This window comes from Chiloscyllium punctatum, chromosome 11 (genome assembly GCF_047496795.1).
Source record: "Chiloscyllium punctatum isolate Juve2018m chromosome 11, sChiPun1.3, whole genome shotgun sequence".
Lineage (NCBI taxonomy): Eukaryota > Metazoa > Chordata > Chondrichthyes > Orectolobiformes > Hemiscylliidae > Chiloscyllium > Chiloscyllium punctatum.
This window is the reverse complement of record NC_092749.1, coordinates 94,083,416-94,371,773: the sequence shown is the minus strand read 5'-3', so window position 1 is coordinate 94,371,773 and position 288,358 is coordinate 94,083,416. Positions and strand designations below refer to the sequence as shown.

Sequence of the window (288,358 nt, the reverse complement as noted above, 5' to 3'; positions counted from 1 at the left end):
GAGGGGAAAGATATAAAAGAGACCTAAGGGGCAACCTTTTCAAGCAGAGGGTGGTATGTGTATGGAATGAACTGCCAGAGGAAGTGGTGGAGGCTGGTACAATTGCAACATTTAAAAGGCATCTGGATGGGTATATGAATAGGAAGGGTTTGGAGGGTTATGGGTCGGGTGCTGGCAGGTGGGACTAGATTGGGTTGGGATATCTGGTCAGCGTGGACGAGTTGGACCAAAGGGTCTGTTTCCATGCTGTACATCTCTATAATTATGACTCTAAGTGTCACAGCTTACCAAATTTGATGGAGGAAGCAAACTGGCTTTGTTGAGGCTTGAGTTGCATTTTAGGGAAGAGGAAAGGATAGCACTTTCCTTTCCACAGGCCCAACAGCCTCTGACCAAGTATTCATGCACACAAGCCTGTTAAACTTCCTGGGAGCCAATCACATAGCTTTTGGCAGGAAGAAGATCTTGCCATTAACAACTGCCCACCATTCCACACACCAATCAGCTACCTGTTGCCAGCCAAATCTCCCTTTGTACACAGCCCCGGTCCAGCTTGTCTTCAGTCCCTCCCACACAATGTGAGCAAACAGCACTTACAACGAGTGTTAGATTACTTGCCTTTAAAAAGAACAGCAATTACTTCAATAACCCTCAGTTTTTAAAACAGTACCTTCCCCATTTCAGTCCACAAGCAAAAACACATAAAAGTAAAAAGATATGATCTTTAAACAATGAACAGACACCATCTATTTGTCCTGATCATTATGGCAATGATAAGCATCCATGGCACTGTGCTAAGTTAAGAAGAAGGTTCACATTGTAACCTGACCAATATTCATCCATTAGTAGCAGTCACAGAAAACATGTTCACTGTCCACTTATTGCATTGTTGCCTGTGAGATTTATGAGGGGATTTGGTGGAGATAATCTCCAAACAGAAATTGTCTGAGGAGGGTAAGGTGTCTATCATTTGCCCACTGAACAAAATAAAGCATGTCAAAAAAATCTAGAGTGTGAAGAAATAACGAAAAGAAAAGATTTGTCCAGTGAATACTGCTTCTCTAAATGTTTTGATTTTTGTAATATTTAGTTAAATGTAAGGAACTGCCATGTCCACCCATATTGTTATGTAAGTTATCTAACTCAACAGCATACATCAAAAATATTAAACTGTTTAATATATAAATCTCAAGGCAAGTATTCATAGGACTAATCTTATAACGGAGCTAGTTCTGCCTTGTCGCAAGCAGAAATATTTCACAATTATAATCCTTTAATCCTTGTAAGTACACATTTACATGGCTTTGCAACAAGCATCTCATTAAACCTTACTTGATAAAGAAAAATGAGGCCCAAAGAAATTTTGCACTTTTACCCTGATTGACGTGTGTTGTTCAGCCAAAGCAAAGGACCAGGTGTAGACCATTCAGCCCATGATGCCTGATCCATTGTCGATGGTTGATCTGTATCCAAATTCCACTTTCCCTGGTATCCATTTCTGTTAATGTTGGTGCCAAGCAAATATCTTCAAGGAGAAAGTGAGGACTGCAGATGCTGGAGATCAGAGCTGAAAATGTGTTGCTGGAAAAGCGCAGCAGGTCAGGCAGCATCCAAGGAACAGGAGAATTGACGTTTCGGGCATCAGCCCTTCTTCAGGAATTCCTGAAGAAGGGCTGATGCCCGAAACATCGATTCTCCTGTTCCTTGGATGCTGCCTGACCTGCTGCGCTTTTCCAGCATCACATTTTCAGCGCCAAGCAAATATCTATCAATCTTCAAGTTAAAATGATTAATGAGCAATATCGACTGCTTATTTCCTTTGGAGTCTGTTTTTCACTCATTGTGTGAATAATTGTTTCTCCTGAATAGCCTGTTTCTAATTTTATGTCCACTAGTGTTGGACTCCTACATTAAAAGTAAAGGTTTCTCCCTGTTTATGCTATGAATTCCTTTAAAAATCCTAAAATCTTCAATTAAATGGGTGGCATGGTGACTCAGTGGTTAGCACTGCTGCCTAATAGTTCCAGAGACCTGGGTTCAATTCCTACCTTGGGTGGGGTTTGTCTACCTGGGTTTCCTCTGGGTGCTCTAGTTTCCTTTCACAATCCAAAGATGTGCTGGTTAGGTGAATTGGCCATACTAAATTGCCCACAGTGTTAGGTGCATTAGTCAGGGGTAAATATAGGTTAGGGGAATGGGTCTGGGTGGATTACTCTTTGGAGGGTCAGTGTGGACTTGTTAGGCTGAAGGACCTATTTCCATATTGTAAGGAATCTAATCTAAAATCACACTTTAATCTACAAACATTTGGTTACCATTCAGAATGCATGATTCATTGTCATTAAATTCATTGTTTTCTGTACGTTGGAATAACTGAAATGTAAATTCAATGATCTTCGGTCAGATGTTTTCCTTTCATTTCAGTGCAGGGAACAATTAGTGGCTCATCGGCAACTTCAGGCCATGAGTCAATATGGGACCCAATAGATGAAGGGCACAGGGTGGGACTTTTACAGGAAAGTAGGTGGGGGTTAATTGCTGGAAGCTACAAATGTAGTCACTTATTGAGCAACTCTGGCAAAGGGCTAGGATCTGACGAACAGGTTGTAGGCACACTGATATTTGCTTTCCCAGGACAACAGTGAATAAATATCCATCTATATCTGCATTGATTTGAGCTATTCACATCAAAAATTCCATGGAATTTGCTGCATAAGTTCAATTAAATTGGCCAATACCAGTGTTTATGTTCCACACCAGCCTTTTCTCAACCTGCTTTAACCTATATCAGTTAAACCTCTTTTGAAAGGATGTCAAGGACTTGGAAAAATATAGAAGGGAATGGTTCCAGAGATAAGGCGAGAGAAACTGATATTATTGACTTTACAACAGAGAAGCTTAAAAGAAGCTTAAATGGGGTAGTCGGTGATCTTCTAATCTGGAAGAACTGTCTACACTCCAGGGACAACAGTACAAATCCCACCATGAAATCAGATGGAGTTTCAAATTAATTAATGAATGTGAGATTGAAAACTATTCTCAGCAACGGTAATGGAGGATAAAACCTTAACAGGGCTTGACTGACATGGGAAATGATGGGACTTGTGACAAAACCGGGTGAGAAGTCTGTTGAGTTCGACATTGTTCTGGGAGCGGCGCAAGATGAACTGGGGCCAGAATTGGAGGGATGGGACATTGGGGTTTGGGTGAGGTCGTTAAGGAGGTGAGTTTGGTAAAGGTTGGTGAGAAATTCTGCTAGGCCTCACAGTGAGAAAACCTCCAAAAAACACTTGACACAACCGACACTTAGCCAAAAAGAAATGCAAGGTTCAAACCCATGAAACTTATTGGTTGTCATAAAGCCACACCTCGTTAACTAATGTCCTTCAGATAGGGAAGTCTGCCACCTTTACCAGATCTGATGAACGTGTGGTTCTAAACTTCCTCCAATCTGATTGACTGTTAAATTACCTCTGACCTTTCCAGTGATACCCACAACCCATCAGCGAGTAGAAATGACTGTTCAAATATGGGGAGCTTTGGTAGAATAAGAAAGGAAATAGTTTCCATAAGCAAAAAAATCAGGAAGAAGAGGGCAGTAAGTGGAGGAAAATTGCAGATGGATACAGATTAACACTAGTAACTTCAAATAGGAATTGGATGCACTAGATGCTTGAAAGGAAACATTTACTTGGTCCATTGGGAAATTGCAAGGGAGTAGGAATAATTGAATGACTCTTTAAACAAACAGATACAGGCATTTAAGACTAAGTAACCTTTTATCTTTGCTGCATGATCTATCTCAACAATGACAGATTTTGGCTTCAGTGTCCACTGAATTAAAGAAGCGAAAAATTAGCCTTGATTCAAATGTGATGTTTCATAAGATGGTCACAGAAAACTCAATTCTCTTTTTTTTTAGAAGTTATCAATCACAACAAGAATCATAATAAACAGGGGTCTACTTATGATCACGTGAGTCATGATAGAAAGTACCCTAATGAAGGCAGGGTCAAACAAATTTGAGGGAAACGAAGACTTTGTGGGTGCAGGCAATAATTCAATTTGTGACAATTCAGCATCACGTCAGAGTATTATGCGAATTTACCTACAGCTCTTTACATTTATATGGGATCTGTCTCAAAAAAGGCAATGCAAATCCTATTCATTTCAGCCTTTTTGATAAAATGTATTACTATAGCCTTTCATATGAATCCTGTGAAGCCATTCAGCCCCTCATACCAGTCATAGAAACAGAGATGTACAGCATGGAAACAGACCCTTTTATCCAACTCATCCATGCCAGCAAGATATCCTAAATTAATCTAGTCCCATTTGCCAGCATTTGATCCATATCCCTCCAAACCCTTCCTATTCATGTACCTATCCAGATGCCTTTTTAAATGTTGCAATTGTACCAGCCTCCACCACTTCCAGAGGCAACACATTCCATACACGTACCACCACCTGCATGAAAAACTTGCCCCTTAGCTCCCTTTTAAATCTTTCCCCTCTCATCTTAAACCCCAGGGAAAAATACCTTGAGTATTCACTTCCCATGCCTTTCATGATGTTATAAACCTCTGCAAGATCACCCCAAAGCCTCCAACATTTCAGGGAAATTAGCCCCAGAGTATTCAATCTCTCCCCATAGCTCAAACCCTCCAACCTTTGCAACATCCTTGTAAATCTTTTCTGAAGCTTTTCAAGTTTAACAACATCTTTCCTATAACAAGATGACCAGAATTGAATGCAGTATGTCAAACGGGCCTAACCAATGTAATGTACAGCCACAACACCTCCCAACTCCTCTACTCAATGGTCTGACCAATAAAGGCAAGCATGCCAAACATCTTCTTCACTATCCAATCTACCTGCAACTCCACTTTCAAGGAGCTGTGAACCTGCACTCCAAGGTCCCTTTTTTCAGCAACATCCCCAGGATCCTATCATTAAGTATACAAGTCTTGCCCTGATCTGCCTTACCAAAATGCAGCACCTCATATTTATGTAACTTAAACTCCATCTGCCACATGTCAGCTCATTGGCCCATCTGATCAAGGTGCTGTTGTACTCTGAGGTAACCACCTTCACTGTCCTCTATACCACCAACCCTTCCTGTTTGTGTACTTATCCAAATATCTTTTAAATGTTGCAACTGTACCTGCATCCACCACATTCTCTGATAGCTGATTCCACACATGAACTACTCTCTATGTACAAATGTTGCTCCCAAATCCTTTTTAAAACAATGCCCTCATCCCGTGAATGAATAAAAGAACTCTTCATTCCTGGAACATCCTGGTCTGAGCAATGAAGGCAAATGTGCTAAACACCTTCTTAACCACCCTGTCTACCTGTAACACTCTAAGAATTATGTCCCTGAAATCCTAAGTCTCTGTTCTACAACAGGACCATAAGACCATAAGACATAGGACATTCGGCCCATCGAGTCCACTCCGCCATTCAATCATGGCTGATGGGCATTTCAACTCAACTTACCCGCATTATCCCAGTAGCCCTTAATTCCTCGAGACAACAAGAATCTATCAATCTTTGCCTTGAAGACATTTAGCATCCCGGCCTCCACTGCACTCTGCAGCAATGAATTCCACAGGCCCACCACTCTCTGGCTGAAGAAATGTCTCCGCATTTCTGTTCTGAATTTACCCCCTCTAATTCTAAGGCTGTGTCCACGGGTCCTAGTCTCCTCACCTAACGGAAACAATTTCCTAGTGCCCACCCTTTCCAAGCCATGTATTATCTTGTACGTCTCTATTAAGTCTCCCCTTAATCTTCTAAACTCCAATGAATACAATCCCAGGATCCTCAGCCGTTCCTCATATGTTAGACTTACGATTCCAGGGATCATCCGTGTGAATCTCCACTGGACACGCTCCAGTGCCAGTATGTCCTTCCTGAGGTGTGGGGACCAAAACTGGACACAGTACTCCAAATGGGGCCTAACTAGAGCTTTATAAAGTCTCAGCAGCACAACGGTGCTTTTATATTCCAACCCTCTTGAGATAAGTGACAACATCAACTGTATAAGGATCTACCATTAACTGTATAAGTCCTGTCCTTGTTTGTTGTATTTGCATTTACTCTATCTGCTACTCCTCAGCCCATTGACCCAATTGATCAAGATCCCTTTGTATTCTTAAATAACCTTCTTCACTGTCCACTATACCACCAATTTTCATAGAATCCCTACAGTGTTGAAACAGGCTATTTAGCCCAACAAGCCCACACAGACCCTCTGAGAAGTAACCCATCCAGACCCTTACCCCGAACCGATCATCCTACATTTATCGCTGACAAATGCACCCAACCTACACACCCTGAATATTACAGGCAATTTAGCATGGCCAATTCACCCGATCCTACACACCCTGAACACTACGGGACAATTTAGCATGGCTAATTCACCCTAACCTGCACATCCCTGGGCACTATAGGACAATTGAGCATGGCCAATTCACCCTAACCTGCCCATCCCTGGGCACTATGGGACAATTTAGCATGGCTAATTCACCTAACCTGCACATCCCTGGGCACTATAGGACAATTGAGCATGGCCAATTCACCCTAATCTGCACATCCCTGGGCACTACGGGACAATTTAGCATGGCCAATTCACCCTAACCTGCGGATCTCTTGGCACTATGGGACAACTTAGCATGGCCAATTCACCTAACCTAGACATCCCTGGGCACTATGGGACAATTTAGCATGGCCAATTCACCCTAACCTGCACATCCCTGAACACTATGGGACAATTTAGCATGGCCAATCCACCTAACCTGCATGTCCCAGGGCACTACGGGACAACTTAGTATGGCCAATTCACCTAACCTGCACATCCCTGGGTACTACAGGACAATTTAGCATGGCCAATTCACCTAACCTGCACATCCCTGGGCACTACAGGACAATTTAGCATGGCCAATTCACCTAACCTGTACATCCCTGGGCACGACGGGACAATTTAGAATGGCCAATTCACCCTAACCTGTACATCCCTGGGCACGACGGGACAATTTAGCATGGCCAATTCACCCTAACCTGCACATCCCTGGGCACTACGGGACAATTTAGCATGGCCAATTCACCCTAACCTGCACATCCCTGGGCACTACGGGACAATTGAGCATGGCCAATTCACCCTAACCTGCACATCCCTGGGCACTACGGGACAATTTAGCATGGCCAATTCACCCTAACCTAGACATCCCTGGGCACTATGGGACAATTTAGCATGGCCAATTCACCCTAACCTGCACATCCCTGGGCACTATGGGACAATTTAGCATGGCCAATTCACCCTAACCTGCACATCCCTGGGCACTATGGGACAATTTAGCATGGCCGATTCACCCTAACCTGCACATCCCTAGGCACAATGGGTAATTTAGCATAGCCAATTCACCCTAACCAGCACATCTTTGGACTGTGGAGGAAACTGGAGCAGCCAGAGGAAAATGTAGACTCGGGGAGAATGTGCAAACTCCACACAGATAGCCTGATACTGGAATTGAACCGAGTACTGGCACTGTGAGACAGTAGTGCTAACCACTGAGCCGCCGTGCCACCCTATGGTGTTATCACCAAACTTACTAACCATGCCTCCTATATTCTCATCCAAATCTTTTACGTGAATGACACAAAGAAGTGGACCCAGTACTGATCCCTCTAATGCCTTTATAAAATACCTCCTCAAACACACAAAACATGGTTGTTATGGACAGTGGGAAAATTGGAAAAGCAAATTAGCGTCTCTGTTCACTGGATTTGCTGAACTGGTCTTGTGTTGATCTGAACATGCTTCTCAATCTTCCTTTCCCAAGTGATTTCAGTGGTTTGCAAGAGGCACAGCATAGCTAGTCATATTTATAAAAGTTCTCTGACTCAATTAAAAATCTATTATTCAGTAGATAACTGCTAGCCTGCAATTAAATTCCATTGTTCTATTCCACTCGATGCATTTAACCAACAAAACTCAACCCAAGGGTGTAGTATTTTTAATGCTTGCCAGTCTTGGTGTAGGAAAGGAAATAAAAATGACTAATACTTTCCCTACACATTCAAGCTGATCACATCAAAGGTTATTGTGGAAAATTAAAGCAGACAGTTGGTCTCAATGTGTGTTTCTCAGGTTGACAAGATGCAATGAGACATGAAAAACAGAAATCAGTGCAAGTACCTCAACTGTTTTCAATTTATATACACCAGTTAGATGAAGGAACGTTGGGGGTAGCAGATCCAGCAGATCCAGGTTCATGTCCTATTTGTTCCAAATGTATTTAATAACACATCTAAACAGGTTGATTTGAAAGTACCTAGATGAAGGGTCTCAGGGAGCTCTCTAGTGGCACAGTGGTAATCTCCCTACCCATGAAATTAGGTTAAAGTCCCATCTGTTCCAGAGGGGTGCATTACATCTCTGAGCATGTTGATTGGAAAAATAGATTATTAAAAACAATGCAAAGCAAAAGGTGAAGGAACTGATGACATGGTTGCCAAATTTGCTGACAAATAGAAAGCAAAGTAAGTCATGAAGAAGACACAAGAGGGTTAGAGATAGATAGGTCAAGCAATGATATGGAAAATATAAGATGGTCCATAATCTCAGGAAGAATGAAAAAGAAGCATGTTATCTTAATGGTAAGAGATGGTAGAGCTCCATGAAATGTAGGTGTCCTTCTTCATGAATTGAGAAAAGTTTATATGCAGCAAGTAATTAGGTAAGCTAATAGAATGTTATGATTTATCGCAAGGAGAATTAAATACAGAAGTAGGGAGGTTATGCTTCTGTAATATGGGATATTGGTGAGATCACATCTGGAGTACTGTGTACAGTATTGATCACCTTATTCAAGAAAGGAAATAAATGTATTGGAGGCTGTTCAGAAAAGGTATGTTAAACTAAGACCTGGAATAACTGGGTTATCTTATGATTCAAAGTTGGACAGGCCAGCTTTGTATCTGCTGGAGGTTGGAAGAGTATGAGATGACCTGATTGGAAGATATAAAATTCTGAAACATTTTGATAGGATAGATATGAAGAAGATGTTTCCATATGAGAGAATCCAGAACAAAAGGTCACTGCTTAAAAATGAGGGGTCGCCCATTTAATACAGTGAGGTGATTTTTTTTCAGAGGACTATGAGTCTTCAGAAGTCTTTCCCTGAAAATGTAATGGATGAGCAGAATCCTTCAGTATTTTTAAGGCGGTGGTAGATCAAGTCTTGTTAAGAAAGAGGATGAAAGATTATTGGATTTGTGGTTACAATCACCTTAGCCATGAATGGTGAATATTGAACAACAGAGCAGGCTGGAGGGACTGAACAGCTTACACAACCCAATCTGAATATTTGTATGTATGATCAGGGCTCGGCAATTTCGAGCACGCACAGAGCTCTTTATAATAGAGCTATTTATGATAAACTGGCACAATGAGTCATGTTTCATAGTATCATAGGAACATTATGATCAGGAATAGGCCATTCAGCTCGTCAAACTTGTTCACTTCAACAGAGCCTGTTCTGCACCTCAACTTGATCCAACCCAGACTTATAATTTTCAATTGATCCAGCAACTTCAGTCATTTGAAGAAGCAAGTTTTATTCCCACTAGCTTTATGTGAAGAAGGGTTTTCTGATGTTGTTCCTGAATAGCCTAGCTATAATTTTAAATAGTCATTGGCAATACAGAACTTGACTATTGCTGGAAAAAAGAAACATTTTGCTGAAATTTTTCTTTTTGCTCTGCTCTAGACAAGATAGTATAAATGTTGTTTTCCCTTCACAATGGTGTTTCTTGCAAATGGTCCTGATGAGTGCAAGACAAAAAGCTTTGACAAAATGTGCCTTTTATTGAGCAATATGGTTGTAAAGGTACGCCCCCTTGTTTTGTATTCCCAACCAGAGAAAGTAGTTCCTCCATATCTTACTGCAAAGATCCTTTTAATATTTTAAAATCTTGATTGGGCCAACCTTCAATCCCTTTAAATGTGAACTTACCTTTAAATACTGGTAGAGTATGGTCCATGTGGCAACTCTATCTAGTGACTCGAGGGAGGCATTTCATTGGGCATTTCTGCTGTGTAATTGAAACTGATGGAGAAGTAGGTAATGTAAGGTAATATGTCTAAATGGAAATTAATTCTACCATATATGAAGTAAGTAATTAAAATGAAATGCAGTAATTAAGATACATCCCATGCCGTATCTTTCCCTAAATAAGCCCGTTGTTTTGTAAAATATTAGCTAAAACAACTATTACATGCTGAGGTGGGTTTGAATCAATGAAGATTCAGAGATTGCTTTCCACCGGGGGTCCGTGACAGGTTACATTCTCTAACTGATTCAGTTCGAGCTGTTCGGTGACGCTGGAAGTCATATTGCAGTGACTCTGTGCAAATGAAAAAAAATCCCCCAGTGGCACTTGGTGATTACAGTTGAGTGAATAAATAAGGATAAGAGAGAGCAAGGGAAAGAGGGAGAAAAATACCAGAGAAACAGGAGGAAAAAGAGGCAAAGAGAAAACAGGAAAGAGAACTGAGATTGAGAGATAACAAAGAGTAAAAACAAAGGAAAGAATTTTTAAAATTTATAATCGCAAGAAGAGGAGGTCATTTGGTTCATCTTTATTAGGTTACCTTGCCTCAGATATTAACCCTAAAAGCTTCTTCATCACAGATATTAAAGTGATTGACTTTGAGATCTTGGGTTTAAACCCTTTAGGTAGAGAGGGAGTAACATTTACAAACCTCCAGCCATTGAATCCCGACAGTGTGGAAACAGGCCATTCTAGTGCGTGCCACCCCTCCGAAACATATCCAACCTATCCCTGTAACCCTACATTTTCCATGGCTAACCCATCTAACCTGCATATTATGGGAAATTTAGCATGGTCAATCTACCTAACCTGCACATTTTCCGATTATGGGAGGAAACCAGAGCACCCAAAGACGGCCCACACAGACTTGGGGAGAAAGCTGCACGAAGCTGGAATCGAATCCCGGTGCTGTGAGGCAGCAGTGCTAACCACTGAGCCACTATGACACTCCAGCCCTCTGGAACAAAGCCAAATCTTGCAATTGTGGGCATGTACCACCATTCATTCCTCTCAGTTACTGACAGTATCCCACTGGGGCTAGGTGAGTTTTCTACTTCGCATACTTCCAATCTATTAATTAATTTCTCTTTATTTACCCTAATCCTGTCCAATACCACTGATCTCCTCTTTAATTGGCACATTGGCAACATTCCCTTCTCTAGCAAAAACTGACACACAGTATTTATTGAGTAATTATCCATAATCGAGTTCGCCATGCTGTCGTTATAGAAACGGGCAAAAGTGAGTACTGCAAGTGCTGGAGATCAGAGTCAAGATTAGAGTGAGAAGCACGGCAGGTCAGGCGGCATCCAAGGAGCAGGAAAATCGATATTTCGGGCAAAATCCTCCAGAATGGACAGGATAGTACTAGGTGGAGGTTGTCAGAGAATCAAGTAAACTTATGCATATCGGATTCCTAACCTGAGAGAAAAAAAACTGTTCCCAATTAAATTGAGGGGGTCAAATCCTGATGCAGGAATCCCTCTCACCAGCAGCAGCAAGGTAATTAAGCTCATTAATAAACCACTTCAAGTCAATATTTCTGATCCCACTGAAACATGTACAGCTCCTCCAACTATCCTGCACCTTTCTTTGCTGCTTTTGTTCCCTTTTACAGATTTTTTATGTACACTGCCTAAATGTCTCATCTACTCTGATAATGCTGCTCTAATTCTGTGTCCTGTTGAAACAGGTGCGGTACATGTGCATGTTTTATCTGTCGCCAAAGAACGTGGCCCTGTGCACTTATATATTCAGTCTCCATTACACACAAGAGTGCTACACTGTCAATCCAACAACCCTAAATTACTGTAGACATAATTCCTTGTCAACTCGGGATTATTCAGCAACTGCTGTCCAGTTGAGAGACCTAATGTTGGACACTGTGTTCTGAGTTTTGTAAGTGCAGCTTGGTTGGGTATGGTCAATACCTTGCTTGTTGTGAACAGTCGCAGCAATATGATGTTTGGTGCAGTTTGCTAGACTTTGGGACATACAGCCTACATACATGGGGCATCCCATCATCACACCAGCACTGAAATCACATTACTTGTTTGTGTAATAGGCAGAATGCTGTTTTTTGACTGGATGGCAGCATCTTGTTAGGAGAAAACACCATCTATGTTGCTATATTAACAACATGGAATAGCTCTTCACCTGTTGCTCAAACGTATGAGGTATCTTAAATATACAGTAGACTGGGGACCTTTCAGGACCAAATGTATGACTTGAAGGAAAATGAAGGGAAGAGATTAGGATCCTTGCTGAGGTTTTGTGATATGTTCAACAAAATAGATGATAGTGGATTCATTTCCCAGTGCAATGCCTTCACCTATTGGATTCGAACTGCCTGGTTTAAAATTTACATAAAGCTTGGCTGTTAACTGCCAATCATCAGCAATGGGTGCTTTCTCCAGCAACACGTCTACCAAACAGAATCCATCTGTGAACCAATCAATACTCTCCTCTCGTACCATATAAATGATGATTTTCCTTTTAAAATGGTGTTTCACGAGAATTCTCTTGATGAGTGTAACATGAAAAGCTTCAACACAATGTTCATGTTCTGGACTAAGCAAGGACGAGTTAATAACAGAAATGATGACTGACCATCGCAGTGAATCACCAAAAATAAGTTGCCCGACACATCCCCTGCCACCTTTATGATTGTGCTGGGGCCATAGAGGGAACGCCATCAGTAGTACAATGTCCTAATGCCCAGATGCACCCTTCTGTTTTCCCAGCCATAGGTAGTCCATAAAATTAATCACCACATCCCAAGTGTCCAATTATCCCATGCTTGTTTATTTTCCACAATAGTGAATTAAAAGTAACTTCAATGAAATTGCTACAAGCCAAATATTAGATCAATTTATCTCTAAATTGAGAGGGTTGCCTTTTGAGGTGCGATTGAGTAGATTGGGTCTACAGTCATTTGACCTTAGAAGAATGAGAAGGTGGTCTCGCAGAAATATACAAAACTTTGAAGGGAATAGAGAAGATAGAAGCACGGAGATTGTTTCCACTGGCAGGTGAAACTAGAACTAGAGGGCATAGCCTCAAAATAAGGGGGAGAGGATTTAGGACTGACTTGAGGAGGAACCTCTTTACCTAAAGGATTGTGGAAGTCCCCACCCGATGAAGCGATTGCGGCTACTTCCTTGAATGTTTTTAAGGATATACAGATTTTTGAAGAGTAAAGGAATTAAGAGTTATGGTTTGCAAGTTGACTCCACAAAAAGATCAGCCACGATCTTATTGAATGGTGGAGCAGGCTCGAAGAGCCAGATGGCCTACTCCTGCTCCTAGTTCCTGTGTTCGCATGTAAACGACAAGGATCATTTTTACACCAAAATGGCATCATTTCAGTTCATTTAAATAGGGTCCCAATATGTACCTGCACCAGTTGAACACAGTATCTGCATGCTATTTATTTAGCAGTGATTACTTTTGCATAAGAATCATTATCAGCATTTTCAACATAGAAATCACTAATCCTGCATTAACTTAGGTTTGATTGAAACGTATAGTAAGAAACAGTCAAATTCACTCAAATAATATCAGGACTTAAAGGGCAGGTTCTAGTAATTTGGACTGTGCTTCCTTGAGTCTAGAAAATTAAAGAGTGATCGAATTGAGGTATTTAAGCTTCGATAATTTTATGCCTGTTTCAAAGAGGCACAATGAGCTCCATGTCCTCTATTCAAGAAAGGTCCAAACAGACAAATGTATTATCCAATGCAGGGAGAATTTGACAAAACCTTAACTGCTTGGGACACCCTGACAGTAGAAAGCGCTCCATGTTTAAATTGGTTTTGGTTGATAGCACAAAACAGACCTCTTTGAATCAGCTACCTCACTCATCCAAGACTAAGCTCATCTTTATCTCTTCCCAATAACTTTCCTGTTGCCTCTTAAATCTACATTCTCTGTTGCCAACCCTCCCACTGGGCTTGTTATAACCCAATGTTTGTTTTATATAGAGTAGTAGAGCTGGACTGCATGGAAACAGATCCTTCGGTCTAAATCATCCATGTCAACCAGATATCCAAAATTAATCTAGTCCCATTTGGCCCATATCCCTCTAAACTATTCTTATTTGTGTATCCATCCTTTTAAATTTGCAACAGTACCAACATCCACCACTTCCCCTCACAGCTCGTTCCATGAACGCGCCAGTGTCTGCTTGAAAAGGTTGTCCTTTAGGTCTCTTTTATATCTTTCCCCTCACACCCTAAACCTATGCCCTCTAGATTTGGACTCCCCCACCTCAGGGAAAAGATCTTGGCTATTTACCCTATCCATGCCCCTCGTGATTTTATAAACCTGCATTAGGTGACACCTCAACTTCTGACATTCCTTGGAAAATGCCCCAGCCTATTTCAGGCCCTCCCTATAGCTCTGTTGAAGAAAGCTGATTTATCATGATACATAAAATAGCGATACAAGAGTTTGCTTCACAGGGCTATAACGGAAATACCTTTGGGACACTCGTGAAGTTTTTGCTTCTGAGTCCGACGTTCCTGGGTTCAAGTTCAGAAATTTGAGAACAAAAATCCAGGTTGACATGGCAACATTGCACACTGAGGGAGTGCTGCCCCAACAGATGAGATCTAAAACCAAGGTTCCATTTGCAATCTCAGATGGACATTAATAATCCCATGGCACTATTTGATGAAGGAAAAAAGAAGCCCTTTTCTTGTAGAGTGGCAAGGTGGCTTACAGTTGTGATTCCACCCTTGGGCTACTGTCTGTGTGGAGTTTGCACATTCCCCCTGTGTCTGTGCGGGTTGCCTCTGAGTGTTCAAAGATGTGCATGAAATATGGATTAGCCCTGGGAGATACAGGGTTACAGAGGTAGGTGGGTTTGGGTGGGATGCTTTCTGGAGAGTTGGTGCCCACACTCGTTGGGATGAATGGCCTACATCTGCACTGTAGTGATTCTATGATTCCCCTGTGCCCTGGCCCATATTTAATAATAACAACCACATCACAATCACTGACACAATAGGGATATTTCCATGCAAACAATGGCTGTTGCTTTCCCTGAATTAAATGCTTAAGAAGTACTTCGCTGTCTGCAAAGTGTCTTGGGACATCCTAAGATTATGAATGGTGCCACATAAACTTATATTCCTTTCCTTTAAATTGGGACTGCAAATCACTACACTGTCAAAATCTTGCCATCATGTTACTCAGGAACTGCAATTCCCATAAGGTTAAAAAGGCTGTGAACACATTAAATTGAAAATCAAACACATCTCCAGATAACCATGAAACGAGAGTAGGTATTCTCGTTACTATCAGCTGAAGAAGCACATTTAACGCTGTAGGGTTTGAGAAGATCGATTCGGTTTACATTATGTTTTGAGATAATGGTTCCTTAGAGCTTCATCTCATTCTGATGAGTCATCACTGTTTTGAGGCAAATGGCCCATTTGTTAGTTATTTTGGTTTTTTGCCAAATAAAAAAAAAGCACAGTACCTGATTTCCAAAGTAAATCCAAGTAAGAAGTATCTTACAAGGGATAATGATAAGTGTAGTTAGATGTTTGCTCTGTGATGCTTTTAAGCAATGAGAAATCTTTACAGATTCCCATTCTGTGAAGTCTTGCCACACAGTGCTTTCAAAGCTTTCAAAGCTCAAGTTGTTCGCTAGTGTTCGTTATCAAAGGAAATTCCAATCCCACTCAGACAAGCTGGTCCTTGTAAAGGCCCCTCAATCCATTCACATGTACCAAGCTTTCTTAGGGCATCCAGAGATAGGCAATAATTGTTGATATGTTGGTGATGTCTGTATACAAGGCTGAATTATAAAATATTGGATATCTACAGTGAGCCAGTGAACCAGTATAATTTGATTGCAATTATAATCCCTTTACTCACCACCAAGAGTGTATAATATTGAGCATGAGCAACTGATATTCAACCACTGGACTGCAACAGTTCAACAAGGCACCTTCTCAAGAGCAACTAGCCATGCTGGCCAGCCAGTGACGTCCACATCCCAAAAATGAATAACTTTTTAAAAACTTACCTGGATGGATGTAGTCTCCATGACACTGAAGACACACGGCACTGAGGGACGCCATTCATTCCGGCTCAATGGAAGTGTTGTCCAATTTGAGGAATTCCCTTTTCTTACCCTATAGCCATGTAAATCTTTCTTTTGAATGAATATACCAAATTTCCTTTTGATGTTTGAATTGAATTTCCTTGCACTATTTTTAGCAGTGCATTCCCACTCCTAACAGTTAGTTGAGTGAAAAATAATCGTAATCCCTCACTTTGTAAACTCCAAAGGCACCTCAACCCCCAAATTGTAGTGTGATAATTCAATAAGATATAATTTTTAAAAACATAAGGTGGGTCGTAAAGAGCCCCACATTTATATTAAATCTGCAAAAATGTTCGTCGAACCCAATCCCTTCTCATGGAGTGGTTATCATCAACATTTCTGAACTGCCTTAATAAAGAATTCTGTACCTTTTTAGTTTTTTAACAAATTCATTAGTGTTAAACTGAACAAGGTGTCATATTGTTTTGTGTTGGATTACGTTCCAATTAGTCACCACTTAAAGGAGCAGAGGACTCCAAATGGAACAGCTTGTCAATGTAATCATAAAAGGTGAGTGAACTATTGGCAAGCTGCCGCCAGCATATCTAATTAATGTAGGAAGGATCTATGAGGTGTAACTGACCAGTATAATAATTTGCCAACATCTTAGTCATGTCCATGTCACACGAGATATTATTCATCAACCTCAAATTAAGGATACCCCTAACAGTGAATGTTGAAATTAATGGCAAACCAAGAAAATGACTTAGATAAAGTAATAATTGAGGAGAGTTTTGATGCTTTTTTCCCTCTGTGGTTCTTGTTGGAGGGATTTTTAAAATTTGGCCTATCTACTGCAAGGTGATTTTGCCCATGTAGAATAAAGACATTCTCTTCAAATTAACTTTGTCTTTATTCCAGGGCATGAGACTCACTGGTTAGACTGGCATTGCCCATCTGTAATTGGCCTGGAGAAGGTGATGATGGACCATTTTCTTGAATTGCTGCAATCATTGTAGTGTGGATAGACCCACAGTGCTATTGGGAAGTGGTATGACCCTCTAACACTGACTTCCATATCAGTTTGGTGTGTAACTTGGAGAGGTACTTGCATTGAATGGTCATAGAGTCATAGAGATGTACAGCATGGAAACGGACCCTTTGGTCCAACCCGTCCACGCCGACCAGATATCCCAACCCAATGTAGTCCCACCTGCCAGCACCCGGCCCATATCCCTCCAAAACCTTCCTATTCATATACCCATCCAAATGCCTCTTAAATGTTGCAATTGTATCAGCCTCCACCACTTCCTCTGGCAGCTCATGCCATACACATACCAGCCTCTGTGTGAAAAAGTTGCCCCTTAGGTCTCTTTTATATCTTTCCCCTCTCACCCTAAACCTATACCCTCTAGTCCTGGACTCCCTGACCCCAGGGAAAAGACTTTGCTTATTTAGCCTATTCATGCCCCTCATAATTTTGTAAACCTCTATAAGGTCCCCCCTCAGCCTCTGACGCTCCAGGGAAAACAGCCCAAGCCTGTTCAGCCACTCCCTATAGCTCAAATCCTCCAACCCTAGCAACATCTTTGTAAATTGTTTCTGAACCCTTTCAAGTTTCACAACATCTTTCCAATAGGAAGGAGACCAGAATTGCATACAATATTCCAATAACCAATGTCCTGTTACAGCCGCAGTATGACCTCCCAACTCCTGTACTCAATACTCTGACCAATAAAGGAAAGCATACCAAACGCCTTCTTCACTATCCTATCTACCTGCAACTCCACTTTCAAGGAGCTATGAACCTGCACTCCAAGGTCTCTTTGTTCAGAAACACTCCCTAGGTCCTCCTTACCATTAAGTGTATAAGTCCTGCTAAGATTTGCTTTCCCAAAATGCAGCATCTCGCATTTATCTGAATTAAACTCCTTCTGCCACTTCTCAGCCCATTGGCCCATCTGATCCAGATCCTGTTATAATCTGAGATAACCTTCTTCACTGTCCGCTACACCTCCAACTTTGGTGTCATCTGCAAACTTACTAACTGTACCTCTTATGCTCGCATCCAAATCAGATATGTAAATGACAGCATCGATCCTTGTGGCACTCCACTGGTCACAGGTCTCCAGTCTGAAAAACAACCCTCCACCACCACCCTCTGTCTTCTACCTTTGAGTCAGTTCTGTATGCAAATGGCTAGTTCTCCCTGTATTCCGTGAGATCTAACCTTGCTAAACAGTCTCCCATGGGGTGTTCCCATGCATTCATTGTCACTGCCCTCTTAGGTAATAATGGTCACAGGTTTGGAAAATGCTGTCAAATGTCATGATCAAAAATAGAATGGAGATAAATTTCAATCATTGTTTTCCCCGAGATTATGAGTTTTTTTACTCCTTTCCTTTCTTACCCCCATCATCCTCAGAGGTAGGCCAAAGGCTGCTCTCCCAAACTGTCTCTCGGATTCTAATTTTTCAAATAAACCTGCAGCAAAGAAACTTAAACTAAAATCAAAGATAGGATTGAGTAGGAAAACATTTAAAATGTAGGAAGACTGTTTACACAGACACACACACTGCAGGACAGATTTCAGGTGTAAACATACAACATTCGGGAACAGTTCCTTACTCAGCTTCACAGTTGCATCCTACATTCCAGTATTGCAGGATCTAGGATTGAGTAAACAGGCAAAGCTCCCAAAAGCACCCTAGAAATGGTTAACAGTTAAGAAATTAAGGAAGAAAAGACAGGAGAGGAAATAGATAACAAATCTGTTAGCAAATTATTTTTTATTTACAAGTTTTGGTAAATCAAGACCAGCTGAAATTCATTTCACATTAAGCAAAACCTCCCAGACATCTGTGCCCACTGACAGTTCCCTCAGTGAGCAGGGTCATCTGGTGTACCTTCTTACAAAGGCATAGACTTCACTCCAGCCAGGAATTTGGAGGTAGAGATGTGAGGTCTGAGGCAGGCTCCCACTCAACCTGGTGTCCTGCTCTCCCACTGATGGTCAAACAGCAACTGACTTAAAATCCCAGATATGTATATTTAGGCAATCCAAAAAGCTCTGATTTCAGTCATGTGGCAAGGACAGGGATTTCTAATGCTAATCTCCCATTTCAGTGAGTTAATTGGAAAGTTATGAAGCTAAAGTTGTAGCTTTAGCTCCCTTGTCTGGATTTTCATTGGAGTGGAATGAGATAACTATAAAAGCATTAGTGTCCATTTTAACATAACGTAACAGATTCTTTTGTCAAGAGCTGTTTGGAAGCAGATGGTTCATCTCCAGTCGCTTTGTGTGAACTTGAACAAGAATGTCTATTCAATGCAGGGAGTTCAGAAGCTTCTACAAATATGATCGTGTGATCAGCCTCAGCCATTTTGAGCCCAGCAAGGCTGACCTTTTTTTTTATTTATTCACAGTGCTGTAGGGAAGCAATTCCAGGATTTTGATCCAATGACACCGAAAGAATAACAGTATGTTTCCAAGTCAGGATAGTGAGTGGTGTAGAGGGGAACTTGCAGGTAATGTTGTTCCCCTGTATCTGCTACCCTTTTCCTTCTGGATTAAAGTGGTCAAGAGTTTGGATGGTTAAAATCACCTAGGCAGACATGAGGAATGCAGATGCTGGAAATCAGAGTCTAGATTACAGTGGTGCTGGAAAAGCACAGCAGGTCAGGCAGCATCCGAGGAGCAGGAAAATTGACGTTTCTGGCAAAAGCCCTTTATCAGGATTGCAGACTCTGGAGCTATGGTCAATTTTTGCGGTGCAGCTTGTAGCTGGCACACTACTGAGTGTTGGTGGGGGAAGGAATAAATGTTTATGGATCTGGTGCCAATCAAGTGGGATACTTTTTCCTCAATGGGCACAAATTTTCTTGAGTGTTTTTGGAGAATATTCCATCACACTTCTGATTTTAAAAAAAAACGACATTTAAACATGAACATTTTGAAGAGAATACAAGGTGTTTTTTTTTAGATTTTTCTTCATGCTTATGTCTCTGACACGAAGAAAGCTCACCAAGGCACTGTAATGCATCTTATAGATGGTACACAGAGCTGCCGATGTGTGTGTGAATGGTGACGGGACTACGTGTTTAAGATGATTGATGGAATGCTGGTCAGGTGAGCTGTTTTATCCCAAATGTCTACTGTCTAGTTTCTCCTTTAATACATTGATACTATTTGCTGAAATTAGCATTTAACTTGTTCTAAAACTATGTTTTCTTGTGAGCAAACACCTCACTTCAGATTTCCAACACAAGTTACTAAGCCTTTTACTGTCCATTTGCAAAATGTCACGAGGCATGAATCTTGCTGACTAAAGTTCCTAACTTCGTGCAGGGCAGATTTCAGATGCAACTGTCCAACATTCATGAATATTTCCTGGCCTCAGTTTCAGAGTTGCATCCTACATTCAGGTGTTGCAGGATCTAGGATTGAGTAAACAGGCAAACCTTCCAAAACACCCTAGAAATGGTTAACCATTTATTCTTCAACAATACAGTGCTTTGATGGGACCACATATGGAGTACTGTGTATATTGTGGATATTGGTGTCCTTATTTAACAAAGAATATAAATGTATTGGAAACAGTTCAGAGAATGTTTGCTAGACTAACACCTGGAATAGGTGAATTATTTTACGATGAAAGCTTGAACAAGCTATGCTTTCATCTGCTGGAGTTTAGAGTCAATAAGTATATAAGATCCAGAGGCATCATGACAAAGAGGATGTAGAGAAGATGTTTGCATGGGTGGGAGAATCTAGAACTGGGGGTCAGTCATTAAAAATAAAGGATAGCCAATTTAAGTTAGATAGTCTTTTCACACAGACAGCCATGCATCTTTAGAACTCTTCCTCAAAAGGCAATAGATGCAGAGCCTTAGAATATTTTTAAGGGGGAAGTAGCTGAGCTTTTGATAAGCAAGGGTATTATTGGATGTAAGTGGGAATGTGCAATAATTAGTTCTGCCATTGTTTTATAATTGGCAGAATAGACTTGAGAGTCAGAATGCCCTATCTAGGCTAATTAATATATTCCAGTTTAATAAGTACCTGTAGTTACAAGTTCCACATTCTCACCACTCGTTGGATGAAGACGTTTCCTCTGAATTCTCCATTAGATATTGTTGGATGATCTTATTAGTGGCCTTTCGATATGCTCCTCCAAACCAAAGGAAGTCTTTCAATTTCCACTCTGTCAAAACTTTTCATAATGTTAAATGCCTCAATTAGGCTGCCCCACAGTCTTCTTTATTCAAGAGAAACCCAGCCTGTTATATAAACTTACGCATTTCTGTGTAAATCCTTTTGGCGAGTACCCTTTCTAATGCCTCTATATCCTTTTCTATAACATAGTGATGAGGAATCCATGTTGGGCTCGAAGCAAAAATTGTGCTAAGGTGAGGTACTGAAACCCTGACCTACCCTTGTGGTCACAATATTTAGATGTCAATCCAGTTATGTTCTGGTCAATGGTAAGCCTCAGAATGTTGAAAATTAGCAAGGATAGTACTGAATGATGTCGAGGTATTGTTACGTATGTCTATAGACTATTTCAGTAGCTGCGAATGGTATGAACATGCTGCAAATACCACAAACAGTTCCCGCCTCTGGGCTTTTGATGGAGGGAAGGTCATCAATAAAGCAGTTGGGCCTGGGACACTACCCTAATGTCCTGGAGTTGAGACAATTGGCTTCCAAAAAAACTACAACCATCTTCCTCTGTCTCAGGTATGGCTGCAATAACTTTTCCCCAGATTCCCATTGAGCTCAGTTTCGTTAGGGGGCAATATTGTGATACAATGGTAGTGTCTCTAACTCTGAGTCAGAACTCTGGGTTGGAGTCTCCCTCCATGACTTGATAGCCACAGGAGGTACATTCCTGGTGTGGTTAAATAGGTTAATAAAACTTCCACGTCTTTCCAATACACCAATGACTGATGGTAAGAGTGAGAGTGCATACTGGTCCATCCGAATCAAGTGATAGTTGCATGCAACACCTTCCCCACATTAAAAGCAGGGATTTGCCATTGGCTATACTCCATAGCAAGTGGCTTCCTTGCTTTGAGGAACTATCGAAAAGAGAAATTTGCTCATATTCTTTGATGCAATTTTAAAAGAGAAAGCATTAAGTACCCAGGATGGGGTAGACATAATTTTCAGAAATGAAAGGCTGGTGTCAGTCTACTATTGAGCAATCTTGGTGCCCAGGTGGAGGAGCTGGACAATAGGAGTAGCATCTTTCAGACAAGGCCTACCTCCTACATCAAGTGAACATAAATGATCTTATTGTCCCATATAAAAGCACTGAGCCCTGTCTGGTGACCTGGGCAATATTGATCAATAAACCAAAATCAATAATGACAGGTTATCTAACCATTTAGCTCCCTGTTATTTGGGGTGGTTTCTCCATACATATTGGCTACCTACATTAACCATGACTACATTATAAAGTAACTCATTGTTTATAAAGTAACTCATTGTTTATAAAGTACTTTGGAGATTCCCAATGTCATGTCTCGCATGTATAAAACTAAGCCCTTTTTTAAAAATTGGACAGAAAGTCATTGTAGTATCAGGAGCTGGCCATCGTTTTCTGGATCAACATGCTGAAATTCTCTCCAGAAAAGGCCACTATCAGCACATAAGCTGCAGCAGTTCAAAGGGAAGACTCACTTACTCAGTGCTGAATAATAAATGCTGATCATGCTAGCATTACCCACATCCTGAGTAAGGAAAGGATTGGCATTAGTCTTAAATCCTCCTGTACTACTGACAGCAAGTTATCCTATTATAAGCTGTTACCATAGTTACAACATCATCTCAAAGAAGAACCCTGAAACCATATTTTCTCTGAGCATTAATCTTGGTACTCAGGATTCACAATGAGCTCATGTCACTCAGTAGAGGGGACAAACAGTGGCGCCTTTGTGAAAAGTAATGAAATGCTAAAATATTGTCCATTTTCTGTGATGATGGAAACATTCTTCTGAACTGTGGGCGCTCAATGTGATGAGGCAACAATTCCATACAAATCTAAATTTATATGAATATGCAGATGGGGTCAACAGTCACCATAATGATTCTCACTGTCAGCATATCATTGTTCTTGCATTATAAGGATGTCCGTCCTAATCTCTCCTTTTGCGTTTAATCTTTGCCCTCTCTCACCCTTTTTTTTCACGGTACAACTATAAGACAGCTAATGTCCTTACAGAGCTCACTCAGCCCTGCAGTGAGTGTTACATTTCATAAAAGCATGGATCCAAGGAGCAAGATGGGTGTTGAGTGTGACTTGTCAGGAGGCAATTGTAGACTTTTAAATCCACCTGTTATGATGCATCTCTGAAGCAGGAGGGATTTAAACCCAGACCTTCTGGCTTAGAGGAGGGGACATTATCACTGTGCTACAAAGAACCTTCAGGCTTCGAGATAAGGTTCCCCATTGTAGACTAATGGAGAAAGTGAAGTCACATGGTGTGCAGGGTGTTCTAGCTAGGTGGGTAAAGAACTGGTTGAGCAACAGGAGACTGAGAGTAGTAGTTGAAGGGAGCTTCTCGAAGTGGAAAAAGGTGACCAGTGGTGTTCCACAGGGGTCAGTATTGGGGCCACTGTTGTTTGTAATGTACGTAAATGATCTAGAAGAGGGCACTGTTTGTATGATCAGCAAGTTTGCAGATGACACAAAGATTGATGGAGTAGCAGAAAGCATAAGGGACTGTCAGAGAATACAGGAGGATATAGATAGACTGGAGAGTTGGGCGGAAAAGTGGCAGATGGCTTTCAATCCAGACAAATGTGAGGTGATGCATTTAGGCAAGTCGAATTCTAGAGCGAATTATACAATGAATGGAAGAGCCTTGGGAAAAGTTGATGGACAGAGAGATCTGAGAGTGTAGGTCCATTGTACCCTGAAGGTTGCTGCACAGGTGGATAGAGTGGTCAAGAGGACATATAGTATGCTTGCCTTCTTTGGACGGGATATTGAGTTTTAGAGCTGGCAAGTCATATAAAAATTGTACAAGACATTGGTTCGGCCGCATTTGGAATACTGTGTACAGTTCTGGGCGCTACATTACCAAAAGGATGTGGATGCTTTGGAGAGAGTGCAGAGAGGTTTACGAGAATGTTGCCTGGTATGGAAGGTGCTAGCTATGAAGAGAGGTTGAGTAGGTTAGGTTTATTTTCACTAGTAAAAAGGAGATTGAGGGGGGGACCTGATTGAGGTTTACAACATCATGAAGGGTATAGGCAGGGTGGATAGAGACAAGCTTTTTCCCAGGGTGAAGGATTCAATAACAGGAGGTCATGCTTTCAAAGTGAGAGGTGGAAAGTTTAAGGGGAATACATGCGGCAAGTACTTCACACAGAAGGTGGTGGGCATTTGGAATGTGTTGCCAGCAGAGATGGTAGAGGCAAGCACGGTAAATTCACTTAAGATGTGTCTGGACAGATGTATGAGTGGGTGGGGAGTAGAGAGATACAGATGCTTAGGAATTGACCAACAGGTTTAGACAGTACATTTGGATTGGCTCAGGCTTGGAGGGCCGAAGGGCTTGTTCCTGGGCTGTAGATTTTCTTTGTTCTTTACTCTTTATGTATGATATACCTCTGGAGTAGGTGGGACCTGACCACAAGCCATCTGGTTTAATGGTAGGGCCACTACGACTCCACAAGAGACTTCTCACCAACATAAATGTAATTGCATCCAATGGGCATATTTCTTATTACTTGCATACTTAAGGACCTCAATTGGTGGCCATCCATGTTACAGATTGACTTGCTGTCTTAGCAGAAGGTCCCTACTCACTCGCCAAACCTGCCACAGGGAGGGTTTAAGATGCTAGCCATTATTACTTGGACTGCCAACCTTCCCCTCCATCCAGCGAAATATTTTGACACAGAGACTGAGTAGCTCTATTGTTAGGTGATGCCTCCCTACAGCCTTCTCCTTCAGGCCATTTGGGAGAGACAGTAGGTTCTCTTCCTCAGTGAAGGTTTAATGAGATCCAGACTCAGAGCTGAGGTGGCCTAAACAGAGACCACAGTGGAAATGAGTAACCATGAGGCTGCTGAGAACCAGGGCCCAGTGCCAAAAACAACTGAACAGTCTGCTCCAATCCGCCAAACATTGTGTCTAAGCATGACTCAAGGTCTTTGCAGACGAGAGACTTTGCAAATGGGTTAAGAAGGCAGGCATGGGAAAGGTATGTTCAACACCAGTAGCACATGGTAAAAGAGATCAGACCAGATCAAACCCCCTCAATATATATTCAGAAGGTAGTCTAGACCTTAACTTTTTTTATTCTAAAGGTAAATGTAACATGTTGCATTCCAGATGCAACTCAACTGGTCAAACTACTCAACATTAAGCAAGACACACTCTAATCATATGCTATAGCCAAAATGTGACAAAAGAAAGAAGAAATTGGAATAACTTAACTCTACTGGAAAACTTAACAGAATAATTAATTATTGTACGACTAAACAGTAACTTTTCCAAGATAGTAACATCACATAACCACACCCTTGATAAAAGACAAGTTCAGAAAAATAGATTGTCTCACAGGCAATTCTCCAGTCCAGGAGTAAAAACATCATGATAAAACTCTGAGAGAGGGAGAGATGTACTGCAGCTTTCACCAAGTTTCAAGATCCCCGCAACAACTGCCACTGAGAAACAAAAAATAAAAGTCCTGGTTCTCTGGGAATTTGACCTCCCATTCAGGCGGCTTCTATCGTTCCAACTTTATAAGAAAGGCCTCACAAGGTGTTTACTTTATGGGCGTTCAATAGGCAGCACTTCACCTCTGACTTAAAACCGCTCCTCAAAAAAAAACTCAGGACAAAATACACCCCTTAACACCATAGCATCATCACAATCGATCTACTCAATAAGGTGATAATCACACTGACTGGAACATGAGATGGGTATGTGGCTCATGGATGACTAAAGAAAAGGAATTAGATGACACTCAACAAGTTAATAACTCTCTCTACATTGTCACGCAGGAGAGGAAGATGTTAATTGTGAAGGAGAGGGAAACAACAGGCTACCCTTACTCCTGGAAGTGGGGGGCTGAGCTGAGAGCTATCACCCCTTTGGGAAAGGAGCAATGGAGACAGTAGAAGAGCAGAGAAGGTTCCCTGTTACAGACAGAGAGGCTGGAGTAGCCAGGCAGCAGAGTAAGAATGTCTCCAGATTCATGTCAAAATATCAACATATTAAAGATTACATGTTAAGCAGTAATTCTCTGACACATTGAGCAGCTCCTGAATGTTGTAATCGAAGATTGTTTCCATAGACAGAGAAGGTCAAAGCCAATACTAACAGATAAATCTAGCCTCAATGAAGATAACGGACAACCCTCATCTGCCTCTCCCCCATACTCCATGAGCACAGTTACACTTGCATGGGATTTCTGCGGGTTCGTGTGGGGAATCAGGGGCACACGCACATTTGTTCACAGACTAATACAGATGGTGGAGGAGTCCATTCACATCCATGGTTGTGACACAGCAGGGATGGCTTCCTCTGTGAAGATCTTGCCAACTACCTTGGGGAATCAGGTTTACCATATGGTCAAGGTGAGTGGTCTCTTCTCAACCCCTCTGACAAGGAACCCAATGCCTCCGGTGTTCAAAGCCCTAGGAGGGGTGCCCCGCTGCAATGTAGGTGGACCCGTGTGTTGGGACATTTGACACATAGGACCACCAAGGAACAGACACTCAGATAATCACACACAATGTCAGGGTTGCAGCAAAACATAGTAGCAGTGTAAGAAAAACTAAAAAGTACTGAGGACACAATGGGGCCACAGGCACTGAGGCTCTACGATAGTATGCGAGTGTACATAGTCTGACAATGCTGCTCATTTAACAAGGTTATGTTGGCCTTGGCTTTTTTTCAGAGGGGTTATAAATGCAGAGACTATGAGAGATCTAGCTTCAATGGGTTTTAGGGCCTATTTAATTATAGCTAACAGATATTGCCTCAGGCAAAAAGGCTTTCAAGTTTTAAAAAAAAGGAAGGGGAGTGGCCAGTTCTCCCAGCTCATCTTTCCTCTGCTTTGGTTGTGGTTTGGTGTTTAGCAGTCTGGCTGTTCACTGAAAGCAGGCAGTCGGTTTTGAGGCTGCTAAAGGAACAGCAACATAGCAGAAAGGTGTTCCATGCTGAATCTCTCTGACTTCCCCCTCTCTGACATTTCCCCTGTAAAACCCATGTTTGATTTTACCTTTTCTTTTGCCAAAGGGTGTTTGTGAGAATTGGTGCAGGAATGTGGAACAACATCATTACGTAGGGCTAAGCTGTTGGGTTTTTGGATAGGTTAAGTTATTCTGTACTGTGTTCTCTTTTGTTTGTGCTTCATTTGGTAATCTTGTAAGTAAATTCTGTTTTGTTTAAAGCTGAGTGGTTTGACCAGTTGCATCCCTCCTGAAATATCCATGTTACACCTGCTGAAAGCAATGAGCAAGTTAGCGACCAGGCTACTTTCTTGAAATGTTTTGAGGGGGTCTGGCCTGCTGCATAACTATAGACATCACAATAGATTGTGTTCACTTCACCATTACGTACACTTACTGATCAACTGTAACTTCTATCGGAATTAAGACCCTACAAACATCCATTAATTCCCTATAAACGCCATGAAATTCAGTAATAGATGGGTATTAGGAGAACTACAACCAAAGCTAACCATATAGCCTGTGTTCATACCACATCCCTTCATGCACCCATCCAGTCTAGGGTTCCATAGTGACAATGAGCAATGTGTTAATACCAACAACTCCATTTGCAAAGCCACTGATGCTACAATATTTGGCAAGAAGGTGTCTTGCCACAACTGTCCGAAGCCACCACAACAACTTGCATTTATATAACGCCTTTAACACAGAAACGTTGACACATTTATGGAACAGAAGGCGACTATTTGATCCATCATGACTGGACTGATTGAAAAACAGTTGTCCAACTTAATCAAAGTTTCTTGGTCCATAAACCTTTAGGTTACAGCATTTCAAGCCCTTACCCAAGTACTTACTCAATGTAAAAAGCGTTTCTGCTTCTACTATATTTTTGAGCAGTATCTCCAGCTCTCATCGTTCTCTAAATGGAAAAAAATAAGCCTCAATTCCCCTGTATATCTTCTACCAGTTATTTTAAGTCTCTGCCACATGTTTTATTGACTTCTCCACTGACAGAAATTGGTCCTTTCCAGTCATCCTGTCCAGGCACCTCAATTAACTCTTCCACAGAATACAGCATTAGCTTGTCCAATCCTTCCTCATAGGAAAAAAAAAAATCGATATTCCTGGCAGTTTCCTCGTAGACTTCCTTTGTCTCGGTAAACCACACTCCTTGGATCACCACCTTGACATGATGTAGAGTTTAATGCATTTTTCTTGAGCAATGCCATTGGGAGCCCCTTTGTTTCGAGTAGAGCCCCACTTGGCTACAAGATCAGGAGAAGGTTGCAGTCCAAGTGCGTTCCAAAATGTTTAGAAGTATTTCACTGGCTGAAAAAACAGAGGAGGTCTGCATGACAATTTGGTCTTGGTCTTTGGGCTCAATTTGTCAGCCAAGTCTGGCACCAATCCACCAATCCTCAAGGACAAAGGTGAAGAGCCAGAGGTGTTGGTACATGTCGGCACAAATGATGTCAGGAAGAAGAGGAGGAACATACTACAGCGGGACTTCGGAGAACTAGGAAGAAGGCTGAAAAGCAGGACGTCCATGGTAGTTATCTCCAGTTTGCTTCCAGTTCCTTGGGCTGGTGAGGCCAGAAACAGGGAGATAATGGACTTGAACGTGTGGCTAGGGAACTGGTGCAGGAAGCAAGGTTTTAAATTCTTGGATCACTGGGGTATCTTTTGAGGTAAGCATAAATTATACAAGAGAGACGGTTTGCACCTTAATAGGTTAGGGACCAGCATTCTGGCAGGCAGGTTTGCTACTGCAACACCACTACGTTTAAACTAAGTAGTGGGGGGGAGGGGACAAACTGGATGTTTAAGAAGGAAATTGAAGGGAAAGTTAGAACAAGGGAAGTCAACAAGGACAACTGTATCAATGAGGCAGAAAACTCAGAAAGGGATCATGCTGTAAGGTTGAGTGAAATAGGAGTTGGTGGGAAGGGTGAGGGCAAGTAACAAATTAAAAATACTATACATGAATGCACAAAGCATTAGAAATAAGATGGATGAGCTTGAGGCTCTTTTGGAAATTGGCAGATACGATATTGTGGGGATAACTGAGACGTGGTTTCAAGTGGACGGGGCCTGGGAAATGAATATTCAAGGCTAACGTGCTATCATAAGGATAGACTGACGGGCAGAGGGTGTGGGGTGGCCATGTTGGTAAGGGATGATATTTAGTCCCTTGCACGGGGGGACCTAGAATCAGGGGATGTACAGTCAGTATGGATAGAGCTCAGAAATTCTAAGGGTAGAAAGACCCTCTTGGGAGTTATCTACAGGCCCCCATACAGTAGCCTGGATGTTGGATGTAAGTTGAATCAGGAGCTGAAATTGGCCTGTCGCAAAGATGTTACTATAGTTGTTATGGGGGATTTCAACATGCAGGTAGACTGGGAGAATCAGGATGGTATTGGACCTCAAGAAAGAGACTTTGTGGAGTGCCTCTGAGATGGATTCTTAGAGCAGCTGGTGCTGGAGACTACCAGGGAGAAGGCAATTCTGGATCTGGTATTGTGCAACGAACCAGAATTGATCAGGGACCTCGAAGTGAAGGAGCCATTAGGAAGTAGTGACCATAATACAATAATGGTCAATCTGCAATTTGAGAGGGAGAGGGTACAATCAGAAGTGACAATATTTCAGTTGAATAAAGGGAACTATGGAGCTATGGGGGAGGAGCTGGGCAAAGTTCAATGGTGCAATACCTTAGCAGGGATGACAGTGGAGGAACAATGGCAGATATTTCTGTGTATAATGCAGAAAATGCAGGATCAGCTCATTCCAAAAAGGAAGAAAGATTCTAGGAGGAGGCATGGGTGGCCGTGGATGACGAGGGAAATTAAGGAACATATAAAGTTAAAAGAGAAAAAGTATAACATAGCAAAGATGAGTGGGAAAACGGAGGACTGGGAAGCTTTTAAAGAGGATTACTAAGAAGGAAATACGCAGAGAAAAAATGAGGTACAAAGGTAAACTGGCCAAAAATATAAAGGAGGATAGTAAAGGTTTTTTAGGAATATGAAAGGCAAAAAAATGGTTAAGACTAAAATTGGGCCCTTGAAGACAGTAACAGGGGAATATATTACAGGGAACAACGAAATGGCAGAAGAATTGAATTGGTACTTCAGATCTGTGTTCACTGGGAAAGACACAAGCAATCTCCCTGAGGTAACAGTGGCTGAAGGACCTGAACTTAAGGGAATTTATATTTGCCAGGATTTGGTGTTGGAGAGACTGTTAGGTCTGAAGATTGATAAGTCCCCCAGGGCCTGATGGTCTACATCCCAGGGTGCTGAAGGAGGTGGCTCGAGGAATCGTGGATGGGTTGGTGATTATTTTCCAGAGTTCGATAGATTCGGGATCAGTTCCTGTGGATTGGAGGGTGGCTAATGTTGTACCACTTTTTAAGAAAGGTGGGAGAGAGAAAGCAGGAAATTATAGACCAGTTAGTCTGACCTCAGTGGTGGGAAAGATGCTGGAGTCTATTATAAAGGATGAAATTATGACACATCTGGATAGTAGTAACAGGATAGGTCAGAGTCAGCATGGATTTATGAAGGGGAAATCATGCTTGACAAATCTTCTGGAATTTTTTGAGGATATAACTCTGAAGATGGAGGAGGGAGATCCAATAGATGTAGTGTACCTGGACTTTCAGAAAGTCCCACATAGGAGGTTAGTGAGCAAAATTAGGGTGCATGGTATTGGGGGCAAGGTACTAACTTGGATTGAAAGTTGGTTGGCTGATAGGAAACAAAGAGTAGTGATAAATGGCTCCATTTCGAAATGGCAGTCAGTGACCAGTGGGGTACCGCAGTGATCAGTGCTGGGACTGCAGCTTTTTACAATACATGTTAATGATATAGAAGATGGTATTAGTAATAACATTAGCAAATTTGCTGATGATACTAAGCTGCGTGGCAGGGTGAAATGTGAGGAGGATGTTAGGAGATTACAGGGTGACCTGGACAGGTTAGGTGAGTGGTCAGATGCATGGCAGATGCAGTTTAATGTAGATAAATGTATGGTTATCCACTTTGGTGGCAAGAACAGGAAGGCAGATTACTACCTAAATGGAATCAATTTAGGTAAAGGGGCAGTACAAAGAGATCTGGGTGTTCTTGTACACCAGTCAATGAAGGTAAGCATGCAGGTACAGCAGGTAGTGAAGAAGGCTATTAGCATGCTGGCCTTCATAACAAGAGGGATTGAATATAGAAGCAAAGAGGTTCTTCTGCAGCTGTACAGGGCCCTGGTGAGACCACACCTGGAGTATTGTGTGCAGTTCTGGTCTCCAAATTTGAGGAAAGACATTCTGGCTATTGAGTGAGTGCAGCGTAGGTTCCTGGAATGGTGGGACTATCTTATGTTGAAAGACTGGAGCGACTGGGCTTGTATACCCTTGAGTTTAGAAGACTGAGAGGGGATCTAATTGAGACATATAAGGTTATTAAAGGATTGGACACTCTGGAGGCAGGAAACATATTTCTGCTGATGGGTGAGTGCCGAACCAGAGGACACAGCTTAAAAATATGGGCTAGACCATTTAGGACAGAGATGAGGAGAAACTTCTTCACCCAGAGAGTGGTGGCTGTGTGGAATGCTCTGCCCCAGAGAGCAGTGGAGGCCCAGTCTCTGGATTCATTTAAGAAAGAGTTGGATAGAGCTCTCAAGGATAGTGGAATCAAGGGTTATGGAGATAAGGCAGGAACAGGATACTGATTAGGAATGATCAGCCATGATCATATTGAATGGTGGTGCATGCTCGGAGGGCAGAATGGCCTACTCCTGCACCTATTGTCTATTGTCTATTGTTTAACAGAGTGCCAAGAGCCCCACATTATGCAACGTGGTCCGTTTGCCACATCCTGCTGTGCTGAGAATTTGTAATGGGAACAGGGCTGTGAATTTGGGAGCTCCGAATCAAGACTCTGTATTACAGACAACAAGTGCATGAAGGTCACCTGTCACTTATGTTGGGGCAGAGTTGTCCGTGAGAATGGAAAATATCTGCTCCAGCTTCAATAGCTGTTTCTTGACATAAACCCAAGTGTTATCATTATTGCATTATTGTCGCTTGACTGCTACTACAGCTTGGGGCTGACACTATGCCCATGTCCCAGAGCAAAGGCAGTTTTCTGCCTGTGATTCCCTCTGACATTCAGACTAAGACTCAATGGAGTGTCACCAACACACTTCTGAATGAGATCCCAACCAGGCCCAGACAGGTCGAGCTTTCACCTTTGTCATCTGGTTCAGTGGAGGAGCTCGGGCAGCTCCCACTGATGGTGAGAGGGTTGGGGGCTGAAGCAAGAAAGCAACTTCATTGCAGAGGTTCTTTCAATGGGTGTTATGGACCTTGACTCCAGTAGTAATGGAACTGAGGACAGTTTCGTATTTATGTCTTTACCAAGTTCACACAAACCAGTCCTACCCACAATTGAAAGGCCCTAACTATAACCAGGGTGTTAGCATGTGATTGGTTTGTCATTACAGTAGTTCCATGTCACATTCACAGTGATCGCCAATGCAGCTTGTGAGAGGAAGATTCTACAGGGGCTTTGCAAGGTCTATGGCATTGTCAAGAGCCATTCCACCCCTTATTGCGCAGTGGGCATTGGATAGTGTAACAAGTTCAACAGGCGGCATGGTGGCTCAGTGGTTAGCACTGCTGCCTCAAGGCACCAGGGACACAGTTTCAACTCCAGCCTTGGCAACCAACTGTGTGGAGTTTGCATATTCTCCCCATGTCTGCGGGAGTCTGGTTTCCTCCCACAATCCAAAGATGCGCAGGTCAGGTGAACTGGTCCATACTGTTAGGTGCATTAAACAAGGGTAAATATAGGGTGAGGGAATGGGTCTGGGTGGGTTACTCTTCAGAGGGTCGGTGTGGACCTGTTGGGCCAAATAGCCTGTTTTCATACTGTGGGAAATCTAATCTAATCCATCAGTATTCTGCACGACTGTCTCTGAGCACTCTGCACAGTAGCCTGAGTATCTTTCAGTGTTGGATAATGCTTATAACAGTATTATCTTTCACTTAGCATCATGCTAATCTCCACACATTCTCCTCTTTGGACAAGACCAAGTCCTTCCTGAGGACTTCCCTTTGGGCTCACCACACCTTCTGATGGGAATGGACAAGTCAATGAGTAGGGAGCTGAACATTACACAAGGCAAAGCCAGTTGTTTGAAATGGTGACCAAGGGATCTGAAAAAATAACATTGGTCTTGTCTGGTCTTGCTATTGTTCTTTTTGTTTTGATTTCATTTATTATTGTCACATGTGAAAGGTTTTTGTTTAGCGTGCAGTCTAGGCAGATCTTACCATATAAAGTGCATTAGGGTAATAGGGCAGAGTGAAGTATACAACGTTTTACAACTGCAGAGCAGGTGCACAAAAAGCAAGATCAACATTAACGTTAAAATTGAGAGGTCCATTTAGAAGTCTAATAACAGTGGGGAAGAAGCTGTTCTTGAATCTGTTGGTACGTGTGTTTAAGCTTTTGTATCTTCTGCACAACAAAAGAGGTTGGAAGAGATTATAACAGGGATGGGAGGGGTCTCTGATGATGTTGGCTGCCTTTCTGAGGCAGTGCAAAGTATAGATGAAGTTAGTGGATGAAAAGTTGGTTTACATGGTGGACTAGGCTGTGTTCATGACTTTTTGTAGTCTTTTATGGTCGTGGGTACAGCAGTTGCCATACCAAGTCTATGAAGATAGAATGCTTCTTATTGTGCATCTATACAAATTGGTTGAACTCTTTACAGACATGCTGAATTCCCTTAGTCTCCTGAGGAAGTAGAGGCTTTGTGTGGACCAGGACAGATTGTTAGTGACAATCACTTCTAGGAACTTGACGGTCTTGACCATCTCCATGTCAGCACCATTGATGTAGACAGGAGCTTGCCATACACCTTGCTGCCTGAAGTCGATAACCAGCTTTCCACTTTGCTGAGGATGAGGAACAGTGTTCAACCAGTGCAGGGGGATTCCTCTAACATCAGAATATCAGAGGTCAGCAAGAGACACACAATGTCTGGTATGCCCAACCTCACAGTCAGCAAGTGGCTCCACACAGTGGCCACATTTACTTTGTTGAACCGATATCTGCCGGAGGGAGGGGGTCTCTGAAAATGTTTCACAGAGGGAGGGGATCTACTCAAGACCCCAAATCAAGTGGATGTTAGGGAGACAAGCAGCTCTCTTAGTGATATTGCAGAACCTGAGATGTCAGCGTGTAATGACTAGAGTAACGCAGAGTGAGATAATCCTGGAGTGTCTAATGTGTTGCCAACCCAGAGGATGCATCCAGTCACGGAAAGCCTACTCCTGTCTAGAAAATGTGCAGGGAGTAACGTGCCAGGAGGTGGACACTGAAGCAATGGTTGCTGCTGATCATATGACTTCTGGAACCTGAGTGACATAGACAGGTGATCCACCATAGAGCCTGGATGCCTTGGAAGATACCAGTCCATACAAAAGGCTGAGAAAGCCTTCTCAAGCAAATGCTGACTGTAACTCCAATCCTGATCAGTTGCCCAGTATGTTAATGCAAGAAGACACCACAGAGAGTATTGCCACTAATGTTAATTTAAACATCCTAGCCAACGTGGCAAACATTGGACTTGCTAAGCACACAACACTTAGTAAATGGTTACTGTGTGCTGGGTCATCACAGGAATGGCATGTCTAAAGCAGGGAAGGGGGCAATAGAACTGACCTTCTCTGAAGGAAAGGGTGTCTTTCTTTTGGGAGGTAGGACGTTGAGAAGGAGACCTCACAGATAGAAAGATCAGGCAGAAAGGACTTCCTTAACCAAATGTAAACTTCAGGCTTGATTAAATTGCTTTCCTTGTTTAACCTTAATTTTAATTTATAATTGTAATGGTCTAATGTCAGTGGAATTAAGAATCCCTGTTTCACAATCTTTGGGCCGACAGTGTGTTCAAATCTCATGTTAGAATATTAGCAAAGATCAACCACAAACACTGTTCAAAACTGAGCCTTGTCATCATTACTGAGGAACAGCAGAATCCCAACCAACATTGACTGATTAATGACAGTAATTATATGACCACCTGCTCTGAAGAAGGTCAATTGCTTAACAAAAGCTCTTGACAACCTCCATACTGAAGGAAACATGGACATCCATGAGGTTATCGTACAGACATGAGGAGATTTTTCACTTGCAGAAGCAGCCAGCAGCTTAAAAAACACAAATTGACAGTGCGTTACGAATCTGGCTCAAATGCATTACCTTCCATATCTAACTGTTGCATGTGAGACTGCAAACAAACAAGGAGAGGACAGGATTGTTATCAACTGAAATGTGTTAATTGCTCAATTACAGCAATATTAACATGCTTTTGGAATTTAATTGTGGATGCATGGTTTCTTGAGCCTACTGCTGAAAACAAAATAAACATTTTATTCCACTTGTTCAGACATGTTAGAATGCACCCCAGGGCAGGTGGATGATCTAGCCCAGAGGTGGGGGCTCTGCCATTTCAGAAATGTATTTGCATAATTCAGCTCTGCTACTGTGTTTTATCAAATCTGTTTTCCTGAAGCCAAGATGTTTGTGACTGTCAATGATGCACCCCTCTTGCAGTAATCCCCATCCTCCAATACTCTGTCATCTCCCACCCTTATATATTGAATTGCATCCTCCTTTACAATTATTGTCTCCTCTGCATTCCAGCATGCCGCCTCCAGTCCTCAGAACTGACTTCTCCAACTCCCCTACCAGTAGTGTGGTGTCTGATACACCTCCCTGGCCTTTCATTGAGCTGATCCCCAGGGTTGACCATGGGCCACCAGCTGACCAAGCTAGATGGACTTCCCTGACTATTCTCTGCTCTGCTCCTTGACTGGCTTAGTGCAAGTGCCCTTGAATGGTTCAACCAGACCTATAGGAATGACTATGGCCTACTATTAGGCTGTGGTGATATAAAGTCCTTGACATTGGACCCTCAACAAGTGACCAACTGACCATGCCCAAACTCCTAGATTTTTCTCAGAGGCTCCCCTCTACGATTTGAAGGCTGTCTCCCTTGACCTGACTGAGGACTACACTCCTTAGACTTTGAGACATGGCTATTCGGATGAAGCACATGCTGTTTGTTTGCCACATCAGCTGTGACACATGGCCTAGCTAAAGCATTGACATACTATGGTGCCTCACTGTAACATGTCCACCCCTTTGACCGATGACATCCATGACAAGATGCATGGCATTATATCTGCACTAAAGAGCAAGACAAAACAAAACTGTGGGCTTTTAAGTAATGAACAAGCCTGGAAAGTGCAAAAAGGCAAAAAGGCTACAAGCATCCAAGTGAGTTCAAATAAGAGCATGCTAAGACAGGAAACAAGGAGTTGGGAAGTTCTCTCTGGTCCAATCCATGAGTTTGTTGTCTGTCCCTGCCCAGAAAGAGTCCTGGCAATAGCAGTATAATAAAGGTGCAACAAAGCACAGCACTGAAGTGGACAAATTGTGCTGTAAGTGTGCCAGAAAGGTGCCATGAGGATTTCGCGATAGGTCTGATGCCAAACTCCATGAATGGCGAGTTTGTGGATGGTTGCCACCCATGGTGTGTGTCCTGAGACCTTGGTGAATGCTGCCCAAGATGGAGGGCCAGATGAGCAAGCAGCGAATTAGAGGCACTTTACTGACGGGCTATGTCACCATCTCATGAATGTCTGGCGTGTGGGAGAATAGAAGACGACACTTCAATGAGGCAAGTTCCATACAAATAGCTTGTACATGCAGATAGGTCCCAGACCAGTCACAAGCGCAATTCTCAACATTCAAAGCTTGGGCACAGAATCAGTCATCTTTCTTTCCCTGCCTGGATGTAGAGAATCTCACTTCAACCATTCTCACCATATTGTCCCAATTAGCTCACACTGCTCATATCATTCAGTGGCTGAGAAGATTCTACACAGAGAATTACACTTGCAAAGAAAGACCCACTGTCCAAAAGATGTGCAGGTCAGGTGCATTAGCCATGCTAAATTTTCCATCGTGCTCGGTGCATTAATCAGAGGGAAATGGATCTGGGTGGGTTACTCTTCGGAGGGGCGGTGTGGACTGGTTGGGCCGAAGGGCCTGTTTCCGCACTGCAGGAATCTAATCTAATCTAATCAAGAACTCATCTCCAAATTTAGGGCATCATAAAAGATGCTTCATTATCAAAGTTTTAAAAACATCCTGTTTGGACAGAGCAAAGTCCCACAGGCAGTAATGAAATCACCAACTATTTATTGTAGCCGTTGCTTGAAGAATAAAATGTAGGTCAGGACACTGGAGAGAATTCTCCTGCACTTCTTCAATATAGTGCCACGGATTTATACTTCCAATGGAAGACAGGCAACAGAGACTCAGTAATAATAATAAAGTTCTCCCTGTGAACCCCAGAACCTCAGTAATAACAGTAACATTCTCTCTGTGTACCCCACAGCCTCAGTAATAACAGTAACATTCTCTCTGTGTACCCCACAGCCTCAGTAATAACAGTAACATTCTCTCTCTGTATTCCAGAGCCTCAGTAATAATAGTAAAGATCCCCCTGTGGTCCCCAGAGCTTCAGTAATAACAGTAAAGTACTCCTGTCTCCCCCAGAGCCTCAGTAGTAACAGTAAAGTTCTTCCCATCTGCCCCAGACCCTCAGTAATAACAGTAACATTCCCCTGTGTGCCCCACAGCCTCAGTAATAACAGTAATGTTCTCTCTGTGTACTCCAAAGCCTCAGTAATAACAGTAACATTCTCTTTGTGTGCCCCAGAGCCTAAGGACAGTAAAGTTACCCCTGTGTGCCCAAGAGTCTCAGTAATAAGAGTAGCGTTCTCCCTGTGTGTCCCAGACCCTCAGTAATAACAGTAAAGCACTCCCTGTGTTCCCCAGAGCCTAAGTAATAACTGTAATGTCCTCTCTATGTGCCCCGGAGCCTCAGTAATAACAGTAAAGTTCCCCCTGTGTACCCCAGAGCCTCTGTAATAACAGTAATGTTCTCCCTGTGTACCCCAGAGCTTCAATAGTAACAGTAACGTTCTCCTTGTCTCTCCCAGAGCCTCAGTAATAACAGTAAAGCTCTCTCTGTGTGTCCCAGACCCTCAGTAATAATAGTAAAGCATTCCCTGTCTCCCCCAGAGCCTCAGTAATAACAGTAAAGCTCTCTCTGTGTGTCCCAGACCCTCAGTAATAATAGTAAAGCATTCCCTGTCTCCCCCAGAGCTTCAGTAATAACAGTAACATTCTCCCTGTCTCCCCCAGAGCTTTAGTAATAACAGTAACATTCTCCCTGTCTCCCCCAGAGCTTCAGTCATAACAGTAACATTCTCCCTATGTGCCCCAGAGCCTCAGTAATAACAGTAACGTTCTCCCTATGTGCCCCAGAGCCTCAGTAATAGCAGTAACATTCTCCCTATGTGCCCCAGAGTCTCAGTAATAACAGTAATGTTCTCCCTGTGTGCCCCAGAGCCTCAGTAATAACAGTAACGTTCTCCCTGTGAACTGCACTGGATTCCCTCCAGATGAGAGTGAGATTTGAACTCACAAACTTTCATTCAAGTTTATCCCCATTGACCTGACACTAAAGCCAGTGTGAACAATATTTCAAATTCTACTCACTTTATTATCCAGTGATGGATGTTTGTAGTATCTCTCTATCTCACTATAATCCACATGGAGTCTACACGAGTCCCACATTTTAGTAATCTGCCATTAAACCTCTTTCAATGTGATCTCTCCTAGCAATGAGACTTGAGCTGTGAGCTAGAATAACTGTAATTGGTGTTATCCTTTAATCCACAAGGTAACTATTAAAACCTAGAAATGGATTATAATGCTTCAGTAACCCTGTTTATAATTTAATGGTCAAATGCTAATACCAATTGTTACATTAACTGAATTATTCATGAGGGAAATACAACTCACAATGGGATTTCACTATCAATAGCTCCCGATCTAGCTTAATGAAGCATATTGTTCAATTACATCTCATGTCGACGTCAGCACTATTCTGTTGAGGAATATTTCTGCAAATATTCATACATCCCCAAAATATTGACATTCCCAAAGGGTTTTCCAAATAAGCTCCCAAAGCTCAAATTGCTACATTGAGGATAAAAGTGTGCAATCACAGTGATAAAGGAAGCACATTATTATTGTACAGCAACAGACACAGCGGCTGAACTTTCTCATTAATTGTTAAGTGCAGTGATGGATGACAACAAGGGGATCTGGTCTGAATTTGTTTGACACGATCTTCTGCTTTTCACTTCATTAGGTATGGGGGAAATTGTGTGGTCAGGAAGATGGAAGTGCTTGCTAGTATATGATCTGCTTCCTGACAGGACTTAGATGCCATATTTGAAGCCCAGTTACACATCACTGCAGACACTCAGTCAGGATCCACCGCGACAACTGTGGGGCTCAACTCTGAGGTTTGGAAAAGGAAAGGCAAGCTCACTCCTAGTTTCCAGATATGGACCATAGAATCCTGACAGTGCACTCAGAGGCTGTTTGACCCATCACATCTGCACTGACTCTCCAATGAGCATCCCATCCAGGCCCCAATTCCTGCCCTATCCCTATATTTCCCATAGCCAATCGACCTACCATGCTCATCCTTGGACACTGTGGGCCAATTTCCTATGGCCAATCCACCTAACCTGCCACAAGTTGCTCTGTTCTCGCGACAGCTGCCTGCTATCTGCCCACAGAGGCAGCTGGGTGTTTGCCAGAGATAGCAATTGCTGAGTGTAGGTGTGGTCCTCCATCCTTCACTTCAGCTTACTGACCCAGACACACCTGCCTGATGTTACAGTCATAGAGACATGGAGATGTACAGCATGGAATCAGACCCTTTGGTCCAACTCGTCCATGCCGATCAGATATCCTAACCTAGTCTAGTCCCATTTGCCAGCACTTGGCCTATGTCCCTCTAAACCTTCCTATTATTATACCCATCCAGATGTCTTCTAAATACTGTAATTGTACCAATCTCCACAACTTTCTCTGGCAGCTCATTCCATACACACACACCTCTCCGTGAAAATTTAAAAATTTTTCCCCTTTCACCATAAACCTATGTCCTCTAGTTCTGGACTCCCCCACTCCAGGGATAAGACCTTATCTATTTACCCTACACATGCCCCTCGTGATTTTATAAACATATATAAGGTCACCCCTCAGCCAGAGATGCCCCAGGGAAAACAGCCCCAGCCTATTCAGCCTCTCTCTATTGACAAACAGACATAGGAGCAGAAATTAGACCATTTAGCCCATCGAAACTGCTCTGCCATTCAATCATGGCTGATAATTTTCTCAACCCCCATTTTCCCACCTTCTCTCCATAACCCTTGATCCATAGAACATGGAACACAGAACAGTAGAGTACAGTACAGTCCTTTCAGCCTCCGATGTTGTGCTGGCCTTCTATCCTACTCTAAGATCAAACTAACATTTCTACCCTTCATTGTACTATCTTCCATGTGCCTATCCAAGAGTCGTTTAAATGTCCCTAATGTATCTGACTCTACTACCACTGCTGGCAGTGCATTCCACACACCCACCACTCTCTGAGTAAAGAACCTCCCTCTGACATCTCTCCTAAATCTTCCTCCAATTCCCTTAAAATTATACCTCATGATAGACATTTCCTCCAGAGAAAAACATCTCTGGCTATTTACTTTATCTATGCCTCTCAATATCTTGTACACTTTTCATCCTTCTTCGCTTGGATGATGAAAGGCCTAGCTACCTCAACCTTTCTTCATAAGACATGATCTCCAGTCCAGGCAGCATCCTGATAAATCTCCTCTGCAACCTCTCTCAGGCTTCCACATCTTTCCTATAATGAGGCGAACAGAACTGAACACAATATTCAAAGTGTGGCCTAACCAGGACTCTACAGAGGTGTAGCATAACCTCACGGCTCTTAAACTCAATCCCACTGCTAATGAAAGCCAACACAACATGCGCCTTCTTAACAACCCTATCAACCTGGGTGGCAACTTTGAGGGATCTATGGATATGGACTCCTAGATCTCTCTGTTCCTCCACACTGCCAAGAATCCTACCATTAACCCTGTATTCTGCATTCAAGTTTGACGTTCCAAAGTGAATGACTTCACAATTTTCCAGGTTGAACTCCATCTGCCACTTATCAGCCCACTCTTGCCTATGATACTCAGGAGCCTATCTATCTCAGACTTAAATATACTCAATGTCCTGGTCTCCACAGCCTTCTGTGGCAATGAATTCCACAGATTCCCCAATCTCTGGCTGAAGAAGTTTCTCCTTAGCTCCATTCTAAAAGGTCTTCCCTTTACTCTAAGGCTGTGCCCTCCGGTTCTCGTCTCTCCTACCAATGGAAACATCTTCTCAACATCGTCTCAGAGTAGGCCATTCAGTATTCTGTAAGTTTCAACTAGATCCCCCTCCATCCTTGTAAACTCCATAGAGTGTAGATCCAGAGTCTTCAAACGCTCCTCATACGTTAAGCTTTTCATTCCTGGCACCGTTCTTGTGAACATTCTCTGAACATGCTCCAGGGCCAGTACATCCTTCCTGAGATATGGGGCCCAAAGCTGCACACAATACTACAAATGTGACCTGACCAGAGGCAGACAGAGCCTCCGAAGTACACCCCTGCTTTTATATTCAAGTCCTCTCAAAATAAATGCCATTGCATTTGCTTTACTAACTACTGACTCAACCTGCAAGTTTACCTTGAGAGAATCCGGGACTAGAACTTTCAAGTCTCTTTCCACTTCAGACTTCTGAATTTTTGCCCCATTTAGAAAATAGTCCGTGCCTCTATTCTTCCTACCAAAGTGCAAAACCTCACACTTTCCCACGCTGTACTCATCTGCCACTTCTTTGCCCACTCTCCTAACCTGTCCAAATCCTTCTGCAGTCACCCCACTTCCTCAATGCTACCTGTCCCTCTATCTATCTTTTTATCATCTATAAACTGAGCCAGAATGCCCTCAGTTCCTTCCTCTCGATCGTTAATTTATAAAGTGAAAAGTTGTGGTCCCAACATTGACCTTTGCGAACACCACTTGTCACTGGCTGCCATCCTGAGAAGGCCCCTTTTATCCCCACTCTCTGCTTTCTGCCAGACAACCAGCCTTCTATCCATGTTAGCAACTTGTCTCTGACACCATGGACCCAAATCTTACTCAGTAGCCTCCTATGCAGCACCTTGTCAAAGGCCTTCTTGAAGCCTCAGTAGATACCGTCCATTGGCTCTCCTTGGTCTAACCCGCTCTTTACTTCCTCAAAGCATTCTCGCAGATATGTCAGGCATGACCTCTCCTTGATGAAGCCGTATTTTACTATACACTTCCAAGTATTCAAAAATCTTGTCCTTCACAATGGGTTTGAGGATCTTAACCATGGCCAAGATTAAGCTAATTGATCTGTAATTTTCCATCTTTTGCCTTACTCCCTTTTTAAGCAGAGGTGTCACATTAGTGATTTTCAAGTCCTCTGGGACGCTCCCTGTTTCTAGTGATCCTGAAAGATCACCACTAATTCCTCCACAATCTCTTCGGTTATCTCTGTTCAAACTCTGGGATGTAGTCCATCTAGTTCAGGTGATTTATCCACCTTCAGGCCATTCAGTTTTTCTAGCACCTTTTCTGTGGTGATGGCCACCATACTCAGCTCTTAACCACCACCACACACCCCCACCCACCCCTCACCCCCACCACACCCCCACACCCTGTTGAATTTTTGGGATGTTACTCGTGTCTTCACCGTGACTGACGTGAAGTAATTATTCAGTTCGTCAGCCATTTCCATGTTCCACACTACGATCTCTCCAGTGTCATTTTCCAACAGCCCAATGTTCACTTTTGCCTTAGTTTTGCCCTTTATATATCTAAAGAAACTCTTAAAGTCTTTCTTTATATTACTGGCTAGCTTACCCTTATATTTAATCTTCTCCCTCTTTATTTCTTTTTTTGTTGCCCTTTGTTGGTCTTTGTAAATTTCCCACTGCCCTTCCCTACATTATATGCTTTCTCTTTTGCTTTGATGCTGTCCCTGACTCCCTAGTCAGCCATGGTTGCCTCATCCTCCCTGTACCATGCTTCTTTTTCCTCAGGATGAATCTCTGTTGTGTCTCCTAAATTACTCCCAGAAACTCCTGCCATTGCTGTTCCACTGTCTTTCCTGCTGGGCTTCTCTTCCAGTCAATTCTACTCAGCTCCTCCCTCCTGAGTCTGTCGTTGCCTATATTCAACTGTCACCTCTGAATCTATCTTCTTTCTCTCAAATTGCAGAGTAAATTTGGTCATATTATGATCACTTCCTCCTAAGGGTTCATTCCCTTATAGCTCAAACCCCCCAGCGCCGGCAACATCCTTGTAAACCTTTTCTGAACCCTTTCAGGGTTTACAACATCCTTCCAATAAGAGACCAGAATTGCACACAATATTCCCAAACTGTCTAACCAATACCCTGAATTGCCACAACAGGACCTCCTCACTCCTATACTCAATACTCTGACAAATAAAGGAAAGCATACCAAATGTCTTCTTCCATCCTATCTACCTGCGACTGAACTTGCAAGGTGCTATGAACCTGCACTCCAAGTTCTGTTTGTTCAACAACATTCCACAGGATCTTAACCATTAAATGTAAAAGTCCTACTCTGATTTGCCTTTCCAAAATGCAACATCTCACATCTATCTGAATTAAACTCCATCTGCCACTCCTCGGCCTGTTGGCCCATCTGATCAAGATCATGTTGCGGCTCTGACTTTATGGTTGGGGTTCAGGCTGTTCCTGGCCAAGACTAGCTCTTCTGCCTGGCACTGAGCAAGGACTTTGTCTCTGACAGGCCTCTCGAATGTCAAGGACCTGCAACTTTTTCATGCTGAACCAGCTCAGAGAGGTGGCAGTGATGGGTTCACCAGACCATGCCCCCTTCAAAGTCCAATCTAGAAACAGTCCCCACGGAAGTGAAAGTCTCTGTCCTGGTGAAAGGCTATGGGTGCCAACCTTCCCAATGCAACCTCTAAGGTTGGAGCTGAGGGTCTTCAGCACTGGCATCTTGGTGGAGGTTCACTGGATGCCACTAGTGCCTGTATAACAGCAAATTAGTGCAAGGCAAATTAGTTGCTGAAGACTAATGAGCGCATTGCCAATGAGTTAGCATCATGGCAATGGGACAGCAGCTCAGCATACTGAAACTGTCTTTGGGTTACAGCAGAACCCTCAGTGGGTGCTCAGCATCATTGGCAAGGAGGAAGGAGGGACTGTGATCTCAGTCTGGCTGTCCCCTGTCCTCAGAGAGACAGGATGGCACCAGCAGACACCCACTGGGAGGAAGTAGTATCCAAACTGTATCCTGGTACAGTAACCAAAACACTACCTGTATAAAATTCATACGAATCTCAACATCATGATGGGTTTAGGTCACATGCGACTTCAACTGCAGACAGTTTGTCCCTGCCATTATTAAACACTTGAGCTTCCCCATTGGTTATGGAGAACTGGGTTGGTGCAAATACTCTCAAGACTGTTACACATGTAACATAAGGCTTACATAAGGTTGAGGAAACAAGGTTCAGACAGAGCAGTGGAGGGATACAGGATAGCCAGAAGGGACCTGAAGAAAGGGATTAGGAGAGCTAAGAGAGGGCATGAAAAATCCCTGGCGGATAGGATCAAGGATAACCCCAAGGCATTCTATGCATATGTGAGAAACCTGAGAATGACGAGAACGAGGGTAGGTCCGATCAAGGACAGTGGTGGGAGACTGTGTATTGAGTCGGAAGAGATAGGAGAGGTCTTGAACAAATACTTCTCTTCAGTATTTACGAACGAGAGGGACCGTATTGTTGAAGAGGAGAGTGTGAAACGGACTGATAAGCTAGAAGAGATACCTGTTAGGAAGGAAGATGTGTTGGACATTTTGAACAACTTGAGGATAGACAAGTCCCCCGGGCCTGACGGGATATATCCTAGGATTATGTGGGAAGCAAGAGAGGAAATTGCAGTACCGTTGGCAATGATCTTCTCGTCTTCACTGGCAACTGGGGTGGTACCAGGGGACTGGAGAGTAGCGAATGTTGTGCCCCTGTTCAAAAAAGGGAATAGGGATAACCCCGGGAATTACAGGCCAGTTAGTCTTACTTCTGTGGCAGGCAAAGTAATGGAAAGGGTACTGAGGGATAGGATTTACGAGTATCTGGAAAGACACTGCTTGATTAGGGACAGCCAGCACGGATTTGTGAAGGGTAGGTCTTGCCTTACAAGTCTTATTGAATTCTTCGAGGAGGTGACCAAGCATGTGGATGAGGGTAGAGCAGTGGATGTAGTGTACGTGGATTTTAGTAAGGCATTTGATAAGGTTCCCCATGGTAGGCTTATGCGGAAAGTCAGGAGGCATGGGATAGAGGGAAATTTGGCCAATTGGATAGAAAACTGGCTAACCGGTAGAAGTCAGAGAGTGGTGGTAGATGGTAAATATTCAGCATGGAGTCCAGTTACAAGTGGAGTTCCGCAGGGATCAGTTCTGGGTCCTCTGCTGTTTGTAATTTTTATTAATGACTTAGAGGAGGGAGTCGAAGGGTGGGTCAGTAAATTTGCAGATGATACAAAGATAGGTGGAGTTGTGGACAGTGAGGAGGGCTGTTGTCGGCTGCAGAGGGACTTAGATAGGATGCAGATCTGGGCTGAGGAGTGGCAGATGGAGTTCAACCCTGCCAAGTGTGAGGTTGTCCATTTTGGAAGAACAAATAAGAATGCGGAATACAGGGTTAATGGTAGGGTTCTTGGTCAGGTGGAGGAACAGAGGGATCTTGGGGTCTATGTACATAGATCTTTGAAGGTTGCCACTCAGGTGGATAGAGTTTGTAAGAAGGCCTATGGAGTATTATCGTTCATTAGCAGAGGGATTGAATTCAAGAGTCGTGAGGTGATGTTGCAGCTGTACAGGACTTTGGTTAGGCCACATTTGGAGTACTGTGTGCAGTTCTGGTCGCCTCACTTTAGGAAAGATGTGGAAGCTTTGGAGAGGGTGCAGAGAAGATTTACCAGGATGTTGCCTGGAATGGAGAGTAGGTCGTACGAGGATAGGTTGAGAGTTCTCGGCCTTTTCTCGTTGGAACGGCGAAGGATGAGGGGTGACTTGATAGAGGTTTATAAGATGATCAGCGGAATAGATAGAGTAGACAGTCAGAAACTTTTTCCCCGGGTACAACAGAGTGTTACAAGGGGACATAAATTTAAGGTGAAGGGTGGAAGGTATAGGGGAGATGTCAGGGGTGGGTTCTTTACCCAGAGAGTGGTGGGGGCATGGAATGCGCTGCCCGAGGGAGTGGTAGAGTCAGATTCATTGGCGACCTTTAAGCGGCATTTGGATAGGTACATGGATGGGTGCTTAATCTAGGATAGAAGTTCGGCACAACATCGTGGGCCGAAGGGCCTGTTCTGTGCTGTATTGTTCTATGTTCTATGTTCTATGTTCTATGTAACTAAAGGGGTAGAAAGATATTTATTTAAAACACAAGGTCAAGGCTGATTTGTCAGAGTATTGAGCAGAGGAGTTGGGAGGTCATGTTGCGGCTGTACAGGACATTGGTTAGGCCACTGTTGGAATACTGTGTTGCAACTCTGATCTCCTTCCTATCGGAAAGATGTTGTGAAACTTGAAAGGGTTCAGAAAAGATTTCCAAGGATGTTGCCAGCGTTGGAGGATTTGAGCTGTAGGGAGAGGCTGAACAGGCTGGGGCTGTTTTCTCTGGAGTGTTGGAGGCTGAGGGGTGCCCTTATAGAGGTTTATAAAATCACGAGGGGCATGGATAGAGTAAATAGACAAGGTCTTTTCCCTGGGGTAGGGAATCCAGAACTAGAGGGCACAGGATTAGGGTGAGAGGGGAAATGTTTAAAAGGGGGGTCGGGGGCAACATTTTCACAAAGAGGGTGGTGTGTGTATGGAATGAGCTGCCAGTGGAAGTGGTGGAGGCTGGTACAATTACAACAGTTAAAAGGCATCTGGATGGGTGTATGAATAGGAAGGGTTTGGAGGGGTATGGGCCAAGTGCTGGTAAATGGGACTAGATTAGTTTCAGATATCTGGTCAGCATGGACGGGTTGGACCGAAGGGTCTGGTTCCATGCTGTACATCTCTATGACTCTATGACTAAAAAATGCACAAATTCCACACGTCCTTTCCACTAAACAAGGGGCTGCTCAACTCTCCTCACTGTGGTGGAAGGATGAGATCTGGAGAAATTCCCATCAGTAACTTGGCAGATGAATTTATAAATTGAAGATGAGGAGATTAGATTAGATTCCCTACAGTGTGGGAACAGGCCCTTTGGCCCAACAAGTCCACACCGACCCTCCGAAGAGTAACCCAAGCAGACCTATTTCCCTCTAACTAACGCACACATGGGAGAATGTGCAAACTCCTCAGAGACAGTCGCCCAAGGCTGGAATCAAACCTGGGTCCCAGCAGTGCTAACCACTGAACCACTATGCCGTCCCATGGGGTCCCAATTTGCTGCTTGAACTGAGGTTGCTGGCATAAAATACAAGGGAGCTGTATCTTTGAGAGTCACCCGGAATGGGATTGCTGACCAGTCCTTCTGACTGCAAGTCCTCCTCCAGTAGCTCAGCAGTGATGGGGGCAGGACAGGGGAACAGGATACGTCATTCAGACCATCAAGCCTGCCCTGTCTTTCCTTGTGCTTCTTTAAGGCTAAGGTAGATGGTACCTTAATCAGTCAGGGGAATCAAGGATGATGGGGAAAGGGCAAGGAAATAGATGTGAGGAATGTCAGAAAAAACCATGATCCTGTTGAATGCCTGAGCAGGCTCAATGGGCTGAACTTATGGGTCTTATATCTTCCAGCTACAGAAATACCTCAGTTTCCCTGCTAAAGAACTACTCCTCCACTCTGCTTCTTCATCACCTGCCACTCGTGGTGTCATAGACTTGGCTTTGACTACATCTTTTCACCAGAAAGAGTAATCACAGGTCCAAATGCTACCCCCAACCCTGGGCACAATAGTACCCAAACACACCCCAACCCAATAGCTTTGGGTTTAGGCCCAGATGCACACCCCTGTCCTGGGCCCTGCCCTTAAAGATTTGCCTTCACCTATGTCCAAAACCAATTTGTGAGTGAAATCATCTCTGGGCATTCCTGTACTACCTAGGCAAGAAAGAAAAATACACTTCCACCCTTTACTTAGCTCAAACTGCTTAAAACCTACATTCCCTCTTGCTAATCGTAGGGAGTCCCCTTTCATAATTGAAGCTTCAAAACAATTGTGTCTAATGTGACACTCAAATCCACAATGCTGAGATGAAGAATCTCACATTCTACCAGTTGAACTATTCAGTCATGTGACCTCTTTTGTTTATTCTCCTTGGAGCTGCAGTGCAAGAACTAGACTGAACTGTGTTCATTTGTTAACTCATCAGCTCCTATCCAATTCAGCTTGTTTACCCAATCTAAGGCAGGCCTTACTCTGTAATCCCTGAATTATTTGCACTTGACCTGCAGCACTGACTGTGGGCCATCCTGGACTGCAAGGACAAAGATCCCCAAATTCTCAGAAGACCAAGAGTGTGAGTGACTGTGACCAAAACCCTGGACTTGAAATAGGACACGCCCCTTGACTGACTACAGTGTACCCTCCTACTCCAATTAATAATAATTCCCCTTTGCCCCACTAGGGGTGGCCCTTTGACCTTCACATATGGTCATATGTTTGACTTACATACAGTGTTTTTGCCATGGCACATGGTCCATTTTTGGTATTGACATAGCGCAGTGCCCTGCACCAACATGTCCACCCCAGCGTGAGTGATAGATTGCTCATTACTCCCCACTGTCAAAGCTACATGCCTTTATCTCTGTGCTAAAAAGCAAATAAACCGCAGATGTTGACATCCTGGAACTTAGTGCTAGTGATCTTGTGCACTAAGAAAGCAATGCAGGCCACAGAGAGGCTGGCAGCGTGTAACTCATTGTTAAAGTGAGTGAGCACTACAAGAGCAGACTAAAGGCTGTGAAGTGCATGCATTCACATCAGTCGAAAAACACCCTGCGTTGATGCATGAGCTGCCTCGGAGTGTGCAAAGCAACCTTGCAGGATCTCCTAGGTTAGATTCCCTACAGTATGGGAACAGCCCAACAAGCCCATACCAACCCTCTGAAGAGTAACCCACCCAGACCCATTCCCCTACCCTATATTTACCCCTGACTAACACACATAACACTATGGACAATTTAACATGACCAATTCACCTGGCCTGCACATCTTTGGACTGTGGGAGGAAACCAGAGGGAACCCACACAGACACAGGGAGAATGTACAAACTCTACACAGACGGTTACCCGAGGTTGGATTCAAACCCAGGTCCTTGGTGCTGTGAGGCAACAATGCTAAGCACTGAGCCAGTGCACCGCACCGTCCACTGCAAGTCATAGGAAACCGAGAGCTCCAAAGTCAAGTGTTGAAGGTGTGAAGTGTGGGCAGGGATGATCCGACAACAGGAACACAGTGGGGTAGCTTGACCATACCAATGTGGATGGGAGAAAGGTTGAGGAGGATCGTGGCCACAGGGACACTTGGGAACATTGTTCCAAAGGAGCAGTGAGCGGGCTGCAATTTCGAGGTACCTGCTCTGTTTTACCAGTTGGAAATGTGCCGACTGCTTTCCCTGAGTTGTCAGTGGGATGTAACTAAGGCAAGTGGAGCTTTAATGAGATGCAAATACACAAAATAAATGTAATCACTACTCATTCCAATCAGCTCCATGACGCAGGACTCTGCTCTACGACCTGTTCTCCTGGATGCACACTGAGACAAACATCGACGTGTCTGGAGGACCATCAACTTGGTGAAAGACCATCTTTGGTCTGTGTGAAATTTGTTGGTCTTCCAGCACAGAGAGTCAACCTCAACCAAGTTTGCAGACAGGCACATTTCAAGTTCCAGGACTACATACCAAGGGACGTGTTAAAGTTTGGGACATCAGTCACCAAAGTACACTGGGGCAATTCTGCTGTTTGAGGTCTTTCTATGAAATTACTATGGGGGTCCATTCAGTTATCAGATCCTCCTGGTGCCTCAAAATGAAAGTAAATAGTGTCCTGAATGAGTAGGAAATGTATTTGGTTTCTCAACTCCAAAGAATGTCAAATTCAAATGTTCATTTTCTCTTTATGTGCAAAGACTATACAGAACTGCTTTAGTGCCTGTGTGTGTATATGAAGATTTTTCTTTAAATAAAGTATATTTTAGCAATTAAAATAACTTACAATTTGATTAGCGTTTGGATCAAATTTCCTTTTGAAATCTAGTCAACATTATGTTATAAGAAGCATGACCAACAATTTTCACACAGCAAAATGCCAGATCCATGAATCAAAAAACATATAAATAGTCCGAAAGGTTTCTTTTATCAGTGAAATAACTGCACAGAGGCTGGTATCCTGTCACCAAGTCACATTTTATTTATTTATGCACAGTACACTGGCTGTGGCCAGCTAGCTCAGTGTCACTCTCTGAACTGAGGAGGTTCTAAGTCTCCCATTTAGATTTTATTCTGTTATCCCCAAACTACTGCTGCACAGTAATGTTGTGTGTGTATAAGTGCCAGGACTCAGTATTGGCATCATGTGCAAAAAACTTTATTTAATATTTCCACCACCAGGAAAACACCCACGTGGCCAGGGAACCAGGGAGCCCAATAAGGGCAACACTGTTGTGAAAGAAAAAGTGAAGGAAGAGGGTAGGGATCAAATCAAAATAGAGTCAGAGGAGGAAATAAAGCACTCTACCCCCTGCGGTTCCCAACTCTCTCTAAAGGCATCGAGGGTGTTGGTGGACGCTGCGTGCTCCTTCTCCAGGGACACCTAGGCCCAAATGTGACCGCCGAGGAGGGCCAGACAATTGGCCATAACAAGCCCCTCCCTGGCCCACTGCCTGGACCTGTTCTTGGCCAGTTTGGCCAGACCTAGGAGCAGACCCATGAGGAGATCCTCTGACTTACCCTCACCTCTCCACACTGGGTGCCCAAACATCAGGAGCGTGGGACTGAAGTGCAACCAAAAACAGAGGACAAGATTTTTTAAGAGAATCAGTAAGGGAGTGCAAGTGCCCACACCTAATATATACATGGTTCATAGACTCCACAGCACCACAGAACAAGCAGTTGGGCTGGGAGTCCATGAACCACTGCAATCTGCGGTTGCAGGGGATCGCTGCGTGCAACACCCTCCACCCCAGATCCCTGAGGGAAATCCTCAGGTTACATGTTTTCTCTTTTTTTCTTTTTTTTTATTATTTTTCCCCTGCACCCATGTTGTGTGTGTGCAGGTGTGAGACACAGGTGTACCAATCGTTATTCAATTTCCACCACCAGGAAGAAAGGAAATATCCAAATGGACAGTGACAAGCAGTGCCCTTCTTAGAGAGGAATACTGTGTGATCAAACAGTGAAGGGGAGGGCAGGAATTAAATCAAAATAGAGTTGGAGGGGGAAATAATACACTCCACTCCCTAAGATGCCCACCTTTCTCTGAAAGTCTTGAGGGAGTTGGTAGACACCGCATACTCTTTCTCCAGATACACCCGGGCTCTGACATACCCAAGGGAGAGGAACAGGCAGTCGGCCTGAACGACCCCCTCCACGGCCCGCTGCCTGGACCTGCTTATGGCCAGTTTGGCCAGGCCCAGGAGCAGACCCACAAAGAGGTCCTCTCACCTACCCTCCCCCTCCACACCGGGTGTCCGAAGATCAGGAATGTGGGACTGAAGTGCAGCCAGACACAGAGGAGAAGGTTCTCTAGAAAACTAAAAAACGAGTGCAAGCGCCCACAACCCATATATACACATAATCCATGGACTCCAAAGCACCACAGAACAAGCAGTTGGGAGTCTGTGAACCACCACAATCTGTGGTTGCAGGGGACTGCTGCGTGCAACACCCTCCACCCCAGATCCCTGAGGGAAATCGTCTGGTTACATTTTTTCTTTTTTTTTCTTTTTTTTCTTTTTTTTCTTTTCTTTTTGTTTTTTTTTCTTTTATTTTTCCCAGCACCCATGGTGTGTATGTGCAGGTGTGAAACACAGTGAGAGACACAAGGTGCACGAATATTTATTCGATTTCCATCCCCTAGAGTTTGTTTTTTTTCTGTGTGATCAACATCTCCTATTTTTTTTGTTTTTTTAAACCCCCACACTACCGCCTAACTGCGGTAGTGCTTATTATTTTTTTTCCCAGCACCCATGGTGTGTATGTGCAGGTGTGAAACACAGTGAGAGACGCAGTTAGGCGGTAGTGCTTATTATTTTTTTTCCCCAGCACCCATGGTGTGTGTGTGCAGGTGTGAAACACAGTGAAGGACACAAAGTGCACGAATCTTTATTCAATTTCCATCACCAGGAAGATATGAAAAACACCCAGGTGGCCAGTGACAAGCACTGCCCTTCAAACCACAGGGCAATGCTGTGTGATCAAAACAGTGAAGGGGAGGGTAGGGACTAAATCAAAATAGAGTTGGAGGGAGAAATAATGCACTCCACTCCCTGCGGTGCCCACCTCTCCCTGAACGACTCCAGGGTGTTGGTGGACACCGCGTGCTCCTTCTCCAAGGACACCCGGGCTCTAACGTAACCCCGGAAGAGGGGCAGGCAGTCGGCCCTAACGACCCCCTCCACGGCCCGCTGCCTGGATCTGTTGATGGCCAGTTTGGCCAGGCCCAGGAGCAGACCCACGAGGAGGTCCTCAGACCTGCCCTCCCTCCTCCGTACCGAGTGCCCGAAGATCAGGAGCGTGGGACTGAAGTGCAGCCAAAAGCAGAGGAGAAGGTTTTTGAGAAAATCAAAAAGGGAGTGCAAACGCCCACACCCAATATATACATGGTCCACGGACTCCACAGCGCCACAGAACAAGCAGTTGGGCTGGGAGTCCGTGAACCACCGCAACCTGCGGTTGCAGGGGACTGCTGCGTGCAACACCCTCCACCCCAGATCCCGAAGGGAAATCGTCTGGTTACATTGGTCAGCCTGGGGTTTCCTGATTGGCCCAAGTTAACAACCTCCATCAAGGATCTCATAGTCAACGAGATTCACCTGATTCCAATCACTACAATCAACCACCCAAATGGCTAATGGGAGTCTTGGTTTAACATGTCGAAAAGTCGGCATCTCCAATGGTGATGCACCCTCAGTAATGCCCTCAAAATGTCAACCACAAGTCACTGGAACAGTCTCGTTCCCACGACCTTTTACCCCCAAGAGGTAAAATGTAGCATTAAGCCAAAGGTGAGAGTACATCAGCAGCAAGGAATTACAAGTCTGCAATATCCAACATGCCATCCCACCTGGCAATCTCATCGCCAAATAAACATTCTTAAATGTGATTTTTTTTTAAAGTAACTAACCCACTATCTCAATGTTCTACTGCAGCTGTGTGCTCACCATGTGACTGACATCTTTCAGCCCACTTTGTGCTTTGCTTTTGGACAAAAGTCATAAATAAATATAATTTTCTTTCAGCTGCATTTTGCTAAATAAGCAGTTAACATACGCAGAGAAGACAGATGGTCATGAAGTTAACAAAATAAATTGCCCGCTGACTCATTTTATCTCAATTTATAACAACTAACAAATAATTAATATGAAATGTCACAGAGGAACTGATGAGAGCCTCAAAGGGAAGTTCAGTTTTTAAAAAGGCGATAATTATTTTAAACTATTCTTATCCCATCTATGTGAGTTTTCACTTCATTCACCTCAAAGATGATTTGAATGCTGATGTTAGCGATCACTTAGATAGTTCTGAGTCGGTGGCAATGCAAATACGTTCCGTTCCAAAACCTGGGTAAGTAACTCTCCCAGTGTGGAATTGAGGGACTACTGCACTTTTTAAGGAGCTGTCTTTCAGACCTAGAAAGTGAGGTTAGGTCTCCCCTCACAGGTGAATGTAAAATATCTCGTTGTATTATTTTGGTGAAAAGCAGGTGAGTTATCTCTCAGTGTGAAGCTCAATATCTATCCCATTAATAACAGCCACACACGGGGTAATTTGGTCATTTTCACATTGCTGTTTGTAAGAACTTGCTGCAAGTTAATTGGCTGTTGTGATTCTCACATCACAACCCTGCTTACACAATCATACTGTAAAGACCCTGTAGTGATTATAATGAGATCAGCCAGGTGGACCTCATAGAATAAGAGTTCCCTGATTGGGGCCAGAAATCTGGTCCAGTAACGGAGCTCTGGCTGATAGATAAAAAGGGTGAGTGTCAGAGATTCTGGCACTCTGATATCTGGCTCTGAAAAGAAAGTATTACCGTCAAGGATTTTTCATATGTAAATAAAGAGTGACTTGGTGACAAACACCATCGTCTGTAGAGTTATTTCAGACCCCATCTTTTTACTTCCTTTGTTTTTAAACAGTGGAATAGAAAGAGGAAGATACTGTTTTAAATTAAGGAGACTGTGTAAAACCATGGCTGCATGTTTACTGAAGTACATTATGAGTTGTATGTAAAAAGCAGATGCAACAGACTCCGATCGGTTCTGAACCAAGGGAAAACTGCTTGACAACAACATGCTGATTGGTTCCTAACGATGTGATCATGGCTTGTATGGGTCTGGCGCAGCGGAGAACCACACAGCCTGCAAACACAATGCATCAAAACATCTCTCACTGTCTCCCTCTATTTCTCTCTCTCTCTCTCTTCCCCCTCCCCCACCCCCCAATGTGGACTTACTAGCAAGCCTCTAAAAGCAGCTTGCATCCACTTTCCTCTTGTAAATCCCCTGCTGAAGGAGGAATAAAACGCCTTCAAACTCAAGAAGGTTGAATTCTCAACCAGTCAAAGAGAGCATTGGTGTGCAAATGACATTGTGTCAAATAATTTCTAAAATAAATTGGAAACAAAGGAAAGAGCAACGCATTAAGTCATGTGTTACAGGCTGGTGCGATTGAATTACATTCCCCTATTTGTCTTTTGTCTCCACCCCTTAATAACCACAGCTTGTCCGTCTTTGTGTGCCTGCCTGCTTGAGAAGGGGAGGTAGAGGTTAACTTATAGAGAAATGATTTTGTTATTCTTTTGTCTTAATTGCCATTGGTTAAAGACAACTAGTTTGTCATAAACAGCTGTTTTCTTGTTAAGTACAGAAACGTAGCAAGTGTTTTCTTTTCATCTTAATTTGGCAGTCAGGTAAATTGGGAACTATCTTTTAACATTTGTGGTGAGTACGGAAATAATGGAGCTTGATTTCCAGTACACTGCCCCAGAGAATTGTGATGATATGTACATTCTGATTTGACTGAGGCTCCAGGAGTAAATATTCATTCTAGTCCCACTGCTCCATGTATCACAACATAAAACAAAAATACTTCTCCCACTTGTCGAAATGGGCAACCAAACATCTTAGCGAGATTGGGTTTTAAATAAAAATAGATCTATCAAACAGGTGTCTTAAAAAAGACAATTATTGCTGTGATGATGTTTGATTAACAGACACAGTCAGTAATAACAGAAGTATAAATATGTATCCCTCTAAATTTCCCCAGTCTGTCATGAAATCATGGCACTTACATTTGGAAAGTAACAGAAAAATGATTTTTCTGCAGAAATTAGCTTCCTGAAGAAAACACACATTTTGGCCAATGGGTTATTCTTGATGTCAAAAGAATAAAACATAGATTGTTCTGAAACCTGTCACTCTGACGCTCTGGCATGTACGTTCAAGCCACTAATCACACATGCATGTTTAGAATTGGAAGCCCACATGTTCTGTTATTTAGTGCAGAAAGACACCATTCGGCAGATCGAGTCTACGCCAATCCTCTGATGATCATCCCAAGACTGCTACCCTTGCCCCACAACCCCACATTTCCCACAGCCAACCCACTAACCTGCACATCTTTGGACCATGGGAGGAAACTCGAACACTTGGAGGAAACCCACACAGACACAAGGAGAATGTGCCACCCAAGGCAACAGTTGAACTCAGGAAATACAATATTGAGCAGTTCTTCCAATCACTCTTCCAGAAGAATAAATATTTTTCATTCTGAACTCAAGAACAGCGTGCTCGTTTTGGAAATGGGACAGCTCTTGCTATATGTCAATTGCTCCCTAATGAATTCCAGATAACAAAACAATGGACAGCTGAGCAAGCAGTTATCTCCAGCCATGTGTTTTCGAGGTAGCCATATTAATGCAATGACTAATGTAGATTCCCATTGTGGCTTATTTTATTTGGAGGAAGTGAGAAAAGTCAAAAGGAGATTTCATTCAAAGAACAATGAAATTTAGCCATGTCAGGTGAGCTGGGGGCAGATTGAGTCTCAGTTGACAGAATAAGCAGAGGGTCCACAGGCTGAGCTGATGGGGTAGACATGTATATGGTAAAAACAATGACTGCAGATGCTGAAAATCAAATACTGGATTAGTGGTGCTGGAAGAGCACAGCAGTTCAGGCAGCATCCAACGAGCAGCGAAATCAACGTTTCGGGCAAAAGCCCTTCATCAGGAATAAAGGCAGTGAGCCTGAAGCATGGAGAGATAAGCTAGAGGAGGGTGGGGGTGGGGAGAGAGTAGCATAGAGTACAATGGGTGAAGAGCTTCAGAGCAGAGGAAATGACCTGGGAGTTGCAGTGGGAGAGGGACTCCCTGAGATTCTTGTAGAGAGAGGAGGAAAACTTCTTCAAGGCAGGCATCCTTGCAAGAGGATTCGCAGTAGGGTTAAAATCAACAAGGTAAAAACAATGACTGCAGATGCTGAAAATCAAATACTGGATTAGTGGTGCTGGAAGAGCACAGCAGTTCAGGCAGCATCCAACGAGCAGCGAAATCAACGTTTCGGGCAAAAGCCCTTCATCAGGAATAAAGGCAGTGAGCCTGAAGCGTGGAGAGATAAGCTAGAGGAGGGTGGGGGTGGGGAGAGAATAGCATAGAGTACAATGGGTGAAGAGCTTCAGACATGTATATGGACTGCTTATCGACAGTAAATGGAGACAGTGCCAGGAAACAGTAATGTGGGGAAGGGCATCAGAAGAAATATTGGTGTAGATGAAAAGAAACTGGAGTTGGAAAGAACAAAAATGAGTCAGAATAGGAAGAAATGGGTGCTGTGAAATATGCACAGCTCAGGTTTCACTGAGTCAGAGATTAAGCAACATTATTTTCTTCTAGAGCTCCAATCATAAGTCCTTAAATGTAGTAACACTCCAGACCATTTTTGGGAGTGTGGGATCAAAGAATTGCCCTGTCTTTTAAATGTGATATTAAATATGAGGTCCCATTATAGGTAAAGTGTAAATGCTCCCAGAATAGGATTGGAATAGCAAGTGGCTCGTAGTATCCCTGCAGCACAAATAGAGGCCATTGTGCCCATTGCATATGTACTGACACTGTGAAAAAGATAATTAGTCCCATTCCTCCCAGCCACCCGGCACAATATTCATCCTCCCAGCATCACTATGATAAACAGATTAATGTATCATTACATTGTCGCTGTGTGTGGGATGGTGCTGACTGCTAATTGCCTGGCATGTCCTCCTGACAGAGACTACGTGCCAAAAGTAATTCATTGGTTGTAAAGAGCTTTCACGTATACTGAGGCTCCACAAGGTGTTACCTAAATGTAGGTTTGCTTTTTTAAATATACTTTAATTACATGGTAATTACAGGTTCAACTCATACCTTTCCCATCTCATTAATTATATAGTGGTGGTATATATTACCATAATAATGATAATTTAATTTGGGTACACAACGCTGCATTTAAAGAGTAGTTGTAACCTCCTCAGGCTACAAGCCAACAGTTAGAAAGTGGAATTGGGCTGCACAGCTATCTTTTTTCATCATCACAGGCACAATCCAAATGCTGCCTCTCTGTGTCACAGGTTTCTATGATTTCCATAATTCTACTGTTCTCATTTCCAAATTACCAATCCATAAATTAAAATAAATAAATTGTACCGGAACAAGCTGTTCTGTAACAGATTGTTTCTTATTATTTGTTCATAGGATTTGGGTACCAATGGCTAGGCCATCGCCAATTGCCCTGGAGAAGCTGATGGTGAAATGTCTTCTGCAATTCTTGGATATCCACAGTGTTTTTCCAGGATCTTGACTCTACGATAGTGAAGAGACAGCGATATAGTTCCAACATTGGAAATAAATTGTGGTGCTGATTGGAAAATGACATATTCAGCAACTTGTTTGGATTTCCCCATTAATATCAAAATGTCGCCAATACATGTTCAAAGATCACAGGTTCTCTTCAGCTCACCTCAAGTACATAACAGGATGGCACCGTGTCGTTTAAGTATGCAAACAATCAAAGTGAAATCGAATACTATCACTCTCCCTGAATCTCATTTGATCACTTCACCCAAATCTACACTCTTTCATGTCAGGCAACTGTGACCGATTCACAATGGATTGGAGGATTCAGTAGAATATCAGGGTCATGATAAACAAATGCACATCACCATTTCAGACAGGTCTTGATGAAGGAAGTTCACCCCTGAGGAGACTCACCTGACTTCACTTAAGAACTCTGCCTATTCTCCAATCAGGGAAAACAATGGTCGAGTCATGACGTTCTGGGGACCAGGGTCCAAATCCTACCATAGCAGATGATGGACTTTGAATTCAATACAAATCTGTAATTCAGTCGAACAATGATCATGAAACCATTATCAATTGTTGGGGAAAAGTCCATCTGGCTCACTAAGCTCTTTTAGGGAAGGAAGCTGCCATCCTTACCTGGTCTGGCCTAGATGTGACTCCAGACCCACAGCAACGTGGTTGATTCTTAACTGCCCTCTGAGCAATTAGGGATGGGCAATAAATGCTAGGCCAGCCAGTAACTTTCCTCACCTCGTGAATGAACAAAAAAAAATTCTTTTTTTAGCCTCGTTGCTGGTATCAATGGATAAGCAGGTCTGAAACATGCCTAATTTTTCAGTCGACAGTAAAAAAAATTGTTTACCTTTCTTTACAGACTTGTCACAGACTATTGCGTGGCAGATTGTTTTCATTGGGCAAATCTCTTGTGGAACTTTGTACTCTTGAAGGAATATTTTGTGGTGCATGAGTCTTTGTGTGAATGGTTGTGTGTGTGAGAGTCTCTGTGTGGGTGTGTGCGTGCGCATATGAGTGTGAGTGTGTATGTGAGTATGTGTGAGAGAGTGAGTGAGTGTGTCTGCATGAGTGTGTATATATGATTGTGTGTGTGGGTGCATTTTGTGTTTTGGAGCCTGTGTGGAGAGCGCAAGTAACAGTAGGACTCCTTCACCAATCCAGTTGAAGCATTGTCCATGGGTCAGGCAGTGGGGAGTTTGTACAGACACAGAACGATACATTCAGATGTCTGTGGGTACGTAAATACCAACAATATTGTCATTTGGTTGGTTTTCAGCCAGACATGTCCAGAGGCAAACGAACAACACCCATCTGTTGGGTCACTAATTGAAATATATTTAATTAAGGCCAATTAAATGTCTTTATCCATGCAGATACTTTTTAGTCAGCCAGTTCAGGCATGTTATGACCAGCTCTGGAGCAGGTGGGACTTGGCTCCCACTAAATACGTTAAGGACAAAAGGGTAACTAGGAAGACAATAGGGCCCCTCAAAGATCAGCAAGGCGGCCTATGTTTAGAACCACAGGAGATGGGAGAGATACTAAATGAGTATTTTGCATCAGTGTTTACTGTGGACAAGGACATGGAAGATGGGGAAATAGATTTAAAATGTTCATTTTTCAGAGGAGGAGGTGCTGGATGTCTTGAAATACCTAAAAGTGGATAAATCCCCAGGACCTGATCAGGTGTACCCTAGAACTCTGTGGGAAGCTAGGGAAGTGATTGCTGGGCCCCTTGCTGAGATATTTGTATCATTGATAGTCACAGGTGAGGTGCTGGAAGACTGGAGGTTGGGAACGCGGTGCCACTGTTTAAGAAGGGTGGTAAGAACAAGCCAGGGAACTACAGACCAGTGAGCCTGACATCGGTGGTGGGCACGTTGATGGAGGGAATCCTGAGAGACAGGATTTAAAGGTATTTGGAAAGGCAAGGACTGATTAGGGATAGTCAACATGGCTTTGTACGTAGGAAATCATGTCTCACTAACTTAATTGAGTTTTAACTTAACAGAGATGATTGATGAGGGCAGAGCAGTGGACATGATCTGTATGGACTTCAGTAAGACGTTCGACAAGGTTCCTCATGGAAGACTGATTAGCAATGTTAGATCTCATGGAATACAAGGAGAACTAGCTATTTGGATATAGAACTGGCTTGAAGATAGAAGACAGAGGGTGGTGCTGGAGGGTTGCTTTTCAGACTGGAGGCCTGTGACCAGTGGAGTGCCACAAGGATTGGAGCTGGTATAGTTAGTAAGTTTGCAGATGACACCAAAATTGGAGATGTAGTGCACAGCAAAGAAGGTTATCTCAGACTACAACGGGATTTTCATCAGATGAGCCAATGGACTGAGGAATGACAGAAGGAGATTAATTTACATAAATGTGAGGTGCTGCATTTTGGAAAGACAAGTCAGAGCAGGACTTATACACTTAATGGTAAGGTCCTGGGGAATGTTGCTGAACAAAGAGACCTTAGAGTGCAGGTGTATAGTTCCTTGAAAGTAGAGTTGCAGGTAGAGAGGATAGTGAGGAAGGTGTTTGTTATGCTTTCCTTTATTGGACAGAGCATTTAGTAAAGGAGTTGGGGAGGTCATGTTGCAGCTGTATAGGACATTGGTTAGGCCACTTTTGGAATATTGTGTGTAATTCTGGTTTCCATCCTATCAGAAAGATGTTGCGAAACTTGAAAGGGTTCAGAAAAGATTTACAAAGATGCTGCCAGGGTTTGAGCATTTGAACTATAAAGAGGGCCTGAATAGCTTGAGGCTGTTTTACCAGGTGCATCGGAGGCTGAGGGGTGACCTTATAGAGGTTTGTAAAATCATGAGGGGCATGGATAGGGTAAATAAACAAAGTCTTTTCACTGTGGTGGGGGAGTCCAGAATGAGAGGACATAGGCTCAGAGTGAGTGGGGAAAAATTTAAAAGGAACTTAAGGGGTATGTTTTTCATACAGAAGGTGGTGTGTGTATGGAATGACCTGTCAGAGGAAGTGAAGGCTGGTACAATTACAACATTTAAAAGGCATCTGGATGGGTATATGAATAGGCAGGGTTGAGAGAGATATGGGCCAAGGGCTGGCAAGTGGGACTAGATTAGGTTAGCATATCTGGTCGGCATGGAAGAGTTGGACCAAAGGGTCTGTTTCCGTGCTGTACATCTCTATGATTCTCCACCTCTAATGTATTCTGACATTAAGAGCCGGCACATACATTTCACAGCCTTACTACGTCTCCCTGGGGTCCAAAAGGTGAGAATACAGCATGGGCTGAGAGATGGCTGAAATCGATAAGGTGGGAATGTTTATAAACTGAAATTCACAAGCTTATGATCAGCCACAGTGAGAGGATTGTGCTGGCTGTCTGGACAAAGAAGGACCAGTTTCAGCGGCAGTTGCAACTTTTTGGAGTTAATTTCAAGCATCTTCCTTTCGGCTTCCATTCATCGTAATGTGGGAGTAATATGTACAACAGTGGCCAGGCCCTCTGAGGGGAGTGTAGGAATGTCCCCACCAGCTACAGTAGCTGTTTCTCCATACTCATGTGCTCTACCATGGGACAAAGCAGCTGGACAGAGGGCCTCAGCAGGATTAGCAACCCACAAAGACTAAATTAAGGGATGTCAAGGTCGACTTTGGGTTTGAGTGCAGCAGACCTGACCAAGATGTGAGGATGTCACAGTGAGGTACCAGGAGGAGACTGCGATGATCTTCAATGGGGAACAAACAATGTCCAGGATGTAGACAACTGGGACGAGTGACTCAGAGTCAGGACAGTCTGAATCACCCTGTGCTTCAGCTTCTAAGAGGCAATAGCCCCTAAAATGGGGTATATAGGCTGAGGGTGGGTTTACTGAGCATGTCAGAGAATCAGGCTTTCACAACAGATCCCTGCAGCCATCGGGAACCAGACCTCCTCCCAGGTTATGTAGCTGGCCTTTGGTTATCAAGGTCACCATGGCCCTGAATTTCTTTATCTCTGGCTTCTTCCAGGGAGATGGTGATATCCCCAAGACTTTGTAGTCAGGTGTCTGCATCACCTTCGATCATCAGTACCTTGTTTGTCAAGGCTATCAATCAAATCAACGTTGCCATGGGATGAGGCCACTCCAACCCAGAGAGCTTTGCCTCTCCAGTTGGATTTCCACCAGCCCAGAGGCTGACTGATTGTACACACCAATTCAGCTGGAACTGTACAGGGATTGGGATGGTTTCCAACAGCCACAACACCCCCCGCACCCTGTTTGTGACCACTGCAACAGGTCATGGACTACATCAAGTATCCAGGGAACTGTCACATTCAGTCCAGCCCACAGGCTCAGCACTGACACCTAACCATCAAGGGTTACCCACTGATGTGCCACTGAATCTCATGAAGAACCTGACCCATTGAGGCAATGGGGAAGTACAGCAGAGTGATCACAAGGGTGATAAGAGAGCACGCGATTGGACAGTTCAAGAGGTGGCTCAGCTACCTGGACAGATCTGGAGGCACTCTTTGATATACTCGAGCAAGAGTCTTTAGAAAATAAAGGTTGGAGCTGAAAGTGAGGGAAGGAACATATTCACAGCACAGCGTATAGAATGACAGTTCAGCCAATACTCGCACCAGCACAACATGAGTGACCGGTCAGTGCCGAGTGACTGCGCTCCATCAGATGCTGTCACTTGCCCTCTGAGCAATCTCTCCATTGTTGACACTTTGTGTGTGTGTGTGTGTGTGTGTGTGTGTGTGCTACCCCACTGATCTCCAGAGCAACCTCCTCCAATACAATGTCTACAGGCAGGCCCCCTGTTCTCTACTGCGCCCTGGATTTGCTGACCTACAATGAGGGGAGGTACAGAGTTTGGAGTCTGAGAGGTGATATGACTGCTGAGGATGGAGGGTGAACACTTGAGGAGGAGGACCATAAGAAATGAATGTGAGAAGCCTGGAAGATGAGGATGAGGTGGATGGGGTCCTGTTCAGATGGAGATTGGAGTAAGTGCCTGGATGCAAAGGAATGTGTGGAACGGTGAGGGTGTATCAGTCAGAGGGGAGCTATGTAGAAGAATGGTTGGAAGATGTTAGAGTGATGGCTGCTGTCTCACATTGGTACAATAATGATACTTACTTTGCCAGTCTAGTGAGGTTGGTAAATCTTTGATGGCCCTGAATCTGGGTTCAGCACACCACAGAGTAAAAGCAAAAGCATACAGTTGATGGAAATTCTCAAACAAGAACAGAGAATGCTGAAGAAACTTAGTGGGTCTGGCAGCATCTGTGGAGAGAGAAACAGAAGAAATGAGCAAGAATTGGTGATGGCCAGTGGTATTATCGCTAGACTTTTAATCTGGAGACCCAGGGAATGTCTAGAGACCTGGCTTCAAATCCTATCATGGCAGTTGAAAGAATCTGAATTCAATAAAAATCTGGAATCAAAAGTCTAATGACCATTTCAGATTGTTAGGCTATCTGGCTCATTAATACCTTGTAGGGGTGGTAACTGTGTTTCTACACGTGACTCCAGCCCTACAGTCATGCAGTAGACTCTCAACTGCTCTCTGGGTAAAGAATGCTGGCCTAGCCAGTGATGCTCACATCCTGTGGATGAATTAATAAAAAAGAATTAGTGTTTCAAGTCTGATATGACTCTTCTTCAGATTGAAAAGCCATATGGGACTAGAAACATTAACTCTGTTTCTCTCTCCACAGATGCTGCCAGACTGACTGTGTTTCTCAGTGTTTGCTCCTGCCTACCACTGGGCTCTGCTGCTGTCAGCCTCTGCTATATCCTGACATGACTGGTATCCTCAGTGTTCTAACCCTAACTGTACCCATCAATGTCCCAGCTGCATTAAACAGCCAGAAAACGCCCCTGATCCTTCCGCATGTGGGTTCACAATCTGCTATAGCTTCCATTGTTTTAGCTGGGATCATCAGTTAAAAACTTCACCAGAAGCAGGAAGTATAAATTAGAATGTTTAATTCACTGTCAAATCATGTACTCAAAATGAAATAAACAGCTGGAAATAAAGATGGAATTAAGATAATAAAATGAAGGAAATGGGAGGGCAAGATAAAAATAGAATTGAATTTCCAAGCATAACTCAATTCTAAAGGGATGCAATTCTGCACTTGTAGAATAAAATGCTTGAGGGTAGCACGGTTTTATGGCTGCAATTAAGATTTATCAAGCTGTGAAAATTTTAGTTGCTCATAAATGCACCAACCTAATTTTTTCGGTTATCTAGTGGATAAGTATCACAATGTTACACCTTTCAAGGGTTTCAATATTAAATTTATCAGAATGATATCAGTATGGTGAGGCCAATAACATTCATGAGTGGGATTTTCTGAGCAGCAGTAATGATCACCAGATTGCTAGCATCCTTACAACATCCCCAAAACAGCTGCTACACAACTCTTCCAGGGCCTTCTAAATCCATCCTTCCTACAAATAAGAAGCAGTACGTCTGTCAGGAATGGAGTGGTGTGGGGGAGAAAGCAGGAAATGCTTCTTTACAGCATTGGCTGTTGTATCAATGCCTGATCATTCAATGGAGTGAACAGCTGATGAAGTGGGGAGGTAGATGGGACGGATAGGTGTGTGAGGAGAGTAAGTGGGTGAGATGCATGAGGTAAATATGCAAGTGGCTAGCTGGCTCAGAAGGAAAAACTAGTAAAGGAAAGAATAATACTTGGAAATGAGTGTACCAGAGCACTGTTCTGAAGTACACTACACAAGTTGGACCAGTATGCATCTTTCACAAGTCTCACTGGCTTTTCCTTCGAAACGGAGGTTATGTAGGTTAGGGTGGCTAAGTGGATAAGGCAGTGTGTCAATGGTAGTCTGGTTGCAGGGATATTCTGGTTGGGTTGAGGGCATTGGTCAGGTCAGGGATAGTTATGTGGTCAGGTATATAGTTTCTGAAGGAATAGTCAAGTCTCATCAGGATTGGTGATTGGATAATCTGGGGGTGGTGATGGAGGGAGTCAGAGATAATCCAGGGGTCATGGGAGGAGGAATCAGGATGTAGTTTGGAAAGCGATTGAGTGGGAGCAGGATTTAGTTAGAGAGGGCATTGAGATTCATTGTGAGATTGAGGGGTCACTTTTGTAGTTACCAAGGAGTTCAGCAAGCTTTTTTCTGTCTAACATTTCCTGTGTAGTTATCAAGGTAAGTATATTGGAACTGGTATAAGTTTCCAGCTCTAATTCAGAATTGCAATATCCTTAGGAATGGAGAAAGGGTGGACATTTAGATGGCAGATTCTTAAAAGAAAGAAGCTTCGTAGAAAAGTCCATGGAAAAGCAAACGAGGTTCTAGATTTTGTATGTAAGGAAACTTAAAACAAAAGAAAATGGCATGACATCTGTACATGTTGCTAGTTAGGATAAAACTGGATCATTGCTTGCAGTTTGGATATGCCATTGTAGCAAGGTTACAAACTAAGCAATCAGGATTGTCCAGAATGACAGCAGCTTACATTTATATAAGCACCTCCAACACAGGAAAATGTTCATTCACAGGAGCCCTATCAAATAAAATTTGACATTGAGCCAAATGAGGAACCGTTATGACAGGTGACCAAAAGCTTGATCAAAGACGTCAGTTTTAAAGAGTATCCTAAAGGAGGAAAAAGAGATGGAGAGGTTTGGGAAGAAGTTTCAGAGCAGTGGCCCTGGTCAGCTAAAGACAGGATCACCCAGGACTGGAGGAGTGTAGACATTTCAGAGGATTGTAGAGCTGGAGGAGGTTACTGAGGTTAAGATGGAATAAAACAATGAAGAAAGTCAAAAACAAAGATAAGAATTTTAAAATTAACACATTGCTGGGTTGGAAGCTAACGTAGGTCGTAGAGATGAGAAATTACTGGACCTTGTGGAAGCCAGAATGTCAGCAGCAAAGCTAAAGGTTACAGTGAGTGGAAGGCAGGATGTCAGCAGGAAAGCTCACTGTCCAGGTTACAAAAACATGAAAGTGTTACAACAGCAGAGGCAGGCTGAGATGGGCCTGTGATAAAAGGGTGAAAGTAATTGGTCTTGCTAGGTGAATAAGCAAGGAGTCAAAAGCTCACTTCACAGTCATGTAAAGTGTCAAGATTGCGAATAGTCTGACTAAACCTCCAATGTTTGCTTGGATGTGGATGGACTTGGTGTCGAGGCAATAAAGTTTGTGATGGGAATGAAGACAATGACTTCAGACTGCCCAAAATTTAGGAGGGGAATCTTTCTGCTCATCTAATAATGGAAATTGGATAGACAGTGTGGCAAATTCAAACCAAGAAAGTAGCTGGTGAAGAAAGTTGCCTGTCAATAGTATAAATTTAGAATCTGGCATGGTTTCAGAAGATAATGCTAACGGCAGAATATGAAATGTGAAATGGAGGGGATGGATCCAGAGCAAGTTCCAGAGGAGGGGAAAGAGGAGATATTTCTGGTGATCCTTTAACTGGTTAACCAGCTGGTCAATGGAGGAGATATTTGAGGAGGACAATATTAAAGGCTGCAATCACGTCCAAAAATATATAAGGGGAGATGGTTCAGGATGGTTATGGTTATGGAGGATGCAATTTGAGAATTTGATGAGAGATTATGCAAGTAGTTTGCAAGCTGAAATGCTGACTCCATTTCTCTCCACAGATGCTGCCAGATCAACTGAGCATTTCCAGTATCTTCTGTTTTTATTTAAGGTTTCAGCATTCTAAGTATTTTGCTTTTATGTTAAAATGTCAGGAATAAGTACGGAAACTAATCAAAAAGACAAATGCAATACTCATGGTTATATTCAGATTACTGGAACAAAGAGGGTAGAAGTCATTCTTCATCTATATTTTGTGAACTCTCTTTATAAATGAACTAGATCAAGTTTGATTTTTAAAACTGAGATTGATCATGTTTTGTCAGCCATTGATGTTCAAGGAGATTCGCAAAATGGTGGGTGTATGGAGCTATTGAAAGGCAAAACAGGTTCAAATGGTAAAGCTGCCTGCCCCTATTCTCAAGGCCCTATCAGCTGACATAGGGAGCAAGAAGAAAAGGGAATAGGGTCAAGTCAGCAGGACGTTGGTCTTATAGTTATGTGAATGATTTGCAAATGTTGGGTTCTACTAACCTGACCAGGAGAGATTAGGATGGAATTAAATAGGGATATTGAAAATCAGAAATAAAAGAGTGAATCAAAGAATTCTACAGCACAAAGGGAGATTGGGGGCATTTGTCCAATTATGTTTGAAAGCTTTTTGAAAGAGTTATCAAATTAGTTCCCTAGTGTTTTCCTGTAACCTTGCAAATTGTTCCCATTATAGTGCATGTCTACTCCCTTTTGAAAATTCTTATTGAGCCTACACTTTCAGACAGTGCATTCCAGATCAGCGCTACAGAATAATGCAAGCTTATATCCACCTTTAGCAAATTTGAGAAGGAGTGCACATTTTTGACCCATAAAAGGGGTAAAGGGTGAGGAAGACTGGCAATTATACAGCATTTTTCAGAGGTCCTGGACATCTCAAAGTACTTCTTTTTGAAGTGCATCACTGTTTTACCATGGGATGTTTAATAAATAATAGAAGGAAATGATCTGAATGTAAAATAAATTATTGCAGATGACTATTAAAGCAGAATCACTCAGGGAACTCAAGAAATAATTAAATATCAGAGGAGGAAAAATATTAAAGAGTGCTGGAAAAGAGCTGGGAAATACAATTGGAATAGAGTAGTTCCGATATGATACAGTTTTTGTTTGATAAAGGCTTCACAATGCGCTGAATGTCTGTGATAAATCAGCACAAAGCTGGAAAGCTCCTTCAAAGAAGACATAAAAATTGCTCACATGGGGAATGAAACAATTCAGAATGACTCTCAATTGGAGAGGATTAGACAAAGTGTTCCTGAATGTTCTGTGTTTGGCATTTGATGGTGACAATGTGCTGAAGATATTCCATTATCCAGCACTGACTCATCACACCACAGTACTAGAAGAATTTCAGCATAAAAGTTAAATGTGAAATAAGCACAGCATGACAAATGTCCTCTCATCTTCCTCGGACAGGTTTTTGCCAGCTCCTGTTTCAACAGCAGAGCTTCTTGGATCCTCAGTCTCTGGACTGAAGATGGAAATCCAAAGGAAGGAGATAAAAGTCGGATGAGAAATCAAAAGGAGAAAAATCAAAACCAAATCAAAATGCAGTAGGCTTTTTACAGGGGATCTGAGAAAGAAAGAGTTGCTCAATTAACACAGTTCTATTCCTGACAGGACAGAAACATAGAAATCAGACACAAAAAAAAAGATTCTGAAGGCACCCAGCAAGGTTTTCAGAATCTGTAAATAGAAACCAGATTATTGTTCCATTAACTCCATTTTAAATCATATGGTGTGAATATATACATATATAGCACTGAGAAGAAATTAATCAGAGAAAGATTGAACTGCCAAAGTTTGCAAGTCCACATGACTTGTCATACTGTGGAAGCTCTTTCATGGTTTAAGAAACATTAAAGCCATGTACCATTCCCAGGAACTATCCTCAAAGCAAAAGAGATCAATGCAAAGCACGACTCAAATCACCAATATTTTCGATTGGGATGCAGATACAAAAAGCTCAAATAAGGGGAGAAATTCAGCATGGTAAGGAGTCTGAGAATGCAGGACTATTGAATGAGGTTGGGGAATCAATTAGTTGTCGGGAGTAATCAATCATTTAAGGGTGAACACCAAGGTTATCTGAATATAAAACGACCTGATAAGAAATGCTAGGGAGGTGTCCGCTAGCACCATTTTCATTACAGAAATTACAGCACAATGCAGTCCATTTACATTCTGTAATTACACCATTGAGCCAGTTGCAGTACTGTTGCTGCACAGTTGTGGATATTCCCAGCTCCTAAGAATCTTCTGCAACGAAATGCCAGTTTTACAATTAATTCTACTGCTCTGTTATCAGCCCCATTGCCAGAAGATTTATCTATAATTATGAGTACCAATAGAAAGTCAAGGTGAAGGAGAGGAGATATACTAGAATATTAGAAATGTGGGCTTTCCGATATGTGGAGAGATTAGATCAATGAAACCTGTTCTCCATAGAGGACAAGAAGTTGAGAGGAGATTTAGTTGAAAGTTATGAAGGAGTTTGGTAAAGTAGATAGAAACTGTTTCCACAATTAGGAAGGTAGATCCGAAATTGCTGGATGACTGGTATCGGAAGTTAAAATTTCAGGTGACAGCCTTCATGTTCACTGTCAGCTTTACTGTGCTGTACAAAAAGATTGGTTAAACAGTCAGTTATTTTTACACTGAAGAGAAATCAATCAACCTGAGAGAAATTAATCAGGACAATCGGTCTTGAAACTTAATTTTGAGTTATTCATGTGCTAATTAGGTTACAGTATAGATTGGTTCGGTTTTAATAATGTAGAAGTTTAAACACTCAATTTTATGATTTACTTAGAACTGGCATGTAACCATCAGTTAAGGCGTTTTGAACTCCAATAACCTTTGTGAATCTAAAGCTACAGATTGTGATGCAAATAATACTAATCATGTTATTTAAAAATTCATATAGAGAACGTGGGTGCAGCTGTCTGGATTAGTATTTATTGTCCATCCCTAGTTGTCCTTGACAAGGTGGTGGTAAACTGTCTTCTTGAACTGCTGTAGTCCATTTGATGATATGGGTGCACCCACAATGCTGTTGGTGAGAGAATTCTGGGAGTTTGACTCAGTCACAGTGAAAAGATGGCAATATAGTTCCAAATCAGGATGACAAATGACTTGCAGAAAAGCTTAAAGATGGAGGTCTTCCCATGTGTCTGCTGCCCTTGTCCTTTGAGCTAGTAGAGATTATGGGTTTAGAAGGGGTTTTGGTGAGTTCATACAAAGCAAATTGTATACTGTAGATATTGTTGGCATTGTGTCTTGGTGTTGGAGTGAGTGAATGTTTAGATTAGTGGATGGAGTTGTCAACTAGGGGAGCCCCTTTGTCCTATATTTATACTGCTCTTCCAGTTCAGTTTCTGGTCATTGATAATCCCCAGAATGTTAATAGTCAGGTATTCAGCAACAAGAATATAATTGAATGACATGGGAGGTGGTTAACTTCTCTCTTGTTGGGAATGGTCATTGCCTAGCACATGTGTGCTATGAATGTTTCTGTTTAACAGAGTAAATGTTTAGATCATCAAAACAGGGGGAAGCACAGATGTTACAAGTGTAAAGGACAGAAGAATTAATTCATATGATGAATTGAAGAGAGAGGAAATATGTATGGAGCATAAAGACCAAAATGACCCCTTTTTGATGTGCAACTACAATGACCTAAAACTTCTGCTGACAATAGTGGTGAATGTTCATTCTGAGAATATTCTGATCCATGCACATGTTATATTGGGAAGACCTAAAAATTCATTCAAAACTGAAACTGAACCCCAATCACCCACCACCTATCCACATTCCTCTTCCCAGATCTGGAAGATCAGGTCCATTTTTAATTCCATATACTTATCGTCTCCTGAATTGGCCTTTCATCAAATCATATTTACTTATTATGTCACAGACCCTGTATTAACCTCACGGACAAACAAGTGGAGAACCACTGGTCAGTAATATATGATGAAAGTTTTGCAATGTTATCACAATAACTCTTCACAATTGACCTGTCCCTCGATTTACTGCCCCGGAGCTATACCTATTGCAAAGACTTCTGATACTGTTTTGCATTAAACAGGAATAGCTATTTATTACTAACAAAAATCACTTGACAAAATTCTAGTAATAGCAATGATACAAACTCTGAAAAATCATTAAAATCCTCCCTTTTCCGAAGCCGGCACTTAGACCTGACAAACAAGACAAAAGGTTACTGGTGCAGGTTAGATATTAGGTTAGAGATTGAAAGAGAGAAAGGTGGCTGGACTCAGAGTACTTGAAGCTCAGGCTAGCAGTTCCGACTTCTCAATGAGCTAACCCCCTCTGTGCAGCTCTATGGCAGTTTAGTGAGCTAAGAGCTTAAACCTTTGATAAGAGTTGCGTTGGTTCCTCCTTTTGAGTAGACAGTGAGCTCTGCAGATGCTGGAGATCAGAGTTGAGACTGTGGTACTGGAAAAGCACAACAGATCTGGAGAGATATCTCTCTGCCCTCAAGACTCCCAGCCCCATTCCTGATGAAGGTCTCCATCAATTTTCCTGCTCCTTGGATGCTGCCTGACTTCTGTCCTTTTCCAACAACACACTCCCCCTTCTGGGTAGTCTTCTCATGGTACCCTACCAATCGGACATCCACAATATGGCTCCTCACCAAAAACAGCCTTCCAGTTTGACCTTTCCTGCTCTAGTCACAATTTATCCGCACTTTGCTTCAAGCAGTGTCCCTGTGGGTACTTCCGGTATGTCTCCTCTCGGGGAACAATCCTTTCCCAGACCTCTCTTCCCACACAAGGCTTTACAAGTCAGCCCCTCGACTTTCCTTCCAGATTGTAATTTTTCTCACTGGTCCTTTGCCCCCCTGTTACGAAGTCATGGGCTCTGAGCTTCGGGTGGTTTTCTGCAGCATGAAAGATAACCAATCAGCAGCCAATCCGAATCAATGCTGAGCACTGGTCTCTCTGAGGTTGATTTCCCAGAGGGTGGAGTAGATTGACTGAATAATAACCCTCACACAGAATCCCAGTCTTTCCTGATAAAAACCTTTAATAAAAACTAATGCTAGAAGTTAGTTAGAAGATAGAACTATACCAATATCTGTAACACTTCTTTCTGATTCCACTACAGGTATTCTTAGCTGAAGACACCTCTCTGGAAAAGATCAATGAGACTATATCATTAGTTGAAGAGATAGAACCCACTTTGCATAAGTATAGATGCATAAAGTTTTATAGAATAGAATCCCTACAGTGTGGAAACCCTTTAACCCCACAAGTCCACACCAACCCACTGAAAAGTAACCCACTCAGATCAATGCATCCAACCTGCACACTATGGATAATTTAGCATGGCCAATTCAACTAACTTACACATCTTTAGACTGGGGGAGGAAACCTACATAGACACAGAGAGAATGTGCAAACTTACACAGACAGTCACCCATGGCTAGAATCAACCCAGGTCCTTCACACTGTGAGGCAGCAGTGCTAACCACTGAGCCACCATGTCTGGATGCTGTGATTAGATAGGACTGAAGTTCACTGAATAGTTAGGGAAAGCTCCAAAAGAGACCTGAAAGCATTCTGTGTAAGTCATGTCATTCTACAGGGAATAGAAATGAGAAAGAAAAGCTTGCATTCATATTATGCCTTCAGGCATCACGAAAATCTTCACAGTCAGTGAAGTACTTTTGAAATGTAGCCACTGTTCTAATGTGATAATGCTTGGTTAGAGTCAAAACAAAATTGCAGATGCTGGAATCTGAAACAGACTGGCAGGAGGCTGGCAGAACACAGCAAGCCAGGCAGCATCAGGAGGTACATGTTGCTGGCGTAACCCTTCTTCAGGACATCAGGTGAATGTGGGGGGAGCTGCAGATAAGGGCTAGGTGGGGGGCAGGTTGGTGAAGTGGGGATAGGTGGAGACAGGTAGAGGGTACAACCTGGTTGGTCAACGGAGGAGATTGAATCCGGTTGGTGGCACGGAGCAGTGGCTGGGAGAGGGAAGGGCTGGGAAGGGAGTCAGGCATGGGGAACATACAACATAGAACATGGAAAAGTACAGCACAGAACAGGCCCTTTAGCCCATGGTGTTGTGCCGAGGGTTAATCCTAGTTTAAAATAAAATAACTTAACCTACGCACCCCTCAATTCTCTGCTAACCATGTGCATGTCCAGCAGTCGCATAAATGTCCCAAATGACTCTGCTTCCACCACCACCGCTGGCAACTCATTCCATGTATTCACAACTCTCTGTGTAAAGAACCTTCCTCTAACATCCCCTCTGTACCTTTCTCCTAATATCTTAAAATTATGACCCCTCGTGCCAGTCAATACTGCCCTGGGGAAAAGTCTCCAGCTATTGACTCTATCATTATTTTGTACACCTCGATCAGGTCACCTCTCTTCCTCCTTCTCTCCAGAGAGAAAAGTCCGAGCTTAGTCAACCTCTCTTCATAAGGCAAGCCCTCCAGTCCAGGCAGCATCCTGGTAAACCTTCTTTGCACCCTCTCTAAAGCCTCATATCTTTCCTATAGTAGAGTGACCAGTATTGGACACAATATTCCAAGTGTAGTCTCACCAGGGACTTGTAGAGCTGTAGCAAAACCTCACGGCTCTTAAACTCGATCACCCTGTTAACGAAGGCCAAAACACAGTATGTTTTCTTAGCAACCCTATCCACTTGGGTTGCAACTTTGAGGGATGTATGTACTTGAACACCAAGATCCCTCTGTTCCTCCACACTGCCAAGAATCCTGTCTTTAATCCTATATTTAGCATTTGAGTTCGACCTTCCAAAATGCATCACTTCAGGTTGAACTTCATCTGCCATTTCGCAACCCAGTTTTGCATCCTGTCTATGTCGTGCTGCAGCCTGCAATATCCCTCAATACTATCGATAGCACCTCCAACCTTTGTGTCATTGGCAAATTTACTAACCCACCCCTCAACCTCCTCATCCAAGTCATTTATAAAAACTACAAAGAGCAGAGGCCCAAGAACAGAGCCCTGAGGGACCCCACTCAACACTGACCTCCAGGCAGAATACTTTCCATCTACAACCACTCTCTGCCTTCTGTCAGCCAGCCAATTCTGAATCCAGATAGCCAAATCTCCCTGTATCCCATACTTTCTGACTTTATGAATGAACCTACCATTGGGAACCTTATCAAGTGCTCTGCGGAAGTCCATATACACCACATCCACTACTCAACCTTCGTTGACCTGTCTTGTCACCTCCCCAAAGAACTTAATAAGATTTGTGAGGCATGACCTGCCCTTCACAAAGCTATTCTGACTGCCTTTAATCATGCTATGCGTTTTCCAAACACTCATAAATCCTATCTCTCAGAATTCTTTCCAAACCTTTACTGACCACAGACTGACGTAAGACTGACTGATCTGTGATTGCCAGGGATTTCCCTATTACCCTTCTTGAAAAGAGAAACAACATTCGCCTCCTTCCAATCCTTTGGCACGACTCCCGTGGAGAGTGAGGAGGCAAAGATATTCACCAGTGGTTTAGCAACCTCCTTTCTCACTTCCCAGAGAAGCCGAGGATAAATCTGGTCTGGCCGAGGGACTTATCAATCTTAATGTTTGCCAAAATTTCCAGCACATCAACTTCTCAATCTTGATCTGTTCAAGCCTGTATCCCAGCTCCTCAAAGTTCTCATTCACAACAAGGTCCCTTTCCTTAGTGAAAACCAAAGCAAAAAACTCATTTAGGGATTCCCCTATCTGCTCAGACTCCATGCACAAGTTCCCTCTGCTATCCCTGAGCAGCCCTACCTACTCCCTGATCATTCTCTTATTCCTCACATATGAGTAAAATGCCTTTGGGTTTTCCCTGATCCTTCTTGCCAAGCCTTATTCATGCCCCCTCCTGGCTCTCCTCAGTCCATTTCTGAGCTCCTTTCTAACAAGCCTGTAATGCTCTAAAGCTGTGCTAGATCCTTGCTTCCTCCACCTTACATAAGCTGCCTTCTTCCTTTTGATGAGAAGCTCCTCTGTTCTTGCCATCCAAGGTTCCTTACTCTTACCCCTTCTTACCTGTCTCAGAGGAACACATTCATACATCACTCGCAACAACTGCATCTCAAACAGTCTCCACATGTCTGCTGTGCCGTTTCTGTGGAACAATTGCTCCCAGTCTGTACTTCCCAACTCCTGTCTGATAAAATATCTTCCCTTGGTAACTGCTCCTTTCCCTCCTTTCAAATAACCAAGGAGGTTCTCTGAAATTGGAGAACTCGAAGTTAAGTGCTCCAGGCTTTGGGCTGCCCACAATGTGATAATGCAGCAGCCAATTTACACATAGTAAGTTCCCAGTGGCATAACTGACATAAATAATCAGTTCACCTGTTTTGCTATTTGGTGGCTGAGGAACCAGCATTGGTCAGGCTGCCCCTGCTCCATTCCGTAATGTTACCATGATGACAAGATAAACATTAATGTCCCTTTCGAAGGCTGAAAGGGGTTCACTTTTACATGGCATCCACAAGGATAGATTTGTCAGCCTCAATGAATCTCATGAAGAGAAGTTGGGGATGCGTTGGAGGGAACTTGTCTCCATGCCAACTCTGAACTCACATTCACATGCAAGCTTTAATTTTAATTAGTTTTCCTCAGAGGTGGGTTTCTGACATGAAAACTGACCCCAGCATCTATTTCCAGCTTCTCGGATGAAACTTCAGCACTTTCTGTTCAAATTTCCACAGGGGCACCTAGATTGTCTGCCTCTGAGGTGACAGTATTGCCATTGAACCACGGCTAACATTCTGGGAGAAACTAAAGGTTACAAGGAGAAAGTGTTGTTGGTGTAAAGACAGTTTGAACAAAGCCCTGATTTTAGTGCCTTAGTTAGTCTCAGTTTCTCTTGTTTAGCCTAGATGGGTAATGGCTTCCTATAGAAAGGATAGAGCAGGCACATCTCAGTTTCACACTTGTTCCTGACAAAACTGGAGAACACTGACAATGTGCCGAAGCCACTGCAACAATTGTTCGGCAAGGTCCAAGTCAGTTTCAGTCATCAGTCACACTTCCTGTACTAATACTGGGAGGGGAGGGTGGAATCAGAGAGCCGTCTGTTATATTTCCTTCCTCTGGAAAAATGGGAAGCTGTTGAAAGACATTGCAAAACATCAATAATGTGTAACTCTCCTCACAAGATCCCAGCAATTAGATTACACAACTCCAGGCTAGTGCTTCCAAATGAATCTGTTAGACTATACGAAACTGAGGACTGCAGATTCTGGACATTTGAGTCAAGATTAGAGTGATGCTGGAAAAGCACAGCAGGTCAGGCAGCATCCGAGGAACAGGAAAATCGACGTTTCGGGCTGGAGACCTTCATCAGGAATGAGGCTGGGAGCCTCGGGGGTGGAGAGATAAATGGGAGGGGGAGTGGGGCTGGGGAGAAGGTAGCTGGGAGTGCAATGGGTTGCTACCTGCTCAGTTACCTTCTCCCCAGCCCCACTCCCTCCCAGTTATCTTTCCACCCCTGAGGCTCCCAGCCTCATTCCTGATGAAGGGCTCCGGCCCGAAACGTCGATTTTCCTGCTCCTCGGATGCTGCCTGACCTGCTGTGCTTTTCCAGCACCACACTAATCTTGACTCTGTTAGACTATAACCTGGTGTTGTGTGATTGTTAACTTTGTCCACTCCAGTCCAACGTCAGCTCCGCCCCACCAAGAATTAGAGACACATCTTGAAGGCCAAGCAGAGGTTGCATTTCTCTCCTATCTCTCATAATAATATATTTGACCCAAGCCATAAGCATAGTTTTGGACAAAGAGCATCTCTGCACTGAGAAGGTTAATCTGCATCCTCTTCCCAAATCTAGTTTGTTGACTTGAGCTTTGAAGTTCAGCCTTGGCTCATCGGTCACCCTGTAATTTCTCTCTCAAAATGCCCAGTTGAGGGATTCCAGCCTGTAATCTGTTACTGATACTTAGACATGATGTTGCATCGGTAGAAATACAGTCTTTCAAATCACATGTCAAACCAAAGTCCCATTTTCTCTCTCAGCTAGGCATGAAAATTGTATTTGCACTATTTCAAAGAATAAATGCAGGGTAAGCTCTCCTTGTATCCAGATCACTGAGTTTATGAAAGGCAGTTCTTTCAATCTAGGTATCATCACATTAGCAAGTACATTTCAGTGTACAAGCATTATACCAGTACCTGAAGCTGGAGATAATCAAAGCCAATAAAATCAAAGGTATGGTTTCCAGCATTGATTCTGTGATTTCAGCAAGTATTTGAAAGGTTTTCCTGCATTGGTCACTCCAGTGAGGACTCATGATAAACAAGTTAACGTCTGTGCTTTTAAAAAAGCAGGAATGGATTGTGCAAAAGAGCTTGCAAGCTGATGTTACCAGCAGTAGTTTCTAGATCAGTCCTCCCACATGGCTGATCATTTGCAATTGCAAAATCATATGAAGCAATACTGCCAGATCATGCCAGATTCCTATCACATTGCATCGGCATAGCTTCCACAACAGTTTTGACTCCAGTTCTGGAGTCATTATAAGCCAATCTTTATAATGCCTTACTTTTGCATCCAGAAAAATATTTGGAAGTCATTGAGACTTAGTTCAAATTAGCCCCTCGACATGGCTGCTTTACCAAGGCAGAGGAACATCACCATCTATGCCTGTTTTAACCTTCAGGTTTCACTATTCCAATGTTGTCCTGATTGATCTCCTATTTCAACTCTCTATAAATTTGAGCTTTTCTAAAGGTCTGTTGCCCATTTATTCACTTGTTTAAAAAATTCACATCCTTATATTTATGTCTCTACGTGGCCTCACATGTTCCAAGCTCGAGAATATCTCTGTAACATCCTCAAGACCTACAGTTCCTCCAGTTTGGCATTGCAGACATTTTTCACACCCTTCATGGTGCTATTGGCATTGCAAGTTAAATATTACTGAACCTCTACGACTATTAAGATCATAAGACCAGAAAACATAGGAGCAGAAATTAGGCCATTCAGTCCATCAAGTCTGCTCTGCCACCAAATCATGACTGATAGGTTTTTCAACCCCATTTCCCTGCTTTTTCCCCATGACCTTTGAACATAGAACATAGAACATTACAGCGCAATACAGGCCCTTCGGCCCTCGATGTTGCACCGACCTGTCATACCAATCTGAAGTTCATCTAACCCCCTACACCATTCAATTTTTATCCATATGTCTATCCATTTAAAGACCATTTAAATGCCCTTAAAGTTGGAGAGTCCACTACTGTTGCAGGCAGTGCGTTTCACGTCCCTACTACTCCTTGAGTAAGGAAACCACCCCTGATATTTGTCATATATCTATCACCCCTCAATTTAAAGCTATGTCCCCTCAGGCTAGCCATCACCATCTGAGGAAAAAGGCTCTCACTGTCACCCTATCTAACCCTCTGATTATCTTATATGTTTCAACTAAGTCACCTCTCAACCATCTTCTCTCTAACGAAAATAGCCTCAAATCCCTCAGCCTTTCCTCCATACATCCTGGTAAATCTCCTCAGAACCCTTTCCAAAGCTTCCACATCCTTCCTATAATATGGTGACCAGAACTGTACGCAATACTCCAAGTGCAGCCAGAAAGGAGTTTTGTACAGTTGCAGCATGACCTCATGCTCTGAAACTCAATCCCTCTACTAATAAAAGCCAGCACACCTACCTTCTTAACAACCCAGAAACCTGGGTGGCAACTTTCAGGGATCTATGTACTTGGACACCAAGATCTCTGTTCATCTACACTACCAAGAATCTTGCCAATAACCCAGTATTCTGCATTCCTGTTACTCCTTCCAAAGTGAATCACCTCACACTTTTCCACATTAAACTCCATTTGCCACCTCTCAGCCCAGCTATGAGGGGACATAGCTTTAAATTGAGTGGTGATAGATATATGACAAATGTCAGAGGTGGTGTCTCTCTGTAACCTGCAACGTCCTTCGTCACTATCCACAAATCTATCGATATTAGTGTCATTTGCAAATTTACTAACCCATCCTTCTACGCCCTCATCCAGGTCATTTATTAAAATGACAAACAGCAGTGACCCCAAAACAGATCCTTGTAGTACACCACTAGTAACTAAACTCCAGGATGAAAATTTCCCATCAATCACCACCCTCTGTCTTCCTTCCTTCTGATCCAAACAGCTAAATCACCCTCAAACCCATGCCTCTGTATTTGTGCATGAGCCTACCATGGGAAACCTTATCAAATGCCTTAATGAAACTCATCTCCACCACATCAACTGCTTTACCCTCATCCATCTGTTTAGTCACCTTCTCAAAGAACTCAATAAGGTTTATGAAGCATGACCTACCCTTCACAAAATCGTGTTGACTATTCCTAATCAATTTATTCCATTCTAGATGATTATAAATCTTTTTGCTTATAACTTTTTCCAACACTTTACCCACAACCAAAGTAAGGCTCATTGCTTTATAATTACCAGGGTTGTCTCTACTCCCCTTCTTGAATAAGGGAACAACATTTGCTATCCTCTAGTCTTCCCATGATTTCTGTCAATAATGATGACATAAAGATCAAAGCCAAAGGCTCTGTAATCTCTGGCTTCCCAGAGAATCCGAGGATTTAGCCCAGGGAACTTATCGATTTTCACACTTTCCAGAATTGCTAATGCCTCCTCCTTGTGAACCTCAATCCCATCTAGTCTAACAACCTGTATCCCAGTATTCTTCTCAATAACATTATCTTTTTACTGTGTGAATACTGATGAAAAATAGTCATTTAGCGCTTCTCCTATCTCTTCTGATTCAACGCACAACTTCCCACTACCATCCTTGATTGGTCCTAATCATTCCTGATGAAGGGCTTTTGCCCAAAACATCGACTCTCCTGCTCCTCAGATGCTGCCTGACCTGCTGTGCTTTTCCAGCTCCACACTCTTGACCCTAAGCTTACTCTAGACATTCTTTTATTCCTGATATACCCACAGTATTTATTTATCTCTGTTTTAAATATTCTCAATGACCTGGCCTCCACAGCTTTCTGTGGCAATGAACTCGACCAATTCCCCACTCTCTGGCTGATGACGTTTCTCCTTATCTCCATTCTAAAGGGTCTTCCCTTTGCTGTAAGACTGTGCCCTCGGGTCCTACCCTCTCCTACCAGTGGAAACATCTTCCCAATGTCTGCTCTGTCCTGGCTGTTCAGTATTCTGTAAGTTTCAATCAGGTCATCCCTCATCCTTCTAAATTCCATCAAGAATTGTGCCAGAGTCCTCAAACGTTCCTCATATGTTAAGCTTTTCATTCCTGGGATCATTCTTGTGAATCTCCTCTGGACCCGCTCCAGGGCCAATATATCCTTCCTGAGGTACAGGGCCAAACATTGTTCACAATGCTCTAAATGTGGTCTGACCAGAGCCTGAGAAAGCCTTAGAAGTATATCCCTGCTTTCATATTCAAGTCCTATCAAGATAAATAATCGGCAGAGGACTGTGACAGCGTGGATTGGCTGTCGGGTTGAAGATTTGTATCAGCACAGTCACCACTACCAGAAGGAGGGTCTCAGCAAGACACCCTCCCAGTTCAAGTTAACACAAGTGACTTGTAGAGGACTGGACAATGTGAATTGGCTAACCTGTGCTGCTGCAGTCACCCGGGCCATCTTCCAATTTATATGGAGATCAAAGATGGACCGGGTCTGAAGGGACTTGATATATAAAGATCTGGGCAATGGGGGAAAAAAACACGCCCAATGCCACTCTCACTCTGATGGCCACTTTTGTGTGTGGCTGCATCAAGTTGTGCGTGGATCCCCAGTATGCAAACACTAAGTGTCACTACGTACTGAGGTTCTACCTGTCCCCGGTGTTGCGAAGGATGGGCCTGGCCTCGCTGCCGCGGAACGCTCCGAGTAGTTGAACCGTTCCGTAACACCTGTCCTTTGTGGAGAAATTTATGAAGAAAAACACCTATGACCACAAGTCCATCAGGAAGTGGTCAGCACGTAGTGTCCTTGAGACCCTTCGGGAAAAGGAGAGGGCGGATCCTATCGAGCGGTTCCCTGAGCAGACTGTCAAAGCCATTTGGCAGAATGCCTCATCGCCAGAACTTTCCAACAAGCACCAAGACGTGGCTTGGCTGGTGGTGAGAAGGGCTCTGCCTGTGAGATCCTTTATGCACGCCCGGACTCTCTGCCGCACCGCACGCTGCCCTCGAAGTGGCTGCGGAGGGGACGAGACTGTCACACACCTCCTTCTGGAATGTGCCTATGCAGAGGAAGTCTGGAGAGGAATGCAGTGGTGCTTGTTGAGGTTCGTCCCGATCAGCGCCGTGACGTGGGACTCCGTGCTCTACGGCCTGTTCCCCGGGACGCACACCGAGACGAACATCAACTGTGCCCGGAGGATCATCAACTCAGTGAAGGACGCTCTCTGGACGGTCCGAAACCTGTTGATCTTCCAGCTGAAGGAGCTGACCCCAACTGAGTGTTGCAGACTGGCACATTCCAAGATCCAGGACTATGTGTTAAGGGACGCGCTGAAGCTTGGGGCAGCTGCCGCCAAGGCGCGGTGGGGAAAGACCACCGTGTAACGTCTGCCTGCCAAAGAACAGGGGGTTCACGCAGTAAGTGGGCTCCACTGACGCCTCAGCTAAATACATGGATGGTAAACATACAGACCTGTATATACGAATGATTACTCGATCTCTGTATGCAAAGAAATGGAATGTTTACGTATGTATGGCATGACCAATTGTACAGATCATCAAAATATTTTATGAAAAAAGGATATTTTTGAAATTAAAAGAAGAGTGAACGGGTGGAAATGCACAACATGTCAGGTAGCATCTGAGGAGCAGGACAGTCAACCAATAAGGTGTAAGCACTCAATCAGGAATATGTTAGGGGCTGAGAGATAAATAAAAGAGGTGTTGAGTGGGGGGAAGGCGGCTTGGATGGCAATAGGTAGATGAAGGTGAAGGCCCTTGAGCCTCACCCCTTCAGCTGCAACAAGGACAGAAACCCCCACCCCACCCCAGTCCTGACCTTCCACCCACTAACCTCCAGATACAACACATCATCCCTTGCCATTTCTGCCACCCACAATCAGACCCCACCACCAGATATATATTTCCTCCCCACCCTTATCAGCGTTCTGCAGAGATCAATTCTTCTGCAACTCCCTCGTTAGGTCCATGACCCCCACCAACCCACCCTCCACTCCCAGCACTTTCCCTTGCCATCGCACGAGGTGTGAAACCTACACCCACACCTCCCCCTTCACCTCCATCCAAGGCCCTAAAGGGTCCTTCCACATCTAGCAGAGACTTTCCTGCACATCCAAACACTTAATCTACTGTGTCTGTTGCTCTCAAAGTGCCCCCCCCCCCCCTACGTTGGGGAGACAGGACACCAACTTGCAGATTGTTTCAGTGAACATCTCCGGGACACATGCACCAAACAACCCCACTGCCCTGTGGCCTACCACTTCAATTCCCCCTCCCACTCTACTGCCAAATCCTAGCCATCTGACATCTGGAGGAAGAATGCCTCATCTTCTACCTTGGGACCATCCAACCATATGGCATCTATGTTGACTTCACCAGTTTCCTCATCATCCCTCCCCTCATCTTATCCCAGATCCAACCCTCCAACGCGGCACCACTCTCTTGAACTGTCTTACCTGTCCATTTTCCTTCCCACCTATCTGCTCCACCCTCCACTCTGACCTATCACCATCACCCCTCTCCCCCCATCCACCTTAATCTATCACTTGCCTTCAAGAGGCTTCGGAGAGTAGTGGCTCAGCAAAACGTTCAGGTAAACTCAGGTAAAGTCCTTTTAACTTGTTTAGTTTTACAATAGTTAAGATGGCAGTTAGGGCAGTTGCATGTTCCCCTTGCAGGATGTGAAAGCTCAGGGAGACTTCCATTGTCCCTGGTGACTACACCTGTGGGGAGTGCACCCAACTGCAGCTTCTGGGAGATGATGCTAGGGAGCTGGGTGCACTCAGGATCATCCGAGATGCTGAGCACATCATAGTTAAGAGTTTTAGTGAGCTGGTCGCACGGCATCAATGTGGATTTCACTAGTTTCCTCATCTCCCCTCCCCCACCTTATCCCAGATCCAACTCTCAAACTCAGCACCGCCTTCTTGAACTGTCCTACCTGTCCATCTTCCTTCCCACCTATCTGCTCCACCTTCCACTCTGACTAACCCCCCCACCTATCATATTCCCAGCTATCTTCCTTCCCCAGCCCCAGCCACACCCTCCTATTTATCTCTCAGCTCCCTTGCCCCCTCACAACATTCCTGATGAAGGGCTTATGCCTGAACTGTCAATTCGCCTGCTCCTCGGATGCTGCCTGACCTGCTGTGCTTTTCCAACACCACACTTTTTGACTGAGGTGGTCACACCTCCCTTGTGGCCATTCCCCTCAAACAAGTATACCATTTTGGATACTGTTGGGGAGGATGACCATTCAGGAAAAAGCAGTGGTAGCCAGGTTGGTGGCACTACGACTGGCTCTGGGGCACAGCAGGAAAGGGTAAATGTTAATAGGATCTCCGTGATAGGAGACTCAGTACTAAGGGGGACAGACCGGAGGTTCTGTGGCCACAAACAAGAATCCAAGATGGTGTGTTGCCTCCCAGAAGCCAGGGTTCAGGATGTCCCAGAGTGACTGCAGAACATTCTCAAGGGGGAGGGTGAGCAGCGAGAAGTCATTGTGCACGTCTGCAGAAACGACATAGATTGAAATAAGGATAAGGGGCTGCAGAGTGATTGTAGAGGAATAGGAAATAAGTTAAAAACCAGGATCTCAAAAGTGGCAATCTCCCGGATTACTTCCAAAACTATGTGCTAGTGAGGGTAAGAACAGGAGGATATGACAGATGAATGTGTGGCTAAAGAATTGGTACGGGGACAGGGATTCAAATCTTTAGACCATTGGGATCCTTTCTGGGGCAGATGTGACCTGTTCAAGAGAGATGGGTTGCACCTGAGCTGGAGGGGGACCAATATCTTGGCGGACAGGTTTGCTAGTGCTACAAGGGGAGGGTTTAAACTAGATTGACGGGGGTGGGATCCTGAACAGCAGGGAGGCAAGTACGAGGCTGGAAGAAAATACAGTAATCAGAAATACTATGTTGAAGAGACAGGTCAGGCTGGAACACGACAGGGAGCAAGGAATGCCTGTTAGATTAAATTGCATGTATTTCAATGCAAGAGACTGGCAGGTAAGGCCAATGAACTCAGGGAATAGATAGGTAGTAGGACAGAGAGATTATAGCCATTACAGGAACATGGCTAAGGGAGGGACAGGACTAACAGTTTAATGTGCCAGGATGCAGGTGCTTTAGGCAGGACAGAGGTGCTGGGAGGAAGGGAGGGGGAGTTGCATAATTGATTAAGGTGAGTAATAATCAGAGATGAAATAACTGAAGGATTATCTGGTGAGGCTTTGTGGGTGAAGCTAAGAAATAAGGGGAGGGTGACATTACTGGGGGTCATACTGTAGGCCCCCAAATAATCAATGGGAATTAGAGGAACAAATATGCAGGGAGATTGGGGAGCTTGCAGGCGCAATAGGATTATCATAGTAAGGGATTTTAATTTTCCTAATGTAGACTGGGACTGCCAGAGTGTTAAGAGCTTAGATGGGGTGGAATTTAAGTGCATTCAGAAAATTTTCCTCAGGCAGTATATAGAGGGCCTGATTTGGGAAGGGCCAAAACTCGACCTACTCTTGGGAAATAGGGAAGACAGATGATGGAGGTGACAGTGGTGGGGTGGGGTGGGACTTTGGCACCAATGACCATAATTCTATTAACTTAAAATAGGTATGAAGAGGGACAAAACTTGTCCACAGATTCAAGTTCTAAATTGGGGCAGGGTGAATATTGATGAAATTAGGCAGGAGCTTGCAGGGGTTGATTGGAGTAGTTCGTTTGCAAGGAAAGGGACCTCTGGCATGTGGGAGGCCTTTAAAAGTGAGATATCTCGAGTTTAAAGTCCACATGTTCCTGTGAGGGTGAAGGGCAAGTTTGGTAGGAATAGTGAACCCTGAGTGATGACAGATATTGAGGCTTTGACCAGAAAAAACAATGGAGGCATGGCTCAGGTACAGGCAACTGAGATCAAGGGAGGCACATCGGGGGATACAGGAGTTTCCTGAAGAAGAAAACCAGGAGGGTGAAAAGGAGGAACAAGATAGCCTTGGTTGAGAAGATTAGGGTGAATCCAAAGAGGTATTTTATGTATATGAAAGGAAAAAGACTAACTAGAGAGAGAATATGGCCCCTCAAGGACCAATGTGAACATGTATGTGTAGAACCGCAGAAGATCAGTGAGGTTCTCAATGAATATTTCTCCTGTGTTTACCGTGGAGAAAGACATGAAGACTTAGGGAAGTTAGTGGTGATACCTTGGGGACAGTCCATATCACAGTAGAGGTGTATTAGAATGTATGAAGGTGGATAAATCTCCTGGTCCTGACTAGATAGATCCAAGAGGCTAGAAAAGAATTTGTCGGGCCCCTGGCTGATAGTTTTGCATCATAGTTAGCCATGGGTGAGGTCCCGGAAGACTGGAGGGTAGTGAATGTTGTGTCATTATTCAAGAAGGGCTGCAAAGAAAAGCCTGGGAACTATAGACCAGTATGCTGGCCCACTGTAACCTTGCCTTTCTTACACACCTTTTATATTTCCTGGTGTATCTTGCACCCCACTGTTTGGAGGCCTGTACATAACTACCATCATGTGTTTTTTTAATTTTTGCAGTTCCTCAACTCTACCCACACCAATTCTACATCATTTGACTCGATTTCATTTATTGTTATTGATTTCATTTCATTTCTTACTAGCAAGGCAACCCATCCCCCTCTGCCCACCTGCCTATCTTTTCAGTAGAATGTATATCCTTGGATATTTAGCCCCAGTTCTGATCCCCTTGCAGCCACATCTCTCAATGATGCCGACCACGTCATACCTGCCAATTTTGATCTGCACAAGCTCATTTACCTTATTTCACATGCTGCATGCATTCAGACACAACACCTTCATCCTGTATTGACGGTCCCTTGTCTCATTGTCATTTGTTCATCCAGTGCATTTGAGATTTGATTTCTAACCCTTTCCAAACATTCTGTCCTATTTGTATGCTGGAGACTTTAATACCCTCGCATGATTTCTCCTTTCTTTCCATTTTGTTTTATATTTTTCCATACGGTTGAATCCACCCCCACAGAACCCACCTGCTGCTTTGTTTCCCACTGGTCATTATACTTCATGGAGTTTTATACCTCTCTCCCTCCCCACTCCCCCACCTCCTAGTTTAAAATCTTGTCGATCATCCTGTTTATCCTTTTCACTAGAACACCGGTCCCAGTTCAGTTCAGATGGAGACCGACCCAACAGCACAGATCCCTTCTGTTCCAATACTGATGCCAGTGCCCCATGAAAAGGAACTCTCTTTACTGCACCATTTTTTCAGTCAGGTGTTTATTTCCCTTATTCCTATGTCTCCATACCAATTTGCACATGGCTTGGGCAGAAATCCAGAGATTATAACCTGTTTTTACATTTAATTGCTAGTTCCTGATACTCCTAAACAAGTCTTCGTTCCTAGTCTTGCCTATGATGTTTGTCCCGGCATGGACTACAAAACTGGATCCTCCCAGTCCCTCTCCAATATCCTTTCTGCCAATCCATGCCCAACTTTATTTGATCCACTATTGGCAGACAAGCTTTCAATTCTCTAGGTCCTAGACCCTGGAATTAGCTTTGTAAACTCTTCATCTCTCTGTTCTTCTTCAAGACACTCTTTCAAACTAAGATTTTGGTCACCTCTCTGAGTATCTCCTTCATTGCTGTCAACTCTTTGTCTCATTACATTGCTGTCTAGCACCTTCAGGCAAGTTACTTTGTTGAAGATGTAATACAAATGCAAGTAGATATTGTAGATCCAGAGAGCAAAATGCAAATGCAGTACAACACAATACCACTTATCCAAAACAGGCTCAATCCATTTTCAAGATATGATTAATTTGGATCAACAATTATTCATGGCAAAACTATATCATACTATTGCAGCCAATAATAACAAAATAAAATATTCCTGTGAAAAAGGGGTGATTGGGAAGATTCAGGGAAGATCAGAATATAGCAACAGTGGTTGTCAATTTGGGGTTGGATTGCTATTCAAGGAGTTTCACGTGTATCAGGGCACTGACTACCTCGAGGGTCACATCCTCCAGTCTCTTATGTATCATATCACTCTGCAGCAGTGTTGTACAGTGGGTCAGTGTGGCGGTTGCTCATAGGTAGTGAAGTGCAGGTGGACCGAGTGGTTATGAAATGGATGGCTGAAACACTGGGGCTCTACTCAATGCCACTGACTTTGACAGCAGGCTCCTGACTGTGATACGAATGCTGTTTCCCACAACGTTGACCCAGACCTCCACTGTACAGCTACAGACTGGGCTGGCCCCTTGAGGGCTATGTAACCCTCGGCTATCTCACACAACAAAGCAGAGAGGTCAGAAATCTTGAAGTTTATTTTTGTTTCTATGTCACTAATTAAACAATTAGCATTTTACCAGCACTGACCACGAAGGGCAATATGAGATTGACAAAATAGGGGAGGGTAATAAGACATGTAGGGTAAAAAATTAAAATGCTGAAGATTTTATCTTTTCTTCACTGCTATACAGCGATGCTTTTATGCAGCTCTGAATCTTCTCTTTCCAACACCGAGTCACCCGTGAAAAATGTTTTGAACTGCTTTTGTATAAGATTATTTTTGTTTCTTTCTCAATATCCAGCAGCGCTTATGCACAACTGAATTTTTACCCCACCATCAAATCACCCATATCATATTCTTTAAAGCTTTTTTTGGTATAATGATTTGTAAACTCAATTGTGAAGTACAAAACCATGCTACAATTAATCAAGATGCACAATTTTGTAAATAAAACATTCAAACTTGACCACAAAGTAAGAGCATGTTCCAGATGGTTTCTGCTCCAGATGGTCCATCAATACACACATCGATGTGTTTGCCACTGACAGTAATAATTGAATTGAGCCCTTGGTCAATACGATGAGGCTGAATCCTGATTTGCTATGAGTCACTTTTTTTTTAACTGGAAAGAGAATCCTTTTTTTCTCCAGGGCAATAGATCAGCTCCGAGTATGATGAGAGTAAAATTTAAAATATAAGGAAAGGTATTGCTGAAGGGGGTAGCAAGAAAGTGACTATTGTCACATGCCAGGCTGAAAGAACAACTCAACATCTCAAACTGAATTGCAGCTGACAGACAGAGCTTTAATGGAGGCTTCACCTTATTGCTGTTGCATGACCTATGACCCACAGATAGATGACCCCGTATGTAGCACAGGCTATTTTGTTTGTGTACTGTAAAACATTTAATACTCAACTCCACATTAAAAGATTTATGGTGGATTTTACATTTTTTGGCCAAATTCGAGTTGCGTTGGGTGTTTTGTGAGGCCTAGCAAATTCTCTCTCTGTATCTTACCAAACTCACCTCATCAATTAGCCACCCCGCCACTATGGCATCTCCCGTGTCTGAATGCCACCCCATCTTACCACATGCCATTCCCATGACAATGCAGCACTCAGTGGATAACAGCTGAAACACCAACATCCTTCACAGCCTCACTATCTTTAAAAGGCCACTGTGTGCCCAGGCGGGGACTGGCATTCTGAAGCTGCCCTGCTCAATCGACGGCAGAGTCAGCACATGGGCAGAGAAGGGAAAGATGGCATTACTATTCCCCAGCAGAGTCCTGGAGGTCGTTACCCAGGCCAGTGCCATCTCCATGGTGGGGAGAAAGGGTCAACAATATAGAATAAAGGTCTGCTCCACCAAAGTATGCACCACATTCTTTTCTCTGCCACTCTCGCTACTGCATGTTCCATCTTCCCTCACTCATTCTCGTTCATTCTCAAACCCAGCATGCCATCCATGTTGCCTCCATCGGAATAGCTCCCCACACTTTCTCCATCTGTACCAGCACTAACAGCTGTGCCACCCACTGCTCTCTCACTCATTCCTCCTCTTCTGATGTTACAGGGAAAAACAGCCCATAACTGGAGACAACTTGGAAAGTGTACGGGTAGGGAGCTAAGAAATTCCAAATCCTCAATGATCCTTGCCCTCGCAAGACCAAACTGGTACCACTTCTGTGCGGCTGCAGAAACATACATGTTGCACCAAATAAGTAAATCTCACCCTGCCTGCCTCTGCCATTCTCCCACTAACCGCGCTGTCAGTTTCAGTAATCACACATCAGGTCGAACCATTGACCATGAATGGTTGCAGCTACCACCAGCATCTCTGTGATCTCTGCAAGTGGACCGAGAGGAGACATTCTTCAGAGGAAACATCAACAAGCTGACCACACCCTATCCCCAGCAGTCAGATACTGAGGCCTCACAGGGGATCCCGAGACAAAGAGTGCAGGACCACTATATGCTCAGCACCTCGTTGTGATAGCTCTGCAGCCTCTGAGAAAGAAATGCCCAAAGCAGCCGGTAATCAGAGGACTACCAGAGACCAGGCTCCCGCACAGCTCCAGGATATCTCCGCAGAAGTTCCTCATGGTAGTGTCCTACACCCAACCATCTTCAGTTGCTCTGTCAATAACCTTCACTCCATTATTAGGTCAGAAATTGGGATGTTCTCCAATGATTGCACACTGTTCAGCACCATTCACAAATCCTCAGATACTGAAGCAGACCATGTTCAAATGCAGCAAGATCTGGACAATATCCAGGCTTGAGCTAACAAGTGGAAAGTAGCCTTCATATCACACAAATGCCAGGCAATGGCCATCTTCAATAAAAGACAATCCAACCACTGACCCTTGACATTCAATGGTGTTAACATCACTAAATCTCCATTATTAACAGCCTTGGAGTTACCATTGACCAGAAATTCAACTAGACTACCCACATAAACACAAAGGTTACAATAAATACAATGGTTACAAGAGCTGATGACAATCAGTACAGAATCTTGCAATTTTGACCTGAACATGTCGCAGTTTAATCTAGATTCAGCCAAATAGTGTGAAATTTATTTCAGCCAGTCCAAAAGATCACAATGTTAATGTGAGAAACGGACCCGCTTAATCAATAATTTTCAGTCTGAGTCAAAGAGTCCTGAAGCAGTACATTTATTCGAACATCTTTAAAGATGGGCAGCTCTACAAGGAGGGCCACACCTGACAGTAAAATACAGAGTTTTTTATACCTTTCTGAGGGGCCTCTCGACACCCCTACACTAAGCAATAAACCTATCATAAGTGTCTATTTCATTCTATCCCCTTATTTGGTTATTACTTGCGCCCGGTATTCCCTCATTTGATAATTCCCTGCACCCAAGCCTAAGCCGATCATACTTATTAATTACCTCACTTGTTTTCCTTTTAAATCTGTCTCATTTGGCTGTCCTTGTTCGTGACAGCCTTCCTGTTATTTTATCCAGTTCCTCTTGTCTTACCTTCTGACTTCTGAGATAATCCTTTACTATTTTGATAGTCCAAAAAGCGGACCTACAAACTATGAGCTTATTGCAAAATGCCCCTGCAGCTTCTTTTGTGGTCAGCTACAAGACTCAACGTTATTTCTTAGCTTAAAACTATTTCTTTAAAAGACCCTCTATATTCGTTAAAATCAACATACACCTTGAACCTGAAATTTTTCTCTCTCATTAACATAAGTGATTCTGGGGGGCACTTACTGATAATTTAAACTTCCGGATCATTTGTCCATGCTGCTTATGTTGATATAAATAGTGTCACATAGGGACACCACCCACCGTGTATGCAACAGGCCAATGTTGCCTATCTCATACATTGTAGGCAAGGATACACCGAGATCAAGCAGACGTCATGACAACGGATGAATGGACACCGCACAACAATCACCAGACATCAGTGTTCCTTCTCAGGTGGGGAACACTTCAGCGGTCAAGGACATTCAGCTCAGATCTTCGGGTGACCATCCTCCAAGGTGGACTTCAGGACAGGCAACAATGCAAAGTGGCCAAGCATAGGCTGATAGCCAAGTTCAGTACCTGTGGGGAAGGCCTCAACCAGGACCTTAGGTTCATGTCACACTTCAGGTGACCCCACCACACTATATATACACATGCACGCGCAGACCATCTCTCACACATACACATACATGCACCCTCTGACAGGCTTATACCCCATCACACTCATACACACACTTTACCAAGCTTGCACACACACAAACACACACTCCCTCACATGCACTCTCACTCATGCGCACACACTCTCAGTCTCTCTGTGCTTCTGTCCCTCTCAACCTGCAGGCAGTCAATGCAGACAGTCAACGCATATAAAATTTTGCAAGTTCCACATTGGAAATAGAACCAGTCTGCGTTAAGATTGGAATACAGACAGACTCTGACCTCACACTTTTAATACATTGTCTAAGCTGAGATGTCACCTCTTTTAATAAAATATTAACTTATCTTGACAATGTGACTTGAAAGAAGTTCTGGGATTTACATATTAGAACATAGAACATAGAACAATACAGCGCAGAACAGGCCCTTTGGCCCTCAACGTTGCGCTGACTTGTGAATTATTCTCAGCTCTCCCCCTACACTATCCCAAAATCATCCATGTGCTTATCCAAGGATTATTTAAATCTCTTTAATGTGGCTGAGTTGACTGCATTGGCAGGTAGGGCATTCCATGTCCTTACCACTCTCTGAGTCAAAAACCTGCCTCTGACATCTGTCTTAAATGTATCACCCCTCAATTTGTAGTTATGCCTCCTCGTACAAGCTGACATCATCATCCTAGGAAAAAGACTTTCACTGTCTACCCTATCTAATCCTCTGATCATCTTGTATGTCTCTATCAAATCCCCTCTTAGCCTTCTTCTTTTCAATGAGAATAGACCCAAGTCTCTCAGTCTTTCCTCATAAGACCTTCCCTCTAGACCAGACAACACCTTGGTAAATCTCCTCTGCACCTTTTCCAATGCTTCCACATCCTTCCCGAAATATGGCGACCAGAACTGTACATAATATTCCAAGTGCAGTCGCACTAGCGTTTTGTATAGTTGCAACATGATATTATGGCTCCAGAACTCAATCCCTCTACCAATGAAACCCAACACACTGTATTCCTTCTTAACAGCACTATCAACCTGGGTGGCAACTTTCAGGGATCTATATACATTTACTCCAAGATCCCTGTGCACATCGACACTACCAAGAATCTTTCCATTGACCCAGTACTCTGCCTTCCTGTTATTCTTCCCAAAATGCATCACCTCACTTTTAGCTGCATTGAACTCCATTTGCCACCTCTCAGCCCAATTCTGCAGTTTATCCAAGTCCCCCTGTAACCTGTAACATTCTTCCAAACTGTCCACTACTCCACTGACTTTAGTGTCATCAGCAAATTTACTAATACATCACCTATGCCTGCGTCTAGATCATTTATAAAAATGACAAACAGCAGTGGTCCCAAAACAGATCCTTGTGGCACACCACGAGTAACCGGACTCCAGACTGAATATTTTCCATCAACCATCACTTGCTGCTCTCTTTCGGAAAGCCAGTTTCTAATCCAAACTGCTAAATCACCATCAATCCCATGCCTCTGCATTTTCTCTAACAGCTTACCATGTGGAACCTTATTAAAGGCTTTACTGAAGTCCATGTACACCACGTCAACAAACCTACCCTCATCTACATGCTTGGTCACTTTCTCAAAAAACTCAATGAGGTTTGTGAGACATGACCTGCCCTTGACGAAACCATGTTGACTATCTGAAATCATATTGTTGCTTGAAACAATTCATGAACCAAAACCTGTAATTCATTCTAAAAGACAAAAGACTTAACAACAATCAATGTTTGTTTAATATATCATTTCAGTTGCATGACACTATAATCTTTTGCGATAAATTCTGTGTCTTATGATCCTGCTTCACAACCACCTGATGAGCAGCAACACTCTGAAAGCTAGTGCTTCCAAATAGACCTGTTGGACTATAACCTAGTATAGTGTGATTTTTAACTTTGTCCACTCCAGTCCAACACGGGTTCCTCCAAATCAATTTCTGCAATTCTCATTTCTGAAGGTTGAGCCATAGATTTCCACTGGTTGGTCTGTGCTGATGGGTGACATATTTCAGTGGTTTAGCATTGCCTTCTTCAGGACAGCTGACTACAAACTCTTCAAGCCTTAGCACCTGCCATCTTTACTAGCATATACAAAAGTAGATAGCACTGTCCATTGTCTTAAACATATCTATTGTTCTTGGAGCTTTCATGTAGTTCAAGTGAAAATAATTTATTACTCAATGCCTTATTGCACTTTCAGGGCAACTATTGTCATTCAAATGTTGTAAGTTTTTAGTCAGAGTTAGTTTTGAGAATTAAGATTTTTCGGAGCTGTGTCAGGTTTTTGAATCTGTTGGTCAGTTTTGGTTAGTTTCTAAATTAGATTTGTTAATACTAATCTAGGGTAATTATGGTTTCCAAGTCGGGGGTTGAACAATAGCAAAGCAAATAACTTTCTTGTTCAAAGCTTTACCCCACTCCATTTATTGGTTTTGGGATTAACTTTCCACTTGGGAAATGTCTAACTGCCCTATGAAAACCTTTAATCATCTTAGCCTCCTCAATTAGATCATCTCAAACTTCTGCACAAGCCCAGGCTACGCAAACACTGGGCCCAATATTAACTCCATGCATGCGTGTTGGTTTTGAGTTGATTCAGGTCTCCACTGAAACATTGTTGCAGAAAATAATCAACAAGGAAGCCAGAATTTCAAAGTAAAAGCCCCAATTGGACAAAGGCTAAGATTGTAACCAGGAAACACCAATGTGGGTAACACTTCCGGACTTGAAACAAAAGTTCAAAAGGCAGGGGCAGAGGGTGTAAGAAGCAAGATTGACTACCAAATGGGCACAATGTTGCAAGTACTTCTGTCTGCGTTGTTTGCTGTTGCTTTGGTCCATTCAGATGGCAAGTAACCGATATCTCTTGTTGTATCTGTAAATATTGGATGCTATAAACTTACTGGAATGCTTTGTGCTCTGTGCAATTGTTGAAGGAGGTGGAGAGCATAAAAGCAGCACCAGAGGTAGGGTTGTCACAGCAAGATTAAGTGTGCTGTTTGCATTGAATTGGAGAGGATGTGGCTTCTGCTGCAGCAGCTCGTTAAAACTTGTTACATTCGGGAAGCTTGTAACCGAAGGTTTTGTCAGCGATGTCTGCTTTAGTTCCAGTAGCCCGCGTTCATTGATTTTGTCAGCCCCATAAATCAGCTAAGCTGCAAGTTTGTGTCCAGTTCAGTTACAGCATTTGAAAGTGCGCAAATAACCACTTTTTAAAATTATACTCCATACACTGCTGTTTTCTTCTTTCCCAGCCCCTCTCCCCCAATTAGTTGTGTGCTGAACCCATGTGATTAAATGTGTTACAGGTCTACAGTATCTTGTCAGCTTTCCATTATACGTCATCTCTATGTGTACTTAAATGTTGATATCAAATGCTAACCTTTTGAAACTTTGAAACAAACTAACAGTTCAGCTCAACACAAGGTAATACTGAAAGAAAAGCCAACCAAGTCCATTGCGTCAAGCTGATGAAAAGATTTGAATTGGATATAATAATTTCCAATTGATATGTGACTGCATCTTCATTAAGTAAAACCCAGAAGCCTCATCTACTGTATTTTAAAAATCTGTAATTATGTTCAGGACCTTGGGATTGTGCTATAATTAAAAAATGATTTTCATGCAAAGGTGAAAGGAGCTAAAATTGATGATTATAAATACTCTCTTTCTATTGGTGAATCCAAAATAAAAGGATATAAATGTTTCGAACCAGCCAGATAATGGGAAATTCTTTCAGATGATGGATGACAAGATTGTGAAATGGACGGCTACTTAGAACAGTTGAAGCTCAGTGTATTCATGTCCTTAAGGTGTGTAAAGGGAACACAGCGATGCAGAGGCAGGCTGGATGTAATTGGAGGAGGCTGATTTGGAGTAGAAACATTGGATTTGTTGAGCTGAATGGCCTGTTCACTTCTGTACTGCAGATCTCCTGACAACAATGAACATTGTAAACTCAATCATAACTTCAGTAACTTTCTGTGTCTATTGGTTTGTCCGAACAAACTCCTCTCTTGTCACCACTGCAGTCATTTTTAAGACTAAGAAAGGTGTTGCTGAAAAATTGTCATGTTGTCGGTTTTGTCTTTCACTCAGTAAGACAGAACTGCAAGAATATCAAACCATGAGTGTAAACTCTTGATTCTCTTCTGATCTTGCTATCAAAATGAAAAGCTTCAGGTTTTTTTTAAGCAATATTCAGGTTCTGTACTTCCCAAGCAACTATTTTAAAGATGTTGACCCATCTTTAATTCTTAGAATTCACTGCATTTGATGATGCATTTGAACAGTTGAATAGTTTGAATAGTTATCATTTGTAATGAGAAATATTCTTTTGTCATGTTGTTTGTGTCTGACAGTAGAAGTGGACTGTTGCCCTATTTCCAAAAAAAGGAAACTCCAGAAATTGACAGTTTGGACATTAAACTATCAACAGGATGTAGAGACTTGATTAATTTTCTTTCAAAATCATATGTTAAACTTTAATCTATATTTGCAGCTGTAGTATGTACCTTATTATCTACAGCAGGAAGTATAATCCTGTAATTAACCCTCCAAAACCACTAATTGTGACTAATTCTACTGAATGCCTCACACTATTCAGAAACTGTTTAGCCTGCTGTGCATAGCTTACAAATTTACATCAATTATTTTAATTTGTTGTTTAGTCAAGGTTTTCATTTATAGTTTGCTTATTGTTAAACTGTTTTTTATCTTCTCCACTCACCCCTGTGTATTCTTAGTATTCAGCCAAGGTTGCTTCCACTTATTAGAGTTTACAGTGTAAAAACAGATCTCTTGGTTGAATTGGTCAATGCAAGCAGACATCACAGTAATGATGGGTGAATGAGATTTGGTGCCAGTTCAGAATACAAGCAGCTTTTCTGTCAGAGATGGGATTGAAAGTCTTTCTGGATTATTCTGCGATTTCCAGGGATTGAAGGGTACTCTTCACTGCTGCAGGCAATCTTGAGAAGAAAACAATAAGGATATTAAGTTGGACTTATTTTACATGTTATTTGGATATTGTACCTGTTCCAAAAGTACTTGAAGAGTGGGTTGAGGGTGGGAAGACTTTAATGATGTTTAACTCCAGTTGTTGACAATAGTCTGTTTTGTTGTCTTTCTGATAGACTGTGTGGAAGCAGTAGGCCGAAAGAGTGGACTAAAAGTAAGAGTTTAGGAGACAGCAATTTGAGGAAGAAAGTCATGTCATTAAAGCATCAGAAATAAATCTAAAAACAGATCTCTCAAGTTTAATTAATAACTATTCATTCTCAGCAGGACTTATTGATCTCATCAAAGCTTAGTTTAGATAGTTTTAAAACTTCTGTTTGCTATGTGTTTACCAGAACCCACTTCTCATCCAATTTTAAAACTGTGCAACAAATTAGAATTGTTGGAGACACTGAGGCCATTCAGCTGGATAAACACTGTTGGGAAGTATGCCAACAAGAGGTTGCCAATGCTTGCACCCCTGATGTAAAGGAGTTTAACTTCACCTCCTTAATTAACTTCTCTCAGGGTTTGTGGTCAGACACCACAACCCATTGTTGGTCTTGGGTTAGTGTTGGTACAGTTTTGAGTGATGACAGGTTCATTGTGATGGGATGGATTGACCATTAGCTCCTATGACTTATGTCTTCTCGCTTTACCTTATGTCTATTTATTTTGGCAATCAGTGAAATCTGTGCCCTCTGGTCAGTGACCCTACTGCCAAGTAAAACAGTTTCTGCTTGTGTACTCGTGTCAAAACCTCTCATTTAAAACAAAAAAATGAAGCTGACCAAACTTAAATTTCCTTAACCTTGGAGGAAAACTATCTTAGCCACTGTTGTTTGGAGACAGTAAAGACTGCAGATGCTGAAAGTTAGAACCAATAGATGTGGAACTAGAGAAGCACAGCAGCTCAGAAAGCATCAGAGAAGCAGCAAAGTCAATGTTTTGTGCTGGGACCCTTCATCAAGCATGACCTTCTCCAGTTCTACATCTACTGACTTGGCTACTATTGTTTCCTGCAGAACTAAAGTCCTATACACTTGGTGTCATTACAGTAAATCACACCTCTATTGTATCCATGGCCTTTATATGTTTCTGTTTTTAAAAAACAGTAATCAGGGATCCAATTTCCATTTATTATCTGGGCTCAGTAAGCTGCTGAGGTGGTAAAACAGCATATAGGTGTCCAGAGATGTGCAGTTTAGGTGGATTGGTCATGCTAAATTTCCCATAGTGTCCAGGGCCAAGCAGGCAAGGTGGATTAGGCATGGGAAGTGCAGGGCTACAGGGATAGGGTGGGGGGTGGGTCTGGGGTGAGATGCTTTTCAGAGGGTCATTGTGGATTCGGTGGGCTAATTGGCCTGCTTCTGTGATTCATAGTTGTCATGCATTGCCCAGGTAAGTTGACCTGTTTCCCACTTTGTTCATGACTGTGTTTTTTCTTGTGATATTCCAGCTGTTGGCATGACAGAAAAGACACCAGTTGGGCCAGGATTTCTCCAAGATGTCAACACCACTGACTCTGGTGTTCAAAATGCCAGCTTAATTGCAATCTATGGTTACAACAACCAATCAAATGACATCTTTCTGTTTAAAGTTCAGAAGATACATAAAGCACAAGTACAGGTAAGAAACGTTATATCTAAGTGCTGCAAAAAAAAGCAACGTTTGATTCCTCCATTCTTCTGAAATTGACCAAGAATACTCAGTCTGGAGAACAACACACAAATCAGAGATTTACAACTGTACAATTGTATGCAAATGACAATTTAAACAAGATTAGTGGTGAGCTTTTTAAGGAATCACTGAACCCCAAAGAAAAATATTCATGGACAAGTATCTGTGCATCCAACATGTTTGATTCCCATCACCTGAAGTAGGAGTGTAAGGGAACAGTAACACTGCACAACCTTCAGGAGTATAGTACATTCCACTGTTTCAGAGGTCCTTGACTCTACCACTCGTAAGCATCACAATCAGTTTGATGAGAACAATGAAGAAACTACTGGAAGAAAAATGTCACCTCAAGAGTCTTCCTGAATGGCTAGTCATCAGTATTCAAGTCCCATGCCTACCAAAATATCTGCAGAACTATCCAGAATAAGCTTTGAAGGTCTCATGGCATAGTGGTAATATTACTCAGATATTCTCCAGATGCCCAAGCTAGGGCCCATGGGTTCAAATCTCGAGTTTAAATTCCATTAATAAATCTAGTTTCTATCATGGTGACCATGACAACTAGCATCTTTTGTTGGAAAAGCCCATTTGTTTCAACAGTGCCCCTTTAGGGAATAAAATCTGCTATTTGGTGTGGCCGATATGTGACTCCAAGATCTTTAGCAGAATGGTTGAGTCTTAGCCACCCTGATAACACTGTAGTAAATCACTCAAACCAAGCACAGTTATAGGATGGGTGACAGATGTCGGACTTGTCACATATCCCATGAAAGAATGTAAAAATCTCAGAAGCAAGACACTTGAATGAATTGGAAAGCAAGTTAATGTCAGTCATATGCAGACTCCAAAGAGTGGGAAAGGTTTGACAATTCTGAGATTTTTCTCTCCCACCAGTCTGCTGGTTCATTACTGATCCTCAGTGCTAACAGGTCAACACAGCTCACAGAAAATATCCAAACTCTCAGAAGATGGGCAGAACCCTTCAACCACATCCTTGATTGTCCTTCGTCCAGCAAGGAAGAAGCAATCAACATAATGCCATGGGTTTCCATAAGCTGCTCTCTCAATGTCTAACCTAGGCTCTCAGATACAAAATGGTTAAATTCCTATCAAATGGCCAAGCTCCAGGAGCTGATGCTAGCTACAAAGATAGAGATCAGTGCCTGGTCAAGAGGTTCACTGAACTCTTCCATTTTTTGTGGCAGCAATGACCCTCCCACAAGAATAAAAAGTCGACTTTGTTTGCCACCTGTACAAACAAAATGGAACTTGGTAATCTTGTTACAGTCAGAGAGGAGTGTATCACATCTCCATTGTGGATAAAAGCTATTCAAGATGACTTCATAAACGATTAAGCTCTCCAAGGAAGTACATCATGATTTATCGTTTGCCAATGATTGCACAACGGTTGCCAGTTCAGAGCTGGACTGACTTATTTCCAAAGCACGCAACAACTTTTGTCTTATAATTAGTATGTAGAAAACTATAATGATGTCCAACCTGCTCCAAAGCTTTAGTCTTTCTCCCTCTTCCTCTCTCTCTCTCTCTTCCTCTTTTTGTTTCTCTCCCTCAGAGTTATCCGCTAAGAAACTCAACCACTTTTCATTTGGGTTGCCTTCAGAGGCTTCTGAAAATTAGATAGTTAAACAACATAGCAGAGTCTCAGAGGTGTCCCCTCAACTGGCATATCAAACATCAACACTGACCCAGTCACAACATTGAGTGAAGCTGTTCCTCTAACTAAGGTGCTTGGCACTCATTTATCAAAGTGAATCTTCGATGAAGATAGTGAGTCTGGGATGTGTTCTGATGGTAGCCAAAGGATAAGCTACCACCTGAGGTTTTGGTAATGACTTTGAGTCCTGGAAGAAGCTCCCATATGATTACTGTCTGGTGCAACAAAATAAAAAATGCAGCTTCTCTTGAAAACACATGCATGCCAGAAGCAGAGAGAAAATGGAAAGGAAATCCCAAGCAAATAACTTTTTCAAAATGACGTCATCTGTGAGATCCATGACACCATAACGAATAGTACCAGGAGGAAGCCAATCAGCATCTCCAGCCTGCTCTGCCATTCAATAGGATCATGACTGATCCAACATTCCTCACATCCAGGTTCCTGCTGTCTCCCAGTACCTTTTATTTTTCTCTCTGCCGATCAATAATCTCTCAGCCTTAAATAGACACGAGGACTGTGCCCCACAGCTCTCTGTGGCAAGGAGACCCAAATCTCTAATTGAAGAAATTCCTCCTCAACTCAGTCTTAATTGGCACCTCTTTATTCTGAGACTATTTCACCTGGACTGAGACCCTCCTATGAAGGGAAACATCCTTTCAGCATTTATCCTGTCCAGCCCCTTAAGAATCTTTTATGTTTCAATGAGATCACCCCTCATCCTTCTGAATTCCAGTGAGTACAATCACAACCTGTTTAACCTTTGCTCAGAAGACAAGGCCTCCATACCCAGGATTATCCTAGTGAGGTTTCTCTGAACTGTCTTCATTGAAATAATCTCTTTCCTTTAAATAAGGAGTCCAAAACTGCTCATGGTACTCCAGATATGGTCTCACCAGCAACTTGTACAATGCAGGAAGACTTCCCTGCTCTTATACTCCAACATTCCTTTAGCTTTCCTGAATACTTGCTGCACCTGCATGCTAGCTTTCTGTGTTTCATGCACAAGTATCCCCAAGTCCCTTTGTGTTGCAGTTTTTCCTCCATTTAAATAATGCTTTGTTTTTTTTTATTCTCCCTAGGAGACAGTGGGGACTGCAGAAGCTGGAGAAATCAGAGTTGGTGTGGTGCTGGAAAAGCACAGCCAGTCAGGCAGCATCTGAGGAGCAGGAGAGTCGACGTTTGTGAAGAGGGGGCCTGCCCGAAACATTGACTCTCTTGCTCCTCGGATGTTGCCTGACCTGCAGTGCCTTTTCCAGCACCGTGCTTTATCAACTTTTATTCGCCTTTGCAAAATGAACAACTTCCCTTTGTTTTTCTCTCATTATACTCCATTTGCCAACTTTTTGCTCCTGTATTTAGGCTATCAATATGTCCCTTAAGCTGTTTGTATCCCTCTTGCAATTTGCCTTTCCATCTATTTTTGTGTTCCCTGCAAACCTCACTACAGTACACTATCTTGTCCTACATGAACAAAGGTTCCATCTGCTTCCTCCACTCGTTCCAAACTTTCGAACTTGCCCTGCAAACATAACCTGCATTTTCCTCTCTGGTTCTTTTGCCAATTACCTTAATTTTGCATCGTCTGACTGTAGACCTTCAACATCAGTGGAAAGGGTTTTATTTCCTTTGTTACTCCATCAAAATCCCCTTAATTTTGAGCATCTGCATTAAATTCCTCCTTTCCCTTTTCTGCTCTTAAAAATAATGTCAGCTTCATTATTCTCTGCACATCAACTCACCTTGCTACCAAACCAGCAAGCTTCCACTGCCGCAGGGCCTTGAACTCTTATTATTAACTATGATTAAGGAGAGCAGGTTGCAGCAATGGGTGAGAGCTGACACAAAGCAGAGTCGTTCGCAAAAAGTAAGTTTCTTTTTAGAGCCAGTTGGGCGATGCAAAGCTAAGCAGTTACCGCCGCAACACTGGTCAGTGAGTTTAATTACAGAAAAGCATGTTTTTTTTTCAGACCTGCACATTTATATAGAGGAACTGGTTACATGATTGACTTCAGACAAAAGAGGGAAAGGTGTATTTAATGTTTTCAATCAAACTGACAATGCCCTCAAGTTTACGACCTTTTGTTTACCTTGGAGCTAAATATGATGTGGTTGTCTTGGTAAAATACAAGAACATTTTGCAAATATGGTCCTGCACATACATCAGAGGAAGCTAAGGATTTGAAATGCTTACACTTTAGAGTAAGATGAACCTTCTTTACACTCCAGTCTTGCCTTTTATCAGCAATTTAAGAATAAATCAATTTGACAAACAGTTTGAGCAGCTATGTTCTAAGAAGATATTAAAAAGAACTTATTTTCTATTCAAGGTTGTTGCTGGTCTGAAATATTTTCTCTATGTTGATATTGGAAGAACAGTGTGTCGCAAAGGAAAACCATATAATCTCAAATACTGTTCCTTTGAAACACATCCACTGCTGATTAAGGTAAAACAATTCTTCCCTCATTATTTGACCCTATATTTGAAAGGCTGCTAATATCTACACAAAATTAAACATGGGAAATTAGTGATAGTCCTGATGAACTAGTATTCCAGAAGCCTAGATAATGCGCTGGGTCAGAGTTTGAATCTCACCATGGCAAATGTGGATTTTATTTTTAAAATTGGGATTAAAAGTCTAATGCTGTCAATAGTCATAAAAACCGATTGGATTCACAAATGTCCTTTTAGGAAAGGAAATCTGCCATTCTGGCCTAATATGGTCCACATGTAAATCCAGTCTCTCAATTGTCCTCTGAAACTAACAAGCACACCAGTCTGTTGAAGATTCCTGATGAAGGGCAATTCTTCTGCTTCTCGGATGCTGCCTGGCCTGCTGTGCTTTTCCAGCACCACTCTAAACATGACACCACTTTGTGTCAATTCTCAAAAGGAATTGGGCTGGATGTACCACCTGGCACCAATGAAGGCACTAGAAACAGCAACAGTAAATGCAGCCTTGTTGATCCTGAGGTGTCCCCCTGTCTAACATCTGGGAGCCAAAATCACAACTAGTGCAACAATTGGGAGAACTGCCTCATAGAATAGACAAGCAACAGCCTGATATTGTCTGTAAGGCAAGATTTGGTGGGAGTCACTAAGTCCCAGACTACATCATCACCATCTATAGGCATGTCCTGTCCCATCAGCAGAACAGACCGACAGAGCTGGAGGCACAGTAGTAAACAGTCAGGAGAAAATGATCATGGGAGTCCTGGACATTTATTTTGGACCCCATGAAATCTTAGGGTATCTGGTCAAACATGGACAAGGAAAGCTCCTGCTGGTTATCTCTTTGCACTCCCCACCCCCATTTCAGCTGGTGAATCAATACTCCCCACATAATGAGCACCACAGAGGAAGCAGCGAGAGTGGCAAAGGTGCAGAATACACTATGGGTGGAAGACTTCAGCACCCATCATTCAGGAGTGGCTCTGCAGCAGCATTACTGACTGAAATGCTCCAAGACCTAAAGGATATAGCTGCTAACTTGGGTCTGTAGCAGGTGGAGAAGGATCTATCAGGACCCATGTGGGAAGGTTAGCTGCTCCTCAAACCCCACTATTACTGGAGTCAGTACAAAATTTAAAGATAACATGAAAGATGCCAAGTTACCTGCCTGACGGACTTGGAGTCGTAGAGTCACAGAGATGTACAGCATGGAAATAGACCCTTTGGTCCAACTCGTCCATACCAACCAGATAGTCTAATCTAATCATGTCCCATTTGCCAGCATTTAGCCCATATCCCTCTAAACCCTTTCTATTCATATACCCATCCAGACGTCTTTTAAATTCTGTAGTTGTACCAGCCTCCACCACTTCCTCTGGCAGTTCATTCCATACACTCACCACCTTCCATGAGGAAAAAGTTGCCCCTTAGATATCTTTTATATCTTTCCCCTCTCACCCTAAACCTATGCCCTCTAGTTCTGGACTCCCCGACCCAGGGAAAAGACTTTTGTCTATTTACCCTATCCATGCCCCTCCTAATTTTGTAAACCTCTATAAGGTCACCCCTCAGCCTCCAACGCTCCAGGGAAAGCAGTCCCAGCCTGTTCAGCCTTTCCCTATAGTTCAAATCCTCCAACCATGGCAACATCCTTGTAAATCTCTTCTGAACCCTTTCAAGTTTCACAATATCCTTCCGATAGGAAGGAGACCAGAACTGCACATAATATTCCAAAAGTGGCCTAGCTAATGTACTGTAATGCTGAAACATGACCTCCCAACTCCTGTACTCAATACTCTGCCCAATAAAGGAAAGCATACCAAATGCTTTCTTCACTATCCTATCTACCTGCAACTCTACTTTCAAGGACTATGAACCTGCACTCCAAGGTCTCTTCGTTCAGCAACATTCCTTAGGACCTTGCCATTAAGTGTATAAGTCCCAAGCGAAAGTGAGGACTGCAGATGCTGGAGATCAGACTCAAGAGTCTGTTGCTGGAAAAGCATAGCAGGTCAAGCAGCATCCGAAGAGCAGGAGAATTGACGGTTTGGGCATAGGCCCTACAACAGGAATGAGGCTTGTGGGCCAGGGTGCTGAGAGATAAATGGGAGGTGGCGGGGGGGGGGGGGGGGGGGAAGGTAGCTGAGAAAGCGATAAATGGATGAAGGTGAGGGAGAAGGTGATAGGTTGGGGGTTGGAGCAGATAGGTGGGAAAGATGATGGACAGGTCCGGAGGGCAGTGCCGATTTGGAGGCTTGGGACTGGGATAATGTGGGGGGAGGGGAAATGAGGAAGCTGTTGAAATCTACATTTATCCCGTGTGGTTGCAGGGTCCCAAGGCGGGATATGAGGCGTTCCTCCTCCAGGTTTTGGGTGGTAACAGTTTGGTGGTGGTGGTGGAGGCCCAGGACCTGCATGTCCTCGACAGAGTGGGAGGAGAAGTTGAAGTGTTCAGCCATTGGGCATTGGAGTTGGTGGGTGCGGGTGTCCCTGAGATGTCCTCTGAAATGATCCACAAGAAGGCGTCCTGTCTCCCCACTGTCAAGGAAACCACACCAGGTGCAACAGATGCAGTAGATGACATTGGTAGAGGTGCAGGTCTGATGGATGTCGAATGGTACTTTGGGGCCTTGGATGGAGTTGAGGGGAGTGGTGTGGGCACAGGTTTTGCACTTCCTGCGGTGGCAGGGAAAGGTGCCAGGAGTGGGGTGTGGGCTGGTGGGCGGGGGGAGGGGGGGTGTAGACATGACGAGGGAGTCACGGAGGGTTTAGTCTTTTCAGAACACTGATAGGGATAGGGAGGGAAACATATCTCTGGTGGTGGGATCCATTTGAAGGTGGTGGAAGTGGCGGAGGGTGATGCGATGTATGCGGAGGTTGGTGGGGTGGAAGGTGAGGCCCAAGAGGGTTCTGTCCTTGTTGCATTGGGAGGGGTAGGGTTCAAGGGCAGTGGTGCGTGAAGTGGAGGAGATGCACTGGAGGGCTTCTTCAACCATGTGAGAAGGGAAGTTACGATCTTGGAAGAAGGAGGCCATCTGGGACTTTCTGAGGTGGAATTAGCCATCCTGGGAACAGATGTGGTGGAGGTGGAGGAATTGGGAGTAAGGGATGGCATTTTTTACAGGAGCTAGGGTGGGAGGAGGTGTAGTCTAGGTAGCTGTGGGAGTCTGTGGGTTTATTGTAGATGTCTGTAGTTAGTCAGTCACTAGTGATGGAGAGGTCCAGTAAGGGGAGGGAGGTGTCTGGATGGTCCAGGGAGGTGTCTGAGATGGTCCAGGTGAATTTGACGTCGAGGTGGAAGGTATTGGTAAAGTTGATGAACTGTTCAAGTTCCTTGTGGGAGCACAAGGTGGTGCCGATACAGTCATTGATATAGCGGAGGAACAGGTAGGGGATGGTGCCAGTGTAACTGCGGAAGGACCTTTCCACGTAGCCAACAAAGAGACAGGCTTAACTGGGTCCCATGCAGGTGCCCATGGCTACTCCTTTGGTCTGACATTTGCCTTTCCAAAATGCAACACCTCACATTTATCTAAATTAAACTCCATCTACCACTCCTCAGCCCATTTGCCCATCTGGTCAAGGTCCCCTTGTATTCTGAGGCAACATTCTTCATTGTCCATTACACCTTCAATTTTGCTGTCATCTGCAAACTTACTAGCTATGCCTCCTATGTTCACATCCAAACCATTTATATTAAATGACAAAAAGCAGTGGATCCAGCACTGATCCTTGTGGCATACCACTGGTCACAGGCCTCCAGTCTGAAAGGCAGCCCTCCACCACCACCCTCTGTCTTCCACCTTGGAGCAAGTTCTGTATCCAAATGGTTAGTTCACTCTGTATTCCATGAGATCTAACCTTGCTAACCGGTCTACCATAACAAACCTTGTCAAACACCTTACTGAAGTGCATATAGATCACGTCCACCACTCTGCCCTCATCAAACTTCTTCGTTGCTTCTTCAAAAAACTCAATCAGGTTTGTGAGACATAATTTCCCACACACAAAGCCATGTGGGCTATCTCGAACCAGTCCTTGCCTTTCCAAATACACGTAAGTCCTGTCCCTCACAAATCCCTCCAACAATTTGCCCACTACCAATGTCAGGATCACCAGTCTATAATTCCCTGGCTTTTCCTTACCACCTTTCTTAAATAGTGGCACAACGTTAGCCAACCTCCAGACTCCTAGCATCTCACTAGTGACTATTGATGATACAAATATCTCACTTCCCTGGCTTCCCATAGAGTTCTAGGGCACATCTGATCAGTCTCTGGGATTTATCCACCTTTACACATTTTAAGACATCAAACACCACCTCCTCTGTAATATGGACGTTTTTCAAGATATCACCATCTACTTCCCCACATTCTATATCCTCAATGTCCTTCTCCACAGCAAACAATGATGTAAGATCATTGTTTAGAATCTCCCCCATCTCCTGCAGTTCCACACATCGGCCGCCTTACTGGTCTTTGAGGGGCCCTATTCTCTCCCTAGTTACCCTTTTGTCCATAATGTGTTTATAGAATCCCTTTGGAATCTCCTTAACCCTATTTGCCAAAGCTATCTCATGTCCCCTTTTTACCCTCCTGATTTCCCTCTTAAGTGTCTGCCTTTGTATTCTTCTCGGGATTCACTCAACCTCTGTTGTCTGCACCTGACATATGCTTCCTTCTTTTTCTTCACCAAAACCTCAGACTTGGATTAATATAAGACACTGACCAGGGTTCCTGTACTTGTCAAGAACTACTACTGATCACAACCCCCTGACAAAACTAAATTGAATTATCAACATTGAAATAGAGGACTGGTTCTGAAGATTGTTTTGCTTCTAATCATCATTCTTCCATCACTTGCCCCCCCAACCGCACCACCATTTTATGTAGTGAATGTTCCAACATATGCACAAAGTACATCTTTTCTATCTTAAAAAATTAGCTATACAATTTACAATTGGACATCGGTTAATGTGAAATTTGTTCCTGGTGCTCAGCGATTGCAATTGAAGTTTACTGTCGTGAAAGTTAAATTAACTCGACTCAACTATTAGCAAGAGCATTCAGAAAGAGCTCTATTAATTTTAACCTCTGCATTACAGAGGGACCACCTGCACTTGACAAAAATGCCTTGTGCAAGGGCCCTGAGCATAATTCATATACTTGTCTTATACTGTTTCTTATCATGCTCTCAATGACAATGACTGTGAGGATTTGAGTTGTTATTCTTTCATTGTTGTGGACATACTGTTCATATATTTTTCTCTTGTTGAATATTTACAAAGTTCTGCAGAGACAAGCTGTCCCTCGACTGCAGACTTCAGCAAAATGTCAGAAAGTTTTAAATTTAGTAAAGCGTTGTCTTTCAGATTTCAGAGTAAATGGATTTCAGAGTAAATATTAATTTTGTTAATTTTCCATTACAATCTCCAACAAGCTAATGTGCATGTGTGCAAGGTTCATCTTGGCTTGATATTTTGTCTTCCTTGATGTCATTGCTGGAATTCCAGCTTTGCAAACATGGACCAGAATGACGCTGTGTTCATTCGAGCATTCACATTGAAATGTCTCCACCAGAATTTCACTGAGCTTTTTGAGAGAACTAATCCTTAAATGAGCTCTTTGAATAGGTATGAGAAGGAGGATGTCAGTTTAGCTTCATTATTCTTTTTAATGGGATGGTTTGTAGCCCACGAAAGTGCAAGGTTGTTCTGTTTTGAATTCTAGGAAAGGTTGTGGTGAATTTGGAAAATGGATTGGAAAGATGTGCTACCAACATGGGTTTTATTATATTAGTCTATATCAAAGAATGTTAGAGCTCAAACATATCAACTCCCATCCCCTCCCCACAGAGAAAAAGCTTCAGGATTTTCCTTTCGAATACATCAATTCTTTCACACTGGACAGAAAGGAGTTCTTCTATTTTTCATTTTTATTCAACAGATTCCTTTCTCTGAATGTGTTAGTCAGGTAACCAAACTAGTAAACTATAGGTTGTTCTTGCTGCAACTTGTCAAATTGGTCTCTTATCAATTTAGAGATCTGAGATGAAAGATATAGATAAGCATTCTGCCTTGAGAGAGAGCCACCACTTCACCTCTCTCTTTTTGAGCAAGAAATTGTGCTCTTGCCCACTTCCTTACAATATTCCACAATACACATGGATATGCATTCCATCCTGGGCCTCAGGTGCTTGAGGTGAGAGAGAAACATAGGATACTAGTGCAAAAGTAAGCCATTCAACTAACAAGCCTACACCACCATCCAACTAGATCATGGCTGATCTTTAACCTCAATGCAATTTTTCCTAATGCTACTCCCATTTCCTTTATTATTTTTAATATCTAAAAAACCATCGATCTGGCTTGTAAATACTCTGACTGAGCCCCATCTGCTTCTGGGTTACACAGTTCTAAAGAGTACACTCTCCAAATGAATAAATTGCTCCAAATCTCAGTGCTACCTCTTATTTTGAGATTGTCCCCTTGTTCTAGATTCCCCAGGCAGGTGAACCACTTTTCTCGCCTGTCAAACCCCGTAAGAACTTTGCATGCTTAAATAAGGCCACCTCATCTAAATGTCAGTGATTGCAGGTCCTGTTTCTTCAATGTCTCCTCACAGGACAATCGCAGCATCTCAGAATCAGTCAAAGTACGCAATACTCCAGGTGTGGCCTCAACAAGGCTTGATACGATTGGAGTAAGACTTGGGCTGAGTAGAGTCAGGAAATCATTTTTTCTACTGAACACCTTCTAATTAAGATTGATGGGGCTCAAAGAGTTCGCAGGGTGGTCACTGCTAAAGACTAGGCTGTGGCCTTTGAAAATGGAAGCACCTCAGATCTTTGAAGATAAGACATTTCGGACAGAGGCCCCATGGGAAAGAGGGGAAATCCTTCCACAGAGATTAGTCAGGACTGTGGGGCTGCTATTCCTGCCCACAGTCGTGTCTGTGGACCAAGAAACCTCTAAATTGGATGGTATTCCTCCTGGCTAGGACAGGAAAGCCATTTCCATTATGGTGTCCAAACATCATGGAAGCTCCTCCACTATGACAGAATGCTCATTAGCCCCATAAGGTGACCATCAATTGGAGTTTGAATTATAAATTGATTTAACTGTCTCCTTGACATGGTGGGGGGTGGGGGGAGGGGACGGGGAGGGGAGGTGGTGGTGGCTCATGTGATACAGTGGTACAGTTCCTATATCTGAACTGGGAGACCCAAGTTCAAGTCCCATCTACCCCAGTGGCATGTCAATAACATATTTGAACAGGTTGATTGAACAGTAGTGGCTAGCCTACCGGCCATGCAGCCTGCTGTGTGGAAACTGTCCCGGTAGTAAGACAACTTTCCTGTCTCAGCTACCCACCTCTTCACCTGCCCCTTCCAAGCTCCGTGAAGGAATCTCTTGCAGGATCGATCTCAGTGGAAATAAGCAAATATTCCAGATAGCTCAAGGTATAGATATTTTCCTCCTCAAACTGCTCAGAGATGTTACTGCACACCTTTGGTGCAGGTGGGACTTGTACCTAGGTCTCCCAGCTCAGAGGCAGGGATTCTACCATCACACCACAACAGCCCCTTTCGTATAGTGTAGTATATTTTTGATGGTACAAACTTGATGGCTGAAGGGCTTTTTCTGTATTGTAGGATTCTATGAACTTAAACTCAATTAATAAATCTAAAATATAAAGTTTGTTTCAGTAAGGTTGACCAGGATGCCAGCCACCATAAACTAGTGAACGAGGTAGGGCTTTTCTCAATACTGCCCCTGAGCAAAGGAAATATACCATCCTTTGCAGGTCTGGCCATTACTCAAGGTGCATTGTCTTCAACTTTATTTTACAAATGCGATGCTTTTTAGTTGCTGCTAAAACTCCATCGATGCAGACCCCATCCCCCATGCAATTTGTCTGACTGATCACCACTGAAGTTATTAATTCCTCTGACGATGTCATCTGAACACCAGTAAACAACAAGGTAATTGTTATGCAGACAATCAATGCATCACAAAACTGTCGCTTGACATTGTTTTCCTATTGATGATGCTGCTTCTGCTTTCCAAACATTTCCCTTATGATTTTAAGCTCATATGGCATTAACAACTCCTCAACAATTGCAAGCTTTTTTAAAATCAATTCTCTGTGCCATTAAGTAAGTGACACCATAAGATTTTCTTTTGTTGTAACTGCGGATTGCATTTTGGTACTGAACATTTCCATGGCCTTTTGCTTACAAGAATATAAGCATTTCGGGTCCTCAGTTGCTCATGTTCAGTAACTAAATGTTTCTTCAAATTGAAGGATTTCAGGTGTACTGGGCAGTACTTGCACAGAAATTGCACACGGCAACTCCACTTTGGTACAAATAAAATCAGTAAGTAGCCATATTTACATTTCCTTAATTGTCCATTTAATTTTACATCTCTTTACTCCACCTTTGTGTTTCTTCAGCCTTTGTGGTTGAACTTGATGAAGGACTCTGAGGGACCTTAATAAAAACAGAAAGAACTGCGAACACTGTAAATCAGAAACCAGGGACCTTGGGTTGTATGTTGACCAGGACAGGTAGATAAAGAAAGAGTAAGGATTAGCTGTCTTTATTAGTCAAGGCATTAGTTTAAATGCAGAGATGATGCAATTCTGGAATTCATATTGCATTACACTGGAGAGGGTGAAAATGAGATTTACCAAGATGTTGACTGGGTTGGAAAATTTTAGTGATGGGAAACATGGGTTTGAATTCATAGCACATTGGTCCTAGTAGTCAGGAAGAAGGGAACTGATCTGATAGGATGGGATTCAGCTGAATCACACTGGAGGAAGGAGCTGTTGGTTGCATGAAAAATTAGAAAAATGAAAGGTAAAGGAGAACGTAGGATTGTAGGTTAGTGATGGGGCTGATTGTTGAACAGAACTTGACAATGTCTTCTTCTACCAATGAACCATAACAGTAGGGACATTTGATTAACAGAACCAACTGAAAGGTTTTCTGTCACAAAGCATTCAGAAAAGGGTAAGTAAACTGATGGCACAAATCAAGGTAAATGAATATGACCAAGACAGAAACTTGAAATTCAGGGATATTTGACCTTTCAGAAAGATGGGCTGGATGGAAAAGGTGGTGGGATAGCACTATTTAGGACAGAGTGAGAGACATTCTCTGATCAGTTCATGTAGAGTCTATTTGAGGGAATGTTTTAAAAACAAGTAGCAAGGGAAAGAAGACAATCGTTGTGTATAGACTCCAAACAGTAGCCCCTCTGGGAAAGGCTATAAATCAACAAACAATAGCACCTAAAAAGAATAGAGCAATAATTATGAGTCATGTTGATTGGGTTAATCAAATTGGAAAGCTTGCTATGAGAATCAATTCATACAGTGCATTAGGGATAGTTTCCTAGAGCAATATGTCATGCAGCCAATTAGAGAACAGGCTATCTTGCATCTGGTCATGGGTAATGAGGCAGGTTTAATAAATGACCTCACAGTAAAAGGTCCTCTAGGAAGTAGTGATCATCACATAATCAAGTTTGGTTTATGTGGGAAGTGTGGGTTAGAAACAATTATTTAAATATTACAATGAAATTGGAATAAGGGTAGTTAAGGTTAACTGGGCAGACAGGTCAGCAGAAATGATAGTATGCAAGCAGTGCCAGACTTTAGAGGGGTAATTAATGCCTCTCAGTAAAAATGTATCCTAGTAAGGAGGAAATATTCAGAGAGGGAGAAGCCACCTTGGCTCACCAAGGAAATTAAGGAGAGTATAAATTTGAAAGAAAAAGCATGTAGGGAGCCCAAAGTCAGTGAAAGACCCAAAGACTGGGATAAATTCAGAACCCAGCAAAAGATGACTGAAAAGATAATAAAGACAGAAATTAAACTATGAAGGCAAATTAATGAGGAATATGAAACCTGACAATAAAAGCTTCTCTAAATACATAAAAAGGAAGAGAAAGGTCAGAGTGAACAAAAGACTGCTTAGAAAATGAACATGTGGAGATAGGAACAGGAAATGGCAATGGGGCTGAACAGATATTTTGCATCAGTCTGTATGGTGGAAGATACATCAAAAGTTCTACTAATATTAAAGAATAAGTGGTGAGGAATTAAGTACTATCACTATCTCTAGAGAAGTAACTTGGAAAATCATTGTCTAATCAAGCAAATTAACATGGCTTCATGAAGGAGAAATCACATATGACTAATTTATTAGTGTATTTAGAGGAATTCTCAACCAGAGTGGATAGAGGGGAGCCAGTAGATGTGTTGTATTTGGACTTCCAGAAGGCATTCAACAAGGTACCTCAATGAAAGTTGTCATAAGAGCCCATGATGTTGGAAGTAGAATATCGGCATGAATAAAGAATTGGCCAATGGGCAAGAAACGGGGAGCGGGGATTTGGAGTTCTTTTTCAGATTGGCAACCTAGAACCAGTGCAGTTCCACAGGGAACGGTGCTGGGACTGCAAATGTTTACAATTTATGTATATTAATGACTGTAGCCAAATTTGTTTGCAGATGATAGAAATACATGGAAAACAGGATGCAAACAGTTTACAAGGAGCTATTAATAGATTAAATAAATGAGCAAAAAGTTGAGAGATGGAGTATAATGTGATAAAATGTAAAATTGTTGCCTTTATTTAAGGAAAGATATCATTGCATTGGAGGCAGTTTTCAGAGAAGATTCACTTGGATGATCCCCAGTATGGAGGGATTATCTTCTGAGAAACATCTAAACAGGCTGGGACTCCATTCACTGGAGTTTAGAAGAATCAGTGATGATCTCAGTAAAACATGTAGGATTCTTAAGGGGCTTGACAAGGTAAATTCTAAGAGAATGTTTCCCCTCATGGGAGAACCTCGGACCAGAGAGCATAGACTCAGAATAAAGGGTTGTCAATTTAAGTCTGAGATGAGGAGTATCTTCACCTCTGAGTGTCAGTGGAACTCCTCGCCACATAGAGCTGTGGGGTCAGAATCCTTGTGTATAATTAAGGCTGAGATAGATGCTTGATGAGTCGGGGAATCAAGGGTAATGGGGAAAGGGCAGGAAAGTAGACATGAGGAATCTCGGATCAGCCATGATCCTATTGAATGGTGCAACAGCCTTGAGGACTGAACAACCTACTCCTGTTCCTATCTCATAGAGTCTTATGGTCTAAGAGATTGGATAAACTGGAGTTGATTTCCTTGGAGCAGAGGAAGCTGGGGGGGGGGGGGGGGGGGGGGGGGGGAGCGGGACATGATTTGATCTGCATAAAATAATGAGGGCATAGACAAGAAGAAACTGTACTCATTGGTGGTGGTTTCGATGACCAGGGACATAGACTTAAGGTATGGGCCAGAGGCTTAAAGGGCATGTGAGGAAAAGCATTTTCACGCAAAGGGTGGTGGGAATCTGGAACCCACTGCCTGTGGAGGTGCTAGAGGCAGAAGCTCTCATCACATTGAAGGAATGTTTCGATGTGCTCTTGCAATGTGAAAAAATACGAGGCTATCAGGCAGTTTCTGGAAAATGGGCTGATGATAATTAGATGGTTTTTGAGTGATACAAAAATGCACTGAAGGGCTTTAATCTGTGCTGTAGACTGTCTGACTCTGACTTCCTGTACCATTGTTCTCTGAGTTTTGTTGTTAACCTAACAAACCTGTTGGTGTCTGAATTAAATATCCATCCATGGACTGGATGGAGCATTAGAGACTGTCAACAGTCATAGGTTAATCTGGTCCATCTCTGCTTTGGGGGGGCTACACATCTCTGCATTATTTGAAACTGCATTTCCTCAGGCTACAACCCCACCTTTTCAGAAACAGTGAGCTTCACCAATTTAATATCACCCCTTAAATTTTTCATAATGTCTAATCATACTCAGTTTTATTGAACACTCTCTCTGTCTAGTGCCTTGAAATTCTAAACAAGGTAATAGAGTCATAGAACATGGAAACAGACCCTTCCATCCAACTCATCCATGCTGACCAAACTAAACCAGTCCTATTTGCCTGCATTTGGCAGTTACTCTTCTAAACCTTTTCTATTCATGTACCTATCCAAATATCTTTTTAAATTTTGTAACTATACCTGCATCTACCATTTCCTCTGGCAGCTCATTCCACGTATGAACCACCTTCTGTGAAAAAGTTGCCCCTCAGGTCCCTTTTAAATCTTTCTCCTCTCACCTTAAAATTGCGTCCTCTAGTTTTGAACTCCCCTACTGCAGGGAAAAGTCCTTTGCGTTTTGCTGTATCTATGTCCTTCATGAACTTATAAACCTCCAGAAGATCACCCCTTAACCTCCTACTCTCCAGTGAAAAAAGTCTCAGTTTATCTAGTCTCTCCTTATACCTCAAATTCTCCAGTCCTAGTAACATCCTTATAAATCTTTTCTATACTCTCCAATTCTCCAAACAAAGATACGCATGAGAATTCTTAGAGGCATGGCATTCTAACCAGAACTCCATCAATAAACACATTGATTTAGACCCTATCTACCTTACCTTGGAAAAAAGAACCGGAAATGACATTACCCACCTTAAGAAACCAAGACCTATAAATAGAGAGGCGGGACATACCACCAGCGCTTTACCGAAGACTCTCACTGATGATGTTACCTAGTATGGTGACAAAACATCTGGAAACAAACCTTCAAGCTCAGCGAGCAAACTTACAGACTTATCGTCAACCTGAGCTATAAATCTTCTCAAAAATTGCTAATATCATACTTTCTTCTGAGCACTGACAGATCCCAGGACCTTTTTCTGGAGCCCTAACTCAAACATCTCAAATTTCTAGAACTTCTAAAAGCATAGAGCCATCCAAAAGCCATATATTTCTCACTGAGTCCCAACTGCACAGACTCAGTACAGTTCATTGCCTTTTCAGCAGTCCAGCCAAACAATCCGTTTCTGTGTGGAGTTTACCTCTGTGTCTGTGTTCTCCAACAAACTGGCCCCAAAATTGCCCTAACATGACTCACCCTTGTTCCTGGGCTATATTGGATATAAGTAATATTTTGGAACAGTCAAAGTGGAATGCAAATGGAACAACCCTTTGGAACATTTCTGTTCCCTGAATGTTACAATGTTCCCTGATTGCTGATTCCCACAGTACAAATTGAAACAACAGAAGAAGGATTTGACAGAATACACTGATCCTTTATCAGGTGGGAGCTTTCCAAATTAATTGCTACTCTAACAATGCTATTGAGAGCACATGTGTGAAACTAATTGGAAAGCCCTTTCAAAAAGCTAACACTGATATGATTGCAAAATTGTAACCTTCAGGCTTGTACAATTGTGTACTGCATGATTCTGTAAAATGAATTTTTATTTGTAATTTATATCAATTTTTAATTTATTAGTGAGTGGCACAGTGGCTCAGTGGTTAGCGCTGCTGCCTCATAGCACTAGGAATCTGGTTTCAATTCCAGCCTTGAGCAACTGCCTATGTGGAGTTTGTACATTCTCCCCACATCTGTGTGGGTTTCTTCCCGCAGTCCAAAGATGTGCAGGTTAGATTAATTGGCTGTGCTAAGTTGCCCATAGTGTCCAGGAATTAGCCTTGAGAAATGCAAGGTTATAGGGATGGGGTGGGTCTGGGGGGAGAGGGGAGGGGCTGCTTTTTGAGGGATGAGTATGGGCTGAATGGCCTGCTGCCATACTGTGGGGATTCTATTACATTTTCTTGTACTGCCCTTCCACTAACCTTGTACATTTTTCTTTTAGCGATTGACTTGTCATTTTGAACTCTGGGTTGTTTTATGGAAACAAAGTTGGAAAGTGACTGAAACAAGTTGCCAGTGAATCCTTCAGGACTGTATTCGTTCCCTGTGCTAATACTTGAAGCATTTCCACAGAGTGGTGGAGTTACTATTCAATTTCACCATTTCTGTTTTCTGCCTGAAGTGTTGAAGAGAAGATTCAGTGTCCTGCATAATTCATGAAGAACTCCTCCTCATCTAGAAATGGCCATACTTTTACACTTTAAAGAATACAGCTGCTGCTATTGGAAGCTATACACGGTTTTTTTCGATGTTTTTTTCTTTGCCTTAATGGTATCAACCAACACATTTCAAATGAGTTATTGGTGATGTTGAATAAAATTACATTTTATAGATCTTTTTGCAAGCTCAGAATATCCCAAAGAGATTTACAACAAAGTGCTTTTGTAATATAGGAATATTGGCAAACATTTTGTGCAATGTCTTGTATCAGCATTGGTCAAATCCACTGTCGTCTGTTCTTCAAAATAAAGAAATTGAATCTTTTTACAGCAACTCAAGGTGAGATGAGATCCTGGCTTAGCACTGTTTCTGAAAGACAGTACTACCAACAGTGTGGCATTCTTTAAGTCTACACAGGGATTGAGAACTTAGATTATGTTCTTAAGAACTCTGAAATGGGATTTATACCGAAAGCCTGCTAAACACTGAAACAGATGTAACATCCATTAAGTCACAAGAGCTGGTCAATAATGCTGGAAATGCACAAGTCAACCAAGATCTTTAAAGGGACAGAAGAACAACTGAGCATGACGCTACTTCCCATTACCTGACGTTGACTGCACTGAGGAGACTCTTATTTTTAGACACGCTCTCTTTTACTTAGAGTTTTCAAAGTTGGTTAAAGTGCTACCACCATGGCTCGGTGGTAGCACTTTCTTGCCTCTGAGTTGGAAGATTGTTTGTTCAAATGTAATGAAGATGGTTATTAGTGGGTCCATTCTTCAGATAAAAAAGTTAGGCTGACATTAACCGCCTCAACTTGTCTACCCCCCCTCCCCCACTCCAACCTCTCACCCTCACAATGCACAGCCCTCCAATCCCTCTGCTCCAATCCCAACCTCACCATCAAGCCAGTGGATAAAGGGGGCGCAGTGGTAGACTGGCGCACTGACCTCTACACCGCTGAAGCCAAACGCCAACTCGAGGACACCTCTTCCTACTGCCCCCTCGACCATGACCCCACCCCCCCATCACCAAACCATCATCTCCCAGACCATACAAAACCTCATCACCTCAGGAGATCTCCCACCCTCAGCTTCCAACCTCAGTTCGGGAACCCCGCACTGCCCGGTTCTACCTCCTTCCCAAGATCCACAAGCCTGATCACCCTGGCCGACCCATTGTCACAGCATGCTCCTGCCCCACTGAACTCATCTCTACGTACCTCGACACTGTCCTATCCCCCCCGTAGTCCAGGAACTCCCCACATATGTTCAAGACACCAGCCACGCCCTCCACCTCCTCCAAGACTTCTGTTTTCCTGGCCCCCAACACCTCATCTTCACCATGGATATCTAATCTCTCTACACTTCCATCTGCCATGACCAGGGCCTCCAAGCCCTCTATTTTTTCCTCTCCAGATGTCCCCAACAGTACCCTTCCACCGACACTCTCATTCGTTTGGCCGAACTGGTCCTCACCCTTAACAATTTCTCCTTCGAATCCTCCCACTTCCTCCAGACCAAAGGGGTAGCCATGGGCACACGTATGGGCCCCAGCTATGCCTGTCTCTTTGTAGGCTACGTAGAACAGTTGATCTTCCATAATTACACTGGCACCACTCCCCACCTCTTCCTCCACTACATTGATGACTGCATTGGCGCCACCTCGTGCTCCCGTGAGGAGGTTGAGCAATTCATCAACTTCAATAACACATTCCACCCTGACCTTAAATTTACCTGGACCATCTCTGACGCCTCCCTCCCCTTCCTGGACCTCTCCATCTCCATTAATGACGACCAACTTGACACTGACATTTTTTACAAACCCACCGACTCCCACAGCTACCTGGATTACACTTCTTCCCACCCAATTCCTCTGCCTCCGCCGTATCTGCTCCCAGGAGGACCAGTTCCACCACAGAACACACCAAATGGCCTCCTTCTTTAGAGACCGCAATTTCCCTTCCCATGTGGTTAAAGATGCCCTCCAATGCATCTCGTCCACATCTCGCACCTCCTCCCTCAGACCCCACCCCTCCAACCATAACAAGGACAGAACGCCCCTGGTGCTCACCTTCTATCCTACCAACTTTCGCATAAACCAAATCATCCGCCGACATTTCCGCCACCTCCAAAAAGACTCCACCACCAGGGATATATTTCCCTCCCCACCCCTTTCCGCCTTCTGCAAAGACCGTTCCCTCCATGACTACCTGCTCAGGTCCACGCCCCCCTACAACCCACCCTCCCATCCTGGCACCTTCCTCTGCCACTGCAGGAACTGTAAAACCTGTGCCTACACCTCCTCCCTCACCTCTATCCAAGGCCCTAAAGGAGCCTCCACATCCATCAAAGATTTACCTGCACATCCACTAATATCATTTATTGTATCCGTTGCTCCCGATGCAGTCTTCTCTACATTGGGGAGACAGGACGCCTCCTAGCAGAGCGCTTTAGGGACATCTCCAGGACACCCGCAGTAATCAACCCCACCCCCCTGTGGCTCAACACTTCAACTCCCCCTCCCACTCTGCCGAGGACATGGAGGTCCTGGGCCTCCTTCACCACCGCTCCCTCACCACCAGACGCCTGGAGGAAGAACACCTCATCTTCCGCCTCGGAACACTTCAACCCCAGGGCATCAATGTGGACTTCAACAGTTTCCTCATTTCCCCTTCCCCCACCTCACCCTAGTTCCAAACTTCCAGCTCAGCACTGTCCCCATGACTTGTCCGGACTTGTCTACCTGCCTATCTCCTTTTCCACCTATTCACTCCACCATCTCCTCTCTGACCTATCACCTTCATCCCCTCCCCCACTCACCCATTGTACTCTATGCTACTTTCTCTCCACCCCCACCCTCCTCTAGCTTATCTCTCCATGCTTAAGGCTCTCTGCCTTTATTCCTGATGAAGGGCTTTTGCCCGAAATGTTGATTTCACTGCTCCTTGGATGCTGCCTGAACTGCTGTGCTCTTCCAGCACCACTAATCCAGAATGAGGCTTGTCTGTCCTTTTCAGTGCATGGAGAAGAGCCATGTTGTGAAGATATGGGTGCAATATGCCTTTAAGAGAGTAAAAGCTAGCAGTGACAGCACCTAGTGTTCTCAATAAGACACAATTTAACATGTGCTCCAGCTACTGGGGCAGTTGGTTGCCTGGAAATGACAAAACGGATTCAAATTAGGCCAATCGGTTTAAATTATACCTCGAAACATACCAAATTCCAATCAAGTTTGAATTGAGTATATTGACAATCTTAAAAGCCAATGACACAATCTGATGCTTTGGGGTATAAGACCAGGGAAAATTGAACATTTAGGAGGAGAACTGCCACCAGACCAACAGCAGTAGACTGCTAGTCAGAACTCTCTGAGAGGTACCTATCTAGAAAAGAAGTTTGCACAGAGAAAAACCTCCACACTGACCTGGAGAGCCAATCTACCTATAAAGAGAAGAGTCGACCGCTGCATGGTTTTAAAATTTGAATTTTCCTGTAAATCGTAATTGGGAGTTTTATCAGACCAGTATTATAGAAGGGAAAGTAAAGATAGATTAGAGAAAGGAGGTGTAAATAGTTGTGAGTTAATTATTCTCTGTTATTCTTTAAGAGATGAAGATGTTAATTTTTACTTTAAATAGTTCTTAGCCACTCAAAGTTTTACAGATTACTGCACAGGATAAATCTTTTCTGTGTTGCTGGTTTTAAATTAAGCAGGAGGATTTACCCAGTGTCATAATAGTCAACAAAGCTGTTCTGGAGAAAACTGGAACTATCTGTAATATCTTAGCATATTAATCTTTCAGTCAACATCACTAACCTTGTAACGCTCCATTTAACTGTTGCTTTATTGTGAAAGTGGCTACACTTCAATAGGTGTGCATCAATTTTGGGTGTACTAACTGAAAATGTAACTCCTTACTTTGTTATGAAAGCTGGGATTGATTGTTTTTGTTGAATGTTCTCTCCTCAAGAGCCAATAGCTTGGGCCTTTCAAGAGCTTTTCTCATTTTCTTTCAAGAAGTGAGATATTGCTTCCTCTGAACAAATACATGCATATCCAATCTGTTGATTGTATATTTTACTATTATAATAGAATAGATTTAATTAAAGGCTGATTGGCTGTAGACTCATTAAGCAGTAAATCAAGCTTTGTGTTACTGAAGCAGAGATCATAGAATCCCTACAGTGTGAAAACAAGTCCTTTGGCCCAACAAATCCATACCAACCCTCTGAAGAGTATCCCAACCAGACTCATTCCCCTACATTTACCCTGACTAATGCATCTAACCTACACACCCCTGAACATTATGGCAATTGAGCATGGCCAATTCACCTAATCTGCACATCTTTGGATTGTGGGAGGAAACCAGAGCACCTGGAGGAAACCCACACAGACATGGGGAGAATGTGCAAACTCCAGACAGAAAGTCGCTCGAGGGTGGGATTGAACCAGGGTCCCTAGTGCTGTGAGCCAGCAAGTCTAACCACTGAGCCACTGTGGAACGCAGTGTTAGATTATTAAATGATTACAATACTATACTTGCAAGGATTGTATCTTTGGAGATCATAAGAACCCATTCTTTCTTAAACTGTTTGGGAGAATGTATTTGCTCCACCTTCTAGCCCTGTACCAACCCCTTCTTTGCTACAACTCAAAATGAAAACCTTTTAAAAAGCGACTAGACCCTAGTGTGCAGGGGTCAATTTAAAAGTTTACAGATGATGCAAAACTTTGAAGCACTGTGAACCCTTGTGGAACTCCAAAAGGACATGGACAGGTCAATGCAGTGTGTGGACAGGTGGCAGATGAGGTTTAATGCAAAGAAATGTGAAGGGATGCATTTTAGTAGGAAGAAATTAGATGGACAGTATAAAATAAAGGGGGGGTAAAAGACAATAAAAATGTTATAATCAAAGTGCATACTTACAGTCAATAGACATGAACATGTAATAATTTTATTAGAATGATGTACTCATGAACATTTGGATTTGATTGGATAAAATAATCATTTATAAATTTGAACATAATAATATAATCACGTGTACTAGAAAAATAAGTTGGAATGAACATCGTTGGACAAAGACAAGAACGTGTAACTTCTTTTGTTGGAAAACTGTTATCTGTAAAATATAGTATAAAACCATTGTTTTGTAGCTAATTAGTTGTGCACCATCTTTGATGGGTACACCTCCCATGCATACATGAATTGCACTTAGACAAAGAAACCAAAGTCTTGTTTAATCATTGAGGAATCAAAGGGTTGAAGATTTTCCATTTCAGGATACAATATCCTGGGGTGGCACGGTTTCTAGCACTGCTGCCTCACAGCGTCAGAGACCAGGGTTCAGTTCCCACCTCAGGCAACTCTGTGTGGAGTTTGCACATTGACTGTGTGGGTTTCCTCCGGGTGCTCCGGTTTCCTCCGACAATCCAAAAATGTGCAGATTAGGTGAATTGGCCACGCTAGGTTGCCTGTAGTATTAGATGTAGGGGAATGGGTCAGTGTGGACTTGTTGGCCCAAAGGGCCTGTTTCCACACTGTAAGTAATCTAATCTAATATTTAGGAAGTGGGTGTGCAGGACCATTAGTCTGTGTGCATATGTGTATAGATCACTGAAGGTGCAGGACAAGTGGGGCTCAATCAACAAAGCATACAGTATCCTGAATTGGGCTAACAGCGGCATGGAGTAAAAGAGCAAGGAGTTTACACCGCACTGGTACAAGATACTCACTAGACTCCGCAGCAATATTGTGTACAGTTCTGCGTGTCACATAGGAACGATGTCATTGCATTGGAGACATTTGCAATGGTGAGGAGGAGGCTATGAAAATTTCTCAAAATCATCAGAAATCCAGATACTTAGGGAGAGAGAATGAGAAGGCACAGATTTAAAGTGATTTGTAAATGAAGTAAATGTAATATTTTAAACAAAAAACTTTTTCACATGAGTGGTTGGGTCTGGAATGCACTGCTTGGAAATATGGTGGAGGCAGGTTCAATAGTTGAATAGAAATAATGTGCTAGAGTATGGGGAAAATGTAGGAGAACTGCACTAGGTCCTAGTGCTTCTGAATGGCTTCCTTCTGCACTATAACAATTCTGAGATCTTGTGGACTTAAAACAATGACAAAGATTGGGCTGAGAAAATTATTAGAACTGGAAGTCAAGTACATAGGTCCTGATAGCGTTCAAGAGTCTTCTAGAAATGGGTACTGATGTAATAGGTACATTGCTTTTAATTTTTCAAAATTCCCTAGATGCTAAGAAAGTTCCATCAAATATTATTTTCCACTATTCAAGAAAGGAGCGTGGCAGAAAGTGGGAAACCATTACAACTTGACATCTTTCACAGGGAAAATGCTGGAAGCTATTATTAAGGAGGCTATGCCTGGGCACTTTAGAAAATTTCACTGCAATTGGGCAGAGTTAGCGTGATTCTGGAGGGGGAAATTTGTGTTTGATAAATTAATTAAAATGTTTACAGGAAGTACTTGTGTTGTATGTAAAATTCAGGAAAGCAGTTGACACTATTTTACATCAAATATTATTACACAATATGAGAATGCATGGTATAGGAGATATTATTAGTACGGTTAGAGGATAGGTTAGGTAACAGGAAACAGAGTGAGAGTGTAAAGAGGCTTTTCTTTGAGCTGGCAACATGTAACTGGAGCACATGGAACAGTGTTGGGGCCTCAAAAGCTAGAAATCTGTCAATTACTCATATAAAGAATTGAAACTACTGCTGCTAAAATTGCTGAACCTTAGTTGTGAAGAGGACATGAAGAATCTGAAAAGGGATATAAGTAAGTTAAGAGGGTAAAAAGTTAGTAGATGGAGTTCAATGTGAAAAAAATATGAAACTATCCACTTTGAGGAAGAATAGAACAGCAGCATTTATCAAAATGGACAGAGATCACAAAACTGAGGTACAGAGGGACCTGGTACATGAATTGCAAGAAGTTAGTATACAGTTACAGCAATAGATTAGAAAGGTAAATGGAATACTGTCACTTATAAAGAGGAATGTGAAATCAAAGTAAGAGCATTTTGTTAGCTGTACAGGGCATTGGTGAAATCACATTCAGTCTCATGTATATATATATATACATATAAAATCGCATTCAAAGCAGCTCAACAAAAAGGTTTAGTCCACGGAACTGGTTATCTTACGAGGGAAAGTTGGGCTTGTATCCATTACAGTTTAGAAGAATGAGATCCTGAGGAGAATTGATAGGATGGCTGCTGAAAGGATATTGTCAGTCGTGGGAGAAAACCAGACCAGGGAACATAGCTTATAAGGGGATCTTCTATTTAAAACAATTGAGAATTTTTGAAACAAAATCAAAACCAAAATTGCTGAAGGTGCACTGGACCTGAAACATTAACTGATTTCTCTCCACAGATGCTGCCAGACCTGCTGAGGTTTTTCCAGCAATTTCTCTTTTGGTTTCGTTTCTGATTTCCAGCATCTGCAGTTTTTTTGAGAATTTTGTTTTCTTTCTCATGGAATATTGCAGAACTCTCTTCTCCAGAGTGGAGGCAGAGTCACTGAATGTCTTTAAGATAGAGATACATATTTTTTGATTCAAGGGTAGGCAGACAAGTGGAGCATGTTTGATGGGCCAAATGACCTAACCCCACTCCAGGTCTTTTTTTTTCCCCGAATGAAGGTTTACAGACATCAGTTTGCTTATATCCGTTATAGTTTGGAAGAATGAGGTGAAGCACATCATCCTGAGGCTCATGTCAGAGTGTGTACTGGAAGGATGCTTCCCTTATGAAAAAGCTTAAAATCGAGAACACAGTTTAAAAGGAAGGGATCTCCTATTTAAGTTGGAGATGAGTTTTTCTTTCCCTGAGGATTTTTTTTCCGAATGATCTTCCTCATAAAGCAGTGGGACGCAGGATTATTGAATATTTTTTTAAGTGGAAGTCAAAGCCTTTATTCAGGTTGGCAAATGAAGTTTAGGTCACAATCAAAGCAGCCATGATTTAATCAGAGCAGATTTGAGGGGTCACATTTATTTCTGCACCTAATTTATATGTACACAGAACTGCTGCAGAAAGATCCCTGTTCCACAGATCAATCATCCCTTGAGAAATAAAAGTGAGCTCCAATTCTGTCCCTACACTTTTCATTTCACTAAGTGTCACATTTCTCTAGTATCAAATAAACCTGGTATCAGCAAATAGAGAATGGATTACCATAAATAAATCTAACAGCTTCATTAATGTCCTTCAGAAAGGAAGCATGTAATCCTTAGTCTTCTCACTCAATGTAAGACTGCAGTCCCACATCAACATGACTTCTATCTGCTCTCACTCAATTGTATCACCATCTTCATAGAGCAACTAGGGATGGGTAACAAAAAACCATTTTGTCAGAATGCCAATGTAAATATTCATTTATTGGCAGTCTTGCAAGCTCCCAGTGCCCTTCGTAATTCCAGTGGAATCAGATCATCTCTTAAGTTTATGCCTCTCTAATTTTAAGACCAAGAATAAAGTCTGCCCTATTATCTCAATCTACTTAAACCAGGAATCTTTCTTGTTCTCCTACTCTAGTCAGATTCTGCTTCATGAGGTAAATGCAAAAGCAATAAAACTGCATACAATTACTGCAAATGAGGTTGCACCAGAATTTAATGGAATTTATTAGCTCTCAGATTAAAAAGGAATCAATCCCAGGTCATAGCTCCTGAGATTTGGAAATGCTCCATAAAAATGGCCTAATCTACAAATTAGGCCTCTCTCCATAGTTGTTTCCTGCAACAGGCATTAAAGGGAGGCATGTAACTGGATGTGCAGTGTACTGTAATCCCAAAGCCTGGACTAATCTACTCAAATCCCACCACAGCAGCAAGGGAAAATAAACCCTGATATTTAATTCATTAATAAGTTTGGAACTAAATGGTGGCACCATCTGGTTTACAAATGACATTCAGGTAGTTTCTTATCTGGTCTGATCATGCAGTTCCAGATCCATATCAACAAAGTTGATTCTTAACTACCCTCAAACATCATTGCAAGCCACTTCGTTTCAAAGGAAATTAGAAATGACTAACATAAGTGATTCTCATATCTACAGAATAAGTTTTTAAATGTTCCTGCGCCAACAGTGACACTATTATGGTTCACAACTTTTTTTTTAAAAAAACTATTACTTCACCACTGATCCCACTTTTACAAGTTTTCTTTAAAACTAACTCTTGCGTATGGAATTCACAATAAGGCTATTTATTCTTTGACTTTAGCTACCCCCCAAAAAAGTGTAAACAAGCAACAATTAAAAGTCATTCATATTGACAGTGGACCAGAATCAATTATTTAATTGCTTGTTGTGCACGGTAGAGCTTAACAGGAATTTCCTCCATCAGTGACCATAAGCTGTAAAGCACTTTCAAATATCCTGCTGTCATAAAGCAGAAATAGAACATTTTTTTTTTAAGTGAAGTGGGACAAGAGATAACTATTAGCCAGGGTACCAGGGAAAACTCCACTGTTTTCTTCCAGGTGTTCTAGACTACCTGATGGTGCAGACAGGTATTAACATTACATCTAAAGTACAGCATTTCTGACAATGCAGTAGTCCTTCACTCAGCAAAGTACTGCTGATACTGGAAAACTGATACTGGGAATGGAGGACTGTCCTATGATGGGAGATTGGCTCGACTGGGCCTGTATTCACAAAGAGTTTAGAAGAATGATAAGGGGATCTAATTGAAGCATATAAAAGTCTGACAGGACTGGACATACCAGCTGCTAGAGTGAATGTTTTCATTGGTTGGAGGTCTAGAATCAGGGACACGGTCCCAAATAGAGGATAGACCATCTATGACTGAAATGAGGAAAGGTTTATTCATTCAGAAGGTAGTAAACGTGTGGAATTCTGGACTACAGAATGCTGTGGAGGGCAAGTCTCTGAATATATTCAAGAAAGAGATTTTAAAGACTCAAGGGGTACAGGGAGAATGTGAAAATATGGCATTAAGATAGAGGTTCAAACATAAACAGATTGAATGGTGGATCGGGCTATAAAGGTTGAATGGCCCACTCCTGTTCCTAGTTTTTATGGTGTCAGCGTTGCTGGCAAGGCTAGTATTTGTTGCTCATCCCTAATTACCCTTAAACTGAATGGCTTGCTGAACCATTTCAGAAGGCAGTCATGAATCAAATATATTGCTGTTGGTCTGAAGTCTCATGTAGGCCAGGCCATGCAAGGATGGCCGATTTCCTTCCCTAAAAGGCATTAGTGATCCAGATGCATTTTTAGGAGCATGGTTGTGTGATCACTAGAATTCCAGATTTCAAACGTCATTATCCCCTATTGAATTCAAACTTCACTGTCTGCCGTGGCAGAGTTCAAAACCATATCCCCAGAACATTAACTAGAGGTTCTGGATTTCTAGTCCATTGACATTATCACTTTGCCATCACTTCCCCTGTCTTAATTCCTCGAGCAACTCCCTCCCCACTCCCTCACTCGAGTATTCTGATGATAGGCCAGCAGCCTAAAGCGTTTTACTCTTCTTTATCTCAATGGGTGCTACAAGATTTTTCCAGCCTTTTCTGACTAGTTTTTTGTCAATAATCGTCCTAGAGTATGTACTAGATTATGTACTCAAGTTTCTTAAATGTGACTTAGTGCAATAACTTTCTAATTCAGAACATGTTTGTTGAAATAAGCTTCACATACTATGCTTCATACAGGGATGCAAGGGCTTGAGAGAAAGTCTGCCACCCCTACAGGAACATTGAGATGAAAGCACATTAAAATGGTCGATTCATTTCTCCAGAATTTGATAGATGCAAAAGGAGGGAAACTTAATGTAAATCAGATCTATTACAACGTCTGCTCTGTTACTGAAATTATGTCCTCATGCAGCCATAAAAGAGATTATAATCCTTACATTAGTTGTGTTCCCATCCTTGGCATTCCATAAACTAGTGTCGCATCACTGAACAAAAACATGGAAGAATAAGTTTCAGCATGATCATCTTTTTAATGAACAACGCAAGACAAGGTATGCTGCAGTCTTATAAACTTAAATGCCTAGTCTTAATGACTAGAAGTACAATCCTGCAATGTCCCATCAACAGTCTTGTAAAGACAGGATAGAGAACTCAGTTGAAATAATCTGGGAATGTGTTTAGTGATCTTTCCTCTTAGTTTCAGGTTATAATTTATACAATTAGATTAGATTAGATTAGATTAGATTACTTACAGTGTGGAAACAGGCCCTTCGGCCCAACAAGTCCACACCGCCCCGCCGAAGCGTAACCCACCCATACCCCTACATGTACATCTACATCTACCCCTTACCTAACACTATGGGCAATTTAGCATGGCCAATTCACCTGACCTGCACATCTTTGGAGTGTGGGAGGAAACCGGAGCACCCGGAGGAAACCCACGCAGACACGGGGAGAACGTGCAAACTCCACACAGTCAGTCGCCTGAGGCGGGAATTGAACCCGGGTCTCAGGCGCTGTGAGGCAGCAGTGCTAACCACTGTGCCACCGTGCCGCCCACTGGCACGGTGGCACAGTGGTTAGCACTGCTGCCTCACAGCGCCAGAGATCCGGGTTCAATTCCCGCCTCAGGCGACTGACTGTGTGGAGTTTGCACGTTCTCCCCGTGTCTGCGTGGGTTTCCTCCGGGTGCTCCGGTTTCCTCCCACAGTCCAAAGATGTGCAGGTCAGGTGAACTGGCCATGCTAAATTGCCCGTAGTGTTAGGTAAGGGGTAAATGTAGGGGTATGGGTGGGTTGCGCTTCGGCGGGGCGGTGTGGACTTGTTGGGCCGAAGGGCCTGTTTCCACACTGTAAGTAATCTAAGTAATCTAATTACTGTAACTAAACTTTAAGCTGTAACAAGTTTAACCATCCTCAGTACAGATACTCTGCTAGATTTAAAAAATCACATTCAGGTTCAATTTATAATGCGGAAGCACACTATTCATGACTTTTTAACACCTGGTCATACAATTGAAAAACGTTATCAACTGTTTTCATTCAATCTTCTATTCACAAGACTAGTAGTACTGCCTGAGGAAGAGGTCTGGAACAGTGAAATATTTTTCAAAATTATTTTAAAAGACAAGTCGTAACTGGAAATAAGCCATTGTGTTTGAATGAGAAAGGGCCAGTCTGACCCATCACTGATCACACTAGCAATAGGTATAACCACTTGCAAAGCTAAAACATTTCAGTAGCCAGCATGTAGGAACCTGAATATATCAGCTTCTGTTTCGTACCTGTACATCTTTATAAATGAGGTAGCCTTGAATGCTACAATCAAAACAACAGTGCAGTGGCAACTTTTGATAAGGCCCATTCAATCCATCAAATGTAGCATGATGTAAATTCTATCATAAACATTACTCTCTGATTTCCATTTAAGAAGCACTTAATCTCCTTCAAAACTGTAAGTAATTTAGTATGATAGCATCTCAATTGTTCAAAGAAAATTGACTGTGAATGTTCTCTCTTTATGACAGTCTGTTCTGTATGTTTACATCCATGTGGGACTGGATGGAAAATGAAGAGGAAATGTCTCGCCCAAATCTTTAATTTCTGGAACAACATTGTTAGATAGAGAATATACTGAAAGGTTAACAGATAGGACTAGCTATCTACCAATATCTGCCTATTAATGTTGTAGTCACTAATTGATATGTAAATTGATAATTTTGTTTACTTTTTGACCTAGACAATAATATCCTGGTGTGGTTCTCCAATTAAAAACTCCAAATCATAATTCAAGTGTGTCCTCCCAAATCGATCTAAACCCAAAGCTCAATTGGACTGAGCCTAAATCTGTCACATTAAACAGAAGAACCACAAACATCACAATAAGAATTAGCAATTAAACTTTCAGTAAATTCCAAATGTTTGTTGCATCACATTACATAAATTCACAAAATTGGTTAATATGATTGCTGTACTTTCAAAAGTAGATAGTTATCGGTTTAGTGCAATATATTAATTTCACAAACTTTTATTAACCCAACTTCAGACAATGAACTGGTTCAGCATTAACATAATCAGAAATTATCCCTCATTGTCTAGTTTCACAAATCATTGAGGAAACTTGTTGATATTTAAAGGTCAAACAAAACAAAATTAAATCTTGAACATTCATCATTATGATCTTCAAAGCATGGCAACCTTTTGAAATGTATTTTCTTGAAGTATCAGTTGGCGGGATGTTTTAAATTAGCTTTTGTAGATGGACCTTCGGCAAAAATCCTTTCACTTCAAACCAAGCATGTTAAACCTTGTTGAGATCCAGCCGGCAGAGGAAGGGGGAATAATAGGAACCAAGGTACAGGTAGCCATCATGCTCATCTGCCTCACTAACTGCAGGCACCACCACTCCATGGGGATCATGAAAGCTCCTGTTGATGGATCCATCCTCATTTAGCTCCAATACAAGGCCATACTTGGGTACAAACTTCATGGTCATCTCCTGACTGAACAGCTAAAAGGGGCACAAATCACAAACATGGTAAGGACTGTTAAGCATTTACAAGAGAAAAAGTGGAAGATAACAGTCACTCCTTTTGATCTGCAAGAGTGACCTGTGAATACATTAACATGGGACAGAACAAAAAACAGAATTATAGTACCAATTTTTGTTTTTATTTGAATTGGTCAGTGACCATGTGGATATTGTTCATCCAAACAAAGCTAGTAGATAGAACATCACTATCAGAGGAGGTATCTGGGGCGTAGGAAGAGGTGAAGAAAGCCATCTTAAGTGCACAGGAGCTTGTGCCAGAAGCCTACAGGCAATGTTTCAGGAATCTAAGGAGAGACCCTGATCAAACATACATTGAGTTTAAAAGGATCAAACAAAGCAATTTTGATAGGTGCATAAAGGCATTAAAAATAGATCAAACATATGACACTCTTAGAGAGACGATTACAGGGGAACCTCAATCACCCAAACGTGATGGGCGGGCACTATTTAGTTTGGATAATCGATTATTCAGTTAATCGATTAAATGCCTTTCCTCTGGGGCTTGGAGTTTTTAAAGTCTGCTCCCTGTTCAGGAGACTAGCAGCAGCATACAGCGCGCGAGCCCCCGCCCCCAACTCCAGGCAACACCTCTCCCCACCCCCAACATCACGCACCCCCACCCCCCAACACTACCCAAACTTGTGCAACACCACCCAAACCCCGTCCAACACTGCCTCCCGCCCCCTCTCCCGGGGCAGCTGGACTGGACACCAACAAGACTGCTGCAGTTACCTTTATGGGGCAAGTCTCCAAACAGCACACACACACGCAGCCACAGCCACACACAACTATTTACTGCAACTTTTAGACAGGTTCCACCTTTGCCCTGTACAGAACAATGTTGGAGAGGTTATGTGGGGAAGGGGAGTTTAGGGTACACGGCTGTGTAGAACTAGAGGGAAAGTGTGGGGAGAGAGAGAGGGCAGACAATCAGTGAGTCATTTGGAGACGGTGCCTGTTTAATCACTGTAAACAAAAGACGTGATCACTGTTGGAAACACGTCTTTGATGTAATGTTTCCATCAGGACCTCGAGATCTCCTTCAGATAATCCGATTTTCTAATAATTGGTATTCGGATAATTGAGGTTCCTCTGAATTTTGAAGAAGTTCAAAAATTCATTTCCTGAAATAGCTCTTGGGGAACTCATGTGAAAGAACAGAATTAAAACGGCAAGATTAGCAAATGAAATGGCTGACGATGAGTTGGTTCATAAATAAAAGTTTGGCTTTCAACATCAATTTCGATCAGTGAGGGATACAAATTGTGGAAAAAGAGAAATCCTCAAGTGATAAGGGAAAGGTAGATCTCAGTGAAGATAGTAAAGATAGCTAACCACAGGGTAAAAAGGAAACCCATGCAGGGGAAACAGAAGTTTAAAAACTCCAGTGTTTTCAATGCAGCAAAGTAGGCCACAGGAAATCAGAGTGTTGGTGGGTTAGGAGAAAAAAGTGGGAAGCCAGATGTAGGAAAACAGAATAAGCCAGTGAATTTTGTTGAAGTAGTAAAGGAAAGGAGGCTAAAAAGCTGCAGCAGAATATCCAACCTGATTGGAGGATGGTTAAGGAGGAAGTGCCCGATCATCTTAAACCATTTACTTGCGAAGGTAAGTTTTAATTGAATTGGCAAGGAGCAGCAGGTAAAAAAGTTATAGTATTTAGAGATACGGGTTCATGTCAATCATTGATGTTGGGAGATGAGGAGATATGTAACTCAGAATGACTAATCCCAGAAAAAGTGCCAATACGTGGAATTCACAGTGAGACAAGAAGTGCTCAGTTATATAAAGTGAGGTTAAGACTGTCCAGTGGAAAGTAGAAAAGTCAGGGTAAGAGTACCGGAAGGACTCTTGGCTCCAGGAATACAAGTTGTCCTTGCTAATCTTATATATAGCTGGGTCACAGGAGGAGTACTGCCTACTGTGGTCAAAAAGCCAGTGGGAAAATCAGGCAACTGAGGTATCACAGGAAGCATATGCTGGGACTTTTCTTGACTGTGTGGTGACAAGTTCACAAAGTCACCAATTGAAACAAGAGGAGAAACCAAAGAATACAGAGAAGGAAGTTGAAATAGAATTATCGGAGACCACATTTGATCAAATGGCTGAGACAAAACAGCTACTGGTGGAGGACAAAGTGGATAGTTTTAGTTCAGAGAAATTAACTGAGTTATAACAGAAAGACAACAAACTGAAACAATGGTATCAAAAAGTGTACACGGAAGAAGAACCTGAAGAATCTGAGTGCTACTATCTTAAAAATTATGTCTTAATGAGGAAATGGAGACCATGATATATTCAGGCAGATGAAAAACAGGCAGAAGTTCAAGTCATATTCCCAGAGGGTTACAGAAAGGTGGTGTTGTGGATAGCGCTTGAACTACCAGTAGGAGGTCATTTAGGAGAAATAAAAACACAAGCTAAAATATAAGAACATTTTTACTAGCCTGGACTGCACAAGGATGCAGTTGAATTTTGCCAGACATGTTAAATACATCAGGTCATTGGAAAACCCCCTATGCTCCCGGATCAATGAATTTGACATATTTTGCAACATTGAACATTTCTTCCACCGCCTCCAGGTTTACTTTTCCCACCAGGACTCCCACCCACCCTCTGAGGACCCCTTCTCCCACCTACAGCACACCCAATCCACCTGGACAGCCCGGGCTGGTCTGTTATATGGCCTTGATCTCTTCATCTCCAGTTGCTGCTGGGACATAGACTGCCTCAACCTGTCCACCCTCCTCATGCACTCCAACCTCTCACTCTCAACGCGCAGCACTCCGCTCCAACTCCAACCTCACCATCAAACCTGCAGAGAGGGAGGGCACAGTGGTAGTTTGGCACGTTGTCCTCTATACTACTGAAGCCAGGCACCAACTCAGATACATCCTCCTCATGCCCCCTCGACCACGATCTCACCTCCCCCCCCCCCCCCCATCACCAAACCATCATCTCTCAGACTATTCACAACATCATCACCTCTGGGGACCTCCCATTCACAGCCTCCAACCTTAATCTGGGAACCCTGCACCACCTAGTTCTACCAACTACCCAAAATCCACGAACCTGACTTCCCTAGTCGACCCACTGTCACAGTCTACTCCTGCCCCACCAAACTTATCACTGCATACTTTTGACAGCGTCCTGTCCCCCTCAGTCCAGGAACTCCCCACCTATGTTTGGAACACCATCCATGCCTCCACCTCCTCCTTGACTTTCGATTTGCCAGTCCCCAATGCCTTATCTTCACCTTGGACATCTAGTCCCTGTACACATCCATACGCCACGAAGGAGGCCTCCAAGCCCTCTGTTTCTTCCTCTCACACCAACCCAACCAGTAGCCTTCCACCAACACACTCATTCGACTGGCTGAACTGGTCCTCACCCTCAACAACTTCTCCTTCCAATCCTCCAGACTAAAGAGATAGCCATGGACACCTGCATGGGCCCCAGCTATGCCTGCCTCTTCGTCGAGTAAATGGAACAGTACATCTTCTGTCGCTACACCGGCACCATTCCCTTCCATTTCCTCCGGTCCATCAATGACTCCCACGAGGAGGTTGAACAGTTCATCAACTTCACAAACACTTTTCACCCCGATCTTAAGTTCACCTGGAGCATCTCAGGCACTTCTCCCCCCTTCCTGGACCTCTCCATCTCCACTTCCATTTCCGGCAACTGACTCAACACTGATATCTACTACAAACCCACAGACTCTCACAACTATCTGGACTACACCTCCTCCACCCTGCCTCCTGTAAAAACACTATCCCTTATTCCCAATTCCTCCACCACATCTGTTCCCAGGAAGACCAATTCCACCACAGAACATTCCAGATGGCCTCCTCCTTCAAAGACTGCAATTTCCCCTCCCACATGGTCAATGATGCCCTCCAGCACATCTCCTCCATGTCCCACACCTCACCTCGGTCCTCACCTTCCACCCCACCAACCTCCAGATACACCGCATCATCCTCTGCCATTTCCATTACCTACAAACAGACCCCACTCCAGAGATATATTTCCCTCCCCGCCCCTATCTGCATTTCAGAGAGACCATTCTCTCCGTGACTCCCTTGTCAGGTCCATGTCCCCCACTAACCCACCGTTCCCTCCCAGCACCTTCCTCTGCCATTGTAAGGCTTGCATCCACATTTGCCCGCTCATCTCAGTCCAAGACCCCAAAGGATCCTTCCATATCCCACAGAAATTTACCTGTCCTTCCACATAAATCATCTACTGCATTCGTTACACCCGATGTGGTCTCCTCTACATTGGGGAGACAGGATGCCAACTTGCAGATTGTTTCAGAGAACATCTCCAGGACACCCGCACTAACCAACCCCAGCCACCCTGTAGCCGAACACTTCAGCTCCTCCTCCCACTCCCCCAAGGACATGCAGATCCTAGGCCTCCTCTATTGTCTAACCCTCACCAACCAATGCCTCATCTTCCGCCTGGGGACTCTCCAAGGACATGGGATCAATGTGGATTTCATCAGGTTCCCATTTCCCCTCCTCCCACCTTATCCCAGTCCTATCCTTCCAACTCAACATTGCCCTCGAACGGTCCTACATGTCCATCTTCCTTCCCACCTATCACTTTCACCCCCACCTTCAGCTACCCATCATATTCTCAGCTACCTTCCCCCCCCCCCCTCCCAGTCCCACACCCCTTTCATTTATCTCTCTGCCCCCTTGGCCCATTAGGTTCTTTCCTGATGAAGAGCTTATACCCGAAATGGCAACTCTTCTGCTCCTCAGTTGCTGCATGACCTGTTCTTTTGCAGCACCACACTCTTAGGCTTTGATCACCAAGCGTCTACAATCCTCACTTTCTCCTAGTAATTGGAGAATGACAAGCAATAATAAAACCCACACCTTTCATACCCATTCCTACATTTGAGGAACCTTTTATAAGAGTCTTAATTGATTGCATAAGACCCCTACCTAAAACAAAAAGTAGGAATCAGTATGTGTTGACAATAACAGATGTGTCCACTGGATTTCCAGGGGCCATTCTATTACACAATATCACAGCACAAGGATTTTAAAAGAGTTACTCAAATTTAACACTAGATATGGACTAACCACAGAGATATAATCAGATCAAGGGTCAAATTTTACATCAAAATTATTCAAGTAAGTTATGGACTGCTTAGGAATAAAATGATTCAAATCCATTGTGTACCTTCCAGAATCGCAGGGAGCACTAGAAAGGTGGCAGATGTTAAATACCTTGTTCAGGGCTTTAGCCAAGACTATCCAGGTGATTGGAAATAAAATAATTCTGTTTATACTTTATTTATACCATTAAAGACGCACCAAATGAATCAAACAAATTCAGTCCATTTACATTAGAATTTTGGCATTAAGTGAGAGGACCACTAAAATTGATTAAGGAGAAATTGGTGAGTGTGAAGAACAAAGTTCAGAGGATTCTGAATTGAACATTCCTCAATCTAAATTGGACAATGAGCAAGTTGTCAGAAATTGGGATAAATTGAGTTACCTTTCAGAGGAAACTCAAAATGACCTGAAAGAGTTATTGCGATTGCATGTGGAAATATGTGGGAATAAGCTGGGAAATATTAATCTAATTATGCATGATGTAGAAAAAGAAATGCTGTTCCAATTAAGCAACATCCTTATAAACTTAATCCCCTAAAATTGGCACCGGTTCAAAAAGAGATTAAACATATGCTCCAAGATGACATAATCAAAGTGAGTTGTAGTGATTGGAGCTCACCCACAGTAACAGTAACAGATGGTTATGTGTAGACTATCGCAAAGTCAATGCAGTTACAAAGTCTGATTCCACATTTGGAAGACTACATTGAAAAGGTGGGGCAAGCAACATATATTTTTAAATTGGACTTACTTAGAGGATATTGGCAGGTATCTTTATCCGAAAGAACAAAGATAACTTCAGCTTTTGGAACACCAAATGGACTGTATCAATTTAAAGTCATGCCATTTGATATGAAAAAATGTGTCAGCGACATTTCAAAGACTAATCAATAAAGTCATTTCTGGATTACCCAATTGTGTGGTATACGTAGATGATGGGGTGATTTTTAGTTACACATTGAAGGAACATTTGCAATATTTATGGGAATTATTCAATCAACTTCAGGAGGCAGCTTGGTGATAAACCAGGCTAAGAATGAATTCACCAAAGCCTGCATCACATTCCAGACATGGACAGATGGTGCCACAGAATGTGAAAATAAACGTTATCGGGGGGGTTCCCCATACCATTGATGAGACAACATTACTACAATTCTTGGGATTGAGTGGATTTTATTGGAAATTCATACCAAATTTTAGCAGCGTGGCTGCTCCACTTACTGAATTACTTAAGAAAAGCAGCAAGTTTCAGTGGATGGCAGATTGTTGGAAGGCATTTGACAGGCTGAAAGCTATGTTAAGCACTGCCCCAGTATTAGCCACACTTAAGTACGCAAAGCCATTCAAGACGGTTTTGATGCAAGTGATGTGGGTGTTGGTGCTGTACTGTAACAAGATGACCAGAAGATAGAAAGACCGATTGGATATTTCTCCAGGAAACTGTACTGAATCAGTAGAAATATTCGACAATTGAGACGACTTTGAGCATGGTTTTGGTGTTACAACATTTCAACATTTATGTTGCCAATATGGTGCCATAAGCCATTAAGGGTTTTGAGAAATTTAAGGACAAAAATGCCAGACTGTTTAGATGGAGCTTGTTATTGCAGCCATTCAATTTGAAAAATATGCACGTGGCAGGACGAGAAAACGTAATTGCCGACACATTGTCGAGACCTGGATGAATAAACTAAGGCGTTTGGTGGCAGGAGTTAACTGGCTGAAATAGAACATAGTAGTGCATGTTTGCATGGTTGCAGTTAATGTAATGTATATGTATTGTAGTGTACTAACAGGGTAAGTCTAAGGGATTTAAAATGAAGCCATCTTTGTACATTTAAGGTTCATTTCTTAAGGGGTGATGATGCTTTAAAAGGTTATTTTGTCCTTTTTTTTCCCTCGAGAGAGGTTGTAAAGGTAGAGATGCTGAAATGCCTGGGCAAGAGCCTAGTTTAACAACGGCAGAGGAGTGGTCAGTTCTTCTCGTGCAGGTTTTTTTCTAGTTTCTGTTAATTGTAACAATGAGGAGCTGCTGCAATGCAGAGAAAAGTTCCAAGCTTCAGCAGATAGTTCCTGACTGGCTTTCTCTCCAAAGTCTCTTTGGAAATTGTTTCCTCCTGACTGTAAGAACCCGAGTTTGAATTTACCTTTTGCCAAGGCGTGTGTTTATGGGATGTTATGGGAATTGGAACAGCTCCTTAGCTAAATTGCTATATCAGGTCGGTTGGGTTTTCAAATAGTTAAGTTATTCTACATTCTGCTCACTTTTGTTCGTGTTTCAACTGTAGTGTTTAAATAAATTCTGTTTGCTTAAAACCGAGTGGTTTGACTCACTCCTGCATCACTCCTGGAATATCCACTTCACATCTGCCTTTAAAATAAGAAGTAGTTGAGGTCTAGGCTACCTTTTAAAAATACTTTGAGGTCTGGCCTGGTCCATAACAGTCTCTCAGAACAACATGAATTGAAGCTGAAACTGGTTCAAGCTGTGTAACTGCATCAAGGAAGAAAGCAAACATATTGCTGATGCAAAAATGGATAGAAAGATTGAGAGAGGGACATAAACAGTTTGCAGAGAGATATTGATAGAATCCCTGTGGTGTGGAAGCAGGCTATTCCATTCATTGAGTCTACACTAACCCTCTGAACAGCACCCGCCCAATCCAAAAAATGGATGTGAGAAACCTGTGATCTCACTGAATGGTCAAGCAGCCTTGAGGACTGAACAAACTACTCCTGTTCTATTTCTTTATCATTTCATGGAAGGCAGTTCAGAGAAGGTCAACTAGGACGATCCCAGTATGGAATGAGTGTTTTATGAGTGAAGGCTAAACAGATTGGGACGCTACTCTCTGGAGTTTAGGAGAATGAGAGGCGATCTCATTGAGACATATAGAATTCTCAAGAGGCTTTACAGTGTAAATGCCAGAGAGGATATTCCCCCTCATGGGAGAGTCTAGGGCCAAAGGACAGTGTCTCTGAATAAAGCAGCACCAATTTAAGGTTGGGAGAGAGGAACTTCTCATCTCAGATGGTTGGGTTTTTTGAAACTCCTTGCCACAGCCAGCTTTAGGGGCAGAGACCTTGGGTATATCTAAGTTTAAGGTGGATAGATACTTTATCAGTGGGGGAATTAATGGTTACAGGGAAATGGTAGGAGTCAGATCAGCAGGCTTGAGGAGGCAAATGGTTTACTCCTGTTCCTATTTCTTATGGTCTAATCAACAGTGGATCAGTGATACACTTTCACCTCAGAGCAAGGAGGATTTCGATTGGTCATCCTCACAGGCTCGAGCCTGTAATTCAGGTTGAAATTCTCACTGCAGTATTGATAAGGTGCTACTTTTCAGGTAAAACATTAAACTGAGACCCCACCTCTGGCAGATGTAATACAATTCAAAGAACTGGGAGGTATTGGTCAATATGTAGCCCCCAAACAATGTCACTGAAATAAATTACCTGATCATTACCACCTTATAATTTGTGGGACCTTTATTCAAATTAGATGTCATGCTTCCGATATTAATACACCTCAAAAAAAGTACTTCACTAAAAGCCTCTTCGGAACATTGAGGCATTATATAACTGCAAGTGTGTTTTTTTAAAAATAACTTTGCACTGTATCAGAATGTACATTTATTCACAGAATGATTTATGATGTAAGTGTACTGCCCCTTACAGCTCATCTCAGTCATAACACTGCTAAATCACAGCACCACCCAGTTCAGAAACAACCTCGCCTTCCTTTCCTAATACTTGTCCAGAAATACTTACTGGACAGTGCAGCAAGTTGCAAAAGATACTGATATAGTAAGTCAGTGAACAAAACAGTAGTAGATGGAGTATAATTAGGAAATTGTTTTGTCGTCCACTTTGGAAATAAGATAGATAGATTACTTCTGAAATGGCAAGAAGCTGTCAATTATGGCAGTACAAAGATTTATGAGCCTAAATACAGAAGCCATTAAAAGCTGACAAACTGGGGAAAAATAATGATGAAGCTAATTGACATTGGCCTTTATCTTAATGGGTGTAACATACAAAAGGATTGGTGCTAAGTTGCATTTATACAAAGCCTGGATATGATCCTATTCAGCTTTCATTTCTGGGCAATGTATTTTAGGATGGATATACCTGCTTTGGAAGGAATGCAGTTCAGACTCATCAAAATGATGCTGTGGCTATAATACTTAAATAAAGCTACATTCATAATGCATTTTCTTGCATTTGAAATATGGAAGGGGTTCACGCAAATTAACTATTACTAGAGTCGACAAACTTGCCACAGAAATGTTCTGGTATGTAAGATACTTATGGGCGTTGTCTTTGCTTCCTTCCAGGAATACAAGTTAGGAACCAAAATTAAAAACCTGCTCAACTTGAAAGGTTCCATAGCACTGCACAAATTTCACAAACACAGCTAAACTAGAAAATAACATCTGAATGTCCTGTACCCATCTTGTGTAGTGTTTTTAATTCATCGTAACTTTTCTGTATTGCAAGCCAACAATGAAGTATTTCCTACCTTGAAAATCAAATTCTTAAGCCAAGGCCTTGGAGCAAGGAAATCCATCATAGAAAAGCCAGGATTTGGGCGTAGTACTGCCATGCCAACCCAATAGCCTCCTGAACTACTTGGTCGGATATTGTCAGGAAACCCAGGAAGATTGTCAAAGAATATATCATGTCCTCCTTTTCTTAATCCAGAGATGTGGTATCTGGCAAGGACACAAAGTTTGAGTGACAAATCATTACCTCTTCATTCAGTTTATATTTCTTTTCACTTTGCACTTGTCCATGCTTAACTGGTGCTACTGTCAACCGAACAAAATACCTAAAGAATTGTAGATGCTGAAAATCAGAAACAAAAACAGAAATTGCTAGAAAAACTCAACAGGTCTTGCAGCATCTGTGGAAACAAAGCAGTGTTAAAGTTTCAGGTTCAGTGACCTTTCTTCGGAATGTTCTCAGAAGAATGAACTGGTGTTAAACACCAAACAAAAACTCAAATTCTCAAGTCAATGTTAAGACATCATTAGAGAAGAGTTAAAATTATTCTCCACATGGCTTTGTTCTGCACTTGACCTGGAAATACTTTGAAGCAGATGCAAAGTTGTTTTTTAAAAAGTAAGTTAATGGTGCATGGAGATTGGCCTGTCTCTGTGCTATAAGTTCATTTATGTACTGAAATGTGCATGTGTTTCAAAGTACTGACACATTTCAGGTATCAAAGTATAATAGAATCAATGTAACACACTGAATGGTTCCTATAAATTATAAGAATAAAATGGAAACACATCAACCCAATTAATGTCTGATTATTCTTGTGGTTAAGCTGATTGTCAGTCTTGTCAGAGCACAGCGAACTGCAGCACTTTGTGCTTACTCCAGTTTAGGGTGTCATTTTATATTTGGGACATGCCAACTATGAGAAACTAAAAGCTCATTTCCTTATTGCAGCTGAAGTAACTGGCAGGAAATTACTGAAATTACTGATTTTGTATGCTTAATAGCAATATTTGTTTTTAAACAAAAACTCACTTTATGAGTTGTCCCTAGACAGGAAAAGAATAGGACATCACACAGCAATTTATTCTTGTTACAAGGACAACAGACAACATAAAATGTGCCATACTGCACTCTACTGGAAAGACTCAATACTTCTCATGTGCCACTACAATTTAAAACAACTTCCACTTAATGAACATACAAGTTGTCACTGTATCTTTGTCACAGAGTTATAGCGCAGATTAGTTATGATTGATTAGATGTGGAAAATGTTATCAATTCTGGCAACGTGATTTGTCATAAAGTTATTAAACCCATCTACTTTAGCACTTTACAGGGAAACCTCTTACATTGTTTTCTTCTCTTTCCTTCCCTGCTCTCAATATCCTGTTAATCCAAATATTTTATTTTGACTGGAAGATTAGGTTTGTATTGTTTAATCTACAATGAGGTAGGATGTTGGCATAGATAACAAATACTCAATCCTAAATATGGTTTGGATAGCCTGAAAGCTGAGAGAGAGGACCTTTCTAAAGTACTTTGCTGCACACTGGCCTGAGAACTTTGTCCAGACCTTTGCTTTATCTCAGAGATTACATGGCATACCAGGCTTGGGAAAGGTGGAAGCATGACATCCATCAGCCTTAAGTCAACCTGCAGAAGTGGGGGGGGGGCTTGATGAGTTGGCTGCTCTTTACTTCCTTGTCAGTTTCAAATGTAACAAAGCAACACTGTTGGTGCCCTTAACCTGTAGGACTGCAGCAATTTAATGTCTACCAACTGCTCCATGGCAATTACAAGTGGGCTAGAAGTACTGACTTAGCCAGTGACAGCCAGCTTATATGAAGGAATAAAGCAAAACTAAGAACTAAATTTAAAGACAAGACCTCAAAAATTATGATCACTGGATTATTAGTGAAATCATGTCCAAATTGGTCTGTTGATAAACAGATAAGGGACATGAACACATGGTCAAAAGTGTGAAATAGAAGAAAGGTGCTCCATTTAGTCAGATACTGTTACCAGCACTGGGACAGGACTGAACTGTACAGTTAGAATGAGTTCAACTCGAACTACACTGTCCTGATGACAAGGATAAATAAAGGTTGTGGTGGATGCTCTAGACTTGTAAATGGGTGAAGTGTTCATGGAGTAAAGTTAGCATAAATGATAATTCAAGACGTAACCAAAAAGGAAAAGTTTGGAGTAACAGCCAGAAATTGTGCTTAGGTGCTACAAATAAAATGAAATCAAAAGATATTAAATAATTAATCAAGAAATGAGAAATAAGAAAAATGTCAGTAAAACATTAGAGCAAAAGAACAGGTTAGTGTTTGTCTTAAAAGTGCTCTTTGCGTAAGGAACAAATTGAATTTCAGGTGCAAATTCTAATACGGCAGCCATTACAGGTTCATGGCTGAAAGACTGCGAGGGTGGTAAATTTTTAAAAGAGGTTGAGTAACGTTTACCATTAAAGGAAGATAACGAAGGACATGAGAGGCAAGCAGGAAGGGAAGATTTGATGTGTAGAATCAATGAATACAAAAGTGTATAAATACTCACTTGGTAGTAAAGCTTTTCACTGTTGCTGAAAAGAAATACATTTGTGAAAGCTTTTTACAATGCACTCATCATGACAATTCACAAGAAACACGAAGAATGGATAATGATGACAGTTAATTGCCAAACTGCTTCGCAACCATTAACTGATACATTCTCCATGGCAACCTCTCTTTGAATCAGCGTCCACTTGTCAACCAATCAGAACTCTTCCCTTGTACAGTATAAACATCACTTTATTTCCTGCCAGTTGCCATGATGAGTGCAAGACTATACAGCTTCAATAAAAAGCTTCAACTATCTTCTGTAACAGAAAAGATTGAACACAGAAATATTTAAGACTGTATCAGCAGTTGTGTTTGGGCTCTTGTGCCAACTGTTACATAGTAACTTGCTTACATTAAACAAGTTTGCTCTTGTGGCAGTGGTACTGTCCCTAACTCTAAAACCAGGAGACCTGGACTCAAATCTCACCTGTCCCAGAGATGTGCAATAATGTTTCTGAACAGTTAGTTTAGAAAATATCTGCAGCAATGGTAGCACAATTTTAATAGGGATTTCAACTTTCTTATTAGTTAGTGACAAGCAGATTAGCATATTCAAAGTTTGGTAGAAGATTTGTAGCTCGGGTGCTCATTGTTGTGGTTCTGTTCGCCGAGCTGGGAATTTGTCTTGCAAACGTTTCGTCCCCTGTCTAGGTGACATCCTCAGTGCTTGGGAGCCTCCTGTGAAGTGCTTCTGTGCTGTTTTCTCCGGTAGTTATAGTGGCCTGTCTGCCGCTTCCGGTTGTCAGTTCGAGCTGTCCACTGCAGTGGCCAGTATATTGGGTCCAGGTCGATGTGTTTGTTGATAGAGTCTGTGGATGAGTGCCATGCCTCTAGGAATTCCCTGGCTGTTCTCTGTTTATAGGGCATTATAGGGCAAGCCAAACAGAGAACAGCCAGGGAATTCCTAGAGGCATGGCACTCATCCACAGACTCTATCAACAAACACATCGACCTGGACCCAATATACCGGCCACTGCAGTGGACAGCTCGAACTGACAACCAGAAGCGGCAGAGACAGGCCACTATAACTACCGGAGAAAACAGCACAGAAGCGCTTCACAGGAGGCTCCCAAGCACTGAGGATGTCACCTAGACAGGGGACGAAACGTTTGCAAGACAAATTCCCAGCTCGGCGAACAGAACCACAACAGATTAGCGTCTGTCAGAAAACTAGTGAATTTCTTGAGCGCATTCACAATAGTAACCTGTACAATATGGCCTAGAATGAACAAAAGGATATGCCATAAAGACTTAGTAAAAAGCCTCACAGTGCACAAACATTCATTGAATAGTGATTACAACATCAAGCTCAAGTTTTAAAGGGTAAAATACTCAACAGCCAGTAAAATGCTACACTTAAGGAAAACTGAATTCAATGCAATGATAGAAAAACTGGATGCAGTGAACTGTAAATGTGATAACCGATAAAACGGTAGAAATCAGGGGAGGGTGTTAAAGAAAGAACTTAATTTGATCCAAATGAAATTATTCTCTTAAGGAGTTTACTTGACAAAATTGTCAACCATGAATCACTAAAGAGGCAACAGTCAACCTAAACCCAACAAAACAAAATCACAGATCCTGATTAATACGATAGATGCAAAGAATGACAAAGGGGGACAAAGCTGTAAAAATAACGAAAAGAAATGTGCAAAGTGCATCAGAACAAATAGCATTTTTTCATACTAATTATTCATTTCGATTCAAATCCAAAAGTAATTGAAAATCTTCAGGTTGGAAAGAATTAAAGTGAAATGTTACAAAAAGTCAAATTCTGAAGTACTTAAAATGCATGCAATGGAATTGTGAGAAGCTCATAAATGAAGGAAGATAGTTGGAATCATGTCAACTATTCCTATTGTGCAATAGTAATCCAAGTAAGGTCACAGCTCAGTACAAATTCTGGAAAGATCAGGATTTCAACAAATTAAAAATAAAACAGAACTATACATTAAATACTTAAAATAGCACCAACTTGGTATAGGGAGGTAACAGATATTATCCAAAACTAGTCATGATAATCTAGTTATGCTGCAACTGCATTCCAAAAAAGAGGAGCCAGAATTGAATTACATAGCACAAATACATTTCTATACTACCAGAAATATTAATGAAAAGAAAAAGTGGGTAAAATAGGATGAAAGGACCCAACGGTCTAGTGGACATTATCATCATACTGTTAATTCAAGTATGTTCTGTAGTCGCGGGTTCAAATCCCATCATGGTAGATGGTGATATTTGAATTCAATAATAAAACAAAACTGGAATTAAAAGTCTAATGATGAACACAAAACCACTCCTGACTGTCAGTAAAACTGGCTTCCTAAATGTAGGAAATCTGATGTCCTTACCTGGTCTGACCTATGCATGACTCCAGGCCCCTAGCAATGTGGTTCGCAGCCCTCTGGGGAATTCAGCAGAAATGCTGGACTAGCCAGTGACACCCACATCCCATGAGTGAATAAAAGAAAAAGCAACAAAAACCCCTTGAAAACTCAATATTGATGCTGTTAATAAAGAACAATAGACATGCTCAGGATTTATTTGTATGACTATGTACAGCAGAGAAGGAGATTAGCTTGGTAGGCATACCAAGGAAACTAATATTGAAATCAGGGACAGGGACTTAAAGAAACATGCTAAATAACAGTAACAAACACATATCAGCAAAGAAGACAGAAATAACCCAGGTCCAAAAGATTTTCCACAATAAGGATTAAAGAAAGTTATTATTGATGAGAATATTATTGATGCTTTGGCTGTAATCTTCCAAAATTCTCACAAGTTGAAAAGCATTCCTTCGGAATAGAAAATTATGCACATTATTCAGCTGTATAATAAACATTGGAAAACCAGAGGATGAGACACCAACTAGGCTAAATTCTATTGTCAGAAAACTAGTGGAGTGAATAATTAAGAAAAAGTGACTGAAGATTGCAAAACCATTCAGCTGACCAGCAGGAGTCAACACAAGTTTGTAAACATTCCACAAAGATTTATATCGGGGCCTCAATTGTTCATCCTATTTTTCAACTTGAGGATGGGCTAAAATGCTACATATTCAAAATTAGCCAATGACACAAAGACAGGTGACACTGCTAACAGTGGAGGTGGAAGAATAAAATTACTGTAACACGAGTTTCATTGCAGATCGAAGTTTTCAAAATATTAAAGGCAACAGATAAGAGAGACAGAGAGGAAATATTTCCACTATTAGACAGTCTAGGGCCAGGGAAATAATGCAGGCAGCATTTTCAGCAGTAAAGTTCAGAAACATTTCTACATACAAAAAGGGTAAAATCTACAGCTCTTCAACAAACCTCAATTGATGCGACATCAATTGTTAATTTTAAATTGAGTTAGTTTCTTTTTGTTAGTCAAAGGTATTAATAAATATGGGTTAGGATTATAGATCAGCAATGATCCCACTCAATAGTGGAAAAGATTCAAGGAGCTTAAATAACTGATCCTAAGTTCGACAGATTACCATCTATTCAGTAGCCATTATACTAGTTCCATAAATTTTATAGAACATTTTCTTTACTTGCTATAAGCCAATCTTGGGAAAGATAAAATAGATTAGGTATTGTAATTTGTTCTTTCCTAGACAAAGCATGTTTTACTTAGAGTAATACTTTTTGTATGATCCATAGAAATATGCAGAGAACATTTTAATGGAATATGACAGATTTGCTTTTAATAACACTAAGTAGTAAAATGTACCCTCAATCTAATAATGGTCTTGTTCACACAGATATTATTTATGCACAGCATTTTATTCTCACCTTCTAATTCGAGCCATGGTCGTCTCAGTAACTAGTACATAGTCTTCAGCTGGAGAGAGTTGGACTCCGTTTGCAAACCTTAGGTCATCCATTAATACCTCCACTTGTTTTGTTACTGTGTCATATTCCATTAATCTGCAATAATAATAAATATCAATTACACACAGGATTAACAACTAGGCAAGAATATTTCAAGAAATTAAAAATGGTGAGTATTGACTTTTTTTCACACATCAAAACCAAAAGATAAGCAAGGAGTGCAGAAAGATTTGCAAATGATATCAACTAAAACATAATAAATCACTATTATTATCCATTAAATTCAATTTCATAGTTGGCAGTCACAGCATCTCAAGTGCTCAGTTTATTTCAGGCAGAAACAGTAATCCCTACTCACTGGTTCATAATTTGGTGAGGTGTACTGAATCGAAGAGGAAATTTTAGCAAAATATTTGGTGAATGTTAAACAGACTTTTCAGTTCATAAACCCTTTGTCAAATCTTGAGGTTACTGTTGTACTAAACATTGAGCTCATATATAAAATTACGGATCAAAATAGGTCTGGAAGTAATTGAGAAAATTATCACAACACAGAAGGAGTACTTTCATTACATGTTATATTGTAGTAGCGGAGGCTGGTTAGTTCAGTTGGCTGGATGGTTTACGATGTACAGTAATGCCAACAGCACAGATTCAATGCCCATGCTGGCTGGGCTGACTGTGAAGGTTACAATTTTCAACCTTGCCCTTCGTCTGAGGTGTGGTGACCCTCAAGTTAAACCACCACAACTTGTGGTTCTCCGAGACTATGGCTACTTTTCCTTAAGTAGTAGTGCTACCTTTGCTTTTGCTTGAAGGTGCTCATTTGTACCTGATGTAATGTTGGCAAATACATCCCAGTTCAGGACAATTATCATTCAATGTATCCTAGAATCTACATTTCTGTAGTTAGAAATATTACATCTCCCCCCCGCCCCCTTTTATTGGTATGGGATTTGAATCCTTGACAATTTTCAACACAGAAAAAATACTTTGAGGTTAGCCAGATTAAATTCTGGATAGATTAATAAGATATTGATGTAATGGAAAAACAAGTCCAGGAAGCTTGTCAGGTTAAAGGCATGAGAAAACACTTAGGCCATAACCACAATAAAAAAGGTAAAGGATGGTTGGAAAGGCAATAGGTTTTGAAATGAGAATAGTCCAAAAATAAGAGTTGGCAGACTTTGTTCAACGGAGTGTTCCAGAGACAGGCAATGGGTCTTCTGTTTATGATCTAAACAAATTACATGGTCTTAGAGACAATTTAAACTGGCCAATTTCACAGATAATAACCAAATTGGAGACAGATAAACCAAACAAGTCGTTCTAGAAGGACATTGACAGTACTAGCCCATGGAAAGAACTCAATTGAATTTCAATGCCAATAAGTGAAAAGATTTACAAACTGGAAGATGCAAGGGAACATCTTTAACATTGAAGTAGAAATTAAGAAAAACTCAGTATCATCAAATTAGCTGATTAGTGCAGCATTCTGTGTGACACAGAATCACGCTGACCAAGACAGCTTCACATTTCAATCATTGCTCTGGGCACTTCAACCATATCTCATTATTCCTAACACTTCAAGATTGAGTAGAGTATTCATGAAGTGGAAGGCAGAAAGCTAGAGTTTGTTTGCTTAAGTGACAGGAGGGCAGACTGTGTGGTCCCTTTAAGAGGTAAAGTACTTTTCAAAGCTTGGGGATTTAAAAAAAAATATCTGCAAGCAGCTATAGATACATAGATAGTTCTAAATTGGAAACATGTAAAAATTGGCTGTGTCATTGGAAAATCTTAGGCTTGTTTTGTTGTTTTGGTAACTAGCTTGAATCAGCCAATTATTTTGGACCAAGCCCTTAGATACTGAAAACCTATCACATTTAAACCTGATGATTTTGACTACCAGGTACCAATCTGATTGTAAAAAATATACAAGAATATAAAACATGTGGACATTTTGAAAATTGACCGAGAGCCAACTGCCATCTGAACTGAGAGTACATCTTTGAGAAGGATGGTACTCTGCCATCTGAAGAAAAACATCTCACTCTCTCAGACATCTCCTCGCTCTCTAAAAACACTATCTATTCATAAAGATACACAGCACCCTTAGATAATTTTCCAAACACCAGAATTTACTTGAGAGAGGTAGAACAGAAGAAATTACTGAGAAAACATCCCTGACAGCAGAATCAACAGAAGACGGGAGAAACAGCGGAACATTCCTTAAGACACATTGTGTGAACTTCAGACTAAATTTTAATGTTTTGTTTTGTTATATAAATGGAGCTTGTATTTATTTGAACATCATCCTATTAGAATTTTGATTTATTCGGAAATAGGTAGTTTGAGAGGAACTGTTCATTTTATTAGTTGTTCTGTTAATTCATTCACTGTTGGAATTAGATAAATAAATTGTTCCTTATTGAGTACAGAGTGAATGAAAGAATTTCACTTCATTTAACCACTCCTTTATATCAGTCTGGGGTGGGGGTGGTGGTGAGAGGAACGTTACACCACTTGTCACACTTCTTTATCAGGTTATGAGTTAAGACGAGCTTCTTTGGGTGTTTCAGTTTTAATTATCAGAAAGGTGTTGACCTCTACTCCAAACACTAAAAAGAGACCATGGAGAGACAATCCAGGCTGCCCAGAGATCTCTAATAGAAAGGGCATGTGAGTGAAGGTCATGTTTGGCCATGATGTCTCCTTAACAAATTAATTTCGAAGGTTTGTGCAAGTAAATTCAGGCTGGATAGAGGACAGCCAACAGCTGCTAAAATGGAACAGCATAAGTCAGTGATTCCAGGAGAACCAAAAGGAAAAGATGTTACATGAATACAAAGTTTGCCATCTGTTAACAATACAACCACAACTAACAAGTAATGACAGAACTCCAAAATACTCACCGCCCATCAGCAGTACCCTCCATCACCAGGTATCGGTTATCTCTTCTCTGCCACTTACTGCTGGAATCAGTGAAGTAGATCTTTCTGCCATCCTGTGTGATGCTGAGGTCATTCACAAAGGCCATTCGTCTGCCTTGAATAATCTTCTGAGCAGAGACCAGCATCTCCACTTCACCTGAAATTATTTATGACAGAACAGGTAAGTGCTGTCCATGATTGGAACCATGAAGTCTATATAAACAGGCCTGATTCATTAAAGATTTCAAAGAAAAGAGCTTTGGATGGATGCTTAAATTGTAAACATCAGGAATTCTACAGAGACTTTCAGCAACTGCTACAATTAACCAAGAATCTTTGATCAAACAACATTTTAAATTAGTAAACTCTCAACAGAACAAATCCCAGGAGATGCACCCAGAAATGTGTGTTAAATGGAGCATCAAGATAGCAATGGAAGGCCTATACAATCCAATTTGTTCAAATGCACTATTAAACCAAAACAAAATTCCAAATAAAAACACATCGTAAAAACACACAAATAAAGTTGGGAGTCAGTGCCAGAAAAACTCAGTGATCTTTTTCTGTTTAGCATGCTACCTCTGTGATTTAATCCGCTATGTTGTCAATGTAGTCAAATATATTTCCACCATTCTCATGCTACATTGCAAAATCGTGGATCATTTCCATGGCCTTTGCATCTTCAGCAAGAAAAATGGGCAGTTGACTGAGTGAGCATTCATTGAACTCTTCAGGGTCTTCAGCCTCAAATACCTTGGTTAAAGAATGTAGTGCGTCTATTATCGCCTCTTCTATCAGTTACATTGTGCAGCATGGTGTCATGCTGTCCACCTTGACATACGTTTTCTTGATTGGCTCTGGTGGAATTTCCATGGCCAATACATGTGAGTATAAAGAACCTCATAATTGGGTTTGTTGGTTTCACCCTACTCCTTGGCATTCTAAGCGCCTTGTTCAGTCATAGCTGATTTCAACCCAGTGTGGTGGAAGCAGTTGGTACGTCCAGTTTACCTTGCCATCTTCCATGCCTTCGTGAACATGGCCTTTAGAACAGCTGGATTGTACAACTGCAAACCTCTGGCCTGGATAACCTGAAAGATCAGCTGCCATCTGTAGTGGGTTTTCAGTTTCATCCTGTGATCCATCGGCAAGAGCTTAGCAGTGATGTTGGAAGGCACCTCTGGACTTAACACTAGATGCTAATGATAATCCTTTTCTTCTGTCAATATATTATTTCCATTTTCCTGATCCATTCCTCAAATTCCTGGATGTAATCCAGGTAGTTTTGTTCATCTCAGTACATGGTAGTGTCTTAACATTTGCAAAGCAATGTGGTTTTTCAAACAATGTCTGTTTCAATTTATAATTTAAAAAGTAAAAATGTTTTCATATAAACAACAGTATTAATGAGATAATCAATTATATCCCAAGTACAAAAACAAACCACAGTAAATGACAGACACTGTGTATTTCATCTTTGTACAGCAGGACCCATCCTTTCAGCATAATGCCATTTTTAAGAGATATTGTTATTCTTTTGTTTGTACAGTACAATCTAGTGACAGGGACTGAGTTCTTTGCAAGATAATTTTTTAAAATTCACTTACAGGATGTAGGTGTCGCTTATTGCCCATCCTTAGATGCCCTTGAGAAGGTAGAGATGAGCTGCCTTTCTGAACTGCTGCAATCCATAGCGAGGGAGTGCTAGTATTTGGACCTGACACTAAAGAAGTGGCTATACACCCACAAGTGAGGACAGTAAGTAGCCTTGAGGGAAAACTTGCAGGTGGTTTTCTTCCCATGTATTTGCTACTCTAGTTCCTCTAGATAGTCATGGTTATGGTTTTGAAAGAAGTTGTCAAGCTTCTTGAGTCTTGTTGGAGCTTTACTCATCCGGACAACCTAGGCAATATGTGTGATGTTTTCATTTGATCTCTCCAATTTCAATCCATTACTACTGCTATAACCCCCTCTGATGGCACTACTCGATAAGTAAAATCCCAGAATAAAATCTGGTTTATGGATCATTTTCAAAATTTTAATTAATGTGGTGACCATCTGCTGAAACACAGCCACATGTGGCTTCAGATTTTTTTTTCAAACAACAGAACAGAAATTTATTATACTAACAAAAGAAAAAAAAGCAAACCAGGTTATCTAGATACTGAACACACCTAAAAAAGATCTTAAAATACACAGCAAAACGAAGTCTCACTTTCTGACACTATCCGTTAGAGACTCCAATTCAGAGAAATCACTCCTCTATATTAGATCTTTAAATTCGAATTAACAGATTCTTCCCATGCTTTTCCTGTGAAATGTGAGGTCTTCTTACATGAATATTCACAAAACTGAGAGCTTTGACTTTGCCACCTGTTAATAACCTGCAGATTTCTAACCAATTACTCCTAGTTTGGAGGTATTATAAACTAAATATTTACACTGAGGTAACTTATTCCCTTCAGAGTCCCATACTCCTTTCTAGGTGAGAAATGACATCTGCTTCCGATTCCAGTCAGAACACCTCTAAAATTATCTAAACACTTTCAATCTCCGAGTTTCCAAAGTTAAAATCAATCTTTCATTATCCTAAACATAAAACAAACTAATAGTTTTCAATGTTTACCCCACCTGGCATAAAACAGTAAGAACAACCTTCCCTTAAACCTTAGGTCACGCCTACATTCTACCACAAAATTAACCTCGTGAGTGTGTTACTGGAAAAGCACAGCAGGTCAGGCAGCATCCGAGGAGCAAGAGAATCAACGTTTCTGGCAAAATTCCTGCTCATTCCTGATGAAGGGCTTTTGCCTGAAACATTGATTCTCCTGCTCCTCGGATGCTGCCTGGCCTGCTGTGCTTTTCCAGAACCACACTCTCGACTCCGATCTCCAGCATCTGCAGTCCTCACTTTCGCCACAAATTTAACCTGCCTATGCACCACTATTTTAAACTATAAACTTCAAAAGCACCACTTACCATACATTTTAGACTCTCATGTCTGTGGAGCTCTTGCAAAAATTTCCAATTTCCTTTTCTGTTTCATGATATTTTGCCTGGACCTTATACCAATTCTACACCCAATTTTGTGCTGCTTACATGGGGGACGTGAGTAGGATCCAGGAAGTCAGATTCACATTAGTTCTGTTCAAGAGTCAGCAGATTCAAAGCTTTAACTCTGTTATCTCCCCATAAATGTTGCCGGAGCTACTGAGTTTCTCAAGCAATTTCTGTTCACTAGTAAATTCACAACTTGCCAAATTCTCTGGACAGCATGAGCACGGCCCAGTTTCAGGTAGCATTATGCTAAAAAGACAGCAATTAAAAAGTAATAACAAGTATGCAGTTTTCCTTCATTGAAGCCCCTCACCCCAAGCACCAATTCCTTTTGATTCCTGCATAAAATGATCCTCGCTGTTTCTTGATTTCATGGTGAAAGCAGAAGTCAGTTCAGGAGGAGCTTAATCAAATTACACATGTGATTAAAGTAGGTGAAGGTTTTCAGAGGCTTATTTTTGCAGTGACCTATTTTTCTATCCCCTTTCTCCTACTTGCCAAGGAGCTACTGACTGCCACTTCTCTCACCACTTTTAAGCATGGCACATGGGTGGAAGATTATAAAATCGCTCTTTCTGTGCTTCTTCAAAGGAGACAAAGGAACAGTGGATAATTAGACTGGTGTGCTACTCTGCAACCATACAATATCCAGCTAGTTGCACACTGACAGTGATCCTCCTAATTGCTGTTGCTTCTGAATCAAAAGCCAAGAATCAGACGTAGTTCAGTTGTTTATACTTGTACCACAATGTCATAGGTTCAAGTCCCACGCCAGAAACTTGAGGACAATAGCTAGGATGCCATTCCCATGCAGGCTAAAGGAATACTATATTGTTGAAGACTTTGCATTTTTTAATATGGTACTGAAGCCCTGATGGCTCTCAAGCAGACAAAACATTTTCAAAACAAACAGGAGACTTTTCTCCCACACACTGGCCTATATTTAGAATTCAAGTAACAAAGCATACTGGTAGTTTGTCATTCTTGTTTATGGGACAATGCTGCAGGAATACTGGTTTCTGGCATTTCCCAAAATGCAATATTAACAATTATAAAAGTGTTTAATTGGCTCTAAAACATTTGGATCATTCTAGATTGTGACAATCTCTAAGATTTTGGTCGAGATTCTACATGACATCAGCGCTGAATACTAATACGTGTGTCAGGAACTAAACACGATTTAACGTACAAATTGTGTTGACGTTACACTCCCACAATCAAAGCTGAAGCCGACACAAGATTACCTTTTTATTTATTTATTCATGGGAAGTGGACGCCTGGCTAAGAGAGCACTTATTGCCCAGAGCACAGTTAGGAGTCAGCTACATTGAAGTGGGTCTCGAGTCACATGCAAATCCATCTAGATAAGGATAGCACATTTCCTTCCCTAAAGAATAGCAGATTTCTCTAAAGAATTGTTTTTACAACAATTAACAATGGTTAAATGATTACCATTGCTTTCTTTTCAGATTTTTAAAACTGAATTCAAATTTCACCATCTACCACAGTGAGATTCAAACCCATGTCCTCAGAACACAAGACTGGGGTTCTGGATTATGAGTCCAGTGACATTACCACCTACGCAGCCTTCCTCTCTTGACAGAGATTCAACTATTAGAAATTCACATTGTGGAGTTCTGCCAATTCAAATAACTTGTTCTGCTGACATTCCAATTTCAATTCTCAGTATGCCAATATAGAATCATAGAAAACATGAGCAGGAGTAGGTCATATGAGTAGCCCTTTGAGCCTGCTCCAACATTTATGATAACCACAGTAGATCATTCAACTCAACAGACTGTTCCCACTCTTCCCTCATATCTTTTGATCTCTTTAGCTTCAAGCGCTTTATTCAACTCGTTCCTCAAATATTCAAGATTTTGGTCTCGACTGCTTTCTGTGGTAGAGAATTCCACCAACATGCTGGCTTAAGACATTTCCCCTAATCAGAGTCCTAATTGAATTACCCCATATCCTTAGACTGTGACCCCGGTTATGGACTCCATGAACAGTCCTCATGCATCTAACCCATCTAGCCCTGCTAGAACTTTTTAGGTTTCTCATTCTTCTGAACTCCAACGAACTTAATCGAAAAGCCTATATGCCAGCCCTGCTATCCCAGGAATCAGTCTGGTAAAGGTTTGCTGCATTTCTTCTATAGTAAGAACATTTTCCTCAGATAAGGAGATCAAAATTCTATATAATATTCCAGACGTGGTGCCACCAAGCCCTGTATAATTGCAGAAAGGCGTACCTTCTTCTCTATTCAAATAACCTCACTTTGAAGGCCAACATACCATTTGCCTTCTTGACCGCCTACAGAACCTGCATGTTTACATTCAATGACTGCTGTATGAGGACACCCAGACCTCATTGCACACTCCACTCTCTCAATTTGTAGCCATTCAGATAATAATCCACCTTCCTGCTTTTGCTCCTGAACCGGATAACCTCACATTTATCCACATTACAATACATCTGCCTTGCATGTGCCCACTAACTTAGCTTCTTCAAATTCCACTAAAACATTTCTATATACTCTTCACAGTTCACTTTCCTACCTAGCCAAGCAATAGTCTGTAGAACGATTGAAACTGGGGATGACATAAAAGTTATACAGTGTGTGGTGTAAGAACAGTTAGCTCATTCCATTCTCTTGGACATCAAAGTTGTGCAGCCTAATCCTTGGGGTGCTGAAGAGGGAAGAGCGTTCTCTCTTTAAAAAGAAATAAACACCAGATCCATTATAAATCTTACATGTCCTGAGTGATCAATTATCTTCCAGGTGATTGAAATACTCTACCTGTGACTGGATTAACCTCAAATAGTCCATAGTAAGCATCAGCCACAAACAGAGTCCCATTAGGGCCTACTCGGATTCCCAAAGGTCTTCCACAAGTTGGTTCATCTTCTCTTGTTCCTGGATGCAAAATAAAGTTTCAGCAACATCAACAGTTGGAAGGATATCATGAGAGAAAATGAGATACAGAAAACAGAGAGCAAGAAGGTAAAGCAACATAGAAAAGGAATGAAATAGTTTCTCAAAAACACAAGGATTAGGGGTAGGAATAGGCCCTTATAGCCTTAAGACCCATTTTGATAGGATCACAGCTGATCTGATTGTGGCATCTGATCCTGTCCAGTCCCAAACCCCTCAACTCCATCATTCAAAAATCCAACTTACTCAGGCTTGAATCTATTCAATGACCTAGCATCCACTACATTGTGAAGAGGAGAATTCCAGAGAATGAATCTCAAAGTAAAGATTTCTCCTGATCTGTCTTATTGAGACTCCTAAGCTTCAAACTGTGGCCCTAGTTCATACTTGACCACAAAGTGAAAAGGTCCTTCCTACATGTACCCTGTCAAGTCCCCTTAGTATCCTATACTTTAGTATGATCAGCTCCCGTTCCTCTAAACCACCATGAGCAAAGGCTCAACCCCTGCCCTGCTGTGTTGTTGTTGTTGCTGGGCAGCCAAAGTGAAATCAGGGGTAGCATTAAGATATTTTATTTTTCTTAACTTTAGACATGAACTTTAAATTAATTTTATTCTCACCATCAAGCCGACTTTTATAAAGCAGCAAGTTTTTTATTAAATTAACACTTAAGTTAAAGCTAAAGAAAACAGAAAATAAAGCCATTTGAAAAAGTGACTATTACTGCAGGACCACTTAACTAAATACAGCTTGATGTAAAAACTACTCCTAAACCGTATCAAAGAAAACAGTCATTTTTGTCCATGACTCACCACAAGGAAGTTTGCCTATTCTTGCCAGGGTATGTATTTGTCCATCACTTATTTTCAGAATCTGTCCATCAGCCGTACCAGTGAATATGACCTCTGCAGAGATCCCACATATAGAATTCAGTTACAAAACAAGCTTCACTCAGCACCTTCCTAGAAAAAAGCACAACTAGAGATCCGGTCACTCATATCCTCAGCTGCAAGTTTAATCAGAACTAAAAAGAAAAGACTTGGATTTGAGGTTCTGGATTAGTGGTGCTGGAAGAGCCAGCAGTTCAGGCAGCATCCGAGGAGCAGTAAAATGGATTTGAGGTTCATGACCTCAAGATGTCCTAATGTTCTTTGCTGACAATAAGGCAAAACCACTGTTGTAGGAAAAGACAGTTACTAATTTATGCAAGATAAAGCAATAAACATTGCTATAGAGCCATGATAATGTACTTTTTGTAACAATGGTTGAGCGATGAATAATAAATCAAGCCCAAGACTACAAGGAAAAAATCTCTTACACTTCTATGAAAAAACTTTATCCAATCAGGACTGCACTGAAATGTCTGCCTGGATTTGTGCTCAAGTCCTTAAATTGGAATTGGAGTCTTTTGCCTCAGAGGCTAGAATGCTGCCAATTCATCTGAGTAGGATGAATATTCCCTTCCTCAGCATCAGTTAAAAAGATTCAACTCCAAATGAGTATAGTTAATGCTAATTTAGTTGCTGTTCAATCCACAATCACAAAACAGACCCGAAACCAACATTATTTACTAATGTCATACAAAAGGGCTATCATAATTCCTGATATAACAAACACAATTAAAAGAAAGATTACTAATAAAGTTGAAAGGTATTAAGATACAGTGTTTGAGCACAAGAGACCATTTCCTTCCTTTTTGCATCGTGTCATGATGACAGAAGATTCATGTGCAAAATAATTTCTGTACTGTACTGAGAACGTGATGCACTGAGATGCTGCCTTATGGGTGGGATATTAAACCAAGGCCACATCTGCCCCTCATGTGAATATAAAAGATCCCAAAACACTCACAAAGACAGAAGGGTTCTTCATAGCATCCTGGTCAACATTCATTCCTCAACCCAAATAATGAAAGGATATTACCTGGTCATTATTACATTACCACTTCAAGAGGCTTGCTGCTTGAAAAAAATGTCAAGGAACACGAATCATAATAGTAAAATCTGTACTGGAACATTAATAAATAAAGGAAAGTCAAGCCAATTTATCTACTCCTTCAGGAGGTGCAGGTGTCATTCACTTGACCAGCATTTATTACCAAGCCCTGATTGCCTTTGAGAATGTGATACTGAGCTACCGTCTTGAACTACTGTCGTCTTTGTATTGGAGGTACATCAACAGTACTGTGAGGGAAGGAGTTTAGAATTTGACTAGGCCACATTGAGGTAACTATAATAAAGTTCCATGTCACAGCACTATGAAAAGGAACTCCTAAGTGGTGTTCCTTCATCCTTCTGAGCAGTATGGCTCTGGGTTTGGCAGATGCTCCCGAAGCACCCCCCATGACAAATAGGGTGACAATCAAGTGTTCTGCTTTGTCCTGGATCATGCTGAGCTTCTTGAATGTTACTGGAGCTGTGCAAATCCAGGCAAGTGAAGTGTATCCCATCACATGCCTGACTTGTGCCTTGTACACAGTGGACAAGCTTTGGAAGGGAGTTACTTACTACAGAATTCCCAGACTCTGTCATGTTCTAACAGCCACAACATTTATATGGCTGATGCATTCAGTATCTGATCAATTCAGTGATTGTAATTCTGTTGATCAAAGCAAGGTAGTTAGAACCTTATTTATTAGAAATGGTAAATGGCTAGCAGTTGAGTGGCAAAAATGTCACTTACCACTAATCAGCCTAAGCCTGGATATTGTGTTGCTCTTGCTACACGTGGACACAGACTCCATCAATGTCAGAGGAGTTATGATATCTGCTGAATAGTTTAAAATCATTCGCGAACAATCCCACTTCTGATCTTATGATGAAGGGAATGACAATGATGAAGCAACTGAGATGGGTTGGGCCACAGACAGTATTAAGGCTGAGTTAGTTGACTTCTAATTCCTTGTGCTAGGCATGATCCCAGTCAGTAGAGTGGTCTCCTCAAATTCCCATGAACCTCATTTAGGACTCCCTGTAATCTCACCCAATCAAATACTGCGCTAATGTCATGGGCAGCTGCTGTCACCAAAATTAGAGTTTAACTCTTTTGTTTGGTCCAAAGCTATAATGAGCTTGGGAGTCAGTTGGGTCTAGTGGAACTCAACCTAAGACTATGACTGAGCAAGTGCTATCTAATACCACTGCCAATGGCCAATTCCATCATTTGCCTGAAAATGAACAATAGACTACAGACAGTCCCCAGGCCACAAATGGGTTCTGTCTGGATTCCATTTGCAAGTCGGTTAGTAAAATTGTTGGAACACAATACAGGGCCATGTAAAGCAGCCATTTGTAAGTACAGGAATGTTTGTATGTCTAGTCTTGAAACCTACTCCCCGGTATGGGACAACATTCATAAATTTGACTATTTGTAAATTGGACACTTGTTAATCAGGGACTTCCTGTAATGGGACAGTAATTGTTTAGGTTGTATTTGTACTGCTTTTTTGTAAACAGCATCTACCTGGGTTATTATCTACATTCCCCATAGTGCAGCTATTTCTGGAGCATAACTCTTTAGTATGGTCAAAATATTTAGCACTCATAGCCTTTACAGTATCCAGTACCTTCAGTTCCTTTTTGATATCAAACTGACAGAATTAAGTTGGTGGAAAACTGGCATCTGTGATGATGGGGACCTCAGGAAGAGCTTGAGATTGATCATACAGTTGACATTTCTGTCTAAAAGTAAATGCAATTACATTAGCCTTGTTCTTTGCACTTATGGATTGGACTCTCCCATTGTTGCAGAAACTTCTACTCCAGTAAGTTGCTTTATTGTCAATCACCATACATTGCACAGTGTATGAATTCAATCACTTAGCTCTGTCTACTTGCATGCAGCTTCTGCTGTTTGGCATGCAAGTAGTCCTGCATTGTAACTTCAGTGGGTTGACACCCCTTGTTTGGTTCACCATCACCACCTTAAATATTCACTCCTTCCATCATCAATACACAGTGGCATGAGTGTGTACCATCTGCATGAGGCATTGCAGTAACTCACGAAGACTCCCTCGAAAACATTTTCCAAATGTATCCCCCAAGATCCATCGCCTTGTACCCTCTCCAGTGCAATCAAAACTACATGACTGCACTGGAGAGGGCACAGAGGAAATTCAACAGGATGTTGACTGGGATGAAAAGTCTGAGTCAGGAGAAGAGACTGGATAGGCTGAATTTGTTTTTCTTGGAGCAGAGGCAGCTCAGGAGGGGGATGGTTCCTGACTGAAGCTTACATAAATAAGAGATATACACAGAGTAGCTCATGAGATTCTCTTTCTTATGGCAGACATGACTAATACTAGAGGGCATAAGTTTAAGTTGAGAAGCAAGTGGTTTAGAAAAGATCTGAAAAATAATTTTTCCACCCAGACAAAAATAGAAATGTGAAACATGAGGCCTGAGAGGATACTGGAAGTAGATGATGGCAGAACATTTAAGAAGCACCTGGATGAGCACTTAAAATACCAGGCATAGCAGGCTATGGGATTAGAGTAGTTTTGTACTTGTTGGTTGGCAAAGAGATGGTAGGCCAAAGAGTCTGCTTCTATGCTGTGTGATTTTATATGAACACACCATCTGCAGATTCACCTCCAAACCATACACCACCTGCTAATGTTATCCCCTTGTTGAAGAAGGGTAGTCGGGATAATCCAGGTAATTACAGACTGATGAGTCTAACATTAGTGGTAGGGAAGCTGCTTAAGAGTATATTGAGGGATAGGATCTATTCACATTTGGAAGAAAATGGGCTTTTCAGTGACAGGCAACATGGTTTTGTGCAGGGAAGGTCATGTCTTACCAACTTAATAGAATTCTTTGAGGAAGTGACAAAGTTGATTGATGAGAGAAGGGCTGTAGATGTCATATACATGGACTTCAGTAAGGCGTTTGATAAAATTCCCCTTGGTTGGCTGTTGGAGAAAGTGAAGTCGTACCAGGTCCAAGGTGTACTAGCTAGATGGATAGAGAACTGGCTGGGCAACAGGAGACAGAGAGTAGTAGTGGAAGGGAGTTTCTCCAAATGGAGAACTGTGACTAGTGGTGTTCCAAAGGGATCCGTGCAGGAACCACTGTTGTTTGTGATATACATTAATGATCTGGAGGAACGTATAGGTGATGTTACTGGCAAATTTGCAGGTGACACTAAAGATTGGTGGAGTAGCAGATAGTGAAGGGGACTGTCAGAGAATGCAACAGAACATAGATAGATTGGAGGGTTGGGTAGAGAAATGGCAGATGGAGTTCAATCCAGGCAAATGCAAGGTGATGCATTTTGGGAAATCCAATTCAAGAACAAACTATACAGCAAATGGAAAAGCCCGGGGGAAAGCTGATGTATAGAGAGATCTAGGTGTTCAGGTCTATTGTACTCTGAAGGTGGCAATGCAGGTCGACACAGTGGTCAAGAAGGCATAAGGCATGTTTTTCTTCATCAGATGGGGTATTGAGTACAAGAGTTGTCAGGTCATGTGATAGTTGTATAGGGCTTTGGTTCAACCACATTTGGAATACGGTGTACAGTTCTGGTCGTCACATTACCAAAAGAATGTGGATACTTTGGAGAGGATGCAAAGCAGGTTAACCAGGATGCTTCCTGGTATGGAGGCTGCTAGCTATGAAGAGAGGTTGAGTGGATTAGGATTATTTTCATTAGAAAGGGAGAGGTTTAGGGGGAACCTGATTGAGCTCTACAAAATCATGAGAGGTGTAGACAGCATGGATAGCAAGAAGTTTTTGCCCCTTAGAGTGGAGAACTCAATTATTAGGGGCAACGAGTTTAAGATGAGAGGGGAGAAGTTTAAGGGAGATATGCACAGAAAGTTCTTTACACTTAGGGTGGTGGGTGTCTGGAATGAGTTGCTAGCGTAGGTGGCAGAGGCAGGCACGATAGCGTCATTTAAGATGTACCTAGACAGATACATGAAATGGGCAGGCAGCAAAGGGATACAGGTCCTTAGAAAACAGGCGACAGGTTTAGATAGAGGATCTGATTTGGTGTAGGCTTGGAGGTCCTGTTCCTGCCCTGCAATTTTCTTTGTTCTGTTGAAACCATATCCGTTATTCCTTCAATTTGGCTAGGCCAAAATCCTTAAAACTCCTTTCCTACCAGCACTGCAGGTGTAGAGCTCGTAAGAACTGACTCCAAAACTGCAGTGCTCCCACTGACCTACAGGTGACGCTGTAAATATAGTGTAAAATTTAAGAGCATTTCATCAACCATGTCCAAAAATTATTCACAAAACATTTCCCTACAATTCATTATAGTGCATTTAACAGAATTGCACAGTAACACATGTCAAGAGATTTGGCCTTTGGTCATTATACTCTCATTAACAATTACTATGGTGTAGCATGCTACTATAAACTATCTAGTTCTGTCTTGCCCAACAGAACTTAGAGAAATGACAGACGTTTATTGAAATGGTAGCAGGAATATGAGACTTCAATTATGTTTGCGATTTTTGAGAAGATCTGTAGCTCAGGTTGATAAGTCTGTAAATTAGCACATTGAACTTGAAGGTTTGTTTTCAGACATTTCGTCACCATTCTAGGTAACATTGTCAGTGAGAATCTCTGGTGAAGTGCTGGTGGTATGTCCCACCTCTCTATTTACAGGTCTTGGTTTCTTAAGGTTGATGATGTCATTTCCAGTTCCTTTTTTTTTCAAGGGAAGATAGATAGGGTTTAAATTGATGTGTTTATTGTTGGAGTTTTGGTTAGAATGCCATGCCTCTAAGAATTCTTGTACGTGTCTTTGTTTCACCTGTCCTAGTATGTGTGTGTGTTGTCCCAGTCAAAGCGGTGCCCTTCTTTGTATGTATGTATAAAAACTGGTGATAGTGGGTCGTGTCTTACATATTTCAATTATGTGGAGAGGATTAAGAAACAAGGATCTCCTCCTTGGACAAAATAGTTTTAAGGGAGATTTATTAGAGGGGTTCAACATTGTATACGGTTTTGGTAGAGTTAAATTGTTTTCACTGACGTTGGGGTCGTGTTGTGTATTGTACTGCTTGAAATAAAATGGGTGGAAGCAAAATCAATAGTAATGCTCAAAAGGAATTGGATATCCTTGAAAAAGTAAAAATTGTAGGGCTACAAGGAAAGAGGAGAGTGGGGTGAACTGGATGATTCTTGTAAGCATTGACCCAAGCACCATGGAAAAAAATGACCTCCTTCTGCAATATGAATCTTGATTCTACAGTAACATGGGCTGCACTGACCAGAAGAATAGTAACGAAGAGACTTTGCTTCTTGAATTTTAAACTTTCTCTTACCCTAAAACCAGGTTTAATATTAAAGTTACCAAAGTGAATCCATACCTCCAAGGTGTGCAATAGATTCTGGTCCAATCAGCTGGCCGTCAAATAAGCGTTCAGCTTGTCTGAGTTTAAGGTTGGGCTCTAAAGGACCTGTCAGCAGAGGAGGTTCCTTGTAACTGCAGACGAGAAAAAAAGCAATCATAAAAGGTTAAAAACCTGAAGTTAGGGATACTTTAAAGGACAAACAAACTTGATTTAATAACTGAATCAACTAGAAACATTCCAACTTTAGTGGAAATAATGGTTTTAAAATGGAGTAAAGGTTAGAAACAGTATGTATAAATAGCAAATGCTCCTGAATGAGAATATTTGTGGAATTGCCATAGTTGGCATGATTTGTAATTGTGACAGCAATGACTAGAAATAGCTCATCTTCGAAAATTCAGGTTTCCAGTGAAACTCCAATATACCATGCAGGTGACAGCACATTTATGCAGATTACTAGTATCCTTCAATATGACGTGCTTGCAGAAATCACCTTTGAATGTTCTCGTATCAACTTTAAGGTTAAAACATCTTGACGTGGAACCCCACCATAGGGGTAATTGTTTTTCTCTATTTATCCTATCAAATTTATTCATTTTCAATATCTCAAATACTGTTTACACTATAAAGTAATTGCCTCCTCTATTGGTTGACAAGCATGAGTGTAGCAGTAAGGAGTAGCGTTTTAACATTTATAATTTTATTAAGTTCTAAACAGTTTTGTTTATTCTCCTATACTGGTTTAGTGAGAAACAGTACTCAAAATTGTAAATTCAAAATTTAAAAAGTTAGATGATACTTAATCACCCCACATCTTCTGTTTTCAATCAAGAGAACTGTTCGAGACAGATCACATTTTTTAAAAAACTCTCTCTATTCTCACTACCTCTCCACAAGCAGATTGTTATTTAGTTTTTCTGCTTTTTGAAAGAGACGAGGCATACTTCCCCCACTCATTGCTCACAAGTTCTGACTTTGTAAAAACCACATCAACATTGGTATAGGTAAATCAGAAGTAGGGTTTATTCCACATATTCTTAAAACACAGAGTTACCTTGCAACACAAGCACATGCAAACACAGACATACATAGAATCAAAATGGATAAAGAGACTATTTAGTTAAATAGAAAACAATTGAGAAATGTATCCTGGCTTTGAAGATGGAGTCCAGAAGTTCAAAATTGGAGTTAGCAATCTGGAATTACTTTGATTTGGAGTGAGTTGACTGTCTAGTTGCCAGTTGAGGAGTTGCAGGCAGTTTCTTCTCTTTAAAAATACCTTCAAAAGTTTTAAGGAAGGTTTCCTTAAACGTGAGTTGTGTTTCACTAATTGTGCTTTGTGATGATATTGCAGCTTTAAGAGGGTATTTTGTCCTGGAGTTTTTGAAGAAAGGTTTCAAAGCAGAGATGCAGTACCAAACAAACAGAGCCAACCAGAACTACTAGAGTAAACAGCTTCTGAGGCCTTAAGTTTTTTTTTTAAACTTGGAACAACTGGAACAGCCTGAACAGGTACGATCAAGCTCTCAGAATTAGGAGTTGTAATTTTTTTAAACTGCCCCCCAAGTTTTCTCTGGATATTATTCCTCCTGGGCTGCTGGAGTTGCATGTCAGACAACTATTTTCTGAATTTGCCTTTTGCCAAGGCTGTGTTAGTGGGATGTTACTATATTGATACTGTTACTGTTTAGTAGTAAAATAATCTACTATTTTGTTAAGTCTTTCAACAGAGTTAAGTTATGCCAATTCCTTCTTTCTGTTGTTGTATTTTAACTACAGGTGATGAATAAAGTGTGTTTTACTTTAAAGCCAATCACTTGATCAATCAAGTTGCATTTGGAACTCAACAGCTTACATTTATCTCTAATATACGAAAAAGTTAGGGTCTAGCTATCTTCTGAATATTTTGAGGAGATTTGGTCTGGTCCAGAACAACTTGAGGTTTTTATTTGCAGAGTGCACAAAGATAAGTTCATGGCTGATTTTTAGGCAAGAAGCATTTCTTTTATAGCCTGGAGTTAGCGACATTGATCATAGTCAACAGATGTTGCATGGCATTGCAATGGCCCCTTGACCATCTGCTGTATTAAAATTGAAAGGTAGTTCAATGCTATGGGAGTTGCAGCCAAGCCACCTGCTTATATCAGCCATCTTTCTTTATTTTAGGCTACTCACTGTGTTACAAAACAATCAGTAAACGCATAGAAGTATTAATAATTGGTCTTTACTCTGCTCATGACAAATTGTATGTTTTTTATTAAAAAAAAGCAAAATAACCTTCATTATGTTTCAAGTGATTCCCTAAGTCAATTGTATTTTGCAAGCAGGTTTAACAAATATGATTCCAATCTTTTACAAAGATAGGTAGAGGGACAGGTAGCATTGAGGAAGACGCTGCAGAAGGATTTGGACAGGTTAGGAGGGTGGGCAAAGAATGTGCAGATGGAGTACAATGTGGGAAAGTGTGAGATCATGCACTTTAGTAGGAAGAGAGGCATGGACTATTTTCTAAATGGGGAGAAAGTTCACATGTCTGAAGTGCAAAGAGAATTGGGAGTTCTAGTCCAGGATTCTCTCAAGGTAAATTAGCAGGTTGAGTCAGAGGTGAGGAAGATAAATGCAACAATGGCATTTATTTTGAGAGGACTTGAATATAAAAGCAGAGATGTACTTCTGAGGCTCTATATTGCTCTGGTCAGACCATGTTTGGAGTTCTGTGTGCAAGTTTGGACCCCATATCTCAGGAAGGATATACTGGCCTTGAAGAACGTTCAGAGGACATTCACGAGAATGGCTCCAGGAATGAAAAGCTTAACATATATGAGGAACATTTGAGGACTATGGATTTAGACTTGATGGAGTTTAGAAGGATGGGGAGGGATCTAATTGAAACATACAGAATACTGAACGGCATGGACAAAGTAGAGGTTGGGAAGATGTTTCCATTAGTAAGAGAGACTAGGACCCAAGGGCATAGCCTTACAGTAAAGTGAAGACTTTTTAGAACAGAAATAAAGAGAAACTTCTTTGGACAGAGAGTGGTGAATCTATGGAACTCATTGCCACAGAAGGCTGTGGACGCCAGGTCATTGAGTATATTTAAAATCAAGATAGATTGGTTCTTAGGTAGCAAGGGGATCAAGGGTTACCAGAAGAAAGCGGGAGAATGGAGTTAAGAAATTTATCAGCCATGATTGAATGGCAGAGCAGACTCGATGGGCTGAATGGCCTAATTTCTGCTCCTATGTCTTATGGTCTTATATTCGTATAAACCTGCACTCCACAGATCTACTCCTATATTAACAGGCTGTTTTGCATTTACTACTTATGCTAGTTCATACCTGATGATCTTTGCCCTGACCTTACTTTACAAAATAACAATTCTGCAATTTTAGCACCCATTTCTTTTCTATATGATAAATTTCATCTTATTTTTAAGCTAATATCCTATAAATTCATATTTAACATTTTCCTTCATGCACCTTGCTTCCTCACTCAACTTGATTTTTCCTCCAGGTGGAACTTTTTCTTTTATTCCTTCTTGATCCGACCCTCCAGAAGTAGCTGCATTATTCTGATAATGGATCAATTGACCAGCAGCCTTCCACTAACATTTCCATACGCCAGTCCAAACAGCAAGAGTTGGTATGCTGTTCAAACACGCCTTCCAGCTGATGATATACAACTGGAGATTATTGGCTACAATATTAACATTTGATCCAGAGCAAATGAACTCTTACCTGAAAGGCTCAGGGTTTATTGGTGACTCCAGCAGCAACGTTGCCACCAGTAATGGGGCCAGAAGAGTCACAATGAGGGTTGTCAAGGTTATCCGGAAAACCTTCCCACTATATGCACTAAAAAAGAAAGATACTCAGGAATTTATAATGATATTGTGGAAAGAGAACGTTATTTTACATTAACTTGGTAACTTCTCAATGAATGTTTTAGGAGGAATGTGTGCCCCACAAATATTTCAACCTTCATTAAGTCTTCAGAAAAATATTCAAAGAACAGCAAAGTACAAACTTTACAGAGTCAGGCAGAAAATTCTGTACAGAACAAACTGTTGCCCTAATAGTTTTTTTCAAAATGTATGGTTTAGAGGCATTAATGCATATCAACACAGAGTCTAACAATTTCAGAAGAAAATGCATAAACCTGAATACAAACTGACATTTTCCAAGCTTGCATCAGTTCTGAGGAAGGGTCACTGGAACTGAAATGTTAACTCTGATTTCTCTCCACAGATGCTGCCAGACCTACTGAGCTTTTCCAGCAACTTCTGTTTTTGTTTGATGTGCAGCATCCACAGTTCTTTCAAGTTTTATATTCTGGTAATAATTCTGTTGCCATTTGCAATTCCTCTAGATCCAACTTTTGTTGCTTCACCAGTCTCATTACCACTTCCTTTCACTCCTTGTAGAGTGAAACAGCCTCTCAGGGGGAAACTGCAACAGCCACATTCGTGATACCACAGTTGGTTCTGCTGCACAGGGGATGGGCAAAAAGAGTGGAATTGCAATAGTCATAGGGGATCCAATTGTTAGGGGAATAGTTAGATGATTCTGCAGCCACAAATGAGACTCCAGGATAGCATGTTGCCTCCCTGGTGCCAGGGTCCAGGATGTCTCAGAGCAGCCACAAGACATCCGGGAGGCAGGGAGGGTTAACACCCAGTCATGGTATACAAGGTACACAGGTACACAATGTAAAAAAAAGTTTAAAAGCAGAACACAGCAAGTTAGGAAGCAAACTGAAAAGTAGGACCTCAAAGTGATCTCAGGATTATTACCAGTGCCATATGCTGGTCAGCATAGAAACTGGATATATTGGATGAATATATGGCCAAAGAAATTGCGTAAGGGGAAGGCTTTCAGATTCCCAAGGCTTTGGGACTGGTTGTAGAGAAGGCATGACCAATACAAACTGGACAGATTACACCTGGGCACGACTGAGTCTTATTTGCTAGAGTAGTGGAGGGTCTAAACTAAATTGGCAGGGGAATGGAAACCTTTGCAAGGAGTTACAGGAAGGGTAATCAAGGACAAGAACAAAAGTCAGCAAGGGGAATCAGAGAAGTGATAGGCAGAGGGATCAAGGGCCAGAGTCAAACAAGGCCATAGTAAAATATAGTGGGAATGGAACAAGCAATGTTAAAAAGACAAGCCTTAAGGCTTTTGCTGAATGCACAGAGCATTCAAAATAAAGCAGCTGAATTATTGCATAAATAGATGGAAATGGGTATGATATGGTTGGGATTACGGAGACAAAGCTGCAGGGCGATAGGCAGGTTAGGAAATGTACATCCAAGGTGTTCAGTATTTTGGAAGGATAGACAAAAAGGAAAAGGACTTGCTTAACTGGTTAAAGAAGATATAAACACAATATTTAGCAAAGATATTAGCTCAGACAATGTAAAATCCATGTGTGTAGACTGAAGAAATATCAAAAAACGTTAGTACAGATGGTATATAGACCACCAATTGGAGTGGTGATGGTGGCAACGGCAATAAACAGGAAATCAGAGATGCATGCAGTATAGGAGTATGTAACATGGACGTCTTTAATCTGCATATAGATTTGGCAAATCAAATTAGTCACAATACTGTAGAATAGGGATTCCTAGACTGTATATGGGATAGTTTTCTGTACCAATACGTTGAGGATCAGACCATCTGACACTGAGTATTATGCAATGAGAAAGGAATAATTGGTAATGCAATTGTGAGAGACACAGTGAAGTTGAATGACCATAACATGATACAATTTTTCATCAAGATAGAGAGTGAGGTAGTTGATTTTGAGACTTAGGTTTCTGTATCTTAAGGGAAACTACAATGTTATAAGCTGGTTATGATGGATTGGGAAATGTTAATGAAAGGAACGACATTGAGTGTTTGCCATTGCCTATCCAAAGATCAAATGGGTGAACTACAAAAATTGTTTATTCCTGTCTGATGCAAAAGTGGAAAGAGAATAATGAGAAGTTAAAGATAGTATGAGGTACAAAAATGAAGTATACAAATTAGCAAGAATAAAAATAATAGGCCTGAGCATTAGGAACAACTTAGAAGTCAAAAGAGGACCAAGGGAATAATCAAGAAGGGGAAAATAGAGTATGAGAGTAAGCTTACAGGGAATGTAAGAACTGACCATAAAGGTTTCTATAGATACGTAAAGAGAAAGAGAAAAGGATTGGTGAAAATTAATGACGGTCCCTTATGGTGAGAAACAAGGGGACTTATAATGGGGAACAAAGACACGGGTGATCAATTAAATTCCCTCTGTATTCATAAAGGAGGAGATGAATAACATATACCACAAATGATAGAGAAACAGAAGCAAATCTGTATTAGCACAAAAATGGTGTTGCAGAAATTGATGGAAGTGAAGGTTAAGAAATCCCTAGTGGCCCAAGAAACAGTGGATGCATTGGTTGTCGTCTTCTAACGTTCTATAGACTCTGGTACAGTTCCTATAGGTTGAGGGGTACCTAATGTTTAAAAAGGGTACAGAAAATGGAATATAGGCCTCTGAGTCTGACATCGCAAAAAGAGAAAATGCTAGAGTTTATTACCAAGGGTTCTACAGCAGAGCAGTTAGAAAACATTAGGAAAATTAGTCACAGTCAGCATGGATTTCCAAAAGGGAAATCACGTTTAACAAAGCTATTGGAATTCTTTGAGGATGCAACTAGTATGGTTGATAGTGGACGTGGTTTACTTGGATTTTCAGAAGCATTTCAATATACTCCCATGTAAGAAATTAGTGCATAAAATTAAAGCATTTGGGATTGGGGAAAGTGTATTGAGATGGTTAGAAAATTAGTTACAAGCAGAAAACAATAGGAATAAATTTTCGGCAGGTCAGGTTTGACACAAGGACCCCTGTTATTTATTAAATATGTTACAGATTAAATGAGGAAACTAAATGCATTATCTGAAAATTTGCAAATGATGCAAAACTTGGTGGAAGTGTGAGCTGAGAAGGATGCAGAAATTAAGTGTGATTTGAACAGGCTGAGCAAAAGGGCACATCCATGGTAGATGCAGTATCATGTGGATAAATATGGAGTTATCCACTCTGGTAGCAAAGAATAGGAATGCAGATTAATATCTGAATGCTTGCAAATTGAGGTGGTGAAATGTTCAACGAGACCAAGGTATCCTTGTGCACCGGTCACAGGAGCAGTGGGTAATAAAGAAGGCAACTGTATGTTGACCTTCCCAGTAAGAAGATTCGAGTACAAGATGTCTACCGCAAGCATACAGGGCATTGGTGAGGCCACAACTGGAATAGTGTGTGTAGTTTTGATCTCCTTATCACAGAAAGGATGTCCTTCTTATAGAGGGAGTGCAGCAAACATTCAACAAATTGATTTCTGGTACAGCAGGATTGATGTAGGAGGAATTGAGTCAGTTAGGATTGTATTCACTGGAGTTTAGAAGAATGAGGTGGGATTTCAGAAATCTATACAATTCTAGACAGCTTTGATGCAGGATCGATGTTCCCGATGGGGGGAGTCCAGAACAAGAAGTCACAGTTTAAAGATTAAGGGTAAAACGTTTAGGACAGGATTAGTGTATTGAGCTTGCTGATCAGCCAGGATCATAATGAATGGCATAGGAAGCTCAAGGGGTCAAATTGTTGACTCCTGCTCCCGTCTTCTATATTTTCTATGTTCTCTCAATGTAGACTACATGCAATTTCTACAATGAACAAGATATTACATGGTTGGGAAAGAGGAATCCTAATGCATCATTGCATTCAAACCATTAATAAATCCCCAAACAGCATGAACCATTTTAACTGTTAGTAGCATCCCAGGAAGTTATCATTGACCAGAACCTTAATTGGAACAGTTGTATAAATAACACCATCAGTAAAAGAGCAGTATAAATGCTGAAAGTTCTCTGTTGAGAACTAGAGGTCCTCTTCCAATCGGTGTAACTCAGCATTCCATATTTGATACTTCCTGTGTAGCATGAGACCTCATCTAACTGTAACATTCATACATAGCCTTCTTCAATCAAACAAATCTCTAAATGAAAACAGAAAAGATACCATAAGAATCAAAACTCTGCTTCTCCAAAATTTATTAGGTGCCACCCTACTCCCATTAATGCAGTATATCAAAGATAAGATTTTGATCTTAGAAAGAATGAAAACACACCTGTAGATAGAGGAAGGCAAAGGAAGAACTGTCAACTGACATAGTAGGGAGCGGTCTCATGTCCACGGGCCAAGAGGGTTGAGACAGCTGATTAAAGTAATTTTGATGGCCAGTTCCCAAAATAAGGTACATCAATCAACAGGTCATCAACCAGATGGAAGAACAAAGACTGTTGGTACTGAAACCACCAAATACTACCAGTGACCATCACAAGAGGTGTCAGACCACAAACGTGGGAATATGCTGTCTCTACTCCTGTGTTTTCAATGGTTCAGGTATCAGCAAAGCATTCTCATCTGTCAGAGGTCACATATTTCCTTTTTTTGCCTAAATGACTAATGAATCATATCTAAACTGCAGCTTCTCAATAAAATATCAGAAAATAGCAATAAATAGTCAACTGCCTATGCAGGATGACTGTGATGACAAATCCATTAAAATCAATATGTGACAAGTAACTCAGCTCCTAATTCCCCAAATCCCGTTCACCATCTACAAGGCAAAAGTCAGAAGTACGAAAGAATACTCTTTTACTTGCCTGAATCAAACAACTCCAAAAACATTCAAGAGGCTCAACACAATCTAGGATAAAACAGCCTGGACAACTGGCACCCGGTTCAAACAAATGTTGGAGGCAAAAGTACACATCTTCTATAAGATGCACTGCAGGAACTCTCCAAGGTTCCTCCACAGTACCTGGAAACCTGTAACCTTACATCCTTGAAGGACAATGGCACGTGATACAAGGAAACATCACCAAGCCAAAAACAATCCAGTCTGATACTATATTGATGTTCTTTTGCTGCCAACCAAGTTAAAATCCTGAAACTCATTTTCCAACAGCATTCTGGGTGTACATACATAGACAAGATAGACTGCATTAGTTCAAGAAGATAGCTCATCATCACCTTTTCAAGAGGAGTTAGGAACAAGCAACAAATTTGGCCTAATCCAAGATACTCATAACACAAAATAAAAACAATATATTTCCCTGCTTAACCCACCCGACATGGTTCATATCTAGGACTGCACAACATACTTACCTCTCCATAACATGCTTTCCACTAACAATCACACAAGTTTCCAATGCAAGAAACCTATTAAATACATACCACCCTGCAACTGTGGGAAACCTTTGCAGAAAATTCACTTTCAGTTTCCTGGGTAGAAGTATGGGTCCAAGACAAGTGTTCTAAACCTGAATAAGGGTACAAAGGCAGAGTTAGCAAAAGAAAACTGAAGAACTAGGTTAAAAGATAGGGCACCAGAGATGTGGTGGTCGATATTAAATAACTCTTGGCAAAGGTTTATCTCAATGAAAAAGACTCTGAAGGATGGATCATCTGTAGCTAAATGAGGAAGTTAAAGATCCATTCAAATTGAAAGACGCACTACAAATCTGCAAAGATCAGTGACAGGTCAAAATATTGGTCATATTTCAAGGGGCAAACAATGACTTGAAAAAGGGAAAAAGAAAACTTGTAATATAAAAGGAGACACAACAATTTCTGCAAATATTTAAATAGGAAAAGAGTAACTGAAGCCAATGTCGGTCCTTCAGAGTGAGAGTCTGGGGAATCAATAATGAAAAACAAGGAAATGGTAGAGGTGTTGAACAGGTACTTTATGGATGTCTTTGCTGTAGAAGGTTAGAAAACCTTCCAAAGATAAGGTGAGCATGAGGGAGCCACTTTAACCAATCACTATCACCAGGGAAGAGCTGCTGAGAAAATTATTGAATCTGTAAACCAAGTCACCAGAATTGGATGACCTTCATCTAAAAACCTTGAAAAGAAAAGACATTACTGACAACGTTCCAAAACCCTTTCCTTCTGGAAAGGTGCCAGAAATGATAAAAAAGCAAATATTACACCGTTATTCAAGGACAGAGTCAGAAAACAAAAATTATAGGCTAGTATATAGCTGCCATAGGAAAATTGCTAGAATCCATTATTGTGATTGCAGCAAGATACAGTACTTAGAAAATTGTAACGTGATCAAGCAGAGTCAACATGGCTTTATGAAAGAAAAATGGCGTTTAACTCATCTACAGGAGATTTTTTGAGGAAGTAACAAGCAAGGTGGATAAAGGAAAATCTGTACTTCAAGCTCCAAAAGGCAAATGATAGGGTGCTACATCAAAAGTTACTACACAAAGTAACAGCATGAATAAAAAACTGATCCCTGAACAGGAAATACACAGTAGGGATATGACGTGGAGGAGCCAATGTTGGACTCGGGTGGACATCGGAGGAAGGACAATCACCGATGAAGGCGCAGCACTCTGAAAGCTAGTGCTTCCAAAAAAACCTGTTGGACTATAACCTGATGTTGTGTAATTTTTAACAGTAGAGATAAATAGGCTGTTCTCAGCATGACAAGCTAAAACTAGCAGACTGCCTCAGGGATCAGTGGTGTGACATTGACGTCTATTGTAAACAGTCAATGACTTTGACGAAGAGACCAAATGAATGGTAGCTAAATTTGCCAATGACACCAAGATAAAGAAGCGAGTAAGTTGTCAATGAGGAGGATAGAGAGTCTTGCAAGGGTTTTAAAACAGACAATGAATCGGAAATATACTTAGATAAAGTAAAATCTCAGAAAATGTGAATTGTCCATTTTGGCTGGAATGATGGAAAAGCAGCATATTATCTAAATAGGGGAGATTACAGAACTCTGAAGTACAGAAGATTCTGGGTGCCCAGTTCATAAGTGTTCACAAAATGTTAGAGTGTACAAACAGAAAATGATAAGGAAGGGAAACAAACTGTCATTTACTTCAAGGGAAATGAAACGTAAAATAGCAATGCTTTCCTATAGTTCTACAGAGCTTTGGTGAAACTACATGTGAAGTTTCACATACAGTTTTGGTTTTTAAAAATACGTATAATTGGATTAGAAACAATTCAGAGAATTGACTTGACTGATAACCAGATGAGGGAGGGACCTTATGAACAACAGTATACAATTTGCACGTAAAGAAATTTCAGAACTCAGAGCACAAAGGAATCTTGGGTATCCTGGTACAAGTTAACATGTAAAACATTGACGAGATTAGGAAGCTAATGGAATGTTAGCATTTATTGCATGAGGAATGAAATGTATCTAAGGAGGTCTATTTGGCATTGATGAAACCACATCTAGAACATTGTGTACAGTTTTGATTTCCTTATTTAAAAAATACATAATTGCATTTGAAGCAGCTCAAAGAAGACTCACTCAACTCACTCCTGGGATGAAGGATTTATCTTACAAAGGAAAACTGAACAGTCATACAGGCCTTTTGGCCCATCATATCTATCCCAACTAACAAACACCAAACTACTAATCCAATTTACCTGCATTAGACCTGTTGTTTTAAGTGCTTGTCCCTATGCTTCTTAAATACTGCAAGATTACCTGCCTGCAACATCTTCTTAGGCAGCGTGCTCCATATTTCTACCATTCTCTGGCTGAGAATATATTTTCCTCAGATCTCATCTAACCCCTGACTCCTCACCTTAAATTTATGCCCTCTGATCTTCAACAAGGGGAAAAGATTTTCATGATCTGCCCTGATAATGCTTCCTATATGTAGTATATTTCAATCAGATCCTGGCTCAGCCTCGTCTGCTTGAAGGAAAGCAATCCCAGTCAACATCCTGGTGAATTTCTTCCGCATCCTCTCCAGTGCAATCACGTCCTTCTGATGGTGTAGCAACCAGAACTACACACAGCATTACATCTCAGAGCTAACCAATATTTTATAAAAGCGTAACAAGACTTCCTTACTCCTATATTCTACACCCCGTCAATCCCAAAAGCCTTCTCCACCACCTTGTTTACCTGTGTTGACATCTTCAGAGATTCATGGACTTGTACACCAAAGTCTTTTTGTTCCTTGGTACTCCTTCGGGATCTACCATTCATTGTGTATTCTCTTCTTTTATCAGACCTCCCAAAATGCATCACCTCACACTTATTAAGGTTAAATTCTATGTCATTGCACAAGCCAATTCGCCAGCTGAACAATATCAGACTGTAGCCTCAGACAATCCTCCGATCAACACCACCACCATCAATTTTCATGTCATCTGCAAATTTACTAATCATAACAACTTGGATGTTCATGCAGAAGGTATGTATATAAAGAGCAAGGGTACCAGCAGTGATCTCTGTGGTATACCACTGCTCACTGGCTTCCAATCAAAAAAGCAATCCTCCAACATACCTCCTATTTCCAAGCCAAATTTGGATCCAGTTTGCCGGCCTTCCACATGGGAGTTTGTCAAAGGCCTTAGCGAAATCCTTGAAAACCGTATAAACCACACTACCCTCAGTACATTTAGTCACATTTCTCTTTCCACTCTCTCAGACTAATAGCAAAGCTCCATTTACCCTAAGCAGAACATCACAAACTATACTGTCCCTATTAAACAGATACAGCATAGGGTTAGATAGAGTAAACGTTCCAACTACACTGTCCCCATCAAACACTCCCATGTCAGGGATGGAGGCTACTGGAGTTATAAAAATATGACAGGTGATCTTTTGAAATACACAAAATCCTGAGGAGACTTTGTTGGGAAAGTACCACAACCATGCCATACATATATTGTGCAGGTGGAGAGTGTGGCACTGGAAAAGCAGAGCAGGTCAGGCAGCATCCTAGGAGCAGGAGAATTAACATTTCCAGCATAAGCCCTTCATCAAGGAATCATTATGTGAGAAAGAGAGAGAGAGAAATATAGGGATCACAGTTTCACAAAAGGTGTTCCTTTAGAGACAGATTTCTTTTCTACCAGGGCCTTATTATGTCAAATTATCTCCCCAGAAAGCTTTGAAGTCTGCGTCAATTAATTTACTCAATGCAGATAGTGGTGGGCAGACAGGAAAGTGAGGGATGGAAGATAACCACCTCATCCATGATCTTGTAGAATGTTGGAACAGCGGACTAAATCTTATCTCCCACTCTGTTAATATTGACCTCAAAAGAAAGGGCAAACCCAGTCTATTACATTAAGGAACCCAGTTAGCACGGTTACTGTCAAAGGGTTGTTATATGACCGCGACCACCACGACATCCCACAAGATCCCTTGCTCAGAGCCGCTACCTCACATGCTTGGTCTCAGCGTCCCGCGATTCATCCGAAACGACCTGCGGCTGCTGTGGCCGGCGCTGCCGCAGACCTTCGGCCTCCTTCATGATCCCGGGCTCCGCTCCCACTGGACAACACCGCCCGAGGCCAGCCGCCCAAACTGGGAACGGCGGTGCGCGCCGTCAACTACGTCACCGCGGCGCAAGTTACAACAGGACGTCGAGGGGCGCGCGCACGACGGGCAGCAACTGCCAAATGGAAAGGGGCGGGGTTTCCTCTAACTGACCCCTTGGTGGTGAGGTTGCCTGAAAATGTCCAACTGAGGGTGAGTTTACCTGTAATTGTCCAACTGATGCTGGTTTTATCTGTAACTGTCCAACTGATGGTGAGTTTATCTGTAACTGTCCATCTGATGGTGATTTTACCTGTAATTATCCAACTGATGCTGATTTTATCTGTAACTGTCCAACTGATGGTGAGTTTACCTGTAATTATTCAACTGATGCTGATTTTATCTGTAACTGTCCAACTGATGGTGAGTTTACCTGTAATTGTCCAACTGATGATGAGTTTACCTGTAATTATCCAACTGATGCTGATTTTATCTGTTACTGTCCGACTAATGGTGAGTTTACCTGTAATTGTCCAACTGAAGGTGAATTTACCTGTAATTATCCAACTGATGCTGATTTTATCTGTAACTGTCCAACTGATGGTGAGTTTATCTGTAACTGTCCATCTGATGGTGATTTTACCTGTAATTATCCAACTGATGCTGATTTTATCTGTAACTGTCCAACTGATGGTGAGTTTACCTGTAATTATTCAACTGATGCTGATTTTATCTGTAACTGTCCAACTGATGGTGAGTTTACCTGTAATTGTCCAACTGATGATGAGTTTACCTGTAATTATCCAACTGATGCTGATTTTATCTGTAACTGTCCGACTAATGGTGAGTTTACCTGTAATTATTCAACTGATGCTGATTTTATCTGTAACTGTCCAACTGATGGTGAGTTTACCTGTAATTGTCCAACTGATGATGAGTTTACCTGTAATTATCCAACTGATGCTGATTTTATCTGTTACTGTCCGACTAATGGTGAGTTTACCTGTAATTGTCCAACTGAAGCTGAATTTACCTGTAATTATCCAACTGATGCTGATTTTATCTGTAACTGTCCAACTGATGGTGAGTTTATCTGTAACTGTCCATCTGATGGTGATTTTACCTGTAATTATCCAACTGATGCTGATTTTATCTGTAACTGTCCAACTGATGGTGAGTTTACCTGTAATTATTCAACTGATGCTGATTTTATCTGTAACTGTCCAACTGATGGTGAGTTTACCTGTAATTGTCCAACTGATGATGAGTTTACCTGTAATTATCCAACTGATGCTGATTTTATCTGTTACTGTCCGACTAATGGTGAGTTTACCTGTAATTGTCCAACTGATGGTGAGTTTACCTGTAATTATCCAACTGATGCTGATTTTATCTGTTACTGTCCGACTGATGGTGAGTTTACCTGTAATTGTCCAACTGATGGTGATTTTACCTGTAATTGTCCAACTGAGGGTGAGTTTACCTGTAATTGTCCAACTGAAGGTGAATTTACCTGTAATTATCCAACTGATGGTGATTTTATCTGTAACTGTCCAACTAATGGTGAGTTTATCTGTAACTGTCCAACTAATGGTGAGTTTACCTGTAATTATCCAACTGATGATGATTTTATCTGTAACTGTCCAACTGATGGTGAGTTTACCTGTAATTATCCAGCTGGTGGTGAGTTTACCTGTGATTGTCCAACTGATGGTGATTTTATCTGTAACTGTCCAACTAATGTGATTTTACCTGTAATTGTCCCACTAATGAGGGGAGTTTAATTTAGATAAATGTGACTTGCTTAATTTTGGAAAAGCAAATCAGGGTAGGACTTATGCACTTAATGGTAAGGTCCTGTGAAGTGTTGCTGAATAAATGACCTTAGAATGCTGGTAGATAGGATAGTGAAGAAGATGGGGTTCCACTCCACCAACCTCTGTACATCACATCATCCTCCACCATTTCTGCTACCTACAAACGGACCACACCACCAGAGATATATTTCCCTCCCCACCCCTATCTGCTTTCTGTAAAAACCATTCCCTCCACAATTCCCTTGTCAGGTCCATTCCCCCCCCCCCCCCACTCCAACTCACCCTTCCTTCCTGACATCTTACCCTGCCAGTACAGGAATTGCAAAACTTGTGCCGACACCTCCCCCCTCACCGTCTAAAGCTCCAAAGGAGCCTTCCACATCCATCAGAGCTTTTCCTGCACTTCCACACATGTCAGTTACTGTGTCCGTTGCACCCGATGTGGTCTCCTCTATGTTGGGGAGGACAGGATGCCTACTTGCAGAGCGCTTCAGATAACATCTCAGGGACACCCGTATCAACCAACCCCACCACCCCATAGCCAAATCCTTCAACTCCCCCTCCCACTCTGCCAAGGACGTGCAGGTCCTGGGCCTCCTCCATTGCCACTCCCTCAACACCTGACCCCTGGAGGAAGACAGCCTCATCTTTCGCCTTGGGACCTCCAATCAGACGGAATCAATGTGAATTTCACCAGTTGCCCCATTTCCCCTCCCCTCACCCTATCCCAGTTCCACCCTTCCAATTCCACACCACCCTCGTGACCTGTCCATCTTCCTTCCCACCTATCTGCTCCACCCTCCTCTCCGACCTACCTTTTCCCCTGTCTCTTCCCCCACCCCACCCCCAATATATCTCTCTACCCCCTCGGCTCACAGCCTCATTCCTGATGAAGAGCTTTTGCCCAAAATGTTGATTCTCCTGCTCCTCGGATGCTGCCTCACCTGTATGCTTTTCAAACATCACGCGCTTGACTCTATTCTCCAACATCTGCAGTCCTCACATTCGCTTAGTGAAGAAGGTGTTTAGTATGTTTTCCTTTATTGGTCAGATCTTTGAGTATAGAAATTGGGAGGGCATGTTGCGGCAGTATAGGACGTAGATTAGTCCAATTTTAGAATACTTGTGTGCAAATCTGGTCTCCTTCCTATAGGAAGGATGTTGTGAAACTTGAAAGGGTTCAGAAAGGGTTTGCAACGATGTTGCCAGGGTTGGAGGGCTTGAGCTAAAGGGAGAGGCTGAACAGGCTGAGGCTATTTTCCCCGGAATTTCAGAGGCTGAGGGGTAACCTTATAGAGGTTTACAAAACCATGAGGGGCATGGACAGGGTAAATAGACAAGGTGTTTTCCCTGGGATGGGGGAGATCAAAACAAGAGGGCGTAAGTTTAAGGGGGGAAAGATTTAAAAGGGACCTAAGGGGCAACTTTTTCACGCAGAGGTTATGTATGGAATGAGCTGCCAGAGGAAGTGGTGGAGGCTGGAACAATTACAACATTTAAAAAGCATCTGAATGGATATATGAATTTAAAAGGATATGGGTGAAATGCTGACAAATAGGACTAGATTTGGTTAAGATGTCTGGTCAGCATGGATGAGTTGGACTGAAGAATCGGTTTTCTGTGCTCTACATCTCTTATAACTCTAGTGGCAGTGTTTCTATAATGTCCAACTGATGGGAGTTCACTTAAACTGTCCTAAATGTGGGTAGTTCAGCTGTGACTGTCCAACTGATGATGACTTTATCTGTAACTGCCCTAATAATGGTGAGATTAGCTGAAACTGTCCCCTGATGTGGAGGTTAACAGTAACAGTCCCACTGATGAGTTCACCTGTAAATGACCAATTGATGGGGTTCATCTATAACTGTATCACTGATGGGTAGTTCACCTGTAACAGTTCCACTAATGGTGAGTTTACCTTTTAATGTCCGATTGATGGTGAGTTTACCTGTAACTGTGTGACTGATGGGGAGTTCACCTATAGATGTTTCACTGATGAGGGTTCACCAGTTACTAACCCTCTGATGATAAGTTTACTTGTAACTGTCCCACTGGTGGTGAATTTACCTGTTAATGCCCAATTGACAGGAAGTTTACCTGTAAATGTTCCACTGGGAGTTCACCTGTAACTGTCTGACTGAGGAATTATTTATCTGTAACTTATCTATTGCTGGGGGTGTTTACATGTAACTGTCCTACTGATGGTGAGTTCACCTATAACTGCCTTATTGATAAAGGCATACCTATTAATGTCCTACTGATGGGAGTTTACTTATGGGTTTACCTTTTCTGTCCAATGGAGGGGAATGTCCCTATCAGTTTTGCTGTAACTTACTTATTTACATGGGGTTTACTGGTGAGTTTATCTGTTGTTATCCAATGGTTAGAGAATTTACCTGTCAGTTAACCTGTTGACATCCTATTGAGGGGTGTTTATTGTAAATGTTCCACTGATGGGGATGAGTTTCCATATCAGTTTACCAGTTACCATCACATTAATGGCAACTTTACATGTACCACCTTTCCTGTAAGCTGAATTATTTACTGCCCTGTTGATGCTGAATCTACCTCACAGTTTACCTGCTACTGTTTTGCCGTCAGGACTGACCACCTGAAGGTGCTGGGTATTTGGTTCGGGGGGGCTGGGGCGTGCGCCAAGACCTGGGAGGAGCGGATCAGGAAGATGAGACAGAAACTAGGCAGATGGGGGCAACGGTCGCTCTCCATCGCGGGAAAAAACCTGGTCATCAGGTGTGAGGTACTCTCAGTATTGCTATATGTGGCACAGGTCTGGCCTATCCCCAGGACCTGTGCCGCCGCAGTCACCCGGGCCATCTTCCAATTCATTTGGAGATCAAAGATGGACCGGGTCCGAAGAGACTCTATGTACAAAGACCGGTGCAATGGGGGAAAAAACACGCCCAATGCCACCCTCACCCTGATGGCCACCTTTGTGTGTGGCTGCATCAAGCTGTGCGTGGATCCCCGGTACGCAAACACCAAGTGTCACTACGTACTGAGGTTCTACCTGTCCCCGGTGTTGCGAAGGATGGGCCTGGCCTCGCTGCCGCGGAACGCTCCGAGTAGTTGGACCGTTCCGTATCACCTGTCCTTCGTGGAGAAATTTATGAGGAAAAACACCTTTGACCACAAGTCCATCAGGAAGTGGTCAGCACGTAGTGTCCTTGAGACCCTTCGGGAAAAGGAGAGGGCGGATCCTGTCGAGCGGTTCCCTGAGCAGACTGTCAAAGCCATTTGGCAGAATGCCTCATCGCCAGAACTTTCCAACAAGCACCAAGACGTGGCTTGGCTGGTGGTGAGAAGGGCTCTGCCTGTGAGATCCTTTATGCACGCCCGGACTCTCTGCCGCACCGCACGCTGCCCTCGAAGTGGCTGCGGGGGGGACGAGACTGTCACACACCTCCTTCTGGAATGTGCCTATGCAGAGGAAGTCTGGAGAGGAATGCAGTGGTGCTTGTCGAGGTTCGTCCCGAGCAGCGCCGTGACGCGGGACTCCGTGCTCTACGGCCTGTTCCCCGGGACTCACACCGAGACGAACATTAACTGCGCCTGGAGGATCATCAACTCGGTGAAGGACGCTCTCTGGGCGGTCCGAAACCTGTTGATCTTCCAGCTGAAGGAGTTGACCCCGACCGAGTGTTGCAGACTGGCACATTCCAAGGTCCAAGACTACGTGTTGAGGGACGCGCTGAAGCTTGGGGCAGCTGCCGCCAAGGCGCGGTGGGGAAAGACCACTGTGTAAGATCGGCCTGCCGAAAGAAGAACAGGGGGCCCATACAGACGTTTTTTTGGGCTCTGCTGATGCCTCAGCCAAATATATGTATATATACAAGATTGAAAAAATGCACAGGATTGTAAAGGACAAGAATAAAGTCGAATCTGTGTTTGTAAATATGGACATATGTATGGCATGATCCAATGTACAGACCATCAAATCATTTATGAATAAAGTATATTTTTGAAATAAAAAAAAAGCTACTGTTTTGATGTGGTTAAGGAGGTGATGGGCAGGCGCCTCCTCGTCACTGATGTCATGTATGCTCCCCGAGACTGATTAATGTGTATGCCCCAATGGGTAAGAGTGAACGGTTGGCCGTCTTGCAGCAGCTTCCACTGTTGCTGGCTATGTCCAGGCTGGTCATTCTGGCCAGAGACTTCAACTGTATCATTGATGCAGATAGACGATTCGGCGGCAGGGACAGTAAGCTGGATGTCACGTCCAGAGTCCTGATGGAAACGGTCAAAGATGCCAAGCTGCACGACGTCTTCAGCACCCCTGCAGACAGAGCGCAGCCTAGATACACCTGGTCACAGGCAGACGGGTCTATACGCTCAACGATAGATTACCTATTTGTGTCCCGAACGTTCTCGGTCAGATCCACTGATGTCAAGCCAGTGTTCTTTTCTGACCACTGCCTCCTGCTGGCTGACTGTCACTTACAGGATGAGCAGCGGGCTGGTAAGGGAACATGGAAGCTGAACACCAAGCTGTTGAGCCCGGGAGACATTGAGGAGCTCAAGAGGGAGGACGGAGAACTGTGAAGCCCCTGTTTGAGTCTCCAGGGGACTGATGGGAAACAGTAAAAGGGAACATCAAGAGGTTCTTCATCCTCAAAGGTGTTCAGGAGGCGAGAGAGAAGCAGGGAAAACTGTCCCAATTCCAGGAAAGTATGCAGAACCTACTCCTGCTGCAGACAATGGGGTCAATGTCACGAAGGACCTCCAGGAGGTGAAGGGCCAGCAAGCCTCGCTCTTTGCCTCAGAGGCCTCCAAGATAATCTTCCGGTCCAGTGTCCGCTCCGTGGAGCAGGACGAGAAGTGCTCACATTTCTTCTTCCAGAAAGTGCACAAAGAGAGCTCCGTGCTTAGCAGCCTGAAGGAAGAAGATGGCTTGGTAACATCATCTCAGGCTGACGTCATGAGGATCAGCAAGTCCTTCTATGCCAGTCTGTATGACTCAAAGCCAACCTAGTTGTTCCTGTCCTCTATCACAGAGGTCTTAGACAACAGAACACGAGAGACGCTGGGCCAGCCGCTATCTCTGGATGAGCTGACCAAGGCCCTCGAGTCCTTCGAAAAGAATAAAACTCCCTGAAGCGATGGCTTACTGGTCAAGCTCTATTCTGCTCTGAGGGACTTGATGGGCCAGGACCAGCTGGAGGTGTATGTCAGTATGCTTCTGGCAAGTACCATGAGTGAATCCATGAGGAAAGGCATCATCACCCTCATCTACAAGCGGAAGGGGGAGAGGGAGGAAATCAGAAATTGGAGACCAATCTCACTATTGAATGCGGATTACAAAATCTTGGCAAAGGTCATCGCCAACCGGGTCAGGTCTGCTCTGGGGTCGGTGATTCACCCTGACCAAACCTGTGCTGTACCAGGCAGGAAGATCGCTGAGAGTCTCGCACTCCTCAGGGATACGATCGCCTACGTGCAGGACAGGCAGCTGGACACCTGCCTCATCAGCCTGGACCAGGAGAAAGCCTTTGACAGGATATCACTTACGTATATGAGAGATGTTCTCTCCAAAATGGACTTTGGGGAGGGAATCTGCAATTGGGTCAGACTGCTCTACACCAACGTTGTCAGTGCAGTCTCAATCAATGGGTAGGAATCAGATAGCTTCCCAGTCAGATCTGGAGTCAGACAGGGCTGCCCTCTCTCTCCTGCCTTGTTTGTGTGCTGCATAGAGCCATTTGCCGAGTCCAACAGGAAGGATGCGAGCCTGAGAGGGGTGACTATTCCTGGCAGCGGGGGCCTGCAGGTTAAGGCCTCCCTGTACATGGATGATGTTGCCGTTTTCTGCTCAGATCCGCTGTCCGTGCACAGACTCTTGTACATATGTGACCTGTTCGAACAGGCCTTGGGAGCCAAGGTAAACCGAGGCAAGAGCGAGGCCATGCTCTTCGGGAACTGGGCTGACCAATCCTCCATCCCCTTCACCATCATGACTTACCACCTGAAGATGCTGGGGATTTGGTTCAGAGGGGCTGGGGTGTGCGCCAAGTCTTGGGGGGAGCATATCAAGAATGTGAGGCAGAAACTGGGCAGCTGGAAGCTACAGTCGCTCTCCATTGCGGGTAAAAACCTGGTCATCAGGTGTGAGGCACAGTCAGTGTTGTTATATGTGGTACAGGTCTGGCCTATTCCCAGAACCTGTGCCGTCATAGTCACCCTGGCCATCTTCCATTTTGTATGGAGACCAAAAATGGCCAGGGTCCGAAGGGACTCAATGTACAAAGATCTGGGCAATGGGGGAAAAAAACACACCCAATTCCACCGTCACCCTGATGGCCACCTTTGTGTGTGGCTGCATCAAGCTGTGTGTGGATCCCCGGAACGCAAACAACAAGTGTCACTACATACTGAAGTTCTACCTGTCCCCGGTGTTGCAAAGGATGGGCCTGGCCTCGTTGCAGTGGAACACTCCAAGTAATTGGACCATTCCGTATTACCTGTCCTTCGTGGAGAAATTTGTGAAGAAAATCACCATTGACCACAAGTCCATCAGGAAGTGGTCAGCACGTAGTGTCCTTGAGACCCTTCGGGAAAAGGAGAGGGTGGATCCTATCGAGCGGTTCCCTGAGCAGACTGTCAAAGTCATTTGGCAGAATGCCTCATCGCCAGAACCTTCCAACAAGCATCAAGACATGGCTTGGCTGGTGGTGAGAAGGGCTCTGCCTGTGAGATCCTTTATGCACGCCCGGACTCTCTGCTGCACTGCACGCTGCCCTCAAAGTGGCTGCGGAGGGGACGAGACTGTCACACACTCCTTCTGGAATGTGCCTACGCAAAGGAAGTCTGGAGACGAATGCAGTGGTGTTTGTCGAGGTTCGTCCTGAGCAGCGCCATGATGCGGGACTCCGTGCTCTACGGTCTGTTCCTCGGGACGCACACCGAGACAAACATCAACTGTGCCCGGAGGATCATCAACTCGGTGAAAGACGCTCTTTGGTCTGTCCGAAACCTGTTGATCTTCCAGCTGAAGGAGCTGACCCCAACTGAGTGTTGCAGACTGGCACATTCCAAGGTCCAGGACTACGTGTTGAGGGACGCGCTGAAGCTTGGGGCAGCTGCCGCCAAGGCGTGGTGGGGAAAGACCACCATGTTACATCTGCCTGCCAAAGAAGAACAGGGGGCTCACACAGTAAGTGGGCTCCGCTGACACCTCAGCTAAACATATGAATATGTGGATGATAAACGTACAGACCTGTATATACAAATGATTAATTCTGACCTCTGTGTGCAAAGAAATAGAATATATATACGTACGTATGGTATGACCCAATTGTACAGATCATCAAAATATTTTATGAATAAAGTATATTTTGAAATAAAAGAAAGGTTCTCCCAGGATGAGGATGTGTTTGTCGAGGTTCATCCCGAGCAGCTCTTGTGATGCGGGACTCCGTGCTCTATGGTCTGTTCTCCGGGACGCACACTGAGACGAACATCAACTGTGCCCGGAGGATTATCAACTCGGTGAAAGACGCTCTTTGGTCTGTCCGAAACCTGTTGATCTTCCAGCTGAAGGAGCTGACCCTGACTGAGTGTTACAGACTGGCACATTCTAAGGTCCAGGACTACGTGTCGAGGGACATGCTGAAGCTTGGGGCAGCTGCTGCCAAGGCATGGTGGGGAAAGACCACCATGTAACGTCTGCCTGCCAAAGAGCAGGGGGTCCACGCAGTAAGTGGGCTCCGCTGACGCCACAGCTAAATATATGGATATATGGTAAACGTACAGACCTGTATATATGAATGATAACTCGATCCCTGTATGCAAAGAAATGGAATGTATATGTATGTATGGCATGACCAATTGTACAGATTATCAAAATATTTTATGAATAAAGTATATTTTTGAAATTTAAAAAAAGCTACTGTTTTGATAATTGGGGAAACAGTTATGGTTTGATGTTGAGATTAACAATACATTTAAAGACTTCAGCTGATACAATACCTGACTGAGATGATCTCAGTTATAAGTTGAGCTATTCATATTCTACTTGTGGCAACATTTTCCCTGGCCTTTCTTCAAATAGTGCACGTTGTACACTTTTTCCATGGAAGTTTAAAACCTGGGAAATCATCAATGAGAACATTGATGTTGTTTTGATCTGCTCCTGTTTTATTGGTGAGTGTTTATTGATAGGTTTACTTGTTACTGTTTCATTGATAGGTAATTTTCTGCAGGTTTACTTGTTATTACCCTATTGATGGGAACTTTACCTGTTAGTTTCTCTGTTATTGTCCTCTTGAAGTGAGTTTACATGTCACTATTGTATTGATGTAGAGGTCAGCTATCAGATTATACGTTACTGTCCTTTTTTGGGGGGCGGGGTGGTCTGTGTGTCAGTTTATATGTTCCAGTTTTATTGATAATGATTTTAACTGTTAATTTACTTCTGAACCATCATTTGACTCAGGTGTTTATTATGCTTTCATCCATATTTGTCTCATTAAAGGAGAGTTCCAATGGATAATTGCTTCCTCATTCTTTTAATACATTAATGTGTTTGGTAATGGCTTTATTTTTACTAACAAAACATTAACTTTAAACACTGGATTAGTGGTGCTGGAAGAGCACAGCAGTTCAGGCAGCATCCAACGAGCAGCAAAATCGACGTTTCGGGCAAAAGCCCTTCATCAGGAATAAAGGCAGTGAGCCTGAAGCATGGAGAGATAAGCTAGAGGAGGGTGGGGGTGGGGAGAGAGTAGCATAGAGTACAATGGGTGAGTGGGGGAGGAGATGAAGGTGATAGGTCAAGGAGGAGAGGGTGGAGTGGATAGGTGGAAAAGAAGATAGGCAGGTCGGACAAGTCAGGACAAGTCAAGGAGACAGTTACTGAGCTGGAAGTTTGAAACTAGGATGAGGTGGGGGAAGGGGAAATGAGGAAGCTGTTGAAGTCCACATTGATGCCCTGGGGTTGAAGTGTTCCGAGGTGGAAGATGAGGCGTTCTTCCTCCAGGCGTCTGGTGGTGAAGGAGCGGCGGTGAAGGAGGCCCAGGACCTCCATGTCCTCGGCAGAGTGGGAGGGGGAGTTGAAATGTTGGGCCACGGGGCGGTTTGGTTGATTGGTGCGGGTGTCTCGGAGATGTTCCCTAAAGCGCTCTGCTAGGAGGCACCCAGTCTCCCCAATGTAGAGGAGACCACATCGGGAGCAACAGATACAATAAATGATATTAGTGGATGTGCAGGTGAAACTTTGATGGATGTGGAAGGCTCCTTTAGGGCCTTGGATAGAGGTGAGGGAGGAGGTGTGGGCACAGGTTTTACAGTTCCTGCGGTGGCAGGGGAAAGTGCTAGAATGGGAGGGTAGGTCGTAGGGGAGTGTGGACCTGACCAGATAGTCACGGAGGGAACGGTCTTTGCGGAAGGTGGAAAGGGGTGGGGAGGGAAATATATCCCTGGTGGTGGGGTCTTTTTGGAGGTGGTGGAAATGTCGGCGGATGATTTGGTTGATGCGAAGGTTTGTAGGGTGGAAGGTGAGCACCAGGGGCGTTCTGTCCTTGTTACGGTTTGAGGGGTGGGGTCTGAGGGCGGAGGTGCGGGATGTGGACGAGATGCGTTGGAGGGCATCTTTAACCACGTGGGAAGGGAAATTGCGGTTTCTAAAGAAGGAGGCCATCTGGTGTGTTCTATGGTGGAACTGGTCCTCCTGGGAGCAGATACGGCAGAGGCAGAGAAATTGGGAATACGGGATGGCATTTTTGCAAGAGATAGGGTGGGAAGAGGTGTAATCCAGGTAGCTATGGGAGTCGGTGGGTTTGTAAAAAATGTCAGTGTCAAGTCAGTCGTCACTAATGGAGATGGAGAGGTCCAGGAAGGGGAGCGAGGTGTCAGAGATGGTCTAGGTAAATTTAAGAGCAGGGTGGAATGTGTTGGTGAAGTTGATGAATTGCTCAACCTCCTCGCGGGAGCACGAGGTGGTGCCAATGCAGTCATCAATGTAGCGGAGGAAGAGGTGGGGAGTGGTGCCGGTGTAATTACGGAAGATCAACTGTTCTACATAGCCAACAAAGAGACAGGCATAGCTGGGGCCCATACATGTGCCCATGGCTACGCCTTTGGTCTGGAGGAAGTGGGAGGATTCAAAGGATAAATTGTTAAGGGTGAGGACCAGTTCGGCCAAACGAATGAGAGTGTCAGTGGAAGGGTACTGTTGGGGACGTCTGGAGAGGAAAAAACGGAGGGCTTGGAGGCCCTGGTCATGGCGAATGGAGGTGTAGAGGGATTGGATATCCATGGTAAAGATAAGGCATTGGGGGCCGGGGAAACGGAAGTCTTGGAGGAGGTGGAGGGCAACAGCCTAACCAATCCAAAACTTAATGTGAGTAGATTTAAAAACAAATTATGAAGATGACTTCTCTAGGGGCATAATTACAGTTTTCTTTCCTTCTAAGTAAACATTTGTACGATACTGCTTTGATTTATCATTGTCTTCCTACTGAATGCAACCTTACCTCATGTTTTACAGTCACCCATTTGTTTGAAATGGTTTGAAAAACATGGAGGAAAGGCATTATACCAGATTGTTACTTTCTATTATTCCCTTCGAGACCCATGCTTTATTGTAACACAGTCTTTGATGCATGCACTCATACTGTGTCAGGTGGCTGTGACAGAATTTTGTGACATTTTAAGGAGTTTGAGACCTTAAGACTGGAAGGAATAGAGACGGGAGTTGGCTTTTCAGGCCTCAAGCCTGCTCCACCATCCAGTTGGAACATTACTGATACAACATGCCTCACATCTACTTTCCTGCATTTTCCCTGTAATCTTTTATTCCCCTACTAACCAAGACTCTAACTAACTTTAAAAATATAAAAGGACTCTGCCCCCACAACTCTCTGTGGCAAAGGATTTCAAAGTCTCTCAACTCTGAGTGAAGAAATTCCTCCTTTTCTCAGTCTTAAATTGGCAGCTCTTTCTTCTAAGACTATGCCCTCTGGTCCTAGAGTCTCCCATGAGGAGAAGCATCCTCACAGCATTTATCCTGACAAGCCCTTTAGAATCCTCTATGTTTCAATAAGATAACCTCTCGTTCTTCTAAACTTCAAAGAGTAGAGTCCCAACACGTGTGGCCTTTGCTCCTAAAATAATCTCTCCACGCCAGGAATCATCCAAGTGAACCTTCTCTCTACTTCAATGAAATGGTATACTTCCTTAAATAAGGGGACCAAAACTGTTCACAGTTCTCCACGTGTGGTCTCACCACACCTTGTACAGTTGCAGTATAGCTTCCCTACTCTTACCCTCCAACTCCCTTGAAATACACGTCAACATTCTATTAGTCTTCCTAGTTACCTGCTACACCTATTTATTAGCTGTGCTCATGTACAAGTACCCCAAAATCCAATGGTGCTGCTGTCTGTAGTTTTTCTCCATTTAAATAATAATGTCTCTTTTATTCTCCTTTCCAAAATGAACAACTTCACATTTCCCCACATTATACTCCATTTGCCAAGATTTGCCCACTTACTAAACCTATCAATATCTGTCTGTAAACAAGCAAACAAATGTGGATCCAAAATAGAAAACAGAAATTGCTGGTGAAACTGAACAGGTCTAGCAGCAGCTGTGGGAAGCAAGCTGACTCAGCGTTTCGAGTCTGGTGACTCTTTATCAGAACTCAGATTCCAACTGAAGTTTCATCCTTTGTGTTTCAAATACACCCAAGATCACAGATATCTGTGTAATGTTCAGTGTTCCTCAGACAACTGTTCTTGCCACATCCTGAATCCACACTCAGCTCTATATGCATTATATGCACACTGTGGACTTCTGTTTCCATCGCGTTATATGCACACTGTGGACTTCTGTTTCCATCAGTATCACCTCATGTTGTTTCAGAGCTGTCATTTCCCCCAGTTCCAGTTCATTCCCCAGCTCACTCAACAGAGTTTTGATAAAAAATCAATAGACTCAAAACAGTTGCTTTCTTCCCACAGATACTGACAGATTTGCTGAGTTTCACCAGCAATCTATTTTTCTCTGTATAAACTGTTTGCATCTTTCCCGCAACCTGACTTTCTTCCTATGTTTATGTCATCTGAAAATGTGGCTACAGTTCACTTCCTTCCCTCGAGTATTAATATACTTTGTCAACAATTGTGGTACCATCACTGATCTCTGTGGAACCTCAGGTCATCAGGTCAGGTCATCAACCATCATCCTTATTCCCACTTGCTGTTTCCTGCCCATTAGCAAATTCTCTATTGTTACAAAGTCGGAAGCATGTATGTTCACTTTAAAATAGAAAGTGTTTTCTAAATTTGAAGTTAAACACAAAGTGCAGGCTCAGCTACTCAAATGGAAAGACTGGGAGATATGTTGTTCCAAAATAGATACATGTAACAATTAGCTGTTAAATGGATACCTGAATTTTGGTTGTTGTTTTGACAAAAACTAATTGGTTAAATTTGAATTAAAATTATGCTCAGGATACTAAAACTCAAACAGGTTTTAATTTATTGTTTTGATAGCGTTGGACCAATGAGATGGCACGATGTTGGGGGTATAAAAAAGTGGGCATTTTGAAAATTAGTCAGAGAGCAACTGCCATTGATCAGCCGAGCAACTGCCAGAGAGCCAACTGCCCATCTAAAATCTTGCTCTCAAAGAAAATTAGAAAACACTCCATATCAAACCCTCTGTCTTCTACCTTTGAGCCAGTTCTGTATCCAAATGGCTAGTTTTCCTTGTATTCCATGAGATCTAACCTGGCTAATCAGTCTCCCATGGGGAACCTTGTTGAACGCCTTACTGAAATCTATATAGATCACATCTACTGCTCTGCCCTCATTAATCCTCTTTGTTACTTCTTCAAAAATCTCGATCAAGTTTGTGAGACATGATTTCCCATGCACAGCCACGTTGGCTATCCCTAATCAGTCATTGCCTTTCCAAACACATGTACATCCTGTCCCTCAGGATTCCCTCCAACAACTTGCCCATCACCGAGGTCAGGCTCACTGGTCTATAGTTCCCTAGCTTGTCCTTACCGCCCTTCTTAGACAGTGGCACCACATTTGCCAACCTCCAGTCTTCCGGCACCTCACCTGTGACTATTGATAATACAAATATCTTAGCAAGAGGCCCAGCAATCACTTCTCTGGCTTCCCACAGAGTTCTCAGGTACACCTGATCAGGTCCTGGGATTTATCCACTTTTACCCGTTTCAAGATATCCAGCTCTTCCTCCTCTGTAATCTGGACATTTTGCAAGATGTCACCATCTATTTCCCTACAGTCTAAGACTTGTTCTATGATTAAAAGGAAAGCTGAAATTGTGATGGATTTGGTCAGGCACTTAGGTATATCAGAGAAACAGGCAAATCCAATTGAGTTACAAAAACTTAAATTCAAATGAGGCAACTGGAGTTAGAAGATAAAGGGAGAGAAGGTTCTTAGCTGAGCACAAAGAGAGAAGGAAGAGAGCAAATTTGAACTTCAGAAGTTGTGAATTAGTCAGTATAGTCAAGGTGACAGGACAAAAATGAAAGGAGAGGGTAAGGATGTATTCAAATATGTTAAAACGTTGCCACATTTCACTGAGAAAGATGTTGAAGCCTTTTTTCTTTAATTTGAAAAATTGGTAGGCAAATGCAGGTCAGGCTTATGTTGAATTCAAAAAAATTAAACATAGCAATTTTGACAGATGGGTGCAGGCCTTGAAAATAGACAAGACACATGAGGCTCTAAGAGAGATTATTCTGCTGGAGGACTTTAAAAACACACTTCCAGAGATAATAAGAATTCATGTGGATGAACAGAAAGTTCAAGAAGTGAGAAGAGCAGCAGAGATGGCAGATGAATATGCATTGGTACATAAGGTGAAATTTAGCTTCTGAGGGGTTTTTCATCCCATGAGGAATAGAAATTGGGAGAAGAGCAGATCCATCATTCCAAAACAAGGAGTACAGCACACTGGGAATAGTTTACCAGAGTGAATAAAAGCCCAAGGTGGGGGTGAAAAAGAGGTGAAAGGCCTCGGATGTTTTCACTGTAATGGAGTGGGACACATAAAATTACAGTGCCAGTGATTTAAGAAAAACACTGGGAAAAGGTGTTCTCATTGCGATAAGGTGGGACATGTAAAATCACAGTGCTGGTCATTGAAGAAAGGCACTGTGGGAAAAGATGTGGTAAAAGCGGCTAAGCCAATGGGATTAGTGAAAGTAGTAAAGGAAACCCCAAGAAACGTCCATGAGCTGCAGGAGAGTGCACAGCCTAGGTAGGGGCTGGTTTTGAGTTAGTGCCCAATCTCTATAAAGACTTTACCTCTGTGGGTAAAGTTTACTCAGGAAAAACGGGTGAGAAGGGAAACAAGTTATAACTTTAAGAGATACGGGATCTGGTCAATCTCTAATAGTAAGAGATGAAAATATTTGCACTCTTCCTGAAATGTTACCCGAGAGGATGATAATTTGTGGAATAGATGGACAGAAATTTAGCATTCCCCTGTGTAAAATCAGGTTGGAGAGCCAAATCAATACCAGAAAAGTAACAGTGAGAATGATTGACAGAGTTTCAGTTCCAAGAATATAGTTTGTTCTTGGGAACGACCTGGAAGGTCGGGGTGGGGGTTGTAATGTTAAAAAATTAACTTGTTCTGCTGACCTGCAGGATATTGGATGTGCCAAGGCTAGGGTGGGATGCCTCTGGCTTACAGATAGATTGTAAGGAACTTACATTATCACCTCCTATTATTCAGAGCCATTTACATGGCTATTTCCTTGCCACTCAAAGCAATTTACATTGTCATCTCCTACCACTTACATTTTCATCTCCTATTCAGATATCAATAAGAACATTACAGTTGGAATTTGACTATTCCCTTATAGTTACAAAAAAGTACAATTCATACCAGGTCTGGCCATTATAGGATGATTTGCATTACACTGCTTCTGGAGATGATGTGGTCACCTGCATTGTGTCTTGAGTGTTATGTTACTATGAGGGAGTGACTGGGGGGTTGTCTTGTGGGCATTACTGATTTTGTATAAAGGAAGGACTGTTTCCTTTGTTCAGAGAGCTTCCCTGTACACACTTCACAAGCGTGGTGAAGTGTTCAGGATTTCTCCAAATCTTGTATTGGACTGTGCTTAAAGAATTTTGCTTGTTCACAGAAGTTAGTGTGTTGCAGTTGCATCAAGTGTGTAAGGATTTCAGGAAAAAAGAACTTAACAGAAGTTGTGCCCCTTGTGGTGAAGAAGCCAAAGGAAAACCAGGGGACTGAGGAGTTAAAAGAAAAACACTCTGGTAGGAGTGACTAGGACCCAAGGGCATAGTGTTAGAGTAAATGGAAGACCTTTCAGAATAGAGATAAGGGGAAATGTCTTTGGACAGAGAGTGGTGAATGTATAGAATTCACTGCCTTGGAAGGCTGTGGAGGCCAGGTCATTGAATATATTTAAGACTGAGATAGGTTCTTGAGTATCAAAGGGATCAAGGATTACGGGGAGAAAGTGGGAGAATAGAGTTGAGAAATTCATTAGCCATGTTTGAATGGTGGAGCAGACTCGAAGGGCTGAATGGCCTCATTTCTGTTCCTAAGTCTTATGGTCTTAAGTTATAGCAAGAAGGAAAAACTAAAGAGAAAGATGAGGAGTTGAGGTCATTTAGCTAACACCCTGTTTGATGTAATGGGATGGGAAAAACCTGAACAGGCAAAGGTGTTTAGTCCTGAAAGGCTAAAGGACCTACTACAGAAAGATGAGACAATAAAAGATATATACATTGATGCATAATCAGAAAAACAAACCAGAATGTATCCCAGAGGGTTATTCTCTTAAGGATAGAATCCTGAGACTAAAATAGAGACTGGTTAGTGCAGAGGAGAAATGGGCAGAACTGCGCCAGATTGTGTTGCTGGTAGCATACAGACAGGAAGTACTACAGGTAGCGCATGAATTGCCAGCAGGTGAGTTAGCGAAACAGCACCTGAAGAGGGCACAGCATAGAGTGAAGCAGGTGGCTGATAAAAACACTAAAATGCGGATGTTTTCCCATGGGGATGGCATATTAGCATTGTTACCAGTGGTAGGAGATCCCTTCAAAGCCAACTTTACTGGCCTTTATGCAATTGAGAAAAAGTTGAGTCAAGTAAACTATCTGGTAAAGATGCTGGATAGAAAAAAACTGTAATGGGTATGTCATGTGAATATGTTGAAACCTATTGTAAAGGAGACCGAGAACTGGAGAAACATGTGTTACTGCCCCGCACAGTGAGGAATCAAATTCAGATGGTGTAGGTTTTGATGTGCCTCAAAATGTTAAATAATGAGGAAGTCCTTGAGGAATGGAATAGGATATTGAGCTATCTCTGGAGCAAAGAAGCGAGTTGAAAGGTTTGTTGCAGCAGTATGAGGACATATGCAGGAATAGAATGGGGAAGACTAATACTTTTGTCCATGAGGTGGAATTAGGGAATGCTGTTCTGATAAAAACAACACCAATACAGGCTTAACACTCTTAAAGTGCACAGGTTCAAAAGGAAGTGGATGCAATGCTCAACAAAAGCATCATCAAACTGTATCAGAGTGAGTGGATTTTGCCAATCATGTTAGTTCCCAAACCTAACAGGACTGAACAATTTTGTGTGGACTACCAGAAGGTCAACGCCCTAACTAAATCAAACTCCCATCCAGTACAAAGGTTGGAGGACTGCATAGAGAAAATTCAATTTACTGTGTCGTTATTGGCAGGTACCTTTATCAGAGAAAGTGAAAGAAGTTTCTGTGTTTATAATCCTATTTGGGCTATATCAATTCAAGGTGATGCCCTTTGGAATGAAGAATGCACAGTCACTTTCCAAAGACTCATGAACAGAGTTGTGGCCAGATTAACAAATTGTGCAGTTTATCTGGATGATGTAGTGATCTTTCACGAGTCATGGAAAGATCACTTGGTACAGTTGGCAGAGCTCTGTGAACAATTATGAGAAGCAAAACTGGTAATAAACTTAAAGAAAACAGAATACACAAAGGCAGAGATGACATTCTTTGTACATAACATTGGACACAGAAGAATGACCCCAAGGAACAAGAAGACAAAGGCCATCAAGGAATTTCCACATCCATCTTTGAAGAAAGCGATGCTTCGATTTTTGGGACTGAGCAGATTCTACTGTAAGTTTGTTCCAAACTTCAGCGCGGTACTAAAGCAGAACGCAAACTTTCAGTGGACAGAACAATGCAAGGAGGCATTTGAGAAATTAAAAGTCATATTAATCACCACACTAGTTTTAGCCACATCACATTTTTTGAAATCCTTCAAAGTTCCAATCGATGCTAATGATATAGGGGTTGGAGCTGTATTGATGCAGGAAAATGATATTGGAATTAAACTTCAAAGAAACTAAACATCCACCAGAGAAAATATTCTACCATCAAAGGAAGTTACTGAATTTGGTACTGGCCTTACAACATTTTAATTTTTATGTGACAAATAATGTGTTGGAGACAGGTGTGTCCACAGGTCACAACCCTCTCACATTTTTAGACAGATTTAAAGACTACGAGACTATTTCATTGGAGTCTTATGTTACAGACTTTTAATTTACAAATTGCACATGTTGCAGGTCATAAAAATATAATAGTAGATGCGTTATGGCGGATTTAAAAGTAAAGGTGTAGATAAGATTGGACTGTATCAATTCCATATTATGTATATGTGCAGAATTAATATGAAAAATATAACTTGGATTAATGACTTATGTGTTTCATAGTAATGGTGTTAAGAATTAGAGGGAAGAAAATGAAGCCTTCTTTTCATTATGATGGTTCATTTTTTCTTCATGGGGACTTGTTACGAAGTTGAAAGCATGTATGTTCATTTTAAATTTACATCAATATTCAGAAAACATTTTGTATTTGAAAGTACAGGCTCAGCTGCCCAAATGGAAAGGTTGGAGGCATGCTGTTCCAAAATAGATACATGTAACAATTGGCTGTTAAATTGATACCTGAGTGTTGGTTGATGTTTTGACAACAATTCAAATTTAACCAATTATTTTAAACTATGCCCTGGATACTAAAGCCGAATCTGGTTTGAATTTATTGTTTTGACAACATTGGACCAATGAGATGGTACAACATTGGGGGTGGTATAAAAAACATGGGCATTTTTGATAATTGGTCAGAGAGCAACTGCCGTCAATCAGCCGAGCAACTGCTATCGAGCTGGAGAGCTAACTGCCCATCTAAAATCTTGCTCTCATAGAAAATTAGAAAACACTCTCTATCAAAGGTGCCTTTTCATGTAAAACATACTCGCAGCAAAAAAGAAGGAAGATAACCCAGGATAATCAACAGACAGAAGATTGAAGACCACAGAGAAGACAAAGACTGTGTGGTCTTGAAATTAAGTTAATGTATTGTGTTTTGGAACAGCATTTTTTTAAATATAGAGTTGGCGTCAGATAATAAATAGTCAAGAACAAAGCGGGGGGTAATTGTATATTGATTAGCGTTCACTATTAGAGATAGGAAAGTAAATTGTTAGTTTTTTCTTTCGTGGAAATTAAGAGTTATCTGTCACTCACATTTTAACAGATTACAAAGCAAGGCGAGCTTTTCTGGGTATTTGGTTTTAATTAACAGAGGGGTTCGACCTCCGGAACGTAACACTATCCATGCCAATGTACTGCCTCCATCCATGGGTTCTTATCTTATGACTAACCTTTGTGAGGCACCTTTCGAATATCTTCTGGAAGTCCAAATACAAAGCATCTACTGATTCCCCTCTAACCACTCTGGATGAAACTGCCCCAAAAAATCTAATAAATTAATCAGATGTGATTTTCCTTTCTTAAAACCTTTTCTCAATATTGCTGATGAGAATATGAGAATGAAAAGTCAGGCTTTTCCAAGAGTATTATCTTGACATAGCTTTTCCATTTTATAATTTTATATCAACTCTACATAAAAATAATGTAAAAATATACATGTTTGGCTGCATGTGCCTTATTAATGAGAATTTCACCTCTAGCAGGTACCTTTTTAATCAGAGAAAGCGAAAGAAGTGTCTGCATTTGTAATTGAGTCACTAATTGATTTTATCACTGTGCTTAGCTGATGCATTCATGCAATTATGAATTCCAATTTACAAGTCCTGAGTGGTAAAGGATTGTTTGCTTTGAGGTTGAGTTACAACTTATCTTGTATATTCAGTGTGTTATTTATTTTAATCAACAGAAAAAATTGATTTGTATGACATCTTTCACTGCTACAGTCATTCCAAACTGCTTTACAACCAATATAGAATTTTAAAATGTATTCACTATTATAGTGTAGGGAAACAGTAACTTATCAAAATAAACATAAATAGCAAAGTTACATAAATTAATTAAATAATTAATAGGGCATACACAGCTGAACTTTTATATTTTTACATTGTTTTTGTATAGAGTTGATACAAAATTAATTTACGCAAAGCAAGGTCCCTGAATTAGTAAAGTTGGACACGGCCAGCCAAATTGTTTCAAACGTAACTCTCTCTTCTTTGTAGATACTGCCTGACCTGATGAGTATACCCATCACTTCAAGTTTTTACTTTATATGTTGTTTTTGACATTTGTTTCGAATGATATTTGACCTGGCCCGATTAGCTGTCTATTCTGGCAGATGAGCTACATTGCAGCTTTTCTAACTGGTAAAACAGGGCAGCCTCCCTGCCAGGTTCATGTTGATTTGACTCATTCCTGTTTTATTGATGGATGTGTATTGGTAGGTTTACTTGTTACTGTTCCATTAATGACAATAGACAATAGACAATAGATGCAGGAGTAGGCCATTCAGCCCTTCGAGCCTGCACCGCCATTCAATATGATCATGGCTGATCTTTCCCAATCAGTATCCTGTTCCAGCCTTATCTCCATAACCCTTGACTCCACTATCTTTAAGAGCTCTATCCAATTCTTTCTTAAATGAATCCAGAGACTGGGCCTCCACTGCCCTCTGGGGCAGAGCATTCCACACAGCCACCACTCTCTGGGTGAAGTAGTTTCTCCTCATCTCTGTCCTAAATGGTCTACCCCGTATTTTTAAGTTGTGTCCTCTGGTTCGGCACTCCCCCATCAGCGGAAATATGTTTCCTCCTGCCAGAGTGTCCAATCCTTTCATAATCCTATACGTTTCAATCAGATCCCCTCTCAGTCTTCTAAACTAAATGGGTAATTTCCTGCAAGTTTTGCTAGTTATTATCCTACTGATGTGGACTTTGGTTGTCAGTTTATCTGTTATTGTTATTTTGAAGTGAGTTTACATCTCACTGTTCAATTTGATATAGAGGACAGCTATCAGATTGTATGTTACTGTCCTACTTTTAAGATCCGTGTGTTAGTTTACATATTATGGTTTTGTAGATAATGACTTTTGACAGTAAATTTACTTCTGATTGTCATATTGCACAGGTGTTTATCTGTTATCCTATTGAAAAGGAGTTTATACATATTTGTCTCATTAATGAAGAGTTTCACTAGATAGTTGCTTTCTCATCCTTTTAATACATTAATATATTTAATAATCACTTTTACGGGGGAATATCAGGTTGCCCAAGTCTGGGAGTGATTGAGGGCAGAAATGGGAAAGCAGGGAGTTGACCACTGAAAGCCATTCCCTGTCCTTTCTTCTGACCCCGATCTCTGTTACTCCCAAATTGCAATTTTCCCTTTTTCTTGTTGTTTCCGGTCTTCAGTGCTGCTGTGCAGCCAGCAGCCTGAACCACCTGAAGTGATGTTGCTCCTCACATTAGCTGCTCACCTCTAATTGGCTCGCAGTTTTAGTTACAGCAATCTGTTTGACTGAGGACCCCATCCTTGACATGACCATCTCAGTGCTTGATTGGCACTTGATCTGACAGATTTTGTTGGTGGTAGTGGTGGTCATTGTGGTGCTGCTGGTGAGGGGATGCGCATCTCATTGTTAAAGGTGCCCATCCCCATACTGAATGAAAAATTGGAAAATCCCAGCCACAGAATTTATCTGACAACAGATGTTAGGCTTGCTCATCTTCCATTCTCTGGTTTTGCTCTTTCACCTTTTTTTTAGAAGAAGCACACAGCATATGTAATTTTTGAATTTAAAAGGACAGTTCCTGAATCATGAGAACTTTGTAAGATGACAGTTAGGATTTTTACAAATGCTCTTATCTCTTCCTTTAAGCCTTTGGATGCAATTCATCTGCTTCTTCTAATTTCTGCTACTTTTAGTGTCATTAATTTTCCTCAATAGATATCTTGCTTAATGTGGCAGATATCTGTCTCTGATTTAGTTTCCTCACCATATGTGTCATGCTAACTTTTTTTCTCTCCTGTAAATGCAGATGCAAAAAATTATTCAACATGTCCACTATTTCTTAATCTCTATTTACTACATTTAAGGTTTTTTGTGTTGATTTTCTTGGAAAGTTCCTTTCTCATAATCCCTTTTTATTGCTCTGTCAAGATCTGCTTTATTTAGTATTTTTGTATGCCTTTTTGTATAGTTTTATTTTGTCTTTTATCGCTTTAGTTGCCTTGTTAAATTTTTGGAAATAGAGCATTCCTCTTAGGATACAATCCTTTTAGGATTGTAGCTGCTTCTATATCACAAAAATTACCTTTTGAACATCTTTCACTGATATTTTGTCATTTTACCCATTATAATTTGTCAAATTCATTCTCGTTCAATGAGGTTGTGGAGTGACCTTATCGATTTTTATAAAATCAATAGGTGTTTTTTCCCTAGGGCGGCAGATCAGTAAGGTGTTCGACAAGGTTCCCCATGGGAGACTGATTAGCAAGGTTAGATCTCATGGAATACAGGGAGACTAGGCATTTGGATACGGAACTGGCTCAAAGGTAGAAGACAGAGGGTGGAAGTGGTGGAGGGTTGTCTTTCAGACTGGAGGCCTGTGACCAGTGGAGTGCCACAAGGGTTGGTGCTGGGTCCTCTACTTTTTGTCATTTACATAAATGACTTGGATGCGGGCATAAGAGGTACAGTTAGTAAGTTTGCAGATGACACCAAAATTGGAGGTGTAGTGGACAGTGAAGAGGGTTACCTCAGATTACAACAGGATCTTGACCAGATGGGCCAATGGGCTGAGAAGTGGCAGATGGAGTTTAATTCAGATAAATGTGAGGTGCTGCATTTTGGGAAAGCAAACCTTAGCATGACTTATACCTTAATGGTAAGGTCTGAGGGAGCGTTGCTGAACAAAGAGACCTTGGAGTGCAGATCATAGCTCCTTGAAAATGGAGTCGCAGGTAGACAGGATAGTGAAGAAGGTGTTTGGTATGCTTTCCTTTATTGGTCAAGATAGTATTGAGTACATGAATTGGGAGGTCACGTTGTGGCTGTACAGGACATTGGTTAGGCCACTGTTGGAATATTGCGTGCAGTTCTGGTCTCCTTCCTATCGGAAAGATGTTTTGAAACTTGAAAGGGTTCAGAAAAGATTTATAAGGATGTTGCCAGGGTTGGAGGATTTGAGCTACAGGGAGAGGCTGAACAGGCTGGGGCTGTTTCCCCTGGAGCGTTGGAGGCTGAGGGGTGACCTTATAGAGGTTTACAAAATTATGAGGGGCATGGATAGGATAAATAGACAAAGTCTTTTCCCTGGGGTCGGGGAGTCCAGAACTAGAGGACATAGGTTTAAGGTGAGAGGGGAAAAATATAAAAGAGACCTACGGGGCAACTTTTTCACACAGAAGATGATATGGGAATGGAATGAGCTGCCAGAGGAAGTGGTGGAGGCTGGTACAATTGCAACATTTAAGAGGCATTTGGATGGGTATATGAATAGGAAGGGTTTGAAGGGATATGGGCCGGGTGCTGGCAGGTGGGACTAGATTGGGTTGGGATATCTGGTCGGCATGGATGGGTTGGACCGAAGGTCTGTTTCCATGTTGTACATCTCTATGACTCTATGATTAGGGGGCATATTTTTAATGTGAGAGGAAAAAGAATTTAAACAGACATGAGGGGCAATTTTTTTTTTACAGAGTGTTGTTCATGTGTGGAATGAACTTCCAGAGGAAGTGGAGGATGTGGGTACAGTTACAACATTTAAAACACATTCAGATAAGTACATGAATAAGAAATGTTTGGAGTAATAGGGGTGAAATGCAGGCAAGTGGGACTAGATTAGTTTGGGAACATGGTTTGACCAAAGAGTGTGTTTCCATATTGTATGATTCTGTTTGTGTGTTTCTAGCTTTTGCATACGTGATCTATACTACACCAAGAAAAGCTGAAAAGAAGCAACATAACTCAATAGACACTTTGAAAAATCGATAGATATTAAGAAAGAGTCACTACTGTTAAAAACAGAGAGTGCTCTTCTCTCCATCACTCTGAGCTCGACTTGAAGATAGTGTCCTAAACTACTGCACCACCCAGTCCTAATCATATCCAATAAGTTCAGCATCACTACCAACCCACAGGAAAGTTGTTTTCTTTTTTTTAAAAAAAATGCTTACTTTCTGTCAAGTGTTGAGAGATTTTGCTGACTGGATTCTAACTCGAGCCAGACCACACACCAGCACTGATAGCTATCATTCCACTTAGTGTGTGTAAAAAGATATCGAATAAAAAATGAAGAAACTAAGCTGCAAACAGTTTAGTTTTTTTTCAGCATAGTAAATTGCAACTTTCTGTCTAAAAATAATGTATATTTAAGTTTGTGTAAAATAACACAAGTTTAGTTGGAATTAATAAAATTCATAACACAGGAACAGACTTTGGCTCACTGGGTCTCTGTCCATACTTAAACACCACATAAACCTTCTCCTTACTTAATCTCACCCTATCAGCATATCCGTCCATTCATTTCTTCCTTCTATACTTATCTTTCTCCTCCTTGAATGCTTTGCTGCTAATCATCTGAAACATTCTATGAGGTAATGTATTCCACATCTTCACCATTCTTCGAGTTAAATTTTTCCTGAATTTTTATTGGATTTACTAATAACTTTCTTTCTTATAGTCCCTAGTTCCCTAGTTTCAGATCTCCACAAATAGATATGTGTTTTTAATGCCAACCCTATTAAAACTCTCTTCTATGCAATCAATTCCTTAATCTTTTCCTGACTGTTAAATCCTTTGATATCATCTCCATTGCACCATCCCCATTGTGTATGTATTCTTTAATCAGAAAGGTAACTGATGTTGAGGTTGCAACACTAACATGAGCATTTCTGACCCATCCTCTTATTTCCTCACTCTCTTGCTAGCAAACACCCCAACAAAACAGAAATGCATTATGTTTCCCCTCAATGAGGCAAAGCATAGTGTAGTCAGTCAAATTATTTTCTGATTCTAGAATGCTGTCAAGCTCTCACTGTTACAAGCCTGAATTTTCAGACATACAGAGAGGTTCTCCAGCTCAGCCAAAATAGCATCAATTCCAAAAGTCCTGTCCCCAGATCTGGTACCTGACATTTTTACTGGAAGATGAGAGAGAATATGAGTGGGTCCCTCAGGGGTTTGTTAGAAAAATATGTAATGAGAAGTAATGGATTAGTGATTGACTAACAAACTGAAAATAGAGAGTAGGAATAACTAGGCCATTCTCATATTGGCATGCTGTTTCAAGTCAGGTACAGGATCTGTAGTTGAGCCCAGATGTTCACAATACATATCAATGATTTGGATTTAGGGACCAAATGTAATATTTTGAAATTTGCAGATAATACAAAGCTAAGTCAGAATGTGTGTTATGAGGATGACATAAAATGCCATCAGGAAAATTTTGGGAGACTGAGTGAAATGGCTAGGACATGGCAAATTGAATACAATGTGGAAAAACTGTGAAGTCATTTACTTTGGGAGGAGGAAAAGACATGCAGAGTATTGCCTAAATGGTGAGAGGTTGCTAAGTGTAGATGTACAAAGGCACTTAGGTGTGCTTGTCAATAAGGTTAACATGCAACTACAGCTAGCTATTAGGAAAGCTAATCAAATGTTAGCTTTAATTGCAAGAAGATTTGAGTACAAGAGAAGTTAAGTTTTGCTTCAGTTGTACAGAGTCTAGGTTGCATTGCACCTGGAGTACAGTGTACACTTGTAGTCTTCTTCCCTGACTTGTTCCTGGGATGGCGGAACTGTCCTATGAAGACAGAATGGACAAACTTGGCCTGTGTTCTGGAGAACTTTGAAGAAAGGGAATCAAGGGTTATGGGAAAAAGGCAGGAAAATGGAATGGAGAATTATGAGATCAGCCATGATCTCAGAGTCATGATGTCATACAGCACAGAAACAGACGCTTCAGTTCAACACATCCATGACTTCCAAGTTTCCCAAACTAAACTAGTCCCATTTGCCTGCATTTGACGGTTATCCCTCTAAACCTTTCCTATTCGTGTACCTGTCAAAATGTCTTTTAAATGTTGTAACTGTACCTGCAACTACCACTTCTTCAGGCAGTTTATTCCATATACAAGCCACCATCTGTGTGAAAACGTTGCCCCTCAGATCCCTTTTAAATCCCGCCTCTCACCTTAAAATTATACCCTTTAGTTTTGAACTCCCCTAACCTCGGGAAAAAAAACCTTTGCTATTCACCTGATCTATGCCCTTCATGATTTTATAAACATCTATAAAGTCACCCCTTAACCTCGTATGCTCCAGTTAAACAAGTCCCAGCTTATGCAGCTTCTCCTTATATCTCAAACCCTCCAGTCACGGTAATATCCTTGTAAATCTTTTCTGCACCCTCTCCAATTTAGTGATATCCTTTTTGTGGCAGAGTAACCAGAACTGTACACCATACTCCAAATGTGGCCTCACCAATGTCCTGTATAATCGCAACATCACGTCCCAACTCCCATACTTAATGGTCTGAGCAACGAAGGCAAATGTGCCAAATGCCTTCTTTACCACCCTGTCTGCCTGTGATGCAACTTTTAAAGAGCTATGTAACTGAAACCCTAGGTCTCTCTTTTCAACAACGCTCCCCCAGAGCCCGACCATTAACTGTATAAGTCCTGCCCTTGTTCATCTTATCAAAATGCAACACCTCACATTTATCCAAACTAAAGTCCATTTACCACTCTGCCCTCAAAAAACTCAACTTGTGAGACATCATTTCCCATGCACGAATATATGCCGACTATCCTGAATTAATCCTTGCCTCCACAAATGCACATAAATACTATCTCTCAGAATCCCCTCCAATAACTTATCCAACACTGAAGTTAGACGTATGTTCTATAGTTCCAGGCTATAGTTCACAGACTTCTCCTTGTATCCTTTCTTAATTAAAGGCACACCATTAGCCATCCTCCAGTCCTCCGGCAACTCACACATGGCTCTACATAATACAAATATTTCTGCTAGGGGCCTCCCAATGTCTTCCCTAGATTCCCACTCATGAATGGCGGAACAGTCTTGATAGCTAATTGGCCTACTTCTGCTCTTACACCACCCTTTATGTGAAAGATTTGCCCCTTAGGTCCCCCCCCACTATTCAATACAATCATATCCGAATTCATCTTGTCCTAAACTTCACTTTCTTGCCCACTCTCCATAATCCTTCAATCTTTTACAAATCAAAAATCTGTCTCCACTTAAATCAAAATCAAGTGTCTCAGCATCCACCCCACTCTGAGGTAGCGAATTCCGCAGATTCATGATGTTTTTGAGAGGGATAATTTCTCCTCCCTCTGCATCTTGCAGGGGGAGATATCTAATACATCTATTAGATCTCCTCTTATTCTTTGAAATGTTTGAGAAAATATGTCCAAACCGCTCAATTTCTCTTCATCAGTCAAACCCTCATCTCTGGAACTCTAAGAATATAGGAACAGGACTATGCCATTCAGCCCCTTGAGCCTTCTCCACCATTCAGTAAGTTCATGGGCAAATCTATGGCCTAACCTCATAAGCCTGCCTTGACCCAATATTCATTTTTAATAAAAAATGTCTATCTTAGATTTAAATTTAATAGAATTAACATTGACTACCATTTGAGGAAGAGAGTTCCAACTCTTTGTATGTAGAAGTCCGTTTTAACCTCTCTCCTGAATGGTCTGGCTATAATTCTTAGACTATGCATCCTGGTTCTAGAATCTTCAACCAGTGGAAATAGATGATTTTTATCTACCTTGTCTATCTAGTCAATTTTCTCTGCACTGCTCCCAATGCAACTACATCCCTCCTCAAGTGAGAGGACCAAAACCGCATGCAGTACACCAGGTGTGGTCTTACTAATGCTTTGTACAATTGCAGCAACACTTCCTTGCTTTAATACACTATTCTTTTAGCCATAAATGCCAAAATTCCACTTGCTTTTTTTTATTACCTGTTATACAAGTTTTCATGCACTAGAACACCCAGGTCCCTCTCAACAAAGCATTCTGGGCTTTCCCTCCATTTAGATAATGAGTTTTTTTCTATTCTTCTGACCAAAATGGATAACTTCACACGTTTATCTATGTTGAACTCCATATGCCAAATTTTGGCCCATTCACCTAACCTACAAATATCCATTTGTAATTTTTTTTCATTTCTTTACTGCAACATACTTTTCTACCTATTTTAGTGTCACCTGCAAATTTAGCTTTCGTACTTTCTATCCCTGCAAGAAAGTAATTAATACACATTGTAAATAGTTGCGGCCCAAGGACAAAACTCTGTGGCACTCCACTAGTTAGATCTTGGCAACCTGAAAAAGACACATTTATTCTGACTCTTCTTTCTGTTGGTTAGCCAAGCCTCTAGCCAAGCTAATAAATTAACTCTATTAATGTATTTTGCAGCACCTTATCAACTGCTTTCCAGATATACATCTATAGGATTTCCCATTTACCTACTTACCTTTTTATATCGTTGAAGAACCCTACCAAATTAGTTAACAGGATTTCGCCTTCATAAAACCATGCTCGCAATGAAGTGTTCAATGTGCTACAATTGTACTGAATGGCAAACAGGCTTCACAGGCTGAATTGTTTGCTGCTGTTCTATACTGCAAGCCTGTAGTTTATGGAAGCAAGCTGCATATTTGGTGTTAATATTGCAGCTGTGTTTAAACGGATCCAATTTTTGTTCATGGGATGTCCAAGTCACAATATGTGGATGTTAGAAATTCAGGACAAGGTCTAAACGTACTGCAGTTCTTTGGAAACATAGGATGCCCTTTTAAAGAGGGAAGGTAACTTTTTGGATACATCCAGGGACATTTTTAGGAGTGGTTAGATGTCCTTTGGAAGACGTAAAGTGCCATTTGGGTTTGTTAAGAGTAAATGTCAGTCTGCATAATAAAAGTGGATACATTTATTAAATTGTCAAACTGTTAAGGCATCATTATGTAATTTGTGCTACACAACTCACTTATAATTTATACAGAGGGGTAAGTTTACAGTTTGATTAACAGTTTCAAGCAATTATAAAGACTTTGATGTGAGGCAATAATTAAAAATGCCTGGTTTTACAAGTGATAAAGTGGTAGAAGGAATTTAAATGTAGTGAATAGATATTCACAATGTTCACAATGAAATGATTTTTAATCAAAATAGTAATTAATAAAAACTTTATATCAACATTTTACTTGAATCAATATGGAGGGTGTACGGGCAACGTATGGTGTGTGGGATACATGGTTTAGCTTGAGTTATCACTAAGTTAACACAGAAGCTATAAAGGCCACTGGGCTTGGGGGCATAGGTTGCTTTGGAAGGTATGAGGGGAAATGGGGTGGATACAGAGTTTAGGTTGGCCTTAAGAGTCTGAGGCTAAGAAGTAGGAGTAGCAGTTGGCATGGAAGGTATAAGAAGTTAGGTAGCATACGTTGGTATATGGTGCCATGGTGCTGGATCCACTTTTTTTTGTCATTTATGTAAATGATTTGAATATGAACATTGGAGGTATGGTAAGTAAGTTTGCAGATGACACCAAAATTGGTGGTGTAATGGTTACCTTGATCAGATGGGCCAATGGGGCATGGAGTGGCAGATGGAGCTTAATTTAGATAAATATGAGGTGCTGCATTTTGATGAGGCAAAGCATGGCAGGATTTACGCACTTAATGGTAAGGTACTGAGGAGTGTTGCCAAACAAGGAGGCCTTGGAGTGCAGGTTCATAGTCCCTTGAAAGTGGAGTACCAACTAGACAGGATAGTAAAGAAGGTGTTTGGTATGCTTGCCTTTATTGGTTAGTGTACTGAATACAGGAGTTGGGAGATCACATTGCAGCTGTACAGGACATTGGTTAGGCCACTTTTGGAATATTGCGTGCAATTCTCATCTCCCTGCTACAGAAAGGATGTTGTGAAACTTGAAAAATTTAACAAAAATGTTGCCAGGGTTGGACGGTTTGAGCTATAGGGAGAGGCTGAATAGGCTGGAACTATTTTCCCTCGAGCATTGGAGGCTGAAGGTGACCATATAGAAGTTTATAAAATCATGAAGGGTACGGATAAGGTGAACAGTCAAGGTCTTTTCCTCAGGGTAGGTGAATCGAAAACTAGAAGGCATAACATTAAGATGAGAGGAGAAATATTTTACAGGGACTTCAGGGTCAACTTTTTTCATGCAGAGGATGGTAAGTGTATTGAATAAGCTGTCAGAGGAAATGGTGGCAGCTGATACAATTATAACATTTAAAAGGCATCTGGATGGATATATGAATAGGGTTTGGAGGGGTATGGGCCAAATACTGGCAAATGGATAATTAGTCGGCATGAATGAATTGGACCGTACATCTCTGTCTCTATATAGAGGTAATGAAGACAGCGTGGAGGATGAGTGGGTGTGAGAGATACGGGTTTTCAGGCTGGTTGTGGTTTTGTATTCTTCTTTGCAAGTCCTGGATTACCAAAGCTCTGAAGAGCTTTATTGGTCAGAGTATTGAGTACAGGAGTTGGGAGGTCATGTTGCGGCTGTACAGGACATTGGTTAGGCCACTGTTGGAATATTGCATGCAATTCTGGTCTCCTTCCTATTGGAAAGATGGTGTGAAACTTGAAAGGGTTCAGAAAAGATTTACAAGGATGTTGCCAGGGTTGGAGGATCTGAGCTACAGGGAGAGCTGAACAGGCTGGGGCTGTTTTCCCTGGAGCATCAGAGGCTGAAGGGTGACCTTATAGAGGTTTACAAAATTATGGGGGCATGGATAGGATAAATAGACAAAGTCTTTTCCCTGGGGTTGGGGAGTCCAGAACTAGAGGGTATAGGTTTAGGGTGAGAGGGGAAAGATATAAAAGAGACCTAAGGGGCAACTTTTTTCACGCAGAAGGTGGTACGTGTATGGAATGAGCTGCGAGAGGATGTGGTGAAGGCTGGTACAATTGCAACATTTAAGAGGCATTTGGATGGGTACATGAATAGGAAGGGTTTGGGGACGGGTTGGACTGAAGGGTCTGTTTCCATGCTGTACATCTCTATGACTCTAAGAGCCATATTGGACTTGAAATGTAGACTCTGTTTCTCTCTCTGTCGATGCTGCCTGACCTGTTGGGTTTCTCCAGCTTTTATTGTTTTATTCCAATTTTCCAACATCAGGTGTGCTTTTGTTTTGCTTTTATTTCAGCCTTTTAGACATTTAACTTCACATGCAGCTACCCCTGAATGATTTCCAGGGCATCAACACTCACCTCACTGGATCAAAAATGCAAACATGGTTAGGTGAATTGGCCATGTTAAATTGCCCATAGTGTTACGGGCAGGGATAAATGTGGGGGAATGGGTCTGGGTGGATTGTGCTTCGGCGGGTCAGTGTGGACTTGTTGGGCCGAAGGGCCTGTTTCTACACTGTAAATAATCTAAGTCTAAATTAATCTGCTGTATTTTCTTCCAAGTCAAATTACAGTCGAGAATTTTCCAGACCCTACATTCCTGACTAAGACATGAAAATTCAGGCCACACTGCCAAACCAGCTGCTTTTGGACATTGATTGCATTCAGATTTAGTTGGCAAGATTTCCTTTGGTTGTGTTTGAACTATGTTACTTATTTTGGCATCTTGTAATTTGGTTATTTCATTTGTTTCTTCATTATGTGTGTAACTGTGGCACAGGTTTTTATGGTTCCAGTTTTGATGACAATATAGTGTTCTTTTGGCTCACTGCACAGTCGATGTCGATAGTAATAAGAGTTTGGATGCTGGTAAGTGAACCAGTGATTTTAATACAGAGACCAGAAGAGAGCACATTCGTTTTAAGTATTGCTGAAGACAGATACACGCTGTCATCTTGCAGTACCGAAGTGCTATATTCCCAAGCAGTGACATTAGTCTAAGCATAGTCTGACCGTGAAAATTGAAGTTGAATATAACTTAGTGCTCAGCTCTTGAATTCTATTTCTTTAGAATAAGCTCCAGCATCTGCCTGCAGCCCAACTAAGCTATTTCATGGCCAATTTTCCGATTTCCCCAGGCATTTTGCTAGTAGTAGGAAGGCCCTTCACCATATGAGAAGACTGCTGACTTAAACCCTACTAATTTCCCAGTAGGCTCCAGGAAGGAGCCCTCATTTATCGATTGTGTTTTCCTGTCATAATCGACAATTCAGCAATGGACAAATTAATTCTGATGGTCAATTTGAGGCTGTTGGTCCAAAAGGATAACAGCCAAAGTAGATACAAAAGTCAAATATTTACTAGAAGAGATTTGTTTATGCAGAAATGTGACTATTATAAGTAGAGCAGGAAGGCTGCTGGAAAATATAAAAGCTGAATGAATGTACATGATGAAGGGCAGGACATTTGAAGCATAAAGAACAATGATGCATGGCAAAAAAATGCTGTGTAAGCTCAAATAGTAGTCCCCAAAGAGAGATCAGAAACTATTGAAAGGAATTCGAATAAAAGCAGGGAAGATCAAACTGCTGCACTCCAGGAGATAGAAGGCAAGGCAGAAGGCATAGTTTAACTAGGTCAAGCATGTAGTAAAAACCAGGAATACCACCAGCAGTAGGAGCCCATGTGATCAAGAAGTCATTGTTGCCACAAACAATGACAGAAGACAAGTTAATAAAATTAATAATAACCTTCTTTTTAGGAAAATGATAACACCATTTTATTAATCAAAGATGCAAGGAGATGCAGTACCTTCCAAAACTGAAATAAAGGAATTGTGAAGTTTATTTTAACAGCTAAATTGTCTGGGCAACCAAACAAGACCAGTTGCCAGTTTTGAAGTATTAGTGTTAAGTACAACTTAAGAAATCGCAAGATGGAACATATTGTTCAGGCAAACAAAACATTGAAAAAAAATTAAAAATGGATAATTGTGTTTTGAAATTTGTATCATTGGGAGAAGCCAGAAACATGACACTTATTTGTAGTGATGTTTGTTATGAAAATCTCAGAGATGGGTTCTCAAGTGCAGAAGGCTTTATAATTTTTCTCATGGAAAATTGAGATAAATGTTGTCCTTTAGCTGGGGAAACTAAGAAGTTCAAAAGAGTAGTAAATTGTACATGTACTTTTAGTGGCAGAAACTCTTGCTCTTGATGAGCTGAAAGAGGACAGTTTTCTTTGCAACAATATTGAAAAAATTCAAGTAAATGAATAGCAATACCACTGAGAGCTACATTGATAAGTCACTGGGATAATGTACATTCAATGAAATGTGTAAATGAAAAATGTCTAAGGATCAATATTACAGTTTTAAAACATGCTGGAGAATGGAGAAATTACTAAATTGAAATGGGTGGATAGCAGCAAACAGCTATCTGATTGATTGTTTTACAAAGAAAGGCACTAAGAAACTATTTAACACGCTGGAAAAAGGACAATTGAGCTTTTAATGCCCAGAGAAACAGAAGGGAATGTAATATGCTGTCTTTTTGTATATTTTGTTAGGTCTTTTAAAAATTAGATAGATTTATTTAAGAAGAAAAATATAATTTTATCCTTATGTGTTTTGAAGGATACCAAAGACGCAGTTGAATGAGGGAACAGGTTAATTAACTCTTAATTATTAGTTACGGTTTAATTGGGTGTCAATTGGTTGTGTGAACAAGGGGAGCTTGTTTTTGGCTGTAGCTCCCCCTTCCCCGCACATTTAGTCCTGAAGAAGGGTTATACCTGGAATGTTGAATTCTCCACCTCCTGATGCTGCTTGGTTTGCTGTGCTCTTCCAGCCTCCTGTTTGTCTACTGTGGATTTAATGGCATATGGTTGACTGAAATAAAGCTCTCACTAAACGTATGCATTTGGGCTGTGTTCAAAAATATTTGCCTTCTAGTGAATAATTTTCCCTACACATCAGAAACTGCTATTCCATGTTCTGTTCTAAAGAACATTAATTCTGCTTTCTGTCCACAGATGCTGCCAGACCTGCTGAGTTTCTCCAGCATTTTTGATTTTTGTTTCAGATTTTCGGCATGTGCAGTTGTTTTATTTTGCTGTTTTCATCGCCTGGTTTAATTGGGTTAGAACATGCATGTATTTACACCGTATTGCAATCTGCTGTGCTGTGGTTCTGCTGTTAAGTCCAGGCAGCAAGAAATGGGGGAAAGTCAGACCCGAATAATCCTGAGAATGCCCTGAATAAATATATCTGAGTTTTGGAGCTGCGGGAGATTACTGAGATAGGGAGGAGCAGTATCAGGATGGAATTTGAAAACCAGGATTGAAATTTTACAATTAAGACAGTTAGTGTAGGTCAGCAAATACAGAGATGGTAAATGAATTATGGGACTTTCTGCGTGTTTAGACACGAACAGCAAAGTTCTACATGTCCTGGATGATCAAGACACTTATTCAAACAAATCTTGGTCAAATACATATTGTTTCATATTGTCCAGTTCTGCATTTGCCAGCCTATAATAAGCAGAAAACTTCAAGCATAAAAGAGCACAAATACAAAAAATCTCTGCTATTGCTGTTATTCTTCGTTGTATATGTCTAAAGTCTATTTACTTTCATTTTAAAAGCAAATCAGAAGTTTATTCACACTGATTCTATGAATTAATTCAATTCACTTTTTTTAACAACTTATGCCATATTTGACAGTGAAGTAGACAAGGACAAGTAAATCTCAATTCTGATTCCCTATCAGTCCTTTAGCAGGAGAATGACACAAGCCTCACAGTAGAATAATACCTTGTGTTATGAGGGGAATTTTTTAACATCAGTCAGGCTTCCCAATCATTTTCTCATAACAACATATGATGGAATGTGCTAATACAGACAGCCATTTCAGAGTGAGAAATAGACTTGGCAGATCAGCCACTTCAACTGTAGAAATGGACCGAATACTGTTGATCAGATTCTGGGACACTACAGGCACTTAGACCAATGTAATTGTGATTGTCTCCATGAGAAGGGTCAAGGGGGAAATTAGGGACAAGGAGGAATCATTTCTTCTTTTAGCACCAATTCAGAATTAATGTTAATTAAAGTCAGCATTGTTAGTTTTTTTTTAAGTGCAACACAGAAAAAATATCGTTTTAAGAATATACAACCAGTTGGTGCTATGAGTGTCAAAATTTTGGGATGATTTAAGGAATGCTGACTGTTTATTTTCTGGTCATGTGGTCTTTTTTATACTTTGTGTAGGCTGCAATGATCTCTGAGATGATTTGAGGGTCGTCTAATGTGCTGAGGTCACCCAGATTAGAAGTATCATCAGTGGCTATTTTCTTCAACACCCGCCTCATGATTTTCCCAGATCGGGTTTTGGGAAGTCGCTTCACAACCTGAAAATAGAAACAATAATTAAATGAAATCCAAACCTATAGAAGAAGTAGATAGAGTGGGTACGCCTTTTAGGTGGCAAATAATTGCTTGTTCCAACTACGTGTAACATCAGGCATTTCAAGTGCAGACAATAGTAACCTTATGAACGATTATGAACTGTGTAATTAGCTCCCTTTGCAGGATGCCAGGTGGCAACAACTCACTTCGTAAAGAATTTACTCCTCACTACCAACTTTGCAGCAGGATTTTCCCAACTTGGACCTTTGAGTTTGCTCAAGGTTCATTGGACTCAGGTGCTTGCACAATGGGGCTGGTATACAAGCATGCTGCTTGCTCCTAACCCACCACCTCCAAAACAAAAGATGGTACCAAAGGATTTCTATGGATTTTTAAAAAGCTTGCCCACAGAACACATTGATGTTCAACTTTCAGTCCTTCATGAACAGGCGGTTCCACCCAACCGAACCCAATAGTGTGTGATCTCTAGACTGAAAGACGACAAGTAATGTCCCAGCAATGCAAGAGAGTGAGGGAGGTCGAGTATGGTAGCCATCACCAAGAAGAAAGTGCAAGAAAAACTTAATGGCCTGAAGGTGGAGAAATTATGTGGACCAGATGGAGTTTACCCCAGATTTCTGGAATCCATCATGAAGAATGAGATTTCTGAATACTTGAAGCTGTATGGTAAAGTAGGGTAAAGTCAACATGATTTTATCAAGGGGAGGTCATGCCTGACAAATCTGCTAGAATTCTTTGAGCAAGTAACAAGCAGGTTAGACCAAGGAGAGCCAATGAATGTTACCTACCTGAACTTCAAGAAGGCTTTTGACAAGGTGCTGCACAGGAGGCTACTGACTAAGATAGGGCCCATGGTGTTAGAGGCAAGGTGCTAGTATGAATAGAAGCCTGGCTGTCTGGCAGAAAGCAGAGAGTGGAGATAAAAGGGTCTTTCTCAGGATGGCAGCTGGTGACAAGTGGTGTTCTGCAAGGCTCAGTGTTGGGACCACAACTTTTCACTTTATAATTAATGATCTAATTGAAGGAACTGAGGGCATTCTCAGTAAGTTTGCAGACAATACAAAGATAGGTAGAGGGACAGGTAGCATTGAAGAGGCAGGAAGGCTGCAGAAGGATTTGGACAGGTTTGGACTGCGGGGTGGCATGGTGGCTCAGTGGTTAGCATTGCTGTCTCACAGCACCAGGGACCTGGATTCGATTCCCGCCTGCCTGTTTGGAGTTTGCAGATTCTCTCTGTGTCTGCGTGGGCTTCCTCTGGGTGCTCCGGTTTCCTCCCACAATCCAAAGATGTGCAGGTCAGGTAAATTGGCCATGCTAAATTGCCCACAGTGTTAGGTGCATTAGTCAGGGTTAAATATAGGGTAGGGGAATGGGTCTGGGTGGGTTACTCATCGGAGGGACGGTGTGGACGTTTTGGGCCAGTTTCCACACTGTAGAGAATCTAATCTAATCAGAATCTTAGGAGAGAGGGCAAAGAAGTGGCAAATGAAGTACAATGTGGGAAAGTTTAAAAGGATGTGGGGGGGGGGGGATCCAACTGAAACATACAGAATACTGAATAGCCTGGTTGGGGTCAGTAGAGTAGATGTTGAAAGTGTGAGGTCATGCACTTTGGTAGGAGAATAGAGGCATGGACTATTTTCTAAATGGGGAGAAAATTCACAAGTCTGAAGTGCAAAGAGACTTGAGACTTCTAGTCCAAGGTTCTCTCAAGGTAAACTTGAAGGTTGAGTCAGTAGTTAGGAAGGCAGATGCAATGATGGCATTTATTTTGAGAGGACTTAATACAGAAGCAGGAATGTACTTCTGAAGCTCTATAAGGCTCTGGTCAGAACACATTTGGAATATTGTGTGCAGTTTTGGGTCCCATATCTCAGTAAGCATGTACTGGCCCTGGAGCATGTTCAAAGAAGGTTCATGAGAATGGTCCCAGGAATTAAAAACTTAACATATGAAGAACGTTTGAAGCCTCTGGGTCTATACTCCATGGCATTTAGAAGGATGTGGGGGGATCTAACAGAAACATATAGAATACTGAATGGCCTGGTGGGGGTGGGTACAATAGATGTTGGGAAGATGTTTCCATTGGTAGGAGAGACTAAAACCTGAGGGCATAGCCTTACAGTAAAGGGAAGACCATTTAGAACGGAGATAAGGAGAAACGCCTTCAGCCAGAGTGGTGAATCTATGGAATTCATTGCCATAGAAGACTGTGGAGGCCAGGTCATTGAGTATATGTAAGACTGAGAGAGATAGGTTCTTGAGTATCAAGGGGATCAAGGATTACAGAATGAGGATGGGGTTGAGAAATTCATCAGCTATGATTGAATGGTGGAGCAGACTTGATAGGCTGAATGGCCTAATTTTTTGTCCTATGTCTCATGGTCCTATTATCTTATTAAGACCCACAGAGATTATCAATGACATCTGAACCCAGTTAAATTTCTGGCTTTTAGGGTGGAAACAGATTAGGCAACCTAGGGAACAGTCTGGGCTTTGAAGACCAAGCAGGGATAAACAAAATGAGGGGAAAAGTGATATCTTATTGGAGATGGGTGTATCCTCAGTGCACACAGGCATGCCCATCTGCCTTGACTGCAACTAATGTGCTTCCACTTCCTACCTGCCTTTTGAAGAAATCAGATTTTAAAAAGGCCTTTGTACACTGGCTCTCCTGCCACTACCCCACATGTCATGGCAGTGAAGGCAAATGAGGCCTTTAATTGTCAACCAGGTTCAGCTAGTCCTTTGCTCCCAGGTGACCTTCAGGGTGATCAACTGAATATTCAATGAAGGAAGATATTCAACTATACACTGTTGATATCTTTACCAGCATCTAAGAATCACTGGGGATTGGTAGGAGGAAAATATAAGAAGAGTGGAATGTGCTGTTGAAGTTTCAAGTTGAGGTGAACTACCTTAAACTTTTAAATTGTGCACCTTTATTACGAAGGTTGTTTTTTCTGGTTAATGTAAGTTATATGTTTTATTGCACAAAGAGTAATGGTTGTGCAAATATTGCTTTTGATGGAGCGACAATAGTTTAATGCATGACAATTGCAAAAGCAGAACCTTACCACCAACCTCGTACCCCTCTTCATCACCAACATATACACATCTTAAGTAATGAATTTTTGTGGCTCTTAGATGAGATGCTAATGAGAAAAGGAGTATTAGGTTGAGGTAAGTGGAGGTATTACTGGCAAAGGGGGCTGGCCTGTAGCAAGCATACTCTATCAATAACCTCACATAGCCACATTTATGGCAGGAATCCCTGTTGCTTCCATTGGATTTTTCCAACTTTTCCATCTCCTATGCATTGCCTCCACATTGGCACAGCGAAGAAACAAGCCTTGAGCTCAGTTATAATATTCTTGCCTGACTCAGAATGGGTAGGATTTAAAATTTGCTCCAAATAATCCTAGCAGGTAGAGACTTCAAAAACTTTCATTAACCCTCCTGCCACAGAAAAATTATCATCTATTCAGCTAAGAAAATATGGTTAAGACCATGGAAGGAGTTCTTTTAAGATATTCTAAATCTGCTGTTTATATTTTATTTCCATTTCTTTATTTATAACCCCCCACACTACCACCTAACAGCGGTAGCGCTTGGAATGAGTTTTTATATTGTGGCCTGTCAGATTATCAATTAGCCTGTGAATTTGCACAGTACTTCAAACAATTCTTCCCAAAGAAGAATGTGAAGGTATGAAAATAGTGACAAGTCCATCCTGTCAGTGTGTTTATCAGCCACAACACTTCCACTACTCCACATAAATCTTTACAAGGAAGGATTTAAAAGATCATGTTTGATAAATACATCAATGCTTTTTGAGGGGAACCAGGTTTAGTACACAAGATAAAAGCTCATGCATTTGAGGATTATTTAACAGAGAGGAAGCAAAGTGTAGGTATAAATGGGGCATTTTCAAATTGGCAGGCTTTGACTAGTGAAGTGTAAAGATCATTGAAGGGGCTTTAGTTGCTTCCAAACTATATTGGTGACTTAGGTAAAGAGACTAAAAGTAATGCAATACAAATTTGGATGGGAAAGTAAACCTAGTTTTGACCCTGTTTTTACCTGGGAAAGTAAACTGTAAGGAGACTACTAAGAAGCTACATAGAGATACAAAGGTGATATTTAATGACAATGATAGGAGTCTTACTCTCCAACTGAATAGCTGGCCAGATCCCTGCATCTCCTTTTAGTACCACACAGGCACTTAACTGTGGAACCAAGGACTCAACAACCCACTGGGAGGCAGTGGCAGTCATAACACCTACCAAGGTCAAGTATTATTGCTCAGTCCCATGGCCACTTGTGAATGATAATGGATGTCATGGTGTGAGTATCATGGAGGAGGGACAGGAATGTTGGCAGTAAGGGAGTGTATGCTCTCAGCAGACACAATCTTCCCAATGCTGAATTCTTTGACTTAGGATCCTTCCACCAAACCAGATCTGACAAGGAACCCTGAAAAGATTTCCTTATTGTGCCCCCTGCACATCAACTCCCACATCCACCATGGGTTCATGATATCTTAACCTGTCAGAGGTTAAAAAGGCTGTCCATGGGCTTTCCCACCACTGACTTATTCGGGTTGGAGGCAGAAGTGGCAATATTGCCGCCCACCATCTCCTGTCTAGTTAAATGCTCCCTGACCACCACACAAATGTTTACAGCTGCCATGGAAGGCATAGAGACCCTACAGTGCAGAAAGAGGCCATTCAGCCCATAGGGTTTGCACCGACCCTCTGAACAGCATCCCTTCCAGACCCAGGTCCCCCCACCCTAATTACTTACTTTAATAATAAGAGTAAGTAATAAGGCTTTTTGTTTTGAATGACACAGAATTTGTAAATATTGATGTTCAGAGGGACTTAAATGTATTCATAGGGAATACAGAGTATTTTCATGCAGGTACAGCAAGCAATTATAAAGATAAATTGCAATTTATCATTTATCGCAAGGTGATTGAGATACAAGTGTAAGGAAAGCTTACAAAAGGTATACAGGACTTTGGCAAAACCATACCTGAAATACCGTGTGTAGTTTTTGTCTTCATAAAGAATATATTTGTATAGGGAACAGTACAGTGAAGTTTCACGATATTTATTCAAGTAAGGACAGCATTGTCCTGTGACAAGAGACTGCATGAATTTGGCCTATATTCTCTGGAGATTGGAAGAATGAGAAGGGATCTCAGTTGAAACACAAGGTTCTGAAAAAGATTGATACAAGGTTAATACTAAGGCCTAAATTTTCCTGGAGATGGCAAGTGTTTCTGGATTAGTCAAAATGGCCACTGTGCAAATTGAAGAAGCCATGTCCCTGAGCATGGCATCTACTGTTTGTTTCACAGTTGGGAGGTGGAGGCACAAGGGCTGCTTGTATCAGGTGCATTTGTGGTTCATGAAGAGGGCTCAATATATTAAAATGCAGATGCCTTCAACCAAATCCAGTTTTTATGAATGCAGGGTCCAAAATGAAACTTGTGAACTTTACATTTTCAGTAGGCCCAAAGGTAGGGTAATTAGTTAGAAAGGTCCAGGGACATCTTTAGGGGTAATGTGCCATCTGGAATTATTAGAAGTGACATGGATGTGTGTCAAAAGTGGATACATTTATTGATTGTATCAAACTGTCAAGGAACTTACAAGTTGTAAATGCATTTAAATCTCCTGATCTTTAATGGTTTCTTTTTAAAAAGCTTTCTACCTTATTCTACATGTTGATATAAGACTTAGAGTTATTGTTCTAGGATTGTATCACATCACTAATAAATGTATGTTGGTTCACAGTTTGATTGACATTTCCAAACGGTTAAAAGATCTGGAATCTGGGATCTAGAGTATAAATGCTTGTTTTTATAAAGGATTAACTTGCTGAAGAAATTTAAATATAGTGTTTCTTTCTTTAAATCAGTGTTTTTGATAACATGTTGAAGACATCCATAGACATTTAGAATTTTACTTCATCTCAGCATTTGTCCTAGCTACTACAATCAGTACTGAAGAAGGATTTATAGATTTTCCTACAAGTAGCTCTCCAGTGCACTTTTGTCAGACGGGTGGGGTGACATGAGTTGGCACAATGTTGGTATTTATAGGACTACAAACAGCCACTGAGTGTGGATAGAGAGCCATAATTTGGTGTGGGTTTTTTTGGGGAGCCATAAGAGAGGAGTGGGGTCAGGAGGTAGTTGGGATATGAATTGTTGTGGTTGTGCTATGAGTGAGCATGAATGAGAATTGAAAAGTGTGTGAGGGATGAGAGGGTGTGAAAAGGTCAGAAGGCTGACCTTTTATTGGTTTTTTGTTTGTAGCTGGGCCTAAGTCTCAGTTTATTGAGATCAGCCTTTCAGATAGCTAACCATTTTGGCTCTCTCTAAGTTGTCATGGGAATGGAGCTTTATCTCTTACACTGAAAATTAGACACACAGGGCACTTTCTACAAAGTAGGTTTACCAAACTGGGAATGTTCAAGTACTTGGCACTCCCACATCAGGAGCAAAGATTCATGCCTGAGACATTTATTTCTCCTGACTGGGGACTCTAGGCACTGTCTCAAAATATGGAAGCAATAATTTTGTCCTAACATGAACAGAAACCCCTTAGTTCAAAATGTTGCAAATCTTTGGAAGTCACTGTCCCAGAGGATTGTGGATCCTCTTTATTTTTAACACATTTCAGACTAGGAGAGACATTTTCAGTCTCTCAGAGTCTAGGTACATGGGGCGGGAGGATACATGATAAAATGGAGTTGAGACAGAAGATTAGCCAATTTTGTATTCAATGATTGAGTACACTTAAAAGGCCATATGGTCTACTTCATTTCTTTTGTCCTTCAGTTCTTAACTAAGAACAAAAACTGCCCCTGCAGTGTAGCTCAAAACACTGCACTCCCCATTCAATTTCAACATTCCATCACATACTAGAGTTAATGCATATATTGTGTGAGGTTGATGTTCATTGACTGTTAACAGTAAACTTGGAGAAGCAAGGGAGGCCACTCACCAGAATGTGATCAGGAATAGCATATTTAGCAATCTTAGATGCAACATTTGTTTTCAGATCTTTAATGACCAGTTCAGAAATGGAGCAGGTATCTTTCAAAACAATGAAGGCAAATGCAGCTGAAACAAAGCACAAGTTATCTTTTAGAAACCAGGAAATGCTGAGAACCCTGTCGATAAAATGCAAGCCAAATGCCAGAAAACAAACTTAATTGAAGCAAGTCTTCAATAACAGCCACAACTAAATCATCAAGAAACTTTGGCCAGGAGTGTACAATCAGTAATGAAGCAAGGCTGCACACCACTGAGCTCTCAATGAACAATTAAAAGATCTCTGCCAAGAAATTCAAGCTCGTCATTATGCAGTGATACTGCATAAGACCATAAGACATAGGAGTGGAAGTAAGGCCATTCGGCCCATCGAGTCCACTCCGCCATTTAATCATGGCTGATGGGCATTTCAACTCCACTTACCCACATTCTCCCTGTAGCCCATAATTCCTTGTGACATCAAGAATTTATCAATCTCTGCCTTGAAGACACTTAGCGTCCTGGCCTCCACTGCACTCCGCGGTAATGAATTCCACAGACCCACCACTCTCTGGCTGAAGAAATGTCTCCGCATTTCTGTTCTGAATTGACCCCCTCTAATTCTAAAGCTGTGCCCACGGGTCCTAGTCTCCTCGCCTAACGGAAACAATTTCTTAGCGTCCACCCTTTCCAAGCCATGTGTTACCTTGTAAGTTTCTATTAGATCACCCCTTAATCTTCTAAACTCCAATGAGTACAATCCCAGGATCCTCAGCCATTCCTCGTATGTTAGACCTACCATTCCAGGGATCATCCGTGTGAATCTCCACTGGACACATTGCAGTGCCAGTATGTCCTTCCTGAGGTGTGGGGCCCAAAACTGGACACAGTACTCCAAATGGGGCCTAACCAGAGCTTTATAAAGTCTCAGTAGCACATCGCTGCTTTTATATTCCAACCCTCTTGAGATAAATGACAACATTGCATTCGCTTTCTTAATCACGGATTTAACCTGCATGTTTACCTTTAGAGAATCCTCAACTAGCACACCCAGATCCCTTTGTACTTTGGCTTTATGAATTTTCTCACCGTTTAGAAAGTAGTCCATGCTTGTATTCTTTTTTCCAAAGTGCATGACCTCACCTTTGCTCACATTGAACTTCATCAGCCATTTCCTGGACCACTCTCCCAAACTGTCTTGATCCTTCTGCAGCCTCCCCACTTCCTCAGTACTACCTGCCTGTCCACCTAACTTCGTATCATCGGCTTGCAGTGCTGATCACTGGGGATATCTCAGCTTTCCAAGCAGCCAATTACATGAAAGGTTTTTCACAGAAACAAACATGAAACTAAAAGAAATAAAACTTCATAGAGCTAATTAAAGATTAGGCCATACAGACAGGATGAAAGTAGAAGCCAAGAAGCTAATGTTTCTGATAAAACAGTTGCAAAATAATTTCAACGTGTTTAGCTTAAAATTCAACGAATTAATCATTGACCAGCACCAGCTCCATTATAATTTTAAAACCTTTTGGGCCAGTTCTGTTGTTCACCAAATTTCATTGATTGTATTGTTGTTTTAAAACCTAATTTAAGAAAGTGATCTACAGGGAATGGAAGTCTGCAACTTCAAGATTTTCATGCTCACCTGCACATCAGGGCTCAAAATGCATGAAGGCAGTAGGTGAATGCACCCCCAGAAGCCACCAAACCACCTAGGAAAATTGAATTATAGGGGTGACCAACGGGAGAAATTTACCCCTCGAAGTACAAAGGATAGAATCTGTGAGGAACTGCTCTTCCAATCACAGGCTATATCCCCCCCATGCTTGGTGCTGATTGATGCACTGGGGAAAGCAATCATCAAAAACATACAATACCAGGTTATCATCCAATAGATTTATTTGGAAGTACAAGCTTTCGGAGCGCTGCTCCTGTGTCAGGTAGCTAGTTGGGCAGGATCATAGGACAGAGAATTTATACCAAAAGATCAAAGTGTCATATAATTGACGCAATGTATTGAACAAACCTAGATTGCTGTTAAGTCTTTTATCACTTAGAATGGGTTGCAGGTTTGAGTTCATTAATATGTAAATACCATAACTTCTTACAAGTCACATTCCCAAGATAACTTAAGGTTTTCAAAAAAAAGGTGACATTCAGATTAGATAATGCATTAAAAGTGTGAGGTTAGAGTCTGTCTGTGTTCCAACATTGAGTCAGACCAGTTCTGTTCCCAAAGTAGGAATTTATAAACTGTCATGTGAACTGACTGCCTACAGGTTGTGTGCTTTTTGAACAAAATAGAATGTAACTGCAAATACAAATTCACCCCATAGACTTATATGTGTGTGTGTCGGGCGGGGGGAGAGAGAGAGAGAGAGAGTGTGTGTTTGTGTCAGAGAGAGAGAGATGGAGTATATGTCTGTCCCTGGGTGTGCGCGAGAGTGTGAAGTGTGGATTTGTGTGTTTGTATGAGAGAGGGTCTACATGAGTATGATTGTATGTAAGAGAGGATGTGTATCGTGTAGTGGGTTCACCTGTAGTGTGACGTGAACCCAAGATCTCATACATGCATACTCTCTCTCTCTCTCTCTCTCTCTCTCTCTCTCTCTCCCTCACACAAACATATAAGTCAATGGAGTGAATTTGCATTTGCAGATTTATATTTGCCAATACATTTCATTTTGTTCAAAAAGAACACAGTCTGTAGGCAGTCAGTCCATGTGACATTTTATAAATTCCTACTTTGGAAATAGAACTGATCTGACTCAAGATTGAAATACAGACAGTCTCTAACCTCACACCTTTAATGTAATGTCTGACCTGAGATGTCACTTTTTTTAAAAACCTTAAGTTATCTCAGGAATGTGACTTGAAAGAAGTTCTGGGATTTACATATTAAATAAATTGAAACCTGCAACCCATTCTAAGTGATTAAAGACCTAACAGCAATCTAGTTTGTTCAATACATCCCACCTGTTGTATGACACTTGGATCTTTTAATATATATTCTGTGTCCTGTGATCCTGCCCCACTAGCTACCTGACAAAGGAGCAGTGCTCCGAAAGCTTGAAATTCCAAATAAACCTGGGGAATATAATCTGGTGTTTTGTGATTTTTTAACTTTGTCCACCCCAGTCCAACACTGGCACCTCCACATCATCAAAAAACATGAGAATCAGCCTGTGATTGGAAGAGCAGAGTGCAATTAGGAAAATAATGAAGAGCAGTTGTCTGGAGTGCTAGAACAACCTTTCACCAAGGAGTTAGCTTTTGGCATCGCTGGGAGTGGGTCATCGACCTAGAGAAGGAGGCTGCAGGATGGGGTTGAGGGTGGAAGATACTGCAGAGGGGTCTGAGGGGCTGAAGAGCTTGGGTGTTGTGGGTAGTGAAGGAGAAAAGTGCAAAAAAGCTGTTGGAAGACAATTACTAGAGGATAAAGGGACTGTCAAGAGAGGAGGAGGCTGCAAATTTAGGCTGGGAAGGAGGAAGAGAATACCAAAGGATGCGGAGGCATGGAGAAGGCCACAAGAAGGATGAGTGGATAAGGAGGCTGCAAGGGGCTGGGGAAGGAGATGACTACAAGAAGTGTAGGGAAGGATGAGGCTGAAATAGGGTTGAGAGGTGAAAGGCATTGCATGAAAGATGGGGAGGTAAAGGAGATTGCAAAGGCTGTGGGGGGAGGGGTGAGAAGAAGGGCTCTACAACAAGAGGAGAGAGAAGACTACAAAGGAGAGAAAATCATTTGAAACCTGTCAACAAAGAAATACCCTGTGAAGTGGGAGCCATAAAAACTTTAAATTCCTGAAATAATCCCTTGCAACTGAATATGGAATCTGTAGTCTAAGGCTACATAAGTTCTTGTGGGTGACATTTTGGTTTTTGCCAGCTACTTTTGGTTTTCAGGAGCTTTTTCATTCTTACGAATTTATTAAGAGATGATGCAATGAATGTACAACCTTACCTTCTGTATTTGGGTTCACATATTCGGTATTCGAACTCACACTAAGCTGAAATAGAAGAATTCATCTACATTCTAAATAATCAATGACCCGTCCACAAGCATAATGCCACAACACACAAGGAAAGCATTAATTTTCCTGACACCATGGCTATCAAAACGACAGGCATAAATTAACAACAAAAGCTATTTTAAAAATAGCTGGTATGCACACACTGTTGTTGAATCTATAAATGACAGCATCCACTGTCTTTTTTGTGGCTTAATCTCAGAAACTATGCCATACAACCTAGATTTTTGGTCAACCAAAGAATCATTCAATCCATAATTTGTGGAAGAACAACTATTTCACTTATGAAACATATTTAAGTTAAACATGATTATTGTAAAATGTATTTCATTCGTAAGTATAGTCCAGAAACAATTGACTTTTATCTGGTTTCTAGGTAAAGTTTTTTAAAGAGGTTAACAATATTGTTCAGGTGTTGAACATTAGTTGAAGCTACAGAAGGTGACAAGAGAGGGCAAATGATTTAGAGTCATAGAGATGTACAGCATGGAAACAGACCCTTTGGTCCAACCCGTCCATGCCGACCAGATATTCCACCCAATCTAGTCCCACCTGCCAGCACCCAGCCCATATCCCTCCAAGCCCTTCCTACTCATATACCCATCCAGATGTCTTTAAAATGTTACAATTGTACTAGCCTCCAACACTTCCTCTAGCAGCTTATTCCAGACACGTACCACCCTCTGTGTAAAAAGTTGCCTCTTTTAAGTCTCTTATGTCTTTCCCCTCTCACCCAAAACCTAGGCCCTCTAGTTCTGGACTCCCCGACTCCAGGGAAAAGACTTTGCCTATTTACCCTATCCATACCCCTCATAATTTTGTAAACCTCTATAAGGTCACCCCTCAGCCTCCGACGCTCCAGGGAAAACAGCCCCAGCCTGTTAAGCCTCTCCCTATAGTTCAAATCCTCCAACCCTGGCAACATCCTTGTAAATCTTTTCTGAACCCTTTCAAGTTTCACAACACCTTTCCGATAGGAAGGACACCAGAACTGCATGCAATATTCCAACAGTGGCCTAACCAATGTCCTGTACAGCCGCAACATGACCTCCCAAATCCTGTTCTCAATACTCTGACCGATAAAGGAAAGCATACCAAATGCCTTCTTCACTATCCTATCTACCTGCGACTCCATTTTCAAGGAGCTATGAACTTGCACTCCAAGGTCTCTTTGTTCAGCAACACTCCCTAGGACCTTACCATTAAGTGTATAAGTCCTGCTAAGATTTGCTTTCCCAAAATGCAACACCTCGCATTTATCTGAATTAAACTCCATCTGCCACTTCTCAATCCTTGACCCATCTGGTCCAGATCCAGTTGTAATCTGAGGTCACCCTCTTCACTGTCCACTACACCTCCAATTTTGTGTCATCTGCAAACTTACTAACTGTACCTCTTATGCTCACATCCAAATCATCTATGTAAATGGCAAAAAGTAGAGGACCCAGCACCGATCCTTGTGGCACTCCACTGGTCACAGGCCTCCAGTCTGAAAAACAACCCTCCACCACAACCCTCTGTCTTCTACCTTTGGCTAGTTCTCCCTGTATTCCATGAGATCTAACCTTGCTAATCAGTCTCCCATGGTTAACCTTGTCGAACACCTTATTGAAGTCCATATAGATCACATCTACCGCTCTGCCCTCATCAATCCTCTTTGTTACTTCCTCAAAAAAAGTTTGTAAGACATGATTTCCCACGCACAAAGCCATGTTGACTATCCCTAATCAATTCCTGCCTTTCCAAATACATGTACATCCTGTCTCTCAGGATTCCCTCCAACAACTTGCCCACCATCGACGACAGGCTCACTGGTCTATAGTTCCCTGGCTTGTCCTTACCACCCTTCTTAAACAGTGGCACCATGTTATCCAACGTCCAGTCTTCCGGCACCTCACCTGTGACTATCAATGATACAAATCTCTCAGCAAGAGGCCCAGCAATCACTTATTTAGCTCCCCACAGAGTTCTATGATACACGTGATCAGGTCCTGGGGATTTATCCACCTTTAAATGGAAAAAAATCAACATCATGCCAGCTTTTCATTAATGGATAGGAAGCTCGCCTGAAACACATTAAGTGTAACAAAGTGGAGATAACTCTTCCCAGTAACGTATCTGGCAATTATTGTTCTTCAAGTTGTTTCTCATTGTGCAGCAAATGGCTTGTACATAAATTACACAGAACTGGGGCTTAGTATTCAATACTTATTGTTGTGTATGTTAAGGAATCGGGTGCTAGTGTTGGAAATGGAACAATTCCGTACTTTGTTTCAACCACAGTATTAACTGGTCAGCTACAGCACTGATTCCCAATTAGAGTAACATTCTCTATTTTGCTGTAATATCATAAGGCAAACCTGTCCTCAGAATTCATACCAGATACATTTGCCACAACAAGTTCAAGTGTAGGGATGGACATCAGGGAGTGCAGAAAGTGCCAACTGCTTGGAATTAAAGGACCAATGAGAATATCAAACTATCCTTTTTCATCTTATTTCCTCCTATTAATCATACCTATATTGTCAGGCCAACTTTAGGTATTTTTCTCATGCTCAGTACCAAAGGTCACTCTTACACTGTAATCCTCATTTACTATGAATCGACAACGTCTTTAATGTCCATAATAACTTGTTATGTGGTGATTACATTCAATTCCAACAAAACCTCTGGGATCGTACTACTTTGTTATCGTTTTTATTCTCGAGACATGTAGCAGAAGTCAGGAAAACTCACAGTTTTGTTCAACTGCCTCAAAAATGGCTGCTCCGAAGACAAGATCTTCAGGGCCAGGGGAAGATACTGGCTGAGGTTAAGCTAAATGCTCCAAAGTTCAAATGCAGCAACAGCACCTGCCAGCTGTGGAGGCAAGCTGTTTAAAAGGTCCACCTCTGTGGGAATTTGTCCCAAGATGTTTGAAAAAAACTTGCCCTCAGACCCTTTGTTCCCCACACACTCCCACACTCCATCCAGAAATCTTAATGTTCCCCAAACATCTCCAATGGCCCATCAATATCCCTCATGTTAAGATATGCCCAAACTCCTACCCCCTTTCCCATGCCTTCTCATTCTTTCATGACCTGGTCTTACAATATCTACAAATCACAGATTACATATATGACATAGTTATTTATTTTAGGTGACACAATAACAAACATTTTGCATTCTACAAATCTCAAACTTTCAAAGTTCTTAATGAATAGTCACATGTAGCAATGCTTTCATTCTTCCTTTGTATATTAAGGAGATGATCACCATACCAAAAGGTTTTAATGATGTTCCAGTAGAGGATTCATTAGGACTTAAAAGTCAGATATTTTACTTAAATAATTCAGTAATGAGAAAATTCATTCACGGAGGCAACGAGACAAAAGTCTCTCTCTAAATAGAAATGGAAGGAAATGGTGAGAGCTGCTCCTTCACTCTCAGTTTGGCAACCCTCTTGTGTCCACTGTTGATAAGTTCACTAGTGAACCTATTAACACGAAACAGAAAAGAAACAACCTATGATTGGAGAGCATTCAGCAGCTCGGCAAAGCCCCAAGGAACTTTGGGCCTGTAGCCATGGAAATATGGGGTGGGGGTGAGCCAGTTTGGGTGGAGAAGGATCTGAGGTTGAGCCTGTAGAGAGGGAAGCAGCAAGCAGCTTCAGAGAGAAAGGGAAGCATCAAGGGAGACTAGAACCAAGAGTCAGGTGCATCAGTCTTAGTGGGGATATGGTGGGAGAAAGAGACAGGGAGGCCACAAGTAGGCAATGGGATTACAGAAAGACTGCAATAGAGAAGGGAGGCCACAGTGCTTGTGGAAGAGAGAGGGATGCCACAAGTACATGTGAGACAGAGAGAGAAGCAATAAAGTGGGGTTTGGTGGGAGAGGGAGGTCGCAGCGGCATTGTAGGAGAAAGGAGAGACAGCAAGGAAAGTTGAGAGAGAAAGAAACTGCAAATGAGAGTGAAAGGAAGGCAACAAATAATGCAGGATAGAGAGAGAGAGAGAGAGAGAGACAGCAAGTGGGAGAGGGGAAGACTGCAAGGGGGTCAAGGAGAGACAAAGGCCTCAAACAAGAAAGAACAGTTTCAAATTTGTCAACAAAGGAACATTCACCTAACTAGTAGCTGGGAAAACTTGAAATCACTGAAATAACAAATTACACACAAATGAACGGGGAATCTCTAACTTAATGCATATGTTCAGGAGCTGGTATATTAGAAAAGTGGAGTGGATTTTGTTGTAATGGATGAACACTGTGTCAGCTATTAAATTTACATCTGAGATTGAGATCTGAGATGCAGGTAAAGGAAGGGTACTGCTTGGCGTAAATATTTCAGATTTATGAATACAGAATGGCATTGGCTGTGACCTTACCATTTGAGAAGGTGTGTTGAATTATGTCAGTTATTTAGAAAATAAGCTTCTGTTGCAAACTTGTACCTGTTATTTTATGCAAATGGTGTCTAGGAAAATAATGCTTTCTGTCTGTGTTGTGGCTTTAAATTTCATGGAGGGCTGATTGTTGCTCACAATCTTGATGTATTCCTTTAATCCTGCCCCTGTGTGAGTCCAAATGCCGCATATACCAAGACAAATACAGAAAGTGGTGTTACATTGTTTTAATCTATATTTCTAATCAACCTGTTCAGAGTTGTTATTCCACACCCCTGGAGCAGGTGTGACTTGAACTGAGTCTTCTCTGGTCCAGGGGCAGGGACGCTACCACAGCACCATAAGAGGGAAAGTAGCATTACAATGTAACTGAATCATCTAATAAGTGAGTTACTGAGAATGATAGCAGTAGCCATTGAAAATCCAAAAGTTGTCGTCACAAAGAGCCCTCAGGGGAAAAAAACTTGCGTCTGAACCCATTCCCCTGTTCTAACCTAAATTCTTCAGGCATTGTTTGAGATGTTAGCCTCTATTTTTGAAAGACTATTTCTCATCTTCTCCACCAGTTTTCATGTGTCATGAAACGTACAAAGTTAATGGGGAACATTAAAATATATTTTACATTAGGATAGGGAGAAGCATCTGTTTAATGGTACAACATACTGTATAAAAATATTTATTGGACTGTACTGTGTTTGTTGGGAAGTAAGGTTTGTTGTTCTTTTCTGCTCAGTGGAAAGGCAGAAGTCATCTTTTGTGTTTGATCGGATAAGAATTTCAGGGTTAAGTCTGAACACAAGCCACACCCTTTAATAGACATTTTTGGAAAAGATAACAAAGGGAAGGACAAAGGACAATATTATAAAACACTTTCTGCAATAGTTATTGCAGATTGGTGAGAAATACAGTTAACAAGAAATACTGTTTTCAACTTAATTAAAATAAATAATATATACATGATGTCAGCTGCAGGGAACAGGAATATTGTCATGCTTAGGCAGATCTGAAGAATGTCATTCACCAAAGCATTAAACATTAGAACTGTAATTTGAAGCAGGAAGAGGAAATTAATGACTAGTTCTTTGGGCCATATGATTATCAAGGTATCATTTGAGAATTCCAACCATTTGATCTAACAGTATGGCACGTGGAAAATCTGTGGAAAAATATTGTTGAGGCAGCATTCTCATTTCTGAATCAGAAGATTGTGGATTCAAGTTCCACCGGGCTCTTTACAAAATGTAAACTGACACTTCAGTGCAGTACTATGACGATGGAGGGCTGCACCATCAGGAGTGGTGACCTTTTGATTTTAAACTGAATTCCTTCTGCCATTTCAGGCGGATGTAAAAAAAAATCTATTACAATATTGGAAGAAGGGCAAAGGAAGATCTACTTTGGGGCCTGGTCATCATTTGTCCCTCAACCAATACAACTAAAAACATACACAGAAATTGATCCAGAAATTTAGCAGATCTGGCAGTATCTGTGGAGAGAGACAGACAGAGTTAACATTCTGAAGAAATATCATTGGACTTAAAATGTTAGCTCCGTTTTCTCTCAAAGATCTTTTGAATTTCTCTTATCAATTTCTGTTTTGGTGTCAGGATTCCCATTTCTTCATTTTATTACTAAAACATCTATCTGGTCATTACTATATCATAATGCTAGTTATACGACTTTATTGTAGAGTCATAGAGATATACAGCATGGAAACAGACCCTTCGGTCCAACTAGTCCATGCCGACCAAATATCCCAACCTAATCTAGTCCCACATACGAACACCTGGCCCATATCCTTCTAAGCCCTTCCTACTCATATGCCCATCCAATTGCCTTTTAAATGTAACAATTGTACTAGCCTCCACCACTTCCTCTGGCAGCTCATTCCAGACACGTACCACCCTCTTAGGTCTCTTATGTCTTTCCTCTCTCACCCTAAACCTATGCCCTCTAGTTTTGGACTCCCCCACCCCAGGGAAAAGACTTTGTCTATTTATCCTATACATGTCCCTCATGATTTTATAAACCTCTATAACGTCACCCTGCAGCCTCCGATGCACCAAGGAAAACAGCCCCAGCCTGTTCAACCTCTCCCGATAGCTCAAATCCTCCAACCCTGGCAACATCCTTGTAAATCTTTTCTGAACCCTTTCAAGTTTCACAACATCCTGCCAATAGGAAGGAGACTAGAATTGCGTGCAATATTCCAACAGTGACCTAACCATAGTCCTGTACAGCCGCAACATGACCTCCCAACTCCTGTAATCAATACTCTGACCAATAAAGGAAAGCATACCAAATGCCTTCTTCACTATCCTATCTACCTGCGACTCCACTTTCAAGGAGCTACGAACCTGCACTCCAAGGTCTCTTTGTTCAGCAACACTCCCTAGGACCTTACCATTAAGGTGTATAAGTCCTGCTAAGATTTGCTTTCCCAAAATACAGCACTTTGCATTATCTAAATTAAACCCCATCTGCCACTCCTCAGCCCATTGACCATTCTGATCAATATCCTGTTACAATCTGAGGTAACCTTCTTCAGTGTCCACTACACCTCCAATTTTGGTGTCATCTGCAAACTTATTAGCAATACCTCTTATATTCACATCCAAATCAGTCATATAAATGACAAAAAGTAATGGACAGAGCACCGATCATTGCGGCACTTCACTGGTCACAGGCCTCCAGTCTGAAAAACAACCCTCCACCACCATCCTCTGACTTCTACCTTCGAGCCAGTTTTGTATCCAAATGGCTAGTTCTCCCTGTATTCCATGAGATCTAATCTTGCTTACCAGTGTCCCATGGGGTACCTTGCCGAATGCACAAATTGGCTGTTATGTTTCTCACATGACAACAGTGACTATGTTTGAAGAATATGTACTTGGCTTTGCGATTTCCTGCAGTTGTAAAGTGGTCTGATAAAGCCAGGTTTTTGTTTCTCTTTCTTAACATGTGGGCATGGGAACACATTGTCAGCACACGTTCCTCATGTTGCCCTAAGGTTCATTGTGAGCCATTAAATGCTTCCTAATAGTTATAGATCTGTTTATCAGCAAGTAATTCCAGGGTACTTGAGCAAGAGCATTCTGGATGGATATCAGACAGTCAATGGCTTAAGAAGCAAAAGTGCTAGTATTTTGTACTGGAACAAACATGGCATATTTTTCTTTTTGATCCAAAACAAACAGCTTATAAACTTCATCAAATTGACATGGAGGCTGTAATAACCAACAGGCTCAATTTAACCACCTGAAAATTCCACATTACACTGAACCAAATGCATGCCATTACAAGTTGAGAATTTTGCAGGTTACATTTGTGTGCCAGAGTCTACCCACATTTATTAGATTAATTATGAGAACACTTTTTCTCTCACCTACCTTCCCCTTTCATGTCATGAGGAAAGCCAATCACTGCCGTCTCTGGCACATCAGGGTGTTCAGCCTAAAGACCATTTGAACAGAGAAACATCATCTCAATCAATTAACAGGTTCCTATTAACCTCCAGTTATTTCTTCTCATAAAAGATTTGGAATACTGTAATAACAGGGCACTGTTTCACAAGTGGACGCGTTTCTGCCTTTGAAGCAGAAGGTCTAAACTTGAGTTCCACCCAAGGACCCGATGACCAAGGAAGGTGCATTAACAAAGCCAAACAGAATAAGTATTACCCTGCAGATCCCTCCAACTGACTGAATATCAGGAAGACGCAGTAAAATAGGAGCAGGAGCAGACCATGCAGCCCCGCGACCCTGTTCCACAAGGAGTAGAGGGAGGAACTCAAGAAAATTATAATCACCAGAAAAATAGCACTGAGCAAAGAAAGTTGGAGCTGCAAACTAACAAGTTTCCAGATCTTAATGGACTTCATTCTAAGGTCTTGAAAGAAATAGTTAGTGAGATTGTTGGTGTGTTGGTTTAAATTTTCCAAAATTCTCGAGGTTCAAGGAGGATTCCATTAGATTATAAAATAGCAAATGTAACTCTTTTATTCAAAAAGAAGACCAGAAGCAGTACACTCTCCACAGCACTTAGCAGATCGTACATTATATCGAATATGCAAAAAGACATCATAGCAGAGCACTTAGTAAATTCAAGGTAGTTAGACAACAATCAGAATCAATATGGTTTTGTGAATGGGAAATCACGTTTATTCAATTTATTGGAGTCCTTTAAGGAAGTAACATACTGTGGAGAAAGAAGAATCGGTAGATTTATTGTACTTAAATTTCCAGAAGCATTTGACAATATGCCACATCAAAGATTATTGTTAAAAATAAAACTCTCAGTTTTAGCAGGATCACATATTGGTATGAATAGAAAATTGGTTAGTAAAAAGGATTCAGGGAGAAGGTATAAATTACCCATTATTTCGTTAGTAAGGTGAAATGAGTGGTGTACTACTCAGTGATCAGTGCTGGACGCTCATCTTTTTATAATCTATATAAATGACTTAGAGGAAGACACAAAAGGTATAGTTGCTAAATTTGCTGATGACACAAAGATAGATAGGAAAGGAAGTTGTAAAGAGAACATAAGGAGGAAATAAAAGGGTAAAGATAGGTTAAGGGAGAAAACAAAGATCTGATTAATGTTGTATAATTTGAGAAAATGTGAAATTGTCCACTTTGGCAGGAAGAATAAAAAAAAATATTTGAATGGTAAGATATTGCAGAGCTCAAAGATGTAGTGGTTCGAATATGGTTGAGGGGACTTGATAGAGTGTAGGTGGAATGGATGTTTCCTCTTCTGGGAGGATCTAGAACTAGAAATCACTGTTTAAAAATGCAAGACAGAGATGAAGATTTATTTTTTCATACAGCACCATGAGACTTTGCAACTCTTAGTCAAAAATTGTGGAAATCATATCTTTGAATATTTTAAGGCAGAGCTAGATAGATTCAGACTCCCTAAGTGATCTGTAACACCTCTCTGAGTGCCCATCCTTCCACCAGTTACTTACTATCCAATTCAGCAGGCTTCATACATGATCCTGTGTATAGATCTAGACACTGTGTATTACGTGTCCATACAAAAACAAGCCATTCAGCCTAACTGATCCATACTCCTCACAAAGTCCCTTCCTTCCAACTCTGCCGTAAAACCTGTCTCTTTTCCCTCATGTAAAAATGAAGGTTATCTACTTCCACTAATTCATGTGATACATTTTCATTACTCTGCATGTAAAGAAATTCCTTATAAATATTTTATGTGACTTTTAACAGCTAATTTACATTTATACTCATTTGACCTAGACTCATTTCGATGTGGAAACAATTTTTCCATTCGATGTCTTGAACAGGTTTGTTGAAAGTGCTGTTTTCATCTGTGTTGCATATCTCCAGATCACATTTTTTTTTCCAGTCCATTCCAATGCTAGAGAAAAGTTCCACATCATCTAGAACATGACTATGCTTTGTCACATTCAGGAGTAGAGCTGATCAATACAGGATCCAGGAGGGTTAGCTTCATAATGCAGGATCTATAGGGACAGTTGATCCATCACTGATCCACAGTCAGTAACTCCATTACCAGGTCCAGGAGGACAGTTGGTCTAGCACTGTTTTCATAGTCCAGCTGATTAAGTATGGGGTCCACAGGTCAACTGATCCAGTTGATCAGTTCAGTATGAGGTTTATAGGTCAGTTATAGAGTAGTAGAGCCACACGACACAGCATTAGCCCCTTTGTCCAACTCATCCATGCTGACCCCATATCCTCAACTGATCCAGTCCCACTTGCCTACATTTGGGTTGAGAGCTGAAAATGTGTTGCTGGAAAAGTGCAGCAGGTCAGGCAGCATCCAAGGAACAGGAGAATCGACGTTTCAGGCATAAGCCCTTCTTCAGGAATGAGGAAAGTGTGTCCAGCAGGCAAAGATAAAAGGTAGGGAGGAGGGACTTGGGGGAGGGGCGTTGGAAATGGAAATGGAAGGAGGTCAAGGTGAGGGTGATAGGCCGGAGTGGGGTGGGGGCGGAGAGGTCAGGAAGAAGTTTGCAGGTTAGGAAGGCGGTGCTGAGTTCCAGGGATTTGACTGAGACAAGGTGGGGGGAGGGGAAATGAGGAAACTGGAGAAGTCTGAGTTCATCCCTTGTGGTTGGAGGGTTCCTAGGCAGAAGATGAGGCGCTCTTCCTCCAACCCTCCAACCAGGGAAGCGAAAATCATGGAGGAGGTGCAGGGTGTGGGTGGTGTCCCGAACATAGGTGGGGAGTTCTTGGACTAAGGGGGACAGGACCGTGTCGAGGTATGCAGAGATGAGTTCGTTGGGGCAGGAGTAGGCTGAGACAATGGGTCGGCCGGGGCAGTCAGGTTTGTGGATTTTGGGCAGGAGATAGAAACGGGCGGTGCGGGGTTGTGGGACTATGAGGTTGGAGGCGGTGGATGGGAGATCCCCTGAGGTGATGAGGTTATGGATGGTCTGGGAGATGATGGTTTGCTGGTGGGAGGTGGGGTCATGGTCAAGGGGGCAGTAGGAGGAGGTGTCCGTGAGCTGGTGTTTAGCCTCAGCGGTGTAAAGATTGGTGCGCCAAACTACTACCGCGCCTCCCTTGTCTGCTGGTTTGATAGTGAGGTTGGGGTTGGAACGGAGGGAGTGGAGGGCTGCACGTTCCGAGGGTGAGAGGTTGGAGTGGGTAAGAGGGATGGAGAAGTTGAGGTGGTTAATGTCACGGTGGTAGTTGGCTATGAAGAGATAGAGGGCGGGTAAGAGGCCAGCACGGGGTGTCCTGGTGGATGGGGTGTGTTGGAGGCGGGAGAACGGGTCGTCAGAGGGTGGGTGAGAATCCTGGTTGAAGAAGTAGGCATGGAGGCCAAGGCGGCGGAAGAATTGTTCGATGTCACGCTGCATGTTGAACTTGTTAATCCGGGAGCGTAGGGGAATGAAGGTGAGGCCTCTGCTGAGGACTGATCTTTCATCCTCAGAGAGGGGTAGTTCTGGAGGGATGGTGAAAACACGGCAGGGCTGGGAGCTAGGATTTGGTGTGGGGCTGGAGCTGGGAGTGTGGGCGGGGTTTGGCGTGGGGGCGGGGACGGAGATCAGCGTGGGGGCAAAGTTGGGCGTGGTGACGGAGATCAGCATGGGGGCAGGGTTAGGCATGGTGACAGATCGGCGTGGGGGTGGAGTTAAGCGTGGTGACGAAGATCGGCGTGGGGGCGGAGACACATGCGGCGTTGTGGTCATGCAGGTTAGTGATGTCACTGGGGGCGGAAGTGGCTGTGGCGACGACAGAAACAGTGTTATTCCCGATAGCCGCGGAGGCTGCGAATCTGTCGGCGATGGTCTTCCTGGCGATTGCGGAGGCGGTTGTCTAGACGGCGATCGCGGAGGCTGCAAGGTCGGTGGGGGTGGAAGTGATGCCATGGTCCGTGGCGGTGGTTGTTGCCGCAGGCGCTGTAGCGGCCGCGTGCTTAATGCCGCCGGACTGATTTCAGAGGCGGATGGAAGATTCTGGAACAGTTGAGGAACCCGGTGTGTGGGGGTAAGTACATGAAAGTTTTTGGTACTTACTGTCTTTAATTTCCGATATGGCTAGGAAGAACTGTTTGTTTAGTGTATGGATTCTTCTTTTGGATGAAGAACAGTAGAGGTCCTTTGCAGATCTGTGAGAGTGTTGTCCTGAGCATTTGGGTTGATCCAACACTGGGTCCTTGGAGACATCTGATCCAATATCAGTTCCATGGTGATAGTTCAGGTATTCCATGGACTCAGCAGTTAATCAGTTCATGTCTGTGGATCAAGTGTTCAATCCTCTTGGCCCATAAACTCAGCACTGATTAACAACACCTTGGATGTGGATCATGGCTGCACTAAATCTCAAATTTATTCAGCTATCCTCACTCTAGAGTCCTTCAAAATCTTGCCTTAGAAAAGCTTTTGGCAACATCAGGGCCTGTCTACAATTTCACTCATGCCCTAAAAAAGGAAGGAGGCTGGCTTCATTCTGATTCATTTATGCTGTACTACTTCCAAGGTTACTACATCTTTCCTGAGGTTCAGCTCCCAAAACTTGAATATTCAATTCTCTATTCCTTCTTCCAAGTCATTGATATATAAAAAAAGCTGATAATGAATCCCTGAGGAACATTATTCATCATGTACCACTTTTCAATACCCAGTCTCACAGCTTATTACCAAGCTATGTTTCAAAGTTGCCTCAAATTCTTTACACCCACATTTAGGTCACTTATGTGGAGTCCTTACCAAAGCATTCTCTATTTCAGCTGTACCCAACCTGTGGCCACTGATGTTAATTATGTCATCCATCCGGCCAGTAATCTTGTAAAAGCCTTCTTCTGATCTGTGAGCACCATCACCAGTTAAATAATATCCTGAAAAGCAATGGGAAATGGATGCGTAACTTTACATGAATACAGTAATCTGCTCTTTCAACATACCTCAAAGCTGTGTTGTTTCCCTGGAACATAAATGTCGAAGATGCATTGTGATAAAGCTTTTTAAAGGAGTAGCATTTTATATTGTATTTTTTTCACAATATGATTGTGTTCAAAGTGCTAACTTAATTGCAGGATCTGATGTTTCTTTACTTGTGATTTATTGCTTTGCTAGGGATATTGAGCTATAGATTTACAACAGCCGAAGGAGTGGCAAAAGAAGGCAGTTCTGGCTTGTGATCCTGTATTGTTCAAAGGTCAAAAACAGAAGTATTCATCTCTCAATAGGCTTAAGTTTATTAACTTACCTTGTCCCAACTTTTGATATTAATTTATTGAAAACCAACAAGGCTCATTTACAACTTTCCAACAGATTTTGGATTCTTAAAGAAGGTTTGAATTATTCAGTTAACATCATATGAAAGGAGAGTACAAATTGATATTTGATTAAAAAGAATGGATCTAGCACCAGTGTACATGACCATGGGAGGTCAGGATGAAGCTTCCTCAGCTGCAAGACTGAGAGTTCTCTTATATTGTAAATGTAAACTAGGTGATTTTTCCTTCCCTGCCTCTGAAATCTTCTCCAGCCTTTCATTACTCTTGAGAACAATGCATTTTTCCATCTTTTGCTGCTTTCATGTTGCAAACTTCCTTCAATCTTGCTTTAACAACCACGCCTTTACCTAACCAGGTCAAGCTCTGGTATTCTCTCGTTAAACTTCTTTATCTCTTTACCTCTCCTCCTTTATGTTCCTTCTTAAACTTTACCTTTTTCAAAAGATTTTAGATGGTTATTTTTGTGTTCATGGAATATGGCATCACTGTCTAGGCCACTTGTCCCTAATTGCCCAGAGGGCAGTTAAAAGTCAATCACCGTTGCTATGCTCTGGAGTCACATATTGGCCAGACCAGGTGAGGACAGAAAATTTCATTCTCTAAAAGACATTAATGAACAAGTTGGGTTTTTAACAACAGTCAACAGCAATTGCATCATTGCCAATAGGCTAGCTTTTTACTCCAGACTTTCATTGAATATAGGGAGCAAGTGAGGACTGCAGATGCTGGAGATTAAAGTCGAGAGTGTGGCGCTGGAAAAGCACAGCAGGTCAGGCAGCATGCCCGAAATGTTGATTCTCTGATACTCAGATGCTACCTGACCTGTCGTGGTTTTCCAATACCATTCTCTCAACTTTCATTGAAAACAGATTTGACTATCTGCCATGATGGAATTCCATGTCCCTAGAACATTAAATTGGGGTTCTGGATTACAAGTCCAGTGAAATTACCACCATTCCAGTGCTCCTCCCCCCAGCGCTGACTACCAGCCTGTTCTAATATAAAGCTCTGCTTCAATTTTTGCCGATAACACCCATGTCAAGTGCCTTGAGACATTTTCTCAGTACATTAACTACATTATATAAACACAAAGTGTTCTTTTGTACCGTAGTTCTTTTGATAAGTACCTTCATTTCATAACTTTCAGTTACTGATTCTCTTACTAATAGAAACACTTTTTCGTTATTTACTCTTTCTACACATCAGAAGGTGCTGAATATTTGTACTAAATCTCTCCTTTCTCTAAGAAGAAAATCCCAGATTGTATAGTCTCTCTACATAACTGAATTCGCTCATCTATAATGGCATTCTGGTATATGTCCTCTGCATCAGCTTGATATTCTCAAACAGAGTATTTCATTGAAATAAAACCTGAAAGAGTTAAAGGTGAATAAAGTGGTCTGTTCAAATCCAACTTTGCGGAAATGGAGATCAACAATCTATATTTAATGCCGTAAGCTACTTTAATTGTAAACAATTGGAGACTTGTATGCCTGGAAAAGTATTAAAGGATGATTTTTTTCTGAACATATTAATGTCTTACCTGGATATTTTTTGAAATATGAATTCAGGAATCTGGAATGATCCCCATAGATACTTCTGGCAATGCCAGGCCAAGGCTTTGTGATGCAGAGAGCACCAGTAACATTGTTTCCCTCCATCCGATTACCCTGTATTTAGGTACATGCATTTTCATTATTAATCAAGAATGATACCATAACAGAGAGCACAGCAATCAGGAAAGATGGCATAGGCTTGAGATCCTTTCCATAGAAAACAAGTTTGAGAGGTGACATGATAGAGGTCTTTAAAATAATGACAAAATTACATAGAATTTTACAGCACAGTAACGGCCAATCATCCCAACTGCTCTGTCCTGGTGTTTTTTTTCTCTTCACAAGAGCATCCTCCCATCATAATTAATCTAACTGTATCAACATATCATTCTATTGCTTCCTCCCTCAAATACTAACTTCAAACAAGTTCTTTAATGTGTGTATGCTATTCTCTTAATTGAGACTGCAGGTTACACACACACAACACTCTGGGGAAAGAAGTTTTCTCTGAATTCCTTATTAGGCTTATTAGTGACTACCTTACTTTCCAGATCCAATTTCCAATTGCGCCGTAAGTAAAAGCAGTTGTCTGTATCTACTTTATTAAGCCTCCTTTCAAATTTAAAAGACCTCTGTTTATTAATTCCTCAATCTATTGTTTTCTACTGAATGTGCCATAGTTATTCACCTTTCCTGATTGTCAAAACCCATCAGTCCTGGTTTCATTCTTGCAGATCTTTTTCTCCCTTTTTCCAGTTTTGATAGGGTTAACATAGAGAAGGTGGTTCCAATTCTAGACAATTTCAAAATAGAGGCTAGCAATTTAAGATAGTCACTGATAAATCCAATAAAAAAACAAATCTGAGTGTAGTGAAACTGTGGATCTCACAAAAGAAGTGGGTGAAGTGAATAGCATGTAACATGGATTTAAAGCGGAGCTTGGATTAAGAACTTGAGCGCCAAAGCAAAAGAATGATGTGCTAATAAACTTTGATGAATTATGGTGGGAGGGAGCTCTTGAGATAGACCAGTTAGAGAAAAAAGTAATGGGTAAGAAATGTTACCCAACTATTGATTTCTACATTCTGAGTGCAGATCTTTTAGAGTTGCTTGACTGAAGGTCATGATGTCAACAAGTACTTTCAGTTCACTAGCTCTGGCCAGGAAGCCAGACCGAACTGTTTACATACAAGGTTGTTGGGGCTTGAATATTCAACCATAATGCCTTCTAATGTAACCTTCACAGAAATAGACATTCCACTTCACGAGCTGAGTAAGAGTTTACTGAAGTAGAGCTCCCGCCTCCTCCACTTCTTCTGGCAACTCATTCCATACACACACCACCCTCTGCGTGAAAAAGCTGCCCCTTAGGTCTCTTTTATATTTTTCCCCTCTCACCCTAAACCTATGCCCTCTAGTTCTGGACTCCCCAACCCCCAAAGGGGCTTATTTATCCTATAATTGCCCGTCATGAATTTATAAATCCCTATAAGGTCATCCCTCAGCCAGTAGACCCGAGTTACATTCCACTGAAATTAACACATTTGTTATAGTCCTAACAGAAATACAATTGATAAAATGACGATGTGATAAAACATAGAATACTTTATTGAACTTATTTCAGTCATGCATGAGATCTGCACAACTCCCTCAGTCGCACAATAGGTCTAAATGGGCAAAAAACTACGAATAGAGCCATTGAGTCATAGAGATGTACAGCACAGAAACAGACCCTTTGGTCCAACTCGTCCATGCCAATCAGATATCCTAACCTAATGTGGTCCCATTTGCCAGCACCTGGCCCATATCCCTCTAAACCCTTCCTATTCATATACACATCCAGATGCCTTTTAGATGCTGCAATTGTACCAGCCTCCTCCACTTCTTTTGGCAACTCATTCCATACACACACCACCCTCTGCGTGAAAAAGCTGCCCCTTAGGTCTCTTTTATATTTTTCCCCTCTCACCCTAAACCTATGCCCTCTAGTTCTGGACTCCCCAACCCCCAAAGGGGCTTATTTATCCTATAATTGCCCGTCATGAATTTATAAATCCCTATAAGGTCATCCCTCAGCCTCCAATGCTCCAGGGGATAGCTCAAGCCCTCCAACCCTGGCAACATCCTTGTAAATCTTTTCTGAGCCCTTTTAGGTTTCACAATATCCTTCTGATAGGAAGGAGACCAGAATTGCACGCAATGTACAGGTTAGCTAACCTGTACAGTGCTAACATGACCCCCCAACTCCTATACTCAATGCTCTGACCAATAAAGGAAAGCATACCAAATGCCTTCTTCACTATCCTATCTACCTGCAACTCTACTTTCAAGGAAATATGAACCACATTCCAAGGTGTCTTTGTTCAGCAACACTCCCCAGGATCTTACCATTAAGTGTATAAATCCTGCTCTGATTTGCTTTTCCAAAATGCAGCACCTTGCATTTACACTCTATCTGCCACTCCTCAGCCCATTGGCCCGTCTGATCAAGATCCCGTAATACTCTGAGGTAACCTTCTTCACTTTCCACTACACCTCTAATTTTGGTGTCATCTGTACACTTACTAACTATACCTCCTATGTTCACATTCAAATCATTTATATAAATGACAAAAAGTAATGGACACAACACCAATCCTTGTGGCACTCCATGGGTCACAGGCCTCCAGTCTGAAAAACAACCCTCCACCAACACCTTCTATATTTTACCTTCAAGCTAGTTAAACCTATCATAATTTTATCTTTGTGGTTTATTTACTGACTTTTGATTGTACTGTTAAGTTGTATGCATTTCTAACATGTTTTCTATAGACAGAATTTTTTTCTGCACGATTTTATGTTCATAGTCCATTCACTTCATGCTCAAATTATCCTTCTCATAACATTTATTGGTTGGCACAGCATTCTAGAACCTCAATATCTTTATTCATGCATTGCTGTCTAATCCTGGCAGCCTTACTTTTCATTCTAACAGAACATAATGCCTCTGAACTCTCGTTATCACACTTGCGAAAGCTTCCCACTTTTCATACATTGCTTTTCCCACGAACAGTCTTCTCCAATCAATTTTTGAAAGTTCTTGCCTCATACCATTAAAATTTGCCTTACTCCAATTTAAAGCTTTAACTTTTATGGAAGCTTATCCTTTTCCATAACCATTTTAAAACAAATAGAATTATGATCACGAGACCCAAAGTGTTCCACTACTTTCACTTCAGTTACTTGCCTTGTCACCCAACAGAAGGTTATGTTTTGCTCCTTCTCTAGTCGGAACATTTACATATTAATAAAGAAATTTTTTTTGAACTTTTTTAACAAATTCTTCATCATCCAAACATTTAACACTATGGTAGTCCCAGTCAATGCTTGGAAAGTTCGATTAGATTAGATTAGATCCCCTACAGTATGGAAACAGGCCCTTCGACCCAACAAGTCCATACGACCATCCAAAGAGTAACCCACCCAGACCCATTCCCCTACCCTATATTCACCCTGACACTACGGGCAATTTAGCATGGCCAATTCATCTAACCTGCACATCTTTGTGACTGTGGGAGGAAACCGAAGCACACCCATGCAGACACGGGGAGAATGTGCAAACTCCACACACAGTTGCCCAAGGCTGGAATTGAACCTGGGACCATGGTGCTGTGAGGCAGCAGTGCTAACCACTGACTCCCGTGCCACCCCGTGTTAAAATCATCTATTATTATAACCTTAATATACTTAAATATATTTGAGATTCCAGATGAAGGGCTTGTGCCAAAACGTCGATTCTCCTTCTCCTTAGATGTTGCCTGACCTGCTGTGCTTTCCCAGTGCCACACTTTTTGGCACTGTTTTGAAAAGTCAACATTACAGATGAGAAAGTGCTGATGGTCTTAAAATACAAAACTGTATAACTCGCTATGACCTGATCCAGTGTGTCCCAGGACGTTGTGGGAAATAAGGGACGAAATTGCAAGGTACCTTGCAGAAATATTTGGATCATTTATAACTATGAGTGGTGTGCTGGATGACTGGAGGGTGACTGATGTACCTTTGTTTAACAAGGGATGTAAGGAGAAACTTGAAAACTTAGACCTGCGAGCCTGTCTTCGATTGTAAGTTGTTGGAAGTGATTTTGAAAGATATGATTTTTATGCATTTGGAGAGGTAAGGAATAATTAGGGATAGTCAGCATGGTCTTGTGCAAGGGAAATCATGTCTCACAAATTTGATTGCAAGTAACCAAGAAAATTGATGAGGGCAGTGCAGTGGACATTGTTTACATTGACTTTAGTAAGTCTTTCACTGGGTTTCACATGGTAGACTGATCACATGGGATTCAGGGTGAGCTTGCCAATTGATATAAAATTGGCTTAATGACAGGAGACAGAGTGATGGTGGAGGGTTGTTTTTCGGACTGGAGGCCTGTTATGAGTAGTGTTCCACAGGGATCGGTGCTGGATCGACTTTTGTTTGTCCTTTATATAAAACATTTAGATGAAAATATAGAAGGCATGGTTAGTACGTTTGAGGATGATACCAAAATTAGTGAAGACAGTGAAGAAGGATATCTAAGATTACAAAGAGATTGTGATCAATTGGGTCAATGGGGTGAGGACAGGCAGATGGAGTTTAATTTGGATAAATGTGGGCGGAATTGTATTTTGGTAAAACAAACAAGGGCAGGATGTACACAAATAAAAGTAGGACCTTGGGTCAGGTTGTAGAACAGAGAGAACTCAAGGTTCAGGTATATAATTCTTTGAAGTTTGCATCACGTGTAGATAGGGTGGTTAAGACGGCATTTATCACACTTGCCTTCATTGCTCAGACCTTTGAGTATAGGAGTTGGGACATCATGTTGAGGTTGTGCAGGACATTGGTGAGGTATCTTCTGGAGACTTTGTGCGGTTCCAGGCGCCCTGTTTTAGGAAGGATATTATTAAGCTGCAGAGCTTTCAGAAAAGATTTACCAGGATGCTGCTAGGAATGGAGGATTTGAGCAATAATGAGAGGCTGGATAGACTGGGACTTTTTCACTGGAGCATTGACCTTTTAGAGGTTTATAAAATCATGAAGAGTACAGATAAGGTGAATGGCAGTTTCTTTTCCCTCGGGTGGAGGATTTTAAGACCAGGGGACATATGTTTAAGGTGGGAGGAGAAAGATTAAAAAAAACATGAGGTAATGTTTTTTTACACCCAGAGTGGTTCGTGTATGGAATGAACGTCCAGAGGAAGTGGTGGATGCAGGTACAGTTACAATATTTAAAAGATATTTGGATAAGTACATGAATAAGAAATGTTGGAAGGATATGGACCAAGTGCAGGCAGGTGAGACTAGTTTACTTTGAGATTGTGGTCGGCATAGAGTGGTTGAACTGACTGGTCTGTTTCCATGCTGTATGAACCTGTAAGAGGAGGTTTCTTTACAGTCACTATCACTGATATTTTTAAGTGATTTCCAATGGTTGCTCTTTTCTGATACAGAATGGAATTTTGCACAGTCTTCTCACCTTGATCCAACCAAGAACTGTTAATACTTCTATCGGAGGGAGCTTGCAGATACTGGGTGTTATATTTCCACATTCCACCAGAATGACTCCTGTATTATTAAGTCTCAACCAAACACTTACCTTCTCATCCATTATAGCAAGCTGTATCCCAAAGAATGGTCTCATAGCCATAGAAGGCAAAATCTTTGCTCCTTCCTCTGAAGGCCGTGGAGAGATGCAAACACCACCCGTTTCTGCTCACAAATGAAAGGAAATCAAGGGAGGTAGATACTGAAATGATATCAATATACTGGATCAGTGAAGCATGGTAAAATATAATGAAGATATTCAGTCTCCTTCACAAGAGCTGTCAGCTTTATGGAAGAGATTTTACTATAAGATTTAGTTTATCGAGCTTGCCTTTAAACAGCTAATTAAAAAGAAAATTGAAACTCCCCTTAGTCTTCTCTACTCTTCTGAAAATAATCATAATATCTCAAGCTTTTTCACGATTACAGCATGAAATCTCTATCTGACCTCTTGTCCTATTTTCAATTATCTAAGAATTGTTGGAATGCTGCTAGCTGCCTCAACTCTTACAGGTTACAGAAAGGTAGTTCTCCTATTTGTTATCCCTGCTCAAAGAATAATATAGCACAAAACAAGGCCCTCAAGTCTGTGCCAGCTCTAAAAGTGAATAATTTGATCTCATTCACCATAAATTTTCCAGTTCATCTTATTCACCATAATTTTGCAAGCTTTCCTCCTTGAAGTAATTATCAAATGCACTTCTGAAAGCTTCTTTATATTTGGAAACACCAAACTTACCAGTTAATGAATTCTAAATCTTAACTGCTTGGAGTCATACACCACAGACACAGACCGTTCGGCCCAACGCATCCACACTGACTAGGTTTTCTAAACTGAACAAGTGCCATTTGCCTCCATTTGGACCATATCCTTATAAATCTTTCCTATCCCTGTACCTGGCCAAATGTCTTTTTAAATGCCGTAACTGTACTCACCTCTACCACTTCCTCTGGCAACCTGGTCTATTTATGCACAACCCTCTATGTGAAAGATTTTCCCCTCAGATCCATTTTAAATCATTTTCTTCTCACCTTAAACCTGTGCCCTCTAGTTTTGGACTCCCCTACCCGAGGAAATAGATCCTGGCTACTCACCTTAACAATACCCCTCATGGTTTTATAAATCTCTATAAGGTTACCCCTCAGCCTTCTACACTCCAAAGAAAAAATCCCAGCCTCTCCCTATAACTCAAACCCTCCATTCTCAGTAACATCCTTGTAAATCATTTTTGCACCCTTTCCAGTTTAATAATATCCCTCCTATAGCAGGGCACCCAAAATTGTATACTGTATTATAAATGTGGCCCTACCAATGTCTTGTATAGCTGTAACATGACATCCCAAATCTTGTACTCATTGCTCTGGCCAGTGAAGGAAAGCATGCCAAATTCCTTATTCACCACTGTGTCTACCTATGACACCACTTTCAAGGAACTATGTATCTGCACCCTAAATCTCTCTGATGGACAACACTCTCTAGGGTCCTACCTTGGTTTTTCTTATCAAAATGCAACACCTCACATTTATGTAAATTAAACTCCATCTGCCATTCCTCAGCCCACTGGCCCAGTTGATCAAGATCCCATTGTACTGTTAGATAATCTTCTTTACTCTCCACTACACCACCAATTTTGGTGTCATTCGCAAACTTACTAACCATGCCTCCCATATTTTTATCCAAATAGTTTATAGAGATAACAAGCAACAATGGATCCAGCACCGATTATTGCGGCTCTTTGCTTGTCACAGACCTCTAGGCTGAAAAACAACCCTCTCCCATCACCCTCTGTCCCCTACCATCAAGCCAATTTTTGTACGCAATTGGTTAGCTCTCCCTACATCCCACGTTATCTAACCTTACTAATCAATCTTATGTGGAACTTTACAAAGGTCTTGCTAAAGTGCATTTGACAACCTCAACCGCACTCTCTTCACCTATGTTCTTCGTCACCTCTTCCAAAAAACTCAATCAAGTTTGTAAGACAAGATTTCCAATGCACAAAGTCATGCTGAATGTCCCTAATGAACCTTGCCTTTCCAAATGCATGTAGATCCTGTCTCTCAGAATTCCCTCCAACAACTTATCCACCACTGATGTTAGGCTCACCAGTCTGTACTTTCCTTTCAGAGTGTGGTGCTAGAAAAGCACAGCAGGTCAGGCAGCATCTGACGAGTAGGAGAATTGACATTTCGGGCACAAGTCCTTCATCAGGTAACATTGGGCTTCTGCCCTAAACGTCGATTCTCCTATTCTTTGGAAGCTTGCTGACCTACTATGCTTTTCCAGCACCACACTCTCGACTCTGATCTCTGGCATCTGCAGTCCTCACTTTCTCCTCCCTGTAGTTTCCTTTCAGCCTTTCTTAAATAATGGCACAACATTAGCCACCCTCTAGTCTTCCACACCTCACCTGTGGCTGTCGATGATACAAGTATCTTGGCTCGGGGCCCAGCAATTTCTTCCCTGGCTTCCCACAGGGATAACTTGATCAGGTCCTGGGGATTTATCTATCACAATGCATTTTAAGACCTCCAGCACCACCTCTTCTGTAATGTGATCTCTTTTCAAGACATCACTATTTAGCTGCCTTAGGTCTTTAGCTTCCCTGTTGAAAGGATTCAGAAAAGATTTACAAGGATGATGCCAGGGTTGGAAGATTTGGGCTATAGGGAGAGGGTGAATGGACTAGGGCTGTTTTCCCTGGAGCGTCAGAGGATGAGAGGTGACCTTATAGAGGTCTATAAAATCATGAGAGGCATGGATAGGATAAATAGACAAAGTCTTTTCCCTGGGGTGGGGGAGTCCAGAACTAGAGGGCATAGGTTTAGGGTGAGAGGGGAAAGATATAAAGAGACCTAAGGGGCAACTTTTTCATGCAGAGGGTGGGACATGTATGATCTGAGTTGCCAGAGGAAATGGTGGAGGCTCGTACAATTGCAGCATTTAAAAGGCATGTGGATAGGTATATGAATAGGAAGGGTTTGGAGGGATATGGGCCAGGTGCTGGTAGGTAGGACTAGATTGGGTTGGGATATCTGGTCGGCATGGAAAAGTTGGTCTGTTCCCATGCTGTACATCTCTATGATTCTATGTCATTCCCTGCAGTAACTACTGACACTAAATATTTGTTTAGGATCTCACTCAACTCTTGTGGTTACACACATAGAAGACCTCGTTAATCTTTAAGGGGCCCTATTTTTCCCCTACTTACTCTTTTGCCCTTAATATATTTGTAAAATCTCTCTGGATTCTCCTTAACCAAACTCATGTCCCCCTTTTGCCCTCCTGATTTCCCTCTTACGTGTACTCCTACACACCCTATACTTCTCAAGGAATTAACCCTAGCTTTATATACCTAAACATATGCATCCTTTTGCTTGACCAGAATCTCAATATGTCTAGTCATCTAGTGTTCCCTACTCCTGCCAGCCTTGCCCTTCACACTAACAGGAATATGCTGTTCCTGAACGCTCGTTATCTCACTTTTGAAAGTCTCCCACTTGCCAGACATCCTTTTACCTTCAAACAGCCTCCCCCAACTAATATTTGAAAGTTCCTGTCTAATACCATTTGTTACATTAAAAAAAACTTTTTCTCAAATCACCCTCCACTAGTTTTGCCAATCACTTTAAAACTATGTCCTCTGGTAACTGACCCTCTGGCTATTAGAAATTGCATATTTAAATACTTTATGATTTGACCCTCCTCAATGAAATCTTCTCTTGTCTTTTTATGTTCTAAGTAGGAGAATCTAACTTTTCTAGTCTATCCACATAATGCAGCCATCCAGATAAAATGCTACAGAAGACATTAACTTGAATGTTTCCAAGGATGAGTATATATACACAAAATTGCAATTGCATTCCCCTCATCCAAAAAAACTCTCACCAGTTTACCCTTAATAAATCTGTGCTCCCTCCAACTTATTAGTACATGCATGTCCAAATGGCCGTTATGTTTCTCTAGCATTCATGCTTTAAAAAGTTTTCCCAACACTGGTGTTAAACTATCTGTGTGCAATTGCTAGTTTATCCTCCTCCTCTGCTTCTTGAACAAGGTGTAGCATTTACAGTCTGTCAATTCTTCAGCCAGCCCCTCCACAATCTCTACCATTTCATCAGCAACTTAGGGATGCAGCTGATCTGAACCCCTAGGAGTTTTAAATACACCAGGTCTTCCTAATATCAAGTATCTTGGCAACTTTCTCATTTGGTAAACACTGTTGCAAAACACTCATTCAGTTTTCCAACTATGCCTTCCACTGCCACCAAGAGTTCTTCATTTTGGTCCATAATCAATTTCTGTAATAGTCCTTTCCACTATTAATTTTTCCACTATCAAAGGCATTTGGGTCCCTTTTGTGTTATCTGGCATTCCCATTCCACTTCTTCACACCTTCTTCTTTCCCTTTCACTTATCCTCTGTACTCCTTATATTCCACCAGATTCTCCCTTCTTTTCCAGAGAAAAAATCAGAATCAATTATCATGACTAGTTGTTCTAAGATTCGGCAAACAATGACATATCAAGGTCCAGGTAGTGACTGACGTATGTGGAATAATATACTTGGCGAAGAATCACATTTTCAGAGAAGGAGGAGAGATGGATAAGAACAGCAAAGAAAAAAAGAATGAATTTACATTAGAATGTAGCAATTATTTAATAACCAAGAATAGAAGTTAAAGCCCATATTACAAGACATCATAGTTGAAAAGAATAGAACTGTTAAGTAAATCAAGAAACAGCAATAAATGAGTTAGGAGTCCCACAGTTCCATGATCCTGGAACTAAGCTAAAGTTAAGTCAGGTTACTCATTCTGTATTATCAATACCAGCACAGACAAATGGGTCTACTCAGATTTGTCATAACTATATTATTTAGGAAATACACAGAATCTACTGCTCTCAGATTACAAAGAATTAAAAACTGTTCTGTTAGTTTAACCCTCTCAGTTGTGTTCTCTGAATCAAGACACCGTACTTCAGATACTTGAGATCGGCAGCCCTGCCCCAGACACTACACATAATTAGCACATAATTGAAGCTGTGTGCACTGCAAGAATGTTTAAATGATCCTGATTTCCATACACAATTGTCTTTTAACCTGAATCAGATGGGTGCTCCTGGTGCAGTGATAGTGTCCCTCCCTCTGTTCAAGTCTCACCAGCTTCAGAGGTGTATTGTAACATGTCTGAACAGGTTGATTAAAACTATTCAGGCCCCTTACACTGACTACTTCAGCAGTATTTTCTTAAGGACATTACTGTCCCTTCAATACCGGGTGAAGGTATTCAAAGACAAGATTTATCTTAGTTTGAGAGTATTCAGCAACCATTATAACCAATTCAGATTTGAAATTCTCTGACAACAACATTGTATGTTCATATGGAACCTTCACTTCATAGAAAATTAGATGAAGGTACTCCACAGGACATAATCTGACAAATATTGACACCAAGGTAAGAAAGAAATATTAGAATAGGTTACCAAAAGCATGGTCAAAGATATATACATTGAGGAGTGCATTAAAGACAAAGAGGTGGAAGGGAATTTTAGAAATTAGAGCTTGAACAAATGACACATAGTGATCAATGATGAATTATGGGAAGCAGAAGCAAAGGTGTGCTTAAATTGTTATGAAGTTGAAAGCACGTACTGTATCTTTAAGAGAGAGTGAATGCTGTTCTGAACTGAGAGATTACAAGCACCTATGTATATGACTAGATGGCAGTCTCAGACTGCACTGGAAAACTGAAAATATGTAACATTTGGCTGTGAAATGGATACCTGCGTTTTGGTTACTGTTTTGACAACAATTCATATTTAACCAGTTTAAATTATGCCCCAGGATACAAAAACCCAATTGAGTTTGAATTTATTGTTTTGCCAACATTGAACCAATGAGACGATCTAATATTGGGGATATGAAAATTCTGGCATTTTGAAAATTGGAGAGAGAGCAACTGCCATCGAGAGAGACCCAAGAATTAGGAAACACTCTCTATCAAAGGTACCTTTTCATATGAAACATATTCACAATAAAAGAAGACAACCCAGGGAGATTCTCAGCCAGAAGAAGACAGACACCGAAGACGACAGCAGCTGTGTGGTTTTGAAACTAAGTTACTGTCATTTTAATAAGTGTCTTATTGGAACAGCATATTGTTATAGAGTTGGAGGCAGGTAATAAGCAGTTAAGAGAAAGGGGGGCTTAGAGTTGTGAATAGTTGTTGTTTAATGTTCACTGTTAGAGTTAAAACAGTGGAGTTTAAATAGTAGAATTTGGAACTTCTCTATCATTCATATTTTTAACAGATTACAAGGTGAGGTGAGCTTTTCTGGGTGTTTGGATTAATTAACAGAAAGGTTCACTGCCATGTGATAACAAAATGCAATTTCAGTGCAGTGCAAAAATCACGAAATATTCTTTGTTGAGTGTCTGCATATTTACATATATCCAACCAAACTTTCCTCACCTGTCTGCCACCAGGTATCCACAAGGGTACATCGGCCATCTCCCACAACCTTCCAGAACCACTCCCAGGCTTCGTGGTTAATAGGTTCCCCTACTATAAGAGAAACATTAGCAGCTAAACTATGCAGTGTAGATTGAGGAAGTAGTTTCTCAGAATTGCAATTGGGGTGAAATCACAGAACAGACTTATCCTTGAATTCATGAACTAAATAGATAATTCACATGGTTGATTTAATCAGTCCTAAATATTTTCCCATTCCCCTACCCCACACCCAATCTGCACATAACTGGGCTATTATACTGAGTTATGAGGAAGGGAACATTTACTTTTTATTCATTCATGGTGTGAATTGCTAGCTAAGCCAGAAGTTATTACTCATCCCTATTTGTCTTCAAGAAGGTGCTGGTGAATTGTCATTTTGTACTGCTGCAGGTTCACTAATGCATTTTAATGAAAAGAAAATCTGCCATCCTTACCTGGTCTGGCCTACATGTCACTCCAGACTCAGACGAATATGGTTGACTCCTAACTGCCCTCTGAGCAATTACAATTGCTGTACTAGCCCACAACACCACATCCCATGAATGAATGTATTCCTGATGAGTAGATACTGCATAGTACTGTAAGGCTCAAGAGCTAATTGTGCATTGGAGCTGCTCTCATCCAGCCATGTGGGGAGTATTCCATTGCACTCTTTCTTGTGCCACATAAATGGTTGATAGACTTTGGGGAATAAGGAGGTGAGTTACTCACTGCAATATTCCTAGCCTCTGACCTGCTTTTGTAGCCACAGTATTTTATACAACTAGTCCAATTCATGCCCTGGTCAATAATCTCATTTAAAACCAAATGGAATCCTTCTATGTTTTAGCAAGTATTTGTTTAAGTGTGTTGAGGGGATAGCTCATGCGGCTGGATGACTGGTTTGCAATGCAGACTGATGCCAACACCATGGGCTCAATTCCTGTGATCAACATGAACAACCCTCCTTCTCAACCCTCAGGGTAAACCACTACCAGTCATTGAATGGGAGAATAGCCCTATGGTTTCTTCTGGGTCTAGGGAACCTTCACCTTTGTGAAAATGTTTTCTTCATTAGGAATTGATAGAGAACTCCTTACCTGTTGAGTTTCACTGTTTATTATTATAACTGCTTTTACTAATCAAAAAAACTGACAATTATTTCTCCACTCTGCAGGCACCCTGCCTCTATTCCTGATGAAGGGCTTTTGCCCGAAACGTCGATTTTGCTGCTGCCTGACCTGCTGTGCTTTTCCAGCACCACTCTAATCTAGACTCTGGTTTTAAGCATCTGCAGTCCTTGTTTTTACCTAATTGATTTTAACTACCGCTCTAGTCAACTGAACCTCCACTTGCAAGTTTCAAGGTTAAACTAGTCTTGACTGACATGTGCACACGATTATAAAAATCACTCTCGGTTTGACTATTCAGGGCAGGGAGGGAAGTTTCTCAGGAATGTGGAATAGATTGGCTATTTTCAAGTCACTTCTACCTGGTAGGTTAGAAGTATATTGATAAGTTAAACCATATAAGACCATTCGTGCCACACAAGGCAAGGTATTGCCCATCTCCAGCTATCATTCCAAACACATTCAATGCGAATACCATCGCTGAATCCCCTCCTATCAGCATCTTATGTATTACCATTGATCTGAAACTGAACTAGACCAGTTATATAAGTACTGCAACTGCAAGAGCAGGTTAAAGGCTAGGAATTCTGTAGTGAGTGACACACCTCCTGTCTTCCAAATCTATAAGGTACAAGTCAAGAGTGTGAAGGAATACTCTCCACTTGCTTGGAAGGATTCAGCTTCAACAACACTCAAGAAGCTAAATGCAACTTGGAACAATGCAACATGCTTGCTCTCATTCCCTTAATCCTGATGCACAGTGGCAGCAGTATGTACAATCTACAAGGTGCACTGAAGTAAATCACCAAAGATCCTCCAACTGTATCTACCATACCTGCCACCTCTACCATCTAGAAAGATAAGGCCAGCAATTTTTGGGAAACCACCACCTGCAAGTTCCCTTCCAAGCCACATACTATTCTGATGTGGATCTATATTTTTGTTCCTCCACTGTTGCTGGATCAAACCTGGAATTTCCTCCCTACAATAAATGGATTATAGCAATTCAAGAAGGAGGCAGCTCACCACCATCTTCTCAGCAGCAACTAAGGATGGGCAATAAATGCTGAGTCAGCCAGCATCAATCACATAAGAAATTGAGGCACTGTAGCACTATCAGGGAACACATGGTAATTCAACTTACAGTAATTTACTAAGCCAAATGGAGCTGAAAATGTGTTGCTGGAAAAGCGCAGCAGGTCAGGCAGCATCCAAGGAGCAGGAGAATCAACGTTTCGAGCATGAGCCCTTCTTCAGGAATGAGGAAAGTGTGCCAAGTGGGCTAAGATAAAAGGTAGGGAGAAGGGACTTGGGGGAGGGGCGTTGGAAATGCAATAGGTGGAAGGAGGTTAAGGTGAGGGTGATAGGCCGGAGTGGGGGTGGGGAGGGCGGAGAGTTCAGGAAGAAGATTGCAGGTTAGGAAGGTGGTGCTGAGTTCGAGGGTTGGGACTGAGACAAGGTGGGGGGAGGGGAAATGAGGAAACTGGAGAAATCTGAGTTCATCCCTTGTGGTTGGAGAGTTCCTAGGCGGAAGATGAGGCACTCTTCCTCCAGCCGTCGTGTTGCTATGGTCTGGCGATGGAGGAGTCCAAGGACCTGCATGTCCTTGGTGAAGTGGGAGGGGGAGTTGAAGTGTTGAGCCACGGGGTGGTTGGGTTGGTTGGTCCAGGTGTCCCAGAGGTATTCTCTGAAACGTTCCGCAAGTAGGCGGCCTGTCTCCCCAATACAGAGGAGGCCACATCGGGTGCTGCGGATGCAGTAAATGATGTGTGTGGAGGTGCAGGTGAAGTTGTGGCGGATATGGAAGGATCCCTTGGGGCCTTGGAGGGAGGTAAGGGGAGGAGGTGTGGGCGCAAGTTTTGCATTTCTTGCGGTTGCAGGGGAAGGTGCCGGGAGTGGAGGTCGGGTTGGGGGTGGGTGGGGGGGGGGGTGTGTGGACCTGACGAGGGAGTCACGGAGGGAGTGGTCTTTTTGGAACGCTGATAGGGGAGGGGAAGGAAATATATCCCTGGTGGTGGGGTCTCACAAACCTCCATATACATCGTATCATCTGTCGTCATTTCTGCCACCTCCAAACGGATGCTACCTGACCTGCTCACTTTTCCAGCAACACATTTTCAGCTCTGATCTCCAGCATCTGCAGTCCTCACTTTCTCCCTAAGCCAAATAGAGCCTGACATATAATAAAAACAAAATTTTGGAAATACTCAACAGATCAGGCAACATATATGGCCTATAATTCCCTCACTTATTTCAGTCGTCTTCATTGAATTGGAGAATGACATGTTGGCTTCTCTTCAAAGCAAGTTATTAATCCAGACATGATTGGCATTTACCTGTGCCTAGTGTTTTCAAGGATGACCGATCGTATTTGGACACCCAGCTGTCTCCATATTTCAGCAGCAGACGAATGGCCGTTGGAGCCCCATAAAACTGATTGATTTGTAACCGCTGCACAGTTTCCCAGTATCTACCTGATAAACAAATGCAAAGAGAAATAATATCCGCATGGTTTAGCTTTCATTATTTTGGATCAAAATGCATCTAAACTAAACCAGTTGTTGAACTAAGGTCACTTGGTGCCATTAGATTGAAAAAGTAGATGTTACCTAGTTAATTAATTGAGGTTAATAGTACACAGTAGTTTCAGACTTACGTACATCAGTCTTTGCCATTGAGGTCAAAAGTGACATAACTAAATCCTAGATTAGAGAATTCAACTTAAAGAAATAAAAACTTCATGGAAAAGTGATATACTGGCTAAATAATGAGGTTAAGAGTTGTGTTAGTTTAAAGAAATAGTCTTACAATGTTGCTTGTCCTTCTTTAAGTCATTGAAGTTTATCATTATACCAGCTAATGTTGAGCTTCTGCATTACATAATTTCCTTTCTTTTTATCGCCTTGTTTCCGGTTTCCGGTTGACTCTCATGTGATGGCTGTTTCCTTACTTTATATCAGCAGCCCAACCACAAAATTAAATTTGAGATACAGTACAGTTATCTTGGTATAAATAGTCTCCTTATGTCATGGTCTGCTGCATTGAATGCTGCACTCTCTATTTTGCTCTATTTTATTTATAGCTTAAAAACTGAGAGAACATTTCTCAGAATGAAAAACTTTGATTATGTGGAGAGATTACAAAATTTAAGGTTGTTCTCCTTAGAGAACAGAAGGTGAATATTACATGCTAGTATTCAAAATTATGAAGTAATTGAATAGAAAATATAGAGTTGAGAACTTCTTGCTGCAAATTGTGAATTAAAATACATCAGTTGAAATGTATTTACAAAATATCTACAGAACAATGAGGACATTGTCAAACAGAGGTCCTGTTTGGATAGCTCATTCAAAAAGCCAGACATGATGGGCTGATGGACGTGATGCCTCCTTATGTTTGTATCATTCTTTGAAACTGTTCCACTGGTAGATGGACAATAACCAAAGGATATATTTGAGGTATATGTAATGGCAAAGAAACCAGAGACGAACAGATAAGGAGCGTTTATTTTTATACAGTGAGTTCTTATGATCTGAAATAGAGTGATGGTAGCAGATTCAATAGCAACTTTCAAAAGAGATCCAGATGTACATTTGAAAATAAGAGAAAATCCTTCAACTATAGGGTAAGAGGCAATAGAATGGAGCTAATTCACACTCTCTTTTAAAAGCTGACCCAAGCACGATGGGCCAAATAGCCTCTATTTGTGCTGTAATATGCCAAGATTTTATTGTGCAGTTTTGTAATGGTTATAATCCCAGTAAGGTAAGAGTAAATTAATTCAATTCGTATCATGGCATTTTGAGAATTTGAATTCTCTTCAAACTAATTAGTATAATTTGCAAATAAAAAGCTGATTTAGTTCTGACCACTCACAGCAAGTAGTTAGCGCTGATAAGATTTACCTGTTATGCAGGACAGATAGTCTATCTCCTGCATCTGTGATACTCATGAAATTATTGAAGTTCCACTGAAATATTGACAGTTATGTACAAATATTTACTCAAATTTCAGCTATTACATTGTAATGCTTTTGGATATTTTAAATCGTCCCTTATGTAAAAAGATATAGTCAGAAAACTGAAAACTAAATGATGTAAAGGGAAGTTCAGGTGTGATAATACAGTTTTAAAACATTTATTACTGGTTTGTGGGACTGTTAGTTTTGCTGCCTAAGACAGCGATTATTGCCACTTGAACTGACTGGTTTACTAGGGCCACTTCAGAAGTCAGTTAAGATGCAACGATATGCTGTTGATCTGGCATCATGTGTAGGCCAGAGCAGGTAAAGTTAACAGATTTTCTTCCCTCAAGGATATTATTGAACCAGATGAGTTTTTTAAGACAATCGATAATGCTTGCATAATTGCTATGGGAACTAACTTTTACTTACAGATTTTCAAATTTCACCATCCGACCTGGTGAGGTTCAAGCTCATGTCCCAGAGCATTAACTCTGGATCACTAGTCCAGTGACAATGCTGCTACACCACCACCTCCCCATTAGCAAAGAAAATATGATATAGCCTTAATATAGCCTCAGGACATCGTGAAGTACTTTCCAGTCCCAATTTAAGAACTTATGGCAGGGTCAACTCTTATTGTGGTAGAGGATATGTGGCAAGTAACTTAAAATCATAACAGCCTCACCAACCGCAATAAGTACCAGATCACCTCTTTTAACTGATGTTGTATGAGAGACAAATATTGTAAAGGATACTGGACAGAATATCCTAACACTTCTTCAAAATTATGCCATGAGATCTTATTGTTTCATCTGAGATGGAAGGCAGGTTAATGCTCCTCTGGAAGGTGGCAATTCTGATAATGTGATCCTTCAGTACTGCAGGAGACCACCAGCTGAAATTTTTTGCTGAATCTCTGAAGTAGGACTTGAATCCACAACCCCGAGGTAACAGGCAAGAGTACTACTACCATTAAGCTTACTACTTAATTATACTAGGGAAATATATCTAATTAGATATTATTATATCTAATTATTAGGCTAGAGAGTTGTGTTTTAATGAAGTATACATTTAATTAACTCTCTGAATATCTGTCCTGTCCTAAATTGTCACCATGTTTATCACATTGCAAACAGCAACTTTGTATTTGACTTTGCATTGTTTAATAAATAGATTCCTGATTTCTGTTAAGGTATTTTAGTGTGACAGACTTTATCAGTAGGTGCAACTATAAAGCTATCAGATTGTTAGCAAAATTCCAACTGATTCACTAATACGTATCCAAACATCGATTCAAGATGAAAGACCATCAACACCTTCTCAGGGCAATTAGAGATCCAGTATTACTACAGTCATGTTGGAAATAATGAATTTCCAACGTTATACTTGATTTGCCCCATACATTTGCTGACTCACTTGTCCAAATCACACTAAAGCATTTCAGTACCCTCCTCACAAATCTCCATCTCACCCAGCAAATTTGGAGATATTAAATTTAGTGTCCATACCTGAATCATTAATCAAAAAAGCGTATTTTTGTGGTTTCACTAAATCATCCAGAGGTCACTTGAAAGTTAAAAAAAGTCCTCTCACAAATACAATGCCTGGCATACTTGAGTAAGTCACACTCCCAGATTATGTATGGGTTTAACTGTTTATTGCAGCTACTTATGCAACTATATTAAGTCAAAAATAACTGTGGGTGGCACGGTGGCGCAATGGTTAGCACTGTTGCCTCACAGCGCCAGAGACCCGGGTTCAATTCCCGCCTCAGGCGACTGACTGTGTGGCGTTTCCACGTTCTCCCCGTGTCTGCGTGGGTTTCCTCCAGGTGCTCCGGTTTCCTCCCACAGTCCAAAGATGTGCAGGTCAGGTGAATTGGCCATGCTAAATTGCCCGTAGTGTTAGGTAAGGGGTAAATGTAGGGGTATGGGTGGGTTGCACTTCGGCGGGTCGGTGTAGACTTGTTGGGCCGAAGGGCCTGTTTCCACGCTGTAAGTAATCTAATCTAATCTAACTCCCAATCATGCTCTCATATCTGTGGAACACTGCAAACTTTGTCCTTCAGAACATAAGTGGTTCCACCAGGCAATTAAAATAACAGTAAATATGTAACTAACTTGCTAACTGATGGATCAGAAAGTGAAATCTCCTTCCTTTTCTGTCAAGTGTGTGGAAAAAAGAGAATGATCAGCTAAAATACTCCTTATGTTTCCTGTGAAATAAATGTCCTGGACCCTGGAAGATGTAACTGAGATTAAGAAATCACAAGCACAAGCCCATCTTTGATTGAATTATGTCTAGTCCACTGCCAATATGCAAACTGTACTGTGTGTAGAGTTCTTGATTTATTCTGAACATGCACACTTTGCATTTCTTATTTCATTTCTGTACATATTGCAAAGTATTCCTTGATCTTTAGATGTTAAGTAATATCGATGGTGAGGGTTTAGGGAAATAACTTCTTGATTTGTGGTTCTTTCGATCAATTTTTTAAAATTTGCATTTTTTATGCAAACATGTATTTTGTCTCTCTCTTTTGCTCACAGGTTTGCTCTGTCAAGATGCCATTTTGCTTATAAAGCTGTACCTTAAACATCTGTTAATTTGAGACAAAGCTATTAGTGTTTCATGGTTTATGTATGGTTTCAAGGATTACTTGTAATTACAACAATGCACAGATCAGAATGCTGATAAGTATCTTCCTCTCCTTTTCCTTTTCTCTGTTCCTAACTTTTCTTACAATCTTACTCTTGCAGTGAATTTACAAACCTTCAGATTTCCAACATAGCTTTCACGTACAGAGACACTGCGCTGCTTGAAATACAAGCCTTAAGAAGATTGTCATCTTGGATTTTTTAGAATTCACTGAAATTGAGACATGCATGGGATAGGAATGGATTCTGTATCCTTCATCATTGGCTCCTGATCATATTTATTGCAACAGGAGGGTCCCACGTGTAGAATTCACAGCAGTATTCAATTTTCCTCAAAGTGTGGAAGAAATGCCAGCATAGTGAGCAAAGAATGTCAGGTGAACAGGCATAGGGATAAGAAGAATCTCTAACAAACCGAAGGTTGGGAAATGGTAGCAGTGTGAATTGGGAGTAATATACATAATCCAGCAAAACTGGTTATTGGTTAGATCTAGAAAATTATTTGCACTTATTAACAAAATTTTCCTCAATTTTCTCATGTTCCCATTACAGATAAATGGATCCCAGACCTTGAACGGTCACTCCCTGGAAAAACAAAACTATGCCCTAATCTCACAGCTACGAGTATTTCCAACATTTTAGGTGTGGATACAGAATGCTGGTGTCAAGAAGGACCATAGGGTTGATTTTAACTCAATCTGCCCAATGGAAACCACAGTATCAGGCTGAGCATATGAATCATTTGGGTGACTTGTCTGCCATTTTTGCCTGCCATTTACATTTTAATTTGCTGTTCAAATCAGACAGCACAGCAATCCACACAAAATGTTTAGGTCCTACATTAAATAATCAGATCTGGATATTGTGAGGCTGTCAGGTCCAGGCATAACTGGAATCTGCAGTTTCCTGGTAAACACCAGCTGGCAGTTGAAACCACCCCATTCCTGACAGCCCAAGTCATACTTATTTTCTTTCTGACTACAACAATCACAGGGAGTTCAAACAGGTACGTAGAGTATGTTTTTTTTAACAATAGTCCTTATTGTGCTTACCTGGATTTGGGTAGATAGGAGTGCTTTCAAATAGCACAGTCGTGCCACCATTGCAGAGTGGGCCATAGACCACATAACTGTGCCCTGTAATCCAGCCAATGTCTGCCATACAGCCAAAAATATCACCTTCTTGATAATCAAAGGCATACTGAAAGATAACATTTGTATGTTAACCTTATGAATTAGTATCTGGATCAGAAAAATTATTCCACTAAAAGATTCACTCTATAGGTAACAAACAAAACTAGGATTCGAAAACAGACCGTGCAATACCAGTTTACAAACAAGTAATACAATTAGTTGATTGGGTAAGTGTCTATTAAAATCACTCAGTAAGCAAGTTAAATGAATGAGGCCAAGTGGGTTTTGTTTGCAGCTGGGGGTGAAGTCCTGGAAAAATACAAGTATGTCAGGAATCCCATTCCAACCTGCCAACTTTCATATTTAACTGCAGTAGATCACATGAGATCACACCCCTCAGGAGAGGTGGGTTGTCAATTTTATGATGTAAAAGATCAACTCCTGTGATAGTAACACGGAATTTGAAATAAAACATTTGGCTCCGCAGGTTTCCTATGCTTCTTCGAACCTGCTAGGTGATTGCCAGGCAAGACGAAGGTGGCAACTAAAGGGGTGGAAGCTATGAGAAGGAAATCTGGTTGTAGAAAATGGTGTATTCACAGTACTTTTACCATGATATCGCAGAGAAGGTTATTTTACATGCATTGAAGGTGCCATCAACACTTTGAATGTTCAAAGGCCTGACTTGCACTACCATATTTCCTGGCTGTTGTTTATGCAGGGTTACTTTGAACCACAGGTTATATCCAAGATAAATTGCCAGCAGCAGTAGATCAAAAAGCAGCAAGAGGTGAAGCACCAGGCTGCAACAGTACTTCCATTAGCAACAGCCCACTTTTTACAGACCTGCAGTTCATGACTATAGCACATTGCCTATAGGCAGAGCATAGTGGATAAGCTTCCTTGACATGTCAGAGCATCAGTGTCTCAGGAAGCACAAACTGTCATGTCAGATTTTGGCAGACATTACAAACTTTCTGGACCAGACCTCCTACTGACTGAACCTACTGTGTCTATGCCTGTCAAAATAACCATTGTCCTTGACACTTGTGCCTCTGGATCCTTCCAGGCTCACCTGGAATTATTGCCAGGATCTCACAGTTAGTGGTAGATAAATGCATAACAGAGCTTACTGACTGCGTATTTGCCAAAGTGTCAACTTCATCTGTGATGACACCAGTCATAAGGGGGAAGCATTCAAATTTGAGACTCTGAAATGTTTGCCATAGGTGTAGGGCTGCCCGCAAGTGACAACTAAAGCAACCACCCTTCACCCAGGCAAGTTAATAAAGGGCTTCCTCTCCGTCAATATGCAAGAGGTAAGCAACCAAATGTCTTAATACCTGGATGCAGAGCTACTTAAAAGATGGTCAGTGACATCCCTCAAACTTCTAAGGAATACAGCCTAGAAACAGTACAACTAATGTCATACAACCATCGTGTACCATTTAACAAACTGTTGGGAGTGCTGAAGGTGCAGTTCAAATGTCTTCATAGATCTAGAAGTGCACTTCAGCTCACAGAGACCAGGGTATACAATGCAGTTTTGATGTCTGCTGTCTATATAGCAGTGCACAACAGCAAAGTTGGACCTGCAGGAGGAACAAAGGGCAGAAACACAAAACAGAAGGTGATGCTGGAAATGGACTACCTGCTGCCCAAGATGCCCTTAGAATTGCGTTTTACTTAGTTTCCACCATTCCATCCATCAAATAAGCAAATTCAAAAGTGGTTGTGGCAATTGCTGCCTCCCAGCCCTCTGTCATAACCCTACATCCTCCAAGAAACAACCTGTAAAGGAGTCCTTCAAACAATGAAGCCTCTCATTCACAACCCCCATTACTTTGTGTCAGTTACATGAGACATGGAAAAAATGTAGGGTTGAATTTTACACTCAGTGGACACAAATATTTTCATTATCTTGATTAGAAATATTGCTCTTAATTGTTATATACATCCAAAGACAGCACTATTTCTAATTAATTACAATATTGGTCACACTGACAAAACTAGTAATAGTGGAATAAACAAGTCATAACTGGAATATACTAGTCGCAACAAGAAAATTATTAATAATTGGAATATTCTTTGTATAGTGACATTAATACAGAAAACTGTCCCAAGACATTTGTAGATACATTATCAAACAAGATTTGACGTCAAGCCAGATAAGAAGATATTATGGCATGTGGCCAAAATCTTGTTTGAGATATGTAGGTTTTAAGGAGCGTGTTTGCGGAGGAAACAGAGGTGGAGAAGTTGAGTGACAGAATTAGAAAGTTTAGGACCATGGCAGCTGAAAACAAAATCTTGACGATCTCTCCCTAACAGCACTTGGGCGTATCCCCTGTCCAGTTCCACATGGCAGTTCATCAACACTTTCCCAAGTTCAGATTAGAGATGAACAACAACTCAATGGACACGTCACATGTGAAAGAATGAAAATGATGATACAGTTAAAACTCAGGAATGCTCAGGACTCTAGGTTTGGAGAATCACAGATCTCCAAGAGGGCTGCGAAGCTTGAGGAAATTATAGAGGCCATGAAGGACAGACATTTTCAAATCAAGATAGTGTTTACCCATAAGGAGCAATATATAGATGAAAAATAGAATAGACCTTTGGGCAGATCTTTGTGGGATGCAAAGATAACAATGTGGGGGAGGGAAGTGAAGCCATTGCAGGTTATTCTCCAGTTACAACTGTATAGTTAAGCATAGTGCCAGATGGATTTTGTCTCACCCATTTGGATCACAGAGACAGGCTTTGGTGAAGGACGATGTTGCCAACAATGTCACATGCTGAAGACAAGGTGAGAATGCTGAAAACCAAGAGCTTTTTTTAATCACAATAGGATAGGACATCATATGACTTTGTTAACTTCCTTGATTAATAAGGGGATCAATGGTTATTGGGAGAGGCAGGAGAATGGGCTTGAGAAACGTATCAGCCTGATCGAATGGCAGAGCAACTGAATGGGCCAAATGGCCTAATCCTGCTCCTACATCTTATGGTTAAGAGGGTTTTTCGTGCGGGGACTTGAAAAGCTGATTGGCAGGAACTTGGAGTTCCAGGAGAGATGGGCATAGATTTGGGTGGCACACCATGTTCAAAGAGATTTGACATGAGGTAGTAGCTTATAAGATCAGTAGGATCATGGTTTAATTTTGAAGAAAAAGATAAAAAGAAATTTGAAGACAAAGGATTGAGTATAAAATTGGGAGAGAAATTTTAGCAATATCAACTAATAAGGGCAGGGAAGGAAAACTGGGAGGTCAGCAATTTAATGGAATGGGTCATGGAGCAGGAGGTAGCTTTTAAACAGATGACAAGTTTAGGCAGTGTAGAAGTGCCAATAGGAAAGAACCTAAAGGTGAGGATCTTATAGGATGCGAGATATTTCATAATTGGAATACACTAAATTAGGATTGGAGTATACTGGATTTAATTAGAATATAATAGCCTTAACTGGAATATGTTGGCCAAAACTGAACTGCTGTGTATTATCTCAACTTGAATTTATTGGCCACAATTCAATCTATTGATCATAATTGTAATATGTTGTTCTTAACTGGAACATATTACCCAAACCCTACATTGGTGTAAACTGGAAACAGTTTTCAAATCAAGACATTGTTTTCCCAGGAGCCAATCTAAGTTAGCAAGCACTGGGGTGATGGATGAAAACTTTGTTTCAAATGAGACCAAATTTGGAAAACATATGCCATGTAGGAATGTGCTGAATTGTTAAGTGTCAAAACAACAAAGGCATGGCTGGAGTTACATTATATTAGATTCCCTACACTGTGGAAACAGGCCGTTTGGCCCAACATGTCCACACTGACCCTCCGAAGAGCAACCCACCCATTCCCCTACATTTACCCATGACTAAATCCACCCAACACCATGGACAATTTAGCATGGCCAATTCACCTGGCCTGCACATCTTAGGACTGTGGGAGGAAACCGGAGCACCCAGAGGAAGCCCACGCAGACACAGGGAGAACGTGCAACCTCCACACAGATAGTTGTCTGAGCCGGGAATCGAACCCGGGTCCCTGTCACTGTGAGGCTGCAGTGCTAACCACTCAGCCACCGTGCCGCCCCATTATTAACTGGGGATGACTTGATGCAAGGTGAGTCCACTAGTATTATAGAGATACAATTCGGCAGTCCTGGTGATGGCACAGCTATGGATGCGTATTGTAGGGTCAACCATGACACCAATGTTGCAAGAAGACTGGTTCAGTCTCTGACAATTCTGAAAAAGTGAGAGAGTGTGGTAGCTGGAAGTTTGGGGTGGGGCTTTGGTCAAATTTAAATGAAAGAAATTTCTGCTTGTCTAGTATTAGATCTTGAATAGGCAGTTTGGCAATTTAGAGATTGTGAAGGAATAGAGAGAGGCAGCAGTTGGGTAGAAACATGGTTAAAAAGGAGCAAGCATTCGGCCCCTATTCAATACGATCATGGCTGATCATCCAACATAGTACCATTTTCCTGCTTTCTCCCCGAATCTTTTGCTCCCTTTAACCCTAAGAATTATATCTAACTTCTTGAAAACATTCAATGTTTCGGCCTCAACGATTTTCTGTGGCAAAGAATTCCACAGGGTCACCACTCTCTGGGTGAAGACATTTCTCCCTCTTCTCAGTCTTAAATGTCTTCAGAGTGACCTCTGGTTTCAGACTCCTTCTTATTCTCCTTCAGGATAATGTTTCCTACTTTTACCTTGTATAGTCCTGTTGGGATTTTATATGTTTTATGAGATCCTATCAAATTAACCCAGCTAAACAAAAACCACAGATCAGGTTTCATAACCTTAAATTTAAGTCTAACCCTATTTAAGAAGAATTGCTATTAATTAAAAAGAAATACATGTTCTGTTCTTCAATTTCTCCTCTTTTTTTCATTTGTTCACAGTAGACATGAGCGATTGTCACATTAATTGTGAAGTCTTTGGTTAAAGGACACAGGTGGGGAAAAAATATACTGGTTCTTTTCAGGTTTTGATTACCTATTTTTTGGAGGGAAAGATAGATCAGCTTCCAAAGCAGCTGTCGAAAGGCTTCTGTCAAAATCATTCACACCCAAAAACTGTTGAGCTATCCAGTTGCTGTTGTCAGGCTGACAGTCTTTGGCATCCATAGCTAGTCACAACTCCTCAAGCCAATCAGTAATCTGTTGCTGACCCATCTACTAACAGCCTCCACTACTTTCTCAACAAAGCTGCAATGTAAATATGACTCACATCGAGATTCAGTAACTTGTTTTTTAGAAGTGCAGCAGTTCTTTCATAATCATTGGTTTTAAAATGGTCCTTTTCCCAAATCAGTCCATAATCAAAAATACAGTAAAATAAAAAGATATGGGTTTTATGATGTGATTGGGAGTTGGAGAGATTTAGTGTAAGGAAATTGCACCCCTTATTCATTCACAGGATGTATACCAGCACCAAAGACTGAGGTGCTTGTGCCCGGCTTCCAGTGATCCCACAAACTGCAATGGAAGGCATCTGAGTGCTTGAGAACAACAAAAGCAGTGATTCCCTTAACCACTGGGTCAGAGACCCAAGGAATTTCAGGGACATTGTTTGCAATCTAGTCCAGGTGTTTTGTACTGATATTGTTGCAGTCACTGACTGTTTGATCCTGGAAGCAATATAATCAGAAGCAGTTTTATTAACATGAATTTTCACAATTAATCAACTTAATATTCTGGATAGATAATACTGCTAAGGTAAGTATCTACATCGTCGGCCTTGTTAAAGAGTAGGAAGTAAAATCATACAAAACACAAGAAAATTGTCTGAAAAACACATCTAGATATTCCTACAATGAGTTGCCTAACAATAATGTATGTTAACATAACTCAGAGACTAGCATATATTTAATTTTTTTATTTAGTTAAGTAATTTAACATTAGCAACTTTACAGATAAATACTATCTGTGAAGTTGGTCTTTATTCCTTTGGCCTTTGTACGTTAATGTTAAGTAATTTCTGTAATCAGTATTAGATGCTAGAAGGAAAACATTGAGGCTCACCATCCTGTTCTACTGATACCTTGTGGGTAATAGATGTATAAAGCAGATAACCAGCTTGTGTATGGACCAGGCCCTTGGGTTTTCCTGTGCTTCCAGAAGTATACAGCAAGAAGAGCAGGTCCTCACTGTCCATGGACACAGGTTCACACACCGGCTCCTCTTTCTCCATCTCCTGAGGAAGAAAAAAGGCAGATCCTCTGAGCTGATGTTTTACTCCAGGAAAATGTGTTTAATAGTTGTTATGTATAATTTAGACATGATAATAATGTGAAATACACCTACATTCTAATGGTAGATTCAATCTACCAAAGACCCATACTTTGTGTCTGCCTATTTCTGTGTTTTCACCAGACTGACAATGGTTAGTAGGGCGGATGATTTGATTAATGTGTGCGTGGTGCTGGGCCTTAGTGGGAATTGGATTCACCATCCTCAGAAAGAGGGTAGACATAGCCATAGGGGTTGCTGAGTACAGAGGCAATTTTATAAAAGGCTTGCCTTTGCCCTCTGTACATTGTCCCAGCTATAAAGAAACAAGTAAATGAAATACAGCCCTCAGCCTTCACCCACCAGACAAACCTCATGTCCTACATGCCAAACCATTCTCCCACCCAACTCCATGCTGCCTCACGCCTCCCATGTCAATGAATGTCCATCTATGCACCCCTCCTAGCCCTTCCCATACCCAGTGTGACAACTGATGTCCTTATACCTTCCATGCCAACTCACCCAGGATCCATCACAGGCAGACCTCAGGACCTATGCTGAGTTGAAATAAAGTTTTTTTGTCTTTTGAATATTTCACTAATTAAGAAAAAGTACAATGACTGATTTTAAAAACTCTGTTGCATTTACATTCCTTTAACTGCTCAAATCTTATAAATACAAAATTTGTATTCATAGCCCCACATCAAAGACTTTGTAACTGCATGGTACTGTCAAACAAGTTGTGAGTTGACAGGCATGTCATAATGATAATTATAGGTTGTGAAATGAGTCAACCAACACAAATTATATAATGATAGCCAGCAGGCTTAGGTCAACAGACAAGATGTAAATGCAGGTTTTTAAAAATTCAAAACAGTTTTAAATTAAATGCCTTTACAGTTTGACAGTTTCAATGAGCATATCACTTTTAACACACATTCACATCTACTTTAAACAATCCTAAATGGCCCATAACCAATCCCAAAAATGTTCTTAGACATATCCAAAAGGTTAATTTACCAAAAGGGTACTTCAGTAAGTTTAGACCTTCCTTTGAAAAGTATGAAGTCCACAAGTCATGTTTTAGGTGTCCCACTAATGAAAAGTGGATCTGTTTGAATGCAATTCCATTTTACGTATGTAAATAAAAATGGAATATTTTGGGTTATTTCTTATTTTAGGGTCATCCAGTAAATTTAGTTAAATTCAATGGGAATTGTAACAATTATTTAATCACACTCGTGACTTTAGTCTTGGAATTGATGGATGAACATTTACAGATTCATGGTTTGGGTTATTCACTGCAGAAATTCTGGCCTTTAGACTGTTCTTGGAGCCACCCTACTATATGTCTGCTTCAGCTGAGTTTCTTGTTAATGGTAAACCCCAGGATGTTAATGAAAGAGGTATTCAGCATTAATAATGCCATTGAAGGTCAAGGGAGATTCTTTTGTTGGAGATGGTCAATACCTAGCACTTGAATGATGCGACTATTACTTGCTACTTAGCAGCCCAAGCCTGAATATTATCCAGGTCTTGCTGCCTACAGTCACAGTTTACCTCTTTGGTCAGAAGTTGTGAATGGAACTGAACATTAAGCAATCTTCAGCGAACATCCCCACTCTGATTTTATGATGGAGAACAGGTTGTGAGAAGCAGCTTAGGATGTTTGGGTCTGAGAGACATTTCTTTGAGGACTTCCTGCAGCTCAGTCCTAATGATGAGATGATTTGCCTCCAGCAATTATAACCGTTTTTCTTTGAGTTAGCTGTGATTCCAGCCAGTGGAGAGTTTTCCCCTAGTTTCCATTTACTTTAGTTTTGATGCCAAATTCAGTAAAATACATATTAAGAGCAAAAATCTCCATTCTGCTTCTGGAATTCAGCTCCTTTTCCCAAGGCTATATCTACTGCGGTCTGGAATTAAATGCCTCCTCACGGAACTCAAAACTAAATATTACTGAGCACGTTATTGTTCATAGTTGAGAGTGTGTTGCTGGAAAAGCACAGCAGGTCAGGCAGCATCCGAGGAACAAGAAAATCAATGTTTCGAGCCGGAGCCCTTCATCAGGAATCATTCGGGCCAGAGCCCTTAATCATGCCTGACCTGTTGTGCTTTTCCAGCAAAACACTCTCAACTCTAATCTCCAGCATCTGCAGACCTCATTGTCTCCACGTTATTGTTCATATCACTGTCAATAATACCATCAATCAAATTGAGCTTTACTGACACTAATGCAACACTAAGGGAGTGCTGTGCTCTCAAATATGCCTTTTTATGGATTCGGTGTTAACCTGAGGTCCCATGTGGATGTAAAATATATACTATGTGACGATCAAGAACGTTCTCCTCAGTGTCCTGTTCAATATTTATCATTGAAAGGATATCAGTAAATCAGATTAGCTGGTCATTATCACATTGGATTTGTGGCACTTTGCCATGAGCATACTGGTCGTATGTGTTACCAGCAACAATGACAACTTCTCACTTCTATGCGTTTACTTCAAATGTACTTGATTGTATCTAAAGCAATTTTTGGCATGATCTGACGTCACAAAAGATGATATACAAATGCAAGAACTTCTTTCTTCCCAGAAAGCCCTGTGCTTTCCTGCTTTAATTAGATCTCATTGTCAACATCTATGTGTTCCACTATTAACAATGGCTCTTACACAATAATGCAGGTAGACAATTCTTGATCCGAAATTCTGTAATCTGAAAAGCTCAGAAGTCCAAAGGTTTTTTTGTGAATTTTTTTTCTCATTAACAAGGTTGTTTGACGCGCAAACAGTTAATCCAAGTCGACACCCACTCAATGCATGTCTCTCAGATGCAACATGTGGGGGCGTGGCCCAGCACCGGCAGGCCTCAATTCTCTCTCAAGGTCCATTTTACTGAGTGAGTCTGCTCCTCCTGAGAAAGTTTATAGCCTTAGAACTTTTCCTTAAACATGTAGACTAAAATGTAACTTTGAATTATAGAACACATTTGCAGCACACTAGAAAATAGACAGCCAGGGAGGGTAAGACAATTAAGAACATTTGCCTTAACATCAATGAATCTGTACAAACTGGACACCAAGTGATAACATTCATGGCTGTTCCTTTATGAAATTAATAACAATTTTTGATTCTGACCTCAAAATGAAACTCTGTATCAATTAACTTCTCTCTCAAATTATTGTCCTTCACTATTATCTGTCTTGTTCAGAACATGCAGTGTTTTTGTGAACTTTCTGTGTTTGTGACAGTACAGCCTTTGTAAACTTGTGCATAAAGGTAGTCTGTTTGAGATAGTACAACAGAGTAGTCTGCCAGGGCTCTTGAAAGAAGAGCGATGTCCTACTCTCCTGGGTTATCAGAATCCAGTTAGCCTGACTTATAGGTATCAGTGTTATGTTGTAACAGTGATGCTATTAGTAAACGAAGGGGATGATCCAAATTAAACTAAACTGTCTGTAAGCGTATTTTTTATTCCAGACTACCAAAGATGTGATCTCCGGACGAACTAAGAGAGGCTTACAGGTTGAGTTCATAAAGAATTCCCTGGACCATCTCAAATCTGTATTTTATCCATTTGGCACTGCGAGCAAGGTTCCAACAAGGGATATGTTTGAGTGAAACTGGAAAAGGGGAACTTCGCCTGTGGGTCGGACTCGAGACCAATTACCCCACAAGGTAGGATTACACCTTGATTGGTCTTGTCTGCATCTTTGTGTGATGCTTCCCCATTTCATTCTCATGGTACCTTGACGGAACCCTAAATGAGATTGTTTAAATACGTATTAAAAACATAAACTGTCAGGATTTTAGAATGTCAGGAATGTTTTGCAGAAATCATTAATCTTGTTTGTTGTTGGGGTTGTTGATTAGTGAAAGTTTTAGATCGATATTATCTTCTCTGTTGTGTTTGTTCAGCTTGGCTTGTCTTGCTTTGCCGTTTTGCTTTGTTTGTCTGCTATGGTTTTGTTCTGTTTGTTTTGGTGTTTATTCTTTGTTTATGATATATAGAGCGTGGTTGCTGCTTTTGTCACATTAAAAAAAAAGCTGGCCAGTGATACAAATCTCGCACACTTGGTAAAGCAGCTACATGCCACAGCCAGGATTTATGAGGCTAAACTCCCTGAATATGACTTATAGAATGTGAGTGCCTCATTATCCTTAAAATCACTGTAACAGTGATGCTATTAGTAAATGAAGGGGATGATTAAAATTTAAACTAAACTATCTGTAAGAGTTATTTTTTATTCCAGACTACCAAAGGTATGATCTCCAGGATGAACAAAGAGAGGATTACAGGTTGAGTTCATAAGGAATTCCCTGGGCCATCTCAAATCTGTACTTTATCACACCAGTAAGAAATTTTAAAATTTCACCATCAAACTGTCACTTATTCTGAAATTCAAAAAATTCTGAATTCCGAAAACCAGCTAGTCCCGAGCATTTCAGATAAAGGATTATGCACCTGTACTAAGTAACAAACTTAGCAAAGTGACAGTTTTAATAAACACAATTTTTAAAAATATAAAGCTATCAAGCAAAAAAAAGCTTCTTAAGTTTAACGGCGTTACTGTAATGTAGACTTACTTCTTCAAGCGATATATCCATATTGCTCATTGGAACTTTGCTGTCTGTCCTCTGTGCCACAAAGATGCATTTTACTGTGGGACATGACTTTACTGCCTCATCCACTAACTTCTTCAGCTCAATAATACGACCACCACGTACTCCTTGATTGCAGGTGATAACAGCCTTGCATTGGGCTAGTTAGGCAAAGACAAACACCGTCATAATACACTGATTTATTTTAAATGCTAAGCAATTGTAATTCTACAGCTAGGAAACTGGATCAAAAAAGGGAAAGGTTCACAGGGTTTTGCAACATGTTCCAAATCAACTGTTAAAAGGCTGACACTCAGTGGTCTTGACATTCAGTATCCAGGCAGCTGCCTGAACCTGGTGTTAGGCCCTTTGTGAATGTTTAGCACTCCTTCCAGACATTAAGTAAAACTCAGTGCAGTCAATGCTTTCCTCAGGCTTTCTAGAATTTGATACAGCCTCCAGCACATACTGACTCTGAACAGGCTATTCTATGTTCTAAATTATTTTTCTCCAAAATATTATCATCCGAATGTGGTTCTTAAGTGATCCAGTAATCTGTAAGAGTTCTTGCAACACTGTTGCATGTTTGAGAATATAATATTTGTCATTGGGTTCAGCAGTACCCTTGCTCATTGTGCTGCTAACCACATCCTGGTTGCACAAATATACTGCCTGCCACTGTCAACCCAGTCACACCATCCCTTTATACCAGCAGCCCAGCTTGTCAAGTAGCAGAATGTGGATGCTCCATTTAGAATACATAGCATGTTTACCTCAAATTGAAATGAGGTCAGGACATCTAAATCATGAAAACTTTTTATGCCATTTCAAACATTCACTGAACAATATGTCTGTTAACTTGACCATATGACATTTCAAAGAATAATCTGTGCAGCTACAATAGAACCTTGGCTCATTGTACAGTCATAGAGTCATAGAGACATACAGCACTGAAAAAGACCCTTTGGTCCAACTCATCCATGCCAACCAGATATCCTAAAATAAACTCATCCCATTTGCCAGCACTTGGCCCATATCCCTCCAAACCTTTCCTATTCATATATCCATCCAGATGCCTTTTTAATGTTCTAATAATACCAGCCTCCACCACTTCCTCTGGCAACTCATTCCATATATGCACCACTCTTTGCATGAAAAAGTTGCACCTTAGGTCCCTTTTATATTTTTTCCCCTCGCCCTAAACCTATGCCCTCTAGTTCTGGACTTCCCCCATCCCACCCTCTCCATGCCCTTCATGATCTTAATAAATCTCTATAAGGTCACCCTTCAGCCTCCAATGCTCCAGAAAAAAACAGCCCAAGCCTATTCAGCCTCTACCTATAGCTCAAACCCTCCAACTCTGGCAACCTCCTTGTAAATCTTTTCTGAACCCTTTCAAGTTTCTCAACATCCTTCCTATATGAGGGAGATCAGAATTGCATGTTATTTTCTGAAAAGAGACTATTGCATGTATATTGGAAGCTAAATGACACACTGGAAACAGAAATGAATTTGAACACTTTTGTGCATACCTATTTCCACAATACAAAAATAATCCAAGACCAATAATACAATTCAAGATGACTATCTAATGTAATACAAATAAAATTACAAAACTGTTCCTTACTTTCCCTGTGTAAACTCTATTTTCACCACACAAATTACTCTGAACTTCAGTGTTGATCTTGTTAATGTTGATCTTGCGTGGCACACCTCCTGTGCAGTATAATCTGTATGCTTCACTGTAAGTACCCCAGGATCTGCACGTCTTTGCTTGCTATGATCTGCCTGTACTGCTCACAAATAAAGTATAGCTTTTCACTAGACTTAGGTACACATGACTACAAAAAATCAAATCAAATTAACAGCGTATATATTTTCTTAAATCTGAACAGAAAGTGCTGGAAGATGAAATGATCATGACCTGAAACATTAACACTGTTTCTCTATTTCCACATACTATCAGACCTGCTGAACATTTAAAGCATTTTCTGTTTTTATTTTAGATTTCCAGCAGTGAAAGCACTTTGTTTTCAGATATATATTTATTTAATGGGATTGCAGATTCCCTCCATTTATTTGATTATCCGTTAAATTGAAGACAGAATCAATCAAAAATGTTGATTGGATAAACTGATATCAATTTAGCAAATGCACCTTGCAGATCAATGAATGGAGGAAAATCCACATTGATATTCCCTCTAAATCGTTTTTCGGTGCGCAGACCTCTGCAGCAGTGACTTCCAAAGCTGGAAGTCAATGCATTGGCAAACTGATTGGTATACACAGAGAATGGTGTAGCTGTGTGACTGCACAGCTCAGGAGGAACGTTGGTCCAGATGCAAGATTTTTATATTCTTTCGAGTGCAGCATTTGTTGACTGTCCATAAATGCCCTTTGCAACTCACTGCTTGCTAATTTATCTTAGATGGCCATTGCTATGGATCTGGAGTCACATATAGACTAGGACAGCTAATCTCCATCCCTAAGGCATATAAGTTAATCATTATTAGAATCAATGATCATTTTGTGGTTGCCATTACCAAGACAAGCTTTTAATACCAGGTATTTATGATTTACTTGAACTTAGACCCATGCCTCCAGTAGACTGGACATCTGACATGACCTGTTCCACCATCTAACTGCTTGATTTGAAAATAGATGTGACTCTTCAACAAATTAATCAGCAAAAAGAAATGTGAAAGATCTTTGTTGACTTACCATCAGAGATCCTTTCACTCAGTGCATGGCTGCTAAAACCTGCAAAGACTACTGTATGCACAGCACCAATCCTAGCACAAGCCAACATTGCAGCTATACCGATAGGAGATACTGGGAGATAGATTGCGACTCTGTCCCCTTTCTGCACCCCATGACGCTTCAAAGTGTTAGCCAGTCGACACGTGGTCTCCAAAAGTTCCCTGCAACACAAAACATCAATTTACTAATCAGTGGGGAGAGGGCAGGCAGGTGTAGTTGTGGACAATCACTCAAGTGTCCATCAGGTACCAGGACAGCAGTTAAAAATGGATCACGTTAAACGACTGCTCTGTTAAAATTTGAAAATGGCTGAGGAGTGAAGAGGCTGCCTGAATTAACAGAAGCCTCATACATGTATGCACAATAGGGTTTTTTTTTGCCAGTATCCTGTCATCAAGTCACCCTTTATTTACATGTGCACAATACATGGACTTGACCAGCTAGCTCAGAGCCAGTTCCTAGACTGAGAAGACTCTCTAGTACTCCTATTTTTTTTAATTGCCCTATTCTACCGCTGCACCGAAGGAGGACTCAGCAGTGGTGCTTATACTTTCCACAAATCACCTGTGGCTGTGTGTGTGTCTATGGCAACATAGTTGTAAAAAGACACCATTGTGCAAAAATGTTATTCGATATTTTCCACCACCAAGAAAGCACTCATGTGGCTAGTGAAATATTAACGAGTAATGCCTGATAAGGGCAATGCTTGCATGAAAAACATGAAGGGGAAGGGGATAGGGAGACCACATGGGGTTCTGTTAAATCATTGGCAGTCAACCCCAATTTAACCCAATGGAGACAGCTGTACACAGATTTAAGGTTTGAAGGAGTCTTTACAAGTAGTTTAAAACTGCTTTGTTTTACACTACCATGAAAGTAAGTGTATCTCTAGGCCTCACAAGTGAATTGCAGCATTCATCTGCCTTGAACGCCACTTTCCCTCACACTGAGAGTAACAAATAATTATTTTTATTTCTTATGACAATTCCATATTCATAGAATAAGGCTGACACTCTGAACCAGATGGTTATTATCAGCTTAAGTTTTATTTGTTTGTGGAATCTGGAAACTCTGGCAAGGTCGTATTTATTACTCCTCTGTTCTTGCCCTGAGAGCATAAAGAGTCAGGAATTTCAATTTGGAGTCATATATAGGCTGGACATGATAACTTCCATGGAAGGATAATCATGATTTAATCATGATAAACCAGTGTTCTTTGATTAATTATATTAATTTATTTAATTGCACACCTTTCACATATTTAATTGAATTTAAGATTATTTGTTAAACTGCTTTAAAGTTCCACCTGCTCCAGAGGTATGTAATAACATCCCTGAACAGGTTGATTGTTGTTATGAAGTTAAAGGCATGTATTGTACCTTTAAGAGAGAGGGAATGCTGTTCTGCGCTAAGAGCTTACAAGCACCTGTGATATATAACTAAGTCCCAGAGTGTCCTGGAAAATTGAAAATATGTAATATTTGACTGTGAAATGGATACCTGAGTTTTGGATGCTGTTTTGACAACAATTTGAATTTAACCAATCAGCTTAAATTATGCCCCAGGTAACTAAAACCCATTCAAGTTTGAATCTACTCTTTTGCCAACATCAAATCAATGAGACGATCTAAAGTTGAGGATATAAAAAGGCAGGCATTTTGAAAATCAGACAGAGCAGCTGCCATCAACACAGATCCAAGAAATTAGGAGACATTCTCTATCAAAGGTACCTTTCCATATGAAACATATTTGCAGTAAAAGGAAAGAAAACGACCCAGGGATAGCTTCAGCTGGAAGACAGACACCGAAGATGGCAGTCGCTGTATGGTTTTGAAATTAAGTTGATGTGATTTTAATAAATGTTTTATTGGAACAATATATTGTTATAGAGTTGGAGGCAGATAATAAGCAGTTAAGAGAAAGGGGGCTCAGAGTTGTGAATTGTTGTTGTTTCAGGTTCAGAGTGAAATAAATAAATTAATGTTATTTTCTTTAATAGTGAAATTTGGGAGTTCTCTATCACTCATATTTTAATGGATTATGAGGCAAGGTGACCTTTTCTAGGTGTCTGGTTTAATTAACAGAAGGGTTCACTGCTGTGTCGTAACAATTAGAAAAATAAATAGTTTAAAGGGTTATTGTGTACTAAAGATTGTACCTGTAAGTAATCCTTATTTCTGTGCCTGGTTCATCTCTCTCCCAGATCAAAGCCACTCTGTTGGGGTACTGGTTGGCATGACGATCTAAGCAATTCACTGAGGGGGGAAAAAAAATCAAAGTTATTACAATAGATTAAATGATAACTGTTAGAGGTGACAGCTGATGCAAAAAAATACAACAGCTTGTATTTTTTTGCTTCACTTAACAACAGCTCTCAACTTACTAAAACATCCCAAGATACTTCACAAGTATGTTACAAAATTAAAGGTAGGGAGAGAAAAGAACAACCAGATGACAAAAAGCTTGGTGAAAGAAGTAGGTTTTAAGGTGGGTCTTAAGAGAGGCAGAAGTGCTTAGGATTATATAGCTATGAGCTACGCAATATACTAGCTGCATCTCCCTGAATGTTTATTGGTAAAATTAATAGGTCATCATATATAATAAACATAGAGGGGGTGCTCACACGAATGTCATGAAAATTCTTTTCTAGAAATCCCCTCCTGACAATGAATATGTTAATATATTTACTTCACAGAGATAAATCCTGTGCTATCTTAGAATCTCACAACACAGAAGCAGGCTATTTGAGTCATCATTCATGTGTTGATTCTTTGAAGCAGGTATTCCAGTTAGTTCTCATACTTCATTCTTTGTAATACTGCCCTGAAAACCTTTCCATTTCAGGTATATATCTGTCTCCTTTTGAAATTTACTACAGGTAGACAATCCTTTATCTGAAATCCCGAAATCCGAAAAACTCCAAAATCCAAGGTTTTTTTTGTGAAGTTTTTATCTCATGAACAAGGTTGTTTGGCATGCAACCAGTTAACCCAACTCCACACCCACTCGTTGTGCGACGTGGTGGGGGGTATGGTCCAGCACTGGCAGGCCTCAATTCTGTCTCAGAGCCCATCGTAATCACTGTGAGTCTGCTGTTCGATAAGATATTTTAAAACATTTCACAGTTGAAATGTCACCTACTCTGAAATTCGAAAAATTCCGAATTCTGAAAACCAGCTGGTGCGGAGCGTTTCGAATAAAGCGAAACGCTTTATCTAATTTAACCATCCTTTTGGGCACTGTACTCCAGATTACAAAACATAGCTCTGCCAAAGATTTCTCCTCACCTTTCCCCTGATTCTTTAGTCAATTACTTTAAATTACTGTCTTCTGGCTAGCAACCTATTTCTCTCTGTGCATTTAACTGAGTACGTTGTCATAAAGGTGCTTTATATAGTGTAATTGCACTAAAGTTGACAACATGTCAAAGACAGAGATATCAGAAGGACAATTAAAAGCTCGAAGGTGGATTTTTTTTATGTGTCTTTAAAGAGAGGGAAGGAAGAAACAGTGAGATTTACATTCCCAATGAGGAATTCCAGAGCTTAGGGTCTAGATAAACAAAGGCATGGCCAGCAATTCTGTGGTGAAGTAAGTGGAGGATATGCAAGTAATAAGAATTGAAGGACCACAGTTCTCAGTAATTAAAAGGCTAGGTAAGGTTACAGAGATATGGAGAGGCAAGACCATGAAGAGATTTAAGCACAAGAATGAGTTTTTAAGTCAAGAGGTTCACGGTCTGGGAGGTAACATAAATCAGTGGTGCACAGTGGTAAGGGCAGAGCAGAACTTTGCACAAATTATGAAATGGGCAGCCAAGCTCTGGATGAGTTGATGAGTAATGAAAAATGGGTCACTAGCTGGAGAGCACTGGAATAGTCATATGTACTGACAGCCAAAGGAAAAACCCCCATAATTAAGTCTCAAGCAGGAAGGTCCCAAGTGGGAAACTGATCCACTTGTGGCAGGAAATCAGTTAGGCTTATCTAGCAAATTGACATAAATTAACCCTGAGCCCACCACAATTTAGGGATTAAGTTAAAGTTGCATGGGCTTACCCAAGATTTCTGAAAAATGTCCAACTGTTTGGGTTTCCAACAGCCGGTCTCTTATTGTCAACACTCCAATCAATGGATATGGCATCACGAATGGTGGGTCCTCTAATCTTTTTGGGTGACATGATGGCTCAGTGGTTAGCATTGCTGTCTCACAGCGCCACGGACCCGGGTTCGTTTTCCACTTTAAGCGACTGTCTGTGTGGAGTTTGCACTTTCTCCCTGTGTCTGTGTGGGTTACCTCTGGGTGCTCCTGTTTTCTCCCACAATCCAAAAGATGTGCAGGTCAGGTGAACTGGCCACGCTAAACTGCCCATCATGTTAGGTGCATTAGTCAGGGTGAGTGGGTTAATCTTCAGAGGATCGGTATGGACTTGTTGGGCCAAAGGGCCTGTTTCCTATATGTAGGTAATCTAATAAAAAGAAAATTGTCCAGTGACCCCCTCCCTAGGATGGTCAACATACACACACCCACTGAAGTCTAGTGATCTAATGGCAGTCCCTGGTGAAGTCCCTGCAACACTACTAGCAGCATCCATATGCAAGGTGACACTGCCAGCAATGCAGAGCTGCCAGTCTTTGATTGACAAGCAGCTCTCAAAAGTTGAAATTCTGCTGCCAGAATTTTAAATCCTGGGGAAGGCCTGATGCTGGCCAATTAAATGCCTGACAAACAATTAGGTTGGTTAGGCCTTCCCCATTGAAGCAACATGCGTTACCCACAAGTTCTCCATGTAAGGAACATTAAATCCTGCCGAACGTTAGAATTAGTGAGGGCCTAGAAGTAGGCAGGCTTAATGATAGAGAGAAAATTGGCTATTTTCTGTCTTAGCTTATAATTATCAGTATTTCAAAGTTTATTTTTTAATGTTAGCTATAGGTGAAGAACTATCAATGGGAGGAAAGCTATAATGGATAAATTATAAATATATTTTAAATTAAATCTCTTTTGAATGTACAATTTAAGTTCTTGGAAAAACTTGTTCCTTTGTTCAGAATTAGTTGTGCTTTTATCGCTCAGCTATGTCTAAACGACTTGCATAACCTATGATCTAATTACACTACTTCAACCTCCTCCACTCTACCCACGTTCTGTTCATGATTGTACAGTTGTGTGCTAAACACTTGACCATAATCCAGAAAGAAAATATGCTTTATTTATGATGATGAACTTCAAACAAACGTGATTTGGCAGTGATCCATGGAATACTTCAATAAATATCACTGGAAAGAAAAGGCAGTAAAAGCCCGTTTTCAGGAATGAGTTATATTCTAAGTGGTATAGTGGCACTACAGTGTAAAGTAATAGTTAAACCTAAAATCATCTCACGTTCAAGTTACTGATTTCTTTGCCAAAGCAGTTCTACCTTGTATTAGTCAGCTGCTGTCAAACTTGTTTTGGCCTTGTAGTCTGACTATCTGGATTAATCAATATAATCTGATTCTTCAGTTGTACAAAGCAATGGCCACATTCCATCGGGATTACTGCATTCAGATTTGGGTATGACACCTCAGAAAGGATATACTGAGCCTTGGTTGGAGGACCATATATTCACCAGAATGATACTAGTTTTAAAGGGTTGGAGTATGACAGCAGGTTGCATAAACTCAGTTTGTATTCCCTCAGATTTAGCAGATGTTTAAAATGATCAAAGAGTTTAATAGGATAGGTATGGAGAAACTGTTCCCTTTGCTAGGGTGGTCCTGAACATTATCTTAAAGTTCAAGCTAGGTAATGCAGAAGTGAAATCAGGAATAGTTTTTCACACACAGTGTAAGATTAAAGTTTAAATTTGGTTTGAAAGGGAGAAGAGTGGATTTGAGACAAGTATTTTTAACTTAAATAAGGGCAACTATGTGGGCATGAAAGCAGACAGAGCTGAAATGAACTGGATACCCTGTACTAAACTAAGGATAAATTAATAGAAAAGCAGTATTCAACCAATAGCTAAAAATCGGGAAGTATAAGGAGAAAGGAACTTAGTGAAATTACAATCACTAGGAGATGTTATGAGCAAATTGAGGGAGCTGCAAGTTGACAAGTCTCTGGCTCCTGATGGACTTAATCCTCAGGTCTTAAGAGAGGTGACTAGTAAAATGGATGTTTTAATGTTAATTTTCCAAAGTTTGCTAGACTCTGAAAAGGTTCTGCCAGATTGGAAAGTAGCAAATATAACTGCTCAATATAAGAAGGGACACAGGCAGAAGACAGGAAGCTATCAGTCAGTTAGTTTGATGTGTATCATGAGAAGGTTTTAGTATTGCTATTCAAAAAATTATACCTGGTACTCAGAAAACCAAAAGGGAATAGGGAAGGATCAGCATGGTTTGGTGAATGGAAATCATGTTTACTGGAATTCTTTGAAGGAATAATACATGCTGTGTATAATAAAAGCCTGCAGATGATTTCACAAGATATCATGTTAGTGGTTATTGGTGAAAATTAGGAGCTCATGGTGTGTGGGTAACAAATTAACATGGATACAAGATTGGCTGGCTGGCAGGCAAGAGCAAGTATGCATAAGTATGTTGTTTCTGATTGGCCAGATGTGATGCACTGGGGCCTCACTTTTTCACAATTTATCTCAATGACACAGTGTGGGGAGTGAAGACATCATAGTTAAATTTGCAAGGAACTCAAAGATAGGTATAAAAGGAAATATGTTGTAAAGAAGATATAAGGAGGTTGCAAATATATATAAATGTATTGAGTGGAAAACAAAGCCAGCATATGGAGTATTCTAGGGGACATTGAATTTGTTCACCATGACAAGATAAATAAAAATGCAGAGCATTATTTAAATGGAGAATGACTGCAGAATTCCAAGTTGCAGAAGGTTCTGGTTATTATAGTGCACAAAGCACAAAAGGGTAATATGGAGGCGCAGCAAATAATTATGAAGGCTAATAGACTGCTTTCCTTTCTTGCAAAAGGAAGTGAACATAAACAAAGGTGTTATGCTTTAATTACACGAAGCATTGGGGAGACCACATTTTGATATCTGTATGTAGGGTTCAGTCTGCTTATTGAGGAAGGATGTAAATGTGTTGCAGGCAGTTCAGAGAAGATTTTCTAGACTGTTACCTGGAATAAGAAAATTGTCTTATGAGAAGGATTGGATTGGCTGGGTTTGCAATAATCTTGTTGAAAAATGGTGCACACTCAAGAGTGTGAGTGGCCTGCTTATTCTCCTAATTCATTTGTTCATGCAATGGAAATTTTAAACATTCTCCTGGAAAAGTTGTGAGGATGTTACAACAATTTAAATTTTCGAAACCGAGCTTAATAGATATTCTTAGATAAATCATCACTAATCACAAAGAAAGATAGAATTTGGATTTATATAGCATCTTTCACAATGTCAGGATACCCAAAGCACATTGCAGTCAATTAAGTAATTTAGAAGTATAGTCATTGTTTTCGGCAAGAAATTCAGCTGGCAATTTTGCACCACAGGATTTCCACAAACAGCTAATTAAGTGCCTCACAGGCACTTAATTTGGATCAATCTGTTTTCCACAGTGTTAACTGAGTTATGAAGGTTCGTCTTTTAGCACAATGGTGTCTTTTTCACTGTGTCATTACACATACATACACAACTACAACTGATTTGGCAAAAATATCAGCACTAATACTGGGCCTCCTTCGGGTGCAAAGGCAGTGTGGGGGTATTATAGAGAAAAACAGGAAATTTAGAGAGTCTCCTCACAATTAAAAAAGTAAAGATTTACTTAGGGAGAAAAAAAGGAAAAGAACAAAGGTTGGTCTGTCCCCCAGTTTTGATGGTTTGCATTGCCCATAATAGGCTTTGTTTGTAAATATTTAATTGGCTACACAGGTGGTGGTTGAAAAAAATTACATATGTCAAAAACTGATCACAATTTACATGGATAAATAGTTTCACATGTGCTTCAGCAGAAAATGCCCAAAATTACACAATTTAAGGTATTTTTCTCTGGGGACTTGAGAACATGAGGACTAGCGCTCCTCAGGGCTCTCACACATAAATAAGGACTGCTGCCACCCTGGGCACCACCCTCTACTCTATGATCACCATCATTCCCTGACTCTGACCTAATACTTATCCAGTGTTGGCCTACCCACCACTGCATTAACTAATAGGTGAAAAGCTGCAACTAGACGGCCATTTGTTGAAGGGACCTAGGAGTGCAAGTTCATAGTTCTTTGAAATTGGCATTGCATGTAGACAGGGTGATTAAGAAGGCATTTGGCAAACTTGCCTTCATTGGTCAAAGCATTGAGTACAAGAGTTGGGATGTCATAGAGTCATAGAGATGTACAGCATGAAAACAGACCCTTCGGTCCAACCCGTCCAAGCCGACCAGATATCCCAACCCACTAGTCCCACCTGCCAGCACCCGGCCCATATCCCTCCAAACCCTTCCTACTCATATACCCATCCAAATGCCTCTTAAATGTTGCAATTGTACCAGCCTCCACCACATCCTCTGGCAGCTCAATCCATACACGTACCACCCTCTGCATGAAAAGGTTGCCCCTTGGGTCTCTTTTATATCTTTCCCCTCTCACCCTAAACCTATGCCCTCTAGTTCTGGACTCCCCGATCCCAGTGAAAAGACTTTGTCTATTTACCCTATCCATGCCCCTCATAATTTTGTAAATCTCTATAAGGTCACGACACTCCAGGGAAAACAGCCGCAGCCTGTTCAGCCTCTCCCTATAGCTCAAATCCTCCAACCCTGGCAACATCCTTGTAAATCATTTCTGAACCCTTTCAAGTTTCACAATATCTTTCCGATAGGAAGGAGACCAGAATTACACGCAATATTCCAACAGTGGCCTAACCAATGTCCTGTGCAGCCGCAACATGACCTTCCAACTCCGGTACTCAATACTCTGATCAATAAAGGAAAGCATACCTGTGACTCCACTTTCAAGGAGCTACGAACCTCCACTCCAAGGTCTCTTTGTTCAGCAACACTCCCTAGGACCTTACCATTAAGTGTACAAGTCCTGCTAAGATTTCATGAACGAGTGAGGCCACTTTTAGAATATTGCATACAACTCTGGTCACCCTCCTATAGAAAAGATGTTACTAAACTAGAAAGGGTGCAGAAAAAAATCACAAGGCTGTTGCCAGGTCTGGAGCTTGTAAGTTATAAAGCGAGCCTGAATATGCTGGGGATATTTTCCCTTAAGTATTGGTGGCTGAGGGGTGACCTTATAGAGGTTGATAACCTCATGAGGGGCATGGATAAGGTAAATAGCCAAAGTATTTTTTCAAGGGTAGGGGAGGCCAAAACTAAAGGATGAGAGGGGAAAGATTTAAAAGGGGTAACTTTTTCACACAAAGGCTTGTGCACGTATTGAATGAACTACCAGAGGAAGTGGTAGGGTCAGGGACAATTACAGCATTTAAAAGACATTTGGACAGATACGTGAATACAGAAGGTTTAGAGGAATATGGGCCAAATGTAGACAAATGGGAGTGATTCAATTTGAGATATCTGGTCAGCATGGACCAGTTGGAATGTTTCCATGCTGTATGAGTCTATGATTCTGCTTACGTGAACTAGTGGCACATTAATGAAGCCGAGCCTGAGAAATGGAACAGGCCTCACTGAAAGGACATCCCTTGCCAGTTAGTACTGAACACAACTGAATGCTGGCTTGTCTTTGCAGCACATTTTATTTTTTGTCATCAGTCATGATCGTGGTTGGACAAATTAATACAATGTTAAAGGGAAAAGCATACAAATCCTAGGCTTTCTCAGTAGAGACACTGATGTAACTTAAAACCCAGAGTGCTCTCAACAGGAGAAGGGGATTGTTAAAAATTTCAAAAATATGAAACTTAAGTCTCACCCGCTCACTTAAAAATTTCCATTTTTCGGAGAAGCGATTGGAGAAAGTGAGGCACGTCCAGTCATTTAAATGTGCCTCAAATTTAAGCAAAGGTTTGTTAGTATCCAGGGCTCGAATGCCAAGAGCTGCAGGAAGGTGAGAAGGACTGCATTTATTAGGTCTTTACAGTCTTGCTTGTAGGGAGGGGGAGGAAAAAAGTGCTATCCTCAACCTCTCAAGCACACCTACAATAGTTCCCTCCCCCAACTGATCATTGCTTTCTACTCACAATCCATCTGCAAAGTCCTATCCAGCAGGCACCGCTATCTTAGCATGTCCCACCCACTCCCACCCCCAAATGGCATGACCTGTATTTGTCAACAAGCATGTTCCGGAAGAAAGCCGATATAAAATATCCACCGCCTGGAAATCAACAATGTTTCTCTATTTTCTCCACTTGCTCTACAATTGATACTTTGTCAATTGCTGGTTAATGTGTGTTTGTCTTAGTTTAATTGAGTCAGTTTTGGGGACTAAATTGGGCGTTAATTCAAAGTTTTATAATGGAAACGTAAAGATAAATGCTCTGCAATATAAGTGTTGCAGTAATACTTTCAATGGAACCAATTATTTTGAAACTGTATGTGGTACAGTTGCTGATCAAGGTCTAAATAAATTAAAGTTGTGAAGTGTTTTTTTGTTGAAAGCTGCACTGCTGTGGAGGCTCGGTTTAAATTTCACAGTAATCTAATTTGCCTGCCACGTTTCCAATATTACAACAATGACCTCCCTGCAATTGTGCTTTCAGGGTAAAACGTTTCAGAGTCCTGATATCGTAGAAGGTGCTAACTGTACAGCCTTCTTACCGTTCGTCATTTTAACTACCAGGCAGACTGAACTTAAAAGTTCTGTAGGTAAAAGGTTTACTGTTTCAACGTTGTAAACTAAACAATGATAACAACAGGTTTGATTTAAAAATATAACGAACCAACTCGACATCTCTTAGCAAACAGAGAAGTCTGCAAGTTCAGTTTCATTTTCAATGTCACGATTCCCACATATAGTTTGCAAAATATTTCTATTTCCTGCATCAACAAGGACTTACTTTGCTTTACTAAGACACAAGATACACAGATCAGTATTTTGTTCATAACTTTCATCATTGCGATCGCCATTTTTGGCGGAAAATTTCGTAAAGTCATTTTTGATAAACCAATCTTTATTTGAGATAGAGATTGTCGCTCTGAGCTTGTTTTTGTCCATTCCTTTTCAGGTGTTTATCAGAATCTGAAATGTGCAAGAAAGTACAGACCACACTTTTTCTTAGAAAAGTGGTTGTTTTGTTTTTACCTGACACGTTGAGTTGCCCTTCCAGGAACCAGGCGATCGAGCCTTTGCTAAAATCACAATCGTGAACCCGCTGAAAGAGCCGGTTCCACAAGAGTCTCTCCTTGGCCAGAGTCCCCCAGAAGGTTTCGGGATCTCTGATGGCGAAGTCCAACAGGTCGGCGTAAGAATTTACCCCAGGGAAAGAACTGGACTCCGGCAGGAATGAGCTGATGTTCGGGGCTGGGGAAGTAGCGTGAAACGTCCGGATCTTGTTCGGGTCCAAGCCCCGGGGAGAACCCTTCACCCTGGCTGCGGTCCTCTCGTTGACACTTGCAGAGGGTCGCGGGCAACGACTGAAGGCAATCCGGAGCAAGCGGCTACCCCCCATGATCGCTGCCATGTCCCGGTCTCTTATTTACAGAGTTTACCGGAACGCTCTCCGTTGGGAAGGAGGTACTGTGCAAGTCAGCGGTGGGCGAAGATCCCTGGGCAAGATTCCTTGCAAAGTGACGCTGCCTTCCACCCAGTCTGGGTCAGAGTCCTGCCCAAAAGAGGAAGCTGTGCAGCACGAAGACAGTTCAGCTGAAAGAGGCCCCCTCGAGGTTAGGATCGCGAGAGATCTGCAAGACATGCTGCCGAAAGAAACATGGGGTGAGGAAAGTTCAAATGCATGCATTATCCACACGCCTGAAGTCGCAAGAGCAAGCTGACATCACAAAGCCACTTTGTTTCAGGGGAGGAGATGGCCCATTGATAATATCACTAATTATCAATCCACCGACCCAGGGAATGTGCTGGGGGCCATGAAACCAGTGCCCACTCTTGGGATAACCTATCTGGTTTCCCAGTGTTCCTCAAGGAAGGAAATCTTCCTGTTATGGCCTACATGTGACTCCTGGCCCACAGCAATGTGGCTGACTATCAACTGCCCTGAAACTGGATGGATCACCTGGCATCAACCTAGGAAGTGATGCCAACACGTGGGTTAAATTCCCGCATCTGCTGAAGGATTCTACTTCTCAACCTCTGCCCTCTCCTGAGGCATGGTGATCCTCAGGTTAAACCACTACCAATCATCTCTGTCTAATGAGAGAGCAACCCTCTGGTCTAGTAGGGCTATAGCATTACCTTTTCACTAACATTTGGGGGCTAGTGCCAAAACTGGGAGTGCTGTTTCACAGACCAGTCAAGCAACACCCTGACACAGTCATATTCTTGCAATTATATCTTACAGACAATGTCTCTGACACCACCATCACCATCCCTGGATATGTCCTGTCCCACCGGCAAGACAGACTCAGCAAAGATGGTGGCACAATTGTTTACAGTCAGAAAGGAGCTGGCCTAGGAGCTGTTAACATAGACTCTGGACGCAATGAAGTCTCATGGCATCAGATCAAACATGGGTAAGGAAACCTTCTACTGATTACACCATTCTACCTGCCACAGGTGTAGGATAGTATTGATAAGAATGACCATCATGCAGTCCACCTGAGATGAAGTCCTGCGTTCAAATTGAGAATACTTTTCATTGTGTTATGTGGCACTACCAACATTTGGATGGATCTAGTAACTCAGGACTGGACATCAATGTGGCGCTGTGGCCCATCATCAGCAGAATTATACTCCAACACAACCTGCAACCTCACAGCCTGGCTTTTCCCAAACTTTACCGTTAACATCAAACCAGGGCATCAACCCTGGTTCAATGAAAAGCGCAGGAGATCATGCCAAGAGCAGCACCAGGCATGCCTACAGATGAGGCAAACAGGGCTACTTGCTTGCGAAAATGCACAATCGGCAAGTAATAAATAGAGCTAAGTGATCCCATAGTCTACAGATCAAATGTAAGCTCTGCAATCCTGCCACACCTTATCATGAATGGTAGTGAACAATTAAACAACTCACTGGAGGAGGAGACTCCACAAATACCCTCATCTTTAATGATGGAAGAAGTCAATGCATCAGTATAAAGCCCCCACATTAATCTCCGCCCCCACATCGATCTCCGCCCCCCATGACCAACTACATTCCCATGACTAACTCTGCCCCCACAACTAACTCCGCCCCCACGACTAGCTCCGCCCAAATGACTAACTCCACCCCCACTCCCAGCTCCAGCCCCACACCAGGTCCTAGCTCCCAGTCCTGCCGTATTTTCACCATCCTTCCAGACCTCCCCCTCTTTGAGGATGAATGATCAGTCCTCAGCAGAGGCCTCACATCCATCCCCCTACACTCCCGGATCAATGAGTTTGACATGCGGCTAGACATCGAGTATTTCTTCCACCGCCTTCGCCTCCCCGCCTACTTCTTCAACCAGGACTCTTGCCCACCCTCTGACGACCCCTTCTCTCCCGCCTCCAACACACCCCATCCACCTGGACACCCCGTGCTGGCCTCTTACCCGCCCTCGATCTCTTCATATCCAACTGCCGCTGCGACATTGACCACTTCAACCTATCCACCCCTCTCACCCACTCCAACCTCTCACCCTCACAACACACAGGCCTCCACTCCCTCTGTTCCAACCCCAACCTCACCATCAAACCGGCAGACAAGGGAGGCACAGTGGTAGTTTGGCGCACCGATCTTTACACCGCTGAAGCTAGACCCAACTCGCGGACACCTCCTCCTACTGCCCCCTTGACCATGACCCCACCTCCCACCACCAAACCATCATCCCCCAGACCATCCATAACCTCATCACCTCAGGGGATCTCCCATCCACCGCCTCCAACCTCATAGTCCCACAACCCCACACTGCCCATTTCTACCTCCTGCCCAACATGCACAAACCCGACTGCCCCAGCCGACCCATTGTCTCAGTCTGCTCTTACCCCACCGAACTCATCTCTGCATGCCTCGACACTGTCCTGTCCCCCTTAGTCCAAGAACTCCCCACCTACATTCGGGACACCACCCACGCCCTCCACTGCCTCCATGATTTTCGCTTCCCTGGCCCCCAACACCTTATCTTCACGATGGACATCCAGTTCCTATACACTTCCATCCGCCATCACGAAGGCCTCAAAGCCCTCCGCTTCTTCCTTTCCTGCTGACCCAACCAGTACCCTTCAACTGACACCCTCCTTCGACTAACTGAACTGGTTCTCACTCTCAACATCTTCTCCTTCCAATCCTCCCACTTTCTCCAAACCAAAGGAGTAGCCATGGGCACCCGCATGGGCCCCAGCTATGCCTGCCTCTTCGTTGGATATGTGGAACAGTCCAACTTCCGCAGCTACACTGGCACTACCCCCCACCTTTTCCTCCGCTACATTGATGATTGTATTGGCGCTACCTCGTGCTCCCACGAGAAGGTTGAACAGTTCATCCACTTTACTAACATCTTCCACCCTGACCTCAAATTTACCTGGACCTTCTCAGACTCCTCCTTCCCCTTCCTAGACCTCTCCATTTCTATCTCGGGCAACCGACTCAACATAGACATTTATTACAAACCGGCCGACACCCACAGCTACCTAGATTACACCTCCTCCCACCCTGCCCCCTGTAAAAATGCCATTCCATATTCCCAATTCCTTCGCCTCTGCCACATCTGCTCCCAGGAGTACCAATTCCACTACCGAACAGCCCAAATGGCCGACTTCTTCAAAGACTGCAATTTCCCCTCCGATGTGGTCGACGATGCTCTCCACCACATCCCCTCCACTTCCCGCACTTTCGCCCTTGAACCCCACCCCTCCAATCGCCACCAGGACAGAATCCCACTGGTCCTCACGTTCCACCCCACCAACCTCCGGATACATCATATCATCTTCCGTCATTTCCACCACCTCAAAACAGACCCCACCACCAGAGGTATATTTCCTTCCCCACCCCTATCAGTATTCCGGAGAGACCACTCCCTCCGCGACTCTCTCGTCAGGTCCACACACCCACCACCCCAATCTCCACTCCCGGCACCTTCCCCTGCAACCACAAGAAGTGCAAAACTTGCACCCACACCTCCTCCCTCATCTCCCTCCAAGGCCCCAATGGATCCTTCCATATCCATCACAAATTCACCTGCACTTGCAAACACATCATTTACTGTATCCGCTGGACCCGATATGGTCTCCTTTACATTGGGCAGACAGGCCGCCTACTTGCGGAACGTTTCAGGAAACACCCTGGGACACCCGCACCAAACAATCCAACCACCCCATGGCTGAACACTTTAACTCCCCCTCCACTCCGCCAAGCATATGCAGGTCCTTGGCCTCCTCCATCACCAGACCCTGGCCACACGACGCCTGGAGGAAGAGCGCCTCATCTTCTGTGTAGGAACCCTCCAACCACAAGGGATGAATGTAGATTTCTCCAGCTTCCTCATTTCCCCTCCCCCCACCTTTTCTTAGTCCCAACCCCCAGATTCAGCACCGCCCTCTTGACCTGCAATCGTCTTCCCAACCTCTCCGCCCTCACCCCCTCTCCAGCCTATCACCCTCACTCTCACCTTCTTCCACCTATCGTAGTCCCCCTCCCCCCAGCCCCCCACCTTTTATCTCAGCCCGCTGGGCACACCAACCTCATTTGTGAAGAAGGGCTTATGCCCGAAACGTCGATTCTCCTGCTCCTTGGATGCTGCCTGGTCTGCTGCGCTTTTCCAGCACCACACTTTTCAAACCTAGGACACTACCCTGAGAAACTCCTACAGAGATGACTGAGCTCCAATCACCACATTCATCTTCTTATGTGTCTTATCAGCAAGGAATTTTCCCAATTTCCATTGACTCCAGTTTTACAAGGGCTCCTTGAAGCCACATTCAGTTAAATATGACTTTGATGTCAAGTGCTATCATTTTCACCTCTGGAATTCTATATTTTGTTTATGTTTAAATTAATGCTCTAATGAGGTCAGGGGCTGAATGGCACTGGCAGAATGTCCTAGGCCCAACTATCTTCAGCTGCTTAGACAATGACCACATCAAAACTTGGGGAAATTTGCTGATGTTTGCACCATGTGCAGCACTATTCATGACTCCTTGAATACTGATGCATTCCATATCCAA

The 288,358-nt window shown here is 41.8% G+C and overlaps 3 protein-coding genes across 5 annotated transcripts; 1 reads left to right on the top strand and 2 right to left on the bottom strand.

Annotated features, from left to right (window-relative positions):
* Nucleotides 1-94,100: 94,100 nt before the first annotated feature.
* On the top strand, nucleotides 94,101-116,503 carry LOC140482619 (cystatin-F-like). Of its 2 annotated transcripts, XM_072580134.1 has the most exons (5): nucleotides 94,101-94,206; nucleotides 97,816-97,985; nucleotides 102,042-102,158; nucleotides 110,470-110,542; nucleotides 115,894-116,503. In XM_072580134.1, exons 1-5 carry the CDS (start codon nucleotides 94,143-94,145, stop codon nucleotides 115,911-115,913), a joined length of 444 nt encoding a protein of 147 aa, XP_072436235.1. In that variant the 5' UTR covers nucleotides 94,101-94,142; the 3' UTR covers nucleotides 115,914-116,503. The 2 variants fall into 2 exon arrangements, with proteins under 2 accessions (XP_072436235.1, XP_072436236.1); XM_072580135.1 differs by lacking the exon at nucleotides 110,470-110,542.
* An 11,442-nt stretch (nucleotides 116,504-127,945) lies between these two features.
* On the bottom strand, nucleotides 127,946-175,400 carry apmap (adipocyte plasma membrane associated protein). Its single transcript, XM_072581308.1, has 9 exons — nucleotides 175,224-175,400; nucleotides 165,692-165,808; nucleotides 161,967-162,082; nucleotides 155,455-155,547; nucleotides 154,508-154,624; nucleotides 148,630-148,804; nucleotides 145,679-145,813; nucleotides 139,304-139,496; nucleotides 127,946-129,604 (listed from the first exon to the last, which is right to left on the bottom strand). The coding sequence occupies exons 1-9, from the start codon at nucleotides 175,313-175,315 to the stop codon at nucleotides 129,395-129,397; spliced, it is 1,248 nt and encodes a 415-aa protein (XP_072437409.1). The 5' UTR covers nucleotides 175,316-175,400; the 3' UTR covers nucleotides 127,946-129,394.
* Nucleotides 175,401-205,454: 30,054 nt separating this feature from the next.
* On the bottom strand, nucleotides 205,455-283,740 carry LOC140483223 (acetyl-coenzyme A synthetase 2-like, mitochondrial). Of its 2 annotated transcripts, none has more exons than XM_072581305.1 (14): nucleotides 283,362-283,740; nucleotides 274,288-274,384; nucleotides 272,091-272,290; nucleotides 269,355-269,530; nucleotides 264,581-264,733; nucleotides 258,439-258,586; nucleotides 253,102-253,239; nucleotides 249,615-249,707; nucleotides 243,191-243,303; nucleotides 237,555-237,681; nucleotides 235,482-235,609; nucleotides 230,662-230,725; nucleotides 218,828-218,946; nucleotides 205,455-211,789 (listed from the first exon to the last, which is right to left on the bottom strand). In XM_072581305.1, the coding sequence occupies exons 1-14, from the start codon at nucleotides 283,738-283,740 to the stop codon at nucleotides 211,610-211,612; spliced, it is 2,115 nt and encodes a 704-aa protein (XP_072437406.1). In that variant the 3' UTR covers nucleotides 205,455-211,609. The 2 variants fall into 2 exon arrangements, with proteins under 2 accessions (XP_072437406.1, XP_072437407.1); XM_072581306.1 differs by lacking the exon at nucleotides 205,455-211,789 and adding an exon at nucleotides 222,824-222,869 and having other exon boundaries at nucleotides 218,838-218,946.
* Nucleotides 283,741-288,358: the final 4,618 nt, after the last annotated feature.

Coding starts and splice junctions, on each gene's coding strand:
- LOC140483223 (XM_072581305.1), bottom strand. CDS start 283,740: ATGGCAGCGATCATGGGGGGTAGCCGCTTGCTCCGGATTGCCTTCAGT. Junction 269,531..272,090: donor GAGTGAAAGGATCTCTGATG/GTAAGTCAACAA, acceptor TTGCCTAACTAG/CCCAATGCAAGGCTGTTATC. Junction 249,708..253,101: donor CTTGAAAACACTAGGCACAG/GTAAATGCCAAT, acceptor TTTCTCTTATAG/TAGGGGAACCTATTAACCAC.
- apmap (XM_072581308.1), bottom strand. CDS start 175,315: ATGAAGGAGGCCGAAGGTCTGCGGCAGCGCCGGCCACAGCAGCCGCAG. Junction 165,809..175,223: donor GCTGAGACCAAGCATGTGAG/GTAGCGGCTCTG, acceptor TTTCTTTTTTAG/TGCATATAGTGGGAAGGTTT. Junction 148,805..154,507: donor TGAGGTTAATCCAGTCACAG/GTAGAGTATTTC, acceptor AAATAATTTCAG/GTGAAGTGGAGATGCTGGTC.
- LOC140482619 (XM_072580134.1), top strand. CDS start 94,143: ATGGGCACAATGTTGCAAGTACTTCTGTCTGCGTTGTTTGCTGTTGCT. Junction 97,986..102,041: donor TACATAAAGCACAAGTACAG/GTAAGAAACGTT, acceptor TTTCTATTCAAG/GTTGTTGCTGGTCTGAAATA. Junction 110,543..115,893: donor CTTTGGTACAAATAAAATCA/GTAAGTAGCCAT, acceptor TTTTTCTTTTAG/CGATTGACTTGTCATTTTGA.